The 288,358-nt window shown below is 42.0% G+C and overlaps 1 protein-coding gene across 7 annotated transcripts; it reads right to left on the bottom strand.

Annotated features, from left to right (window-relative positions):
* Positions 1-77,331: 77,331 nt before the first annotated feature.
* On the bottom strand, positions 77,332-221,495 carry LOC126355404 (ninjurin-2-like). 7 transcript variants are annotated; one of them, XM_050005706.1, is made up of 4 exons: positions 221,411-221,495; positions 143,186-143,359; positions 103,369-103,564; positions 77,779-77,869 (listed from the first exon to the last, which is right to left on the bottom strand). In XM_050005706.1, the coding sequence occupies exons 1-3, from the start codon at positions 221,450-221,452 to the stop codon at positions 103,376-103,378; spliced, it is 405 nt and encodes a 134-aa protein (XP_049861663.1). In that variant the 5' UTR covers positions 221,453-221,495; the 3' UTR covers positions 77,779-77,869; positions 103,369-103,375. The 7 variants fall into 7 exon arrangements, with proteins under 7 accessions (XP_049861659.1, XP_049861663.1, XP_049861661.1 ...); XM_050005704.1 differs by lacking the exon at positions 103,369-103,564 and adding an exon at positions 133,706-133,957 and having other exon boundaries at positions 77,783-77,869; XM_050005707.1 differs by lacking the exon at positions 77,779-77,869 and adding an exon at positions 80,228-80,317.
* Between the last annotated feature and the right edge of the window lie 66,863 nt (positions 221,496-288,358).

The raw sequence follows: 288,358 nt of genomic DNA, 5'->3' as shown, positions 1-288,358 counted from the left end.
TCTTGGAGTAATGTTTCCTAGTTGGATTACTAGTAGCACCTTAACAACTGCCTTTCTCCTATGCAAGCTATGTCACAGGGATGTCATGCTGTTAATGAGCAGGTGTTGCCCCCCAATAGGTTATTGTAGAAGGAATTTGTCTATACATGATTTTTCATGGCTGATTTAAATACTGGTCATTTTGGTTAGTTTGTTATTGGGCTGTTACTGGGTCCAGTGGATGTGATTAGTTTTAGATTGCACTGGTAAAGCCAATTCCTTTAGATTTCGGCATATCAGGAGATTTAGATTGTTTCTATGTCAAATTGCAGCTGGAGTTTATAATGTATCTGTGGTAAGTTCTAAGTTTGGTGTGACTCATTTATCCAGTCAGGAGACAGAGACACTGTTAAAAATTCTTAATCGGTTTCCAGATGTTTCGTCTGATAAGTTAGATATTACCAATAGAACCCATTGTAAAATACAGTTGACCGATGGCGTTCTCATTCAACAACCTCCCTATCAGCTTTCACCAACCAAGATAGCTTCCAAGCTGGTGACCGCTTTTTGCAGCGATTGAAATCTTTATGAATTTAACAGAGTTCTGTGTGACCTGTCTGCAGGAGCAGCCATCTTGGGCAATCTGAAATATAAATCAGTTTATAATTACCTTGACAATGTGGTAGTTTATAGTACCATATTTGAAGAATATCTTCAACATCTTAAGCAGGTGTTACTCCATTTTTTGTGTTGCCAGTCTCACTGGCAAACCAGTTGCAAAAAAGTGTGGCACACAAGGAAATTTCCTTCCTGGAGCATTTAATGCCAGCCAATGGCATAAATATCAATCAAGAAAGGACAAGGGATTTGCATAAGATTCCCCCATCTAAGACAAAGAAAGTGTCTCAGTTTATTGGCATGACCAACATTTTTAACAAATTCATATCCCATTTTGCTCAGTTGGCAGCTCCATTGAAGCACCTATGTAATAAGAACAAGGAGTTCAAGTGGGGACAGTCTCAGTAGTCAGCCTTTCATGCCAAAAAGACAACCTTGGCTAAACCACAGGTTCTGGCTGCCACAGATTTTCAAAAACATTTTATTGTACAGATGGATGCTCCTAATATAGGTGTGGCTGCCTACCATCCTGCTTCAGGAAGATGAAGGCAATTGGGGCCTTATAGCTTACATGTCTAGGACAGTCTCTCCAGCTGAGTTAAAAAATTCCAATTATGTGTGGGAGGCCCTGGCCATGATGTTTGCTCTCGAGAGATTCTGCTTTTACCTTGAGCAGGAGCATTTTGATCTTGAAACTGACAATCAAGCTTTAATTTGGGATTTGGTACAGCCTCTGACATATTGCCTAATGGGCAATCTGCATATTGGACTTTCATTTCACTGTCAAACACACAAGGGCACCGGTAATTCAGTAGATGATGCTGTAGATCAGATATTTGATGAGGATAAGCAGAATTTTCAGAATAGTTGCCACATGGAGAATTCCAGTAGCATAATGAGGGTCCTCTCAGTCTTCCCTGAGATATTTAGTAATTTGAGGGAAAAACAGAGCCAGGAACCCTCCTTGAAGGAGGTTAAACACCAGCTTCTGGATGGTAAGCAGGTTACAGTTTGAAGAAAGGCAGTGTTTGCTACCAAACCAGGTGTGATAAGTGCTTCAAGATTTGGTCACCCAGAGAGCTAACTCCAGCTATTTTCCATTTCTTTCATAATTCTGTAGTAGGCTATCATTTAAGAGTAGATAAAACCATTTTGAAGATTAAGCAATTAAGGCTAATAGAGATTCCTTGATGTTTAGTTATCCACTTACCTCTCAATTGGCCAATTTGTGATCAATTAATGAGCTTCTTTCCAGAAAGGTAACATGGAAGGTAACTAAATGTCCCCTTAGGAATATAGAACTCACACACCAGAAACAGATGTATCATTAAATGAAGATAATTTCCCTTTTAAGTGTGGGCCAGGAAATAACAATTTTGTTTACAATTTTGCTATTAGGAAATAGGGTAATAAGATTAGTTCTAACAAATAACCTCCTTGTTTTGGGGATTCCTGAGTTGTTTTAAGTGTCCTTAATCTGGATCTGGTCTGTTTGTTGATCTGGAATATACAGACTGGGTAGACCTCTAGAGTCAATGCATATCAGGTGAAGAAGAATGGGTGGGTGGGAGGGTGGGTGGGTGGGGGGGTGCTAGCTTCCTTCTTGCTGGAAGGTGGGGCAGGAGATCTTTTGGTTTTCTGTTGGGGAGGATGAGCCTTGTGTCTCATCTGCAATATTCTGATACAAGCACTTTGTGCTATCTTTCAATTGCACGTCTGGCTGGTCATCTGGCAGTGGATGCTTCCTTCTTCTGGACACTGCTGTTTGTTGATTCTGCATGGGTGGCAGTGGGGATGACTAGTGTCAGGGTGGGCACTTGTGCAGCCGAGTTGATTCGGATGGCATGACTTCTCCAAGTGTTTCCTGGGAGAGTAACTATTTTGTTCCACTGGTATAGTATTTTCTTACCCCTAGATTTTCTGATGGCTATTTCTTTCGAGTGAGAGAATTCATGGTGGTTGTGGAATGCTTGTCTGATGTACTGTCTCATCTTTTAAGCATGTTTTCACTATGATTGTTACCTTGAACATTGCTGCTGGTGGCTATTTGGTGGTTCAGTTCCCTAATAGAAAGTGGACCCACAATGTTAAGTGCTCGTGGTGGGCTAGCTGCCCTCATTGTGTGAATTTATTATTTACCTGGACATTCCTGGTTGATCTGGCTATTGGTTGTCTGTTATGCCACAGTGGTTTGGATTTATAGTGAAATATATTGTAAAGTAGCACTATGCAGCACAAGCAAGACTCTCAGATTTTGTTAATGTCCTTTAGTAAAGCTGGTTTTCCTGTTCTTTAGCATTGGGGATTTGAATGTTTTGTATAGATTTAAGAGCAGTTATTTCTCATTGGTATTTCAAGTGTCTGCCTTTTAAGGTTAAATTTTATCTGGCTACTGCCTCATTAATATGTTTTATAGTGTTGGCTTGAAGTCTAAATTTGGAGTACATTGTGTTGGCATCATTCATTCCATAAGTTATAAATTTGGTTTGGGAAGGGAGCTAGATTCATGCATTAGCTTGCTGATTGCTCTGTGTATAATACCGTTCGTGCTGAGTGGTCTGTTTGGCATAGTGAGGCCCCTGTGCCATGCTGTGAGCTCTACTGTTATTAGTATCATACTCAAATGTCTAAAAAAAATTAAAAAAAGGGATGAAAGGGAATGTAGTGTCCTGTATATGACCATTTATGTTGGAATTGTATCTGTTCCATTATTGGTCACTCATGGTCAATCTTAGTGTTATAGATGCTGCTCCATTTGTGATTTCAGGCCAATAGCCTGTATAGTTGTGCTGTGGTGTGTATTTCATCTGAAAATAAGGCCTTTGTGTGCCATTTTTGGGACCACAGGATGTATTTATACTCACCTGTTGTAATTTCCATGATGAGCTAGTTTACTGATGTTTAAAGCTTTCCCAGCGTACTGATTGTTCCATAAAAACACGGGGGAGCTGCCGGATATCAGTAACGTCCTACCACGATATTTCAGCGCAGAAATCTTCTGGCCATCTTCAGGTGAGCGCCACTGTAATACATAAAATACTCACTCCATTCCCTATGCAGATGATACCACTTTTTTTCAATATCAGCTTAGACATGGATATGCTCCAAATTGTGGCAAATGACACAATATCATAAGTATCAGTCTGGTTTCAAACTAATGGATTCCCACTTAATGAGAGTAAAACTCAAAAGATTGTATTTAGTTTACGAGATCTGCCAGTAGCAGACTTCATGGATAGTGTTAAGTTATTAGGTATTGTTATAGATAGTAAATTGACTTGGGAGCCACATATTAAATACATTAGTGCAAGGCTGTCTAGAGTGGTGTATTTGTTAAGGAATTTAAAAAAACCAAGTACCTGCGGCCTATGTAAGATCAGCCTACTTAGTTTTTTTTTTTTTTTTTTTTTTTTTTTTTTTCAAAGCATTATAGCTTATGGGCTTTTAATATGGGGCAATAGCTCACACCTTCAGGACATTTTGGTACTTCAGAAGAAAGTAATTCGAATTATCACAAACAGTGATAAAATGGCCCACTGCAAACCACTGTTTATCAACTTAAAAATATTAACTATTATAAACATGTATATTTACACTGCCCTACTGCATTTAAATAGCAACTTATCAGAATACCAGTGTAGAAGAGATGTACTTGTGGAACCAAAAATAGTAGCCATCTTGACATACCTTACTACAGATTATCCAAGCCAATGAACAGCTATGAAGTGCTGGGTGTGAAGATGTTTAACAAACTGCCACTAGACGGGGTGGAAGCTCCATTTGTTTTATTTAAAGACTAATTATTCAGTTGTTTAGTTGCAAATCCTTGCTACTCACTTCAAGAATTTTATGACTATAAAATATCATAGTGGTACCGGTTTGGAGAGTACAGCATTAATTCTTTAACTGAGCAATTTATGATGCAATGTTTTCATATTATTTGAGATAAAAAATTATTGTTTAAAGCTGCTTTCTAATCAATTGGAAAGGTTGTTTGCTAATTGTAATCTGGTTTAAATAATGTTAGTGTATGTAACCGTGAATGCTAGTGCCTTTGCATTATTTCTTGGTGCAGCCACTTCTAGTAGTAATAATAATAATAATTATAATTATTATTATTATTATTATTATTATTATTATTATTATTATTTGTACAATGCACATGACATATTCTTCTGAATACATAATTGATTTACAACAAAATTACAATAAGATGTTTACTGATTTCTATTCATATAATTTCACAAAGCATTTGTTGTTCTGCAGTATAGTACTTTTCCAATGTGTAGAAAGGGTATTTTACCAAAAATTTCCTAAGTTGATGTTTCAGTTTATTTGTAGGAACAGACATGACTGCATTAGGCAGGGCATTAGCTAATTTTATACCTGCATACTGAGGCCCCTTTTTTTAAAGTGCTGTTCTGCGACTGCCAATGTAAAATCTTTATTTATTTCTATTATTGTACTAAATAAGTGTCAAGGTGCAGTCTTTTCACAAGCAATATAGCTTTTAAAATGTATGTGTTTATAACAGTTAATGCCCCTGTTTTGGGAAACAAGTTGCAACAAGATTCCCTATATTTTGCTCCATAGATTATTCTCACACCCCTTTTTTGAAGAATGAGTAGCTTATCTAGATTAGCTTTGGTTGTTGCTCCCCAAATTTCATTACTGTAGTTCAAGTGAGAGGGGGAAAGAGCGTGGTATTCAGTCTTTAGGACTACAGTGTCTTTACAGAATTTGCTAATAGTACTGATTGCAAACATATTTTTTGGCAACTTAGTTGCTAGGGAGTCAATATGTGTGTCCCATTTCAGGTTGCTTTGGATTGTTATGCCAAGGAATTTTACACTAAACTCTCTCTTTGCAATTTTTTGCCAATGTATAATTTAATTTCATTATTCAAACTACTTTTGTTAAACTCCATCAAACATGTTTTACTGGTGCTTACATTTAAATGGATTTCATTAAGAAACTGAACAATTTCTTTTGTCAGATTATTACACTTGGCCTCTAGTTGATTACATGATTCCTTTTTACACACAATGGACATGTCATCGGCATACAGAACAATTTTGTAATTTATAATACAGTATTTAATATCATTTACAGAAGGGGGCCCAACACCGAGCCCTGGGGCATGCCACATTTTATGTAAGTGATCTCTGATTTGTAGGCACCACATTCCATTTTAATCAGAACAAATTGTTTTCTATTGCTCATGTAACACTTTATTAGGTCATAAGCATCACCTCTAATGCCCATGTTCCATAGCTTGCCTAATAGGATGTCAACATTCACACAATCAAAGGCTTTTTCCAGGCCTAGATATACACCCACCACATGTTCCTTGCTTTTGATACCACCTAACACCTCCTCAATTAGTTGAGCAGCTGCAGTGCTAGTTGATTTACCTTTTAGGAATCCATTTTTATTTTCAAACATCAGGTTGTGTTTGTTAAGAAAGATTATAATCCTGTTGTATATAACTTTCTCAACTATTTTGGAAAAGACAGGTAGGATTGAGACTGGTCTGTAGTTTTCTATTTTGTTGTTGTCACCTTTTTTTAAAAATGGGTGTTACCTGTGCTGTATACTGTTAGTATATTTCATCAAAATATTGGGGGCTTGAAGAATAAAATTGATGAGCTTCTGCTTTGTTTAGAAGATATAGAAACCAAGAATGTAATAGATATACTATGCCTGTCTGAGCATCACATTGTCACTGATATGCAAAATGTTAGCATCAATGGGTACAAATTAGCTGCACATGTAAGTAGAGATAATATGATGAGAGGAGGAGTTGCCATATATGTCAAAAGCTTCCACAGTGCAAAAAATTTAGAAACTAAAAAATTTTGTGTAGAGCAACATATGGAAGCATGTGCCACTGAACTTAAACTAAAGGATGGCACTTTCATAATTGTAACAGTGTATAGGTCCCCCTCAGGGAATTTCCAGCTATTTCTGGAAAACTTGGATGCTTTGTTGTGCTATCTGTCAGACAGGGGGAAGCAAATTATCATTTGTGGGGATTTCAATGTTGATTCCCTGAAAGAGTGTAATAGGAAGAATGACCTTTTAGTATTACTCAGTTCTTTCAATTTGAGCTCCGTCATTGATTTTCCTACTCGGATAACAAAGAACAGCAGTACATTGATAGATAACTTTTTTATAGACCAAGATAAGTTTAAGGACATAAATGCTTATCCTGTTGAGAATGGTCTTTCAGATCATAGTGCACAGCTTGTTACAGTACATGACATAGCTCCATGCAGTATAATAAATCAGACTTTCAAAGCAGTGCGTTCAATTAACAATATAAATATTGCAAACTTTAGGGAAAGCCTACAGCAGCTAGACTGGGATGAAGTGTATAAGGAACCCGATGCAAACTTGAAATATAACTCATTTCACAATGCATTTTTAAGGGTATTTGAAAATTGTTTTCCCAAGAAAATAGTTAAACATAATTCCAAGAAAACATATAAAAAACCTTGGCTAACTAAAGGAATAAGAATATCTTGCAACCGCAAAAGAGAACTGTATCTAACAGCAAGATGGAGTACTGACCCCGAAATTGTTCAATATTATAAAAACTATTGTGCGGTACTAAGAAAAGTTATTAAAAAGTCCAGAAGCATGTGTATCATGTCTGAGATCAGTAACTCTGATAATAAAATTAAAGCAATTTGGAATATTATTGAAAGGGAAACAGGGCAACCAAGAGCACAGGAAGACTTTAGTGCAATAAAATTGAATGACAAGTGCACTAACAAACAATCAGAAATTGAAAATATTTTGAATAATCATTTTTTAAATGTTGTGGAGAAAATAGGATCTAGATCTTCACTAGAAGAGGCAAGGCTATTAATAGAAGAGGCCATACCTGCACAGTTTGAAACAGCTGTAATTCCACCAACCTCTCCCTCTGAAATCAGTAAAATAATAAACTCACTGAAAAGTAAAAGCTCTTACGGAATTGATGGCATTTCCAGCAAAGTACTTAAAGCTTGTTCCCCACAGATAAGTAGAATTCTCAGCCACGTATGTAATAGCTCTTTGGAGCAGGGTGTTTTCCCTGATAGACTGAAATATGCCATTGTAAAACCATTGCATAAAAAGGGGGATATGTCGGATGTCAACAACTACCGCCCAATCTCTCTTCTGACAGCTCTATCAAAAATTTTTGAGAAAGTAATGTATTCAAGAGTAGCCTCCCATATTTGTAAAAATAAAGTACTAACAAAATGTCAGTTTGGTTTTCAGAAAGGCTTTTCAACAGAAAATGCTATATATGCTTTCACTGATCAAATATTAAATGCTCTGAATAACCGGACATCACCCATTGGTATTTTTTGTGATCTCTCAAAGGCCTTTGATTGTGTAAATCATGGAATTCTTTTAGATAAGCTAAATCATTATGGTTTGAGTGGGGCAGTGCACAAATGGTTTAATTCATACTTAACTGGAAGAATGCAGAAAGTTGAAATAAGTGGTTCGTGTAATGTTAAAACAGCTGATTCCTCAAACTGGGGTGCTATCAAGCACGGGGTCCCACAGGGTTCGGTCTTAGGTCCTTTACTGTTCTTGATATACATTAATGACTTACCATTCCACATTGATGAAGATGCAAAGTTAGTTCTTTTTGCTGATGATACAAGTATAGTAATAACATCCAAAAACCAAGAACTAAGTGATGTAATTGTAAATGATGTTTTTCACAAAATTATTAAGTGGTTCTCAGCAAACGGACTCTCTTTAAATTTTGATAAAACACAGTATATACAGTTCCGTACAGTAAATGGCACAACTCCAGTAATAAATATAGAATTTGAACAGAAGTCTGTAGCTAAGGTAGAATTTTCAAAATTTTTAGGTGTGTCCATTGATGAGAGGTTAAACTGGAAGCAACACATTGATGGTCTGCTGAAACGTCTGAGTTCAGCTACGTATGCTATTAGGGTTATTGCAAATTTTGGTGATAAGAATCTCAGTAAATTAGCTTACTATGCCTACTTTCATTCACTGCTTTCGTATGGCATCATATTCTGGGGTAATTCATCATTGAGTAGAAAAGTATTCATTGCACAAAAACGTGTAATCAGAATAATTGCTGGAGCCCACCCACGGTCATCCTGCAGACATCTATTTAAGGATCTAGGGATCCTCACAGTAACCTCACAGTATATATATTCCCTTATGAAATTTGTTGATAATAATCCAACACAATTCAAAAGTAATAGCAGTGTGCATACCTATAACACCAGGAGAAAGGATGATCTTCACTATGCAGGGTTAAATCTGACTTTGGCACAGAAAGGGGTAAATTATGCTGCCACAAAAGTCTTTGGGCACCTACCAAACAGAATCAAAAGCCTGACAGATAGCCAACTAACATTTAAAAATAAATTAAAAGAATTTCTAGATGACAACTCCTTCTACTCATTGGCTGAATTTTTAGATATAAAGTAAGAAAAAAAAAACTTTATCATTAGTGTCATGCAATATTTTGTGTAATGTAATTTCTTGTACAGACATCTTTTATTAACCTGACACGTTCCACATCATTACGAAGTGTCGTATTCATGATCTATGGAACAAGTATTAATCTAATCTAATCTAATCTAATCTAATCTACCTTTTAGTCTGTCTTGAAAGGTGCCTGATTCTATTATATTGTTGACTGCTAAAGACAGAGGTACAGAGACATTTTGGATAAAGGCTTTTAAAACATTAATATTTAGGCCATCAAGCCCAGCTGAATTAGAGAGCTAATCATGTCCATTATTTCTGCACATTTTGTGGGGGCTAGATATATACTATGATCACATGTATTACCTTTAAAACTGTAGTGCATGTTTTTATGTTTGTCATTTATGGCTTCCTCTATGGAAGAAAAATATTCATTAAAAATATTTACAATTTCCAGTTGGTCTTATACACTCCTGGAAATTGAAATAAGAACACCATGAATTCATTGTCCGAGAAAGGGGAAACTTTATTGACACATTCCTGGGGTCAGATACATCACATGATCACACTGACAGAACCACAGGCACATAGACACAGGCAACAGAGCATGCACAATGTCGGCACTAGTACAGTGTATATCCACCTTTCGCATCAATGCAGGCTACTATTCTCCCATGGAGACGATTGTAGAGATGCTGGATGTAGTCCTGTGGAACGGCTTGCCATGCCATTTCCACCTGGCGCCTCAGTTGCACCAGCGTTCATGCTGGACGTGCAGACCGCGTGAAACGACGCTTCATCCAGTCCCAAACATGCTCAATGGAGGACAGATCCGGAGATCTTGCTGGCCAGGGTAGTTGACTTACACCTTCTAGAGCACGTTGGGTGGCACGGGATACATGCGGACGTGCATTGTCCTGTTGAAACAGAAAGTTCCTTTGTCGGTCTAGGAATGGTAGAACGATGGGTTCAATGACGGTTTGGATGTACCCTGCACTATTCAGTGTCCCCTCGATGATCACCAGAGGTGTACGGCCAGTGTAGGAGATCGCTCCCCACACCATGATGCCGGGTGTCGGCCCTGTGTGCCTCGGTCGTATGCAGTCCTGATTGTGTCGCTCACCTGCACGGCGCCAAACACGCATACGACCATCATTGGCACCAAGGCAGAAGCGATTCTCATCGCTGAAGACGACACGTCTCCATTCGTCCCTCCATTCATGCCTGTCGTGATACCACTGGAGGCGGGCTGCACGATGTTGGGGCGTGAGCGGAAGACGGCCTAACGGTGTGCGGGACCGTAGCCCAGCTTCATGGAGACGGTTGCGAATGGTCCTCGCCGATACCCCAGGAACAACAGTGTCATTAATTTTCTGGGAAGTGGCGGTGCGGTCCCCTACGGCACTGCGTAGGATCCTACGGTCTTGGCGTGCATCTGTGCGTCGCTGCGGTCCGGTCCCAGGTCGATGGGCACGTGCACCTTCCGCCGACAACTGGCGACAACATCGATGTACTGTGGAGACCTCACGCCCCACGTGTTGAGCAATTCGGCGGTACGTCCACCCGGCCTCCCGCATGCCCACTATACGCCCTCGCTCAAAGTCCGTCAACTGCACATACGGTTCACGTCCACGCTGTTGCGGCATGCTACCAGTGTTAAAGACTGCGATGGAGCTCCGTATGCCACGGCAAACTGGCTGACACTGACGGCGGCGGTGCACAAATGCTGCGCAGCTAGCGCCATTCGACAGCCAACACCGCGGTTCCTGGTATGTCCGCTGTGCCGTGCGTGTGATCATTGCTTGTACAGCCCTCTCGCAGTGTCCGGAGCAAGTATGGTGGGTCTGACTCACCGGTGTCAATGTGTTCTTTTTTCCATTTCCAGGAGTGTATGAGCATGCCATTGTGTGTAATAGTAAAGTCCATACAGGATTTGTCACTGCAGGTTCAAGAACTGTTTATGATTGCCCAGATGGCAGCAGTTATGTTGTGTGAGTTTTGAAGCTTATTTGCGATGTAGATGCTCCTGGTCTGTGTGAGTAAGTCCTTATAGCATGCTTGATATATTTTGAAGGCTTTCTTTAGCTCAGGAATCTATTATTCAGCATTGCACTGTGGAGTAGTTTTAATTTTTCCCTGGCTTCAGTGACATTACTATTTACCCAAAAATTTTTGTTTATATTTTTTGTTTCTTTTGTGGCACCAATGAAATCGACACCAACATCGATATGCATTCATCTTTGGACTCTTAAGCTTATCTTTGGCTGTTCCACCATGTTCAGTTCAGTTCTTTGTGATCCTTACATGTGTTAAGGTTAATAAATGAACTATCGCTAAATGGGTGTGATTATTGGTGCAACCAACCCAGTAATCTTCCTCGCTGGTGACCCCGAGATGTAACGTCTTCCGTTTTCACCATTTTACTGTGTCCACAACCTTTGCATTGGTTATTTTCACATGTATTACATCAACACAGCATTTGAACAATGACTTTGGCCCAGTGCCTAACGCCTGATTTTGTGATCGACATGTATCATGTTGTGGGCGATGTACACCCGCCAGGACTGCAACACGATGCCTCTCACTTGATGATTCCACCGATTTTGCCAGATGTTTTCGAGCCTGCAACAATAAGTGAGGATACGAGTGTGCATGACTCCAGCTATCAAACGCCTTTGTTCCTACTACATTTGCCCTCCCTCATTGACTGTGTAGTTACCTCTTACAGATCTCCGCACAGTGTGGGACCAATGCCGGTTTCTGCAAATGCTTCGCCGGACAACCTACTACCGCCAGGACAACAATTTTCCATGCCACAATCCATGCAGTACCATGCAGATGCCTGCCACGTGGCCAGAACTGCTTCATTCACAGGTCTACCTCCTCAGCATCCGACCACGCCTGCAACCTCCACCTCTGTCCCACTGCTACGCTTCAGTGTTTTGTTCCACAACATTCACCTTATCCGCACACCGTTTTGAGTGAAGTGCCTATGAACAGTGAACATTCACACATTCCATCCCATGTTTGACAACATTCCCACACAATGCTTCTGGACAGCCTGCACCTCAACAGCCTCCCTGCAACACAGATGGCCCCAGCTCTGATCATACAATGAGCTTTTCGCTGACTAACATGCGTTCTCAAACTTTGAACTTTTTCTCACCTGTCGCCCCCACACCGGCACGAGTCAAGCTCCTGCTACCATTCTCGGCACATCTTGGTGCCTCATCCCTGTCAGTCTTCCACGATGTGTCAATCCGATCACTCCCGCAATGTGTTGAGCTTCTACAACCGCAATCAACACATTACGGTGTCTCATCCATGTCGGCCTTCCATGTCACGACGGATCGCGCTCAACCATAACGTGCCATCTTCACACTGCCACCCGAACAGCCATCATTGCCACATACCCTGGAGCCACACTCTTCTAGAATACTACAGCAACAACAGCTCGATTCAGGCAGTGCCCCGACGAACTCAACTCAGCCTGTTCTTCTGAACATTCTACACACTTACCAACGCTGCCGCCATTTAATCCTGACAGAGCAACAACCTGGTTCAAAATTGTGGATGAAGCGTTCGACCATTACAAACTCGACGAGTCAACCAGATTTCTGTGCCTCATCACAAAACTTCACGACCAGGAGGACTTGATTGCTGACCTGGTCGACGCCCTGGACTCGTCTACCCAGTACACTCTAGCCAAAAAGACAGTTCTACGTTGGCTTGCACGATCAGCTGAGGCAGCAATACAGCAAGTGCTCCACATTGAGCAACTAGGCAATCACAAACCTTCCCAGCTCTGGAGACGGCTACGTTCCATGGTCAGCGAGGATCTATTCTCTGACACCGCTCTCCTCGCCATCTGGTCAGATAAACTAACTCCTCACATCCACTTTGCTCTGGCTCAAAGGTCTCCTGAACCTGTTGAGCAAAGAATGACAAACACTGACAAGCTACACGAAGTGTCACTGCTCTATTTCACCAGCCACTGCCTACTTGACAAGTCTCAGGTTCAGGCTCATCGCTCTGCGGCCGGATGCAGCTGGGGCCGTACTGTGCCGACCATTCCACTCGCTCCGGGAAGCAATAAACAAGCAACTGGGACATCACCGGCTCCACCCACAGTCATGCCCTCTCCTGCAACTGAACCTTCTGTGGCCACCGACTCTCGGCCACCGCCACCAGTAACGAACTTTCCGGAGGAAATGCAACCGCACTACCCGCACTGTTACTTCCACACAAGGTTTGGTGAGGCAGCACGGAACTGGAGACCACCCTGCTACCTCTCAAACGCCAATCGCAGGTAGGTCCGGGTGCTGCCTCCTGTGCACAACATGACAGGCACCCCCCAGTGCTCCATTCGGTCCGGAAACGACTGGGTAATTGTGGACAATTTTACAATAGAGACATTTCATCGGGATACCTTTTCCTAGCGGACACAGGCGCCAAAATTTCGCTGCTAGCTACATCCTCAGTGTCGTCGAACATCTGCCCTCATCATACTTCACTGCAAGCTGTGAATTCAACTAAACTACAAAGCTTAGGTTCAACTTCCCACATTGTCTCACTCTCCGCAAACTGCAAACTCGAGTGGACTTTTTTAGTGTGCAAAATTGACAAACCTATACTAGGCACTGACTTCTTGTGACACTACAAACTTTCACCAGACCTAGTGCAAAACACTGTGTTTCATCATCCATCCAAGATTCACTTCCCCCGTGCTCCGTCGAGCAACCCCCCCCCCCCCCCCCCCCCATGACACATTGGTCCGGGCTCATCTTATCTGTACATGCTCGTCTCTGTTGACGACATTACAAGAAACCACGCACAAGAAGTGCCTTGTCAAGCTTGAACACTTCGCTCACCTATGCAAGGAAAACTTTGAGCTCTTCCTCCAGCTCCACGAAACAGAGCTCCAGCTCTCCGATGCAGCAAAGGAATTACAGACACTACAGCAAGGACAAAGCAAGGTCAGTAAGAGCGCTGAATCTGCTTGCAATCCGAGCAATCAAGCCTCCATGTGTTTACCTCCCTCTACCCCTTGCAACTGTGCTATCAAGACTGCCATAATGTGTACTGACAGTTCCACAGGGCGACACCCTCCTAAAATGGCAGCGTTTGACACTCGGCCGGACACAAGTGAGCACACGCAACGAGCATCACATGTTCCCAAACTGACGGCTCCTACCTCGCCCCCCATGGACAGCACCTCAAACTATGCCACTTTGGCTCCTGTGCGCCGCCTTGTGACCACCACTGACAACACAAACAGTGCACTCGCGCCAAGCGTTTCACCTGCTAGGCCGCATCCTCAGACAATGGACTCACTAATGACTCACAAACTGTACCGAGCTCACCTGACCATGGTGCCACTGCTTCGGGCCGGCAGCCATCTTGTCACATTAACTCCTGGGACACTTTGCCACCTCGGCTCCTATTGGATCCGCTGAGTGACTCCAAACACCACGACCACACCTCGGCTGCCCCACCTGCCACACATTGTAAACAAACTGCCTCCCGTGCCGCCGGAAAAATTTCCGTTGTCACCAGCGGCACGGTTCACAAGCTTCGTCTCATGCCAGGTTCCCCGATCCCCAGTAAACCACATCGACTTTGTCCCGAGCGCCTCTCCGACCTTAAAAATCAGATTTCTGAACTAGTAAGCTCCAGTGTCATTGAACCCTCTGCCAGTAGCTGGTCTACACCCATACGTATGACACCCAATAAAAACGGGTCCTGGCGCATGTGCAGAGACTACTGTCGACTAAAAGCACAAACAATTATGTTCACCTACCCCATACCCAACATTGCCGACTTTACCAGTTCCCTCCCAGGTGCGACCACGTTCTCTGTCATTGATTGCAAACAGGCCTACCACCAGATCCCCATAGCACCTGAAGACATCAAGAAGACAGCAATCACCAACCCGATTGGGTTATTTCAGTTTCGATTCATGCCCTTTGGTCTGAAAAACGCAATCCAGACCTGGCAACACTTCATCAACAAAGTGCTATTCGACCTAAAATTCTGCTTTGCATATCTTGATGACATTCTTGTGTTCACCTCCTCCGTCGAGGACAACATGTGACATGTGCAAACTGTTACAAACACTCTCGCGGCAGCAGGCATTGAGACCAACCAGGACAAATTGCAGCTACATCAACCCGCTGTCACTTTTCTTGATTTTCAGGTCTTTGCAGATGGCATTTCACCGCCCCCTGAGAAAGTACAAACAATACTAAACCTACCCAGACCTTGGTCATTCAAAGAGCTCCAGCGCTTTCTGGGGATGGTTAATTATTATCGCTGACATCTACCTCAGGCTGCAGAGATTCAGGCTCCACTGCCTTGGCAGGCACCAACACTCGATCTCAGCCCGTTCCATGGACCCCTGCTATGACTGACTCTTTCACTTAACTCAAAAATCTTCTTGCCGAGGCCTACACCATCGCGCATCCTCACCCCAACGGAAATATTCCACATTAGACAAGGAGTTGCTCGCGGTCTACGAAGTGATTAAGTATTTTGAGACTGACATTGAGGGATGCCCTTTCTATGTTTTAACGGACCACAAACCCCTGGCTGCAGCCATTACAAACCCGCCAGCTGACCTGCCTCCTCACCGCTTCAGATTCATGGACTTCATATCTCAGTTCACCACCAATGCCAGGCACATAAAGGACGCTGACAATATAGTTGCTGATTTCCTTTCATGAGTCAATGCTGTCCATTTGCTGTTAGACCTCTCTGAACTGCCTACCCTCCAATCCGTTGACGAGGAAACACAAAATCTGATTTCAGACTGTCCTTCTTCACTACACTTTGTCCGCACCACCTTCCCTGGCATTTCTGGTGAAATCTGGTGCGACGACTGTACGGGCACATTACACCCCCTCATCCCAACCACGCTCCGTCGAGCTGTCTTCAATGCATTGCATAATTTAGCCCACCCCGGTGTTCATGCGTCTGCCCACCTTGTAGCGGAGTGCTTTGTGTGGAGAAATGGTAACAAGGACTGCCAGCAATGGGCATGCTCCTGCATCACGTGCCAATGCTGCGAAGTACACAAGCACACTTCACCCCCTCCCCCCTCAGTTCCTTTTCAATCCCTCCTGGGAGTTTCCAGCATATTCATATTGACATTGTCGGCCCTCTCTCCCCCTCTAACAGCTTTCGTTATGTTCTCTCGTCTATCGACTGAACAACTTGCTGGGTTGAGGCTGTCCCCCTCCCCAATATTAAGGCAGAAACTGTTGGTCGAGCTTTCATCGATTCATGGGTATTGCGTTTCAGATGTCCAACTATCATCATGACTGACCAGGGCAGACAATTTGGGTTGGCCCTGTTCAACGGGATTTGTAACATTTGCGGCATCCGGCACATCCATACCACAGCATATCACCTGCAAAGTAATGGGCTAGTTGAGCACTGGCACTGCACTTTCAAGGTGGCTCTTCAATGCCACGACTCTGTATGGACAGAGGCCCTTCCCCTTGTGCTACTCGGCATTTCTGCTATTTATAAGGAAGACATCAAAGGCACAATAGCTGAGTTCATATACGGCCAGAACATTGTTCTCCCTGGCGAGCTTGTGAGCCCTTCTGCTTCTCTCCTCAGTCTGGCTTACCTTCCTTCGTGGAATGCATCAGACGCCACTTCATCTCTGGACAATTGCGAGAACGTCATGCTCCAAGATGACACTGTCCGTGCTCCCCTACAACCTCCATATACTGGCCTGTACTGAGCTCTCTGAAGCTCAGCCAACACCTATGACATCTAGATGAAAGATTCGGCTGTTACAGTCTCTCTCAACAGACTTAAACCTGCTCATGTCGAGCCTTCTTCTACCTCCCTTCAGGCCACAGCCACACCACTCATTGTCGTGGCTCACGACGCTCCGACCACTCCCTCCAAGTTGGACTTGCACACTCTGTAGAGTGACTTCCAGCTCCAATTGTCGAGCTCTCCTCCGACCTTGCCCTCTACTCTGGTCTCACGCACTCCATCGAGTGACCACATGCTCCCCACATAGAGCTTACCTACGATCACGCCCACGCCACCGGACCCTTCACCGGTCCCTTTGACCTCTCCACCTTCCTTCACGACATCTACCCACACTGCTCCCCGACGACCCTGTCGAGCTGACTGTGGTCCGGCTCCCGCAGACCACCCCTTCCACTGCAATTGCCATAGTCTCAAGAGTACTCCTTACTGCAGCGGGGTGGTGGTGGGGGCAGGGAGGTTGGGGGGGGGGGCTATGTGGCACCGATGAAATTGATACAAATATTGAAATGAAATGTCGTGTGACGAGGGCCTCCCGTCGGGTAGACCGTTCGCCTGGTGCAAGTCTTTCGATTTGACGCCACTTCGGCGACTTGCGCGTCGATGGAGATGAAATGATGATGATGACAACACAACACCCAGTACCTGAGTGGAGAAAATCTCCGACCTAGCCGGGAATCGAACCCGGGCCCTTTGGATTGACAGTCTGTCGCGCTGACAACTCAGCTACCGTGGGCGGACATACAAATATTGATATGCATTCATCTTTGGACTCTAAGCTTATCTTTGGCTGTTCTGCCACATTCAGTTAAGTTCTTTGTGATCCTTGTATGTGTTAAGGTTAATAAATGAATTATTGCTAAAGGGGTGTGATTATTGTTGAAACCAACCCGGTAATCCTCCTCAGTTTCATTTTTGTGATTACAACTGGGCATGTGGTATCAAAGCAGTAATAGAAGTCAGAAGCAAAGCTATCATATGAAAAGCTATTATTTTCAAACCATTTTATATGTGCTAGCATGCAGTTTAATCTATTTATGTTATCATTATACATTATTCTTTTAGTTACAAACTGTTGCTTTGTGGTGACAGTGGGGGCCTCCTGGAACTCCAATTTAAGTTGTACTGCATGGTGATCTGAGATGGATCTGTTCCTTGTGTAGTTTTAACCCTGAGATGCATCAGACGGTTAAACAGCAATAAATTGTGTTAAATGTTGTATTCCATGTTTTTTGTATCATCTTCCCTTTTTTCTTTCCCCCCAAAAATTTATCAATACGTAGTAGAACAGCCATCAAGCAAACAATGCCTGAACTAGCAAGTTTATCAATGTTACTTGAGGGGAGCAGAAGACTGGTGTTTTCTGCTTTGTTCCAAGATTAAAACTAACATGCAAAGCTAATCAGTGCAAAATGTAGACAGAGTCAAAATTGAAATAGCTCTCTAATTTAACAAATGAGTAGTAATTATGTATTTCACTGTATTTCAAGCACACAGGAATACATTAACATGGAGAGGCTGCTGTTTAACTGCCGTTTTTTCTTGACATATGATTTTGTAGCCATAATAAATTATTTAAAAAGAGTCATTGGCCACTACTGATTATAAAACCTTTATTGCAGTGTGCTGACTTCCGATTTCAGGTATCATATCATTTTCAAGTGAGAATCTTGTAACTTTTGTAATGTGTTGTGCATACATTCATCAACCCAAGCTAAAGTTTTCTGAGCACAAAAATGTGCAGTAAGAGTTATATGTGTGTGAACTCAAGAACATCCTGCAGAAGCCTGTTTAGGGAACTAGGGATACTAACTACTGCTTCCCAATATATTTATTCCTTTATGAAATTTGTCATTAAAAAAATCACTTTTTCAAACCAACAGCTCATTTCATGGAATCAATGCTAGAAATAAGAATAATCTTCACAAGGATTTAAAGTCACTTACTCTTATACAAAAAAGTGTGCATTATTCAGGAACACACATTTTAATAACTCACCAGCAGCCATAAAAAAGCTTAACAACCAATGAAATTCATTTAAGAGAAGCCTAAAGGATTTATTTGTGGTCAACTCCTTCTACTCCATTGATGAATTTCTCAGTAGAACCAACTGATTTGTGTGTGTATATATAACTTCTGCACAATTTCAGTGCAGTGATGTGTTCATTGTAAATAAGTATTATAGTAGTTCTATACATGTTTATTACCTTAAAAATAAAAATAAACTTTTTATTTTAAATTCAGTGCATTAGTGTTTGTAAAATGATTATTTCATATAGTGTTCACTAAAAAAAAATTATGATCATTCCACTTGGGACCTGTGGAATGGTACATTAGCTTATTTGTTTGAGCTGTAAATATTTGTCATGTAGTATTGTTTTTCTGACATGTTCTATATACTGGAGGAGCTCCTCACTACAGATCAGTTGGAATGAAAGTAAATCTAATCTAAACATGTATCAGACAGCATTGCCTGATAGAATAGTTTGCCAGGTTCATCTCAACACATAGGGGCTTAAGGCTTTCATCTTGTGGTGACTGAAGTGTGTGTGATGAGTACATGTGTAGCAAAAGCTTGCAGGAAGAGTGCATGGGGTGCCACCACTGTCACTGTTCACTAGTATACCACATTGTTTGTGAATTTATACATATGTGTGTATCTGTTTTGCATTATTATTATTATTAGTAGTAGTAGTTCATGGAGAGAAACATTGGCAGAAAGCAGTGCATATTTATTTGTGAAAAAGTGAGTGACTAATTTTCAGATCGTGTAGTTTATTAGGCAGATTGCTGCAACATGTTTGCCACTTGACTTTGGTCCTGTTAGAGATACTACTGTGTATTTGATTTTCTTTTCAGGTATAATGTATACAGTGGAGAAGAGGAGTGGATTGCATACATCATACATGCACACAGGGGATTTATGAGAGGTATAGAAAATCACATCATCTGATTTCTCCATCAGTCTTTGCAACATTGCAGTACCAATGGCCACTACTAGCAACTCTGGCATTCTGGGAGCATCTTTGCTGTGATGTGTCATTGACAGCCACCTTTGTGATGGAACATTGGCAACCTATGCTGCCACTCTCTCTGCACAGTTATCATGCCACATTACCTCCCAGAGACCCTCCTATGACACTGTCATAGCAGTAGCCACTGTTTACATACACAACATGCTGTGAACATCTCTGATGTGACATATTCAGCTGTGTTTTTTATTGTTGCCACCTACACATGCAGTGTGCTAGGATTCATCATGTGTCATTGACATGTACTTTTGTGTGTCACTCATTTTTTTACCCTGGATAATTACTAATGTTTGTAAAATAAACATAATTTTATATTAATTGGTACTCATAATGTATTTCAACCTCTTTCATTTTTCTTGGTATTATTGATACTTTTTTTGTACAGTAATGTTGTTGGTGATTTAAAATGATGGATTATCATGCAGATCTTGAAAGTGTCACTCATGTTATCACACAAGCTTTAACAGTAGTGATTGTTGCCATGGCAAATTTTAAATTTTACAATGCATTCATTTGTTTTGATGTATTTCACACTATGATTCTATAATATGTTTGGATCATTTGAACTTATTCAAAGTACATTGTGTTTGCAAAATGAAAGCAAAGTGAAATTATCATTTTTGCTTAAAATTAGTTCAGACTGGTTGCTTAAAGGATAAATCAACCACTCTCATTTATTTGATACAGCTTGTCCACTCAAACATACTCATTTCTAATTAATAATAGATACTACTTTGTGTGCATTTAAATGTTAGTTACAGATTTTCTGATTTTGTTTATCTTTCACTTTCTGTGGGCTCATTCAGAACTGTATGTTACAAGATGTTCATGTCATGTTTCTTATCCCACACTTTTGGAATTCCTCCCTTTTCTCTTATTTACACTGAAACTTTAAAGAGACCAATTTCCAGCCTAAATATGGGGAGGGGGGTTGCATGAGGATTTTGCATCCTTGCCAGGAAAGTTACAGAAGATTTGTTATAATTCTGTATTTATAGGTTTTAGGTCATTTGCAACACTGGTGGGTAGCATGCTGTATTGGGCACATCTTTCTGTAACAATAATGGAGTGTACATCTACAATATTGCACAAGGCTGGTGAGAGACTAGTAGCATCTAGCAACAGAAAACAGTACAAGTGAACTTTAAATTCAAGCAAAACAAATCCTTCTTATGTCCAGTCCTAAGAAAACAAGCATCTCAATAGTAAATGGTAAGAAGAGTTGCATTGGTTAGCTGTGAAAGCGAAGAAATTAATAGAGTGCTATTCAGCTTGTAATATAGGAAGGTAACATTATATAAAACATTGTAATGTATGCCTCCCAAATATGACTATACCCTGGTAGTTTGCCTTTTAATTACTGAGATGGAACACAGTTATTTTATCCTTAGTAGACTGGGTTGCAAATACCATTTTATGTATAATCATCCATCTTCTGTAGATCAGGCAGTGCATCTTTTGAAACCTTCTGTTTCTATGGTGTGATTGATGATGTTATCTTGGATTAATTTGTGATATGTTTTTTTTCTAAAAGGTCATCAGTGTACAGGATAAAGAGAATTGCAGATGGAACTGAATCCTGCAAAAATTCACTGTTATGTTTTTGGAATTTGCTGTATGGACATTCTGTATTACTTTGGGAAGGTCAATTACTAAATATATTTTTAACAAAGTGAAAATATTGCCATATGGTGTGGCCTAGACAGAGTTCATGAGAAGAGTTGCCATCCATCCCGTCATATTGGAACATCACCATTACGGACCTTCGTGTCCCAGCAACCCGACAAGACCCAATTTTGTCCTTATTTTGCATGATGCTATTACTACCTTGGCTCAAGTACTGAAGTAATGGCATACATTCCATATCCTGTTTTGATGGTGCAAGCACTTTCTAGATCTAGTGCCATCATTCAAGAAAATACAAGACTCCTCCAATAGATTTAAGCTGTGCCACATGAATGAATTGGGCAGTTCACATTTGAATAGTGATCTGATGCGATGATTCTTTCTAAACTTAATATGAGCAACATGTGCAAGTGATTACTGCAAGTGTATAGTGATGTTTACTTTGATGCCTAAATTATTACAGTGAACTGTTTACTATCTAATAAACATATCTTATCACAGGTTGTGGAAATTCCTAAGGATGAAAGAAAAAGTGTCACTTTTCAGATTATTACGCAAAAGAGTGGTCTTTTGTCAAGAAAGGATGAATAGATCAAGAAGTATTGTGTGAGATTAGTAGCTGTTTCATATCAGTAATGCACAGAGTTAAGGCGTATGTGAGGCATCGCATTTCCATGAAGGATCATACAGATAGATTCACAGTGGCATTTACATCACAACCTACTTCTACATTCATGATTAAAGAAGATATGCAGTAGGAACTCCTTGTTACTGCTGCAGGACTAACAACAGCTTATAAACTTGTCAAACATTATCAGTCCTTCAGTTTTCTTGACTGTACTGTAAAATTGAATGCAGCAATATACCCCGACTCCAAAGCAATGGTGGATGGATATGCCCCTCCCCCCCCCCCCCCTCTCTCCCTCCCTTGCAAGCCGCCTGCATTGCCACCCATGCTGCCCCACCAGTGAGCCTGCACAGTATTCAATTCATTTCTTTTGTCTGTTGACTTGACTGAATTGAGTTATCAAGTAGTTGTACTTTCGTATGTAGCATGTGTGTCCGCATCATCATATGTTATACGTTTTTGTCTGGCACATAGATCGCTAACACATAACTATGAAAAAGTCGCAGCCATTCTAGTGATCTCAATATGTTATTCTGTATGGCATTTGTCAAGACAAGTCACAAATATTGTAGTGTCTTCTTGTACAGAGAAACTTTGATAGGTAATATTATAAATACAATTCTAACTTTTTTATATCATAAGATGGCATTGTCTTGTATATGTGCATAATCAGTTTAAATAAAACTTTCTTAAACTCTGCATGTGACTTGATTATTTTGTATTACAGTAAAAGTAAAGGTAGCTCCAAACATCTTTAGCACTCCCTCCTTGATGTTTTTTCTGTATCCACCACTGTTCCAAAGTCAGTCCAAAGCAGTCTACATCCAGGAATAAAGCTACAGTGATTGTTAAAAATATTCTTGTAACACTCTCTGTATCCAGATGCATAAAACAATTGCAAGAAATTTCATTTTACAGCACAGGCACCAAAACGTTGAACTACAAGGCTGAAAAGATGTTTTGTTTAGTTGTCCATTACTTTACTGAAACTGATGGATTCCAGCAGAAGTTGTTGAAGATTAATTTTCTGTATAATGAAACATCAGAGACAACTGATAAGTCTCATTTAGACACTTTAAGAAAACTGCAGATCCTATTAGAAAAATTAATCTCTTTTTGTGGAGACAACATCAACACCAACATTGGAAGGGTTCACTGCCGTGGTCAGAAGAATGTGTTTCAACAAAGGAAAGAAGAACTAGGAAACAATTTAGAAGGAATTGGATGCCCTGCCGTATTCTCCAAAATATTATATTAAGCACTGCTGGAATCTTAACTGTCAACATTGAAATCATCATGAAAATATTTAATTATTTTTTAATATACATGGTAAGGACAGAGAAGCTGAAAGAGTTCTGCTTGTATACTGATGTCAATCATTCAACTCTTCTATCTTATGCAGAAACAAGATGGCTGTCATAAATGCCTATAGTTGAGAAAATTCTTAATTTTTGGGTTCCACTAAAAAAAATTTTGGTACTGAAGACAGGCCACATAAAGCAATTTCAGATTTTTTTTCAGTAGTCCAATCAGTGAAATTTACTTCATGTTTCTGCATTCAAACCGATTCTGTTTGAAAAACAATATAAAAAGTGTGGGTAAGAATAAAGTCTCAATGACTGAAATAAGATGGTTGGTTGGTTGGGTGTGGGATTGAAGGGACCAGACTGCTAAGGTCATCGGTCCCTTGTTCCACGATAAAATCACACGAAATAAAAACTGTCAGTCGTTAAAAATTGAGAACTGAGACAAGGGACGACACAATACAAGAAAGACAGACAAAGACCAGACAAACGGAACTAAAATCACACCGAGTGTGAAGGTGGTTGGCCGACCATGAAAATAAGGAAAAGCCAACCACCAAATGACATTAAAACCCACAGTTTAAAACCACAGGCCAAAGGCCCAAGTCAATACAGGAAATAAAAGGACAAACACTCAAATCATATGATAAAAACCCCCTGCCCGAATAAAACTCAACACGAGGTCCGCCATAGCAACGTCATCACATAAAAGGGCAGGGAGGGTATCAGGCAGCGCAAACGTCTGCCTGAGTCCTGTTAAAAGCGGGCAGTCCCCCAAAATGTGGACCACCGTCAGAGCTGCCCCGCAGCGACATAGCAGTGGGTCCTCCCGGCGCAACAAATGGCCATGCGTCAGCCACGTGTGGCCAACGCGCAGCCGGCAGAGGACGACAGAGTCCTTCCGAGAGGCCCACATGGAGGAGCGCCACACACCGGTCGTCTCCTTCACCGCCCGAAGTTTGTTGGGCGTGGGCAGGGTGCGCCACTCGTCACCCCAGGCACCAAGCACTTTCTGGCGCAAAAGCGACAGGAGATCACACTCCATAAGGCCGAGTTCCAGAGCCGGTGAACTCACTGCCTGTTTAGCCAGCGTGTCAACCCGCTCATTGCCCGGGATGCCGACATGACCTGGGGTCCAAACAAAGACCACGGAGCATGGAGCGACTCGTGGATGGCCATCACCAGACGGGAACGAGGAAAGCACTGGTCAAGAGCTCGTAAACCACTCAGGGAGTCACTACAGATGACAAAGGACTCACCTGAGCGGGAGCGAATATACTCTAGGGCGCGATAGATGGCAACCAACTCGGCAGTGTATACACTGTTCCCGGGTGCCAGCGACCGTTGCTCACAATGATCCTCTAGAGTAAGAGCGTAACCAGTGCAACCAGAGACCATCGAACCGTCGGTATAGGCCACGGCAGATCCGGGAAACTCGGCAAGGAGAGAAACAAAGTGGCGGCGGAGGGCCGGAGGAGGGACCGAGTCTTTCGGACCCTGTGCCAAATCCAGCCGAATGCATGGTCGGCGCACACACCAAGGGGGCAGACGGAGATTGGCCCGGAAAACAGGCGGGAGAGGAAAAAACTCAATCCCACACAGTAAAGCCCGGATGCGAACCGCGATCGTACACCCTGACCGGGGCCGCCTGTCGTGAAGATGGACGATCGAGTGCGGGAACAGGAGATGGTAGTTGGGATGCCCTGGCAAGCTACAAACGTGGGCAGCATAAGCGGCCAGAAGTCAGTCGCGCCTGATCCGCAATGGAGGAACACCAGCCTCCACAAGTAAGCTGTCAACAGGGCTTGTCCGAAATGCTCCTGTGGCGAGTCGGATCCCGCAGTGATGGATGGGATCCAGCAATTGCAATGCTGATGGTGATGCCGAACCATAAGCCACACACCCATAATCAAGGCGGGACTGGATCAGCGCTTGATACAGCCGGAGAAGGGTGGACCGATCGGCACCCCATACGGTGTGGCTAAGGCAACGGAGAGCATTTAAATGCCGCCAGCATGTTTATTTAAGCTGCCTAATATGAGGCAGCCAAGTCAACCGGGCATCAAATACCAGTCCCAAGAACCGATGCGTCTCTACCACAGCAAGAGGTTCACCGTCAAGGTAAAGGCGTGGCTCAGGGTGAACCGTGCGACGCCGGCAGAAATGCACAACGCAGGTCTTAGCGGCCGAAAACTGGAAGCCGTGCGCTACAGCCCACGACTGCGCCTTGCGGACAGCGCCCTGCAGCTGGCGCTCAGCAACTGCAATGCCCGCGGAGCTGTAGTAGAGGCAGAAGTCGTCTGCATACAACGAAGCTACGACGGACGATCCCACCGTCTCAGCGAGCCCATTGATCGCAATTAAAAACAGGGAGACACTGAGGACAGACCCCTGTGGGACCCCGTTCTCCTGGACCCGGGAGGAACTATGGGACGCAGCAACTTGCACACGGAAGGAATGATACAATAGAAAATTCTGAATAAAAATCGGGAGCGGGCCCCTAAGACCCCACCCTTGAAGTGTGGCCAGGATGTGATATCGCCAAGTCGTATCGTACGCCTTCCGCATGTCGAAGAAGATGGCAACCAGATGTTGGCGGCGTGCAAAGGCTGTACGGACGGCAGACTCTAGGGAGAGCAGATTATCAACGGCAGAGCGGCTTTTACGGAACCCACCCTGAGACGGAGCCAGAAGGCCTCGAGACTCGAGGAGCCAACTCAACCTCCGGCTAACCATACGTTCTAGCAACTTGCAAAGAACGTTGGTGAGGCTTATGGGGCGGTAGCTGTCCACCTCCAGCGGGTTCTTGCCAGGTTTCAACACGGGGAGGACGATGCTTTCTCGCGATTGAGACGGGAACACACCCTCAACCCAGATGCAGTTGAAAACATCTAGGAGGCGTCGCTGGCAATTCACAGAGAGGTGTTTTAGCATCTGGCTGTGGATGCGGTCTGGCCCAGGAGCCGTATCAGGGCAAGCAGATAGTGCACTCTGGAATTCCCAGTCGCTGAAAGGAGCATTGTACGACTCCGCGTGGCGCTTGTGAAAGGAAAGCCTCCAACTTTCCAACCGCTCTTTCCGGGAGCGGAAGGCCAGTGGGTAATTCGTAGATGCGGAACACTGAGCAAAATGCGCTACTAACCGGTCCGCAATCGTGTCGGAGTCAGGACACACCACTCCATTCAGCGAAAGCCCAGGGACAGAGACAGGTGGCCGATAGCCATGGAGTCGCCTAATCTTAGCCCAAACCTGCGATGCAGAGGTACGGACGCCAATGGTGGAAACATACCGTTCCCAGCACTCCTGCTTCCGTTGGCGAATAAGGCGTCGGGCACGGGCACGGAGCTGTTTAAAAACGATGAGGTTCTCCAAGGACAGGTGCCGCTTATGGCGTTGAAGAGCCCGCCGGCGATCTCTAATCGCCTCTGCGATCTCGGGCACCCACCAAGGCACAGTCCTCCGCCGAGGGGACCCGGATGAACAGGGAATCGCAGATGCCGCCGCAGAAACGATGCCGGTGGTGACCGACTGAACCACCGCATCAATGGTGTCATGGGAAGGAGGTGCGATAGTGGCGAGAGAGGAGAACAAGCCCCAATCAGCCTTATTCAGAGCCCATCTGGAGGGGCGTTCAGAAGAGTGATGCTGTGGTAGTGACAGAAAGATGGGGAAATGGTCACTACCACATAAGTCGTCATGGACACTCCAGTGGATGGATGGTGAAAGTCCGGGGCTGCAGATAGAAAGGTCGATGGCCGAAAATGTGCCATGGACTACGCTGAAATGTGTCGGCTCTCCCGTGTTTAAGAGGCAGAGGTCAAGCTGCGAGAGAAGAGTTTCGACATCTCTACCCCGGCCAGTAATCGCGGCGCTACCCCACAGAGGGTTATGGGCGTTAAAGTCGCCCAGTAACACAAAAGGAGGAGGCAGTTGTGCTATCAATGCAGCCAACACATGACGCGAGACATCACCATCTGGCGGAAGATACAAACTGCAGACAGTAATAGGCTGAGGCGTCCACATCCTTACAGCAACAGCCTCTAAAGGTGTGTGAAGAGGTACACATTCGCTGTAGACAGAGTTAAGGATGTAGACGCAGACTCCACCAGATACCCTCTCATAAGCTGCCCGGTTCTTGTAATAACCCCGATACCCATGTAGGGCAGGGGTCTGCATTGCCGGAAACCAAGTTTCCTGTAGGGCAATGCAGAGGAAAGGGTGACTGCTGATGAGTTGGCGAAGCTCAGCAAGGTGGTGGAAAAAAGCGCTGCAGTTCCACTGGAGTATCGCATTGTCCATGTCCGAAAAAGGCGTGAAGGGACCGAGGAGGCAGATCATGCCACTGGGGCACCTGCTGCCACCGATGGAGGACCAGTACAATCTGCTTCCATGGTGTCTGAGGGTCCGGAGAGATCCAGGTCCTCAGCGGACACCCGGATCTCCACCTTATCCTCGGACGCAGGGCCTGTAGGGAGCAGTGGGGTGGATGCCACCGCGTGTTCCTTGGCCTTAGAGGTCTTCTTCTTCATCTTGTCTCTCTGGTCCTTGGGTTTCATTGGCTGGGAGGGCTCCAGCGAGTCAGTCTCCGGGACGGAGGAGGAGTGGGAAGCCCTGCGACCAGCCGCTGGTCTGCTTTTCTTCCATTGGCTGACGTCACCCTTCCCAGAGGCGGAAACCTGGGAAGGAAGGGACCCAAGGGACCCTTTCTGTGCTATTCAAGCCGGGGAAGTTTGAGGCTTCCCCAGCTTAGAAGTGGGGACTGATGTCTCCGATGGTTGGGGGGTTGCTGCTCCTGAGGCAGGTAGTGCAGGAGCAGCAGGGAGTGAAGTGCCCCCCACCATCAAGGGGGCAGGTGTAGCATTCCGGCTCTGAGAGGTGGCAGTCTGAGGGAGAGCTAATGGGGCCATAACAGTAGTAGCCGCGGCGTAAGAGGCAGTCATTCGAACAGGATGGAGGCGTTCGAACTTCTGCCTGGCCTCAGTGTATGTCAGGCGGTCCAGGGTCTTATACTCCATGATTTTGCGCTCTTTCTGGAAGATCCTGCAGTCCGGCAAGCAAGGCGAGTGGTGCTCTCCGCAGTTTACACAGATGGGAGGCGGAGCACATGGAGTATTGGGATGTGATGGGCGTCCACAATCTCGACATGTGAGGCTGGAAGTACAGCGGGAAGACATATGCCCAAACTTCCAGCACTCTAAGCACCGCATCGGGGGAGGGACATATGGCTTGACATCACAACGATAGACCATCACCTTGACCTTCTCAGGTAAAGTATCACCCTCTAAGGCCAAGATGAAGGCACCGGTGGCAACCTGCTTATCCCGTGGACCACGATGTACGCGCCGGACGAAGTGAACAGCTCGCCGCTCTAAATTGGCGCAAAGCTCGACATCGGACTGCAATAGAAGGTCCCGATGGAATATTATGCCCTGGACCATATTAAGACTCTTATGGGGTGTGATTGTAACCGGAACATCCCCCAGCTTGTTACAATCGAGTAACCGGCGGGACTGGGCGGAAGACGCCGATTTGATCAAAACCAAGCCTGAGCGCATTTTGGACAAGCCCTCCACCTCCCCGAACTTGTCCTCTAAGTGCTCGACGAAGAACTGAGGCTTCATGGATGTAAAGGATTCACCATCAGCTCTCGTACACACCAGGTAGCGGGGCGAGTATGTTTCACTGGCATCCTTAGTCTTTCGTTCCTCCCATGGTGTAGCCAGGGAGGGGAGCGATTTGGGGTCATATGTAGTTGCGTTGTATTGAGCCCTGGAACGCTTAGAGACTGCTGGCGGCTGGCCGCCAGCAAGAGATGATGTACCACGCTTCACTGAGGGTCATCCGCCCTGATGCCACCTACTCCGACCAAGGGCCCTCCCCACGGGCGCCACCCAGCCTCAGCAACAACCACCTGGCAGGATGGCCATTGCCGGGAGTCCCAATGCCCCAAGGAGATAGGCATCTACTCCTTGGCATACGTGGGGAGTTAACGGCGCTGGTATCAGCAGAGCGATACCTGTGTAGTCAGGGGGCTACAACCAACAGGGTACATGGCGGCCCCACCACTACGGACTGGCTACCGTGCTGGATTTCAGGTGATGTAGTCCAATATCGTCATTGGCGCATAAAGCGACACAGCATAGCAGACTGCAATAAACTGCACCCAAGAACAAATCCACGCCCAAGAGATAGTAGGTGAGCGGGACTGCTAAGCGATGACGACAAACCTGGCTAGAGATGGTAATGCATGATGGACACATCGCTCCTTGTAAGGCGCCCTTCCCCAATCGGCTCGCTCTTCGGAAAATTTAGAAGGATGGAGGTCAAACCCGTTAGGGGACCATCTCACAAGGCCAAAACGTTTGAGACTCCTTTTAGTCGCCTCTTACGACAGGCAGGAATACCGTGGGCCTATTCTTACCCCCGAACCCACAGGGGGGTCTGAAATAAGAAACACGTTTATCTACACTCAAAGATGTCTGAGCGAAAGGGAGACTGGCAATTCTCCTGGAATGCAAACCAAAATGATTTTGGACAAATCATAGAATGAGAACCCTAGCCAAGAAATAATTAATTTGATTCTGAAATTTGAGGAAAATACAATGGCTTGCTATACCATAGCATTTGCATATTTAGAGAAATGGGCTACTTCTTTTACTAATATATCAATTATTTGAATGGATGATGTTATAGGAAACTCCCGAGTGGATGCTGACTGAAAACACTATTATATACCTGACTAAAATATGAAGATTTCACACAATTGTTTTCAGAAATATATGTATCTGAAGAGCTTTTTAGAAGGTAAGCGTGTCTCGGCAGAATGGAAGAAACAGTGATTTACTTTTGTAAGGAAACTAAAAATCCTGAATGTAACTACCAACTGCTAAAATTAAGAGAGTATTTTTTCTATTCTGCACACATCATCACAAGGGTATTTTCACTTATGTCAGCACATTGGACTGATGAAAGAAATTTACTGCTGCCAGGGACTGTATAATCAATCTTACAGTGCCAATTTAACTACAAGCTGACTTGCATCGAGTTTTATAAATACATAAAAGGGAAAAAAGAGTTGTAGAAAAAGATGAAAGCTTCCAAAAAATATACTGTTCATAACTACTTCTGTTGCAACAGGTTCCATGTACTAGTGTTTTAAATAAGAAGTAATTATAGCAAATAATTTTTTTACTTCATTTGTATACTCCCATTTTAGAGTGTTCCAACAAGGTTCCACCTAGATATGGCAACCCTATGAGAAGCCATTCCTTTCATATGGTGTCACAAGCAGTCAAGAGATCATGGGAAGAAGAAACATTTTTGATTTTCTTTGGGTAATGGAACTGGCCAATGACTCACTTTCACTACATATTCAACAGCTTGATATGTTCCATAAATTTACAGTACAACCCAACAAAGTTCAGATAGTAATGTCACATTTCTCATAATTTTAATGGTCTAAATAAAATAGTTTTCTGCTATTGTATTCAGGATATGCATTTAGACAGAAATATGATACTTATATTTTTTAATTTTTCAAAAAACGGAATTATTTTTCATATCTTGAATTTATTTATTAAGAAAAAGGAATTTTGTCACCCTAAAAAATTACTGATGCTGAAATTGTTAGGAAAAACTTTCAGACCGACTTCAGTAAGAAGATCAATAAGTAAATCATTTGTTCATGTAAAAAGAAAACAACCTTTGGCATATGTTTTAGCTTTGGCCTTTTTGGTAGGTAATGGGGTTGTCACTGTTGGAGGGAAGTGAAGGACAGAAGCCAGTTTTGGTATTGCACGTGTTGTGTTGTTGATATTACTGTTTGCTTGACTTAATGTCTGAAGCAATAAAAGTAATAAATAGTTACTATAAACATCAGAATCTTTTATTATCAATATGAATATACAGAATCAAATGTATCCAAACAAACCTCTGCATCATGCAGGTACAATGATACCTCAAGATGACAATGGCAATACAAAGAAGAACATATGATGGATGTCATGGAACAATACAAGTTCAAATCTTTATTTATATCTTTCTGATTGAAATAAGATTCAAGTTCTAATCCATTACATTTTGGCTTCAGATCTTTAACTCCTGAGGAGCAGTGTGTCAAACCAATCACTGTCAAAGTGAGGTTTGGAATATTCATTATAATGTTATGTATTAATATAATAAAGTGTTGGAGGAACAAAAGTATTACATTGAATGAATGTGTATGAACAAAGGATGTGTTTCACATTGGTGGCAACAATAAAGGAACTGGAACTGACAATGGCAGCATATGGACATGGGCCAGTTCAGTGCAAATTTTAAATAGTGCTCTACTGTTTATTAATTTCTTTGTTGTTATTCGTGTTATGAAAAGAGTTTAAGAAACATGACAATCACGGAGAACAAATTAGAAACTGAAGTAGGTCAGGGTTAAGGTTTAGCAGATATGGGAGACAAACAAACCAATTAAGCAAGAAGAAGAAATGTCTGAATCAATAGAACTGAAAGACAAAATGTGAAAAATACCTTATTAAGGCTCTGGTAACACTTAAGTGGGCACGCCTTCATATAAAATGCACCAACCACAAAAAACATTGTTTTGTAGCATCCCATGTTATTTTACAATTGTGAGTCCACTTCTATTCCTTCATTATTGCTTCAGCTAACAGAGTTATAAGCTGTTTTGTTATATGTCCAAGTTAGCAGCACAATATAAAATAAACAGCAAGCCAGGTGAGGAAAAATCTATGATCTTTATAAGTAAAAGACCCATATTCCAAGCTATCACCACAACCCCTTAATGAGGCAGTTTCCTAATCAATAACTAATAATCAAATAAGTGTCTGGTGGGGATATGATGCTACTGTGCTGTATAATCCTCTGAATGGATCATTACTGTGCAGTACAACTTGTGTACAGCAGCAAAGCAATTCAATGAAAGTTTATTTTATTATTGTTTAAACAGTGATTTAGTTCATATAAGTACATTTTATCATTTTTAATCAAACTAAGGCTAAACTGTGATTGTGATCATACTTGTTAACCTTGGTTATATAATCACAGCTGTCCTTTACATGCGTATAAAGTATGCCATGCACCTGAGCACGTTATAAAAATTGGCATGCATATACTGGGGTGAAACAAGTCTTGGAATACTTCCCATTATCATGTTTGACCTCCTTTTACCCAGTGTAGTGCAGCAACTTGATATAGCTCGGACTCAACAAGTCATTGGAAATACCCTGCAGAAATATGGATCCCTGGTGCCTCTATAGCATCCATAACTGCAAAAGTGTTGCCAGTTTAGGATTTTGTGCATGAGCTGTCCTTTCAATTATGTCCCATAAATTTTCAGTGTGTGGCCTAATTATTCAGTTGAATTGCCCAGAATGTTCTTCAAACAAATCATGAACAATTGTTGCCTGGTGACCTGGCACATTGTCATCCATAGAAATTCCATCATTGTTTGGGAACATGAAGTCCTTCAACGGCTGCAAATGGTCTCCAAGTATCTGAACATAACCACTGCCAGTTAATGATTAGTTCAGTTGGACAAGAGGACCCAGTCCATTCCATGTAAACACAGCCCACAACATTATGGAGACACCATTACCTTGTATAGTGCCTTGTTAATATCTTGGGTCCATTGCTACGTAGGGTTTGCACCACACTCGAACCCTAGCATCATCTCTTACCAATTGAAATCGTGACTCATATGACATTTCTTTCCAGTCATCTAGGGTCCCAACAATATGGTCATGTGCCCATTAGGGGCACTGCAGGCAATGGCATGCTGTTAGAAAAGGCACTCACATCAATTGTCTGCTGCCATAACCCATTAACACCAAACTTCACTGCACTGTCCTAATGGATACATTTGTCATACATCCCACTTTGATTTCTGTGGCTATTTCATGGAGTGTTGCTTGTCTGTTAGCACCAACAACACTATGCAAATGCTGTTGCTCTCAGTTATTAAGTGAAGGTCGTTGGCCACTGCGTTGTCTATGGTGAGAGGTAATGCCAAAACTTTTGTATTCTTGGCACACTCTTGACACTGTGGATCTTGGAATACTGAATTCCCAAATGATGTCTGAAATGGAATGTCCCATGCTTCTAGCCCCGGCTACCATTCTGCATTCAGAGTCTGTTAATTCCCTTTGTGTGGCCATAATCACATCAGAAATCTTTTCATGTGAATCACTTAAGTACAAATGACAACTCCACATTGGACTGATATTTTATGAATTGTGTGCATGGTACTACTCCCATATATGTGCATATTGTTATCCCATGACTTTTGTCACCTCAGTCTAAGAAGGACGAATTATTCCAAAACATGATGTAATAAATTACTGAAAGTAAAGAAGAATCTAATGTTATTGTGCATTTGATTGAACAGTCTACACTAAAAATTAAGAGTGTTTAAAAGAGATGGAATAAACCATTATTGAGGCACCACATTTGACATAGAAAGGTGAAATATTACTATCTGTTATGTTTTTGTGTGTCCATCAATAATTTTTTTTCTAAATTTTGTTTTCAATGCAGTAACCTACATGCTATGTGACACTCACATAAATGTTTCAAATAATTAACTGAGCTTTCTCACACTTAAATTTATTGTTCAGATTATTAATTTGAACATACTAATTCCATCAAGGTACATAGTTTACATTAGAACATCATTAATTAAAAGACATAAGTATTTGAAGTTTGTCATTTACTGTATTTGGTGAGCTAATCAGCATATTTAGGTAAAGTGGTCTATTCCTTTAAAAATACTGGCATTCCAATGTCACAGTAACATACTTCAATTTTCACAAAATTACCTAACATATGAGATAATTAATACTAAAGTTCTGTACTATCATATTTTCTGTGGTAGATTTTTGCCTCTGTGCTTGCTAGATTCTGAACTTTGACATTAGACTTTTATCAATCTATTTTTTATGAATCCTATGATACCCATCACTAATTAAAAAATTTGCATAAACTTACATTAATAACAACAAATTTAAAAATGGCTGCCAAAGTCATAAGTACAGTATTCCCAACATGGATACATAAGATGGTTCTGAGTATTTTTATAATTTATTAATCTTCAGTGTATTTCACAGAAAACATTACTATCTTAGCATATAATCCATTCTGACTAGAAAAACCCAAACTATCCATATTTCAAAGCATAATTTTGTTTACAAAATAACAATTTGTTCATATTCTGACCTACTCCTTGTCCTGTTGACTTCAATAATTGAAGTGCTACAGAAATTAGCAGACTTCACAAATTACTCACTGTGCATGTGTTGGCATAATAATACATATAGCAAGAGCAAATGCATGTAGAATAGTTAATGTTCATTATTTGTACTTATTCTTGTTCATCTGACTGTCTAGATAGTGGATTCTGCAAGAGATTTGTGTTGTTGTTTAAAAATATGTTCACGGAAACATTGTAATAATGCAAGTTACTTTATTCACATGACATCAATTCCTTCACTGCACAAGAGTCAGAGCACTTGTTCACAATTCAATGATACCATTTACAAAGTGAATTTAGTGTCCAACACTTTTCATGCCTACTGCCATCTAGCTACCCCATGAGAAAAAAATGACTACATTTTACATGTTACTCCATAACTGTACAGTGCAATACAGACAGATTATTACAGAGATATACAAAGTTTACATACAAAGATATGAGTATACTGTTGATATTTCTTCACCAAACAGATACAGCCAGTTAATATTTCATAAACGAAAACATTTATATCAATTTAATCTTTCTGAGTAATTATGGAAAATGATAAGAGTGACCGTAATACTGAATCACAAGATTCATAATTTTAGCTCATTGTGTATCATGTTCTTCCACGCTACATGAAAAAAGAAGGTATGTTAAGCAGTTCTGCTAAAACAGCCCACCAAGAATTCTGTAAGCTTGCTCATACACACAATATTCTGAAACAAAAATAATAGAACTGTTCAAGGTTGTTTTTTTGACAAATATAAAAGAGACAAATAGCATTCCCATCAATTGCACCATTCAGACAGGTTTCAGAGAACACACCATCTGTCGTGGACATGCTTCCAATGGCTTCACTATAACTGCAACACACACAGAGGTGATTAATTATTTTTCCCGTAGACTATGTGCAAATGATGTAGGACAAACCACTAGTAATTGGTATAAAGGGAAGTACCCTCCGCTATGCATTTCACAGAAGTTTTGTAGATATTTGTCCAGGAAGAGAATCCAGTCATTATTACCTTGTATCTATGTCAACTGTATATCTACTAATGATAAAATACTCATGTTCCATCTCAGTAATTAAAAGGCAAATTACTAGACAATAGTCAAGTTCAGGAGTCACACATTATAATACTATACATAATACTTACTGCCTACGTTACAAGCTGAATATAACTACATTAATTTCTTCACTTTTACAGGTAACCAACATTATGCTTCTTACTACACATTATGGAGACACTTCCTTTTAGGACTGAACATAAGTTGGATTTCTTTTCTTTTTTTAATTTAAAATCCACTAACAAAAATGTGCTGTTTTCTATTGCAAGATGTCACTAGTCTTTCACCAGCCCTGTGCAATATTGCTGATGCACACTCCATTATTGTTACAGAATGATATTTCTGCTGTGGTATGCTACACCCACTGATGCAAACTGTGGTGTCACCGCCAGACTCCACACTTGCTAGGTGGTAGCCTTTAAATTGGCCGCGGTCCAGTAGTATACGTTGGACCCGCATGTCGCCACTATCAGTGATTGCAGACCGAGCGCCGCCACAGGGCAGGTCTAGAGAGACTTCTTAGCACTCGCCCCAGTTGTACAGCCGACTTTGCTAGCAATGGTTCACTGACTAAATATGATCTCATTTGCCGAGACGAAAGTTAACATAGCCTTCAGCTACGTTATTTGCTACGACCTAGCAAGGCGCCTTTATCAGTTACTATTGATATTGAGAAATATGTACCATCAAGACCGACGTTCACCATTAATGGATTAAAGTTACATATTCCACCAGCTATGTCCGTTTTTCTAAATTCTAATTTCCTTGTCCTGTTCCAGACCTCATGCCAGCCTGCATGAGCTAAAATGCGTGCCTTTCGGCCTCCTCTAGTAACACGGTGTTGGCTCTCCTGCCAACCACAACATAAACAACCAAAAAACTATAAATACAAAATCAAAACAAAACTTCGACAACTCAATGTGTAAGGATAATGAAATCTCATGCAAACCCACCACACCCTTCCCCCTTGCATGAAAAAATCATTTACTTTGGAAATTCATGGTGTCTTAAAATTTCAGTGTAAAGTGCCAAAAGGCCTTTGAGGAGATAAAGAAACAACTATGTGAAAACAGACTTTTATACTGATTGGTTTGGTCATTAGCTTTTTGTCTTCTACATCTACATCCATATTCTGCAAACCACCATAACGTGCGTGGCAGAGGGTATGTCCCATTCTACCAGTTATTATGGTTTCTTCCTATTCCATTCATGTATGGAGCACGGGAAGAACGACTGCTTGAATGCCTCTTTGCAAGCAGTAATTATTTTAATCTTATCCTCATGATCCCTGTGTGAGAGATACATAGTGGGCCGTAGTATATCCCTAGAGTAATCATTTAAAGCTGGCTCTTGAAACTTTGTTAATAGACTTTCTTGGGATAGTTTATGCCTGTCTTCAAGAGTCTGCCATTTCAGTCCCTTCAATATCTCTGTGCAGCTCTCCCATGGATTAAACAAACTTGTGACCATTCTTGCTGCCATTTTATGTAATGTTCATATCCCCTGTTAGTCCTATCTGGTATGGGTCCCATACACTTGATCAGTATTCTAAGGTGGGTCGCACGAGTGATTTATAAGCAATCTCTTTAGTAGTCTGATTACACTTCCCTAGTATTCTACCAGTAAACCAAAGTCTACCACCTGCTTTACCAATGACTGAAACTATGTGATCATTCCACTTCATATCCCTATGTAGAGTTACACACAGGTATTTTTATGAGTTGACTGATTCCAACAGTGACGTATTGATATTATAGTCACAGGAGACTATGCTTTTTTGTTTTGTGAGCTGCATAATTTTACATTTCTGACATTTAGAGCAACCAGAAACCTTATCAAGATTTGACTGGATATTTATGAAGCCTCACTCAGATAGTACTACATCATAGATAACTGCTTCATCTGCAGAAAGCCTGATTTTAGTATTAATATTGTCTACAAGGTCATAAATATACAACATGAACAGAAAGGGTCCCGACACACTTCCCTGGAGCACAAAGTTACTTCTACATATCACAATGACTCTCCATCCAAGATAACATGCTAAGTCCTCTCCCTACCAAAACACAATCCAGTCACAAATTTCACTTGATACCCCACATGATCATACTTTTGACAATAAGTGTAGGTGTAGTATGAGTAAAGTGGTTTTCAGAAATTAAGAAATACTGCTTCTACCTGGTTGCCTTGATCCAAAGCTTTCAGAACACCGAGCGAGGTGGCGCAGTGGTTAGACACTGGACTCGCATTCGGAAGGACGACGGTTGAATCCCGTGTCCAGCCATCCTGATTTAGGTTTTCCGTGATTTCCCTAAATCACTCTAGGCAAATGCCGGGATGGTTCCTCTAAAAGGGCACGGCCGACTTCCTTCCCCATCCTTCCCTAATCCGATGAGACCAATGACCACGCTGTCTGGTCTCCTTCCCCAAACCAACCTACCAACCAACCTTTCAGAACATCATGTGAGAAAAGTGCAAGTTGGGCTTCATTTGATCTATGTTATCAAAAACTGGTTAGCATTGAGGAGTTCATTGTGATGAAGGTATCTCATTAATGTTTGAGCTCAGAATATGTTCTAAGATTCCACAACAAACTGATGTCAAGGATATAGGATGGTAGTTTTGTGAATCACTTCTACCACCTTTGTTGTAGATGGGTGTGACCTGTGCCTTTTCCAAGAACTGGGCATGGTTTATTGTTTGATGGATCTATGATAGATTATTGTTAGAAGAGGGGCTAATTCCACTGCAAATTCAGTATAGAATATGACAGGGATTCCATCAGGTCCTCAAGCTTTCTTCAATTTTAACAATTTCAGCTGCTTCTCAACACCACTGACACTAATACTTATTTTATTCAGCTTTACTGTGGTACAAGAATTAAATTGGGGCAATTCCTCTTGGTTTCCCTTTGTAAAGAAACATTTGAAAATGGAGTTAAGCATTTCAGCTTTTGCTTTGCTACCCTCAATTTCATTTCCTGTCTCATTTACTGTGGGCTGGACACTAACTTTGATGCCACCAACAGCTTTAACATATGACCAAAATTTCTTAGGTTTTCGTAAACTGTCATTAGATAATATTCTGCTCAGTAGTCACTGAAGACATCATTCATTGCTCTCCTGACAGCCAAATTCATTTCATTCAGTGTCTCTCTGTCTATAGCCGTACACTTTGTTTTACACCTATTAAGCAGTAATCTCTGTTTCTTTAGAAGGTTCTTTAAAGTGTCTGTGTAACATGGAGGTTCCCTCCCACTATGAACTGTTCTATTGGGTACATATATGTCCAAAGTATAGTCAACTATTCTTTTAAACTTGAGCCAGAGTTCCTCTACATGTTCCTGATCTGTGCTGAAAGTTTCACATTCCTTATTGAGATATGAAATTACTGATGTTTTTTCCAAGTTTACTGAATGTATATATCTTTCTGCTTGTTTTAGTTGTTCTTTGTTGTGGTCACTGATACTTGTTTTGACATGGACATCCTCAAAGAGGTCAGGTATGTTTGTTGTCATTAGGCCCAATATATTTCTACCACGAGTGGGTTTCGTAACTATCTGCCCTAGGTAGTTTTCGGAGAAGGCATTTAGTAAAGTTTCAAAGGATGTTTTATTATGCCCACCACTAACATTTTTCCATGATTGGGGAACTTTTGTACAAGTCAACACTAGTTTTCTCTAAAGTTTTCAGTTACATCATGAGATGAGTCTGCTGGCCAATAGGACCCAATTATCACTTTATGCCCACCCCTGATACTGAGTGTTGCCCAAACTTTCTCACATGCAGCTTCAATTTCTATATTGGTGGATTTGAGTTTTTTGTCTTCTGTAACCAATACATCACCTCCATTTCCCATTTGGTTATCCTTTTGATATACACTTAAATTTTCCCGAAAAATCTCACTGCTATCAATTTCAGGTTTCAACAAGCTTTCTGTACCTAATATTATGTGAGCTTCACTACCTTTCATGAGTGCTGCAAACACTGGCACTTTGTTGGGAATGTTTCAACAGTTAACCATTAGGATCATTACATATCAGATGAATTTTCACTTGTAAATAATGACTACCATCACTTGTAGAATGGAATGACATCAAGGAAAATTTGTGCCAGACCAGGGCTCGAACCTAGGTTTCCCGCTTATTGTGAGTGGTCACCTTACTATTTGACTATCTGTGCATGAGTTATGGTCAGACACAAACTTCCATGTCTCGTCAACCATATATCAATGATCTGTACTTGCACATTCCTTATGTGTACTTCCATACAGATCAGATGCTGTGCTTGAAAGTCACATGCCTGGTATCGGCAGATAAATGTGATATTGCAGTGTCAGTGTTATTCTGATAACGATGGACTGCAGTGACCACTGCCATTATTAAACACATCAGATGAATTTGCAATTGTGAATAATAACTACCATCAGATGTAGAATGGAATGACAACAATGAAAATTTGTGCCAAACCAGAACTCAAACCCAGATTTCCTGCTTATCGGAACTGCAATATCATATTTATCTGCCAATACCAGGCATGCAACTTCCAAGCACAACATCTGACCTGTACAGGAATACACATATACACATAATGGATGTGTGAGTACAGATTGTAGACATATGGTTGATGACATATGGAAATTTACATCTGGCCATGACTCGTGTATAGCCAAATGGTAAGGTGACTGCTGGTGATAAGCAGGAAATCTGAGTTCGATCCCAGTCTGGCACAAATTTTCATTGGCATCATTCCATTCTACAGCTGATGATAGTCATTATTCGCAATTGTGAATTCATCTAATGTGTTTAGTAAATGCTGTGGTCACTGCAGTCTATTGTCATCAAATAACACCGGCACTGCAATATTGTATTTATTTGCCAATACCGGGCATGTTATTTTCAAACACAATGTCTAATCTATATGGGAATACACATATTGGATGGGTGAGTACAGATTGCAGTCATATGGTTGACTAGATATGGAAGTTCGGATCTGGCTGTGAGTCATGCACTGATAGACAAATAGTAAGGTGACCCCTTGCTATAAGCAGGAAATCCGGGTTCAAGTACTGGTCCAGGCCTTCCACTCAACTCAGAACCAAAGGGCCATGAACAGTTCTGGAGATAATGATGCGAATTGTGAGCTTCATTGAAACTCCATGCACAAGGCTAATCTTTTCAACCTTCTCTGCCAGTTGCTGGAATGACCCAAGAATGACCTCAGAACCCAGATGACAGGCATCATTTGTTCTAATGTGTGCCACAATCTGTAGTTTGTTGCACTTTGCTCCCTCGACGGCTGCTGGAACAGCCTCTTCAACATGTTGAATGAGGCCCCAAGGTGTACATACTGAGTGGACCTGATGTTCTTTCTCGTCTCTTGCTGCCATTTACCTAAGGGATACCATCATACACCATACATTTCAATTGACAGTGACTAACAGACCTCTATCCTTTTGCACTTTCCTGCTCCTTACAACTGGCAAAATGGATTTCTCCAAAACAGGTGAAGTAAGTCCCACTGGTTCAGTTTCAGTGAAAGACAGCACCTCAAAACTGTTGGCCAGGGGAATTGGCACAACACCAAGAGTTCTCCCCAGTCCCCGTCCACCCTGTACAGGATGTCTAAACCTATCATTGACATGCCACTCACAGTTAAGTGGATGGGTCATGACAGATGCTGTACTTTCTGCAGAGGAAACAGGATCCATGGAAGAGGATAGTACTTGAAGTACCTCTGGTACAGGTATCACAGGTACTTGACTCTCGGGAGCTCTTCCAGCATCTTATGATGAATAATAGTAACAAGGGGTCAGGAGCAAATTTATTTAAGGAAAAACACACTGATGAAACAAAAAGTGAAGCACCCAGAAAACATGGTTGAATAGCAATGTAACTTTGTACTTGCACACAGCATAGGTGGATACATAAATGATTAAGAGTTGCAGATCTCTGTGACAAGTAGAGTAGCCATCAGTGTGCATTACTGCTGATGCCACATGTTGACTGATCACTATGGACACAGAGGTACTGCATTATCAACACCCAACAGAGTTTGAAAGGGAGCTCATTGTGGATCTCCATTTGGCCAGCTGGTCAAATTGTGAAATATCCAGATTTGTGGGATGTTTCAGTAACAATGGTCTGATGTAGGACTGTCTCAGAATGTGAGAGCAGATATACTTGTCATTGAGTTTCCAGTTGACCACATCTGACCAGCACGTGGGATGATAGCTATGTGGTCATTAAACACAATGGAATCCTTTACATCTGTGCCTGCCATCCAAGAACTTGTAATGGATTCCCAGCAACATTCTGTGTCATCTCACACCATTGGTCAGGGACTAGAAGCAGCTATTAACACCAAAACACAAATGGCTGCATTTGGAATGGTGGCAGACCAGCAACCATTGACTGTTGATCAACGGCATTGCAATGTGTTCAGAATACATTGTGGTCCTGAAATACTTCAGATAACTGTCATTGTGGAGTGTGCAGAGATGAAGCATACTTCCATTGTTTTGGAAAGGCTCAGCAGTTTTACTTCTGGTGTCATAGTGTGGGGGCAATCATGTATGAATTCAGGTCATGGCTGGTAATAATTGAGGTAAATCTGATGCCAAAACTGTACATCACTGATCTCCTGCATCTTAATGTGTTACCTCTCAAGCAACAGTATTATGGTGCCACTTTTCTGCAGGACTTGCTCATCCACAAATGGCACACAACTCTTTGAACTGTTGGGATGATGTGGCGGTATTCCCAAGGCCATCAAGATTCCCCGATCTGTCCCTAATATATAATCTGAGGGACCAGCTTGGACTTAATTTCTGATCTGGTGCCAGTATCCAGAATATCAAGGACCAGATACAACAGTTGTGGGCCAACTTGCCTTGGGAGAAAATACAATGGCTGTATACCACAATTCTCAACTGTTTAAGTGCATACATGTAGGTCAGAGAGGATGCAACATGTTACTGGTAAGTAACGTGCACACATGCCACCAACTTCAGAATCTGGAGCTGAGATGCTGGAGTTAGCAGTCATGTGTGGTGTGCATGAGGTGTGCTTGCTTTTGTGTGTGTGTGTGTGTGTGTGTGTGTGTGTGTGTGTGTGTGTGTGTGTGTCTGAAAAATGGGGGGATGTAAGTAAATGATGTAACTGACAGTTGCACAATTGTGTTCACAGTTCTTTTCTTTCACTGTTCACAACCCATCATATGGCTAGTCAACTATTGATAAATGCTGAAAAGCATTATTAATAGATTGCAGGAAACATCAGCATACTGGTACAATAGTCTGCTGTTGAAAATCTGTGAGCAGTAAAAGCCTAACCACATAGTTCACAGTTCTTGCAGAATAATACAGTGTGTTTGACACTTTTTTTTTTCAAAAAAATTAAATAGACATTGTCATTAATTTTCTAACACATGGCCTATTTGTTTAACCAATACATATTTCCCATCAGAAAATCAGCCATGGACTGACTGTCTCAGGACCAAAACTCAGTCCTTTGTATGTCCTTACAATAATAGGAACTGAAACTATACATTTTTGATGTTCAAGTTACAGAAATTACAATTAAAATGTAATTCATTCAATTAGCTAAATACATCAAAAAATTCCTTCTTTTCAACAGTTCCTTCTGCCAGAAAGATTAGGCTGAATTATGTGTTTAAATAATGAAATTTACAGATATAGTTACACAAACAATACTTTTGACAAACCTAGTAATTATTTTGGAATTAAGATGTTTTGAATAGAGCCAAATAAATACTTTTAAGAATTCTAGTAGTTATTCTTCCAAATGTTTATAATTATCACAGAATTTATATTTGTTTATAAGTCAACAATAGAATCTAAGTCACAGAACAATTACTGATTTCACCCTATAGCAAAAGATATCAAGTAGGAATGGTCAAAATAAATTAGTTAATTGATTACATACGCAAAAGTAAGCACAAAATTAGACCTGGTGCCATATCCCTTAAGACTGAGGGCCAACCTTTCTCTTTCATGGAAATGCAGAGTATACTCATGCAAGTTAATGGTAATTAGGCAAAAATGAAAATAAAATGAATTTAAGAAAGCACATGGCAAAAAAAGGGAGGAAGTCAGAAGATCCCAGCTTCCTTCATCACAGGGTGTCTTTTAAAAGTGGCTTTCTGCAACTTGATGTGTCTTCTTTATGGTAAGTAGCAATCTGTCTTTTCCTACTTTGAGAATACAAAGTAATGTATTGAGGATGATGAAGAAATTAGAAATATTTGCAGTGACCAGTGATATAAGGAGGAACCAGAACCAAGACCAAAATTGAAAATTAGTAAAAAGTTAGACATGCAGAGGATTCATGAAAAAATCATATGTCACAGATGAATGGCTCTTGTAGTAGTAGATACTTACGGACTGTTATCTTACCCTACCATACATCACTATTAATTTTTCAATCTCTTCATTCATTTCAAAAGCTTTGAGAGACGTAAGATACACAAAAAACTTTTTTACTTATCTTCATTTTGTCATTGTTGGCTGCAGTCATGTACAGGCCTAGATTCTTGTGGGTTCCATTTGACATAATAATGTTTGAAGATTTGCCTGTCTTACTCTTGAAATTTATTTTTTGTCACAATTGTTTCAATTTGAAACTGACTTTACAATTTCCACTTCTATAACGCCACAAATTACATTGTTATTGCCATATACAAACTTCCAACTCCATCAGAGGCATGCCCACTACCACTAAACTCATTATACGGTACTAACAATATTCCAGAGAGTTTACAAAACGAAAGTACTTACAAACTTTCTTGACAAACAAAGAATCCTCACCAAGTTATATCATTATTTTATAAGTTAATCCAGAAATAAATATAATAATTAGCATTAGATTGTGCAATTAATAATATGAATTTAAATATACCACTGCGCTAAAAACAGCGGGTGAAAGCTGCAGCTGATAGATATTTATCTTTGCCGTAGTCGGCTTGGTTACGAGTTGTTTATTCTTGTTAGTTTTTGATCGGTGCTTGGAAAATAAAATGTTTTCTCATCTCATGAAAAAGCTGTTACTTCATAAAATATATAGGCTCCCATAGTGGTAACCCCGAAAAATCGTAGCAGAAGCATAAAGAAAATATATATACCGACGAGAATAATGAATTCAGAGACAAAAGCATGGGGCAGTGGAATCAAGATTGAAGACTACAGTCTGTTCGAACAAGGATCGCGGTCCACGCCCTATAATTCGCCTCAAAACGGAACGACAGATGTTAACGCAAAAGATGACCTACGCGCGACACGGAAATGTTAAGTTTTCCGCGTTCTGGCGGACGCGCCGCCAGCTTTGGTTTACGCAGGCTGAATGCATATTTCGGCAGCGTGGGGTGTCTAACAACATTGACAAATTTAATATAGTGGTTTCACATCTAAATTTAGAAGTGATAGAGCAAGTAGAAGAAACCTTGTTGCAACAAAATTACTTCTTGCTAAAGGAAGCTCTCATACAGCATTATACGTTGTCACCAGATCTGCGACTACAAAAAATTTTCACATACGAAGATTTGGGCGACAAGTCTCCGTCACAAGTACTCAAAGCCTTACATACATTAGCCGGCCCGGAACTCCTACCTGAAGAGTCTTTACGTCTAAAATGGCTTCGTAAACTTCCTGGCAACATCTGTGCCGTCATTGCAGCAGAAACAGACTTACCATTGCAAGTCTTAGCAAAAAAGGCAGACACCATCGCAAACACCTTAACCGAAGTTTCTGCGTGTTCCGAATTCAACTACAGCCATGATAGGGGCCCAAGAACGTGTAGTGTGATGGAATCTGACGTCAGTGAGCCAGGAACAAGCAATAATACTTCCCAACAGCAGTGCTCATCGACCGAACACACCATACAGCAACTGGCAGCACAAGTGGCAAAACTCAACGTGCAAGTAACTTCACACCACCAGCAGCTACGAAGTCGCAGTTGGAAAAAACGAAGAAATGCTATCCAACAAGATTTGACAGATCAATGGTGCTGGTACCACAGACGCTTCGGTAACGCTGCCCGTCAATGTATTGAACCCTGCAGCTACCCAAACTTAAAAGGCGGGCGTTAAATGGCGCTAACGTTCGCCAACAACAACATAGGCGCCCGAGTCATAGCGTGATTCAAAGAGGTGAAAACGCCATGGTATCGGCAGTCAACCAATCACACCGATTGTTCGTGTTGGACCTCTCTTCAGGTGAGAAGCTTCTGATTGACACAGGTTCAGAAATCAGTGTTTATCCAAGAAAGAGAGGTGATATACTCACAACAACGCAACATGTGCTGACTGCGGCAAACATTTCCAGAATATCTACCTATAGTGAGAAACAGTTAGCATTACATCTGAATTTCAACTTCCATCCAAAATGGACTTTTGTGGTTGCTGATGTGCCGAGTCCTATAATTGGAGCGGACTTTTTACGGAACTACCGACTTATGCCCGACCTGGTTAACGGTCGTTTGGTGACAGTTCCCACAGAAGGGATATTGCTTATTGCGTCTTTCGCGTCGGTTCAAGTGCAGTGCGATGTGCCCGTGTCTTTTTGCACGAAGATTACCGGCACCTCTACTGCGTCATCCGCATAGGGATATTGTGATACGATTTCGTACCCGCAACTAAGCGGGGCGCACACGTGTGCGTCACGCAAGAAGACACCCGACAGTCGTAACGATTCGTATACTGTAGGCAATATCAGAGCACTGTCGGAGGAATCACTTTTTCGTAAACTGCTTCAAGACTTTCCAGCACTTACCGAACCCGTCAACGCAACCAGGAAATGCAGACACAATACTCAACACCACATCAGCACGACACAAGGTCAACCCGTTGCCTTCCGCCCGCGGCGTCTGCCTCCAGAGAAGCTGCTCGCGGCGCCAACTGATTCGACAGACTTCTAAAAACAGGTATTGTAAGTAGGTCTGATAGTTCATGGGATTCTCCAATTCCGTAAAAAAGACAATTCATGGAGAGTATGTGGAGACTACAGGGCGCTCAATGCATGCACAATTCCCGACCGCTATCCGGTACCCAATGTGACTGATTTTAACAGTACGATTAGCAATGCCCAAATATTTAGTGTGATTGATTGCGCCAAAGCATTTTCCCAGATTCCCATGGCTCCATCAGACATTAAAAAAACAGCAATTATCACACCATTCGGTTTGTTTGAGTACAATTTTATGCCACTTTACCTCAGAAACGCTGCCCAAACATGGCAAAGATTCATGCATGAGGTGCTGCGAGAATTACCATTCGTATTTTGTTATATGGACGACATTCTAGTATTCTCTGGTTCTGTATATCAGCATGTCGAACATCTGCGGCAGCTTTTCCGTCGTCTGACAGAGTACGGCATAATTATTAACGAAATAAAGTGCACATTTGGAAAACGCGAGATTAAGTTCCTGGGATATTTGGTTTTAGCAGCAGGCCTGTCACCTTTGCCTGAGCGGGTTGAAGCAGTACAACAGATGCCCTTCCCACAACTTACAAAGGACTTCGCAGATTTTTAAGCATTCTCAACTATTACAGACGTCACTTGCCTAAATTAGCTGCCCAAGAGCCACTCACAACGTTACTTGCAGGTAAAAATACAACAGGAAATCGTAAAATTCCATGGAGTCCAGATGCTGAAGTAGCTTTCCATGACTTAAAGAAATGTCTTTCTCGGGAAGCACTACTGGGACATCCAAGACTGAGCGCTCTTTTAGCGCTCATGGTTGATGCGAGCGAAACAGCAGTGGGTGCAGCGCTACAGAAAGAAGTTGATGGCAGATGGCAGCCGCTCGCATTTTTCTCTAAAAACCTGACTCTACAGCAGCAAAAATGGAGTGCTATTGACCGTGAGTTGCTTGGTATTTACTTAGCCATAAAGCATTTTCGCACATCTGTCGAAGGGAGGCACTTTGCAATTTTTACCGATCACAAGCCGTTAGTAGCTGTATTTCAACGAGACACAGAGCTCAATTCACCACGTCAGTGCAGGCAAGTCGAGTACATTGCACAGTTTACAACTGACGTGCGTCACATTTCAGGAAAAGACAACCTGGTCGCAGATTGCCTGTCTAGGAATTGTGCCAGTTTAAATTCAATTCGTTGGACCGAGTTAGCGTCTAAACAACGAGAAGATCCTTTCTTGCGCCGTCTAATAGAGGAACAGAGAACTGCGCTGCAGCTCAGACGTGTGTCTGTCCCAAATGTTCCACACGGAATTTGGTGTGATGTAGCAAAAGGAAAGGAGCGACCTTACATACCAGAACAATATCGTCACGAGATTTATAATGCACTACATAACCTATCACATCCAGGAGTACGAGATACAGCCAAGTTAGTTTCCTTCAAAGTAGTGTGGCCCTGGAAAACAAAAATATTGTCGTGCATGGGCGCGTGCATGCCTAACATGCCAGCGTAATAAAATCAGCAGACATGTCTTTGCAGCTATTGCTGACTTACCGACGACATCTACAAGATTTTCACATATACACTCCTGGAAATTGAAATAAGAACACCGTGAATTCATTGTCCCAGGAAGGGGAAACTTTATTGACACATTCCTGGGGTCAGATACATCACATGATCACACTGACAGAACCACAGGCACATAGACACAGGCAACAGAGCATGCACAATGTCGGCACTAGTACAGTGTATATCCACCTTTCGCAGCAATGCAGGCTGCTATTATCCCATGGAGACGATCGTAGAGATGCTGGATGTAGTCCTGTGGAACGGCTTGCCATGCCATTTCCACCTGGCGCCTCAGTTGGACCAGCGTTCCTGCTGGACGTACAGACAGCGTGAGACGACGCTTCATCCAGTCCCAAACATGCTCAATGGGGGACAGATCCGGAGATCTTGCTGGCCAGGGTAGTTGACTTACACCTTCTAGAGCACGTTGGGTGGCACGGGATACATGCGGACGTGCATTGTCCTGTTGGAACAGCAAGTTCCCTTTCCGGTCTAGGAATAGTAGAACGATGGGTTCGATGACAGTTTGGATGTACCGTGCACTATTCAGTGTCCCCTCGACGATCACCAGAGGTGTACGGCCAGTGTAGGAGATCGCTCCCCACACCATGATGCCGGGTGTTGGCCCTGTGTGCCTCGGTCGTATGCAGTCCTGATTGTGGCGCTCACCTGCACGGCGCCAAACACGCATACGACCATCATTGGCACCAAGGCAGAAGCGACTCTCATCGCTGAAGACGACACGTCTCCATTCGTCCCTCCATTCACGCCTGTCGCGACACCACTGGAGGCGGGCTGCACGATGTTGGGGCGTGAGCGGAAGACGGCCTAATGGTGTGCGGGACCGTAGCCCAGCTTCATGGAGACGGTTGCGAATGGTCCTCACCGATACCCCAGGAGCAACAGTGTCCCTAATTTGCTGGGAAGTGGCGGTGCGGTCCCCTACGGCACTGCGTAGGATCCTACGGTCTTGGCGTGCATCTGTGCGTCGCTGCGGTCCGGTCCTAGGTCGATGGGCACGTGCACCTTGCGCCGACCACTGGCGACAACATCGATGTACTGTGGAGACCTCACGCCCCACATGTTGAGCAATTCGGCGGTACGTCCACCCAGCCTCCAGCATGCCCACTATATGCCCTCGCTCAAAGTCCGTCAACTGCACATACGGTTCACGTCGACGCTGTCGCGGCATGCTACCAGTGTTAAATACTGCAATGGAGCTCCGTATGCCACGGCAAACTGGCTGACAGTGACGGCAGCGGTGCACAAATGCTGCGCAGCTAGCGCCATTCGACGGCCAACACCGCGGTTCCTGGTGTGTCCGCTGTGCCGTGCGTGTGATCATTGCTTGTACAGCCCTCTCGCAGTGTCCGGAGCAAGTATAGTGGGCCTGACACACCGGTGTCAATGTGTTCTTTTTTCCATTTCCAGGAGTGTACATGTGGACATTGTGGGTCCCGCTATCATGCTCTTCAGAACAACGTTATTTGCTCACAATCATTGATCGTTTTACCAGGTGGCCAGAAGTAGTTGTAATAAAAGACATTTCTGTGGAGTCGGTTGCAAAAGTACTGTTGCATTCATGGTTCTCCAGGTTTGGCATTCCGCAAAACATAATGACAGATCGCGGAAGGCAGTTTGAAAGCCAACTTTTCAACGAACTTTTACTACTGTGCTGGTGCAACCACCTACGCACCACAAGCTATCATCCATCTAGTAATGGAATGGTGGAACAACTACACTGCACGCTCAAAGCTGCATTAATGTGTAGTTCCACTTCATGGCCTGAAGCACTACCGCTGGTCCTACTCGGATTGAGAACAGCCGTGAAGGAGGACTTACAATGCTCTTCCGCAGAATTGGTTTATAGTGAGCAATTGAGGGTTCCTGGAGAATTTATCGTTCCAGCATCTACACAGCCGTTCACCCCTGAGCTATGCATGCAATTTGCGAGACAAATCAGTGTTAGAATGAGAAACATCAAACCCACTAACCCTGTCAGACATGGAGACCAGAGAGTGTTTGCACATAAAGACATGCAAGCAACGTCCCATGTGTGGCTTAGGGATGATACAGCGCGCCCGCCGCTTGTTTCGCCTTACTCTGGACCATACAGGGTAATCACAAGAGGAAGCCACAGCTTCAAAATCAATAAGGATGGTAAAGAAGAGACAGTCTCAATTGAGCGGCTTAAACCTGCTTACACCGAAGAGGGTACACTCCTTCCTTGGTCTGCAAAATCACCCTCAAATGTGGAGGCCAAAGAGACAGCAGATAGTCTCGCCGAGCCCTCGGTTTCAGAAGAGGACAATAAAGCAGCAAGTGCAGAACAGGAGCAGCCATGGCCTGCACCAGATGTTTTCACGAGAGCTCGTAGAAAAATCAAGTGCAAGTTTCCCCACATACCTGGTGCACCTGGTTTCAAAAGGAGGGGGGGCTGATGTGGCGACGTCATTTATTCACTGTGCCAAAAACAGCGGGTGAAAGCAGCAGCTGATAGATATTTATCTTTGCTGTAGTCAGCTTGGTTAGGAGTTGTTTATTCTTTTTAGTTTTTGATCAATGCTTGGAAAATAAAATGTTTTCTCATCTCATGAAAAAGCTGTTACTTCATAAAATATAAAGGCTCCCATAAGACATTTAGTAATATCAAATATTTCTAAAAGAAGAGTAATTTTAACCATACATACAGATTTTGTACATAAAAATTAATTTCTTTTTATACATTTTAGCCTGAAATATAATACATTGTATATAAAATCATATGAAATTCATTCAGTTAAACAGCTGAGATAATGTTCACCTATTGTTGTTGTTGTGGTCTTCAGTCCTGAGACTGGTTTGATGCAGCTCTCCATGCTACTCTATCCTGTGCAAGCTTCTTCATCTCCCAGAACATACTGCAACCTACATCCTTCTGAATCTGCTTAGTGTATTTACCATAGATAATTTCAACAAAAATTTGTGGCTTTGGATTGGAAGAATGCAATGATCACACCTGCCTACAAGAAGGGCACCTGAAGTGGTCCACTAAACCTTTGACATCCATTTGTTGTAGACTCTAAGATCATATCTTGTGCCAAACATTACAAAGTATCTTGAACAGAATGACCTCCATGTCAGCCAGCACAGATTCTAATAAAAATAACAATAATAATAATAATAATAATATTTATTCAACATCAAATAATCAAATACAATCCCTAGAAATAATACAGTTTCAGGACATCATACAGATTATTCTTCTGAACACGTCAGTTCATAAATTACAAACTAAAGATTTGTTTGTATTAATAAATTTTACATTTTGATGGATTTTACATCTGGTAGTATACAATCATGATATTACAATTTTTTTATCAACATTATATCAGTTGTAGGTTACTTAAAACTATGAGCTTGACATACTTATGAAACTCTTTTCATACAGATATAATATTCAACTAGGGAATAAGAAGGGTTTTCAATTAGAATTCTTTTTAGCTGATCTTTTAATTTGTTTGTAGGAAGGGTTGTGAGACTTTTTGGTAGGGCATTAGCTAGCTTCAGCCCAGCATAAAGTGCATTTTTTTTCATATAAAGCTGTTCTGTGGCTATTTACATGGTATCTGAACTTTTACCTTGTACCATATTGGTGCAGGTCACAGTTGAAATTTGGATTTATTGTTTCCAAAAGCAATATAACTTTCAATATGTACACACCTATAATGGTAAGCACACCTAATTTTGGGAACAGATTCCAACATGATTCTCGAAGTTTGGCACCACAAATGATCCTGATAACTTTTTTCTGTAGTATTAATAATGTACTTAGGTTGGCTTGAGTTGTTGCACCCCATATTTCGACAGCATAGTTTAAGTTTGATGAGAATAGGGCATGATAAGCAGTTTTTTAGTACACCTATGTCCTTACAATATTTGCTAATCATATTTATAGCAAACACATTCTTCAACAGCTTGCATGCTAAGGAATCAATATGCATGTCCCATTTGAGGCTGTCCTGGATTGTAATTCCCAAGAACTCTGTCCATTTTTCCTTTTTTACAATGGCATTTCTTATGGATAATTCCATCTCAAATTCTATTTGTTTCCTTGTCTTAAAGTCCATCATTGCAGTCTTTGAATCACTTACATTTAGATGGCATTCATTAAAATACTTGACTATTTCATTAGTTACACTGTTGCACTGTACCTCCAGACTCTCATAGTCTTTGTGTTTACACACTATTGATGTGTCACGTGCAAACAATATTTTTGTACAGTTAGGAGAACAATAGTGTATATCATTAACATATATCAAGAAAAGAAGGGGTCCCAAGACAGAACTTTGAAGCACTCCATATTTGATGTCTGTAATTTTATATTTGTAAGACCCACTTTTTGTTTTAAGGAATACAAATTGTTTTCTATTGCTCATATACGATTTTATTAGATCATAGCCAGTTCCTCTGATACCCAGGTTCCGCAGCTTGTCAAGTAATATGGTGATGTTGACACAATCAAAAGCTTTTTCTAGATCAAGGAACACTCCAGTTACATACTACTTGTTCTCTATGTCCATTATTATTTTGTCTATTAACTGTGCTGCTGCTACTGATGTTGACTTGTTTTTCATAAAGCCATTCTGATTTTCAAATATTAAATTGTGTTGACTCAGGAATGTCATTAGTCTAGTATAAATAACTTTCTCAGCTACCTTAGAAAATGCAGGTAAGATTGAGATGGGGCGGTAGTTTTCAATTTTAGATTTATCACCTTCCTTGTGAATCGGGGTTACTTGTGCTGTCTTTAGACTATCTGGAAAACAACCTGATGCAATTACATCATTTACTGCTGTGGCCATGGCATCAGATATGTTGTCTAAGCGTTTTTCCAGTGTATAGATAGTCAATCCATCATAGCCTGCTGATTTTGTATTTTTAATGACATTACTATGTTTTTGACTTCCTTGTTATTGGTTGGGGCCAAGTATCTTCTTTGTTTGATTGGGATGCCCCTATATCTATGCTGAAGATTCTTAAAATCGTCACTGACAGATTTTCCAACAGAAGAAAAGTACTCATTAGAAACATTTGCAATCTGACATTGACATTTCATGATATTCCCTTTATGGTTTATAGTAAAATCACTTTTTGATCTGTCCTTACAATCCCTAAAGCTATTTATTACTTTCCAAAGAGGTAAACCTGTGTTAGTAGAGTTTCTTAACATTGTGGCTACATATTTACTTTTAGTTTCTAGCAGAAGATCTTTATAGTAATCCTGATAGTTCTTAAATTCTACCTTTAGTCTATTATTATTGTTATTACTTATCATTGCATATTGGAAAAGTCTAAGTTTCTCTCTTGCTGTTTTTACTTCATGATTTATCCAGTTTTTTTTGTATCTTTTTGCAGTCATTTACTGTAAAGGTCATTTCTGGACATGAGACATTGAAGCAATAATAAAAATCTGATGACAATTCACTGAAAGTAATGCTGTTTTTTTTCACCCCATTGTAAGCTTTGTAGCAAACTGTTGAAATCTTTAACATTGTCATCATTGGTCATTCTTTTTGTCACATAGTGTTTCTCTTTTCTATTGACATGAAGATTTTCAGCTTCTATCAGTACCTGTACTGCGTGGTGGTCAGAAATGGCAAGCTTCAGAACTGATGCACTGCATGTAAAGTGGGACATGATAGTTATAATGTTGTCAATACATGATTTTACACTATTGACCTCTCTAGTGGGCTCGTTTATCAGAAATGTTAAGTTAAATTGAGCTAGTATTAGCATTAGTTTTTTAGATACAGAGTCATTGGACAGCAAGTCAATGTTTATATCTCCAGTTAGTATTATGTTAACCCAGCCACTTTTATTGCAGTGTTTGCTGTCAATGTGAACAAGCAGATCATTAAGAACACCAATGAAACTATCTAGGCTACCAGATGGAGGTCTGTATAGGCCTATAATAATTAAGTTCTCTTTCCCCCACTTATAATTAATTGCTGCTAGTTCTATTACACCTTCAATGCTGAAAGCACTTACATCTATTACACTATAATTACTACCACTGAAAACACTGATCATTTGAAAACTAACTTACTTTTCTTGCATGATATCCTGATAGTGATGGATCAAGGCACTCATTTAGATGCTGTATTTTTTGACTTCTCAAAAGCATTTGATAATTTGAAAACTAACTTACACTTTTCTCGCATGATATCCTGATAGTGATGTATCAAGGCACTCATTTAGATGCTGTATTTTTTGACTTCTCAAACCATTTGACTCAATACCTTAGCTTATTATGGAGCACAAGTAAAGTTTGTGATAGGATTGAGGATTTCTTGGTGGAGAGGATGCAGCATGTTATCGTGGATGGAGGATTTATTTATTTATTTATTTACTTATTTGTCCATATAAATCTCTTTTTCAGTGCATATATTGTACACAGGATATTGGACAGAAAACCTTTTTAGCTATTGGTTTTTCAAATGTCAAACATACATTTTATAAATTTTTATGACAAATTGGATCTATACAGTTAATAATTACAAATTTTTGAAATACTGTATTATTTGTAACTTATTTCTGCAATTTGAGCTATAAATTACATTTTTTCTTGCATAAGATACTGTGAGATTGAATAGAAGCAGTTTTTCAGAAGGTAGGATGCCACAGAATTTTTAAAGCTTTGAAGTCCAGTAAGAGATTTTATATCTCTTTCTAATCTGTTGTAAAGTTTTGTTCCTGCATGATATACATTGTTTTGGCATAATGTGGTGTTACAATGATTAACATGTATGTCACTGTCTGACTTGGTACTGTAATCATAGACACTTTTGGTTTGACGAAAAAGGTTTTCTTTTCTCAATATGCTTTTTTTGACATATGTGACTACTTCCAGTATATAAATGCAGGGAAGGGGTAGGATCTTTAGATCTTTAAAGAAAGGTTTGCATGATTTTCTGCTCCTCACTTGTTTCATTATTCTTATAATTACCTTTTGTTTCCTGAAAACTGTTATGGCCTGATGTACACTTCCCCAGAAAATGATACCGTACTTCAGTATTGAATGTACATGAGCAAAGTATACAGCCCTAACTGTCTCTGCACTAGTACTGTTGCAGAGAATTCTTCCCACATAGCACATTTTTGCTAGTTTTGAATTTAGGTCTGTGATATGAGTGTCCCATTTAAGATTTTCTTGGATATGAATCCCAAGAAATTTAGTTTCATTGACAGCACCAATGTTTTGGTTATCTATACATATAACAGGTTGTGCTGGATTTTTATTTTGATCAGTGTGGAAATTCATTGACAGTTGTCCATATAACGTCAGGTACATACCAGTGAGGTTTTGCTGAGGCTATTGCTTGCTGTTCATTTTGTATATTAATCACCTTCCAGAACATATTAATAATAACCTCAGACTTTTCACAGATTATGCAGTTATCTATAATGAATTACTTTTGTTTATTGGAAATGCACACATGCCATGCAAAGGATTACATTCACATTGCATTACATTCATACTACTTATCTTTGCTATAACATACAATGGATTTCTGTCTATTCCTGCACCTGATAATATGGTATCAGCCACAAAATTCCAAGCACAACTCACGCACACACTCATCATTTGTTTCGTGAAATAATTTGTTGCAACACACCTTGTGGTGAAAACCATGGATTGACAGTCTTGTCATCACGTGTCGCATTTCATGGTTAGCTTCCATCCAGGTCCTGTCTTGCATAGCAGATGTTATACGGAAGTCCTCCAGTAGGTTGTTTTTCTTCTCATGCAGGTCTTGTAGAAGCTGTTTGAAGTAACAACATTCCCTATTGTTTTTACAGTTATTAGTCTAATACCTCTCTTCTGTATTTCCCCATATTTCCCTGAAAATATGCATAGTATGCACTCTTTGCTGTAGGCTCATTTGTGCATTACTGTACAATTCTTAAAGCATGGCATTTTTACTCCATCTTGAGTTAATGGATTCAACATGTTTCTTAAATTTGATGTAATTTTGGATCAACATACTTAAGAAACCATTCAGTGACCTAAGAAGCTATTTCAGTGAAATACTCACAAAACATATTTGCTGTTTATTTCAGATCTATAGTAGCTTTGTTGTTTTGTGACATTATGATATTATTTATTTATTTTGGCCACTTTCCTTCTTTATCACCTTCTTACCAGGTATCCTTTTATGGTGTGCTTCTGGGTGTTGTGCTGAGTTGTTGTTCCCATTTTATGCACAATATTTTGATGAGCAACCCAGCCATCTTCTTCAAGTGCTGTGAGTTTTGCTGTCAGTGTATTCACTGCCTTGACTCCAGCAACTTGACAGAACAGCAACTTAACAGAACATATGGAAGTACAGTACATCATTAATCAGTTTCACCAAGAAAACTTGAGAAATTATATATCTTTACTCCACTTGCAGTCCAACTTCTATTTGAAATGCCTCCTCTACATTTTGCAATCTTTCTTGGAAATATAGTTTCTAAGTGGTTAAATGGAATGTCGATAAACAAACTATACTTACTGTCCATACATATAACATCATGCTATTCACACAACTTTTCCTTTTTTAACAATGTATTGAAGAAGACTATTTTTCATTATTGAAATATCAATGCTTCATTTTTAACCCATTTTTTACAGTAACTTTGTTTGACATCAGTGCTTAATATCCAATTCAAGTAGTCAATGAAGTCTACATCACCAACTTTTACTTCTGCTGTATGTGTGTCTTTTGCAGCCATAAACTGATCCAGTCCTGTCAGACTACTTGCAGTTACCCTGAATGGAACATCCACTTTGGAACTTAAGTTTTGTAGTCCCAACAGATCTAGCAGCTAACTCCTATTTCTACTATCCCTTAAATGACCAATGTTGAAGTCAGTATTTAAAATTACATTGTATATCATTACTGTTGCTTTTTTGAGGGACTAGTCTAACCTACCAATACATGAGCTAAGACTACAAGATGGGGAATAGTAAACTGTGGCAATTATTAGTATTAACTTTGGTAGTTTTGTGACAGCTGTCTCAAAGTCAGTCTCAATATTGTGCTCAGTGATACTTCTTATAGCAATGAAGACAACATCTCATCCAACATAAATAGTTAACACCTCCATGTTGACTGGAAGATCTGCAGTAAAAGTCAGCCAATGAACAGACAGCCAAAGAAACAACTTGTACTGGGTCACCCTGAAGTCAGTGTTCAGAGAGATACATGACTGACAAATTTGACAATTCACTTTCTGGTAAGAAACTAAAATCATTGGTTTCATTGCATATGGATTGAACATTATCTTGTTAGATTCTCAGTATGCAGCTATCATCTGAACTGGTTCTATCTGCAGCACCACTAACCTTTACTCTCAGTGTGGATTTTTCTATTCTAGGAATGAATATTGACTCTCAGCTGAAGTGGTGCGAACACACAAAGGTACTTGCAAACAGAATGTCATCAGCATGTTATGCCCTTAGAATTCTATCATCTGTGTGTAACATGCAGTGTCTTTTAGTTACATATTATTCATATGTACACTCAATTCTTAGCTATGGCATTCTTTTTTGGGGAACAAATCCACAAAATATGAACACAATTTTCAAACAACAGAAAAGAGCCATAAGAATAATAACCAGAAATCGTAGTCGAGCTCATTGTAAAGATCTGTTCAAAACACTGGGAATTTTAACTGCTCCATGTGAACACATTTACCAGTCAGTTGTACACATCAAAAGTAACATTGGCAATTACTGCACAAACAGCTCTGTCCATGACCATGCAACAAGAGATAGACTCAACTTACATTTACCAAGAAAAAATAAACATAAAACTCAAAACAGCATTTTCTACCAAGGAATAAAACTGTACAATAAATTACCAAAAGAGATTAAAGAAATTTCAAAAATACACTTATTTAAGAAGGCAGCTAAAAAGTACCTGTTATGCAATACATTTTATACATTGAAGGATTACTTAGATAAAGCAGAGTAGGGGTTTGATAAAAAAATGTTATACAAGCAAATAATAATAATAATGATGATTATAAAACATCCAATATTCCACATAACACCTTCACTTTATTATTTTTCTTCTTTTTTCCTTTCTAGAGACACTCTCCCCTCAAGCTATGCATAGCACAATACTAACACCTCTTCCTCTTTCTGAGCTCAACATCTCACTCATTATGAAGGGATGCTGACTCAGTTTTTCAGGATAGCAAATGGGAACTTGCAGTACAGAAAATGGCCCAAGGATCACCTGTGTGTGTGTGTGTGTGTGTGTGTGTGTGTGTGTGTGTGTGTGTGTGTGTGTGTGTGTGTGTGTGTGTGTAGTGAGGGAAGTGTTATGAAACAATGTGTGTATAGTGTGTGCAGTGACTGATAGTGAAATATGAGTGAATAGTGTGGCATTACATTATTTAATGAGTTATTTGTAAATAAATTATTGTATACCAGGAGTAAAATCTAATGATTGTCTCTAACTAGAAGTCTGTAAATATATGTGTATACGAATTAGCTTATTGTAAATTGATCTAAGCTTGTAAATACTTTGACATGTCCTATATCCTTGTAAAAAGAGATCTACGGATGAATAAAACTACTACTACTACTACTACTGTACCTTAGATGACTGAGTCAGCTGATGAACTGGGAACACACACTAATGTCAAAGAAGTTTCCCTCAACCAAGCTACAAAAAATCATTACTTCTTAGTGGTACATTTGGAAATGAATTGAGATAAGTGTATTAAGCAGATTTGTTGCTGATGTCAAGACATTTTCTTGATGAGACTGCCCAGTAGGATTAAACACTTCAGCGTTAAGAGTTAGCATAATAGTATAAACAATGGTTAAAACTGCAAATAATCAGCACTTTATTTTATGAGAGCTTATTCTCAATATCTTTGGTTTCACAACTATATATTAGAAACACATTTCAAATTCGAAACTACAATATTTAGCTAAGTCACTTCTGAAATTCAGAAAGGAAAATTTAAGCAATATTGCTTCATGAACTGTTACAGCAAATTTGGAAATTTTATCATCTGCTTATAGATTTTGTGGGATAATTATGTTATAAACTCATTTATATATTTAACTTCAGTGTTAATAGGAGACCAGATGTCTTTGTGTTAGTATGAATTTTATTTGAGTATGTAAATGAATATGAACTATATGTATTTGAGGACAAATTGTAATACTTTGATGTCGTTTATAACATTAAATAGTCTTTTTCCATACTTTTTTAATGTCACATGCATGTTACTAGTTTGAATTGTCACTTTCTCTCACACCAAGATCCCTAAATGAAAATTGCTTTCTACAATTTTGTGTTGTATGCAAATCCTTAATCTTTTAAAGCCTGTTACTGAATGCTGTGTAAACACAAAACCATTTTTTAACTTGTAAACATCCCATGATGTAAAATATATGTAATAGAATTGTAAAATATTTGATTGTATAGCAATGTACTGCATGTTTGTTCAAGTACATGGCTTTCATAGAGTAAGGCAGTTGATAGTTGAATGTGAAGCAGCAATATGTTTATTATTTGATACCTTGAGCTGTTGGATATTCTGCCAGAAATCAGCATTGTTTACTCATCATATTTTGACTACCTAAGACTGTTCATCAAATGGAATGTATCCAGTTTTCATATCTACAGACCCCCCATTCATGGTGGGAAAGGAGGGGAAAGGCCATATAAATAAATATTGGACCAATTTCATTCAACAAGAAGTCTCAGGTAGTACCTGATAAAGATAATGAGCCACACTGTTGAAATATGGTGTGTGATGCCGATATCCAGCAGCATACTCAACACCTCAAGGTGTCAACAGATTGATGGAAAAGCCTGAAGAATTGTATTAATTACTTATTTATTCATATATCTTTACATGCAATTGATGTCATGAGTAATTTAATAACACTGGACTCGCATTCGGGAGGACGACGGTTCAATCCCGTGTCCGGCCATCCTGATTTAGGTTTTCCGTGATTTCCCTAAATCACTCCAGGCAAATGCTGGGATGGTTCCTCTGAAAGGGCACGGCCGACTTCCTTCCCCATCCTTCCCTAATCCGATGAGACCAATGACCACGCTGTCTGGTCTCCTTCCCCAAACCAACCAAGTAATTTAATAACAACTTTTGAGAGTCAACAGTCAGTTTTGATTTGAAATTAATGGTGGTAACTGTAGTGTGTGAAGTACATTCAAGGGAATGAAGACAGTGTCTTATTCAATGCAACCATTTAATCAAATCCTTATTTAAATTACAACATTATTGTTTATGTTGTTGTTTTTGTTGTTGTCATTGTTGCTGTGGTCTTAAGTTTGAATACTAGTTTTATGCAGCTTTTAACACTAGTATAACCTGTGCAAACCTCTTCAACTCTGCATGATTACAACCACTTACCTCAGTTTGAGCCTGCTTATTATATCCAAGCCTTTGCCTCTCTCTCCAGTTTTTACTTCTCACACTTCTCTCCTTTACTGAACTGACTATTCACTGATGCATCAGGATATCTGCCTCAAGACATTCAACTATGAGATTTGCAGCAGTTATAAACTTATCACCAAATCTGAAGTTGTATCTAGATATAACAGTGCCAGAATTTTCAATATTAATAACAATAAGTAAATAATATTTGTTTGATAGGCTGTTTTGGGAAATGCGATAATTTTATTTTTGCATTAATTTTGTACTAACTCCTTTGTTACATTATTTTCCTTCATAAACCATATGTTTTTGTGCAAATTATTGAGATGCTGAAGGAATTTTTGTCTCTTCAATTTTCACTTGTAACCTCACACTGAGAATGATCATATGCATGCATGTACCAGTTTCTGTACAACAATTTCAGTTCAGCTTTTGTGAGTTAATCATGGGATGCAACTATTCATAATTTATATCATGCCAGATGAAATACATTGCTGACAAACATAACTGTGCCAGTTATATAACATATTGTATTTATTTCTGAACAATAAATATCCAGGAGTCCCTGCATACTCTTGCCCGTTGCGGCAGATCTGTGGTCTTTGTTTGGACCCCGGGCCATGTTGGGATACCCGGAAATGAAACTGTTGACCGCCTGGTGAAAGAGGCCACCAGTGCACCATCTCTGGACATTGGCCCCCCCAGCGACTGATTTGCGGGCACTATTATGCCGCGAAGTTTTTGATTTATGGGACACTGATTGGCGCAACCTGCCCGTGCCAAAGAAACTCTGCCGTATCAAGGAGATGACTACTGTGTGACGGTCATCCATGCAAGCCAACCGCAGGGACTCAGTCGTCCTTTGTCGGCTCCGCATTGGCCACACCCGACTGACGCACAGTTATTTACTGTGTCGTGAGGATCCCCCTCTTTGTCGTTGTGGGGCGTACTTGACAGTGGTCCATATTCTGTTGGAGTGTGCCCTTTTAACTGTGCTCAGGCAGACTTTTGCGCTGCCTGATATGCTCTCTGCGCTTTTATCTGATGACTCTTCCATAGCGGACATAGTTCTGCGTTTTATTCGGGCAGGGGGATTTTATCACTTAATGTAAGTGTGTGTGTTTTTGTGTTGTTTCTGGCCTATGGCCTACGATTTGTCTGATTATTTTTCATGTGTTTCTTAGTGGTTGGCTTTTCCCTTTTTGTTTGTATGGTCGGTCAACCACCGTCACACTCGGTGTGATTTTAGTTCGTCTTGTCTGGTCTTTGTCTACATTTATCTTGCTCTGTGTCATCTATCTTATCGTCTGTTGATCATTTTTATTGTCTGTGGGTGTTTTTAGTATTTGGAAAAAGGGACCGATGACCGTAGCAGTCTGGTCCCTTTAACCCCCACAAACCAACCAATATTGTTTGCTGATATATGTCTGAACAGAGATCTAAAGTCAAAGTGTACCTATGGCCTGTATGTGCTGCTCCTGTATTAGCTGGCGAAGTGTGCCAAATCTTTTACATAAAATTCTATGTCTCTGACAAGGTAATGTAATTTTATGGCCAGATATTTGATCAGATTATAGGTGAGCAAGTGGATCCCATTGACTATAAGCTTCAGGAGAAGCCTTACATATAGAGCTTAGGCACTGGTACTGGGACTGGTAGTCTCTCCCTTGGCTGTGCCAAAGTCTAGTCTAGTGTCTTTGATAAATCATTATATCTTCTTAATTATTTTCATTGTTAGATCACTCCCAATTTCTCTGCAAATGGGACCAATCAGCAAACTACTCATCGTCAATCGATACTATGCAGTATCTATAACAAATGACACTTATTTTATATGCCTTGAGAACCACAATGTCCTCATTTCCTCAGACTTCTACACAGCAACTTTGAAGTACCACATTATTATTGGCTGGTTTCACCCTTTGTAGAATTCTGACAGTTTACTGCCTTATCTTTTTAACTTTGATTTGTTGGGGTCAGTTGGAGAACCACTTCAACATACTGAATAATTTATCCAAGGGATCATTATAAGTGTAGACGTAAAACTTAGTTCCTGGAACAGCACAGTAATCACTACCTCACTAATGGTTAGTGACAGGAAGTTTACAGTGGTTAACAGCGTCTCCAGTTCTCTTCACACACCTTGTGTCTTGATTGTTAGCTACTGAAACGTCTTGTAGTAGTGGCTGCTTGTCAGTTCTTTTGCCATATAGATTTACTTGTGCATTATTCTTTCACCATTGTTCCAATCCAACACCAATAGTCTGAATACCAGCTGCATATGCTTCTGGAACAGTGTTCTATTGTTAATGTTAAACTTGGTATTTTATTGTTGTATCCTTTTTCTTAGCAAAGTATGGCTAACACAACTGTATATGATGCACTTTCCTGGTACCCAGGTGGGGCAAAATCAAGACAGACTTTGTGACTATGTGATAATATTGGTGACTCTAAAGAAACATCACATTATTTAATAACATCACTTTCCACTTATTGCTAATTGAAGTATTTTATATTATGTTATTCTACCCATTCTGAAGCTTACGAATTCCACAGCCATTAAGGAATGTTGGTAAGGGTCACAACTAGTCAGACTAGTCAGACTTGCAAGTATGTCTGAAGGAGTGGACACTGTTCTGATGATTACAGATGTGGTACAGGGTTCATATCACAGTCTGCCGCAAATTTTCATGTGTTACAAAAAGCTGACATCACTCTGGATTTGCAACAACGTGAATGTATTTTGTAATGTTTTTATTTTAATTCATTTGCCTGAAACCAGCAGCATGCCTTGTCCATCATACGTTAAGTCACTTAATCTATAGAACTTTCATCATTATAGGAAGTAATAAATGTGGTATCATCTGCATGCATTGCTGTTTTCAGGCTAGGCAGATCATTAACATAAACAATGACAAAAACTGTCTGAGCATCAATACCTGAGGCATTACTCTAATGATTTTCACAAAGCCAGACTTTTGTTTGAATTACTTAGCACTATTTGCTTCCTTTTGAACAAGTATGACTTTAGTATTGTCAACCTATGTTATCCCACACTGATTAAGCTTATTTTAAAGTGTATCATACAATATTTTGTCAAACACCTTTTTTAGATCAACCAATGTGGGTCAAGTATATAGCTTACATTCAGATTGCTTTTAGACAGATAAAATAATATTTTGCCCTGCTTTGACCATGAACTGACCTTCATGAAATCCATTCTGAACCTGATTTAAGAAATGATAGTTTTCAAACTATTCATTTAGTTGCTTTGTCATTATTAGCTCAATTAGTGTAGATAAAATTGAAACTATGGCAATGGGTCTATAAATTTCTGGTGATCCTCTATTTCCAATTTAATGCACAGTTATTATTAGTTAACTTTAAACAGTCAGAAAGAGCACTTTTCTCAAATATCCAATTTATAAGATAGCACAGGAGATGGTGTATTATTTCTGTAATTTGTTAATAAAGTTGGAGAGGACCTAGTAGCCATCTGCCCCCAGTGAGGTAACAGGATGGTTCACTGTCATTTGTTAAGAATATTTATTAGTGACAAGTTAAACATAATTCACATCACTCCATACCAAATGAGCACACTCACAGTGCTGAAATGACTGACTGATATACACACATTGTTGAGAGCCCTCTCAACACTATCAATACTTTCGATACAAGTGTAACACATTCCACCGTACCTCCTTACATTTATATCATAATCAAATACACTCAACGTTTCTCAAAATTTTACAAATTTATCCTTGGTGAAAGATTTGGTAAAAATGTCAAGTACATTACTTTCTGAATCTACTTAACAAATGTCTATAATTTCAGTCTTTTAACATTATTCAGTGTACCTTGAACTTTTTTTAAGTTTCCGTATCTAGTAATTCTGACTGCCACTGAGTTGTCTTCAAATACATTAAGACCCCTAACAGACTTTGTATCAAAAACATTCAAAATGTACATTATCTTAATCTCTGAAAAGCTTCTAACAATGCTACATTCTTGGCAAAAGTAGAAGATTTTGTAACACTTCTTTGTTTCTTAGATTTCCAAAATATTACATTTCCAAATAATCTATTTATATACCTTGATGTAGACTTATGTAGCTCACACTGTAACTTATATCTGGTCATGTTCCTGAGACAATATACTGGAGATCATCAATCAAGTTCCTATACATAATATCAAATTTGCATATTGTGCTGGTTCTAATTTCAAATTAACTTCCATAGGAGTACTTTACAACTTTGAGTATTTGATCTGATATTTCTTAGCTAGAGATTCAATACAGCTTCCATGACTAAGAGTCATTAGATATTCTGTGTAATTATAGCCAATATTTATCTCAAGGTAATTCTTCCCTTCATCTAAGTCTTTCATTTGAAATCATTTGGATAATAGATTCTTAGTTTCCTGTATTTTTCTTTTACCTGAAATTAGAGAATCATCTATAAACACAGTTACATATATTGCATTATTTGCAGTTATAAATACAGAAATGCAGTAATCACATTTACTTCTTTTAAAACCTAGACGCATCCAAATAATCATATCCTGCTCTAGGACTTCCTCTAAACTCTATAATGCCTTACATATCTTTCAAAGTCCACCACTTTCATCCTCATATCCAAGAAACTGCTGTACACAAATTTCTAAGAAAAACCTTTACCATTCGCAAATGCAGCCTGTACATCGATTTGTTCTACAATCAAGCCCTTTTGACAACAGTATGACAACAAAATTTTCAGTGTTTGCGTATTAGCATCCAAAATTACTTTTTGAGGAAATCCAATTACAACTAATCATGCTTTACAAGTATTATCTGATTTTCATGTAAAAACCCACTTTATTCGAAGAACTGATTTCATTAGTAGTTCCCAAGTTTTATTTTTATTTAAGCATATAATTTCCTTTTACATTGCTTGCTTTCAACACTTTGCTTCATTACTATTCATCACCTCTAAATTATCTGGACTATCACCACCATAGAAATTCATGTAAATGAATTTTCTCATGCCATAATCATAAAATCTATCAGGCATCATACTTTTTCTCGTTGACCTTCTCAGCTTATATTCTTGTTCTTGTTTATGATTCCCTGTATGTCCTACAGTGCCATTTTCTTCCATTTGCTGATATAAAAATGAGCTTCTTGCTAAGCTGTGAAGGCCCAGTGGATGTCTACTGGCCACTGCATCATCCTCAGCCTTATGGTTTCATGTGGATTTGGCATGGAGAAGCATGTATACAGCACTCCACTCTCTGGCTGTTTTCCAGACATTCCAGACCATGTAGCTGCTACTGTTCAGTGAAACAGCTCCTCAATTGGCATCACAAGGCTGAGTGCACCCTGCACCAGTCCTACCACCAAGGACAAATCCTCCGCAGTACCAGGAATTGAATCTGGGACCCCACACAGCAACCATCTATGCTGGCCACTCAGCTGTGGAGGCAAACAATTTGGTCGTATATGTGTTCATTTTCTGTGATTTTGCACTCCTAATCCAAAAATGTTCACTTCCTAATTCAGAGTTCATTAGATATCTACATCTACATCTATACTCTTCAAATCAGCATAAGGTACATGGAAGAGGGTGTGTCTCACTGTACCAGTTATTAGAGTTTCTTCTGGGGCACAGGAGGAATGATTGTTTGAATGCTTCTGAGTATGCAGTAATTATTCTAATTTTATACTCATGACCCAATGTGAGCAACATGTAGTGCATTCCTAGAGTCATCATTTAAAGTCAGTTTTTGAAACTTCATTAAGAGACTTTCTCGGAATAGTTTATGTCTACCACCAAGAGTCGTCCAGTTCAGTTCCTTCAGAATCTCTGTGAAACTCTTCCATGGGTCAAACAAACCTGTGAGCATTTGTCCTGCCATTGTTTGTATCCATTCAATATCCTCTGTTAGTCCTATTTGGTACAGGTCCCACGCACTTGATCAATATTCTACAACCAGTCATGTGAGTGATTTGCAGGCAATCTCCTTTGAAGACTGATTGAACTTCCCTGGTATTCTACCAATAAATCAAACTCTACCACCTGCTGTACCCACAACTGAGCCTATGTGATCATTCCATTTCATAACCCTACAAAGTGTTACACGCAGATATTTGTATGAGTTGGCTGATCCCAACAGTCTCTCATTGATGTTATAGTCATAGGATAGCATATTTCTTTGTTTTGAGAAGTGCACAATTTTACATTTCTGAGCATTTACCCCTCAAGCAGGCGCACCATTTTCCATAAGGCAAGCAGGTGCATGGTGCACTTTGTACACATGTGAAGAATAGCTGTCTTTATGTCACCAGGGTAAACATGTAAGAGCAAAATCACAGTTTAATCTCAGTTTAATTGCACAATAACAATCTAAACTTACATAAAATGTGCTGAAGCATTGTTTTATTAAATAATAATGAAATAAACTTTCATAATATCATTCTGTTGCCATGGTCAAGTGTTACTGAGACAGTAATGACCCACTCAAAGCAATAAACAGTGCAGCTGCATCAGATCCCAGTCAACAACTTATTTGATTACTAATTATCTTTAGACTACTCCCTTATTGTGGGACTGTGTTGCTGGCTCATAATGTTGATCACTTTTTTACATGAATCATAAATTTGTTTCCACCTTGGTTGCTTTGTATTTTATATTACTGCTGCTAACTTGGATATACACAGAGCAAAAAAATTTTGCATAATCTTGGTTCCGAGAGTTCGAGAACACATACAGAAAATTGGAATAGAGATCAACATAAACATCATTTCCACCTTTTTTTCCATAAAAACCAAACATTGTACATTGTACCACCATACAGCAAGACCTTCAGAGGTGGTGGTCCAGATCTCTGTACACACCGGTATCTCTAATACCCAGTAGTATGTCCTCTTGCATTGATGCATGCCTGTATTCATTGTGGCATACCATCCACAAGTTGATCAAGGCACTGTTGATCCAGATTGTGCCACTCCTCAACAGCGATTCAACGTAGATCCCTCAGAGTGGTTGGTGGGTCACGTTGTCCATAAACAGCCCTTTTCAATCTATCCCAGGCATGTTCGATAGGATTCATCTCTGGGGAACAAGCTGACCACTCTAGTTGAGCAATGTTGTTATCCTGAAGGAATTCATTCACAAGATGTGCATGATGGGGGTGCAAAATGTCACCCATGAAGAGGAATGTCTTACCAATATGAAGTCGATATGGTTGCACTGTCACTTATAGGATGCCATTCACGTATCGTACAGCCGTTACGGCACCTTCCATAACCATCAATAGCATACTTCGCCCCACATAATCTCACTCCAAAACAGCAGGGAATCTCCACCTTACTGCCCCTGCTGGACAGTGTTTCTAAGGTGTTCAGCCTGACCAGGTTGCCTCCAGACAAAGGCATATGCGACACTCATTGGTGGGGAGAACATGATGCCAATCCTGAGCGGTCATTCAGCATGTCGTTGGACCCATTTGTACTGTGCTGCATGGTGTTGTGGTTGCATAGATTGACCTCACTTTGAACATTTGGAATGAAGTTGTGTATCATGCTGACAATTCTGCACAGTTTAAGTCAAAACACAACATGTTGTGGCTGCACAAAAAGTATTATTCAACATGGTGGCATTGTTCTCAGGGATCCTTCAAGCCATAATTCATAGGTAGTAGTCATCCACTGCAGTTGTAGCCCTTGGGCAGCCTGAGGGAGGCATGTCATCAACAGTTCCTGTCTCCCTGTATCTCCTCCATGTCTAAACAAGATTGCTTTTGTTTACTCCGAGACACCTGGACAATTCCCTTGTTGAGAGCCCTTCCTGGCACAAAGTAACAATGCAGACATGATCAAACCATGGTATTGACCATCTAGGCATGGTTTAACTACAGACAACATGATCCGTGTACCCACTTCCTGGCAGAATGACTCAAACTGATCAGCTGTCGGACCCCCTCCATCTAATAGGCGCTGCTCATGCATGGTTGTTTACATCTTTGGGTGGGTTTAGTGACATCTCTGAATAGTCAAGGGGACTATGTCTGCGATACAATATCCACAGTCAATGTCTGTCTCAGGAATTCTGGAAACCGGGATGATGCAAATTTTTTTTTTTGTGTGTATGACAACACACTTTCTCACTGTGTTAGCTGAAGCAACAAGGAAGGAATAGGTATAGGCTTGCAACTATGAAAGAACAATGGAACCATACAAAACTGTTTTTATTTGTTGTTGGTGCACTTTATACACAGGCATGCCCACTCAAGTGTTAAAGCAAGTTTGCACTACTTTGTAATCTTATCAAGATCTGAATGAATGATTATACATCTGATGTCCTCTTGTACAATATGAACATTGGGCAATGTACAAAGTACTTCAGGTCAAAATTACCTATCTACTCCTGCTTCAGCTAATAGGCATCTTGAAATATCCATAATCATTTGGTTGTATCTTACAGTTGTACCATTTGCTTCATGTGAACATGGAGGACATGCATTTAAGATGATTGCTTTCTGTCTTATAAATTGATGAACATCTGGACGAAACATTTTGACTGTCATGTGGCCACTGCTGGCCACAGAAGAACTGCACCACATGCCTGATGCAAATGTCTCATGCCTCATGCCTAATGTTGTGTGCCTGGCCTGGCTGTGTAACAACCATGTGGCAGTCAATGTGTTCAGTATTCCTACCAGTTGTCACATCTCAGTTTCTTTATAGGTTTACTAGTTGCATTTTCAATTTCATTAACATATTCCTCAAAACAGTGATAAACTTGATTTTTAGTTTTAGTTGCTTTACCACAGTCATCAATAAAACTGAAAAAGTATCTTTCCCTAGGCAAACTGTGAGTTGAGTACACTCATTCAAATTAGTATGAATAATCTCTAATGTTTCTTTGCTTTCCTTCTATTCTTCTAAAGGCAAATTTTGCAATTTCTTTCCCATACAAACTTAACACTTCTTAACTCTGATTCTAAATTTGTTGGCAATCTGTTTGCTAACTGATCTTTGCACAGTGTATTCAAATTGTTAAAATTTACATGTTCAAGTGTATGATGCCATTTCTTGTTTACTGACATTATTACTGTTCTTACTATTTATATTAATCTCTTTCTTGTAAATTCTACTTGTTTTGTACAGTCTATCTTCTTTCACAGCAATTGTAAGTAAGTTGTTATCTTTATGAAAAAGTTTCGAGAAATTGCCTTCGGATAAAATTTTATGTTTTTCTGTCACTTTAGCATAGCTAATCATATTACAGTCCATGTATTTGATGTAAAGTAATTTTTTTATTTCAGTCAGAATCATGTCATCATAAAATGTAAAATATAACTCATCACATTTCTTATTTCTGTAGCTTACAGAACTTTATTGTGTGCAATTTTTACATCCACAGAATACTTTAAAAATATGTACTCAGAAAAATTCTTGTCTTTATTAACAATATTATCTCTGAAACCACTGTTTAATAACCAGCTAAACTGTACATGGTTACATGGTAATAATAATATTATATGCCATCATGGCTTGTGCCTCCATTACAAAGCTGCTCATGCCACTTTCATTCTGTCAGTATCCTCTGCTTTCTGGATTATGACTGCCTCTTGAACAACAGTACTCTACTGCTTGTCTTGACCACATATCACCTGTTGTTACCACCACTATGCTGTTTGTTTTGCCTGTGTTGCTAACTGCTGAAACTGCCTCCTCAGAAATGTTAACCACATGTACACAAATCACTGCTTGTGCTTGACAGGCAACAGTTCCCTTGAAATGTTCTGATTTGTCACACCAGAAACATAACTGCTCTTGGTAGCTCATAATGGTTGTCCTTTCAGCATGAGATACAGTGGATTTTGTGACTTCACTTCCATCCTTGTCTTACAAATCCATCATTTCAGTTTCATTTTTAACTTATAATACACTCCTGGAAATTGAAATAAGAACACTGTGAATTCATTGTCCCAGGAAGGGGAAACTTTATTGACACATTCCTGGGGTCAGATACATCACATGATCACACTGACAGAACCACAGGCACATAGACACAGGCAACAGAGCATGCACAATGTCGGCACTAGTACAGTGTATATCCACCTTTCGCAGCAATGCAGGCTGCTATTCTCCCATAGAGACGATTGTAGAGATGCTGGATGTAGTCCTGTGGAACGGCTTGCCATGCCATTTCCACCTGGCGCCTCAGTTGGACCAGCGTTCATGCTGGACGTGCAGACCGCGTGAGACGACGCTTCATCCAGTCCCAAGCATGCTCAATGGGGGACAGATCCGGAGATCTTGCTGGCCAGAGTAGTTGACTTACACCTTCTAGAGCACGTTGGGTGGCACAGGATACACGCGGACGTGCATTGTCCTGTTGGAACAGCAAGTTTCCTTGCCGGTCTAGGAATGGTAGAACGATGGGTTTGATGACGGTTTGGATGTACTGTGCACTATTCAGTGTCCCCTCGACGATCACCAGAGGTGTACGGCCAGTGTAGGAGATCGCTCCCCACACCATGATGCCGGGTGTTGGCCCTGTGTGCCTCGGTCGTATGCAGTCCTGATTGTGGCGCTCACCTGCACGGCACCAAACACGCATACGACCATCATTGGCACCAAGGCAGAAGCGACTCTCATCGCTGAAGACGACACGTCTCCAATCGTCCCTCCATTCACGCCTGTCGCGACACCACTGGAGGCGGGCTGCACGATGTTGGGACGTGAGCAGAAGATGGCCTAACGGTGTGCGGGACTGTAGCCCAGCTTCATGGAGACAGTTGCGAATGGTCCTCGCCGATACTCCAGGAGCAACAGTGTCCCTAATTTGCTGGGAAGTGGCGGTGCGGTCCCCTACGGCACTGCGTAGGATCCTACGGTCTTGGCGTGCATCCGTGCGTCGCTGCGGTCCGGTCCCAGGTCGACGGGCACGTGCACCTTCCGCCGACAACTAGCGACAACATCGATGTACTGTGGAGACCTCACGCCCCACGTGTTGAGCAATTTGGCGGTACGTCCACCCGGCCTCCCGCATGCCCACTACACGCCCTCACTCAAAGTCTGTCAACTGCACATACGGTTCACGTCCACACTGTCGCGGCATGCTACCAGTGTTAAAGACTGCGATGGAGCTCCGTATGCCACGGCAAACTGACTGACACTGATGGCGGCGGTGCACAAATGCTGCGCAGCTAGCGCCATTCGACGGCCAACACCGCGGTTCCTGGTGTGTCCGCTGTGCCATGCGTGTGATCATTGCTTGTACAGCCCTCTCGCAGTGTCCGGAGCAAGTATGGTGGGTCTGACACACCGGTGTCAATGTGTTCTTTTTTCCATTTCCAGGAGTGTATTTGACTGTCTGACCTTCTTCCTCCAAAATGTTGTTGATGCCCCCAATATAGCTAAAAGATTCTGGCAAGGCTGTTTTGCCATTTTGTCTCTCCTTTTTCACCACTTCGGTGCCTGCTAATTTTAATTCATTCACTGTTCTTATAAAAATCTGAAGAATGTTGCTGTGTCACTATAGCCTTTTATCCACAGTTTGTCCAACTTCTTTCTGCAAACAATTTCCAGTGCTGTTTGTTGAACTTTTTCATTGTCTGAAATGCAGTTTCCTTATCATTCACTAATTTCAGCTTCTTGTTTGAAATTGCTCCATATATGTAGTTCATTGTGGTCAGATTCTCTTTTTGTTAAATATCCTCCTTGTCCATGCTCGTTTTTGCTCTTTAAGCCATTGTATAGCATTTATTCACTGTTAGATATATTTACATTCACAGTTTCCAATACCCAAAGTTTTCTCATCAACCACTGGTATCTTGTTGTCAGCCATGTCCAATATCACAAACAACACTTTTAAAATAACAGTCTTCTTTTCAGCTCATAACCAATCACTGATTTTCAAAATAACAATTTTCTTTTTACTTAATAACTGAAAATTGCTACTATGTTAACAATATTTGTTAACAACAAGTTAAATACAATTTACATCTTTCTTTACACAGTGAACACATTCACAGCATGGAGCTCACTGACTGTTGCACATAAAAATACATTCATTGTTGAGAGGCCTCTCAACACTGTTGGTCCTATCTATATAGTGTAAATGTATCACATTCCAGCATCATTATTGGCTCTTGTCTCATCATTATTTACAATGTATTTTTGTGATTACAGAGCTGAAATTAAATTGACTAGGGCTAATGTGAATAGGTAGCTTTTCTTGCAGAGATCCAAGAGTCTGATTTTATTGTCTTTCACACTGTCTATGCATTTGTTCTTGACTGTGTAGTTATCATTTTGCTGTTTTAGGTATACTTATTCCCATTCTGTAATATCTCTTCAGTTTCACACACACTGGCTTGTATATACTATTGCTACATTAGTCGGCCATTTCCAGAGTCCATTATTCCCTTGTAACAAACTTTTTGGAAATGAGAATAAACTGTCACTCAATTTTCATTTGTTCTTTACAGACATTCTTTATTTATTAAAATTTTCATTTATATTCTGGCTTTATATTTATGCTTCCCATAAATTAACACCATAATATTTTTATTTAAAATAAATATTTTACTTTGGACATAATGACTTTTGCAACTGTTATCTGGACATAAGGGTTCATGGAAATGTTTTGGTTTTAAAATGTAGTGACCACTAGAAAGAATATCATAGTACACACCCACTAATCAATTTTTTGAACAATTTCCATCAACTTTATATTAAAATAGTACATCATTATGAGGTCATTACTTTTTTTACATCAAATACTGATCTACTCTAGAGCCTCATTATGTTGCTCTCAGACATTAGAATCTTCATCCAATTCAGCTCCAGGTTGCTGTCATAGAATTAAAGTTTGTTTATGTCCTAAAAAAAAAAACTTTAGGTACCTCTGCTGGTTTTACTCCCATCCAGGATTTACCCTTCTTGCCGATACTTTTATCCCATCCTAAATGAGTGTTATAGTTTTGTTTCCCTTAAGTAGTAATAGTGCTCTGACCCTTCTTTTATATTAATATCTTTTTTGAATGCTTGAACTGAAAGTGCCATGCAGAGGGGGGTTTCATGACATTTTTAAGAGATGTCTTCCAGCCAGGAACATGTACCTCTGATCAAAGTTTGTAGCTAGTTCCAAAATTTCCAGTAATGTCATAATGATTACTGACATAAAAGATAATACTTTTTGAATTTACTACCTTTTCAGTCTGGCCAAATATGTGACTGGGGTGAGTAGATGAATGGCTGACAATTGGAAAAATAAGGTTGACATGTTTGATATTTTGTGGACAATTTTGAGCAAACCAAATATGAAGCATGCCAATTATAATAATCGTGGAAAGACTGCATGGTGGCCAGGTATCTTCAGAATGGGTTTCCTTTCCTGCAGCAGTACCTCAAGGCTCAATATTGGGCCCATTGCTCTTCCTAATATTTATAAATGACTTGGCACTATGTACAGAATATGGGAAAATACTCATGTTTTCTAATGACACTACTTTATCAGTTAATAATCTCTCAGGGAATGTGTCAAATGTGGCTGCAAATAAAGCTTTTGCAGATATGACAAACTGGTTCGAAACCAATGGCCTTACAGTCAAACTAAAAAGAACAAACTACGTGCATTTCTCTTCTAACACAAATGTTACTAATGAAATGAACCTAAAAATGGGTGATCATGAGATTTTGAAGGTTGAGTCCTTCAAATTCTTGGTTCTGCATGTAGATAGCAAACTGAAGTGGCACCACTGTATTCAAGATCTGTGCAAAAGGCTAAGCTCAGAAACGTTTGCCTTAAGAATAATTTAAGACACTAGGGAAATGAGCACAATAAAAACTGCATATTTTGGCTATTTTCACCAACTTATGGTCTATGGTATAATATTTTGGGGAAATCAACCAATAGCAAAAAAAGTGTTCCATGCACAGAAGCGAGCAACAAGAATTATGTGTGGAGTACATCCTAGGCACTCGTGCAGGGATCTGTTTAGAGCTGTACAAATCCTTACAACACCTGCCCAATATATTTTTCCCTGATGCGCTTTGTTTCAAAAAATAGCAACCTATTCAAAATCAATAGCTCATACCACAGTTATAAAACCCGAAGGAAACTGGATATCCATCATGAGCTAAAAATGAAAAGCATGGTCTGGAAGGGGGTTTTATACAGTGGCACCAAGATTTTTAATGCCCTCCCACCGCACATTAAAGAACTGGTTGGAAACATGCCAAAGTTTAAAGAAAATCTGAAGCTGTTCCTTTTAGATGAATCTTGTTACAGTATTGATGAATTTCTTAGCAAAAATGCATAGAATCTCTTGTTTGTGCTTAAACCTTACTGTGTGACCTCCAAAATTGATTAATCATACTCTGTAAGTACAGTGTAACTTAATACAATACCCAAATTTATGTATGTCTGTATATGACGCTTGTATAACTTAAGATCAATACAAAAATTTATGTATGACTGTATATTCTTTCAGGTGTCCTGTATCTTAATTAATATATAAGGGTATATTCTAAACTTCACAGTTTCTATAATCTAAGGATAAGATCAATGTATCTCTGTACAAAACAATAATCTGTAAAAAACCTTGACCTTTTCTATATCCAGGGATATGTTCCCATATGGATCTATGGAAACGAAATAAATAAATTAAAATAAAATACATGATTTTTATTTTGACCTCAACAACCATCAGCTAGTACCTTGAGAATATGGATACTTTCTGGATTTTTATTCCACAGCCCATGAAAAATGTATGATGAAATTAGACACGGGCCTTTGGAGAATTCATTTTCTAATGGTGTATAACAAAACATGTTTTCCTTGTTTTGGGAACCATGGAAAGGTTAATCACAGTGAAATTGTTAAAAAAGAAGTTGCCTTAAGTAATATGAAGACTGATCATGAAGCTTCGGGAGAATCAAATTCTTTTAGCAATCAAAGCTCGTTATTCTCTCCATTTCTATTTCACTGCAAAGTGGTTTATAAAAAATATCTGCTTTCAGTTTATGTACAAGCTTGGTCTTTGACTTGTCTTTCTCCTTGAGATCTCAAATCTGTTTCAGTTGCTCTTGTTTTAGTTGTTGTCCAGATTTAACATCTACTGGAACTGTATCAGGAATATAATGAAGTCTGGAACTTCAGACAAATTTCAAAGTCACTTTTATAACAGAAATTACAGCTACTGGAACTTGTATTATATTCTAAACTGTGTAGCTCAAAGTGCACTTTTTCAACACATATAAAAGTTAATACTGGAAAAAATGAATTTAATGGGTTTTGAAAATGAGAAACTCACATGACATTTCCTAGTAAGACTTAAGCAGTGTTCATAGCTTAGACAGATTAGGAGTGTACCAATTACTTATGTATCCTTTCCTGTTATTCTTCGAACATTGCCTCTTGGTATTTGAGGTAGAATGTGGCTATCATAGCATGTAAGCAATTTTCATATTCCCATTGATAATGGAGCTCCAGATCATATCTGAGATTTGTTATGTCTATGTTATGCACAGTCTCACAGTCCTGGATTAAGCCTCATGTTTGTGAAATTTCCAACTCCAGATAGTTTTATGATTAGGCCATTATGGTCAGATTGCAAGGCGTTTCTTATATTTGAAGTGAGTCTCATGTTGATGTTTAGCGGTGGCAAAGTTATGAGTGTTGGTAATATTGTCAACCTGTAAGTCTGGTAGTAAGGAGGTAGACATCATAAAGGGCTTGTACATTTTTGAGAGTTTTAGTGATGGAGAAGTACACTTTATTTTGTGAAAAAATTGAGGTGTAAAATTAATGACCATAACTTACCTTCAAGACACAAATTGTGTAGGACTGCTGACAGACACAAATAAAAGTAAAAGTAATATATTTCCCAGCGTTTGGAACTAATGCTCCTGCCTCAGTGTCTTCTTTTCTGTATATCACTCTCCTTATCTTATTTTCATCTACAATTCCAGTCATTGCTCTCTGCATCACAACATGTTCAAATCTCTCTGCATATATACAGTAGAATGAGGCTATTGAATTTGGTGTTAGAGATAGAATGAACTTTGCAATTTATTTTCTAAAGCACATTTAAGGCAAAAAAAGTCACAGAAAATTTAATATATGATTCTGTCCACTACTTCAGAACAACTTATGATGGTACCTTGATATGGCACTGAAATATTGTGCCATTTTGACCTCCATATGCCTATTTAGAATATACTGAGAGCTGTAAATGACCCTTTTCTTCAAAACATACATGGGAGTTACTTTAATCTGAATTCTACCACCTATTTAAGGTCAGCACATGTCAATAAAGATGACATACTTATAGCATTTTTCAGAAATTTTTAGTATTTTAAACTGTCAATAAGTCCTGCTCTTAACTGAAAAAAATAAAGAACATACACCATACAAAAAATATTTTTAAATTTATTTTGTTTTTTATACTATATGATCAATTGTCAGCTACTAAACTTGGAAAGAGTAAATGTGGTGTTGAATCAAAAGTGTATCTTACAGAGATTAAAATTTTAAGACACAAATTTTATCCAATATCTACACAAAAAACCTCTGTTAACATTGCAAATTAAACACTATAAAAATATTATTCTCATATATCTTGCTTTTAGTTGCAGAATCCATATATTTTCTTCATGAAAACATAATGATACACTGTGCTTATCTTACTTTTACATTTGGAAATAGTTCAATAAAAATAAATATTTGTAATTAACATTATTAACAACTGGTAAAAGTAGTCTACGGATCATGTAGTCATTGTTCATAGCAAAAATTTAATGTTTTGTGGAGTGCTAAGCACCATCCTTCAATGCTCCATCCTTTTAAAGTACTGTTTCCATATACACGTTCTTCACACATCACAAAGTTTCTCAAAATAAAACACTGACTACAACTTTTCATACTGCCACATTATGTTGAAATGCTGATAAGTATCAACTACATAGTGAAATTTCCTGTCCTGGAAGTCCCATTACTGCTAATCAGTGGTGCATCAAATCCTCTGATAATAATGTTGACTATGGTGGTCAATATATTTAAAGAAAGTGCTATATTGTTCCAGATTCTGCACCTTCTTTGTTGGCAGCCAGTGTTGATACTATAGGTTGCAGTTAAGACAACATAAATTATAGCTTGTGATGCCTGTAAAGAATGAAAATAAAATAAATAAATAACAAAACAAAACTGAAAATTAAAATAAGATTGAACAAAAGCAAAACCTCTGTGAAATGGTGTGTTTATGGAATGAAAGAAATGATTCTTATTTCTTTCTGGATATAGATGTTTTAAGAGAAATATTATGTTAAATAAAGCTAAAGGAATGAAAGGAAAAATATTTAACATCCAGTTAACACTGAAAGAGAAGAAAAATTATTTGGATGGTTCAGTCATGACAACTTGAAAGTGGGAAAAATATTTCTGAATTTGAAAAAAAACCACCAAAGGATAATTTTAAGCTGTAGATTTTTTCATATAGAAGTATGTTAAATGATGGATGGTAAACATGTGTATAAAGAGCATAGGCCTATGCTTTAAGTACCAGCAAATGTGAATATTCAAGGAAACATTGTAGAGAATGGCAACTGTTTACTTCCCCATCAATATCACTCAGGTAATCATGAAGACATAACAGTTGGTTGAATATGATGGCTTGTATCCATCATAAATGTTGTAATTAATCTATTCTTATTTTCAATATGTCTGTTGGATATTCTTGGAATAGCAGAAAACTATTGTAAGGCATATGTTTTGTATTCTACTATAACAAATAAGAGAAAGTATATAAGGCTCCAAAAAGAAATGCTATGTAACGTAAATGAAAAATAGAACTCAGTAATAAAACAGTCATTATTAATAATAAATGTCTGGTCTGCCAAAGCATGTACTAGGAAATTTATCTGCTGCATCAACTAAAATATATAGCAACACTTAAAACTTGTTAACAAACAGAGTAAAAACTTCAAAGTCAGCTTGTTTTTGATGAGGATTATCCAATTTTTGTCACTGCAAATGACAATCAATACACTCTATTAAGGTACCAGAAGTTCAGGTAACTGAATTACAGACTGCAAGAAACTAAGATAGTCTGCAGATGTGTACTGCAGAGAGGACTTTTTTCATTCTCTGTCATACAGAAAAATATCAATTTACAGTTGTTGTAAACAGTAACTGTACATCTTGGTATGTCATATTATACTAGGTTTGTAATAATATTTTCTCACTTCCAACATGTAAATACCTTACCTTTGTTTCTATTTGCCATCTTATCATGAATAACCTACTATAACAATTTCATGTATTAATTTATATTGCATCTGAATACCCCATTCCATTTGATGGGCATTGTGGAGATGTCCTTTTTCACCTCAGCCAGCTTTCATTTAAGTTTCTCATTTGAAATCAGTTTAGTAATTTCCCCTTGATCAAATTATTGAAAGTTGTCCATTGTGAATTTATCTCTCTGTCTCTCTCTGCGTATATGTGTTGTGTGTTGTGTGTTGTGTGTTTTGTGTGTGTGTGTGTGTGTGTGTGTGTGTGTGTGTGTGTGTGTTTCAGTACAAGAGACAAAATACTAAATAACAAAGACAACAAATGCTAAATCCATTATCATAAATATAATTACAAGAAAGTAGTGGTTGTCAGAGTGGGAGAATGGTCAAAAATTATCTATTTTCTTGAGAGGCACAGGAAGTGAAGTAGAAAAGTTGTCAGTTTGCTACTTATTTTATCTGTAAGTCTTTTATCAAAGGTAATGCACCTGTCAATAAAATACAAAATCTAATACACAGTCACTTTCAAAAACTGTCTGTTAGTTTCCAAGTTTAATCAGCTACCTGACAGTCTAGAGAATTCAGATCACATCTCATGTTTTATCTTTAAGTAAATAATGTTCTTTGCTTCAAATAATACATCCTGCATTGTTGTAACAATCATACCCAGTTAGCAAATTTTCATTACTGATTGTTCAGTTTCCCCTTTAAGCATAGTTACAGGAAGTATAAATAAGGTTTAATATTCTAGAAGGAACTGAGATCTTCGTTGGATCTATTTAGTTCTCTTTGACAACCAGACATAATTTTGTACAAATTGATACATCATGTTATATGAACACTAGAAGGGAAGAGGATATTATCTTATAAAATGTTTCATCTATTCACTGCAACATTAGAAAAATTAGGTGAGTAGGTAAACATGTCACATTTTTCACTTCTGTTATGACCAAATAACACCATACATATAATTTCATATATATTTAATAATATTAAATAATTTAAAAAGTAAAAACACTGAATCAAAATCATTCTTTTGTACATATCATTTGTAAAACTCCACTATTCTCTACACGTTGTCACACTTCATGTTTGTGGTGTCAGTATTTTGATACAGTTTTGACAATTCTTGATCACTTTAAACAGAGTTATTTCTTTGTATGGTTGGGTCTAGTCCAAAGCTCATCTTTATTGTATTTGTTACACAGGAACCCATAACAAATGCCAAGCAAATGTGGTTAATTACAGCAGCAGTGTAGTGCCTGCTTGGATCATTGATGTTAAGTCTCAGCAGAATGAGTGTGAGTGAGCCAGCAAGCACCTGTAGTAAAGCAAAGCTACTTAGTTGGTACAGATTATACCACACAAATATGTACCATAGCAATGAAACAAGTAATTGTAATAATCCAGTACCTAGAAAAACAGATCTCTGTAATACCTACAATCACAATCTTCAACATATTTCTTAAAATTCTGCCAGAACCTTATACGCACATCAAAAAATGTTTTGCATCACCCCAGTTCCCAGAATTCTAGAAACAGACATTGACTGTGGATATTGTATCGCAGACACATTCTCTTTGACTGTTCAGAGATGTCACTAAACCGGCCCAAAGATGTAAACAACCATGCATGAGCAGTGTCTGTTAGATGGAGGGGGTCCAACAGTTGATCAGTTCCAGTCATTCCACCAGTAAGTAGGTACATGGCTCATGTTTTCTGTAGTTCAACCATGCCTAGATGGTAATACCATGGTTCTATTGCATCCACATTGTTACTTTGTGCCAGGAAGGGCTATCAACAACAGAAGTGTTCAGGTGTCTCTGAGTGAATCAAAACAATGTTTCCAGAAGAGCACTTGCCCACAAAAGGCAAAGGTCCTGAGTTCGAGTCACGGTCCGGCACTCAGTTTTAATCTGCCAGAAAGTGTCAAAACAATGTTGTTCAGACATGGAGGAGATACAAAGCGACAGGAACTGTCAATGATATGCCTAACTCAGGCCCCCCAAGGGCTATTACTGCAGTGGATGACTACTACCTGTAGATTATGGCTCAGAAGAACTCTGACAGCAATGCCATCATGTTGAATAATGCTTTTTGTTCAGCCACAGGACATCGTGTTACGACTCAAACTGTGAGCAATAGCCTGCATGATGCGCAACTTCACTCCCAACATCCCTGGTGAGGTCCATCTCTGCAATCACGACACCATTCAGCATGGTACAGATGGGCCCAACAATGTGCCAAATGGACCGCTCAGGATTGGTTTCACATTCTCTTCACCAATGAGTGTCACATATGCCTTCAACCTGACAATGGTCGGAGACGTGTTTGGAGGCAACCCGGTCAGGCTGAATGCCTTAGACACACTGTCCAATGAATGCAGCAAGGTGGAGATTCCCTTCAGTTTTGGGGTGGTATTATGTGGGGCCAACGTACGCCGCTGGTGGTCATGGAAGGCACCATAATGGCTGTACAATAAGTGAATGTCATCCTCCAACTGATAGTGCAACAGTATCGGAAGCAAATTAGTGAGGTATTCATCTTCATGGACAGCAATTCAAACCCCCCATCATGCACATCTTGTAAGTGACTTCCTTCAGGTTAATGACATTGCTCAACTAGTGGCCAGCATGTTCTCCAGACATGAACCCTGCCAAACATGCCTGGGATATATTGAAAAGGGCTATCTATGGATGATGTGACCCCAAACCACTCTGAGGGATCTACACCTGATCACCGTTGAGGAGTGGGACAATCAGGACCAACAGTGCCTTGATGAACTTGTGGATAGTATGCCATGATGAATACAGGCATGCATCAATGCAAGAGGACATGCTACTGGGTGTTAGAGGTACTGGTGTGTACAGCAATCTGGACCACCACCTCTGAAGATCTCACTTTACGGTGATACAACATGCAATGTGTGGTTTTCATGAGCAATAAAAAGGGCAGAAATGATATTTATGTTGATCTCTATTCCAATTTTCTGTACAGGTTCCAGAACTCTCAGAACTGAGGTGGTGCAAAACTTTTTTGGTGTATGTATTATCATGCATGATTTCAAAAATGGTATGTTACCAAACAATAGTGAATTGAGGGAAACAAGTGACAAGTTTAGATTGAGTTCATTCTTAAGGCATATTCAAAGAGCACACCTGTTAGTGCCCGGTCTTCAAAATGCAAAATTTTGGAGGTCTTGTCCAACACTTTCCTTTTAATTGTTACACATCTCTGAGGACATTTTAGACTTTATAATATTATTTTAAATGTAATTATATTCACTTATCAACATTTTGATATTACATGAGTCTACAGTATTTTACTGTATAAAATGGTAAACCCTAATTTAAACAGTCACTTCTGCTACAATAATGTTTGATTTATGGGGCACTCAAAACTGCATGGGGACCAATGACCGTCACAGTCTGGTCCCTTTAATCCTACAAACTAACCAAAATTGCGTGGTCATCAGTGCCTGACATCTGCTACAGGCAACAGGTAGGAGTAATACATGAGTGTAAGTTTTCATGGTCTGAGCCTTATTCATTAATTTTTCGGTATATAACAACATCATGGGATAAAATATAAAGCCTGTGTTTTGTTTAGTGATGTAGGTAATCATCACCAGAGTGAATCCACATTCTAAAAAGGTCCCCAGGAAGGCCAATCAACAGAAACAGCAATGTTTGAATTTCTGAGAGAAGTGCTCCAAAAACTTGATAGTGGCAAAAAAGTAAATGGCATATGCCTTGATCTGTCTATTGCTTTTGACATCATAGACCACACTCTATTGGAGCAGAAATTTGATAGTATTGGTATCAGAGGTACATCTAACAACTGGCTTAGATCATATATTACTGGCTGCAAGCAAGTAGTAGAAATACAGTTTCAAAAAGGTGATAAACCCACCAGACACTATTCTGATGATAAAGAAGTAAAGCATGGTGCACTGCAGGACTCAATATTGGGTTCCATGCTATTTTGATATATGTAAATGACCTAGCATTAACAGAACAGTGTCATAGACTATCCATTTTGCAGATGACACAAGCATTTTATTCAGTGGGAAGACACTAGAAATGTACAGACAACACTATCTGTGACATGAACTTGTGTTGTTAACTGGTTCAGCCCAAATAAACTAATAATAAATAAAATTAAAACAGTAGCATTAAATTTTCAAAATGTCAGGACAAATAGTGAAGAGGATATAAAAATGCAGTTATCAGACACAGATATTTCAAGTTTAGCTAATAAAAACTTTCTAGATGTCTGTCTCCAAGACAACCTTTGATAGGGTACTCACTCTGATAGCATATTTGAGAAGCAAAGCACGATTTGCTGTTTAATGAGAGTGCTTAGAAACTGTTATTATAAGGACTGTCTAATGACATTTTCTTATGCTAGTATATATTCTATTCCGAAGTATGGGATCAGTTTCTGGGGTAACTCACCATCCTGCCTAAAGCTCTTCAGCATGCAAAAAAAGATATTAAGAATCAGGGATGGAAAAGAAAGGAATAAAGTCTGCTGACCACTATTTAAAAGGATGGATATTCTTCCTCTTCCATGTATTTACACTTTCAAAAGTCCAATGTACATTAAGAAGTATGCAGTACCAAATCCTAGTGTCATCCTCAAAAATGGAAATCTGCATCAACATAACGCAACACAGTAAACAGATTTTCACAAGCTCCAAATAAAAACCAGCTTGTGTCAAAAAGTAACATCACACTATGGCAGAATTATTTACAATAAGTTGCCAATATAAATTAAAGTAATAAATGATCTTAAAAAATTAAAGCAGAATCAAAACAATGTCTGTTAATGCATTGCTTCTACAGTCTGGAAGAGTTCCTCCAAAATCTTTGAGACCCAAAGAAAATTAATGTTACATGTATACGTAACATTCTTTATCACTTATAAAATTATTGTGTAAGTATTACTACCAATTTGTGTAATTTTCCAAGTGAAATGGTTTAATCATTAGTCAGAGCTAAAAAAGGTATTCATTAATGTAAACAAGAAGATATATTTGCACTGACCTGTACAATATCTAATGCACTGTACTGTACAAGTAGAAAAACAAAATAAATGTAAATATAGATACAAATCATTCCTTCATTCATTGTCTTCTGTAGACTCCATTAAGAAGAAGAACCTTCAGGGGTGTGGAACAAATCAATGTATAGATTAGCAAAAGACAAGTAAATGGTACACAATCTCTATGCTATATTAAAAATAAACTGTCACTATGGTACTTAATAATGCTGATATTTAGCCTACTTAAATTTACTCTGTGTGTGTGTGTGTGTGTGTGTGTGTGTGTGGTTATTTTTGATGAAGGCTTTGTTGGCCAGAAACTCACTTTCTGAAAGTCTTCTTGTTGTGCCTATCTGCGACTCAGCATCTCCATTATATTACGAATAGCAACTATCCTTTTCATAATATTGTTACAGAATATGAGTCTTCGTGAGCTTAAGACCTGAAACATTTCCTATGAACTACTTCTAGGCCTATTCAGCTATCATCTGAGATGTGTTTGCCAAGGTTGCCTTTGCTTCCTTGATTAGCATAGTTGTGGCATCACAACTATCTTTTGAAGTCTTTGGTAGATCATTTATGTAGGTGAAGAACATGAATGGGCCCAGTATCAGAGTCACATTTGATATTCCTCCATTTTAAAGTTAGCATTGTGCCTGTGACACAATCTGTAAATGAGACTCTCTGCTTTCTGTTATGAAAGTAAGACTCCATCCATACAAAATGGATGTCATACACTTTAGTTCTGTGAGCAACACAATCAAAGGCTCCAGTAAGGTCACAAAATTTTCTGCTCAGTTAAATGAATCACTATTCTGTCATAGGTAACTTTCTCAAAAAAATACTGGAAAGATTGATAGGAGTTAAATACTCAGAGCTGGTTTACTTATCTCCAGTTTTACAGATGAGTGTTCTTAAGTTTGTCAGTAAATATGCCCTTAGTTGTTGAGCCCATCACAACCAGTAAAAGTACTACCTTTTATTTTAATTTTTTAGTTTGCTTACAGTATGTGTTTTTGAAACCAGTATTTTGCCATTTGTGCTAAAAATCTGGCATGTTCATTGTAGTGTTTCAAGAATTTCTGCATAAATTCTAGAACCACTCAGCCTTCTATCATCTTGAACACATGACATTTTAGAAGTGAGTGTGGGATGATGGAATCCTACCTACAGCGCATTACATGTTTGTGTGTGCAGGTTTGAAATTCAGTAGCAAGAAGAATGTAGATGCAGCAGCCAAACGGCAACGACAAGTACTTGTCGGGCTATTCATGGAAGTTTTAGTGAAAGTGTACAGAAGAACCATGGAGCTTCTATGTTATTCTGAGCTAATTGTGTCAGTGGCCATTGTTATAATAATGAGAACAGTTGAGAAGCTACTCTTGAGAAAAACTCCTGTCTTAGCCTTGTTGAAGGGAAGACGTGCATTAAGATTCATGTTGAAAATAGACATGGTCTTAAGCCAACTTTATCTTATATGTATATTAGTTTGTTTCTGACATTTGGAGACACAAGAGACTTACAAGACAGTATATGTTTATGTGAAGAGTGAGATTTGTAATATGTCTGCAGTTTAATATACATCATTAATTGAAAGAAATGAAAATTTGTATGTCTACTTATTTTAATAAGTAGAAAGTGTCTTAAGAAATTCCTGGACCTAGCAACATACTATGTAGAAGAAGAGAAAAGAAAGTTTGCAGCAGTTCGGCCGAACATCTCATGTAAGTCATCTCATAAAAGAAATGTAATTTAGTATATCTACTTCACACTTGAATCGTCATCACTATCTCAGATGTGGAGAGTCTCCTCTGGAAACTGAAATACCAGAACAGTATTCCAGAAAAATTATTACTCAGAATGGCAGATTAGACATCTCCATGCCCTTAAACCATAATACTACCTGTGGAGATGACAAAGTTACAGAAAAAGTGCCAGCCATACCTTTTATATTGCATATCAGTATGCTAATAAGAAAAATTGAGCGCTTATTTTAAAAAAAAGAAAAAAAGAAGCACTGGCCAAAACCTGTCTTCTGTATGTCCAATAAAATAGGCATTACTGGAGAGCATGGAAGATGACCTCAGTTTATGGAGGGCTGAGCTATACCAGATTCTGTGCCAGTGGTAAGACATACATTTGAAAGGCAGTGGGCTCCATCAAAGATCACTGTCAAGAACACCAAAGGCATGCTCGACTGATGTAGCCAACAAAGTCAGTAGCCACAGACCACAGTTTTCTCAAGACTCACATGATGAAATACTGAAGCACTGGGCAGTGTCATTAGAAGGCCCTTAAAAAACATGCAACAGGGGCATTTTAGTATGTTTACATTTGAATGTTTCCGGGAAGCTTTTAATTAGTGTGCACATGAAAAAGTTTATTTTTTATTTTATTTTATTTATTTATTTTCCTGCATCTTAGGTGACTATTTCACTTAGGCTCTGTGAAAGGAACATTAGCATTTAAGTTCTTTGGTTGGTATATGTTACGTAATATTGTAAATGGAAACTCCTCATTGAATATAAATCAGTTGAAGTAGAGATAACAAGGGCATTTAAATAAGACTGGAAACTTTGCTAGCTTTTGGATGAATCATACAATGAAGGCTTTCATGACCGGATGGTACTGTTGTTGATAATTCTTCTGGGTTATGTGGCCGTGGTCCATGGAATACTTCTATTCCTAACATTTTGTCCAACTTAGTATTGGATGAAACGTTAGGAATAGAAGTATTCCATGGACTTTTGGATGAATCCTTTCCTTAACTAGAGTATGCACATACCCCTGTAGAGCTATATTGTGTCAGCTGAATACACTGTGCCAAAACAGTGTATTCATGTCACACAACATAGCTGACTCACACACACACATGCACACTCACTGTTCAGTGAGTTGTTATCTTAACTCCTAAATTACTGTACTTTCATTCCTCTCATGTGTTCCACATTATTAATGATCTCCTCACTATCAGCCTATGGATTCAACAAAGTATTTAATCTAATCTATGTGAATATTTTGTGGTAGTCAAAAGCAGTAAAGACTAAGATGCTGTCATGGACAACATATTTGTGGACTGTAATATAGTTTGGCTTACAAGAGACCATTCTGCAGAAAGGGCCTGAAGGGGTTGCTCACATATTTAAGCACCGAAAAGTGCTTGTAATCAGTTTGATAAAGGCATCAGGAGGAAGTATCAGGAATAATTTGCATATTGTTTAGGTATATTTAAGAAACTGTAGTGCTATCTAAACACTGTCAAAAGTACATTCTTGTTCCCATACTAAACAAAGCACCAGAGATTGTAAGCAAATTGCACATAATACTGTGACAACTATTATGCTGAAATTAACTGAAAAGGAAGTGGTGTATACACTCAGAGATACAGCTGGTACAGAAGCATATAGTTAAATAGTTAAGCAAAGAAATGCTACCAAGTTTCTAAAAACTAGTCTCTTTCTCAGAGGAGAAATCAGAGAACTTGGAAGGATGGGACAAAGGCACTCTGAATCGAGATTAAAAGGAATTCTTCAGAAATAAGGAGGAAAAGAGGTAAAAATTACAGCCTCTTCTTTGTACTATAAGAAAAACTGATGACTGGAGACCAAAAACAAGATATGAAACTTTTGGGAATGTAAAGCTTGCTACACAGCAAAACAATACATTAGAAAAGAAAACAATATGCTACTAATCTCTGTTACTAAATGTTCACCAAGTTCACAGAGGCAATTCATCTCATCATGGTTTGCAAAGTATAGATGTAGATGTAAATGTAGGCAACTCTACATAACACTGATGACTAATATCATATAAAACCTTTCAACATGAACAAGGCTTTACTGCCATGTAGAATCCCTGTTAAATTCTGATTAGTTCTATGGGCTATTTTTGTTGGCAGATCCCTATTAAGTAAACATATTATAGAAACTTAAACAGAAAACAATTTGTACTACTGGTAGCAAGTTTTCATTTCATGATTCCATGACAGAGTCTAAAACTAGATGTAGCACTATAACCCCTAAGGAAAAAGTGGACTTGGGAGTTGTTATGTGAACAAAAGATTCAGTTGTAGTGAAACTTTTTTTTTTTTTCAAGCAAATACCATAACTATTTCCCATATCATAACTAGGGAATGTGTGTTTGAGTAAATAAGATTAATATGTAACTGAAGTAAGTATTTTGTAAGAAGCAAAACATAGCTCTTAATCTTCTTGAGAAAGTAATTTTGATCATGTTAAAGACACAGAAAACAAGCCTATACTGTCCTCATAAATCTTACAATATACTTATCTGTTTCATGAACTGAAATGTGGCATTTAATAGTTACCCAATTGGACTTTGGGACATTTTGTTGTACCTGCACTTGTAACCTTAGATTATTTGAGCCAAATTACAAAGTTAAAATAACATCTATCCAATGCTACTAAATTGTAGATCTACACAAAATTTTCTCAAAAAGAAAAACATTTGAACTTTTCAGAAACTGAAAAATCCCAAAAATGGAAGGAGATGTGTGGAAAAAAATTGTATGAAATTTTGGAAAACAATTATACAAATATTACCAAACAGCCTCAGGCAGACTTTGTGCTTCAGTTACAATATTAACAATATTTATATTAAAAATTTGAAATTGGACATGACAGCATCTGTACCCACACAGTGGACATGCACTTCAGAATATCTGATTGATATTCTATGATGTTTTGGGATTGCAGTCAGATCATGTTGACTTCTTGTCACAATATTTTGGTTGGCAACCACCCAGTTGAAATACTGTGGCACGAAGTTACATGATCTGGCTGCAATCCTTAAAACTCTTAGAATATTCAATACACAAGGAAAATTTAAAGAATTATATCTGATTGATGTAGATATGTCTAAGTGTGCCTGACAGGCAAGAGGAATAGTTCAGTTACTAATTAGGCTACCTAACCAATTATTACTATGAATCCAAACCTTCTGAACGATTGTCATGGTTTTTCAGGGAAAGGGTGAGGTGTAGTCACTTCTCCTGTTTTACAGTGTAAGACCTTAATTGTGTATTTGTGTACTGTAAATTTCAACACTAAATGATTGTACAGTGTAAATGTTATTTCTGTGTTTTAAAGAATGGTAACAGAAAAGAACAGAAATGAGAAGATGATATGATCAACACGTACGAAACTTCTTGTAAATATTAACAAGCAAGTCATTAAGGATAATGACCCCATCCAATGGATGAACATCTATCAACAGTGTCACATCCTCTTAGTTTATGAAACATTAGTGGGAGATCTGACTCAAATCCAGATAACTCAACACATGTATTGCTGCCCAGATTACATCACCAATCAGTAATCTCTAACCCATTTGACATTGATTACTTCTGAGCTACATTAGATACTTAAGCAATTTTGTTTTTCATTCTGTGACTTGTGACTGTCTTGAAAACTATCACTGTTTCCCCTGGAGCTAATGCATGCTATCATCAATATCACTGTAGTTATATTTTTTGATTCTATTCCCATATCTGATTCCCACAATTTATATTGTGTTTCTTTCTTGTAATACTTTGGGTATCAATAACAAAAGTGTTTCAAGATTCAGTAGATGGGAAGTTCATGTTACTCTTATAATACTGGCAGACATATTAATGGGTGAACTGATATAATTATGCATATGTACAGCAAGGCTGCTTCACACTGTATGACAAATTTGTCAGTGCCAGATCACATGGATAAACAACAGCAGCAAATTTAAGGACTACAGCAGATTGCCTCAGCTTCAGTTGCTCAGGTGGCTGTGTGTACTACATACTGGACAATGATTTGCACTCTGTTATTTCCAATTGTCAACATTTGGCTTGCCCATGGATATGTCTGCTTTCCTGATGCAGTAAGGTCTTCATTCTCTGTTTGACTACATGTTGTACCTATCTCAAGTGCAGAAATGGGGAGTATATGCAGTGAATCTAAAAAAATCAGCAGTGGCTGAGCACAGTTTGCTAAATAAACATAAGATTTCATTCAATGAAACAAGAATACTTGCTCACACTTCAAACTATTGGGGCTCTGTCATCAGGGAAGCAGTTGAAATTAGACTATGTGAAAATAATTTCAAGAGAGACTTCGGATATGCACTCAGCAATGCATGGAATCATGCAGTTGATAAAGAAAGAGTGCAGAGGGAGACTTCTTACATTCCTAGCAGTTCTCCACCAGTTGCGATGGATGTGGCTGCAAGCAATGGTGGATAAAGCGTGCAAACAAAATCTATTGGCATAGAGGCCACCACCTCCGTATGCATCTTTTTCACCATACATCATCCAGCCAATGAGAAGCCATCCACTGATTATAAAAATGGAAGCCTCACCAGTCCACAGCAGTCAGTTTTAGCCCTGATGAAGATGCCCAAGGTAGTCATCAAAAGCTCAGGATTTCATCTAAATTTGACGTGGCAAGTAAACCGAGAACTTTTTTTGCAAGGACTCCGTTGCAAAAGACTTCATAGCCATGATTGACATTGGTTCCATTCCATGAGTTCCCTTCATACTGTGGTTCAAAATGGATGCCTAAACACCACATTTATCAGTGGAAGATGATTGTGTACTGTGCTACCAGATGTCTCCAAAAAGGCAGTGTGCAGTTCCATTGCAGTCCCCTCAGAGCTCCTACAAGCCACAATTTGTAGGTAGTGTCTGTAGCTTATGTTTTTGACTGCTGTTGACCACTGTAAGCCAGAACTTCTGTTTTATGTCTCAATATAATGACTGAATATTTGCTTGACCTCACTGTAATATATGCTAATTCAGGGGACAACTTCCTGTGCTGACAATGACTTTTGCAATAGTGTGCCATGTGTGGTCTAAACCTTGACGCATGTTGATAAACTGAACAGTGTATACAAGTTACATTATCCCATCCGTGACTGAAGGGGTATCATACTACATTTTACTGAACTCCACTGAAAATGGGGGTTTACTTTTTCCTTCATTATACTGCTGGCTGTATGTCTTTTTTTACTGAAGTGAAAATATTAATGAAAAATCTAATGGTTAAAGAACCACAAACTCTGTAAGCCATGAACAAGATGCAAAACTCCTTTTGAAGTTTTAATCGATGACCATTACAAACCTGTCTACCTTAAGGAAAATATTGCAACCACAAACATATATCTTTCCATTTGATGGTGCATTGCCTGATATCTGTTCAATTATATGAATCAGTCTTTAAAACAGAACTGCCGATCATCAAACATATTTCTTTCAGAAATGGCTAAAACTCTGCCTTGATTGTTAATATACTACAAAAAATGCATAAAATTATGCCACTTCTGTACACTGGCCAAAAGCAATCACTCAGGAGCTAAAAGCTGGTGCAAAATCCCATATATTGGCAACATTTCAGACAATCTTGCAAAAAAGTTGGAAGTCTTGCACCTAAAGACATGCATCTTATAATACTAAAAGCATATCAAAATTTTTATTCTATAGTGAAGACAAACTGCAATCCTTCACACACAATGGAGTGTATAAAATCACTTGCAAGCTGTGTGAGGAAGTGTATATTGGTCAGTCAGGCAGACCAATGGCAATTAGACATTGTGGATGTGAGAGAAATGGAATATTAGTGGAGAAAGACTGGTCGTCTCTCTAGAATGTGAAGTTTTACATTCTGTTATGAAATCAGAAATATGACCCTTCTGGCAGTGAATTACTGGAAATCAACAAACACATGACACAGAATGACAGCTTAGTATTGAGTGATCAGATTCAATTTCCATTTTCCCCTTTGTTGAAATAAGTTTGTGTTACAAAGACTAGATTCAAATGGGAAATTCATCTTATTTATCATCTGTTTTTAAATGTATCTCCACGTAACCACTTTGGGCACTCCTCCTTTTTAGTAAATGTAATTATTTCTATATCACAAAACTCTAGGGTATTCCTTTGCAAGCACACTGGCTTTTTTGTATCTTCTGTACAAGTAATGTAAATAATATCTGTGTAAATCACACATCACATTTTTCTGTGTTTGTGACATGCAATTGTCATCTGAAGGAAGCATGAAAAGCTGAAAGCTGATTTGTGAACTCAGCAATGTGGCACAATTGTTAGCACCCTGGACTCTCATTCGGGAGGATGATGCTTCAAACCCACATCTGGCCATGCTGATTTAAGTTTTCTGTGATTTCCCTAAATTGCTTCAGGCAAATACTGGGATGGTTCCTTTGAAAGGGCATGGCTGACTTCCTTCCCCATTCTCCACTAATCCGATGGGACTGACAACATCACTGCTGTCATCCAAGATTATCCTGCAGACACTTATTTAAAGAGCTAGAGATCTTCCCTGTAGCCTCACATATATATGCATATATATTCACTTATGAAATTTGTTATTAACAATCTGAATGAATTCAAAAGTAATACCAGTGTACATGACTACAACACGAGGAGAAAGGATGATCTTCACTACTCAAGGTAAAATCTAACTTTGACGCAGAAAGGGGTAAATTATGCTGCCACAAAAGTCTTTGCTCACTTACCTAATAGCATCAAAAGTCTGACAGATAGCCATATAGCACTTAAAAGGAAATGAAAAGAATTTCTTAATGGCAACTCCTTCTACTCATTAGATGAATTTTTGGATATAGTAAGTGGGTAATTTCCCCAACCTCCATTAAAAAAAAAAAAATGTTAAGTGTCATGTAATATTTTGTATTGACACCTTTTATTAACCTGACATATTCCACATCATTATGAAGTGTCGTATTCATGATCTATGGAACAAGTACTAATCTAATCTCTAATCCCCCAAATCAACAGAGCAACCAACTTATTTGTGACCTGATAAATATAACTTTGCAAAACATCAGGAAGTGTTGTCCTTCTTTAACCAGTATTCAGATTCACTGTTGCAGCAAGAGTCAGTAAAAATTAAGTGTTAAGCTCACCACACTTATTTCGTACAGCAAAGTAGTTCATAATATGAAACATGGTTTTCTTGTGACGTGTATACAGGGTGATCAAAAAGTCGGTATAAATTTGAAAACTGAATAAATCACAGAATAATGTAGATAGAAAGCTACAAATTGACACACATGCTTGGAATGACATGGGGTTTTATTAGAACCAAAAAAATACAAAAGTTAAAAAAATGTCTGACAGATGGCGCTTCATCTGATCAGAATAGCAATAATTAGCATAACAAAGTAAGACAAAGCAAAGGTGGTGTTCTTTACAGGAAATGCTCAATATGTCCACCATCATTCTTCAACAATAGCTGTAGTCAAAGAATAATGTTGTGAACAGCACTGTACAGCATGTTCGGGGTTATGGTGAGGCATTGGCATCGGATGTTGTCTTTCAGTATCCCTAGAGATGTCAGTCGATCATGATACACATGCGACTTCTGGTAACCCCAAAGCCAATAATCGCACAGACTGAGGTCTGGTGACCTGGGAGGCCAAGCATGATGAAAGTGGCGGCTGAGCACACGATCATCACCAAATGTCGCACGTAAGAGATCTTTCACACATCTAGCAATATGGGATGGAATGCCACCCTGCATAAACGTTGTATGTTCCAGCAGGTGTTGATCAGCCAGGCTGGGGATGATGCGATTCTGTAACATATCGGCGTACCTCCCACCCATCACGGTAGCAGTCACAAAACCAGAATCACCCATTTCCTTGAATAAAAAAGGCCCGATAATGGTAGATGTGGTAAATCCAACCCATGACGTGACTTTCTCATCATGCAATGAGGTTTCCACGACAGTTTTAGGATTTTTGGTAGCCCAAATTCTGCAGTTGTGGGCGTTGACAGACCCTCGGAGCATGAAATGAGCTTCATCAGTCCACAACACGTTACTCAACCAATCATCATCTTCCGCCATCTTTTGAAACTCCCACATCGTAAATGCCTTCCGCTTCACTAAATCGTCAGGTAACAGTTCATGTTGCTGATGGATTTTGTATGGATAGCATCAGAGGGCATGCCTAAGTGCCGACCAAACAGTAGTGTATGGTATGCCGGTGCGACTTGCGACTGCATGAGCACTGACTTCCTCATACATAGACGAACCCGCTATAGTCTCAATTTCTTCCTGAACTGTCTCAGCAGCATTACACCTTGTGCTCGGTCGGCCGCCACTACGGGGACTATCGTCTAACAAACCTGTGGCTTCCCACTTCGAAAGCATTCTCGCCACAGCTGCATTTTTCAACAAACCTTTACCCATTCTAATCCTCTTCCTATGACGATACGATCGTAATGCTGAACTAGCACATTTCCCATTCTGATAATACAACTTCACTAATAGCACCTTTTAAGGTAACGTCAACATGCTGTGATTGCTGGCGCATCTGATTGTCTCTCTCGTTACAGCGCCTTTTATACACAATTGTCATGCACTGTCACTGACGTTTTGCTGTCCAGCACCAACTGTCAGACATTTTGTGAACTTTTTTTGTTTTTTTTTTGTGTTCTAATAAAACCTCAAGCCATTCCAAGCATGTGTGTCAATTTTTACCTCTCTATATGCATTATTCTGTGGTTTATTAAGTTTTCAAATTTATACTGACTTTTTGATCACCCAGTATATTATCTATGGATATGAACATATGCCAAAATTTTGTTTCTACTTCCTTCCATGACAGGTGCAAATTCATGAAGGTTTTACAATTTTCCAATGATACATCTCAATTTTAAAAAATTAATTTGAGACATCAATTTTTCACTTTTCCCTTCCCTATAGTCAAATATAATTATTCAATGAAATTAAGAGCCCATTAAAGTTGCAGAGAAGTTTGTTTTTATTTAAATGACAACCAGTTTTGACTGTAGTCCACTACCAAGCCATCCCGTAGAACAGAGTGTATCATGTTACAATTAACATGTACAATACATAAGGTCAGTCAAAGTACAAGTATGTTTGACAAGATAACTACATACCACATAAGTACCACCATAGTGTGTGCACACTGGCCACATTGCTTGTGTGAGTGGCTAAGAGCAAGGAACTAATTGCATATGACAGCCCAATGCTGTGTGCAGCAAGACAATGTCATGTGAGCATTGAACATTGTAAGGAAGACTGAGGTAGGGGGCACTGAAGGGAGTGCATCATGAGGAAGTTGTTTGATTTATTTTAGAAAGTTACAAAATAAAGACTACATATGATGACACATAATATCCATTTTAGCTTGATGTTTAAACATGGTGCACTCCCTCCAGCACCCTCTATCTCAGTTTACTTAATGATGTTCAGTGCTCACATAACATTGTTTTGTTGCTCACAGCAATGGACTATCATAAGCAAATAGTACCTTACACTTAGCCACTCACACAAGCAATGCAGCCATAGTGCACACATTACAGTAGCCCTTATGTAGTGTGTAATCATATTGTCATATGTACTTGTACTTTGATTGACTTAAAGTATTGTATATGTTAACTGTAACACAATATATGATGTTCTACAGGATGGCTTGATAATTTACTAAGGTCTAAAAGTGGTTTCCATTTAAATAAAAACAAATTTCTGTGCAACTTTGAGGGCTCATAATTTCATTGAATCATAGTAAGCTGCTGCCTGCTGCCATCCAGCACGCTGTAAGTGAGTAAATATAATTAAGTTTACTTAATAGCCATACTTCAGCTTACAGCAGGTAAGAAGCAATAGCATATTTATCATTAAAGATGGGGGTAAATTTTCTTAGTATGAGCAAAACAGCATTTTTCGGAAGGGATACACAGTTTAATCTCTTGAACAGCTGACATTTTCTTGCTTGATGACCAAACAGATCTTCTCTTTGAGTCCAAAGTATTTCTTAGAAATTCTTACATTGCTTGATATTTATCAGGTGAAATATGTGAGTACAATAAATTCATTTAACATGTTCGCTTGGAAATTCTCCTTGCTAATTTCTGTTTTTGAAATGGACACAAGCACCTCATTTAGAACACATTATAACTAGAGAGGATTTAGTTTATGGAGAATTTAGCTTGGTTTTAGTTTTGAGAATGTTTATTAGAAAACACTCTCTGAAACTCTGAAGGTAGAAGAGATAAAATGCTAGAAGTGAAAGTTTTTGTATGACTTTTACAGAAACAAGACTGTTGTTATAAGAATCAAAGGACGCGAATAGGAAGCAGCAGTTGAGAAAGTAGTGAGTGTTGTGGCCTACTGATGAAGTTATTCAATATCTGCATTATCAACCTAGGCCTATGAAGGAAACCAGGGAGAAATTCGAAAATGGTATTAGTTCAGGTTTGACATCATTGTAATCATCATAGAAATAGCAAAGAACTTGGAAAAATAGTTGAATGAAATGGATAGCATCTTGAAAAGAGTCTATAAGGTGAACTCAACAAACATAAAACGAGGGTAATGGAATGTAGATGAATTAAATCAGGTGATACTGAGGGAATTAGATTAGGAAATGAGACATTAAAAATAGTAGGTGAGTTTTGTTATTTGAGCAGCAAAATAAATGATGATGTCCAAAGAAGAGAAGAAAAATTTCAGACTGTCTATAGCAAAAACAGCATTTCAGAGAAAGAGAAACTTATTAATATGGAGTATGAATTTAAGTGTTGGAAAGTCTTTTTTAAAGGTATATGTCTGGAGTGTAGCCTTGTATTGAAGCGAAACATGGATGATAAACAGTTATGATGAGAGGAGAATTTTTGAAATATAGTGCTACAGAAGAATGCCGAAACTTGGATGGGTTTGTCAGATAACTATTTAAGAGACAGCAAATGAAACTGTGGAGAAAAAATATGTATGACATAATTTGGCTAATAGAAAGGAACAGTTGACAGGGCAAACCCTGAGATACCAAGGAATCTTCAGTTTTGTAATGGAGGGATGTGTTGAAAAGAATGGTAGAGGATGGAAGGGAGAGGGAGCTAAAATTTTAGAGTGAAACGAAGGGTCAAATAAAATAAACAAGTTCAAAAAGGTGCTTGTTGCAGCAGTAATGCACAGATTAAGGACTTGTAGAAGGTATGTTAGCATGAGGATCTTCAACAAACCTGTATGCGTACTGAAGATCACAGCAGAAACATTAACAAGAAAATTATGTTGTTATGTATCTGTTTAAGATTTACATTGTTATCATTAGCTCCCTTCGAAAATAGTCATATATTCACTCTGATGTCATCATCACAACATTGTAGTGTGTCCTATTCCTGACATCACGTAACTACTGAGGTTTCAAAATGATCTACTCATATAGAAATGGCTCAGGACTGTGCAAGACGGGTTGTGAGAACAACCGTACTGAGGACAGTCATCTTGGGGACACAAAAAATGACTGAGGGAAAAAAATGACAATTTAAGAATTATCATGTTTTCTCAAGGTTCCTATCTTCTGTCCCTCAGTCTTTGACTGTCACCACAGTGTCATTTTGTCCAAGTAGTGTCATAAAGAATTCGCTACTTATGAATTTTGTAGCAGCAGTGCGTTTGGTTCACACAGCTGCCACTTAGGCTGATTTTTCAACAATGGAGTTCTTGGTGCTACAGCATTATAGGATGTCAAATGTAGGCAAACAGTTGCTGAAGCAAACATGCTATGGCTCTGAAACTTCCCATTTTTGCAATTTCTGATGACTGAGGACTGGAGTGAAATACAACAGTGGAGGAAAAAGAAGACAAAAAAGGTAGAGAGGCTACGTAATTTATCTGCCCCTTAAGCCAGTATTTATGCTGCTGCCAAGTTTCTGTTGCAATGATCTAATGTGTAAATAAAAACCATTTCAAAATAAGGCATCTGTGGCTGATTAATAATATTATGGGAGTTGTTAGCCATTGCACCTACAGTCATATATACTCTGTTTGTCTAAGATGAATCTCATGTAAGCAAACATACAGGGGTTGGACAAAAATACGGAAAAATTGCAAAAAATGCATGCTTGAGCGTACATACAAACATGAAATTCAAAATTTTCTTGGTGAATTAAATGTTTTACAAGTTTTGAGGATTGCAGCCAGTCATTATAAAGTTCACTCCACAATATTTCGACTGGACATCTGCAGTCATTTGCAGGTGAGCCTTCAAAGACTTCTTCAATGACTGGCAGACATCCAGTCAAAATATAATGGAGTGAAGTTAGTGATGACCAGCTGAATTCCTGAAATCTCTTCATACATAAATGCAGATGCTAGCCAAGCCTGCAGGTTGAGCTGTTGTATTTGATCACAAATGGTACTTGTGCAAGCTCCTCATTACTGGCAGGTGTCAGTCATGGTCAGAACAGTGTCCTGTGTAGTTGTGAGTGCATTATGTCAGAGCTAAGTGACTTAGAATGTGGACAAATTGTTGGTGTTTGTATGGTTGGTGCTTCACTAACCAACGTGGCTTAAGTGTTTCGTGTTTGAAGAGGCACCATAAACCATATACAGGGAAAGTGAAAAGACTTCATCCACTAAATCACAATGCAGATGAATGTGCATGTTGAGTGATCTTGGCAGACAGTCATTGGAGAGGATTGTGACAAAAAATAAGAGGACGACAGCTGGAAAACTCACTGCAGAACTGAATGAAGCAATCGTAAAGCATGTCAGCATCAAGACAACACGACTCCAGAAGCTGGGAACTAATGGGCAAGTTGGAATTTCAAAACCATTCATCAGTGATGAAAATGCCCATAACAGAAAGATTTGACACAGAAATCATGAAAGCTGAACCATGATGCAATGGGAGAAGTTCATTTGGTCATGTGGGTCTTGTTGCAAACTGTTTCAGCATTTGGCCAAGCTTATGTCCCACAAATGGAACATGGCAGGGGTACCGTGGCAGCCGTATCTTGATATTCCATGGGCCCCATGGGTGCTCTCCAATGTCATATTTCTGTCAGGGTTTATGTTTGTTCCCCAATGGTGATGCTGTGTTCCAAGACAATAGAGCACTATTCACACAGTTCACATTGTCCGAGACCAGTTTTGTGAGCATAAGTATTAATTGTGGCATCTCCCCTAGCCGCCACAGTCACAAGGTTCACAAGGTCTCAATATTATTGAGCCTTTGTTGTCCACTTTGGAAAGAAGAGCGCACGGTCACTATCCAACTCCATCATCATAAACTCCTACCACTTTTTCCAGGAAGAATACTATAATATTCCCTTTAAAACCATATAGGACCTGTATTTATCCATTCTCAGGCAGGAAGCTGTTCTGAATTCTAACAGCTCTCCTGTACCTTATTAGGGATCGTAATGCTTTGTGTTTTTGGTGTTCCCATATGTCTGTCCACCCCTAGTATGATGTGCCACTGGTCACTGACTTCTTTGTTCAGACATCTGCTGTCTTAAGATCACTGAAAGTAGGCCTTGCTTACGTACTGTTGTATATTTTATTGCTGTTCTAGAGCAAATTAATTTCTGACACATGATAAACCTTCGGAAATCTTAAATTCGTCACGAATCATTGTTCTAAACGTTTAACCCATGTAGTTCTTGCATCACATCTTATTCGTCAACAATAAGGCTTCATTTTTATTGAACATACTTGCAAATAATTATTTTTTTCCAAATATGTGTAAAAAAATTGCTGAGTGGTCTTTTCAGGGAGAGAGGGCGGGGGGTGCGGCTACTCATGACGCCTTGTAGCTGCTGAGGTTGCAAAATGAATCTATACGGATGACTCAGGACATCCACCAACTCAGTTGCAAGACTGGCTGTGAGTCAGACTGGACGCGGGTGCAATGCCACGGCTCTTCGGTCTGTGCTGGCGGAACTATCGGACAAGTTGCAGTTAGTCACAGGGCAGGCCCGACCAGTTTGCCTTGGAACGGCGGTGTGCCTTCCGGATGTGAGCGGCAGCGGGGGGCTCGACCCCCTGACTGACTCAAGCCAAGGCTCACGCAATGTGAGCGAGTTACACAGCAAACAAAGAAGCCGGCCGATTCAGTTTGCGCCTCGAGCGATGATGCCGAGTTTAGACTGCCGTGTCTGAAATCTAAACAGTGGCGCAGCTTCAGCGATCAAAAAAATGGTTCACATGGCTCTGAGCACTATGAGACTTAACATCTCAGGTCATCAGTCCCCTAGAACTTATAACTACTTAAACCTAACTAACCTAAGAACATCACACACATCCATGCCCGAGGCAGGATTCGAACCTGCGACCGTAGCGGTCGCGCGGTTCCAGACTGAAGCGTCTAGAACTTTAGCGATCAGCTGTTCTGTCAAAATTCGTCAAATACTAGCAAACTAGTGCTTTAATACCAACAACGTCCACAGAACATTAAGGCTGGCATTATACCGTCAAAAATATTTGACAAATCTTTAATAAAATCCAAGGACATACTCTAGCGTTCGTAAAACGTATTACGAAATAATCATCTCGTGAATGTTGCAGTTCTTCTTATTTCCTTGCTCGCTAAGGAAACTGGAGAGATGTGTTGCATAATACTCCCGTATTACGAAAGAACACCATTTCGCCACTTTTCTTCAACATCTTTGGCAAAGCTCTTTTACTGTGTAATACAGATCTAATTAAGACACTCTTCCCCGCAAAATCCAGTCTAAGTCATCACAATGGATTGCGGAAGACACGGAGTACCTATCTGCGATCACAGACAAGAGAAGGACTGAGGGCCGAAATATGTCACAAATACTGCCCTCTTCAGACATATCACATCGGGAATGGTAATTTTTATTTTTATTTTATGCAGATAATTATTTATCGAAATACTAACCATAGGAGGTGCGTGTTTAGACACGCTCGAGAATGTGAGTGGAGGGCAATAAAAGATTGACGATTTCGATTTCTAGCGCATACGTAAAAAAAATATTCCTTTGATGTAATTTCTCTGATGAGTGCTGCCGGCCTCTGTGACCGAGCGGTTCTAGACGCTTCAGTCTGGAACCGCGTGACCGCTACGGTCGCAGGTTCGAATCCTGCCTCAGGCATGGATGTGTGTGATGTCCTTAGGTTAGTTAGGTTTAAGTGGTTCTAAGTTCTAGGGGACTGGTGACCTCAGAAGTTAAGTCCGATAGTGCTCAGAGCCATTTGAACCATTTTGTTGAGTGCTAGTTCTGGACACAGTTATGCATATCGCAAAGCACAAGGGCATTTACACCTATTCACTACACTGGCTGTACAACACTAAAATAAACCTCCGGAAAGGGAGAAATGCCACAGACAGCACCAACAGTCCTATGCACCCTGTCCTCGCTGAAATTTGCTGCCTAGAAAAGTCTTGCGATTTAAGCTGTAATAAAGTAACACCGTCAAATATGAATGAGCGCTATTGTATAGCGTGCTTTACGCTCTACCTTACTTAGGATAAGGTCTGATAACATTTATGAATTCCTGGAGCAAAAAGCAAAAATATTTTTCAAGTATTTAATCCGATTCCAATTCACAACAAATGTTTTTTCGATTGCGATATTTGAGTTGTTAGATAAACCTAAAAAGCCTTATAGCTCCAGAATGTTTGGTTCCTCAGTAGTCGAATGTTATACGTTATGTGATATATATATATATATATATATATATATATATATATATATATATATATATATCATCTGACATCCATTTCTTTGTACATTATTAGATTGTCTTCTTTTAAGGTTCCAGGTCAGATCGATTGACCTAATGTAATTCAAACCTTGTTTATACATTACGAATGTTTCTTGTAATAATCACACGTCAATATTCGATTAAATGCTGTCATTTTCCTATCATGGTCTGGAGGCAATCTGATTGCAATCGATTGCGTCGTATGGTTAACATTTGTATCAGGAACGGGAGAAATATTACATTTTTATAATGAATTTTTGACATTTCATGCGACAGGCAGCTTCCCATGTATTTTTGCATGAATCGGGAAGTGACTTTGACAGATATAAGCACCATAAAACAGCAGTTAAATGTGAAACCAACTATGGAGAAAATGCGAGACTGCCGCTTTAGATGCCGTGGGCGTGTACGAATACATAGAGCAGTACAGAGCACAGTGATCAAGCTTGCTTAGAAGCTCAATACGAATGAGTGAATACCATGAAATGACCAAAGAAATGGTGGACGGATGAACTCGATAAAAATGCGAGTACCGGTATCACAGTCATACATCTTGAAGATGCACTGGATGGAAACAATTAGCGGACGTTGAAACACAATGCGAGTCCTATCGCTTCGGAACAACGCTGACGAGACAGATAAGGAAATAATCCTTTTGCTTTCGCTTCTGGGTGCAACCATCGCTTAGCACAATAATTCTTGACCAAGGGAAATGAGTGTGGCATGTTTATACTCGAAGCCCTCTGATACCCATTGGTTAATATCTCTGTGCCCATTTGACGCTAAGAGTTACCTGAATGCCACTATCTGCGGTTTTAGGTAATTGCGTCTCTCCTGTCTTACTGTCTGATACTGTAAAGTATATGTAGCTTCTTAGTAAGTGAATGCTTCATGACCTGGAGTGCAAAATAAAGCTCTTCAAGCTTCTAGAAACTTCTTTTGTGTTTACTACAACCAGTTAGTTCTTCGTATTCATAATTATTTTAATCACAGATTCGGCACTACTGCCTGTTCAAAACGACCAGTCTTGCTTTTCCATTCGTAAACAATGTTGATATAAAGCTCTTCAAGCTTCTAGAAACTCCTTTTGTGTTTACTAGAACCAGTTAGTTCTTCGTATTCGTCGTTATTTTAATCGCAGATTCGACACTGCTGTCAGTTCAAAACGATCAGTCTTGCTTTTCCATTCGTAAACTATGTTGAAGTTATCTTTGTAACGGGTCAGATTCTTGGGAAGTGCCTCTGCTCGCATAATTAACAAGTCTTCCGCCAAACCCTGCTCCCATGCACTTGTCTTAGTATCTGGGAATCGCATTCCTTCAGGAGTGGAATTGACGGGGTAGAGGGAAGGGAGATTTTTGCGACTCATGGAAAGAAATGCTTGTCCTTCAGATTCCAGGTTTCGCAAGAGATCGCTATCCTATCTGGATGAAAAATTCTCTTCTCGTAAGCTCAAAGGTATCCTCGGAACTAGTGGATCAGAAAAGTTTTATCTCTTTTCGTAAAAAAAAAGTTATTTTGAAAGAGGATTAGCTGTGATTGTTACTGCATCACTCTACTCATTACTCAGCTTTGTGGCAATACGGAATGTGCTTTATTGTTCCGTTAGCGACATCCTAGTGAAGATGACTTTTCGTAGTCTTCCTACACCCTGTGAATGATGTACCAGATGTGTAGACATACCGCCTCTGCCACGCGCCTTAACATGAACGCCCATGCAGCATCAGTGAGCTCCGTTCAAAGCGATGCATTAAAAGCGTGCACGTATTCCAGATACTGTCGCTAGGCATCGCGTAGCACGCGTGTTTCTTACTTCAGCGCTAGACCATCCCCTCGGCGAACAACTGGGAAGAGTCCTCCATGCCGAAACCGGAGATGATGACGTTGATGACGCTGACGATGAAGACGAGCACAAGGCTGATGTCGTTCAGGATGTCCGCGGCTCGCCTGTCCCTCTCCTTGTTGATGTTGAGGCCTCCGATCACCAGGAAGACCACGCCCACCAACACCTGGCGACAGCCACACGTCTGCTTCAACGCTCCGCTCGGTTCTTCGCAACTCTTTTAATTTCAGATTACAGCTGACACTGCAGGGATGTGCAGCAGCTCGGTCACTGACTACAGGGTACGGAAAAAATGTATCTCAAACTGACAGACTCAACAAACTACAGTAGACTGAAGTCAGCAAATTTTACAAAGTAATCATATGTGGCGATTTTGTCCTTGCAAAGTTACCTGTGAGCTAAATCCACACATTGTGTGTGTATTTCTAAGTAACTTTCCACTCGAGTTTGTCTGCCACCTCTAATGGTCTGGACGCCAACACGATATTAGACCAATTGCGTGACAGGTTGGGGTAATCAGCCTACTCCATTTTTGGGGAACAGATTGAAGTAGTCAGCACTAAGAGGATGATACAAGAAGTCAACACCAGGAAAAGTCTGAGGTGGGGTTGGTCATTGTCTCCACTGATATGTAATTTTTACCTAGGAGAGTCAATGATGAATGTAAAACACCAACTCGAAGTAGAAATTGTTTGTCACGGACAGAAAATCAACATATAAGGTTCGCTGATGACGTATCAGTGGTCGCCGAAAGTGAACAGGAGTTGAGCAGAGGCTTATTGAAATGGAACGAGTGTTAGCAGATGACTGTAATATCACATTAAGTAAATTAAGGTAATTGTGTGTGTGGAAGTTTTACGACAGTCTCTCGTAGAAGTGGACGAATTGTGTATCTCTGAAGCAGAATCGATTAAGAAGGAAGATGCGTGAAAGACATGTGTATCAGTCTCTCGTAGAAGTGGACGAATTGTGTATCTCTGAAGCAGAATCGATTAAGAAGGAAGATGCGTGAAAGACATGGTAGCAAGATTGCACAAGATGGGGGCGAGTGATGACTAGCGGGTGATGACTACGCTCCCCTTCCGCAAAGAACAGTTTCAACAAATATTTGTATTTTTCCACACATTAATTTCTAAATTTTCAGCCAATTCTCGAAGGATAAAAATGACTCTGAGCACTATGGGACTTAACACCTCAGGTCATCAGTCCCCTAGAACTTAGAACTACTTGAACCTAACTAACCTAAGGACATCACACACATCCATGCCTGAGACAGGATTCGAACCTGCGACCGTAGCAGTCGCGCGGCTCCAGACTGAAGCGCCTAGAACCGCTCGGCTACCAGAGGCCGGCTCTCGAAAGATAACTCAGCATGAAAACTAATGGCTTTGAAACTGGCAATGAAGTTATAGAAAACAACAAACTTTCTTTGACAAAGGATACTTTCAGTTCCTGTCGTGGGTATGCGGTCCGGCTCGACAGGGTTCAGATGTAATTAATTTCTTTTTCGATTTAAGGCTTTTTTTCATATGCTACGTACTTCTTTTGGCGAAGAAGGACCGGCTACGGTGGCCGAGCGGTTCTAGGCGCATCAGTCCGGAACCGCGCGACTGCTACGGTCGCAGGTTCGAATCCTGCCTCGGGCACGGATGTGTGTGATGTCCTTAGGTTAGTTAGGTTTAAGTAGTTCTAAGTTCTAGGGGACTGATGGCCACAGATGTTAAGTCCCATAGTGCCCAAAGCCATTTGAGCGATGAAGAAATATCTGTGCCCGAAGAGACGAAGATATACAAGCAACTCCTGGGATGCTCCTGTCGTCTCCTTTTTACTGCAGAAATTCAGATTACTGGTGGCCAGATGGAAGCTTCACATCAAGGTGGTGGTGGTTAGTGTTTAACGTCCCGTCGACAACGAGGTCATTAGAGACGGAGCGCAAGCTCGGGTTAGGGAAGGATTGGGAAGGAAATCGGCCGTACCCTTTCAAAGGAACCATCCCGGCATTTGCCTGAAACGATTTAGGGAAATCACGGAAAACCTAAATCAGGATGGCCGGAGACGGGATTGAACCGTCGTCCTCCCGAATGCGAGTCCAGTGTGCTGACCACTGCGCCACCTCGCTCGGTTTCACATCAACGCTGGTTCTAAAGTTTCTTAATCTCCGCTTGAGATAATCGACATATCCAACAGTGAATTGTGTCCTCGCACTAAAATTGTTCTAAAAATTCTGACCACACGATCAGCTGGTGTAGTAACAGCAGAAGATACATTCACAACCCTTCGTTTCATCAAGACTTGGCTTAGAGCAAGCATGGAAAAACGATTCACTGGTTTAAAGAATATCCACCGGGACATTGAACTTGATAGTGACGAAGTTTCCAAAATCTGTTAAGAGTAACAAGACGAGACTTGAGTTTGTCGTGTAAACTGTACTTATTAACATGCTGAATGATTATATTAGTTTTCTTATTATTACTGAATGTCCAGTCATATGTGGAAAGCTAAGTTACATGTGCCAGGCGTGAGAGGGGGGGGGGGGCGGGGGGGGGGGGGGGGTGGAGGAGGGCAGTAAATGGATATGAATGATCTACAATGAAAATAACCTACACTGGGATGAGAAAAGTCATGGGATACCTCTTCATACCGTGTCGGAGCATCTTTTACTCGGCCTTATGCAGCATCTCGACGTGGCATGGACTCACCAAGTCGTTGGAAGTCCCCTGCAGAAATACTGAGCCATGCTGTCTCTATAGCCGTCCATAATAATACGAAAGTGTTGCCGGTGCAGGATTTTATGTTCCATAAATTTTCGATGAGGGTTCAATGTTCCATAAATTTTCGATGAGGGCTCAAGTCGGGCCAACTGTCCAGAATGTTCTTCAAACCAGCCGCGGACAATTGTGGCGCGGTGGCAGGGCGCATTGTCATCCATCAAGTTCCATCGTTGCTCGGGAACATGAGAAGGCCGTGAATGGCTGCAGACGGTCTCCAAGTAGCCGAACATAACCATTTCCATTCAATGATCTGTTCACTTGATCAGAGGAACCAGAGAATTCCATGTAAACACAGCCCACACCATTATGGAGCCACCAACAGTTTGCACAGTGCCTTGTTGACAACTTAGGTCTATGCCTTCGTGGTGTCTGCGCTACACCCAAACAGCTCTTACCAACTGAAACCGGGACCGATCTGACGAGGCCACGATTTTCTATTCGTATAGTATGTAACCAATATGGTCACGAACACAGGAGAGGAGCTGTGAGCGATGTCGTGCTGTTAGCGAAGGTCCTCGCGTTGATCGACCGCTATCTGACCCATTAACGCCACATTTCGCCGCACTATCAAATGGCTCAAATGGCTCTGAGCGCTATGGGGCTTAACTTCTGAGGTCATCAGTCCCCTAGAACTTAGAACTACTTAAGCCTAACTAACCTAAGGACATCACACACATCCAAGTCCTAGGCAGGAGTCGAACTTCCGACCATAGCGATCGCGCGGTTCCAGACTGTAGCGCCTAGAACCGCTCGGCCACTCAAGGCGGCTCGCCGCACTATCCTAGCAGATACGTTCGTCGTACGCCTCACATTGATTTCTGCGGATATTTCACATAATGTTGATTGTCTGTTAGTACTGACAACTCGACGCAAACGCCGCTGCTCCCTATCGTTAAGTGAAGGCCGTCGGCCACTTCGTTGTATACGGTTGAGAGGTCATGTCTGAAATTTGGTGTTCTCGACACACTCTCTAACACTGTGGATCTCAAATACTGAATTCCCTAGCGACTTCCGAAAGGAAATGACCCATGAGTCTAACTCAAACTACGATTTCGCGTTCAAAGTCTGTTGATTCACGTCGTGCGTCCACTATCATGTCGGACACCTTTTCATATGAGTTACTTGAGTACAAATGACAGTTCCGCCAACGCATTACCCTTCTATACTTTGTGTAAGCGATACTACCGCCATCTGTATATGTGTATATCGCTGTCCCATGACTTTTGTCACTTGAGTGTATATGATGATAACAAAACACGGATAACGATGATAGAGTACATTTTGATAATCATCCGAAGTCATGAACAAATTGTGACCCCTGGGATCAGACTCTGCACTTGCATCTGTTTTGGTTACACTCCCAATGGGATTGCTTCTCCTAGCAGTGCTTCGTGCAGCACACAACGCGTTATATTCTGCGACCAGTACATGTCTACTTAAATACAGGCATTCATGCTTGGCAACGTGACGCCATCCGCTGCCCATTCAGCATACAGAGTAGCCTGAGATCGCATCAGCAGCTGGACATCAAACAGTTAAAAGAAATTGTTAGCTGTAAGCCCATCAATGATCCGCAGTCTTGCACGCACAAAGGTAACCAGTAGGCCGTTATACGGTGTACATTACAGCGTCTAAGCACAAGCAGCTGGCGGTGCCACCGCTGCTGTGATAGAGGACCCGCATCGTTACATTGTTCCGCGTACAGTGAGGGGCAATTTGCATTCACACTGCGTGCATTACCCTACATGCATAATCGTAGAACCACATTCGCTGCAGCGTTTTCTTGCCGCGCCACTAGCGAAATCTATTAACTTTGCAGGTCTCTTGGTTTGACAGGGGTGGAGAGACAAGCGTATAATTCACTTCGAAAGCGTGTCATATTGATAGTATGGAGGTAGTACGAAAACTTCTGCTTTTCAAAACGAGAATTAATGTTTTCAAAACCTTTTGTATTTCAACATAACGTCCTATATCGTTAATTATCTTCAACGAGCAGCGTTTCAGTGACATTATTCCACCTCTGTAATTTTCCTGCGAAAGTGCAGCAAAATACTCTACAGCTGCATTGATTAGCTTCTTGGCTGGATGCCCCACTTTTGTATACAAGGACATTGGCTTCATAAATGACGACTTTTTTTCTTTTGCAAAGCAGATTTGTTTCTAGAGTTTTGGATCCTTATCTGCGAGAAGGTCAGAAGAATGTTCCCCGGTTTTGTTTTAGCTTTTTGAAGATAACCAATTAACGAAATTCCTTTCACGTCCGATGATTACATCGCCTTCGCCTTTTTTGGAGCTGAGGAACGTGCTTCTGTCCACTGTTCCGATTGTTGTTTCGATTCTGTTGAGTAGGAGTGAATCCATGTTCCATCCATTATGATATACTAAAGAAGAAAATCACATTTATTTTTACGAAAAGACGCCAAACATTGTGCGTATATTGTCGCGTGAATTCGATTCTGGTCCTCCATGAGCAAGCGCGACACCCATTTTGCACAAACCTTTCTCATGATTAATTCTTTATGCAAAATATAACCGACACGTTCTTTTCAAATCCCTACATTCTTGGTAACATCATGTACCTTCGTACGTCAATCTTGCAAGATTATATCGTAAACTTTCTCGACGGTTTCTGACGTGGTTGCGCTTTTCGAACGTCCTTCTCGCACATTATATGCGTCACTCCCACGACCACATTTAAATTCGGCAGTCCGTTTCTGCATAGCGGAAACTGAAGAATAGTCACCGCATTTGTTAACCTCGAATGAATTTCGATTGGCATTTAAAAAAATATATATAATAGTTTTTTCACTATACGATACTCGATTTTTCTCTGTTTACGAGAATTCACGCACTGCACCTTGTTCAGACAGCTGCATACAGTCAACTATTGGACAGAAAGATTGTTGCAAATTACACAAACTTCTGGGGAAAATAATCATGTTGCTTGTGCTGCGATCTGTGAACGAGGCCAAGAAAGTTTATGACCAGTCTCATAGATAACAATGCGAAAAATTCAACAAAAATGTAATTCCTCGAGTATTAACCGCGTTTAGTATTTTTGAAGGTTAGCAGCTTACTTTATTTCATAGCATGACAGAGTTATTGAGTGGTTCAAATGGTTCTGAGCACTATGGGACTCAACTTCTGAGGTCATTAGTCCCCTAGAACTTAGAATAGTTAAACCTAAGGACATCACACACATCCATGCCCGAGGCAGGATTCCAACCTGCAACCGTAGCGGTCTCACGGAGTTATTGAGAGCTAGAGCCTAACTAGAACTGGAGCAGAGACAATGCTTCTTCACGTAAATGCCGAAAGGCACAGTAATGGGTGTTACAAACACACGGTTCCCCAAGGCAATGGAAATTTGTACTAATAGTTGGCAGGCAAAGGAAGAACATGTGGGCTAAAGTTCGTGACCAACAGGTTTGTAACACTTTCTTGATTTAATGTTGTGGCGAGAAGAAATTTTCAGTACAAAATCGTTAAGACTTTCGTGGTCACATATTAACAAACTGCCTAATGGCTTATGCCTCGGATTCTTCGGCCGGTGTTCGTTTGATAATTTTTCTGACGTTCCGCCAGTACGACGGCTGGGATTGTCAAAGCTTCGCCTTCCATCGCTGGTCAACCAATAGCGATGGAAGGAGAATCCTTGGCAACGACAGCTATCGTACTTTTCAAGCGTCAGAAAAATTATCAAAAAAAACATCGGCCGAGACACAACCCAACACGAAATTTTCAATGCCAGTACCAGTAGTTCAAAAATGGCTCTGAGCACTATGGGACTCAACTGCTGTGGTCATTAGTCCCCTAGAACTTAGAACTACTTAAACCTAACTAACCTAAGGACATCACACACATCCATGCCCGAGGCAGGATTCGAACCTGCGACCGCAGCAGTCGCACGATTCCGGACTGCGCGCCTAGAACCGCGAGACCACCGCGGCCGGCTACCAGTAGTTGACCAGCAAGCGAAGAATACGTGGCAATATAAAGGTCTCGATAACCAGACCTTGGACTAATGTAATGAGTTAAATTCCCATGTTGACTCATGAAGTGAGAACAGGTAACGTCAATGACACTGATGCACCCATCGCATTGGGTCGTTAAGCAAAGCCGCCACTTTTGGTGCTCTTCGGCAGGAGGAGGCTACGTGTAATCATCAGGTTTTATCCCCTCCATTTTTCGTCCGTAAGGCCACTACACTTCATAAGAATTCGCCACACGTCACGGTTACACATCTGAAACTTCACAACAGGTCGGAGGAAAGCAACGCGAAGCCTCTCCACTAGGATCTAATCTAGGAACTTACCCAGGACGTCAATGCGAGACTCCCACGTCGATCCCAGAAAACGCTCCTTTCCAGTATACAGAATTGACTGACTTTTACCTAGTACAAGAAAACCTTACTGCTGTCAATGAAATTAAGCTCCTGCAACTAATTAAGTTCGTTGAGATGGAGAAGCTGCTCGTGTTTATTTATTCTCTAAACTCAGGTGAAGTGCATAACTGGATCGAATATTTTGGTGGATGAGGTCAACCTCGGTAATGGTCTGACTCACGGTCAAAGCAAAATTATCCGCTGCAGGCTAGTGCAGTGAAAATAACTATGAACAGACGCGTACCGTTAGCGTTTTTTTCACGGTAGTGACGGGGCAACACTTCGACGGTCAGCATCGATGCAGCGTGTACCAGAAACATATCATGCCTAAAAAAGTTTCGACCACTTTGGATGAACTGTGCTTTAGAATATTTTGACTGGACTGCCACATCAATTGTGGATCAGACAAGTCTACAATCTTATTCGTTCAGAACTACTGATGTGTTAAACAATTATGGCACGAAATCGGGGAAGAAGACTGCTAGATGAAATTTAGAGAAACAGTGAAGTATTAAAGCTCACGGAGAGCTTCTTGAAGTTCTTGTTTCCATTTTGCACAATAACGCGAGACCTTCATGGACGGTACACTCTTTCTTTTTTTTTTTTACGTGACTGTAGATGTGAAATGCTTATTCTCACACTAATTATTTATTCCGTACCGAAGACAGACAATTTGTTCACAGAACTGAAACATGTGGAGTATGTTTTATTATTTCTCAGGTCTGTGGAATAATATCAGCAAACGCTATTCTGTTATGAAGTAAATCAGTAAATAATCCACAAAACATGCAGAAAATAAAACACAATATCTTTCACAATAATCGTCGAAAAGGTCCTGAACCGGGTTGGGGGCGGGGGGGGGGGGGGGGGGGGCGGGAGGAGGAATGGTGCGTTATGCTTTGGGAGCCGTTTTCGTGGCATTCCTTGGGAGATCTTGTCATTCTGGGAGGCTCATGTATCAACACAATTATGCATCTATCCTTGGGAACCACATTCAGGATTTTGACAGGCGGTCACATGAATGTTACTGAACCTTGAAATGTTTCGTGAGAGGATTGCACTGTGTATGTTCGCATGAATTTCGTAAGGCCAGTTACAATTCCAGAAGCAAATCTTAAACACTTATCCTTGTCGAGGGCGCTGAACTAGTCGCCGGTACTAAGGAACATCGCGTACAAAGGGTCTGCGTCTGCTTTTCTTTAAGAGCACTTTCCGCGTCGAAGTCCTCCTTTCATTCTCCTTAAAACCAATTTTATATCCTCTGCCAAAAAGTTCACTTGTATCGGAGCGACCCCGTACAACTAAAACGATTTGATAGGGTCAAAGGGGATAAACTACGGCAGGAAACAGCGAAGAGAATACTGAAAAGTTACATAATTATGATTTAACTTTAATTGATTTGAGTTAAACCTACAACGTTAAATATCTCCGAAATTCATCTTCTATGCTACTCAACAGTGTGCAGAGATTAATAAATAGCGTATAGATCTCTTTGTCTTATCAAATGTCTTCATCGAATTCAAGGGGTTTTATTTAACGGCCGCACCTCATATTGAGTTTAATTAATCTACAGTCATCATCCGTTAATGCTCTTACTTTGTCACTGCAACGCACAATGACACGTATTCTTTCTTTTCTCAATGCTACCACTCCACTCATCTGTTCTGTGACATTGTCTCTTTTTGTTATGGGATCAATACCACAGTTCAGACAACACCAAGACACAGGTCGTCACACGTCACGTGCCGTGTGACCCTTCCCGGTGTAGAAGTTGGTACATTAATTATACAGCATAAGCCTGGGATCGATATGTACTGTACAGAGGGTGAAACCTATACTTACTGTTTCTTTCTTGCCAGAATACTCAATATTACACGATTCCAAGAAGATTGCACATGTACAGTTACGCAATTTCGACCGTCAACTGTCTGCCTAATACTTGCAGAAAATTAACCATATGTGCTGTGACACATGCAGTAAGTCGACGGCGGAGACGTGATGGAACGATACAAAGGAGCTTCACTTTTGGAGGTGTCATGACCACACCGTAAATAAAATTGTGCGATTTTTTGTTGTATCAGTGCAAGTTGTGCAATGTGTCTAGAAGGTATGGGTGTACCACTCGCAGCCACATAAAAGGACGTAAGAACAGAGGACGTAAAAATATCCTAACAGACGGAGACCACATAAGAATAGTCGTGCCTTGTCAAAGACAATCGATTTCAAATCCGTCAGTAACTACTGCTGTCAGTAAACGCAAGTCCATATCATGCAGTTTACAGGTGAAAATTGCGAAGTGAAGTGTAAGAAATTCACATTCGGTACCGAGGACCTCGTAAAACGTCATTGCTAGCAGCTGTACATGAAGCTGATCGTCTCGATGACTTAAACAACCCGGAACTGCGCATTAGCTAACAGGAGGCGTGTAGTGTGGTCCGACGAGTCATTAATTTATCTCATTACAAATGATGCAAGCCGCAGATTGCGCTGACTTCCCAATGAAGGAGCAGGAGGAGATTAGGCGACAGGGAGGTCAATAGAGTTGGAGCACGAGCTTGGATTATGCAAGGGTTGGGAAGGAAATCGGTTGTGCACTTTGTTAGAGGAACCATCCCGGCATTTTCCTGAAGCGATTTAGGGTAAACACGGAAATCAGGATGGCCGGACACGGGTTTGAACTACCGCCCTCCTGAATGCAAGTCCAGTGTGCTAACCACTGCGCCACCTTACTCGGTGACTTCCCAAAGAGTCTTTTAATCTGCACTGTGTGCAAGGTGTAATTAACTGCTGTTTTTGGAGTATTTTCCTTACTCAAGCTTTCAGGCTACTGTGAACATGAACCAAAATGTTTATTTCAACAATCTCAATGACCAAACGCTACCCTTTCTGCAACCATATTCATGATGAGCATATGTGATCAAACCCATCCTCTAAGATGTGTCTCAACGTAAATAAATAAAACATATAATGGCAAAAACAAACCATTAATGTATTATTACATGATTGGCTAACAAGGTTTACTTCAAATGTTTCAAATGGCTCTGAGCACTATGGTACTTAACATCTGAGGTCATCAGTCCCATAGAACTTAGAACTACTTAAAACTAACTAACCTAAGGACATCACACACATCCATGCCCGAGGCAGGATGCGAACCTGCGACCGTAGCGATCTTGCAGTTTCAAACTGAAGCGCCTACGACCGCTCGGCCACCACGACCGGCAACGAGGTTTACTGTTAAAATTCCAGATACGTACGTTGTACAGAGAGTGTAGCTTTGCGTTCTATCACATATGTCTCGCGAAATGAGCATGAAGATAAAATCAGAATAATTCGAGATAACGTGGACACTGTCCGAATTACGAAGTGCTGATGTAGATGCAAAAACGAGGGTGCTTATGCGATTCCCTGTAGAGGACGACGTAGCAGTCGATATAATGAAACAGCAAGTGAAATAAAAAAAACGAACAGCATACTCGAAAACGGAGGAGGTAAGTAATGTACAAAGAAATAATAGTACAGCGTGACAGTGAGAAACAATTCAGCTACCTTTTGCAAGGAAGGGTTGTAGGTCGTAGAGTGAAAATCACATTAATACCAAGCAAATTACAGAGCAGTTACGTCACTGAAGAAGGCGACATTGAGAAAGACGCTAAGATGTAAGCAATTACTGCAATAAATAATCGTGATAATTGCTATATGACGACATTTCGAGCTATACATGTTCAGTTATTAGATATAGGTCGAACTCAGTGACACGCTTTACTGAATGTTCGTGGGGCACACTGAAATCCTACGGTATGGTTTCCATCTCTTTCGATCAATGTGAAACGAATCTGTTGTATCTTCCTTCCATTAATTGTCACTCACTTCCAATAAGCACGAATGGAAGTCGATAAATTTCAACCTCTTACGCTTTTGTGACCAACATCGTTGATGTACTGGAATACTAATTTAGTTGACACGCGAGTTTAGCCTAGTAGGACGGTTACCTTTGTTGGGATGTCTCCCATTGTTAAGTTCTTAGGGTAGCTTGGCGTGCTAGCATTCGTTTACTGTGTTGGGTGGAGGCTGCATCCAAAGCTGGCGGACTGCTGTGGACTGGAAAGTATCGTGCAGAAAGCTAGTCCATTTTGTTCTTTCCAGTCGATCATACTGCAATATAATTTTTATTCATCCGAATTTTCTATCTTTTATTAAATTGGAAAAGCAGGCGTCACATGAACGTCAATTTGGGAATGATCAGGACCAAGTAATCTAAGAGGGGGACAAATGCATGTACAGTAGTGCATTCTCGGCGTACCGTTTCTCCCGTTCAAGTGGCATGATTCAGTTTAAATCTATCTAGGCATTTGTAACATATCACACCTTCTGTGGCTAGCACGGCTAGTTGCTATGCGGTGGGCCCAGGTTTGATTCCAGGGACTGCGAGGAATTTTTGCTTGGTGGGAGAACTGGTAAGGGGTGCAATTAGCCTGGTGATGACAACTGAGGCGCTACTTCAACGAAAAATAGCGGCTGCAAGGTCAAGAAAATCGTTAGCGGCTGGGAGAGCGCTGTGCTGATCCCACGTTCTCCATACCGTAGCCAATGACGCCAGTGGTATAGGATGACACGGTGGTCGGTCGATCCCGATTGGACTATCGGGGCCAGATCGCAGAGCTTCGTTTTGCTCATTTGTCTGGCTGCGAAATAATTTTTTCTGTTTATTTTCGTGGTTTTAGATATCGTTTCCATGTTATTTTTCCTTGTAAAGTGTTCTTCATTATAGAATATTCGTTCGCTTGGCAATTTTGTATCTGCTGGTGTCTCATTTCCACAGCGAAAGAAATGGTGACGTAATTGGTCTTCTCCCTTATTTGAGGAATAGACCGGATGCAAAGAGAGGCGCACTCGATTCTGTATACTATATCTGTTCAATAAGTCGGTAATGCTACAAACGTTGGTGTGGGCAACATTAATTCATTGAACCACTTAATCATTTTATATTTTATTAAGAAGGAGAAGGGAGAATATTGACAAAATTCAGCCACAAGATTTCTCCCGTCAGTAGCGGCTGCAGCAGTAGGAAATGTTGCATGAGAAACTTCACGCTACTTTTGTAAAATTTATACTTTCCTTTTTTGGCAATTATGTTTTCAGATTGGTAGATCACTTGGCTGAGGATTGACCAGTTCCTATTTTTGAATTTGATGAAATTTGTAATTGTGTGTTTAAATTTTGCTATGTGAAAACTGAAACAAATGAGCCCTCGGTTGTTGTGATTTCAATTCGCAATTTTTCACAAATACAACTTTTATTTATGTAAGTTTACCAGGTTTATGACTGAACAACAAAAGAAAGGTAACAATAACGATGCCAGTAAAAGTCTCCTAATTGAGGCAATTTTCCACAAACGTTCATGGTAACACGCACTCTGGTAAAAGTCCAATTCAGAGACAAAGACGTAATCTTCAGCGGTCGAAGTCGACGAGGTCGCCATCCGGAGTGAACTGAACTTCCAGGCTGGTTCTAGCCCCTAAATAGCTGTCTCCAGCCAATCAGGCTTTGGTGTTGTGATACTTCCTGGAGGCCGTGACTCGAGCTGCCTCTGCAGTAAGTGGTGCTCGGAATGTCTCTTTCCATTATCTTGTATGTAAATAGCCGATGTTTACCATGGTGTTTTTGGTACGCCTTGGATATAGACAACCACGTCCTCTGTGGTGTAATATGGGTTGCCGACCCTCATGGGCTACCTTGGCTCCAGCATAATATCGGTAACTTATTTTTAGTCTTATTGACTGGGTTTCAACACTTCTAAGAGTGCCTTCATCAGAATTAAAACAATTAAAATGGTCTATAACATAGTAAAAAATTTATAGGAAAAGATATTTTTTATATAAAAAGTGTAAGTACTAACAATAAAAGACAGAAGCAGTACTTACATGTCACATATAAAATAATTAACAGGCCAGAAGGGCTTTAGTCGCAAAATATATAAAAAGGAATGCGTGAAGGCGAGCCACTATGGCCTGCTCGTATCTGTACAGCCACAGGTTGTTCGCCTCCCCTCCCCTCAATCACCAGCTTGTCCAGGCAAATTAATATAAGATCAGCACATGTAACTGGCAATGAAAAACGAAGACCGATAATAGCACCACATAAAATGCCTAAAATAACTGCAACTGAATGAGCTGCTTTCAAGTGTCACAATCATGACTGTAATGAGTGCTTGTGCAAGCAAAAGTTTGGTTATTTTGTGTTATGGGTTCTTTAGGAAATTAGTACCGAAGATCACGAAAGGATCTACGTAGCTCAGTGTCATCATGCAACGTATTACTGAAAGTCCATAGTTTCACATTCATTCTCCCCATGTGACATTGCAGAAAAGCATGAAGTTTAAACTAGGATATTGGCGCAAAGTTTGATGATCAGACACTGAACGTTGACGCTTCCTTTCAAACAAACATTCCATGGAACAGAGCAACTCTGCGTCGAGCGCTATTTCACTAGCATCTCTCTATATCCAACAGCCGCTCACCCCATTTTTATTTCTTGCTATGACTATGCAGCCGTAAGGGCAAACCAGCGAGAATGTAACACTATTGGTGTTACTATCATCATTGTTAACAAAATATGTAAGTAACTCCTGAAAATACATGATACTGAGTCTTTGTCTAAAAACCTAATTTCGACAGATTTAACGAATCGATTACACGATTCCTACGCTGTAGTGTTATTAATAATTCTGAAAATCAGTTTTAAGTAGAAAAGCCCGAGATCTCCTAAGAACTTATTTTATGAAAGAAAACAGGTGTTCGGAACGAGTGACACTGAAGTGGATTGCCGCTATTAAGCAACCGCCGTTTGTCAGGAACTGGGCGAAGTTTCACATGAAATTATCGAGTATTTATTTCGAAAAGGCGACTTCAAAGTGCGGCAAATGCTTATCTCGTGAGTGCTGTGACTGTTCATCTTATTGCGCAAGACTAGTGATTGAGATTAATTTTACATCTGTCTCTGACACGTAGATGTCTTGAAAAGATAAACGTTAGCACCTGACATTTTTGTCAAGAGGAACGAAAAGAAGAATTGAACACATACGTGCCGCATATTTTTAAGATACTAACTAGGTGTTTCACTTTGCAGACTCCGTTTGGCAACTTTCACCCGAATTGTTTGCATTCTCATAAACTAATTTTTCCATGGTTAAAATGAAAGAAACAATGTGTTATTTCTCTGCTACACTTTGCCACGTCAGCATTTTGATAGGCATATGGGCGGTAACCAAAGGTGGAGAGTCCTTGAGTAGCTTTCTAATAAGAGCAGTGTTCTCTCACAGACAGGGAGGGCTTGCCAGTTGTGGCAGAAGTTTGCGGGAGGTTTCCCTTTGCTTATCAGGTTAAGCCGGAACTGGAAAATACTTCCACATTACTCGGCAGTTGGAAAATCCTTTGCCTCATATCTAGCCAACTGGAGTATTTAGGTGAAATGAAGTTCTACAACAGCATATCCAGCTCTAATAACCAAGAAATGAAAAATTTGGGAAAAATAAAGTTGCCATGGCAAAAAGAAAATACATTTTTGTTTTTTCGGACAATTTAGCAAGATGAAAATGCGAAATCAGCACCAAAGCAGGAGAAACCGTTGTGTCTCGTCTTGCTACAAGGACCAGTCACATCAATGTGACCATCGCCTATGTTCGTCGTGAAAATGTAAGAACCGCTCGTAGACGACAGGTGCTGACTGGCTGTGGAGGGTATACAAAGCGTGTCGGGGAGACGCGGGAAAAAGTGCAGCTTTCGTAAGGCGGAAGTGGAGCGTTTTACCTGACGTACAAATGGGCACGACGATTGTCCAAGGGAGAAGAGTGAACGCATTTCCGAAACGGCCAAGTTTGTAAACTGTTGCGTACCTCCTTGGGTAAAGTATACCGTGCGCTATCCAAAACCGGCAGCGAGGCAATTATGGTGCACTAGGGGCCATAAAAGACACGGATGATCGACGGCTGCAGAGATGTCTACGGGTGAATAGACAAGCAATTGTTGAGCAATGACCACCCAGGTCACCCAAGGGGCAACTGACAGTGTCTTCTCAAAGACCATTTAGCGAACGTTACTGCGTAACGGCCCTCGCAGCTGGCGCCCTGTTCATGCAAGCAGGCTACCCGCTGTTCATCAGCGACAAAGCCTTGAACTTAACACACATTGCAACTAGACGTCCACTGAATGGCGACAGGTAGCGTTTCCAGAGAAATCATGTTTTATGCTCCATCGGACAGATAACAGGTCGCGTGTACGGCGTGAAACGTAAGAAAGCAACACTGCAACAATGGTCTGAAGAATATTTTCGTGGCGTTCGCTGGATGACCTCGTCATTCTGGAAGACACAATGGGTCAACACAAGTACGCATCCATCCTCGGGAACCATGTCCACCCTATTGCAGCTTGCTTTTCCTCGGCATGACGACATCTACCGCAGGAAAATGCATCGTGTCACACGGCTAGCAGTGTACGTGCATGTTTCGAAGAGCACCCGAATGAGTTTACCGCACTAAACGCCCCAGATTTAAACCCATTCAAATATCTCTGGGATCACCTCGATCGGGATGTTAGCGTCATGGATCCTCAACCGAGAAACCTAGCACAGCTGGTCACAGCACTGGCGTCAGCATAGCTCCACACCACTGTCGGTACCTTCCAGAAGCTCACTGACTCTCTGCAAAGGTGATAATTCAAGTCTTTCACAGGAGGTCACATTAACGTGATTGGACATGTATAGAAAGCTCTCCGTCAACACTGATATATGCAGTAGCATTAAGCCCCGGGTGTTCTGGTGCATTGGTAGAGTATTGCCGATTGCGCACTGTTTCGAGGCCAACATGCAAGTTACAATTTAACGAGACGTAACCAAGACAATTTTGAATACTAGGCTTAAGTAGAAATTTTGTTTTGTAATTTGGCACGTTCTGTTCTAGTATGTTTCTCGTTATTAATGTGCAGGATGTCTGAAAAAGATTTATTCGTTTTCGGAATTCTGTGGACTTCCAGTAGGGTAAGGGGCTTGCAGATCTCGCATTGCACCATTGGCCTCCAGGGTCGCCTGACTTCACGGTACCAATTTTTTTTACGAAAAATTTAATTAGTGTACCTCTCCTTCCAACAACTATGGGTGAAATACGACGCTGCGTAGCAACGGTAGTGAGTGCATTAAGTCCAGACACGATCGCGAAAGTTTGGCCCAAGTTCCACTTTTGTCGGGAGGACTACAGTACGCCCAGTAGAGGGCATATTGAAAGTTTGTGAAAGATCTACATCCATACTCCGCAAGCCACCTGACGGTGTGTGGCGGAGCGTACTATGAGTACCTCTATCGGTTCTCCCTTCTATTCCAGTCTCGTATTGTTCGTGGAAAGAAAGATTGTCGGTATGCCTCTGTGTGGGCTCTAATCTCTCTAATTTTATACTCATGGTCTCTTCACGAGATATACGTAGGAGGGAGCAATATACTGCTTCACTCCCCGGTGAACGTATGTTCTCCAAACTTTAGCAAAAGCCACTACCGAGCTACTGAGCGTCTCTCCTGCAGAGACTTCCACTGGAGTTTGTCTATCATCTCCGTAACGCTTTCGTGATTACTAAATGATCCTGTAACGAAGCGCGCTGCTCTCCGTTGGATCTTCTCTATCTCTTCTGCCAACCCTATCTGGTACCGATCCCACACTGGTGAGCAATATTCAAGCAGTGGGCGAACAAGTGTACTGTAACCTACTTCCTTTGTTTTCGGATTGCATTTCTGTAGGATTCTTCCAATGAAACTCAGTCTGGCATCTGCTTTACCGCCGATCAGCTTTATATGATCATTCCATTTTAAATCACTCCTAATACTTACTCCGAGTTAATTTATGGAATTAACTGCTTCCAGTTGCTGACTTGCTATACTGTAGCTAAATGATAAAGGATCTTTCTTTGTATGTATTGGCAGCACATTACACTTGTCTACATTGAGATTCAATTGCCATTCCTTGCACCCACCATGCGTCAATTCGCTGCAGATCCTCCTGCATTTCAGTACAATTTTCCATTGTTACAAACTCTCGATATACTACAGCATCATCCGGAAAAAGCCTCAGTGAACTTCCGATGTTATCCACAAGGTCATTCATGTATATTGTGAATAGCAACGGCCCTACGACACTCCCCTGCGACACACTTGAAATCAATCTTACTTTGGAAGACTTCTCTCCATTGAGAATGACATGCTGCGTTCTGTTGTCTAGGAACTCTTCACTCCAATCACACAATTGGTCTGATAGTCCATATGCTCTTACTTTCTTCATTAAACGACAGTGGGGAACTGTATCGAACGCCTTACGGAAGTCAAGAAACACGGTATCTACCTGGGAACCCATGTCTATGGCCCTCTGAGTCTCGTGGACGAATAGCGCGAGCTGGGTTTCACACGATCGTCTTTTTCGAAACCATGCTTGTTCCTACAGAGTAGATTTCTAGTCTCCAGAAAAGTCATTATACTCGAACATAATACGTGTTCCAAAATTCTACAACTGATCGACGCTAGAGATACAGTAAAACTTGGGTCCTAAACACAAATAAAAAGTACTCCAAAGTTGTATATGCATGCATGTAAAAGATATTCCCTTCTAAAATTGGATAGTTATTTTGAAAATAAAAAGTTTGTAGTCTCTAAGCACACATAAGTTTACAATTCACCTAAAATTTCTATCTCCATTCGCGTAAAAGATGTAATTTATGAAATCGAGTCATTTTTAAATCACCCTGTTTGTAGTTAGTTCCGGAAATGAGCGTTAACATGGGAAAAGTTTCCAGAGCTATGCCCACTGTGCGTCGGTGTGTGGACGCACACTGCCGGCCGGGGTGGCCGAGCGGTTCTAGGCGTTAAGTCTGGAACCGCGCTACCGCTACGGTCGGAGGTTCGAATCCTGCCTCGGGCATGGATGTGTGTGATGTCCTTAGGCTAGTTAGGTTTAAGTAGTTCTAAGTTCTAGGAGACTGATGACCTAAGAAGTTAAGTCCCATAGTGCTCAGAACCATTTTTTTGGACGCCTACTAACAAGTAGTAAGGCCACATTTAAAACCAGACCGACGACCGAGGCACGGATTAAACTCGTGATGTTTGCCTTAGGAGGCAGCAACTGCTTATGGTGGTCTCGTGACCGTGTTCATGAAATGTTTACGCATGCACTTGATAGCAAATGACTGCAAAGTAGAGCGAATCTCGTCTGGATCCAGTATATCAGTACACACAACCGTCAGACATATTCCCAGCAATGTGGAGCAGGACGCGTTTATGTGCATCAGCTGACACACTTGTCGCCGCTGTTACAGGCCACTCGCTGCGACAAGAAGCAAGCACACAAGCTGGAAGGGCGGCGTCGCCCCACGCGGAAGCCTCCTGCCAACTGTCACGCACCGCGGTCTAAAAACAGCGACTCCTGATGCGCGAGCGTCTGTTTTAACTTACTGACACGCACTTGTCCAGCGTATCAGGGCATGTGAACTAGAACGCTTTCCGTGCGAAAAACAGGACCCTTAGACGCCCGACTGACTATGTTTCTCTGATAATAACAAGCGCTTCGTTTCACAGACGGACATACACAGTTTGAAGTAAGAAGTAAAAGGGCAGAGGAAACAAAAGGAAAAACTCTTCGTTTGAGAGGATGTGTGATATTGTTTCAGCGATTATTTATTTATCGTATGGCAATATACAGGGTGTTACAAAAAGGTACGGCCAAACTTTCAGGAAACATTCCTCACACACAAAGAAATAAAAGATGTTATGTGGACATGTGTCCGGAAACGCTTACTTTCCATGTTAGAGCTCATTTTATTACTTCTCTTCAAATCACATTAATCATGGAATGGAAACACACAGCAACAGAACGTACCAGCGTGACTTCAAACACTTTCATACAGGAAATGTTCAAAATGTCTTCCGTTAGCGAGGATACATGCATCCACCCTCCGTCGCATGGAATCCCTGATGATCTGATACAGCCCTGGAGAATGGCGTATTGTATCACAGCTGTCCACCGTACGAGCACGAAGAGTCTCTACATTTGGTACCGGGGTTGCGTAGACAAGAGCTTTCAAATGCCCCCCATAAATGAAAGTCAAGAGGGTTGAGGTCAGGAGACCGTGGAGGCCATGGAATTGGTCAGCCTCTACCAATCCATCGGTCACCGAATCTGTTGTTGAGAAGCGTACGAACAGTTCGACTGAAATGTGCAGGAGCTCCATCGTGCATGAACCACATGTTGTGTCGTACTTGTATAGGCACATGTTCTAGCAGCAAAGCTAGAGTATCCCGTATGAAATCATGATAACGTGCTCCATTGAGCGTAGGTGGAACAACATGGGGCCAATCAAGACATCACCAACAATGGCTGACCAAACGTTCACAGGAAATCTTGATGCTAATACTGTAGAGCAATGAGTCGCATGTGAACACAAGCACCGAAGTCAACATTACCTACCTTCAATTGGGCCAACTGGCGGTGAATCGAGAAAGTACAGTACATACTGACGAAACTAAAATGAGCTCTAACATGGAAATTAAGCGTTTCCGGACACATGTCCACATAACATCTTTTCTTTATTTGTGTGTGAGGAATGTTTCCTGAAAGTTTGGCCGTACCTATTTGTAACACCCTGTATACAAAGATTACAAAACTACTACACGTCAACATTTAAGCACGGCTATCCAGCATAAAATAACACGAATAAGAACAGCTATAGATGGACATCAAGGTCTTTTATGTATTTTATAACATCAGTCGTCGCTGTGAGGAAATCCTCGAAAGGGCTCTACTAGGCAAGCGCGAGACACGTCGATACAACATGAGCAACTGACTGTCCTTGCGCACCACAGTCACAGGATGGTAATGAAGATTTGCCCCACTTGTAAAGAGTGTCTGCACATCGCCCATGGACCGTTCGGATGCGGCTCAAGGTAGTCCAAATTGTCCTAGGCTGTTCGTATTCAGGGGGTTTGTTCTGGATGGAAGGCAGCTTCGGGCGTTGTGGGAAACAGTTTTGTTGCCAGCTGCGTTTCCATTCATCGATGGGATTGAATTCATTTTCCATGAGGGCCCTGGATGTAATGAGAGTGGGATGTCTTGATCCTAGTTTTTTCGCTCCGCAGGGAATACATCGTCCATTTTTGGAAGGTCAGTGATAGCAAAACCGCGTCACATTTTCGAAGAACTTGGCAGTAGGTGCACGCTTATCCACATGAAGTTGTGCCTCCTCTGGCCTGCATCCTTTCCCTGATTCAGTTGGAAAGGGTCTCGTAAAGCCCTCGTATCCTCTCGCGAAGCAACCTCGTTCGCAACTGTTGCAACTGGTCGTAGATATACTGGCGCTGTGAAAGAGCTGTCGTCCCAGGTGATCCCACACATGTTCTACAGGGGACAGATCAGTGGACCTTGATGGCAATAGGAGTACCTCAACATCACACAGAGACACGTGGCACGTATGGACGAGCACTGTCCCATTGTACCACAGTGCTGTCACGTGACAGGTAACACATGAGTAAGCAGGATGGCAGTGACGCGCCTTTGTGGCATCAGAGTCCCTTCAATCACTACCAGCTGCGAACTGAAGTCATACCTGATGGTTTCTCACACCAGGAGTAAAACAGCTATACCTCTCCAAACCATAGGAAGAATGGGACCTCTCGCCAGGTCGCCGTCATGCTTCCCGACGATGGTCATCTCAGATAGTAAAGTTCCGTGATTCATCACTGACGACAATGGGACGCCATTAAGCAGCAGTATACGCTTACCGCTCATTGCACCACTCCAAATGAAGCCGTTTGTGTTGAGGTGTAAACGACAATCTGCGCATGAGGCGGTAATTCCCTGGTCCGTCAATGGCTCAGGACGACACGGAATGTCGCATGGAGTCCATTAGTTGTACGGATATGACGTGCGCAGATGTGAAGGGGTTACCACGTGCTTCGTGCACAATACGACGATCCTGTCTTGAGGTGCTCAGACGTGGTCGATCGGAACCTTGACGCCCACTATGGTTGCCCACACGTTCCCATGCAGCCCAAAATCGGATCACTGCCACGCCCGAGTGCCCCAGAAATATGTATATTACATAATTCTATCAGCTGGTAAAATGGAGACGTGCAATTAGGGCCCTTTCAACCTCTGCCAGGAGCTGATAATGCTATCGGGCACATGAACACCGCATCTACAGTGCGACAATTATTGAACTATGTGAAAGAAAACGTAAATTAGTTACAAATTACGGCGTGCACACACTTTATTCAACATGTGAACGTCAGTACGGATAATCTGATTTAGTTATGAGACGTTCGATATGCCTGCCATCATTGGTGATGATGTGGTGCAGACGAATAGCAAAAGTCTTCATAGCCCGCTGAAGTGTCGAAGCATCGACGCAGTAGATGACCTCCTGAATGGCTGTTTTCAGTCCAGCAATGGTTTTGGGGTTATTACTGTACAACTTGTCTTTACTACGGCGCCACGAAAAGGAGTCGCATGTATTCAGATCTGGAGAATATGGTGGCCAATCGAAGTCTATGCCAGTGGCCTCTGGGTATCCCAGAGCCAGAATGCGGTCCCCAAAGTGCTCCTCTAGGACATCAAACACTCTCCTGCTTCTATGGGGTTGAGCTCCGTCTTTCACGAATCACATCTTCTCGAAATCAGGATCATTTTGGATATTAAGGATGAAATCATCTTCGCGTACCACTAGGTAGTCGCCGTGCTGTCAAGGAATATTGCACCAATTATTCCGTGACTGGACACTGCACACCACACAGTCACCTACTGAGCGTGAAGAGACTTCTCGAAGGCGAAACGCGGATTCTCAGTCCCCAAATACGTCAATTTTGCTTATTGACGAACCCATCCAAATGAAAGTGGGCTTCGTTGCAAAACCAAACCATAATACGCACGACCAACGTCCTAACGCAAACGAAGTATTGACGATCTTATTTCATGTAGTTCAATAGTTGTTATCCCGTACATGCCCTTCACAGAGATCACTCAACATATGACACTGTTCGCGCCCTGTATTTATACTTCCAGGCCCTGTAGCAACATTAATGCACTCGCGTGGCCGTTATACCTCTCGCAAAAATTTGCAACACTGTTCATATACATAACCGCCAAAGGCGTGCATGTGTACGAAGTTACACTGAGGTCGGACCATGTGTTCTGGGTGCTTCACTTAATATACAAGTAGGTAGGAAGGTTACAGATTAACTCTCCGTCACGTTGACGATAAGAAGGAGCACAGTCACAGACTGGGGAAGAATACGCAACGAAATCCACGATATTCTTTTTCAATGTAACCATCTCAGCATTCGCCATAAGCAATTTAGGGAAACCTAAATCTCGATGGCCGGAGGGGTATTAGAACCCTGTCCTCACGAAAGCGAGTACAGTATCTTAACACCATGCCAGTTCACCACAGCTACAGTCCGCCTAACAGATTTGTGTCTGAAAGGACAACGTTACATTCCCGACTGCATGAGATATGGTACAGTCAGGGTATCTTCGTTCCTTATTATTTCGTATCCACTTCTTTCGGAGACAAGAATAAATACCAGAGTAACCGAACGCAACCACCTCAATAGTCGAACACAACAGCCAGCGCCGTAGTTCTAGTATCTCCTCAGTTTTTTTCTGACGCAGGGAGGTCCCGTACAGGGTCCACTCAGTCCTTTTAGGGATAAATGAGGAGCTGTTTCAATAGATCCACAGATGTAAAGTTCATTTCTGGAGTAGTCCATGGAAGTGTGATAGGACTGTCACTGTTTACAACGTATATAAATGATCTAGTAGAAAGTGTCGGAAGCTCTTTAAGACTGTACGTAGACGATGCGGTTGTCTACAACAAAGTAGTAACGCCAGAAGACAGTATCGACTTCCAGAATGATCTGCAGAGGATTGATGATCGGTGCAGGCTCTGGCAGTGGCCCTGAACGTAAATGAATGAAACATAACGCGCATGCATAGGAAAATAAATCCACTACAAACTAATACTGTGCTGAGTAAGAACAAATATAACTGCAGTTCATTTACAAAAGTGAGATGAAGTGTAAATAACGCCAATGCAGCGCAAAGTGGAAGTACAAAAAGGTGAAAACTGCCGTTGTATACGTGTAACGAAGTTTTCAATATCAGTTTCGTTAACAAAGAAGGAAAAAGCAGTGGTTTGCAGAATATGTGAATAAAACGCAAAACACTAATGACCACAGAAGATGCTTTGTAAATAAAATCGAAATGCGGCTGGTGTAAAATTCTCTTTAATTGATTGCAGCAAGCTTATGAAGAAGAAATCAGTGCTAGTTGATACTTCAACATACTTGCAAGTATATCGAAAATATTTTCTTATAATGTTACTTTTATAATAATCGACCCTGAACATTACCAACTTATATTTCTAGACTTCAGCAAGGCATAGGGCAGCATAGTGAGAGAGGAGATGAGGAGGATATGGCAGAGTGTGGGACACTGGACAAGCTGATAAAGCGAACTAAAATTTTTGTGATCGAATCAAAGGGTAGAGTGAAAGTACAGGGGGAGTTCTCACAAACATTTGAGATAAAAACAGGATTGAGACAGGGAGGCAATAATCACCAACCCTCTTCGGTTTGGCACTCAACAACACCCTGAGGAGAGTAGCACAAGAAGTGCAGGAGTCACCATAAGGAAAAAGATAAACTTCTTTGGCTTTTGCGAATGACATTCTGGTGATAGGTAAGAGCATGGAAGACCTGGAGGATATGGGAATTGTACAGATGGAAGAAACTAAGGAAGCAGGTCTAAGTATAAAACAAAGTTCACGGTAATCGGAAGAAGAGGTCAGCTAGGACAAAACCATCTAACAATCAGGAACCTAACAACACAGAAGACAGACGCTTTCACGTACCTCGGTGTCAGTATCAACCAACAAAACCCCATAGAACAAGAGAAAGTAACGAGAATTCAAGCCGGGGTAAGATGTGTAGGAGCTGTACACAACATCGTAAGATCCAAGTTACTATCCAGGCATGCAAAAATAAAAATAAAATTATAACAGACCATATCAGACCATCATCAAACCAATAGTGTGCTGCGCAAGGCAGACATGGTTCCTTTCAAACAAAAAAATCACTTTTGAAAATAAAGAACTGAGAAACCACTGAAAGAAAATGAAGCAGTAGATAATAAGGAAAAACAGAGAGATAACTCAGCCAGTTACACACACTACATGACATCGTAGCGCGTGTGAATCTTAAAAGGCTCAGGTGGCACAGACATGTGAGGAGGAGAGAAGAGAACACGGTAATAAAGGCAGTAAAGGATGGAAAAGCCAAAGGAAAGAGAGTATTAAGAAGGCCGAGAACGAGATGGAAGGATAATTCCATGGGAGATATGCAGATACTAGGTCTGGGAGATGAAGATGCAGCTGACAGGAAGCTGTGGAAAGATGGAATGAGTGAGGCCAAGGACTGGCTGTGGTTTGTATGACCAGTGTAAGACAAGTAACTAAATAAGAAAATTGTCATATGATCATCAGTAAGTCACACACACCAGTCGAGGTCTTTACTCTTCCCCACAATGTCAAGAAATGCACTGGCTCCCAGAATGATTCTTCCTAAGCTCACCAGACAAAATATTAGTCGACGTCTTAAAACAGTCCGCCTCCGTAGCTGAGTGCTCAGTATGTCTGCCTGCTAGGTGGTGGACCCAGGTTCGAATCTCAGTACTGTTAGCGATTTTTTCTTGGCGGGAGGACTGGTATGGGGTGCACTAAGCCTTGTGAAGCCAACTGAGGGGCCACTTGAATGAGAAGTAGCGTCTCCATCGTCAAGAAAGAATGGAGAGCGGTGTGCTTATCCCATGCCCCTTCATACCGCATCAATATTACGCCATTGGTAGAGGATGACACGGCGGTCGGTAGGTCCCGATTGGCCCGTCTAGACAGGAACACCGCACTTGCTTTCTTAAAATACCACGCTGGTCGCCCTGGAGCGCTGTAGATGGTGTGCAATTTGTATCAGATGGCTATGTGGCGCTCCACCGCCAATGTAAGTTATGGCAGTGAAGTGGCGTGTCTTTTCCAATAGCGTGCGTGGATCAGTTCAGTAAGATTGGCCGATGTGAAAAATTGACAGAACGACAGAAAGGAGACGTCACCTTCGGAGGTGTCATGATTAAACAGTGAAAAAATTGCCAGATTTTTTAGCGTGTCAAGGTGAACAGTCCAACGTGTGTATAAGGGATGGTGTGCCACTCGTTATGACGTAGCACGCTGTAAGAACACTAGTCGGTAGGAAAGTCCTAACTAACAGGGACCAGAGGTAGGTGCCACGCCTTCTGAAAGACAATCAGTTTCAAAACCCGACAATAATTGCTGCTTTTAACCAGATTCGAGGCGAATATTTCGAAGGGAATTGTATGCCATAGACATCTGGTACCTGGCAACAAGACAGTTCTCACAGCGTCCTATAGATGCACAGCTTCAGCGGATCAAACAACACAGAACATGGGCAGTAATTTGACTGCATGTGTGCAGTGTGATCTGACCGATTTTCCCTCTTTTTCAGTTGATCGAAGGCGTCGAATGCACGAAAGGTTCTATGAGGCATTTAAGCAGCACTACGTTGAGGATGTTGGTTGGCTGGTTGGTTGATTCGGGTGAGGGGACCAAACAGTGAGGTCATCGGTCCCATGAGGATGTAGTTCAGGCTGGAAGCGGCTCTGGGATGTTTTGAGGGTGTTTTGAATACCACGACTTGGACTCACTCAGTCAGATTACCGTGAACATGAACACGACGTTTATTTTAATATTCTCGGTGACCAACTATTGACCTTCCTTTAACAGTGATGAGTATGCTGTGGGCACTCCCGTTGTCCAGAAAGACAACAGCAGTATTCACAGAATGCACTCATACGTCCTTTGATCTGCAGTCATTGTGGCATGTCATTGCACCTCGACACGCCAGTTGTATCAGCTGATCTTAATCCCATAGAATTATTTTGAACAGCGGGCGAAACGTAACAATTAACGTCCCCACATCTAACCTTTAATGAGTGGTTTCTGCTGGATACGGAATAGGCGAGAAAACTTGTGTGCTGCTTTCCTTGACGAATTGAGAACACTATCAAGGCTAGAGGTGGTGTCAAGCGATATTGGCTTCAGGTCTCTCGGTGGTGACTAATGGTTTTGCACCGTATGTTTATGTTGTTTGTCGAGAGGCACCAAGCATCATATTAACTGGGACTGTCCGTTTAAGATGATATGCTCAACTCTATCAGTCTATAAAACTTCTCACGAATTATTCGTCTTTTCACACACCTCAAGTGATGGTTTGATCACTGTCTCTACAACCCGGAAGACCAACGCGAAGTAAACACCGGCCGTGAAAGCCATCATTGTACACTGAGGTGACAGCAGTTATGCGATACCTCCCAATATCGTGTCGGCTGTCCCCTTGTCCACGTAGTACAGCTTCTCGACGTTACACAAACTCAACAAATCATTGGAAGCCTCCTATAGAAATACTGAGCCATGCTGCCCCTATATCCGTAGATAATGGCGAAACTGTTGCCGGTGCAGGTTTTTGTGCACGATTATGTCCCGTAAATAGTCGATGTGATTCATCTCGAGCGGTCTGGGTGGCCCATTGTATCGCTCGAAGTGTCCGGAATGTTCTTCAAACCAGTTGCGAATATGCAATTTTGTCATATGATGACGTGATGGAGACCGTGGCTGTTATGTGAAGACAAATGTTGATGGTGTTAAGACAGCAACCAGCTACAAATTTACTTTCAGTTCCTTTATTCAAAGGGTACCGTAACTAGTTTCGAATCGTTGTGATTCATCTTCAGGCGGTTTACACACTTTCCTTATGACATGTGGTGTGTTTTTTACATATTAATTGTCATAAAACATAAATAACACATAATTACAAGCAAATATTTATATATATTATAATTATATTATAATATAATTTATATATATTATAATTATGTATTATTTATATTTTAGAACAATTAATCTGTAAAAAACACACCACATGTCATAAGGAAAGCGTGTAAACCGTCGGAAGATGAATGACAACGATTCGAAATCGGTAACGGTTGTTGTTGTTGTTATTGTGGTCTTCAGTCCTGAGATTGGTTTGATGCAGCTCTCCATGCTACTCTATCCTGTGCAAGCTTCTTCATATCCCAATACCTACTGCAGCCTACATCCTTCTGATCCCGCTTAGTGTATTCATCTCTTGGTCTCCCTCTACAATTTTTACCCTCCACACTGCCCTCCAGCACCAAATTGGTGATCCCTTGAGGCCTCAGAACATTTCCTACCAACCGATCGCTTCTTCTACTCAAGATGTGCCACAAACACCTCTTCTCCCCAATTCTATTCAATACCTCCTCATTAGATATGTAATCTACCCATCTAATCTTCAGCATTCTTCTGTAGCACCACATTTCTAAAGCTTCTATTCCCTTCTTGTCTAAACTATTTATCGTTCATGTCTCACTTCCATTCATAGCTAAACTCCATACAAATACTTTCAGAAACGACTTCCTGACACTTAAATCTATACTCGATGATAACAAATTTCTCTTCTTCAGAAACGCTTTCCTCGACCATCATCAGTTATTTTGCTTCCTAAATAGCAAAACTCCTTTATTACTTTAAGTGTCTCATTTCCTAATCTAATTCCCTCAGCATCACCCGAGTTAACTCCACTACATTCCATTATCCTCGTTTTGCTTTTGTTGATGTTCATCTTATACCCTCCTTTCAAGACACTGTCCATTCCGTTCAACTGCTCTTCCAAGTCCATTGCTGTCTCTGACAGAATTACAATGTCATCGGCGAACCTCAAAGTTTTTATTTCTTCTCCATGGATTTTAATACCTACTCCGAACTTTTCTTTTTTTTCCTTTACTGCTTGCTCAATATACAGATTGAATATTATTGGGGAGAGTCTACAACCCTGTCTCACTCCCTTCCCAACCACTGCTTCCCTTTCATGCCCCTCGACTCTTATAAGTCCCATCTGGTTTCTGTAGAAATTGTAAATAGCCTTTCGCTCCCTGTATTTGACCCCTGCCACCTTCAGAATTTGAAAGAGAGTATTCCAGTTAACATTGTCAAAAGCGGTAACGGTACCCTTTGAATAAAGGAACTGAAAGTAAATTTGTGGCTGGTTGCTGTCCTAACACCATCATCAGTTGCGAATAACTGTGGTGTGGTGACATGGCGCATTGTAATAGGAACATGAAATTCATGACTGGCGGCAAATGGTTTCCAAGCAGACAAACATAGCCATTTACGGTCACTGATCGGTTCAGTAGGACCAAAAGTCCCAATCCATTCTATGTCAAAACAGCCCACACTGTTATGGAGCCACCACCATCTTGAAAAATGTCTTGTTGACAACTTGAGTCGGTGGCTTGATGGGTTCGGGACTCATCTGAGCAGGCCACGGTTTTCCGGTTGTAGGGTCCAACCGACATGGTCACAACCGCAGGAAAGGCGCTGGCGGCGATGTCGTGCTATCAGCAAAAGCACTCACGTCGCTCGCCTGCTGCCATAGCCCATTAACGCCAAACTTCGCCGCACTGTCCCAACAGATACTTTCGCCGAACGTCCCACCTTGATTTCTGCGGTTATTTCACGCAGTGTTTCTTGTCTCTTAGCACCGACAACTCTATGCAAAAACCGCTGCTCTCTGTCGTTAAGTGAAAGCCATCGGCCACTGCATCATCCATGGTGAGAGGTAATACAGGTAATGCTTGAAATTTGGTATTCTCGGCACACTCTTAACACAGTGGACCTCGGAATATTCAACACCCAACTTATTTGTTAAATGATCTCTTGATGCCGCAGAACATGTTCTACCAACCGATCCCCTCTTCTTGTCAAGTTGTGCCACAAACTCCTCTTCTCCCCAATTCTATTCAATACCTCCTCATTAGTTATATGATCTACCCATCTAATCTTCAGCATTCTTCTGTAGCACCACATTTCAAAAGCTTCTATTCTCTTCTTGTCTAAACTATTTATCGTCCATGTTTCACTTCCATTCATGGCTACACTCCATACAAATACTTTCAGAAATGACTTCCTAACACTTAAGTCTAAACTCGATGTTAACAAATTTCTCTTCTTCAGAAACGCTTTCCTTGCCATTGCCAGTCTACATTTTATATCCTCTCTACTTCTACCATCATCAGTTATTTTGCTCCCCAAATAGCAAAACTCCTTTACTACGTTAAGTGTCTCATTTCCTAATCTAATTCCCTGAGCATCACCTGACTTAATTCGACTACATTCCATTATCCTCGTTTTGCTTTTGTTGATGTTCATCTTATATCCTCCTTTCGAGACACTGTCCATTCCGTTCAACTGCTCTTCCAAGTTTCTGACAGAATTACAATGTCATCGGCAAACCTCAAAGTTTTTATTTCTTCTCCATGGACTTTAATACCTACTCCGAACTTTTCTTTTGTTTCCTTCGCTGCTTGCTCAATATACAGATTGAATAACATCGGAGGCTACAACCCAGTCTCACTCCCTTCCCAACCGCTGCTTCCCTTTCATGCCCCACGACTCTTATAAGTCCCATCTGGTTTCTGTAGAAATTGTAAATAGCCTTTCGCTCCCTATATTTGACCTCTGCCACCTATAGAATTTGAAAGAGAGTATTCCAGTCAACATTGTCAAAAGCTTTCTCTAAGTCTACAAATGCTAGAAATGTAGGTTTGCCTTTCCTTAATCTTTCTAAGATAAGCCGTAGGGTCAGTATTGCCTCACGTGTTCCAACATTTCTGCGGAATCCAAACTGCTCTTCGCCGAGGTCCGCTTCTACCATTTTTTCCATTCGTCTGTAAAGAATTCGCGTTAGTATTTTGCAGCTGTGACTTATTTTCACATCTGTCAACACTCCCGTATTGCGGCCATAAGAACGTCGGAAACCTTTTCACATATATCATCTGAGTACAAATGTCAGCTCCGCTAATGCACTGCCCTTTTATACCTTGTATACGCGATACTACCACAATCTGTATATGAACATATCTATATTCCATAACGTTCGTGACCTCAGTGTATTACCCTAAGTTCTATCCCCGAACAGTTCGTCTTACCTGCGACCGACAGCGGTGTGGCGGGGTAGTTCGCGGGTGTCCCGCTGCGGGCAGCTAGGCGAGGTCGGTGCCCTTGAGAAAGTGCCCGAGACTGGGGTCAAAGGCGGAGATGAGCAGGTTGAGCGCGGTGACGACGACGGAGAGGGCGAGCGCGATGTAGTTGATGACGAGCGCCGAGGCGCGGTAGCTCTCCTGGTGCAGGCGGCAGTCGCGCAGCAGGTTCAGCGACAGGAAGAGCACGCCCATCACGCCCTGCGCACCACCGCCACCCACTGCCAGGCACTCCGCCAGCCACGCGCTGCAGCTCGGCACAGCCGGCTGCTAACCCAGCACACAAGCGCGGCCGCTGCAAGCTCAAGCACTAAGCCTACAAGCTGATGCGACTCCGTGATACACATGCACCACTGTCTGGAGTTCAACTTCCCGTCGACAGTCTTTTTCCACGGCGTACAAGGAGAGCGCTTCTACTGCTCCTGGAAATGTTCAGTCATATTCCATTTACCTAAGGCTGCGGCAAGATAGTCTCACTTGGGTATAAACTAATCGAATGTATCCAGACACTAATTAATGAACTTAATTACGGAGTGATTTCACCCTGTGCCTTTATGACGGCTCTAAGACTTGCTTTCAATGAGCTGTCTGAGTGCCTGTGGAGGATCGCAGCCCATTTTCCTTAAGAGCCGAAACCAGAGAATGTAGTGATGTTGAACGCTGGGATCTGGAGGGAACTCGGCGTTCTAACTCATCCCAAAGGTGCTCCACTTGGTTAAGGTCGAGACTCAGGACAGGCCAGTCCATTTGAGGAATGTTGCAGTGCAAATCACAGAGCTATAAATGATAGACTGAATAAGCCTGAAGGGCGTTGAAGACTGCGAAAGAAAGGTTCCACCTTTGCTGAAAATGCTATGAATGACTGTTATTCTTATAATTTTAAATGATTACAAAGAATGCGCATGTTCTAGTTGCTTACCGCTGATTAGCATTCGAAGTGTTGGCGCAACAGGCCGGCTGTTGGGAAAGTCTCCGTAATCAACGAAATAGTGGCGACGCGTACTGTGAAGCCGTGTCTCAGAGGACATTCCAGGTTTCTGACTGAACAGTTTCAAGTTAAGAATGAAAATACTGTATCATAACGTATGCCGGGATCTGAGCTGTGATCCGACGTGCCTTGACAATTGCGCAAGAGGACGGGGTGGAACACAGTCACAACTATTCGAATGTACTAAGGCGTTATTAGTCTGGGCTAATCCAAGAACCCCACAGAAAACTTCCAGTCAAGATTTAAATCCCAGTCCTCCGACTATCAGTGCAGTGTCCGAACTGCTGTGTCACTTCGCTTCATGCTCTTCAGCTTTACTTAAACGCAACGATGGATATAAGACTAAAAACGAGATTATATGATTAAGAAGAATTTTACTGTCGAGAAACAAACATTTAACAGTTGTACACCTCAGCGAGTCTGTCAGCTCACAGAAGCTCTTCGTTCTCTCCTCGATAAAAAAATGTTAACATTTCCTAAAGAAAGCCTAATATTTTGAAAACCCTAGTATGATGTTTTGTGCTAAAATGATCCAAAGGAGAACAGTAACATATATTTTAAATTAATGAAAACTACAGAAGCGCTTGTGTGGCACGTTATATGTAGGTCAGTTAGGCAGAGCTGTAAATACTAGCCTGACTATGCATGAAAGGCGTTGAAGACTGAAAAAGGAAGATTCCATCTTTGCTGAAAATGCGCTGAATGACTGTCATTCTTATAATATTAAAGTCCGCCCCCGGTAGCTGAATGGTCAGCGTGACGGATTGTCAATCGTCTGGGTTCGTGTTGGATTCCCGGCAGGGTCGCGAAATTTTCTCCGCCCAGCGACTGGGTGTAGCGCTGTCCTCATCATCATCACATTATCCTCATCGACTGCAGGTCGTCGAAGTGGCGTCAAATTGAAAGGCCGGCACGCGGCAAGCGGTCTGCCCGACGGGGGGCCCAAGCCATACGATTACACACATTACGTAATATTAAATGTGATGTTCTCCATAGAAGAACTAAAAGCAGAAAACTAACAACATTATTCGAAATTCTGGCCACTAATAAACACCAGTCAGAGAATCCTGACCTGCTCCTTAATGACGAAACACTGTTCCACTATTCACACTAACTAAAGTAGCAGCAGCCAGTTATTATTTCTCTCGCCATTAATACGCTTGTGACAACAGTTGCCCAACCACATCCCACATACTACTTTCTTCTTTCTAAGAGGTGACCGAGACATGTAACCAATGGCACCCCATACCATCAAGCCGGATGATACGCCAGTATGGCGATGACGAATACACGCTTCCAATGTGCGTTCACCGCGATGTCGCCAAACACGGATGCGACCATCATGATGCTGTGAACAGAACTTGGATTCATCTAAAAAAATGACGTTTTGCCATTCGAGCACCCAGATTCGTCGTTGAGTACACCATCGCAGGCGCTCCAGTCTGCGATGCAGCGTCAAGGGTAACCGCGGCCGTGGTCTCCGAGCTTCTGCAAACGTCGTCGAACTGTTCGTGCAGATGGTTGTTGTCTTGCAAACGTCCCTATCTGTTGACTCAGGGATCGAGACGTGGTTGCACGATCCGTTACAACCATGCGGATAAGATGCCTGTCATCTCGACTGCTAGTGATACGAGGCCGTTCCGTATTACCCTCCTGAACCGACCAATTCCATATTCTGCTAACAGTCATTGGATCTCGACCAACGCGAGGAGCAATGTCGCGATACGATAAACCGCAATCGCGATAGGCTGCAATCCGACCTCTATCAAAGTCGCAAAAGCGATGGTACGCACTTCTCCTCCTTACACGAGGCATCACAACAACGTTTCACCAGGCAACGCCGGTCAACTGCTGTTTGTGTATGAGAAATCGGTTGGAAACTTTCCTCATGTCAGCACGTTGTAGGTGTCGCCACCGGCGCCAACCTTTGTGAATGCTCTGAAAAGCTAATCATTTGCATATCACAGGATCTTCGTCCTGTCGGTTAAATTTCGCGTCTGTTGCATGTCATCTTCGTGGTGTAGCAATTTTAATGGCTAGTAGTGTAGTAAACAAGAAAACTTCCATAGGGATGGTAGTTGTAGCATCATCCCGGTGCCTGCACGCTAAATTTCTTCTTTCTGTGACGAAAATTCGTTTAATAGGAAGCGTCTCGTTTCATTAATTTATATTACCGACTTCGCCCACTTGTAGGTACGACTGTAACCGCCTACTGCCCTTTATTATCGACGGGAAGTTGAACTGTAAGAGGAAACGTCATCTATGCGTGGAATTAAGCTCCATGCTTACCCTCTACCGCAACATAACAAGCGCGTAACTCATCTTTCAGACTGCTTCTCTAACAACTAGGAAAAAAATTACAAGCGCGTAGCTACTGAAAAGCAGTTTCCCTCTACCATGAAAAACGAAGGGTAAAACTGTGCTCAACATCTCTCCGACATCAAAATATTTGAAGGAAGTACATATAACTTAAAGATATGAACTCACAAATTTCAGTAACAAGAAACGCAGCTCCCAACGCGTTATTCGCTACCTTAACTTTCCCTTTCGCTGACGGGTTTCTAATATCTTTTCAGTTTATTTTTGTCATACTGTGTGTGGTATTTATTGCTGATTACACGAACTGTCATTAAACCCTACACCAGTTTAATAGTCCACTAATGCGAGGCTTTGCAAGAAAAAATTGACATTTAGGTAAACTATTAATGATTGATTTTACTGTATATGGGCCAGCGATAAATCTTTTTTATCTCCATAGTCTGTGTAAAACTGCTAAGCGAAACAATTGGTTGAGAGAATGAGATTTTCACTCTGCAGCGGAGAGTGCGCTGATATGAAACTTTCTGGAAGATTAAAACTGGCAGAATTAAAACTGTGAGGACCGGGCGTGAGTCGTGCTTCGGTAGCTCAGATGGTAGAGCACTTGCCCGCGAAAGGCAAAGGTCCTGCCTTCGAGTCTCGGTCGGGCACACAGTTTTAATCTGCCAGGAAGTTTCAATCTGTTGAAAATGTTATTTTGACCATTTTAGATTGTTTAGGACACAAAACAATACAAGAAAATTATCGATGGCAGTTACTTTTTTACAAACGTCCGCAATACGTCACGAGAGTTTACTCTCTCATTTAGAGGTTGCACTTTTTTCATGCATGCAGTTAGTCGTGTGTGGTAGACTTATTTAAGCAATGAAGCTGCTATTGTGTCTATCATGTTGTTCAGAAATGCCACTGATGTAGAGTAATGTGATAAAGTCACGAAGATTTTCAGTAAGCTGCAAACAATATGTAGTTATGACGTACAAACTTCTGCAACACACAAACCAATAACTTGTTATGTTATTTTGTAGGCTACTCTGATAAACCAGAAAAAAATTGAAATCCGTGAATCAAAGCCTTAGTCTATCGGGGTAGTCGAACATATTAAGAAGTACCACGTAACAAAACAAGATAAATTAGCCAAGGCGAGCTGATGGTCATTAATGAAGGAGAGAAAACCGAGCAACCTAGTATCTGGTTGTTATAAAGAATTCTGGTAGGATATTCGTCCCACAAGTCTACAAAATTATCTGTGATTCTAGCTACCTCTCTTTGGAGTCATTGCAGATCATGCCACGTAGAACGGCTTTCCAAAGCAACACATTCGCCCACTAGTAATTCACGTCCAGACGTCTATTGTCTGCGGAAATATTACACTGAAGAGCCAAAGAAACTGGTAGACCTGCGTAATATAGTGCAGGGCTCCCGCGAGCAGGCAGAAGTGCCGCAACACGACATGGCAAGGACTCGACTAACGTCTGAAGTAGTGCTGGAGGGAAATGACACCATGAATCTTGCTGGGCTGTCCATGAATCGGTAAGAGTACGAGGCAGAATTTCGAATTGTGTGTTCAAGACAACATTTTCAAAATTTCCCTCTAAATCTACAAATGCTATAAACTTTGATTCGTCTTCGGTTTATCTTCTAAAATAAGTCCTACTATCGCATCTGTATCACGTGTTCCTAAATTTCTTCGGAATTCGGATTGATCTCTCCAGAGGTCTCATTCCACCAGTTTCTCCATTCAGCTGTACATAATTTGTGTCAGTATTTTACAGCCTGGTATCTGAATCTCATAGTTCTATAATATTTACCTCTGTCAGCACCTGCCCTCTCTGGAACTGGAATTGTAATATTCTGCTTGACGTCGGAGACTATTTCGCCTGTCTCGTACCAGATGGAGAATTTTTGTCATGATATGTTCTCCCAACGGTCTAATTCTAAAGTTATGTCGGTTAGTTCGGGCACCTTTCTCGATCCATCAGCATGCTATGATATTCTTCTAGCACCATCAAATCTCCTGTATATAACGATCGAAGCACAGCACACTGCCACACGTCGATTGATTCGTGCTTTTGATCTCTACGTTTCCACCTGGCTGGATATCACTAAGGCCCGTAATACGTAAGTACAGAGTTAGATGGCATATATGGCTTTTAACCCACCTTACACCCGATCAGAAATCAGATTTTAACCCGTATGCTCGTCAACGACCGTATACAAAGATGTCTTAGCTTTGTAGTTGTGACAATGTGTCAATATTTCAGCGGGTATCAGGATTGTTATCTTTGTTTCTGGGCTTGCTCTTTGCAGATCAATATACGTCAATCTCATAACCTCAGCTAACGAGGTCTTCTTAAGAGCCGAATGATCTTAGCTTGTAAGCATAACCTTTCCTTAGTAAACTTCCTTTTGCCTTGCGTCAACGAATGGAAGTGTCGCAAGGTTTCATTACGTAGCTGCATGACACTTTGCAGAAATGACTGTAAATTCCACTTTATTTTTTTCATTGTTGATGACTATAACATTTAATGCACAATTTATCACCTGAAAGAGACAATGGTAACCTTCCTTCTGATTACATGCTATGATGACAACGTGATCATACCAAATAAAATAAGTCGTCATCAGAGACTACTGCTGCATAAACAAACAATACCAGCATAAGAGATCCTTTATTAAACCAAATGACGCACTTTCCTGACAAAGCCTGACAGCTTGATATTGCAGTGAAAGTGGTATGACAGATCACGAGGACAACGTACACTGTAGTATTGCCGGCTGAAGCATTTAGTGGAAATGAATGATGATTTTTAGCCAACAGTGTCGTCGTCAACAAAAAGCGAAAAGTAATGAGACTGACAACACTGCAGGCAGTCTGGCCATGCTGTGTTGCTCTATTTGTGTAAACGAGCGTGATCATCCCTTCCAGACGTTGAATCCGAGTTTCAGCTCAATACAGCCATCACGTGATTTTTGTAGGGAACCTGAGTGTGTGTTAAGAAAATGGAACAGCGTAATTTAGAGCAACGTTATGCCATCAAGTTTTGTGTTAAATTTGGGGAAACTGTGAGTATGAATTTTGATAAGTTGATGCAGGACTGTGGGGAATATTCCTTATCAAGAGCACAAATTTTTCGCTGGCACAAATCATTCTTGGAAAACCGAGAACGCGTTGAACCTCGTTCAGAGAGGCCTTCAACTTCACAAACCGACGAAAACGCCGGAAGTTCGCATGCTCTTGTGAGACCATATCGACGTTTAACGGTAAGGATGATGGGTGATCTGTTAAACACTTTCGCCGTACATCAAATTTTGACCGAAGATTTGCACATACGGAAGGTTCGTGCCAAAATGGTGCCGAAAAGGACAGTCGAAGAAAGGTGTGTGTTTATTTTCTTAAGACAATTGCAAATGGCCTCGAATGGTTTAGTCGTGTGATAACAGGTGATGAATCCCGTACTTTTTTAGTACGACCCTGAGATAAAGTGTCGACGGCCTTGCCGCAGTGGATACACCGGTTCCTCTGAGATAGCCGAAGTTAAGCGCCGTTGGACGTGGCAGGCACTTGGATGGGTGACCATCCAGCCGCCATGCGCTGTTGCCATTTTTCTGGGTGCACTCAGCCTCGTGATGCCAACTGAGGAGCTACTTAACCGACTAGTAGCGGCTTCAGTCAAGAATACCATCATAACGACCGGGAGAGCGGTGTGCTGACCCCACGCCCCTCCTATCCGCATCCTCTTTGAGGGTGATACGGCCGTCGGATTGTCCCGGTAGGCAACTCGTGGCCTGAAGACGGAGTGCTGAGGCGAAGTGAGGATTGAGACATCACCTCGACAGAAAAAAAAAAGCCCGAATGAGCTAACCAGAGATCAAAATAATGATGATTTATATCGTGCATAAAGAATTTGTTCCTCCAGGGCGAACTGCCAAGCAAGTGTTTTACAAAAATTTCCCTGCAAGGCTCAGGAAAGGATGAATCGACTTAGACCAGACAATGAGGACAAGTGGATAATGCATCATGACAACGCCCCATGTCACACGGCCACTTCCATCACGGAATTTTTAACCTCAAAAGGCATTCCCATTGTTCAACAGTCCCTATGTTCACCTAATCCAAGTCCCTATGGCTCTTTTCCGAAACTGAAAAAGGTTTTAAAAGGACACGATTTTGGTACTCTGGCGAACATTCAAAAGAATGAGACCGACATGTTAAAGGCCCCAACAGTTGAAGTCCTCAACGCTGCTACCAAGACTGGGATCAACGACTTGTCACTTAATGGTGCTGAAAGGAACTACTTTGAAGGGGACAACACCACTGCTTGAAAAACAAAAGAAAAATTCGGAGTAGGTATTAAAATCCATGGAGAAGAAATTAAAACTTTGAGGTTCGCCGATGACATTGTAATTCTGTCAGAGACAGCAAAGGACTTGGAAGAGCAGTTGAACGGAATGGACAGTGTCTTGAAAGGAGGATATAAGATGAACATCAACAAAAGCAAAACGAGGATAATGGAAAGTAGTCGAGTTGACTCGTGTGATGCTGAGGGAATTAGATTAGGGAATGAGACACTTAAAGTAGTAAAGGAGTTTTGCCATTTGGGGAGCAAAATAACTGATGATGGTCGAAGTAGAGAGGATATAAAATGTAGACTGTCAATGGCAAGGAAAGCGTTTCTCAAGAAGAGAAATTTGTTAACATCGAGTATAGATTTAAGTGTCAGGAAGTCGTTTCTGAGTGTATTTGTATGGAGTGTAGCCAAGTACGGAAGTGAAACATGGACGATAAATAGTTTGGACAAGAACAGAATAGAAGCTTTCGAAATGTGGTGCTAAAGAAGAATGCTGAACATTAGATGGGTAGATCACATAACTAATTAGGAAGTACTGAAGAGAATTGGGGAGAAGAGGAGTTTGTGGCACAACGTGACTAGAAGAAGGGATCGGTTGGTAGGACATGTTCTGAGACATCGAGGGATCACCAGTTTAGTATTGGAGGACAGCGTGGAGTTTAAAAATCGTAGAGGGAGACCAAGAGATAAATACACTAAGCAGATTCAGAAGGATGTAGGTTGCAGTAGGTAATGGGAGATGAAGCAGCTTGGAGCTTGCACAGGATAAAGTGTAAATAGGTTGTTTAGGATTTTTAATTGGTAACGCCACCGCCACGTAGCGCTCTGTATGAAAATCACTGGCTGTGCCGTGTGCAGTCTGTGGCTGGTTTGCATTGTTGTCTGCCATTGTAGTGTTGCGCAGCGGCAGCTGGATGCTAACAGCGCGTAGCGTTGTGCAGTTGGAGGTGAGCCGCCAGCAGTGGTGGACGTGGGCAGAGAGATGGCGGAGTTTTGAAATTTGTAAGAATTGGTGTCATGAACTGATAGATATATATATATATATATATAATGACTATTAAGGTAAATACATTGGTTGTTCTCTATTAAAATCTTTCATTTGCTAACTATACCTATCAGTAGTTAGTGCCTGCCGTAGTTTGAATCTTTTATTTAGCAGGCAGTAGTGGTGCTCGCGGTATTGCAGTAGCTTGAGTAACGAAGATTTTTGTGAGGTAAGTGATTTGTGAAACGCTAGTCAGGGCCATTCTCTTGTGGGGATTACTGAAAGTCAGATTGCGTTGCGCTAAAAATATATATATATATATATATATATATATATATATATATATATATATATATATATTGTGTGTCAGTTTAAGCACAGTCGTGTGTAAATTGTTCTAAGGGGACGTTTCAAGAGTAGCATTGAGAGCTGCATTAAACCAGTCTCAGGACCGAAGACCACAACAACAGCAACAGATGAAAAATCAGTTTCACAGTTTTCTTACACATCGTATTGCAACAGTTATGTTTTACTGTCTTTAGTTTGAAGCATCAAAAGGAATTAGCTTGCCACGCATCCTATCGATATTGAAAATTAGTGTCGACACCTGAATCGAGCGCACGGCTGCTGCAGAGTCACTGAACTGGCAGGCATGAGAAGCGCAAAGGAAGAAGAAAAAATAGAATCTTTATGATAGGAATAGCGTGTGCGAGGGAGACGCTAAGTGCTACTCAGGAACAGGTGCTCTGTACAGAAGCCACGTGGGAACGTCGGGGCACGGAGCTCACCTGGAGGACGATGGAGGTGGAGATGAGCCCGACCATGAGCGAGTAGAACTCGTGCTTGTTCCCCGCCTGCAGCACGTACTTCAGCTGGCTGGCGTTGGCGGTCAGCAGCGCGATGTCCAGCATGCCCTGCGCGATCGTCTTCTTCGTCGCATATCGGTTGGCGTCCAGCGTTTTCTGCAACACAGAAACCAGTACACAGGCGACGTTTAGAGTGACCTGCAACCTAGCGCAACCCTTGTAGAAATAAGAAATACCTCCAGCAGCCGTACTTTTTATAAAGTACATTACTGGCCATTAAAATTTCTACACCAAGAAGAAATACAGATGATAAACGGGTATTCATTAGACAAATATATTATACTCGAACTGACAAGTGATTACATTTGGGTGCATAAATCCTGAGAAATCATCACCCAGAACAACCACCACTGGCCGTAATAACGGCCTTGATACGCCTGGGCATTGAGTCAAACAGAGCTTGGATGGCGTGTACAGGTACAGCTGCCCATGCAGCTTCAACACGATAGCACAGTTCATCAAGAGTAGTGACTGGCGTATTGTGACGAGCCAGTTGCTTAGCCACCATTGACCAGACGCTTTCCATTGGTGAAAGATTTGGAGAATGTGCTGGCCAGGGCAGCAGTCGAACATTTTCTGTATCCAGAAAGGCCCCGTACAGGACCTGCAACATTCGGTCGAATGACAGTTATACACACGGGTTGTAACACATCTGAAATGTAACGTCCACTGTTCAAGGTGCCGTCAATGCGAGCGAGAGGTGACCGAGACGTGTAACCAGTGGTACCCCATACCACCACGCCGGATGATACGCCAATATGGCGATGACGAATACACACTTCCAATGTGCGTTCACCGCGATGTCGCCAAACACGAATGCGACCATCGTCATGCTGTAAACATAACCTTGATTCATCCGAAAAAGTGACATTTTGCCATTCGTGCACCCAGGTTCGTCGCAGGCGCTCCTGCCTGTGATGCAGCGTCAAGGGTAACCGCAGCCATGGTCTCCGAGCTGATAGTCCATGCTGCCGCAAACGTCGTCGAACTGTTCGTGCAGATGGATGTTGTCTTGCTAAAAGTCCCCGTCTGTTGACTCAGGGATCGAGACGTGGCTGCACGATCCGTTACAGCCATGCGGATAAGATGCCTGTCATCTCGACTGCTAGTGATACGAGGCCGTTGCGATCCAGCACGACGTTCCGTATTACCCTCATTAACCCACCGATTCCATATTCTGCAAACAGCCATTGGATGTCGAGCAACGCGAGCAGCAATATCGCCATACGACAAAGCGCAATCGCGATAGGCTACAATCCGACCTTTATCAAAGTCGGAAACGTGATGCCGTACACGAGGCATCATAACAACGTTTCACCAGGCAACGCCGGTCAGCTCCTGTTTGTGTACGAGAAATCGGTTGGAAACTTTCCTCACGTCAGCACGTTGTAGGTGTCGCCACCGGCGCTAACCTTGTGTGAATGCTCTGAAAAGCTAATCATTTGCATATTACGGCATCTTCTTCCTGTCGGTTAAATTTCGCGTCTGTAGCACGTCATCTTCGTGGTGTAGCAATTTTAATGGCCAGTAGTGTATGTTAATTACGAGACCAGTTTCGACACTATATCAGTGTAAACTTCAGGTCCTTATTCAAACTGGAACGTGATACCCAACCCTCGGTGCATTAGGACATGCGTATGTCTGTTCACTGGTCTCATTGATTTTTATTTACGCGATGTCTGTACTCCAATCAGTTGTTCGATTGCTGGAGCGCGCACATCATGAAAACAGAAATCCATGAGACCAGTGTGTACTTGTCCTAATGTACTGAGGGATGGATGTTGCCATTTAGTTTGCATACAACCCTGAAGATGGCACTAATTCAGTGTCGAAACTGGTCGTATAATTAATATACAAGAAGCATGGCTGTTGGTATTACTAATTCCTCCAAGTTTATTACTAACCGCAGTCGCAGGTCCACCTCTATGATGGATCATATAAAACTTCCTGCAAGCGTTTCTGGCGGACCCTGTTTCAGTTGGTTGTGTGTGAGCTGTGTGAAGTTTATTTTTTTTTATTGTGACTGTGGTATCAGTAGAGACTAGTGTCGTCGTTGTTGCAGGTAACCAGCCATATTTCCCACGCTTCTCGCGTGTAACTGAAACGAAAAGAAACCTAAACAACCGAGGTGTGGCTACAAAATTTCGGGGCTATTGCTGTAAAAAAAAATTATTTAAAAAATGCATATTTAGTTTTTGTCACCCTTAATATACACCCCTCGTCTTTCCCTACAACTGTCCACACGAGTTTTCCATTGTAGGAAACAGTGCTGGAAGTCTTCCTCCGCGAGCTCTCTGACTATGCGCGTTGCTTTTCTTTTCACTGCTTCAACAGACTGAAAACTTGTACCTTTTAACGGAGATTTGATCTTGGAGAATATACAAAAGTCACATAGTGCTAGGTCAGGAGAAGGAGACGGGTGGTCTAGCACTGTGGATGCTGTACTTCATTAGAAACTTCTTAACAGATAGTGAGGTATGAGCTGGTACATTGTCTTTATGCAGAACTGGTGACTTGTTTTTCCACAGTTTCGAATCGTTTTTTTTTTTCCCCCACGGAGTTGAGCAAGAACCTCAAGATAGTAATGTTGATTGGTAGTTTGACCTTCAGGAATCCAATAAAGTAAACAATTCCATCAATATCGAAGAAAACAATCATCCTCGCTTTGAATCATTAGATCATTCGAGCTTTTTTCGCTATCTGTTAATAAGTGAAAAACCAAGATTAGTGTAATGTTATTACTCTTCCCGAGAAATTACGATCATTTTCAATGGTATTCAAATTGAACATGAAATGTGGGAAAGGGGAGGAAAGGGAAAGGATGGGTAGGAAATCAAAGTGTCAGTTCAAACATTTTCACGAGCTCCTTTTTGTTCGACCGTAAGAGTGTCGCACACACTTTTCTCATGTTAAATTGGTTACGTAAAATTTACCTTACGCTTTCTTTGAAAATTTGTGCAGTCGATGGGTTACTCAACCACACCGAATCAGATTACACACTTTTTCGATATTTTCATCCTCGTTTTATGTTGAAGGGCGTCCCGGGAGTGAGTCATCTTCATTTTCTCAGCTATCTTGGAAAATATACTCAAAAAGTCGCATACGTTTATCACAGTCTTTGCCATACACATCTTTTAGTAAACGATAGGTTTCAGTAGCAGTTTTTTCCAAGTTCAAATGGCTCTAAGCACGATGGGACTTAACAGCTGAAGTCATCAGTCCCCTAAACTTAGAACTACTCAAATCTAACTAACCTAAGGACATCACACACATCCATGCCCGAGGCAGAATTCGAACCTGCGACCGAAGCAGCCTAGTGGTTCGGTACTGAAGCGCCTAGAACCGCTCGGCCACCGCGGCCGGCTTTTCCAAGTTTCATGTGAAATTTCACGTCAGTTCGTTGCTCTATTACTATATTTATCATTTTTTCGACAAACAAAATAACAGCTCTTACACAAACGAAGGTCAGGATTAGAATGATTTGCTACAGACATCAGACTGCGTTAGACTGAGAAATTTCACGCTTCACAGCTATTGCTCGTTCATCTTTGGCGCATGCTCACTTAATCTGTGACAGCATCAGCCCCGATGTTCTATAGTCACACTTCGTAGTGGAACAAAAAGTACTCCAGTTAACTTTTCATCGAGTTTAAGGAAACAGCTATAGAAAGACATGCAAAGAAAATAAATTTCGCTGGTCTGAGTATAGCGACAGCATATCTGCCTCCGAAATGGTCAGCATGCGAGTTCACGTATCGGCACTGTGGCACATAACTTTTTTAAAAATATTCTACAGACAGTACTCTGTAGCATCAACATATCCAGTGTGAAGCTGAAATGTAAAATCTTACTTCTTGGCAAATTTCATGATTCGAGGTCAACTGGAAGTGCCGTGTAGATTTCGATGAGTGAGTTTGCGAGTGTCTAAATATGTGACATAAATGGCCGAACCTTTCGACTGCACTTACTTAGAAGCTTCACGTTTCACATCGCCAAGGTACAACAGACTTTAATACGTGAAATAAATTTCAATCTTATATGTGTACCGATTCATGCGAAAAAAAGGATTTTGAACAGTCGGTCTGACAGATAACAAAGTGATCCCACAAGGGTTTCGTTTTTCATATTGAGGTACGGAACCATAACAACAAATTTGGAACTGATACACACGAAAAATTAGCAGTTTATTACACCTTGAAATATTTTAGGGGCTAGGCAGAATAGAGCAGTGCTGATTGCAATCGTAGACTAAAATGGGCATTATTGCTGTCAACATGAAGTACGGTGGGAGAATAAAACAAGTTTGTTTCCAAACAGACACCCTGCACACACGGGCGACATTTACATTATTGTCTATATATTTTCAGTGGAATACAAATCACAAGATAAACATTGGTAAGAAATGAAACGAAATACAATTACTCTGTAACGAGGCACCGGAGTCCATGGATACCATACAGCAAAATACTCAGAAAATATCCCAGAACAACATCCAAAACTTTGTAGATGGAGTTCCAATTCACCCACAAGGCGGCCAGGGACAATCTGGAAATCTTGTAAGGGTGTTGCAGGGTAGGTTGAGCTGAGTAATATTAGTTAAGGAGGGAAAAAATCGATACAATGCGCTGTTTCCGAGGTTATTAACGTTGATGATTGCCAGTTAGGCCGTTGGGCGCGCAAATTCAAGCGGACGCTGTCGCCTAAAGTGTTCCTCGTTTGGTTTCCTAAAACTGAACAAGATAGCGATACAAAAATTGGACATAGTAAGCGCCGACGCCGAGCCAAAGGCTAAGCAGTCTTTGGGCTATCATCTGCGCTCTACAACTGATACTAAATGTGCATGGCAAGGCGTTTGAATTTGCCGCGCAACGGTCTTATTGGCTAACTTCAATGCAAATTGACACGGAAACGAAGTAACGTATCGAATTTTTTTTATTAACAATTGTTTCTCAGCACAACCTACACTGCGACACACAAATTTTTCATGCTGTATAACGTGGGAAGAACTGCCTTCTAGAATTACGTCGCACTCTTCTTTAGATTCTAGTGGAATCTCCTCATTAAGATCTACGTACTGGGTTCCCTTACCAGTGAAGTTTTCCAGCCAATCGCATACCAGAACCGACACTGTATAGGCTCACATTATGATTCAGTGATCTCCAAAAGTCAAGGAGTATGCCATGAACCTTGGCTCCACTTTCTGTAGCCTTCTTACCTACATCAGAAAGCTAAGTTTCACATGGTCACGGGGTGATAATTGGGGGCTTTCGAGTGACTACCGAAGACTCCTCAGAGGCGGATCTGGCTAGCGCAGGAGGAGCTGCCGGATAGGTAAACTTGTTCCGAGCACCATACAATGGCCACTCTGTGGGGCGTATTTGCATGGAACCTCAGCAGATAAGCCGCCTCTTCCCCATACAGGAAACTGTAAATTAAAGTTGCCAGTTTAAAGTGCGTACTTTGAACAGGGTGCACCAGAAAGAGCGCTCTGTTATCATGTTGCAGAAACGTCTAGAAAATTGTGACATCTGATAAATGGAGTACCCGGGCACATGGAAGGCATTTTCTAGAGCTGCATGTGGAAGTGATGTTTTTGCTTCCCTGAACGTAAGCGCAAGCAATATCTACATTTATTTGCATATGTGTGGTCTCTGGTGTTTCGGACGTGTCTGTTCTCTCGGAAATGTCCCACATAAAGACAGCTAACCCAAGTTCGAGTAATAGTCTAGCACAACGCCCGATTGCGGTCGATGCTAGAATTTCTACTTCATTTCGTCATGTATTTGCATGGCTGTAGTATCAAGAATGGTGCCTGTTCTTTCGGCGCCATTATATAAATATATATGACTTGGCCATTAATATCATTTCCGTGCAGATGCACTCTGTTTGATGAACTCTCTTGGGAACTGGCGTGAGGCTGCGAGTAATGAGTGTGATGGAAAGTGGGCGATGAGTAAGTAGTGTGCAACAAGTTGGTAATTTTGGTTGGACGGGAAGGGTGCTCAGGTAGCCGAAGCGATTAAGGTTACCGCTCACGTAAAGTGGGAAGTCCAGGACCGAGTCCCGGGCGGTACAAAATTTCACTTGTCGTCACTGAATTCATTTCAATGCCCGACTGCGGGCAATGTCAGAATTTCTATTTCATTTCATCATCTAAATTTATGTCTATACTCCGCAGTCCGGCTTGTGGAGTATGAAGGAGGACACTGCGTGTAATACACTTCTTTACTGTTACAATCGCGAATGGTACGCGGGAAAATATACTGCTGGTAACGTTTCATGTGATCTCGAGTCTCTCTCATTTCATTTTCACAGCCTTTACGCGTGACTTATGTAGGAGGAAACAAAATTTTGATTGTCCTTTCGAAAAACGATCACTCTCTGAATTACAACTGTAAACCCTATCGTCATGCACAATGCCTGTAGCGTGAGGCCGCTTTTGCGCTTACCAATGGAAATCCTGAGGAAACGCGCTGCTCTTCTTTTGATCTGCTCTGTTTTCTCTATCAGTTCTGCCACGTAACAATTCCTGACTGAGAAGGAATACTCAAGTAGCGGTCGAAGGGGAGACCAGGGCAAAACGTCCATTGGGGCAAAACGATCGTGCTTAATTTCTGGCCAGTTACTGGTGCCATCCAGCGGAGAATTCGTGAATTAAGTCTTCACGTGAAGCTATGTTTACAGCTTTGATTAAGTTTCGCAGGATGTTCTGCTACAAGATTTACAGAAGCAAACGTCGTTTCATCCATTTTCGATCTACGGTAAGTTCTAAACCTATAATCGTCTATGTCAAATTTTGTGTCTCTGAAGTCAATCACAAATGAATTGGAGTTTAAGGCATTTATTATGAACATAAAAGATGGTGGTCTCCCGTACCATAGTGTTTCCTGTGGGGTGTGGACCTGGAGCAAAATATCGTGTAGGATGGATCATTACACGCCTTAGGGATCATCCGAGGCATGCCCGAAAAGTAATTACCGTTTTAGAAAACACGCACAAAAAGATTTTTTCAAACCAAAATTTTTTTACAAGAAAGGTCATTTTTTGCACTATTTTCCTACATAGTTTCCAACACTGTTCACACATTTTTCATTGCCTAAAATCAAATTTTCTATGCTCTCTTCATAGAAACATGGCGCCAGTGAAGACAGTCACTGCTAAACAGCGGTTTTTGCGTCATCATCGCTGTCAAAGCGTCTTCTTCCAAAACACTCTTCAGTTTCAAGAACCAGCGGTAGTCAAAATGAACGATATCGAGACAGTAGGGCTCCCAGCTGAATCGTTGAAAAAGGGTAGGATGGCACCAGCAAAACGAGGACGTGAATTGTCGTGAAACAACACAATGCCCTTAATTGGGCATTCCACGCATATAGATTTGAATTGCTCCCCGTATTTTTTTCAGTGTTTCACACTATCGTGACGCATTGCCAGTTTCACCTGTAGGAAGGAACTCAACAAGCAGAATGTCCCGTCTTTCCCACAACGCAGTGAACATGACTTTTAGGCTGACAATGATGTTTTCAAATTGGTTTTTTGAGGAAATCGTGAGCGTCTCCCCTCCATTGACTGTTGTTTTGATTCTGGAGTGAAATGACAAATCCATGTTTCATCATCGGTCACAAATCTGTCTAATAATTCATCTTCTTCGTCACTGTATTGGGTAAGAAATGTCAAAGCACTGCCTAGTCACTTCGTTTTATGAACATCCGTAAGCATTTTCTTCACCAAACGGGAAAGCAATTTTTCGAAAATTTATGCGATTTCAGACAATCTCGGGCAAAACAGTTCTTAAAATTTGTAGAAACTCATCATAAAGCATTCTTATTGTGAACCGTCTGTTTTCACGAATTACCTCATTCTCTACCTCAACCAAACCATCACTGACAATAGAATGCCACCCACTCCATACTTCGTCCATCATTGAATTGTCTCACCCACTTTTCAACCATTCCATCAGTCATTACATTTTCACCATAAATTTCTACAAGTTGACGATGAATTTCATCTGACTTACGGTTCTTTGCATTCAAAAACGGTATTACAGAACACACTTCACAGTCGGCGGGCTCAGATACTGTCTTACGCATTTTGAATGATCGCTAACAAAGTTAAACACAACACAGCACGGCTGTAGTGGCGTCAGTGGGAAGACAATGAACTAGGCAGATGAGGGCGAATGTGTGGAACTGCTACACTAGTGCTGCGGTGGCGGTGGAACGAAAGGGTACTTACTTTTCGGACATGCCTCGTCTTGCCCTGTTACTAAGTTATTATTTATTTATACTTACATATTTTTATTTATTTTAGTTCATTTACCGGTATGTACATATATTGGTTTTACTATTTATTTATTTATTTATTTATTTATTTATTCAGTTACACAGGACACGTTACTCAATTATAAGGTATACTTGTTAATTTTCTTCTAAAAATTATTGTTGTTATTTTATTGATATATTTATTTGTATATTCAGTTGTGTGAGATGACTTGCTTAAGCATTTCAGATTCAACGTTCTGAAAACTGATTGTCAAAGCTGTTCCGTTGAAAATGTGAACAACGTCATTACAGCAGTTCAAAATTGAATTCTCGTAAAAACAGCAAGCAGAAATTTTGCTTTCTCTAGAACGGCGCTGAAAAGAAGAGTAACGGGAAATATTACATCTGTTATGCTTGACAAAAAAGTTTTCCGAAATTATAAACCTGTGTTGACACAATGGCAAGGGGAAGAACTAACTAACCTTATCTTGGATATGGAAACAGGATTTTATGGTCTGACTACAAGAGATCTGCACTATCTAGCATTTCTATTAACAGTGACAGATGCTATCCACATACCTGTGCCCTTCAGGTGCAGTTACAACGCACAAAGGAAGAACTAGATAGGTTGAGGAGGGTGAAGGTTGCTGGGGAATCGGAACCGGCAGTAGGCAAGAAGGCAACTAGGAGGTGGAGGTATTCAGACAGTTGTAGTTTGTGTATTAGTAATAGATTTTACCAGCTGTCACAGTTGAGAGGAGAGGAGCCTCTTGTAGCTGTAGGTGTAGGAAACATGCAACAGTCCTCAGCAGTTTGGACGTCTGAGTCTGTTGCAAAGTCTAACAGAAAGAAGAGGGTTCTGCTGCTAGGTAGTTCGCATAGTAGAGGTGCAGGCCAGCAGTTGCAGGAAGTGTTGGAAAGTGAGCACCAGGTCACCAGCATTGTGAAACCAAGTGCAGGGTTGGCTCAGCTGACTGACAGCATTGGGAAGTTATATAGGAATTTTACGATATAGGATCAGGTAATGATTGTGGGTGGAGCAAGGAATAGTCTAGATTGGGGTGGGGAATATGATGTAGGTGGTGACATGGTAAAGATTGCTACTCAAACTGGTGGCACTAATGTGCATTTTGTGCAATTGTTTCAGAGTCATGACCGGCCTCATCTTAATACGACTGTTAGGCGTGTCCACATGGGGATAGAGAAGGCACTGATGGCAGAGGGTATGGGTCACATTGCAGTGGTGCCAGTTGAGTTTATCAATAGATAGGGTTTCACTAGGCGTGGCCTGCACATTAATAGATAAGGGGAGGAAAGGCTGGCAAAGCTTATTGGTGACAATGTAGTGGGTGGTGGTGGGATCACTCATGGAAAAATTCCTGTAGTAGTTGATATTAGAGCTACAACTCTTTTTGAAGGACGTCATCTGACAGGTATACCCGCTTCAATGTCGTCTCTCTAACTAAGAAATCACCTTCAGAGGAGGTCAGGTATCCAATTAGAGAAGGAATTAGAATATTTCATCAGAATATAAGAGGTATTATAGATAAAGTTAGTGAACTGCTTATAGGTGTTGACTCTGACATTATTGGTATATCAGAGCACCACTTAAATAATTTAACAACTCAGAGGCTTCCTTTACCAGAATGCAGATTAGCTAGCTGTTTTTCAAGGAGTTCCTTGCGGAGTGGGGGAGTGGCCATGTACGTAAAAGAAAGTATTCCGTTTGAGTCCATTATCACGTCACAGCACTGAACAGATATTTGAATGTTGCGCAGTGGCAGTTGAATTTAGTGAAACTAAAATTCTAATTGTTGTCGTTCATAGGTCTTCTGACTCGGACTTCAGAGTGTTTCTGCTCAAGCTAGAGAGAGTTCTTGGTTCACTTTATGGGAGATACCACAAATTAGTTACATGTGGTGACTTCAATATTAATTTTGTATGTGATTGGGCAAGATAAAGGATGTTGGTAGAGCTTCTAAACTCATATGATCTGATGCAGAATGTGTTTTTTTTTTCCAACCAGGGTGTAGAGGGACAGTAGCACAGCCATAGACAATATTTTTATTCATTCTTCACTATTAGATGGGCATTCTGTTAGTAAAAGGGTGAATGACCTTTCAGACCATGATGCACAAATTTTAACACGAAAAGGCTTTTGTACTTAAACAAATGTCACATATAATTACAAACTATGTAGAAAAGATTATACATCGGCAATAGAGTGTTTTATAAACCTCGTTAAGGAACAAGAGTAGCAGGATGTTTATAGCTCCTGCAATGGTTCTTTATTTACGTGACTATTACGGCACTCCAACCCCAGTTCTCGATACCAGTAATATCGTACTACTTTTCTGCGAAGTAACGGACATATTTTTGTGACAATATTCACATTTGGTTTTATTAATGTATAGGTACTCCAATATATCGATATATTACAGTGAGTGTATTCATTTCTGTGAGACTGTCATAACCTTTGACTTACTTGTAACCGTTTTGGCGCGAATCCGCACAGAGCAGTCTTTGTTTCACCTTGCAGAAGTTAAGTTGTTATTTCGCTTTGTAAAAGAACAGTCACGCCTTGTGTTTGGTTAAAGTGGAAATTAAATATATGAAGATTGATACAAAACTGTTTCCTTGATGATGTGACAATTAAAAAGAAGTATATGTGAATTTACAAGAAGTTTAATGAAAATGTGGATCGTGAACACCAAGTCAAAAATTATTTCTACAATACCATTGTTCTGATCTGGGATTGTTTGATAATTAAGAATTTCCTGAAAAAGCATTTGTTAGGTCTTCAAATATTGCTAAAATACAGATCTGGACCTTCTAGCTGTCAAGGTGGAATCGCCCTAGAATCAACAAGATGAGCCATAACAACTTCGACGAAATCTACGTGGGAATACATTCAAGATAAATGCCAAAATCAATGACTTTTTTACAGTGAATTCATTATTTCCATTCTGACGATACCATCCACAGTCAATAACTTCAGCAGAGGAAAAAATAAAGGAGGAGTATCAACAGAAAAAGCAACCTAGACTTAACAATAGACAAGGACGTGCAAACAAATCTTATGCGTCTTTGCAGAAAAGAAGGGGAAACAAAGATGATGAGACGCCCACGTGTGCAGAGGAGTTCTCAGTATGACGATGCTGATGACGATGATGACGATGGTAACACAGAGTGTATTTACCGTATGCAATCATACAGGGTGTTTCAAAAATGACCGGTATATTTGAAATGGCAATACAAACTAAACGAGCAGCGATAGAAATACACCGTTTGTTGCAATATGCTTGGGACAACAGTACATTTTCAGGCAGACAAACTTTCGAAATTACAGTAGTTACAATTGTCAACGACAGATGGCGCTGCGGTCTGGGAAACTCTATAGTACGATATTTTCCACATATCCACCATGCGTAGCAATAATATGGCGTAGTCTCTGAATGAAATTACCCGAAACCTTTGACAACGTGTCTGGCGGAATGGCTTCACATGCAGATGAGATGTACTGCTTCCGCTGTATCTGGATTCTGGCGGTACACCTGGTCATTCAAGTGTCCCCACAGAAAGAAGTCACAGGGGTTCATGTCTGGCGAATAGGGAGGACAATCCACGCCGCCTCCTGTATGTTTCGGATAGCCCAAAGCAATCACACGATCATCGAAATATTCATTCAGGAAATTGAAGACGTCGGCCGTGCGATGTGGCCGGGCACCATCTTGCATAAACCACGAGGTGTTCGCAGTGTCGTCTAAGGCAGTTTGTACCGCCACAAATTCACGAAGAATGTCCAGATAGCGTGAGGCAGTAATCGTTTCAGATCTGAAAAATGGGCCAATGATTCCTTTGGAAGAAATGGCAGCCCAGACCAGTACTTTTTGAGGATGCAGGGGCGATGGGACTGCAACATGGGGCTTTTCGGTTCCCCATTTGCGCCAGTTCTATTTATTGACGAAGCCGTCCAGGTAAAAATAAGCTTCGTCAGTAAACCAAATGCTGCCCACATGCATATCGCCGTCATCAATCCTGTGCACTATATCGTTAGCGAATGTCTCTCGTGCAGTAATGGTAGCGGCGCTGAGGGGTTGCCACGTTTGAATTTTGTATGGATAGAGGTGTAAACTATGGCGCATGAGACGATATGTGGACGTTGGCGTCATTTGGACCGCAGCTGCAACACGGCGAACGGAAACCCGAGGCCGCTTTTGGATCACCTGCTGCACTAGCTGCGCGTTGCCCTCTGTGGTTGCCGTACGCGGTCGCCCCACCTTTCAGCACGTTCATCCGTCACGTTCCCATTCCGTTGAAATTTTTCAAACAGATCCTTTATTGTATCGCTTTTCGGTCCTTTGGTTACATTAAACCTCCGTTGAAAACTGCGTCTTGTTGCAACAACACTGTGTTCTAGGCGGTGGAATTCCAACACCAGAAAAGTCCTCTGTTCTAAGGAATAAACCATGTTGTCCACAGCACACTTGCACGTTGTGAACAGCACACGCTTACAGCAGAAAGACGACGTACAGAATGGCGCACCCACAGACTGCGTTGTCTTCTATATCTTTCACATCACTTGCAGCGCCATCTGTTGTTGAAAATTGTAACTACTGTAATTTCGAAAGTTTGTCCGCCTGAAAGTGTACTGTTGTCCCAGGCATATTGCAACAAACGGTGTATTTCTATCGCTGCTCGTTTAGTTTTTATTGCCGTTTCAAATATACCGGTCATTTTGAAACACCCTGTATTTGCGTTCTGTAAGCGGCACGGTTGGTTTATACACACATCAAAAAAAGTTTTGCGTCACCTCGGTTCCGTGAGTCCTGGAACCTGTACAGAAAATTGGAACAACATAAACATCATTTCCGCCCGTTTTATTGCTCATGAAAACCACACATTGCATGTTGTACCACCAGACAGCAAGACCTTCTGAGATGGTGTTCCAGATTGCTGTACACACCAGTACCTCTAATACCCAGTAGCACGTCTTCTTGCATTGATGCATGCCTGTACTTGTCATGGTATACTACCCACAAGTTCATCAAGGAACTGTTGGTCCAGATTGTCCCACGCCTCAACGGCGATTCGACATAGATCCCTCAGAGTGGTTGGTGGTTCACATCGTCCATAAACAGCACTTTTCAATCTATCCCAGGCATGTTCGATAGGTTTCATCTCTGGGGAACATGCTGACCACTCTAGTCGAGCAATGTCGTTACCCTGAAGGAAGTCATTCACAAGATGTACACAACGGGGGCGCAAATTGTCATCCATGAAGAGGAATGCCTCACCAATATGCTGCCGATATCGTTGCACTATCAGTCGGAGGATGACATTCACGTATCGTACAGCCGTTGCGGCGCCTTCCATGAGCACCAACGGCATACGTCGGCCCCACATAATGCCACCCCAAAACATCAGGGTGCATCCACCCTGCTGTACTCGCTGGCCGGGTTGCCTCAAAATGGCTCTGAGCACTATGGGACTCAACTGCTGTGGTCATTAGTCCCCTAGAACTTAGAACTACTTAAACCTAACTAACCTAAGGACATCACACACATCCATGCCCGAGGCAGGATTCGAACCTGCGACCGTAGCAGTCGCACGGTTCCGGACTGCGCGCCTAGAACCACGAGACCACCGCGGCCGGCTCGGGTTGCCTCCAAACACGTCTCGACGATGGTCTGGTTGAAGGCATATGCGATATCATCGGTGAAGAGAACGTGACGCCAATCCTGAGCGGTCCATTCGGCATGTTGTTGGGAGCATTTGTACAACGCTGCATGGTGTCATGGTTGCAAAGATGAACCTCGCCATGGACGTCGGGAGTGTAGTTGCGCGTCTTGCAGCCTATTGCGCACAGTTTGAGTCGTAACACGACGTCCTGTGGCTGCACGAAAAGTATTATTCAACACGGTGGCGTTGCTGTCAGGGTTCCTCCGAGCCATAATCCGTAGGTAGCTGTCATCCACTGCATTAGTAGCCCTTGGGCGGCCTGAGCGAAGCATGTCATCGACAGTTCCTGTCTCTCTGTATCTCTTCCGTGTCCGAACATCACCACCTTGGTTCACTCCGAGATGCCTGGACACTTCTCTTGTTGAGAGTACTTCCTGGCACAAAGTAACAATGCGGGCGTGATCGAGCCGCAATGTTGACCGTCTACACATGGTTGAACTACTGACAACACGAGCCGCGTACCTCCTTCCTGGTGGAATGACTGGAACTGATCGGCTATCGAACCCCCTCCGTCTAGTAGGCGCAGCTCATGCGTGGTTGTTTACATCTTTGGGTGTGTTTTAGTGACATCTCCGAACAGTCAAAGGGACTGTATCTGTGATACAGTATCCACAGTCAACGTTTGTCTTCAGGAGTTCTGGGAACCGGCGTGATGCAACCCTTTTTTTTTATGTGTGTATGTCAGGATTGTGAAAACTGAACCCATGTCGAATTTGCTGCAGTGGACGATAATGATTTGATATTCAGTTTCCGTAACGGCAGAAAATATTCCGGCAGGTCGAAGGAATCTGAATATACAAAGAGCGTTGTTTTCTTTTTATTTAATTTGTCCTTTTCGATAACATGCCTAATTTTTTTTTCGTTTCGTAATATGAAAGAAAATTCCATTTCAACTTAAGTTCGTTTTATGTGAAACATACAAATTGATTAGCGTATGCATATATGTGAATACTTTATAATAAACCCAAAAATAAAAATAATGTTAGTAAAACGCAAATTATAATACAGGAGATCATTTTACCCAAAGACCAGCAGCAAAATGATCCTTTATATTTGTTCAGAATACAGTTACCTTTAGAAATGTTAAAAGTAACTGAAATTACAGCTAAAATATGTACAAAAACTGTGATCAATGGACTTCAATACGTTTTGAATACTGTATTAATCATAATATAGGACCGAACACCTTACAGGGATCGTTTTTCCCTGGTCTCCCCTACCTCTTTCATGGGTGGACTACATTTCCCGAAGATTCTTCCAGTGGATTGTAACCTGGCACCTGCCTTTCCTACGGTTAGTTCTATGTGGCCGTAAGTACCTGTAGATGTAATTACTCAGTCTGCATTTCAATAATCAGCGCAGGGTGGTAACTGCTGAGTAACAGCGTCACTCACAGACGCTTCCGGATCTCATTGTTGAGTGAGTACGAAAAAATTACAACGCGTACTACTCTTATATACTTAACTTTATTGCCACAATTCGTAAGCACGCTTTTTATAGTATATTACGGACTGTCCCGTCAGACTTTCTTGGTAACACAGTCTCGGGACCATCACTTGGTAGTCTCCCCTACATAAGATTGTTGTTTCTTTTCCGTTACGGTGCTAAATGTGTAGCGTATGTATCAACTTCCTTCACAATCAGTTTGTCCTTGTTGGAACTTCATACGGTTGAATGCAGTTTAATAACATTGGTTACGAGGTTTATGTGAAGTGTCGCATTGGAAGGCAGATGACGTGAGCAAGAAGTCTCCTAGTATAATTAGATAGGACCCGATTTTTATGTGCTTATTCTTCCTTTAATTGCTTCGCGTATTTCCCCTTGGCTTATTTGAATGGAATGATTACGCTGTTTGAGATAGAGGACAACCAACCAACCATTATAATGTTATTTATACCAGTTACATTGCCACGTATAACACGGAATGAAGCACCAGTTCCGACAGTAGGATTGTCAAGAAGAACGAACACTTTAACACTGAAAGTACATACGAAGCTGAATTGCCTCCCTCAGCAAAGAGTGCTTTTGTTTATATACAATGTTCTCGTCAATTCCACAAATAAATAAATCTGAGAACCGTCCAGAAATTAAAATGTTAAATGATGAGCAATTGCTTCAAAAATAATGAGAAACGTGCTGCCAATGACTTCACTTGAGGAACTACGCTGGCATTCGGTTTAAGTGAGTCACGAATCCGCTGACAACAGAAACCAGAACAATCGAACAGGTAGCAACACCATGTGCTCGTGATCACGAGTCCAGCATCCCTGGGTCTCCGGTTGCGTTACTAACTGTAACGTGCCTTAGACGATGAGGATCAATTGAGGCGGAGCCCAAGCTCGCATAGACCAAGGAGGGGGAAATACATTGGCTTGCTCGCGTTCCGAAGTACCGATGTTGATATTTGCCGTACTCGAAATAGCAAAACCACAAAAAGAAATCTGGATAGCACTGCAGGGGTTCGAAGCCCATTCCTCCTTTTTGCGAGTCCGGTGCCTTGACCATTGCGCCATCTCGCTCGGTTGCCACACAAAAAACTAAGGCGTCTAGAATTATTCACCGTTTTCAGTAGGATGCGGAAGTGTAACTGAGAATACTGCTATTTACCAGCGGCAACTTCGGACTCCTGGAGCAGCTAGCTAAAAATACAGTAGATGTTTCGTAGAACTGCGCTCTTTTCGGAAGAGTAATTAAGGATGTGCCTCCTACGAGCACATAACTATTTCTGCATTGCCCATGTTGAACGTGGCAAGACGTTAAAATCAAATGCAGAGCGTTTTGGTATGAACAGTAAACAATTTTGGTACGTGGTAGTATAGACAATTTCCAATAACGCATTCCAAATAACTTGTGTGCAGCTTTTTTAAGTTACAGAGCAAAGGTCTCGTTTCACTTGTTTGTATTCTAGATGCTATGGGTTTATTTATCGTTCGTCATTTTTGTTTTGAAATCTAAGTTGTGAAATGGTGCTTCTGTTTACATAACTGAACTTTAGTACTGTATAATTTGTCGACCAATCTTCCTGCATCCTTTGAACATACCGCGCGCATTTTCATATACTGAATATGCCGATATTGTATTTGTGTACCGGTTTTGCAGTGGGAACGGTAAACGGTTTCCTAACTACAGAGTATCAGATTCAAGAGTTATATGAACATGAGCTGTCTGCTCTTTCGGACGTGTCCGAAAGAACGGACGCCATTTATTCACATAATTGAGATAGTCCGTGCAATTACGACAAACACTTTGTCCAGATAGGGTAGTTTTAAAGCAACTGCCTAGTAGTCTGGAGATCCTAGATTCGAATCACGGTCCGGCACACATTTTCACTCGTCGTAGCTGAATCCGCATATAGTCCCGATACAACTGGCGTCAGTAGAGAACTCAAAATAATGAAAAGTGTGAGATCATCCACGGGAGGTGTGAAAAGAATCCGTTAAACTTCGGTTACGAAAAAAATCAGTCAAATATAAAGTCCTTAAATTCAACTAAATACGTAGAAATTACCGTTACGAAAAATTTAAATTGGAAAGAACACAGAAAATATTGTGGGGATGGCGAACCAAAGACTGTGTTTTATTAAAAAAAAAACGCTTAGAAGATGCAACAGATCTACCAAAACGACTGCCTACACTACGCTTGTCCGTCCTCGTTTGAAGAACTGCTGCGCGATGTGGCATCTTTACGAAAAAGGATTAACGGAGTATATCGAGAAAGTTGAAAGAAGGGCTGCACGTTTTGTACTATCGAGAAATAGGGCAGATAGTGTCACGGACATGATACAGGATCTGAGGTGGACATAGTGAAAACAAGGGCGTTTCACGTTGCGGCAGGATCTCGTCACGATATTTCAATCACCAACTTTCACCTCCGAATGTGAAAATATGTTGTTGACACCGATCTACATAGGGAGGAATGATCATCATAATAAAATAAGGGAAATTAGAGCTCGCACGAAAAGATATAGGGGTTCGTTTTCTCCGTGCGCTGTTCGAGAATGGAATAACAGAGAATTATTGTGAAGGTGATTCCATGAACCTTCTGCTAGGTACTTAAGTGCGATTTGAGAGTAGCATGCAGATGTAGATGCAGATGAATAGTTCATTTCCTTTCTCCCCTCTTCACCTTCAATTTGCATAAGATTCAAGAATGTTTACTCGTGTTTTCTGCGCGAGACTGGTGTAATGTCCAACAGTCACAAACAGTCGATCGGTTCTAGGCTCTTCAGTCCAGAACCGTGCGGCTGCTACGGTCGCATTTCGAATCCTGCCTCGGGCATGGATGTGTGTGTTGTCCTTAGGTTAGTTAGGCTTAAGCAATTCTAAGTCGAGGGGCTGATGACCTCAGATGTTAAGTCCCATAGTGCTCAGAGCCATCAGAAACAGTCACTTTTCTTGGCCACCAAGGTCCCCTGACCTTTCCGCTTCAGTTTTTTGCCTGTAATAATTGTTGAAACTCAATGCCTAGAAAGAAGTAGTAACCACAAGGAACGAATTGATCATTCGGATGACGAACATGCCGCCTTCATAAGAGAACATCAAGACTTCCTCAGATGCGGAGGTGCCAAAAGATGCGATTTCCTCGTAGTTTCATTAGGCTGTTAGATGAACGCTCATACTTAGCAACAATTTGAGTCACGGAGCTTTGCTTGGTCACTCCACAGAGAGATTACATTCCCCATCATTATTGTTAGTTTGTATTGTAGAATGTTGAAGAAGACGGAGAAGCTTGAGAATAGTACTGGATAGAGAATGTAGACAATGAATGTGGAGGTTGATGAAACTTATTGTGCGTAGAATCAGAGAGAAGATGTGCTGAAAAAAGGAGGTTACAGTTGAGCTTTGTCAGCAGTTGGTATGAACTGTTGTTTTACAGAAAACTTCAAATGCAGGGTTTTTTTCTTTAAGCATTGAGTAAATGTACTACAAAAAAAGGCTGTCTTTTCTATCAGAATTTGCGTATACACTTGTTTCCTAATTTCCGCGGGATTTTTGTAGTACTTTCTGTTTCATCTTCTGATTTCTTTTCTCGTGAGCACCCCAGCTCCCCTGCGTATCCTTCAGAAGATGAGTCTCCTAACGCACGTCTCTCCTAACTTTTGACATACGTTACACTACATTCCACCTTAACAGAAATTTAGTATTAATCAGATGAGCAAATCTCAAAACTCTGCACAGATGGAACCAAATCAATCGCTAGACGTGGAATGGGCGTATAGTATGCGGGTTGCCAAGAAATATACTCGTATACGACTGTAATCGCAACAGATGACTGGTTGGAAGTGTTTTTTATCTTTTATCTGGTTTCATCAGCAACATTATGATTATGTGCCTATGTTTTAAATTTATACATTACGTATTACCCAATCATTCGCATGTACACAAATGAAAATACATTCGCAGAATAATAATAATAATGCCGGCCGAAGTGGCCGAGCGGTGCTAGGCGCTACAGTCTGGAACCACGCGACCGCTACGGTCGCAGGTTCGAATCCTGTCCTGGGCATGGATGTATGTGATGTCCTTAGGTTAGTTAGGTTTCAGTAGTTCTAAGTTCTAGGGGACTTATGACCTCAGAAGTTAAGTCCCATAGTGCTCAGAGCCATTTGAACTATTTGAATCATAATAATAATGTATCTTGATGTTGGAGATGTCAAGTAGTTCTCTACAATATAATGAATCCTCATATGATTCACGAGAAGAGGACTATGTTGGATGTTGGTAATGGAACATTTAACTAGTTTAACTTGAAGTACAATGTTATCCCTCTTTTGTGATAGTTTGTGTGTGCCAACATTATGTTGGTTCAAACGGCTCTGAGCACTATGGGACTTAACATCTGTGGCCATCAGTCCCCTAGAACTTAGAACTACTTAAACCTAACTAACCTAAGAACACCACACAGATCCATGCCCGAGGCAGGATTCTAACCTGCGACCCTAGCGATCGCGCGGTTCCAGACTGTAGCGCCTAGAACGGCTCGGCCACCTCGGCCGGCCAACATTATGTGGTTTTATGCAGCTTCTCCATCACTGTGATTATCGCACATGGCGAACCCGAAAATTCTGTTTTCGCAGAGTTTCCAGGAGTAACATCGATATCCTAATAGGAGGAGGTGTCGTTCACTCATTTCTAGTTCTTTAAACCGACATTTCCTAGGCAGGTTAGATTGTATACAATCACGCCCTTTGATTTTTAATATGTGTTCCATTCACTATTCCAGTCCCCCTGTGTTTGTTGACGTGTTTTCAAAATAAAGTTGCTCCTTGTCGTGTATAATACTATCTTTAGCATTTTTGTCAGCTGTTTATTTTCCTATGTTGTCTCCCTTTCCTTTGACCCACGCCAGTGTTAATTATTTCTTGCGATATGAATCGAGCTCTATATATCCAATTGTCTACATAATCAGAAGTGGTGGCTGTCCGCCGTAGTGTTTCTGCACGCTGTACAGAAGTTCTGGGCTCTATCAACGTCATCATTTTTTAACCATTTTTAAATACCAGTAATATGAGGTTCTCCATTTTCAAATATTAAGTCAATGGAGATGTGTCAAACACATTCTCTCCAAAGAAAAACAGCTCACAAGGATCGTCGTATACTAGTATACTGATTACTTTTAAAATTGAAGATAATTATATTGGGACACGGCGGTAGATTGTTGTCACGACAAAATAGTGGCCGGTTGGATGGGTGTCGCGAAAACAAATTTCAAGCAAAATGAGCCACATCCCACCATCCTAAATTGTGAGAGTGGACGTCATAATGAAAACGTACTACAAGACGCTATTAATGACTGACGCCTATGACAACTTTTAAAACATAATACCATCTACTCAGTTAATTACCAATCACATTCTTAATTTTCATTTTGATAAGTGCCAAATGCCGACGATTCATACTTCAGTGTCCGAAGTCCTATGAAAACACTCCATCTTCTCAAACTAACTTTGGGCTTCAACACAATGACTAAACCTGTCTGTCTGAAAGTTTCAAAAGTCCTTTCCTTCACGAAAACAGCAATCATGTCTTATCTTTGAAACGCGTTTGTTCACCTCGTCTCACGGGGCGACTGCTCGCAAATAGGATGCGATTTCCTCATACGTTCATTAGCACCGAGTAGCGTTACGCCGTTATATGGACGGTCATATTTAACATTAGCAACAATCCGAGTCACGCAGCTTTTCTTGATGATTCCTCTGTATCATTTGCGACACGCGTGACAAACAAAGAGTGTTAATCTCTGTTTATTCCTCCACAATAACGCTACGAAAGAAAGAAAACTTGCGAAAAAAACAGAAAAGCTCCTTGTGAATGGACAACAAAAGTGAAGCGATGGCCGCTATGCTAAGCATTGCACTGTGACTTACAAACTACGCTGTTTGACATAGCACCCCGCAAAAAATAGTGTTATAGTGATGGCTAGACTGAAGGAAACAGCGTTCAAGAAAGCGCAAGACGTTTAAATTTCTAAACTAGACGAACTGACTAAAACAAAGAATCCAACAAGACAATAACTGACAAGACAAAGGTCGAATGCGCTATAGAGCATTTTCCTCCTAAAGATTAATACGGACAAATTACACAATTAATTCTTTTTTTACGTGCATGCATGTCCGAATGAGCATGCACTGCGGCGACTACAGTCGTTATGAAATACGTTAAGCATATTCGTAGTTGCGAATATGGACAACCATGTCCGAAGGAACTTTGCATCGTAGTTCTGAATAATACAGGCATTGCACTGTTGTGTTTATCCGCCGACACTGGGCACGCGATTTTCAAGTAAAACGTCTCCCTTGTACGGGAATATACATGATGGATATACGAGTAGAAGATGTAGACACATGGTTGACGACATGTAATTTGGGTCTTTTTTCTTTTTTTTTCATTTTGTTCGATATAGTTCGTTGCGTTTGGTCTCGGCGGACGTCACAAGACATCCGTTCAAGTTGATCGTTGATTCCTTGAATCAGTTTTTTTCTTTTAATTACAGAGCATGCAGCCTTCTAACCGAACAAGCTAAGCTAAGTGCCGACGAGGGTCTGGCTGTGAGTTCCGCTCAGAAAGCCAAATGGCAAGGCGAGCGCTCGCGATAAACGGGAAATCCGGGTTTGAGTCCCGGTCTGGCACAAATTTTCATCGTCATTACTCCATTATACTGCTGATGACTGTCCATATTCGCAAATGCGAATACATTTCATGTAGTAATGCGACCTGTCACGGAACGCCACCTATCCTGCTTTACGGAGCGTTCGAAGTTATGTGATGAGGCGTGGACATCTTTCAGCCATGGATGCTGACAACAGTAGCACGCAAGCAGCCGACCAGCTTCGCTATTTGCGAAATGTTCGTTCTCACGCGAGCCGGTCCGTAACAATTTGCCCTGTGTCAAAGTCATTTATGTCAATGGATTTCGCCATTTACAGCCGAATCGCCGATATGGGCGGCAACAAAGAACACTTTTCTTTCGCTTTAACGATATCTTAATTCCAGTTTTGGCATGATGTATAAATGAAATGACAATTAAATCAAGACCCTAAGCTGTCGACAGACGTTGATATACATCAACGGGGACAGTTTAAAACGTGTGCCCCGACTGGGACTCGAACCCGGCATCTCCTGCTTAAAGGGCAGACGCTCTATCCATCTGAGCCACCAAGGGCACAGAGCATAGTGCGACTGCAGGGATTTATTCCTTGCACGCTCCCCGTGAGACCCACATTCCCAACTTAATGTCCACACACTACATTCGTTGTGCCCCTGCCATTACCCTCATTATTCGCGGAATACAATCTTACAGAGTCCCGTAAGAGTTCGGGCAATGCACAGAAGAAGAAGAAGGTTAGCATTAACTATATATGAAGATGGTATCTGTTCTTTCGGCCATGTCCAAATGAACAGATACCATCTTCATATATGATGTGTAAATAACCGTTGTACGCCTAAAGTGATATCTGTTTCATCAATGGCACGATATGATTCTTTCATGGTCAGTGTAAGTCGTTACAAAAAAATACGGTTGAAAATTTATAAAATTGACAAACTGCAAGGATGGATTCCTAGTTGGAAATGGAGCAAAAAGATCCTGTGACCCTGTGTCCGGAAACGCGTCATTGCCACGGTAGATGGCGCTGACGAGTGCAAGTTTCTCTGACCACGTGCCGTGTCTGGCGCGCACAGATGACCACTAAGCAGATTAATGATCACAGTTCTGGTAAAAGTTGCTTCGTCGGTAAAGATGACTGATCACAGAAGTCCCGTAATTGTGATGGTCTGTTGGAGAAACTATCGAAAAAATACTTCTCGTAGTGGGAAATCCGTCGCTGATGGTTCAAATGGCCCTAAGCGCTATGGGACTTAATGTCTGAGGTCATCAGCCCCATAGACTTAGAACTACTTAAACCTAACTAACCTAAGGACATCACACACGTCCACGCCCGAGGCAGGATTCGAGCCTGCGACCATAGCTTCAGCGCGGTTCCGGACTGAAGTGCCTAGAACCGCTCTTCCATAGCGGCCGGCTCCGCCGCTGATAATCCTTGCACTCGTCGCAGGTGATAGGGACAGTAGCCGTTGTCATGCAGGATACACATAATCGTACTTTGGCTTACGCCATGTTGGCGGGCCACTTGCCTGCAGCTTGTACTGAGGTTCGTCTCGCTATCCTGTAGAACCCGGTCCTCCAAATCTGGTGTACGCACAGTTCTTCTGAATGAAACGACCCGTCACACAAACGGCGAAAGAGGGCTTGAAATGTAGTGTGATGTGGTTGTCATCTGCGAGGGTACTTCTGTTGTTATAGCTGTGTTGATGTTTCCATCTGTTCGGTCGTACACGAACACTATCTCGGTCTGTTCCCCACATGAATACCGGACAATGTTGCTGCTTACACTGCGCTGCGACACGTAAGAAACACACGGCACGTCGTCAGAGGAACTGTCATTCGTCAGAGCCGTCTACCGTGGCAACGATGAATTTCCGGACATATGTTCATAGGACCTTTTTTCCTCCATTTTCAGTGAGGAATCCGTCCCTGCACTTTGTCGGTTTTGCTTATGTTCACCCTGTATATACTCTGTACTGCCTGACGTTATTAAAAGTGGTAGCTATGTGTTCTACTCCTGGTTCCTCTGTTTTGAAAAGATGAAGCCACACGAAAGTGTCATTTTCATTCAATCTTCTTATACTATTGTTGGGACTTACAAGACCAAGCTGCAGAGTTTTAGTAGATGTAAACACGAGTCATGCCTGACAAATGTTGCCCATTTAGAGCAGAAACGATATTACAATATTACTCAAGGGTATCAATCGTCATAAAGATGAAGGTACACAACACTATCATTTGCCCCATAGTACTGTACGGTTCAGGAAACTGGACGTTTACAAAGGATGAAAGAGAAAAACTGAATGTTTTCGAAAGAAAAGTAATGAGAAAAATCTGGGGACGTGTGTTAGAGAATGGCGTATGGAGAATTCGAAAGAACAATGAAATTTAACAGTTAATGAAGCAACCCACTATCATCCAGAAATTAAAATGTAGGAGACTGCAATGGGCTGGACATGTGGCTAGAATGGAAAACAACAGAATCACCAAGAAAGCATTTGAAGGAACTCTCCAGCCAACAACACCATTGGGCCGACCTCGTACAAGGTGGAAAGATGACATAGAGAAGGACATCGCAGCATTAGGAATTTCCGCAGGGTGGAGAGAGGCTGCGAGAGATAGAAGGCGGTGGAAGCAGCTCGTTGGTGGAGCGCGTGGGCTACAGGGGCCTGTAATCGCTGAAAAGAGAGAGAGTATCATTCTGTACAAGAAGAGTTCGCGATAGTAAACAAAATCAAAACGTATCAGTACAAATGAACGCCTGTTGAAGTCTTCTATAATCTTCTCTTATTATCGTGACCTTAACCTCATTCAGAAAAATGGATGACTGCGCGTCTGTAGGTCCACAAATGCATAATTGTGGGACGTGATTTACTGTACTACGTCGGCCGCAGTGGCTGCTCCGTAGTCGATGAATGAGTCACGGAATGAGTCTTCCTTTGACCAGTAGGCGGTAGCGGTGCCTTTGCAGTCTGATGGATACTCCTGACCTTGTGTTCTAAGACGCATACCACGCATCCGTACGTGGCGCGTGTTTGCGATCTGTCATCAACATAAAAGACGCCGCCAACCCGACAGCACAGTGATACGCACTCACTTGACTATAGAACGACCTCTGCTCCCTTTCTAGTACGTACCTGATATACACGAGAGCTTAAAACGTCCCCCATGAACGAGCTTCGCTAGAGAAAAAAGGCAGAGAGAGAAAGATTTTGTAGTCGAAACAAATATTTTGCGACGACCATGGTCACGAAAGCTTACATTGTCTCCGACGTTCGTCAAAGTCCATTGTCGTTTGTAGAAATATGTTCTGCTTACGAAAGTCAGGCTGGACACAGTACTTTTGATAATTATAAATAAAAATGTCCAACTTTTTTCACCTATGATTTCTCCCGACCTCGATAATGTTCCTTAATTGTTCTACATCTGTTCTCCATAGTACCAGCAACTGCTGTTACTGACAATCCTAATTGAAACTTAGTTGTGCTGGCACTATTGCCTCTGAGAATCGTCTTACAGGGATCCTATATCTAGGTTTAAAATGAACTTTGAAAGTTGTAGGATCACACTACGAATTTCGCTACCATTCGAAAGTTCACATGAGTCGTCTTTATTCCACTCCTACGTCCACGATTTATTTCCAGTTGGAATTTGGAACAGCTAGATTAAAAGTGAAATCAGCAAAATTAAAGGAAATATTCGAGACCAAACGGTAACTCACGGTTTACATATTGCTGACCTAGTGAAAACAAATGTCAAAATGACTTCAAAAGATCTTATTAATAGAGTCAAACACTATACTGAAGTCGATGGTGTAGATTTTGAAATTTTAACGGAAAATTATGATTAAATGATGATGGCGTCCTCTTGGGTAAAATATTCCGGAGGTAAAATAGTCCCCCATTCGGATCTCCGGGCATGGACTACTCAAGAGGATGTCGTTATCAGGAGAAAGAAAACTGGCGTTCTACGGATCGGAGCGTGGAATGTCAGATCACTTAATCGGGCAGGTAGGTTAGAAAATTTAACAAGGGAAATGGATAGGTTAAAGTTAGATATAGTGGGAATTAGTGAAGTTCGGTGGCAGAAGGAACAAGACTCAGGTGACCACAGGGTTATAAACACAAAATCAAATAGGGGTAATGCAGGAGTAGGTTTATAATGAATAGGAAAATAGGAATGCGAGTAAGCTACTACAAACAGCATAGTGAACGCATTATTGTGGCCAAGATAGATACGAAGCCCACACCTACTACAGTAGTACAAGTTTATATGCCAACTAGCTGTACAGATGACGAAGAAATTGAAGAAATGTATGATAAAATAAAAGAAATTACTCAGGTAGTGAAGGGTGGCGAAAATTTAATAGTCATGGGTGACTGGAATTCGGTAGTAGGAAAAGGGAGAGAAGGAAACGTAGTAGGTGAATATGGATTGGGGCTAAGAAATGAAAGAGGAAGCTCTCTGGTAGAATTTTGCACAGAGCACAACTTAATCATAGTTAACACTTGGTTCAAGAATCATAAAAGGAGGCTGTGTACATGGAAAAAGCCTGGAGGTACTGACAGGTTTCAGATAGATTATATAATGGTAAGACAGAGATTTAGGAACCAGGTTTTAAACTGTAAGACATTTCCAGGGGCAGATGTGGACTCTGACCACAATCTATTGGTTATGAACTGTAGATTAAAACTGAAGAAACTGCAAAAAGTTGGGAATTTAAGGAGATGGGTCCTGGATAAACTGATTAAAGCAGAGGTTGTCCAGAGTTTCAGGGAGAGCATAAGGGAACAATTGACAGGAATGGGGGAAAGAAATACAGTAGAAGAAGAATGGGTAGCTCAGAGGGATGAAAAAGTGAAGGCAGCAGAGGATCAAGTAGGTAAAAAGACGAGGTCTAATAGAAATCCTTGGGTAACAGAAGAAATATTGAATTTAATTGATGAAAGGAGAAAATATAAAAATGCAGTAAACGAAGCAGGCAAAAAGGAATACAAAAGTCTCAAAAATGAGATCGACAAGAAGTGCAAAATGGCTAAGCAGGGATGGCTAGAGGACAAATGTAAGGATGTAGAAGCTTATCTCCCTAGGGGTAAGATAGGCACTACCTACAGGAAAATTAAAGAGACCTTTGGAGATAAGAGTATCACTTGCATGAACATCAGGAGCTCAGATGGAAACCCAGTTCTAAGCAAAGAAGGGAAAGCAGAAAGGTGGAAGGAGTATATAGAGGGTCTATACAAGGGCGATGTACTTGAGGACAATATTATGGAAATGGAAGAGGATGTAGATGAAGATGAAATGGGAGATACGATACTGCGTGAAGAGTTTGACAGAGCACTGAAAGACCTGAGTCGAAGCAAGGCCCCCGGAGTAGACAACATTCCATTGGAACTACTGACGGCCTTGGGAGAGCCAGTCCTGACAAAACTCTACCATCTGGTGAGCAAGATGTATGAAACAGGCGCAATACCCTCAGACTTCAAGAAGAATATAATAATTCCAATCCAAAAAAAAAAAAACAGGTGTTGACAGATGTGAAAATTACCGAACCATCAGTTTAATAAGCCACAGCTGCAAAATACTAATGCGAATTCTTTACAGACGAATGGAAAAACGTGCAGAATCCGACCTCGGGGCAGATCAGTTTGGATTCCGTAGAAATGTTGGAACACGTGAGGCAATACTGACCCTACAACTTATCTTAGAAACTAGACTAAGGAAGGGAAAAACCTACGTTTCTAGCATTTGTAGACTTAGAGAAAGCTTTTGATAATGTTGACAGGAATACTCTCTTTCGAATTCTAAAGGTGGCAAGGGTAAAATACGGGGAGCGAAAGGCTATTTACAATTTGTACAGAAACCAGATGGCAGTTATAAGAGTCGAGGGACATGAAAGGGAAGCAGTTGTTGGGAAGGGAGTGAGACAGGGTTGTAGTCTCTCCCCGATGTTATTCAATCTGTATATTGAGCAAGCAGTGAAGGAAACAAAAGAAAAATTCGGAGTAGGTATTAAAATCCATGGGGAAGAAATAAAAACTTTGAGGTTCGCCGAGACATTGTAATTCTGTCAGAGACAGCAAAGGACTTGGAAGAGCAGTTGAACGGAATGGATAGGATCTTGAAAGGAGGATGTAAGATGAACATCAACAAAAGCAAAACGAGGATAATGGAATGTAGTCGAATTAAGTCGGGTGATGCTGAGGAAATTAGATTAGGAAATGAGACACTTAAATTAGTAAAGGAGTTTTGCTATTTGGGGGTCAAAATAACTGATGATGGTCGAAGTAGAGAGGATATAAAACGTAGACTGGCAATGGCAAGCAAAGCATTTCTGAAGAAGAGAAATTTGTTAACATCGATTATAGATTTAAGTATCAGGAAGTCAGTTATGAAAGTATTTGTATGGAGTGTAGCCATATATGGAAGTGAATCATGGACGATAAATAGTTTGGACAAGAAGAGAATAGAAGCTTTCGAAATGTGGCGCTACAGAAGAATGCTGAAGATTAGATGGGTAGATCACATAACTAACGAGGAAGTATTGAATAGGATTGGAGAGAACAGAAGTTTGTGGCACAACTTGACCAGAAGAAGGGATCGGTTGGTAGGGCATGTTCTGAGGCATCAATGGATCACCAATTTAGGATTGGAGGGCAGCGTGGAGAGTAAAAATCGTAGAGGGAGACCAAGAGATGAATACACTAAACAGATTCAGAAGGATGTAGGTTGCAGTAGGTACTGGGAGATGAAGAAGCTTGAACAGGATAGAGTAGCATGGAGAGCTGCAGCAAACCAGTCTCAGGACTGAAGACCACAACAACAACAACGAAAAATTCAAGTTATTTCTTTGTATGTGAACGAACGAGTCACGTATGTGTATTAAATGATTTTTGTAATGTTTCCTCTGTTGAGCAATATTTAAGAAAATGTTGACAAGTAGCAATTTATGACTTAACATTTGCTTAGCGATCTTCTAAGTAGGGAAAATCCAGTCATCGCTCTGCTACGAAGATTTTTTTTTTTATGTTCTGCTGTTTTTGTCGCTGCAGAAAAATTTAGTCACATGATGTTCAGCAATTCAACCCTACCAAAGCGTTTTGAGTAAACTCATCTCTAGAATATCTGCAGAAAGGTTACAAAAGTCATGAGGAACACAGTTTTTTTTATATTAAAAGAAATCTGGGTTCCTCATGACTCGTGTAACATTTCTGCAGAAATTCTAGAGACGAGTTTACTTGAACTGCGTAAGAAGAGTTGAGTTGCTGAACATCAATTGACAAAATTTTTCTTCGGTGACCATAAAAGCAGCGTATTAAAAAATACTCCATATCTATGGAATGGTCGTATGCCTTTTTCGTGACGATTATGCCAAAGCTCAAACTATTCATAAGGCGTATTTTTGTTGCACATTTTTGTATTTACCTTAATGAATGCAAAGCATGATATATAGGAAACTTGTCGATCTGTGCAGTAGAAAATATGCTCGAAAGGAATGTACAGAAGACAAACGAGGAGCCACATAATTGCACATTCAGCCAACTGTTTTAACGGTGTACACCAATATCATTGTACACCGTTGCTTTTGTCTTCAGAGTGGAGTTTTGCATTTTCTCGTGTCCTTGTTACAGTTTCGCTTTTTTGTGTACCACGTTTACGACCGACGACACAGAAGAAACGCTTATTGCTGAGCAGTTCGCGCACGTGTCTGTTTCGTTTGTTTATCCCTAGACCTAGAAGTAAAGCAGTAACAGCGTAGTAACAGCGAAGTTACTGTGGATTTATAGTTTTCTTCGTGACTTTGTGGAAATGTGAGCATTTCTGAAACATGGAATGAAGTGTAGTGAAGCATTAGACTAAGACTTACAATTCGCTTATTGGTCGACAGGATAGAAATCCCCTCCTGTCTATCCTGATTTAGAATTTTTGACGTTTCAATAAATCACTTCAGGCAAATGTTAGGAGGGCTTGGTCAGCAAGCCTCCGGTACATTCGCTCCCCTGTCCTTGTATATTTAAACAGTATTCCATCTCTGAGAACATTGACGTTGACTGCAATATTTAATTCCTCCTCCGTCAAACATCGAGAATAGTAGTTCGTCCTTAACAAACTGATGCTATAAGATAGGTATCAACCACAACATACGTATTACAGTGCAGAGGTGTACAGCACTATTGCCATTTGTCGGTACTGGAACGCCTACGTGAACTGGTAATTAGTTTACAGAGAAAGATAGTGGCAGAGTAATTTCTAAAAATTTCTATTCAATTTACGTCGGTTATGTCACAATTAATATCGAAAATTCACTTCGGTAAAAATGTACGGCAATAGAAGCAAAAACTTCCCAGTAAACATGGGTCCGCAAATGATCCGATTGTGAGATAATTGAGGATATACAGTTACGAGCCGTTACTGAAGTCAGTACGAAATAATGCCCTAGTTAGTATAAATGTATTTGAAATGCAAATTTTTCTGTTAAGTCTCCATCTATCTACACCGAATACACATTCCCGGCAATACTTTAAAATGAACATAAACAGTCTCGACCGCAAGAAACCTTTATTTTTGTGGTTATCGATTTCGGACGGTTATTGACCATCTTCAGACCTCATTCCGTGATGGAAGGTGGTGGCAGAGGACGAAGCAGGTGTTACGAACTCCGCGAATGTCAACTACTCATATCATGATAGTACCAGATCTTAATATGATCTTGCGGTCACTTCAAAGTACTAAAAAAACCGCTACTCTATACGAGAAATGTTCCCAAAAATTACTATTCGAGATAATACCTGTTGCGAAAAAATCAAGCACATTTTTTTCGAATGTAAACTGCATGCAAGCCAGCAAATCGATTTCATACGACACTTAACCAGACGCGCACGTATAGCGGAGTGCGTTAAAGCGTCCACTTCCGGGATACAACAAGATGCCTCTTGCTCATTAACGACGGGCGGTTTTTAAGCGGTCTTCCACATACACTTAGGTTAACACTGGGTTTGTTGCTAAGACAGTACTGTTCAAATTAAACTGCGAATGATGACCCGAAACACTTGTTCAACGCCTATGAAACGGGACTTTTTTATCGGACGCTGCCTTCAAAATCGCTAGAAGTTCGAGGTGAAAGTGCACTGGCGGAAAAATTGTCCAAGGATAGACTCACTGTACTGCTCAGTGGAAACATGTTAGGTGACACGGAGAAGCCACTGGTGGCTGGAAAGGTGGCAAAACATATACGTCAGTAGGCTTCCACTCACATGGAACCAATAAAAAATTGTGGATGGTGAGTGGTCATATGGAAGAATGGCTGGGCTCTTTCAATCCCGAAATGAAAAAAAGGAAATCTCCAAGTTCTCCTTTTCCTAGACAGTGCAACCTGCCACCCGAAAGCAACGTTATCAAACGTGAAATTGGCTTGATTCTCTCTAGGTTCAACCAGCCTCACAGAAACCATGGATCAGTGGGTTATTTACACATGAAAGGGTGATTACAAGCGATTACTGATGCAATCTCTTATTATTAGTGTTGAAGAAGCCGAAAAAACGTTTTTTCTTGCACGGTCAGTTTCTGTCTATGCAGTAAATTGGATTGGCTTGGCAGTAAAGGAAGTAAAACCCGGAACTGTCACCAAGTGAGTCAACAAAGCGGGGTTGCAAGAACAAGACGCTTCTGTGGCCATCGAACTTCAAGAAAATGCAGCAGCCATTGCAGAATTGATGAAAATGCGTAACATTTCATGTAGTTCAGATTATTACATTCGAAATGATGTCTTTGTCAGCTCACTCCATTTTCACTTCAGCAACAGATTTAATAGAAATTTGCAACACAGAGGATAATGAAGAAAAACAAAGGAAGAAGAAGAACAGCAGAACGATGTCCCTAGAAAAGTAATACGGCTGAAGAAGACATAGCATGTATAAACGATGTTACGTAATTTGCAGCACACACAAATTCTCCCAACTTGTTGGAACTATTGTATTACGCAAAAAATTGCATAGAAAAAAATTTTGAACAGGAAATAAAACGAGTTTCCCTCCTTGATATGTCGCGAAAAAGTGAAATGTAAAGCAAATAAATATGGGAATAATATATATGCACATACAATAATAAACGATTTTAAAGTTCGAGTAAAAATATAGTAACACCGCGTTATTTACCAGTTACTGTTAGTCCAGTGTTCTATTGTCCAATGTACAGTAAATGAACATCTACTGTGCTCGGGTGAAGGTACATAATACAGTATATGCATGATTAAAAAATTTTACTGTTCTTTTGTGCATGATACCAGACAAATTGTACGTAACCCAGTGAGTTTTGGGTGATCCGGAAACTTCTGCAATTTGGAAAATTATTTTAGTCCCAGACGATTCCGTTTTTAACAAGTTTTATTAAGATTATACAGTCCCATGAGAGCACGAATCCTATGCGCAATTGGCCAATTCATTTTCTTTCAGTTTTGTCCCCGCAAGCTATAATCGAGCAGTCTGGAATATGCGGGAGGCGATGCGGCATTTGACCAACGGCTAAGGAAAGCGAGTGCAAGTGATTGGACAACAGCAAAAAATTAGTGATATTAGTTAGGTTGTGTGTACCTATTCCTGTATGAAATTAAGTATAGTGGATGTCTGGTCCGATATTAATACTGCTGGAGCTTGAATGAGTAAGAGCGATGTAATGTGTTGAGGGGATTTCAATAGTTCATGATTTCCAAGTAGTCTCACACATAGGCACATTCCATTGTTTCCAGTTCAACCTGTAGGAATCCTGTAGACCTGCTCTGCGCTCGCTATTTGATGGAATTTTCCGAAGCTTATTGTGGTGACACTGACAGAAACTAGTTACGGGAAACATCTCGATAGAACATACGAGCTTCCGAGTAAAATAAGACTGGCAGTCTCGCCCAGCTGGACGCGCCTTCGCAACAGCCGCTCTTGCCGCACCGGGCACAAAAAGCGCGCGGAGCTTAATTGGAGCAGCTTCCGCTGTGTGGCCGGCGCCCGTGTTTATCCCCCAGTCGGCATGTGGGTCGTCTGTGCGCCTGCGCAGTGTCGTGTGTCGTGTTTCTTTCCCAGAAACGGGAGGGGGCGGCCGTTGCGGCTAGAGGGAGTTCTGCGACTCCACACGCCAGGTCGTGCTGCATACATCGTCGGTACTGTCAGTGGGGAAAAACGGGTTTTGAAGCAAATACACTGACGCAAAAAAATAGCGACTCTAATAAATAATTGATTTAGAGTAACGTAATTTTGGGAATACTTTGTCTAGGTAACATGCGTAAGTGATAAATATTGCAAATTCACATGTCAATGTAAGCGGGAGATAAACCATTGAAAATGTGAAATGCTGGTACTTTAATAACCGGTGTAACTGCCGGAATGCTGAATGCAAGCAATCAAACGTGCATGCATTGTGTTGTACAAGCGCAGGACGTCTGTTTGTGGGATGGAGTTACATGCCTGTTGCACTTGATCAGTCAATACAGGTACGGTTCAAAAAATGGCTCTAAGGACTATGGGACTTAAAATCTGAGGTCATCAGTCCCCTAGACGTAGAACTACTTAAACCTAACTCACCTAAGGACATCACACACATCCATGCCCGAGACAGGATTCGAAACTGCGACAGGAGCAGCAACGCGGTTTCGGACTGAAGCACCTAGAACCACTAGGTCACAGCGGCCGTCACAAAGACGGTTAACGCTGTTTGAGGATGGCGCTGGATTTATTGTCCGATGATGTCTCATGTGTGCTCGGTTGGAGACGGATCTGGTGATCGACCAGGCCAAAGCAACATGTCGACACTCTGTAGAGCATCTTGGATTATAACAGCGGCATGTGGACGAGCGTTATCCTTTTGGAACATACCCTCTGGAATGCTGTTCGTGAATGGCAGAACAATAGGTCGAATCACCAGACTGACGTACAGATTTGTAGTCACGATGCCTAGGAGAACAACGAGAGTTCTGCTGTCACACGAAATCGCACCCGTGAGTCTAGCACGCAGACAATTTGGTTGTAGGCCCTCAACTGGCCTCCCCCTAACCAACACACGTTCATGACTGCCACCGAGGCAGAATCGCCTTTCATCAGAAAACACAACAGATCTTTACCCTGCCTTCCAGTAAGATGGTCTTTGACACCAATGAGGTCGCAACAAGCTGTGGTTTGGGGTCAGTGTAATGCACGCTACAGGGCGTCTGCCTCGGAACTGTACTTAAAGTAACCGACTTGTAACAATAAGTTGTGTCATTTTGGTGCCAACTGCTTCTCATGTTACTGTTGCAGATATAGTACAATGCGCCAGAGCCATACGCCGGAAACGATTATCTTCCGTCTCGGTAGCGCCACATGGGCGTCCGGAGCCCGGTCTTCTTGCGAGCGTACATTCTCGTGACCATTGCTGCAGCAGTCGTGTGCAGCGTCTAAATTTCTGCCAAGTCTTTCTGCAATATCACAGAAGGAACATTCAGTTTCTCGTAGCCCTACTACACGACGTCGTCCGGACTCAATGAGGCCTTGATAATGGCAACTTTGTCGAGCATCCTTAAATTACATCAGTTCACCAAATCCAGTCTCAAAAGTAACTAACTCTCACGACTTTCCAGGGTGTATTTAAAGCAAACCTGATTCGTACTCACGTAGTGGCGCTACTAGTGCCAATCTTAAGCGACAGGCTTGAAATATGAATAGACACCATCTTTCAGGTGTAGAAATACTCCTACCAACTTTCGTTTATGTCGCACAACTTCTCCTTCGTTCTGCGATTTTTCTCCGTGAGTGTAAGTGGAAAGTTACCCTCTGTTTCTAAAAGAAAAAATTGTTTAAATCCATTTATGTAATAGGAGTTACTTTCAAATTGTTCCCTGAGACTTCAACTAACAATAAAAATATTACGGATCTTCTAAATGTTTGTCCCCAAATAGTCTCTTATCATTTTTATAATTTCACTTAACACGAGTACTCGGTACCAAGTGAAGTGTCTAAATGGTTACCACAGTGGACGCTTGTTCGTGAGGACAGTGGTTCAGATCCGTATCCGTTCATATTGATTTACATTTTCCCCGGTTCCCCTAAGTCGGTTATAGCAAATGCCGTAATGGTTCTTTTCTGAAGAACACGAGCTATTTCTTTTTGCGTCCTTTCCTCAGTCGGAACAGCTGCTCCATCTCTAATGCCCACGTCTTCGACGTGATGTTACACCTGAATTTGGTTGCTTCCTTCCTTTTAAACTTTGCAAGCTACCTCACGGTAAGTAATGGACGGTACTTGGGGTACCATCGTCACTTCACCCTATGCTGTTTCACCCGCAAACGGTTCGCCACATAATTTCTCTGACTTCATGGCTGTAGTCACTTATTGGTTGTATATCGGAGGAAGCATTTTGTGTCGCTTGACTACTCCGAACGTAGACTCTCGGAACTGTAACAGTACTATGTCTCCATATGCACAATGCGTCTCTTCTAGCTCTTGCTTCTCGAGTTGGTTGATCATCTCCGTAACACTCTCGTGCTTACTAAAGGAACTCATGACGAAACTAGTTGCTCTTCTTTGAACCATCTCTGTCTGTTCTATTAATCCTACCCCTGCTCTTCTTTGAACCATCTCTGTCCTATTAATCCTACCCCCAGAGAGTCCCAGACACAGACCGCACTAAAAAATTCCAAACACGAACCGAACTAAAGAACCTAGTTAAATATATTATAAATTTGTGTAGGTAGCTAGCTAGGGCCGTAAGATATATACACGAAAGCAGTTTTTACCATCAAGTGTTTTTTTTATATTTAAATTTATTCTTGACCGGATTCGGTTATTCAGTCATCATCAACTGGAAGACTGAACAATCAGAAAAACATATGTAGTACATACAGACTAAAAACTGAAATACAATGACGGAAAAAACCTGTAACGCCAAGAAGGAGTTGCACGACGTAAGTGACGTAAGAGTGCCACTAGTAGGGTCAGTATGAGGATCCAAACCAGGTTTGCTTTAAATACATGCTATACCGGTCGTGAGCGTTAGTGGCCTTTGAGAATCGACGTGCTGAGCTGTTGTTTGTCAAGGATGCCTTTAAGGCGACAAAGACGCCGTTATGAGCACATAACTGAGTTTGAGTGGGGTCCTGTAATAGGCCTACGAGAAGCTAGATGTTCCTCTGTGACGTTGCGGAAAGAGTGGGCAGGGATGTAACCACTGTACATGATAGCTAGCAGCGGCGGTCACGAGAATGTACAGGCGCAAGAAGGCCGGGCTCCGGACAGCCACGAGGCTCTATCAAGGGGGAAGACCATCGTGTTCAGCGTAAGGCACTGGCGCATCGTACTGCATCTGCAGCAGTAATTTGAACATCAGTTGACACCCAGTGACACATCAAATTGTTACAAATCGGTTACTTGAAGGGCAGCTACGAACTAGACGTTCTGTAACTTGCATTCTTCTGACCACAATGTGCGAATGCAGTGTCATGGAGAGTGGTTAAGCCAATCACGAGGTTGTTTCATGTTCTAAAAGATTGTATTTTGTAAGTAGGCAGCTGAGCGAATCTGTATCGAACAACTTCCTGAAGTCAGTAAACACGGCTTCAACCTGGCGTCGCTACCTGCCGCTTTCCACATCTCTTGGAGAACAAAGCGAGCTGAATTTTCAAAATAGCTTGATTCTTACTGAAGATGTACCCCTAGCTGATGGATTTTTTATGTGTATTGGGAAATTTAGCAGCCATGTTCCTTGGAGCACACCTCGTGCTAAATCTGTTGCTGTTGAATATTCGCTGCCCAGTACGTCTACACCTACATGATTACAGTGTAATTCACAATCAAGTGCCTAGAGAGGTTTCATCGAACCTCCTCCCAGGTATTTCTGCCGTTCCACTCTCGCACAGAGCGTGGGAAAAACGAACACTTAAATCTTTCTGTGCGAACTCTGATTTACTCTCATGCTCATAAATTAAGGATAATGCTGATACATGGTGAAACAACGCTCTGGTGGGCGGTTTGCGGGTTTAAATCACCTCGGAGTGCGGTCGTCGCACGGTGGCGCTGGCAGTAGTCCACATACGCAGAAGTGTGTTGGTGCATGTCAGAGTACGGTGCAGCGAGTGAGTGTGCAGACGTTTTCAGACGTGCTAATGGTGACAGTGTGTTAAATAAAAATGGCTTAAAGAACACGTATTGATGACGTTATGAGGGGTAGAATACTAGGGCGACTGGGGGCTGATCAAACACAGCAGGTCGTAGCACGGGCCCTTCGTGTGCCACAAAGTGTGATCTCAAGATTATGGCACCGATTCCAACAGACAGGAAAGGTGTCCAGGTGCTATATTACGGGACGTCTACAGTGTACAGCACCACAAGAAGACCGATGTATCACCATCAGTGTCCTCAGACGGCCACGGAGTATTGCAGGTAGCCTTGCTCGGGACGTTACAGCAGCCACTGGAACAGTTGTCTCTATACACACAATCTACAGACGATTGAACAGACATGGTTTATTCGCCCGGAGACCTGCAAGGTGCATTCCACTGACTCCTGGTCACAGGAGAGCCCGTAAAGCCTAGTGCCAATAACGCAGTACATGGTCATTGGAACAGTGGTCCCAGGTTATGTTCACGGACGAGTCCAGGTATAGTCTGAACAGTGATTCTCGTCGGGTTTTCATCTGGCGTGAACCAGGAACCAGATATCGACCCCTTAATGTCCTTGAAAGGGACCTGTATGGAGGTCGTGGATTGATGGTGTGGGGTGGTATTATGATTGGTGCACTTTCACCCCTGTATGTCTTTGACAGAGGAACTGTAACAGGTCAGGTGTATCGGGACATCATTTTGTACAAGTATGTCCGCCTTTTCAGGGGTGCAGTGGGTCCCACCTTCCTCCTGATGGATGATAATGCACGGCCCCGCCGAGCTGCCATCGTGGAGGAGTACCTTGAAACAGAAGATATCAGGCGAATGGAGTGGCCTGCCTGTTCTCCAGACATAAACCCCATCGAGCACGTCTGGAGTGCTCTCGGTCGACGTATCGCTGCACGTCTTCAACCCCCTACGACACTTTAGGAGCTCCGACAGGCACTGGTGCAAGAATGGGAGGCTATACCCCAGCAGCAGTTCGACCACGTGATCCAGAGTATGCCAACTCATTGTGCGGCCTGTGTACGTGTGCATTGTGATCATATTCCATATTGATGTTGGGGTACTGCGCAGGAAACAGTGGCGTTTTGTAGCACCTGTGTTTCGGAACGGTTTTCTCAACTTATCACCAATACCGTGGACTTACAGATCTATGTCGTGTGTGTTCCCTATGTGCATATGCTTTTAGCGCCAGTTTTGTGTATTGTCAGATCGTGTGGCGCCACATTCTGCAATTATCCTTAATTTATGAGCATGAGTGTATTCTGTAGTGATGATCATTTCTCCCTATGTAGGTAGGCGCTAACAAAATATTTTCGCATACTAAGGAGACAGTGGTGATTGAAATTTTACAAGATGATCCTGCCGCAAGGTAAAAAGCCTTTGTTTTAGTGATCAACGGTGTCAGGAGCTTTCTGGAAAACTAAAGGTACGGAATCAGTTTCACATCTCCTGTCCATAGCACTCATTACTTCGTGAGAATGAAAAGAGAGTTGTGTTTCACAAGAACGGTATTTTCTGAATCTGTGTGGTCTATTTGCAATAAATCGTTTCCTTCGAGGTAATTTGTAATTTTTGTACAGAGTATTCTCAAAAGTTTGTTTCTAAAAATTAGTTATGAAAAGAAATGGCAAACGAGATTTTGTGGTTGCAAATAAGTTTCCAAGAAAGCATTATACTTACAGCGTCTACGAGGGCTCATCGAATAACGTTTCAAGAAGCGATTATAATTTGAGTGTATGAGGGGTTACCGGAAAAAAAATGAATAACAGCCGTGGGCGGAGCTTGTGTAGTACGTATATTTGCCGCTGGGCGTATATAGTGCACCTCATTGCCAGGTGCCGCCTGTGTTGTGGACCTGACTTGTTCTGTTGATCTGCAGTTATTGTCTTTGCAAGCTTTTTCTGTTCTTGTTCCGTTTTTTATGATGTCAAGTTTAAATGAACAATGCACCTGTGAAATGTTGTTTTATGCTTGGTAAAAATACTGCTGAAACTGCTTACCAAGATGATGCTGTGGGAAAAACTCAAGTGTACGAGTGGTTTGCTCCATTTAAAAATGCTGGCATGTCGCTTAATGACAAACCGCGTTCTGGATGTCCATCGACAGCCCGGGTCGACAAAAATATTGAAAAAATTCGAGAGCTTGTGCTCACAGACCGTCGACAGACAATTGATCAATTGTCAGAGATTAGTGGGTTATTCTGAAGCTCTGTTGAGCGAATTTTAACGGAAGATTTGCGAATGAAAAGGATTGCTGCCAAGTTCGTTCCTCGCACCTGCACACACAGCCATCTCTGTTAGAAAGCTTTTGGCTAAAAATGGCATGGTACAACTGCCCCACCACCTTATTCGCCTGACCTGGCTCCGTGCGACTTTTTCTTATTTCCAAGCGTGAAAAGGGGCATAAAAGGACACCGATTTGACAACATTGGAGAAGTCAAGAAAAAGACTTGGGAGGAGCTGTCAGCCAATTTGAAAGACAACAACAAAAAATGTTTCGAACAGTGGAAGCGCCGGTGAGACAAATGTATTAATTGTAATGGAGAATATTTTGGTTGTTCTTTCGCATTTCCACTTGACAATCCTATCGGCAACAGCCGACTGGGCAGCTTGAGCAGTGTTGCGATCACCCAGATGGATTTGTTACTCATGTGACATCTAATGCCTAGTCCACATTCGAAATCACTGAGCTCTCTTAACTGACCCATCTGCTGTTACTGCTTTTCTCCTGACAATGCTGTATTGAATGCCGCCTTTTATACTGGAGGGTCTGCCTTTGGCGACATCTGATTGTCGATTGCGCATTACATAAGGGTGTCCGGATACTTTTCATTAGATAGTTTATATCTGTTCTAAGACTGTCAGTTAATTAAAGATGAAATGATAAAATTTGCAACGACAAGGTCAGTAATTTTTTTTTTTTGTTACCTGTTTCTCTGCAAACTTTTTGTGTGGGGTAGCCTTCAAGTCCAGCGCTCTCGAAAGGAAAGTGATCCTCCTCTCTCTCACCTAGCCGCAGTCACGAATTCCGCGACCCGGACTTGGACCTGCCTTACGGCTGCCGTCCTTGGCTGTGCAGCAGCTGCTGACCGATGGGAACAAGAGCGCCGCAACAGCGCTTGCCTGCTCCACTCTGCAAGATCTCTTGGACTGTTACTTCGTGGAAGCTCTCATTTACGGATCAATGGCGCTCTCGCAGGTGATTTTGATAAGAGTTTCCCAGATGTACTCTGACATACCCACTAGCTTCTCGTACAGAGAAAACATTCATGTTTTTATTCTTACTCTAACTCAAAGATTAAGTTTGGATCTGTTTCTTTCCACTAATTCGAACTACAGCGTCACATATTTTATCTCGAGTATTTGCTCACATTATAATCGATTTTTTTATTCTTTGAAAGGCGGGGGGAGACAGAGGAGATTCGCCAGTCTTAGATGCGATTGATGCGGTCCACCACGATTTCCTCTTCTGTGGCAATGTTGTCATCTCAAAGTAGCACTTTCACCCAGCTCCCTAAATAATTTGATGTGTATATTCAAATCTCTACTTTCACCACTAATTTTTGTACGCTACAACTCCCGCAAGTAACAAGAAAAATATTCTCCGATTCCTACATGTCCTACCATTCTCTCCAAATTACTTGTTCTATACATTCCCACCTCTATCTTCCCCCACAATTTTTGGTTTATACAGCTCCCTCTAATACCATTGAAGTTATTACCCTGTGTATTAACGATGGCCTCTATTTCTAGTTAATGTTTTCCACATATCCGTTTCCTCGACGTTTCTGCGGTTACTCTTCTCGTTTCCCACTTCATAAGTTTCCCTAATTTTCAACATCCTTCGATAACATCACCTGTCAAACGCTTCCATTCTACTACTCTGCCGGCCTCTGTGGCCGACCGGTTCTGGGTGCTTCAGTCCAGAACCGCGCTGCTGCTACGGTCGCAGGTTCGAATCCTGCCTCGGGCATCGATATGTGTGATGTCCTTAGGTTCGTTAGGCTTAAGTAGTTCTGAGTCTAGGGGACTGATGACCTGAGATGTTAAGTCCCATAGTGCTTAGAGCCATTTTAACCATTTTGATCTGTTACTCTTCAGGTCTCCATGGACAATGATATTCTCACAAATCTCTTCCTCAAAATACACTGAGGTGACAATACCGGTCGGACTTCCTTTTCCTCGGCGTAGTGCAGCAACACGACGTGGTATGTTCTCAAAAGTCGTTGGAACTCTCTTGCACAATTATTAATCCAAGTTGCCTATATGGCAGACTATAATTGCGAAACAGTTGCTGGAGCAGGATTTTGAGCACGAACTGACCTATTGATTGTACCCCATAGATGTTACAAAGGATTCATGGCGGGCGATCTGATTGACCAGATCAGTAGCTCGAATTATCCAAAATATTCTTCAAACGCCGGTCGGGGTGGCCGAGCGGTTCTAGGCGCTACAGTCTGGAACCGCACGACCGCTACAGTCGCAGGTTCGAATCCTGCCACGGGCATGGATGTGTGCGATGTCCTTAGGTTAGTTAGATTTAAGTAGTTCTAAGTTGTAGGGGACTGATGACCTCAGAAGTTAAGTCCCATAGTTATTCAAACCAATCTCCAACAACTGTGAGCCGTTGACAAGGCTCACAGTTGTCCATAAAAATTCCATCGTTGTTTGGGAACATAAAGTCTACGAATGGTTGTAAATGCTATCCCAGTAGCAGAAGAAGTCAGTGCTTAGTCCATTCCATATAAGCACAGCCCACACCATTATGGAGCTACCACCAGCTTGCACAGTGCCTTGTTGATAACCTGGGTCCATGGCTCCATGGGGTCTGAGCCACTCTCGAACTCTACCATCAGCTCTTACCAACAGCAATCGGCATTCATGTGACCAGCCCACGGTTTTCCAGTCGTCTAGGATCCAACCGACATGGACACGTACCCAGGAGAGGTGCTGCATGCGATGGCGTGTTATCAGCAAAGGCACTCGCGTCGGTTGTCTGCTGCAATAGCTCATTAACGCCCATTTCGCATCACAGCCCTAACAGATACGTTCATCGCACATCCCACATTGATTTCCACGGTTATTTCATGCAGTATTGCTTGTCTGTTAGCAGTGACAAATCTAAGCAAACGTCGTTGCTCTCGGTCGTTAAGTGAAAGCCGTTGGCCATTACGTTGTCGTGGTGAGAGGTAATGCCCGAAATTTGGTATTCTCGGTACACTCTTGACACTGTGGATCTCGTCTCGGAGTACTGAATTCCTAAAGCTTTTCGAAACTGTCAGTCCCATGAGTCTAGCTCGAACTACCTAACTGCGTTCAAGGTCTGTAAATCGTCGTCGTGCGGCCATTTACGTCCTAAACCTTTCCACATAAACCACCTAAGTACAAATGACACTAACGCCAAATTTCGCAGCACTGTCCTAACAGATATGTTCGCCACACGTCACACATTGATTTCGACGGTTATTTCACTCAGTGTTGCTTGTCTGTAAGCACCAACATCTCTACGCAAAAGCCGCTCCTCTCGGTCGTTAAGCGAAGGCCTTCTGTCACTGCATTGTCCGTGGTGAGAGATAATACCTGAAATTTGGCACTCTTGACACCGTGTATCTCGGAGTATTGAATTCCCTAACGATTTACGAAATGAACTGTCCCATGTGCCTAGCTGCAAATACCATTCCGCATTCAACGTGTATTAATTCTCGTCTTACGGCCATAATCACGTCGGAAATCACCTGAGTACAAATGACAACTCTGCCAACACACTGTCGTTTTATACCTTTTATACGCGATACTGCTGCCATCTGTATATAGGCTTATCGCTTACTCATGACTGTCACTCAGTGCAAGGTTTATGTTGACATTAGGGCTTTCTTTTGGTAAGAAGCGGGAGGAGAGGGAAGGAAATCGACCGATTCCTTCCAAAGGAATCGTCCCGGTGTTTGCCTCAACCGATGTATGGAAATCACGAAAAACCTAAATCTGGATGGCCGTACAAGTATTTTATCAGCTGTCCTCCCTAATGCGACATCTAGCTCGAGTCTATGTAGACTTCGTATTTAAGGACTCCAGTGTGGAGATCTACCGATCTTGCATAGTTTCCAAATGGGCAGCTCCATTGCACTCTCCCATCAGCGACTCACACTGAACGACTCGTTTAGTGTCATGGTGGTTCTTAAAGGTGTATCTTTGTCCTCTGTCGACAATACCGTGCAGTGTCGAACGTCTTTCGAATGGAAACAGAATTACTTATACTCCTTTTTCTGTCTTATTTCCTTTACGCCCAGACACCACTGCTGCACGTATTTACTTGAAAATTGTTCAGCAGTTTTTTAGTCTTTCGTTCAAAAATGAAGATCGTACATGAACTAATAATTAATGGGTATCAAGGTCACTGTTGATTTTAATATCATATTGTCAGTTTTACTTTTTACACACAAAAATTAATGACAAACGCCGGATTAAAAATATCTTGCAGTCCTGAGATTATTCCCTTTTTCGAAATTTTTCTGGCTGGTCTGGTCTCAAAAGCGGCAACAGTCACTGCCAATCGATTTACAACCACGCCATTTTCTTTTTGCGAAATATTTATGTATATTATACGATCTGAAAGACAACAAGCACACTATTAGGTAACAACTCATACCTCTACTCCTTTCCCTCAATGGCGAGCCACCAAAATTAAAAATAAAATATTGATAAAAGACATTTGTATTCGTCGATACAATTTAAGATACAGTTCCTTAAATCTCAAAGTTAGAGAAGAAAAGGTGAATCCTTCGATAAACAAACTAGAGTATTACGAGTAAAACTTCCAATAAACGTGAGGACTACAGAATTCGCAAAAAGTAGTTAAATGACTTGAGAATCAAACGTAGGACGATAGAATATCAGTTAAAGATTCCGACACTGGCCTATTCCAACATCTGACATATCTGAATTTACGAACAGCACATACTTCATGCCACGTTTTTAAAGTTTATATTTCTCTGGGGCGAGTTAGAGCTTAACTCTGCTATTCTCCACGTCTATAATCCTTCACATCATGTCGTCTGTGAGCAGGAGCACTCATTTTCAACACAGGTGAAGCCTTGTGCAGAGTATATAAGACAGACACTGATACGAATTATTAACAAATGTTGCTAAAGACAGCTCAGCTACTAGAGGCGGTAATTATGTGTGAATTTCGTAATTATTGTTTTGGAAACTACATCTCGTTGACCCCACACACCAAATGGGCCGCTATCGTCAGGGTATATTTTTCAAGCTATTTTGCCTATTTGGAACTCCTTAATTTCTGACACAATTCCTTCATACTGCATCAGGCAGCAACCATACAGCTAAGCTTGGTTTTCACTTTCATCAAGACTTCACGCTTCGCTAACAGTGCGTCACGACGCTTTCACTCCACCTAAGAGCGCCTATCTGACACTTGCAGCAATGACGGTCGCCAGGTAAATAACTAAAAAGAAACTTGATAAAGAGTTACTGTTTGGCTTATTACAAAATAAATGATCAATTATGAAAGGTTTATGCTTTTCACTTCTAGATTCGAATAACTGCTACTCGTCTTATTCTCTAATTTATTGTTATTTCTTAACTAAGTATGTTTTACTCGACTGTTTAAAGCATCTTCAGTCTGAACTTACTTTACCGTCGTTTGCTTTAGACATGTTATATTTTAAAGTAGCAGTTTCAGGTTAACTCGTCGTTTAGGTTTGTTGTAAGTGCGCAGATTGAGAACCTACTTAACGACTCAAAATCTTAAATAAATAATTATTCTAGTTGTGATTAAAATGTTCTGAGGTACTTCTAAGCAAAATCTGGTTCTATAAATCTATACTGCCATATGCAGACAAGTCGTTATTTAACGTTGTTACCAAAAACCTCGAAAAGTTATTGGCCGATTTATTTTAGATATTTACGCAATCCTCTAACAAACGATTGGCCGGACATAGGTTAGAAATTTTTAAATATGCATTATATATAGATATGTATATACTACATAAAATGGAAACGTTGTTAGCAAACATCTTGAAAAGTTCTTGACCGCTTTACTTCAAATTTTACACGATACTCTAATAAAAATTTGGACGGACATTGCCTATACTTGTTCTAAGATGTACAATATATGAACATGTATATCGTATACGAAAAGGAAACATTGTAAGCAAAGATCTCAGGAAGTTCTTGACAGACTTGCATGAAATTTATACACAACAGTCTAATAAACATGCAGATAGTTGCAGCACATTTAAACATCAGAAAAATTGTTTCTTCCCAATATGTTTTTTCTTCATAATATAATTTTAAACAAAATTATGTACACAACTACGTATTGTTTTTTTCTAGTCCTCGCAAACTGCTTCAACATAAATCACGAAAGTTGTACTTATGGTTTATCGGTTTATGATAAGAATACTGCTAAGGAATCTGAACCATCAGAAAATTTGTAATCCAACCCGTTTGCAGAATTAAACCATGCGAAATACTGTAACTGAAACTACTATCCTCACAGATCCAGGAGCAGGAGAGGTCCCTCATATCCCATTTACCAATGAATCCAGCCTGTTTTCCCATCAATTTTAAGCGATTTCAGATCCTAGTCAATGTTTCGTTAAAAATAACATTTCATAAGGCTCAAGGACAGAGACAAAGGGAGAGGGAGACGAACAGAGAGGGGGGAGGGAATGGATGCATACGGATACGTACAGGGGAGAGGAGGAGATTGAGTGAAAGAGGGGAGAGGAGGAGGTGGAGAGAGATAGGAGGCAGAAGGAGATGAGCAGAGAGAGAGGAGAGAAAGACATTAGGACGTATAGCCGCCTCCCATATATGCTTAGAAATTACGAATTTTTGTCACGTTTGCTAGTGTATTATAAATTAAAGTCGTTTGCTGTGTTTTCTGTCTGTATGTTCTGCCTAATCTCAGGAACTACTGTAGGCATTTTGATACAGTTTTTAGTAATAGATACGCTGATACACGAGGAATATTTATGCATATAATTTGTTACGGTTAGTCCGCTACGCCGGACAAGTTATTTTGCTGTAGATCCTTACAATTAGTGCACGTCGTGCAAAGCAGGGGCAGGGGGGACGATAGTAGCTATGTACCCCACTTGCAATCAGCCGTCCCACTACAACCATTTCGGAATCCAGGATGTTTACTGTTGATACTTAAAGTTCTTTTATTCATTTATCTGGCGAATTTGATAGCCTATCTAAGGTCGTTGTAAAATCACAGTAAAGATATTGAAAAAAAAAACTCATTTGTATCACTACAATAAAGGCATACATAAAACAGTTATACGATTATACCTTCTCTTCACACTACAACTCTAAAGGTTCAGCTGTTTTCAGTGTTGCTAATAGCTGAAAAAAAAAACAACTACTTACGCTTACCCGCCAGCGCAGTTACTCTCCATCACCTTGATGAATGGGCCATCAGTCTCTTTAATGTAAATGGATGAGAAGTAGAATATTGAGGGATGGAGACGTCGATGGTTTTACCGAAATTGGTCTATTCTCCCTGTTCTGACGCTTTTAGTATTATACGCTATCTACGGGTTACATTATACATACATGGCTCTAAGCACTCTGGGACTTAAAATCTGAGGTCATCAGTCCCCTAGACTTAGAACTACGTAAAGCTAACCAACCTAAGGAAATCACAGATATCCATGCCCGAGGCAGGATTCGAACCTGCGACCGTAGCAGCCTCGTGGTTCCGGACAAAGCGCCAAGAACAGGTCGGCCACACAGGCGGGCAGTTACATTATAGTCCATATAGATCTCAGCTTGATATGTGCTCTCAGCAGATCCACCCATGCTCAAGGATAATGTATCATGGTGATAGTCTTATAGGGAATCTCTCGCTGACCGCCCGGATGTCTTTCTCTTCTAAATTACCGGGCCAGGTAGACCAGTATTTAGGATTAGCGCTGGGCAAATACTGTTGGTCGAACACATGCGTGATTCCTAGATTCGTCTCAGAGCAGAACTCGATACGATGTCGAGTGTTGCTCAGACTATCACGTGACATTTGACTAGAGCGACACGAGTGAAAGTCATACGGGAGAAACTGCAAAGTAACCGAAAACAAGGTTTTTCCTGTTAAATATTTAACAGTCTGGGTAAACACAGGAGGAAATGACAATAAATCCTATCAAGTACAAACTCCTGTTATATTTTAGGAAAAAACTGCAATAAGAGGTCTCATAGAGTAGGTGCGGATATCTAAACATTTACGGTCGTTTTTAGTACACTCTAAAACAAAAAAAGGATGGTGGTTGGTGCGCTGGACGTCACCAGAACTACAAATGATTTCCATTTCAGAAAAATTGTATGATTCATTCAAGAGAAAAAACTTCTCAAATTGAACAAGTCGGTACCATGTTGGTCCATTTCCAGGGAAATGGGTTGGTCTGGCCTCCACGTTCCATGCTGCTTAATCCACCAGATTTTTATTTGTGTAGACACTTAAGGAACAAGTTTACCCATTGATGTTCATGTCGTAATAACGTCTTCGAATGCCCTTCGGAAACGGTGGATGCATGTGTATTGTGTAGGGGCGAGCAAAGTACCATCCAGCTAGGGGTGAAGTGTTAGCAAACACAAGCTGTTCACTTTGAACGTCTGGCCCTTATGCAAGTAGTTATTCGGTTTGGCATTGACTCTCAGAGTTGTTTTATGTCTTTCCCTGGGATATAGTGCCAAATTCTGTCTAACTGTCGTCTTAGTTCATCAAAATCCCGATCTGGTTGGAGGCCCTGTCCTTAATGCTCCAAACGTTCTCGATTGGGGAGAGATCCGGCGGCCTTGCTGGCCAAGGTAGCGTTTGGCAAGCACTAAGAGAAGTAGTAGAAACTCGCGCCGTGTGCGAGAAGGCATGTCTTATTCCAATGTAAGCTCAGGGTGGCTTGCCGTGAAGGGCAACAAAATGGTGCGCAGAATGTCGTCGACGTACCACTGTGCTGCTCGGGTGCGGCAGATGACAACACAAGGGGTCCACCTATGAAATCAAATGGCACCCCAATAGGAATTCTCATAAAGTATATATGGATAGCTAAACATTTATGGTCGTTTTTAGCAAATATAACAGGCAAAGCTGAAAATATTACACGTTTCTTATAGTGGCCATTTTCGCAGCAGCTGTATATAAATTGCAGTTGTTTCAAAGAAAATGCCTTTTTTGCATGCTGCACATCGAAATTTTTATTTTTATTTATGCACCCAGACGCGTTTCGCCTTTTTCTTACAAGGCATCTTCAGTGGGTGTCCTAAAATATTACATGATCTGTCAATTTTTACACATAGGTTATGGTTTCACATCTAGGTTATAGATTTAAAAATAGTTCCTTTTTTATGAAATGGAAAGGTATTTACAGGTACCTTCTAATTCATTGCAACCAAGCAAACTTCTTTTACTCATCTGGCAACCAGGTGGACATCTTACAGTTCACTTTCAGTTCACTGTTTACGTTACACATCACAAATGAAACTCTGTGTTAAAAATATGGCAGTTACAGTGACGTATAACGTAAACAATTAACTGAAAGTGAACTGTAAAATGTCCACCTGGGTTCCAGATGATAAAAAGCAGTTTGCTAGATGCAATGAATTAGAAGTTACCTATAAGCAGCTTTCCATTTCATAAAAAAAGTTAAGGAACTGTTTTTAAATCTATAACCTAGACGTGATACCATACCCAATGTGCGTAAATGGACAAATCATGTAATATTTCAGGAAACCCACTAAAGATACCTAGTAAAAAAGGCGAAACGTGTCTGGGTACATAAATAAAAATAAAAATATAAATTTCGATGTGCAGCATGCAAAAAAGGCATTTTCTTTGAAACAACTGCAATTTGAAAATATTATACTTAAAGAAATATTACTTGACTCCGAACCCAGTATAAGATTTTATTTGGTCATTAGACACTACAGTGATTTACAAAGTGGCTTACAAATTAGCGTTACGATCCTTGCTCACATATTAGTATAGCGGCTAAGTAAGTTACCAGCATTTAATCAGCTTGAAAAGAAGATGGCAATGTTTCATATAATATATTTTTTGCTTATTATGCTCCACAGCTTCGATAAATTGTAGAAAGTACAACGTCTAACAGCGGAAACTGCTGTTTTAATAGGAGAGAAGTAACGTTACTAAATGAAGATAAAAAAAAACAGAAACCAAAATAAGTGGCGTTAGTATATATGGGGCAGTTATCCAACAAGATCAGCTGGATATTTCGCAAAACAGGAGAATAATATGGCTTTGGGACTGAAAATACAATTCAGTTCAATATGGGGCATAGATCTAATACGGTAACCAACTACCGGCAATTGGGCGTATAAAGTACAGTGCAAAGATTGTGGTAAGTAATTTATTGGACAAACCCGTAGAAAAATATGCATGTGACACAAAGAGCATTGTAGCAGGAAAAAAACGACTAGCAATTGCTACGCATATAGGAGAAGGAAATAGTGTTATTATTTTACATAATCAAAGAGGTACATAAATGGATCTCGTTGAAGAACTAGAAATTTGTTCACTTTATATTAAAGAATCAGATTCCATTTTGAACAAACAAATCGAATTGAAAAACAAAGAATATACTGAAAATTTTCCGGATATCTTTTTATAAAGATAATACTCGTCAAGAGGGCCAGTTGACTGGAACTAAGTGAACGGCACTTACAGGTTGTGTACCTTTTTGGCCTTCAGTCCGAAGACTGGTTTGTTACAGCTCTCCGCAATACACTATCCCGTACCAGCCTCTTCATCTTCGAATAGCTACTGCAGCCTACTTCCATTTGAACGTACTTCCTGTACTCATCTCTTGATCTTCCTAGGCAGTTTCAACCCCCCACTCTTACTTGTAATACTTATATTACGATACCTTGATGTCTCCGAATGTGTCCTATTATCCGACTCCTTCTTTGAATCAAGTTATGCCACAAAATATTTTTCCTCCCAATTGTATTCATTACCTCCTCAATAGTTACGATATACCCACCTAATCTTCAGTGTTCTTCTGTGGCAGCATTTTTCAACAGTCTCTATTCTCTTCTTGTCTGAACTGCTTATCGTTCATGTTCCACTTCCCTACAGAGCTTTACTACAGAAGAATACCTACAGAGATGACTTTCAGGAACGCTTTTCTTATCAGTGACATTCTACATCTTATATCTTCTCTACTTCGCTCATCATCAATTATTTTTCTGCCCAAATAGCAAAAGTCTTCTACTACTTTTAGTGACTCAGCTCCTAATGTAATTAGTTCAGAATCTCCTGATTTAATTGGACTATTTCAATTACCTTAGTTTTGCTCTTGTTGCTATTCATCTTATACCTTCCTTTCCAGACACTGTCTATTCCGTTCAAAAGCACTTCCAGGTCTTTTGCTGTGTCTCGCAGAATTTCAGCGTCATCGACGAACCACGATTTTTTTAAATTTCTTCTGCCTGGACGTTAAATCTTTCTGCAAATTTTTATTGGGCTTCCCTTACTGCTTTCTCAGTGTGCATATTGAATAACTTTGGGAATAGGCTACGGTTCTCACTCTCCTCTCACCAACTTCTTCTATTTCATGCCCTTCAGTTCTAATAACAGCTCTTTGGTTTCTGCACAAGTTGTATATAGCCTGTCGCCCTCTGTATTTTTCTCCTGCCACCTTCAGAATTTCGAAGAGTGCATTCCAGTCAAATTGTCAAAAACTTTCTCTAAATCTACAGGTTTACAGGTTAGCGGTGTTTTATGCGATTGTTCTTTGCCGTTTTATTTTGTATGTTTCTTGAATTATTGTCTACAGTTGGCGCTGCATGCTTCTGTCTCTGAATGACTAATCTTCATTTATAAATATTATAATGTTGAAAATTTTGTTATTTTTTATGTACATACGATACTCTTCCTGTCAAGAAAAAATCTAAATATTTTTTTGTATTTTAACTATTATTTTAAAACATCCTTTTTAACTGAAATTTTCCTGTACTATTGACGTGTGTACAATAGATGCTAGATAGTGGTCTTTTACCGAAATAGGTCCCACGTCAAAGAATATGTTAAACAGCAGTTTACGGTGTTACAATATGTCAATTATACTAGGAAATGACAAAGAACTATGAAACGTAGTTGGATCATACATGATACGCTTGTCACTTTTTCCAAAACAGTCGGTTTTATACATAGTTTCCTAGCTTTGATGTCTCAAATTCATGGACGAAAGTCTGTAAAGTGTTACGTTATTGGTTCGCGACAGCCCCGTTACACGATTACCTCGAAGGACACGGCGCAAAAGAAATGGCAAAATACCAGCACGACGGCCGTGCAAAATCAGGAGGCTACATAAGTGACCCAAGAAGTGAAACTCAGTCAGCGACTTCTCCAGGTGGGCCGTCTATTGTAAGGAGGCGTCACACCAGGCCGGCAGACCGCAACGTTCCGGTGAACGCACTCGCTCCCCATCGTGCACCACCCGCCTGGACTCCACTTTCGTCACACGTTGCGGTAGCAGCACAAACAGACATCTGAGTCTAAGCTCACATCGCACATAGGCTCATATAGGCGAGTTATCCTTCAGACAGACGTGTTGGGTGCGACGTCTGCTACTTAGTGATTAGTCAGCAAGGCCGGAAGACTGATGGCAGAGCAAAGATGAAGTAACATGGAGATGAACACTGAAGAGCCAAACAATCTATTACATCTGCCTAATATCGTGTAGAGCCACGGCGAACACACAGAAATTCCGCAACACGACGTGGCATGGACACGACTAACGTCTGAAGTAGTGCTGTAGGGAACTGACACTGTGAATCCTGCAGGGCTGTCCATAAACCCCGAGAGGGGTGAAGCTCTCTACTGAACTGCACGTTGCAAGGTATCCCGGATATGCTCAATAATGTTCATGTCTGGGGAGTTTCGTGGCCAATGAAAGTGTTTAAACTCAGAAGAGTGCTCCTGGAGCCACTCAGTAGCAATTCTGGACGTGTGAGGTGTCGTATTGTCTTGCTGGAATTGCCCAACTCCATCGGAATGCACAACGGACGTGAATGGATGCAGCTGATCAGACAGGTTGCTTACGTGTCACCTGCCAGAGTCGTATCTAGACGTATCAGGAATCCCATAACCCTGCAACAGCACACGCTCCACACCATTACAGAGCCTATACCAGATTGAACAGTCCCCTGCTGACATGCAGGGTCCATGCATTCATGAAGTTGTCTCTATACTCGTACGCGTCCATGCGCTCGACATAATTTGAAACGACCAGGCAACATGTTTCCAGTCACCAACAGTCCAACACTTGTTGACGGGCCTAGGCGAGGCGTAAAGCTTTGTGTGGTGCAGTCATCAAGAGTACACGAGTGGGTCTTCGGCTCTGAAAGCCCACATCGATGATGTTTCGTTGAATGGTTCGCACCCTGACAGTTGTTGATGCCCCAGCATTGAAATCTGCAGCAACTTGTGGAAGGGTTGCACTCCTGTCACGTTGAACGTTTCTCTTCAGTCCTCGTTGGTCCCGTTCTTGCAGGATCTTTTTCCGGCCGCAGCGATGTCGGAGATTTGATGTTTTACCGGATTCCTGATACTCACGGAACTCTTGTGAAACGATCGTACGGGAGGATCCCCACTTCATCACTACCTCGGAGATGCTGTGTCCCATCGCTCGCGCGCCGACCGTAACACCACATTCAAACTCACTTAAATCTTGATAACCTACCATTGTAGCAGCAGTAATCGATCTAACAACTGCGCCAGTCATTTGTCTTATATAGGCGTTGCCGACCGCAGCACCACATTCTGCCTGTTTACATATCTCTGTATTTGAATAAGCATGCGTATACCAGTTTATTTGGTGCTTCGGTGTGTAAAGCCCTCATGTTCCGCTTATTGTGCAGAAGTTTCTGTTCTGTTATTGCAATTGCTGCATTACGCTATTGTCACTCATCTACAAACATAGGCCAATACGACGTATCTTGGAATACGTATCTTGCTTCGAATGATCCTTCCTGCTATATCCCTGAATATTGACCATTCCTCCCGAAACACCCTGTATAAAGGAAAGCCAACGACAGTGCGAACAAAAACCCCGAGAATCTGTTAGCAAGCATGTACTTTCAAATATTCGACGCGAGGTGAGGGCATAGATAAAAGTTATAAGAACTCTACCGTTACAGGGTTGTTCCTCACTTAGAGCCAATTAACAAATCAGATATCTTCAATATGCTTTGTAGCTGATCGTAGGAACGCACGCACATGTAGTAGTAGTAACACTACACTGTAAAACTTGATCAAAGCGGAACGTGTATAATTCGGAAATCTGCCAAAAGGGTATTTCAGTCTTGACACATTCAATACACTTCTATAGGCTAAAGTTTTATGCAAATCGGACCGTGCCTAACGCGGAAACGGAATGCAAATTTTAAAGCTTAATTAATAATTCATTGTATATGCGGAAAAGAGCTTATACAGTATTAGTGTATTACAGTATACATTGATTATTCACAACTCTACAAGAACTCTACTTTTAACACAATGTACAGCTCTGACATTGCGAATACGCGGAGCAAACGCAAGAAAAGAGGTTCGACGCAGCGTGGCGCTGTGCGTGTGGGCGTCAAACCGCGCTGCTGCGTGCAACAACGAAATAGTTACGCACAGTCTCAGTACATCAAAGGAAACGGTTCCTTCGTGAGCGTTCAGTTTGTCCGCGTTTCTCGTTTTCCAGTATTTCTGAAGCGCGGAGGCATGCAATAGAACATTATTGCGCAACTACGAACACCCTGCTGCTATCTGCGCCGTGAAAGGGGTGGGCGTTGTTTTTAAACAATGCTTTCACGCGGCAAGCTCAAGCATTCGAAAGAAATGCACAGCCTGCATTATTTTCTGCCAATTTCGGTTGACTAGTAATACTTTAGGTAAGAACATGACGTCGAACAAGAAGTATATGTCGCATACAATTAATATAAAAATTAAGGTAATCGACGCGAGTGAGAAAGATAAATTCACTGTGAGCGAAAAAATGTTGCGTTTCAAATGCGGTAAAACACAAATTTACGATACTTTAAGGACTGGCTGAAAGGGAACGGGCAAACGAAAAGAAAGTCGAAGAAGATGGGAAATGAAGAAATTAACGAGATACTGTGGAAATGGTCACTAATCCTTAGCTGCCATGGATGTTGTTAGAAGATGTTGTTAGAACACAATCACTATGGAGGAGTCTCTCACACAGCCTTTTTATTTTTTTAAATTTTGGTTACTTAATCAGTTGAAATCCATCCCCTCGACAGTTGTTTCGCAGTTCCCTTGGAACATATCTGTGGAAGAGGGGAAAGAGCCCATAAATTAAAACAAAGAATTACCAGCTATGCCAGAACTACAAATATTTATTCAAAGGTTGCTTCTTTTATCTATTATGTCGTCCTTGTGAATCGCCTGCTGTTGCTGCGATATGTTGGTGTCTGGGTTCTTCTTGCCAAGAAATACGAAATGGGAACTAACGCGTCAGCGCAATTAAAACGCAGAAGAAACGAAACACTCGAAGCTAAATCAGGATGACATTAACAGGCAGTTCGACGTGTAATATCCTTCACATTTTATCTCCGCCAGTTGTCTACCTCGTCAGACCTTCAATGTTCAGATACTGTCATCCTAAGTAAAGGGCGATATGATGGCACAACAATCGATAATCAGTAGAGGACATCAGGACTACTGAAACAGAAGCAGACTAAATGTATCTGAGAAGCACCTTCTGAGGATTGGAACACACCAGCATACATGGTGTAGCTCGAGTGTTCAGCTGAATTCGTCGTGAACGTACGAACTCACAAAGTGTACAAGTAATAGAATTAATCAGGTGGATGGTTGCATTCGAAAGGCTTGTACAGTATGATCTTATGTTCGATCTTTAATCTCCGTTGAGATCACTGAATCTCTTATATAAGCAGTGTTAGAAAATAGTCTCCCATATTTTTACAGGAGCTGTTATTGGTAAAAACAAGAAAAAGGCACTATAAAGATTGGAAACAAATACTTCTTGAGATAGGGGCCATTTTGTCCTATGACAGCCGCTTGCCTGTTGACAAAACAGTACGAGCTCTATGTAGTCACCAGTCATTCTTACATCCTTCTGGACTTCTCAAAAAATCACAAACTCATCCAAACACACGTGGTTGCCTTCGCATTTAATACATTCATGGTACGCACACTTTTGAGATGTGTGCACGTTGAAAGTAGGTGTGGAGTACATTGCCCTTTCAGGGTCACCTTCTCCAGAACGCTATTTCCTTCATCTTTTGCATTTTTTTTCAGTCATCACAGTTCACTTTCGGTAATGTATTTTAATGGTTTAAGGTCACCAGAATGGAATGACCATGATGCTGGACCTCCTCGACCAACCCATTGCTCAGTAAACGTTTGTGTTAGATGCTGTTGTACGAGGCGTAGAAATTGGTGTACCCTGTGGTGCGTTGTCTACAACCGTTGTCTTCGTTCAAGGGTGATGTTCTCCAATAACGCAGGTAATTTGTCGCGAAACAAACAGCTGGTTATAAACACCATCTGTTATTTTGTACAGTAAAATGTATGACCCTATTAGTCTGTCACCTACAGTTCCTGCCCACACATTGATGCTGATGCGGACCTGATGCCTTTCTTTCATGATCGCTCACGGATTTGCATTTCCCAACACGCAGTAGAATTTATTATTCTACTCTGAGAGAATCCCGCCTCAATCGTACATAAGACGCAAGTGTGATCTGTGAAACTTGAGCAGTTTGCATGAGAATCTATTGGCAGAACAACAATTTGACGAGGTATTCTCATGGTCTGAGACCTCGCACACTTTGCCACCTCATATATTTTCGAAACGAAAGAAAATGTGAGACGTACAATTGACCAGGGAGGCTCGCACAATGGACAGGAATGCAGAATCCATAAATGCAAAAAAACATCGCTTTCAACACAAGTTACATTTTTTTAAATGGCTCATATATGGTTTTATTTCACTGAAATCAAGACCAGAGGTACAGTTGCTGACGGCAAACTTGTTTCCACCGTTATAAGCCTCAAACCTTCTAAAACACGAAGATTAAAAAGGATGGCAATGGCGCCGCAGTTTCTATAGTAATGTGCAGAGCAAGGGTTCGGGACAGTGCAGGCAACCTGCATCACAGCATTACGGCAGAAACTGTGGCACGGTTTCCATTATTTGATGTGGTGCTACAGAAGAATGCTGAAGATTAGATAGGTAGATCACATAACTAATGAGGAAGTATTGAATAGGATTGGGGAGAAGAGAAGTTTGTGGCACAACTTGACCAGAATAAGGGATCGGTTGGTAGGACATGTTCTGAGGCACCAAGGGATCACCAATTTGGTATTGGAGGGCAGCGTGGAGGGTAAAAATCGTAGAAGGAGACCAAGAGATGAATACACTAAGCAGATTCAGAAGGATGTAGGTTGCAGTAGGTACTGGGAGATGAAGAAGCTTGCACAAGATAGAGTAGCATGGAGAGCTGCATCAAACCAGTCTCAGGACTGAAGACCGCAACAACAAAAACAAGTATTCCAGAACGTATAAGGTTTAGAGCAGTCAAACCATTATTTGAAGCCTAAGTATTCCAGAACGTATAAGGTTTAGAGCAGTCAAACAAAGCCTGCCATTACAAATTGTTCTTCTAGTTTTCAATTCGGTATAAAAAATGTATATATGCTGTTTAAAAAACGTAACTTTATGTTGAAAGTGATGTTTGTTTGCCTGTAGGGATTGTGCGTTCTTGTCCTTTGTGTGAGTCCCTCTCGCATGTGTATCAGTGACCAATTGCAGGTCTCGCATTTTGTTTCATTGCGGCAATATATGAGGTGATAATGTTAGGTGGGACAACCTGCATAAACAAAGAAACTGTCTGTACAGAACTCATCATTGAAGAGCGTGGTTTATATCTCCAACAGCTCCAATACTTCGCACACTTGCTTCAGGCCTATCTTCTACTGGTAGGAACACTTATCCCTTCATATCCGGTGCGCAAACTGTGCAAGATCACTATCCATGTTTCTAGTCATACCACCTGCTGAATATTATTTATTTCTGATTGAATTTACTGTTGAGTACGCCGTTCGGAGTATGTGACACGTGTCTGTCCATTTATGTCGCTCTGAATAGTGTCAGCAGTGGATATCAAGTTTGTGTGTGTGTGTGTGTGTGTGTGTGTGTGTGTGTGTGTGTGTGTGTGCAAGCGCGCGCATAAAGTGTACGTTCGATGTGTACAGGCTGTAAACAATAACTGTTTACAGCGTACCACAGTGGTATTGGGAGAATCAAGAACAACAATTTAATATCGGACACTTGCGGTCTATCACGCCGGGAAACAACCTCAAATTAGGCTATAAAAGCCATCTAATCTATAGGACATGCGCTCCGCGCGAGATATTTAATATCGTCACACCGTCTTACGCCAGTACCTTAGTGGTGAAATTACAAACCGTAAAATTGACGTCTTTGTCAGTTAAATCTCACAGTTTTGAAATTTTAGCAGCGTAACATTAATAATTAATCATTTGTTTCTCTGGCCTCCTTACCACGAGACAACTTTGTTTGTAGGGGTTGAGTTACAGCGGATTGTCTGACGTACACGCATAATTTTTAACGTTTGTAGATACAAAATTACGGACACAGCTTTTTTTTTTTTAATGCAACTATATAATTTTCCTGTGGTAATGGAAACCTTCTTAGAAGAGGATATCAATGAGATAATATGAATGAAATTTGACCAAGTAGTATAAATATAACAGCGCCGCAAACCTCTGTCCCACAATCACGATATGAGGCTCCAGAAACGTCTGCCCATCTGTACCAGGCATTAACAATCACGTAACACGGGTACGGTTCGTATGTTCATTATTCTGCCTGACGTTGAGTATTGACACATGCTGTAAAGATATTCCGTCCAGAAAAAACGTCACATTGAATTTTATCTGGACATATTGCAGCACAGGCCCATGCAAAACTGCGTTACGTGTCTTTGCGGTACGTCGGTGTTCAGTTGTTTTAATTATCCCCACAGATAAAGAAATATCACGGCATGTTAATTCTGGTCAGTGGGTAAGCCACTTTACGTTTTCCGAAAGAGCTTTCCCGTGTTCACCATCCGGAAAGAGCGAGACTTCCGTCATGTTGCTCCTCATGGACTGGCTGATGTCAAGTGGCATGTGTTCTAATAATTGGGGCAGCATAGCTGCTAGGAACGGCAGATACATGTGACTTATTGTAATACCATCAATAAAACACGGACAAATCAAGTGATTCTTGTAAATCCAGCACCACGCATTGACAGACCAAGGCCGCTGTTTATACACCAGTTATCAGCTAGACTAGATTATCAACTCATTAACATTGCATGTTGATAAGAATTATTTCTCCAAGGTTTTGTAAAAGCCGAATCGTGCGTAAAATATTCTCCCTTAGAAACGCAGCATCAGTCTATAGTTTTTGTAGGCAGTATTCAGGGAAGTGTAGCCGACTTTTAAAGGGTGTTGACGGAGCGAAATGCGGAAAAGATGAAATGAAAAGGGTCCGCCCAAGACAGTACTAACGCATAAAGCGTATTTTGAGTTATTTTTTATGTTACAAACACTGTTAATTTCGAAAACAAGATTAAGTACAATAGAGCGAAACAGTTTACACACAGGACAGTTCTTAAACAGCGACATAAGCGGAAATATTTTTTACCAGCTCATGTTCCATTCGAATATACAGCAGGTGACGTGGTCAGACTAATCCTTTCTAAATTTAGTTTGATCACTTTCTCCCACCAGACCCTAAACTCTCTAGGAATATACAGAATCCAGGCATATTAATGTCAACAACAATGAGGAACCTGAATAACCAGCTTTGTAGGACGCACCGCTGCGGGACGTGCAGGAAAAGAGTCAATGAGCTGCTAGAAGTTACCGACAAGGATGCGGAGCCATGCAGACTCCACTCCAGCGCCGGGGCCACCTGCGCTGGATACCTAGAAGCCATGGCGTGAACAGCCCGATCGGGGTGGTCCCACAGATTGTCGACTGGGTTTTAATCTAGTGAGTCTGGTGATCAGGGGAGTAAAGTAATTAATCCTGGTGCTCTTAAAACCATGTATACAGGGTGTTACCAAAGGGTACGGCCAAACTTTCAGGAAACATTCCTCACACACAAATAAAGAGAAGATGTTATGTGGACATGTGTCCGGTACAGCTTAGTTTCCATGTTAGAGCTCATTTTAGTTTCGTCAGTATGTACTGTACTTCATCGATTCACCGCCATGTGGCCCAGTTGAAGGAAGGCAATGTTGACTTCGGTACTTGTGTTGACATGCGACTCATTGCTCTACAGTACTAGCATCAAGCACATAAGTACGTAGCATCAACAGGTTAGTGTTCATCACGAACGTGGTTTTGCAGTCAGTGCAATGTTTACAAATGCGGAGTTGGCAGATGCCCATTTGATGCATGTATTAGCACGGGGTAATAGGGGTGGCGCGGTACGTTTGTATCGAGACAGATTTCCAGAACGAAGGTGTCCCGACAGGAAGACGTTCGAAGCAATTGATCGGCATCTTAGGGAGCACGGAACATTCCAGCCTATGACTCGCGACTGGGGAGGACCTACAATGACGAGGACACCTGCAATAAACGAGGCAATTCTTCGTGCAGTTGACGATAACCCTAATGTCAGCGTCAGAGAAGTTGCTGCTATACAAGGTAACGTTGACCACGTCACTGTATGGAGAGCGCTACGGGAGAACCAGTTGTTTCCGTACCATGTACAGCGTGCGCACGCACTATCAGCAGCTGATTGGCCTCCACGGGTACACTTCTGCGAATGGTTCATCCAACAGTGTGTCAATCCTCATTTCAGTGCAAATGTTCTCTTTACGGATGAGGCTTCATTCCAACGTGATCAAATTGTAAATTTTCACAATCAACATGTGTGGGCTGACGAGAATCCTCACGCAATTGTACAACCACGTCATCAACACAGATTTTCTGTGAACGTTTGGGCAGGCATTGTTGTTTATGTCTTGATTGGGCCCCATGTTCTTCCACCTACGCTCAATGGAGCACGTTATCACGATTTCATACGGGATACTCTACCCGTGCTGATAGAACACGTGCTTTTACAACTACGACACAACATGTGGTTCATGCACGATGGAGTTCCTGCACATTTCAGTCGAAGTGTTCGTACGCTTCTCAACAACAGATTCGGTGACCGATGGATTGGTAGAGGCGGACCAATTCCATGGCCTCGAAGCTCTCCTGACCTCAACCCTCTTGACTTTCATTTATGGGGGCATTTGAAAGCTCTTGTCTACACAACCCCGGTACCAAATGTAGAGACTCTTCGTGCTCGTATTGTGGACGGCTGTGATACAATACGCCATTCTCCAGGGCTGCATCAGCGCATCAGGGATTCCATGCGACGGAGGGTGGATGCATGTATCCTCGCTAACGGAGGACATTTTGAACATTTCCAGTAACGAAGTGTTTGAAGTCACGCTGGTACGTTCTGTTGCTGTGTGTTTCCATTCCATGATTAGTGTGATTTGAAGAGAAGTAATAAAATGAGCTCTAACATGGAAAGTAAGCGTTTCCGGACACATGTCCACGTAACATATGTTCTTTCTTTGTGTGAGGAATGTTTCCTGAAAGTTTGGCCGTACCTTTTTGTAACACCCTGTATACATTGCGAGCTGTGACACGTTACGTTGTCCTGCTGGTGGATGCCAACGTCCCGAGGGAAAAAAAAACGATCTGAATGTAGAGGTGAAAATAGTCCCCAAGGATAGACGCGTATTCATGTTGATCCATTCTGCCTTCCAGAATGACCAGATGACCCAGGGAAAGCCACAACAACATTCCCCAGATCTTAACAATTACTCTTCCTGCCTGGATCATTACGACGATTCTCGCATTTTTTTTTTTTTTTTTTTTTTTTTTGTCCAATGGAGTATAAAACGTGATTCATCAGAAAAGGCCCCGTGTCGCTATTCGTTGACATCCAGCTGCGATACTGCCGTGCAAATTCCAGCCTTCGTCGCCGATGAACAGCAGAGAGCATGGGTACGTGAACCAGACCCCTGCTGCAGAGGCATATACACCGTAATACTCGCTGAACGGTCGTTACGGAGACAGCTGCTCAACAGTGGTACGTCTGTTCGTCCATAGACGTCTCTGCAGTCGTCGTTTACCCTCATCTGTGACCCGTGGTAGACTACAATTGCCTCGGCCACCATTTTGGATAGCGCTGTTTTGTCATGCATGATATACTTCAACCACGGCAGTACGTAAACAGTTTACAAATTTAGACGTTTCGGAAATACTTCAAAGCCGATGATCTTGTCCTTTTGGAGTCAGATAAGACGCTCTGGACGCTCTGTATCCTCAATAGGATAAAGGCGATACCATAACCAATCTGCACCGTTTTCTGCGTCTCTCGGACACGCTTTATACACCCTACACTGCTAGAACTGCCACTTGCCGTCTATGAATGGTTATTGCACGTTGAAGTCGAACATAGGCGGTGTTCCCATTAATGTAATTGGACCGTGTAGATGTCTCAGAACACTTCTTTCAACAACGCCACTCGAACATTCAGGATGTCTGTTAGTGACGTGTACCGCTGCTTGAAGGTTAGCTGAATTTCTGTCATCAGTTACCGTACTTTTCGTTGATGTATTTTGTCTCCACACTTCCAATATCGACACGTATTTCAAATTCAAGCCATTGCCACATTTTTCTGTCTGTATGTTAGGGGTAGTCTCGGGAACTACTATACCGATCCTAATATGGTTTTCACTAACCGACAGGTCAGTTCACAAGGAAGGTCAGTGTGTATAATTTATTACCGTTGCGCCAGACAAGTCGTCCGGCCGTAGAGAAGACTTCGTGCTACCCGTGCGTAGCCGGGGCGGGCCGCCACTCTTGAATATCTCTATAATATTTGAAAAATAGAGCGTGAAGGCTTGATACAATGGGGATACCTTTCAGTATACAACTGTACCGCTGCTCTAAAAGTTTGTCCACTTTTGTTCACTATAAACGAAAACCAGATCCACTTCAACGACTGCCGTAGACACTGCGGAAGTTTGAGTAGTTGCACGACTGAGTTGCCTGATCGCTGCAACAGCAGAGTGCAGACTGGTGGGCATCACTCGCACAGGTAAACAGAAGAACGGTTCCTGAGTTACGTGTCTGCTCACATTTCGCATAGTAAGGCATACGATTGTGGGACCTCTACTCCTGAGGACGGCAGTACAGTGTTTTTTGACGCTGTGGTCATTTTAGCATTTGTTCAAGTACTACACATGTAATGTCACTGAAATCCTCTTTGAATTCTCATTTTAATGAAATAGGTTCGATGTTACCAGCCGGCAGCTGTAACGTTAATAACAATTTAAATAAACTTTTTAATATAACACATTTTTAAAACGGACAGAAAAGTGTAAATTAATTTTCTCTAGCCCCATAGGGATTGCTAACTCATACAAATGGCCCTGAAAATTTGTGCTTGTGAATTATTAATAGATATGACAAGACTAGTAAAATATAAAACGAAAAACTTGGATCACATGTAATAGATAACGAATGCATGAATATTTTACCTAAAATACTAACAATTTTATGACACTGCGAATGATACGAATTCTTCAGTGATTTTTGTCAGCGACAACTATTATCGCTGCATGCACTCCACGTTTTACGTTTTAGGTTTTAGAAGTCTCTTCGCAGCTATTAAAAATTCACAGCCACAAATTTCAGGACTGTCTATATCCGATTATATGGAGTAAGGAGAAATTATTTTATACGTCTTAGTCATTGAGGAAGGGCAAACCTACGTTTCTAGCATTTGTAGACTTAGAGAAAGCTTTTGACAATGTTGACTGGAATACTCTCTTTCAAATTCTGAAGGTGGCAGGGGTAACACACAGGGAGCGAAAGGCTATTTACAATTTGTACAGAAACGAGATGGCAGTCATAAGAGTAGAGGGACACGAAAGGGAAGCAGTGGTTGGGAAGGGAGTGAGACAGGGTTGTAGTCTCTCCCCGATGTTATTCAATCTGTATATTGAGCAAGCAGTGAAGGAAACAACAGAAAAATTCGGAGTAGGTATTAAAATCCATGGAGAAGAAATAAAAACTTTGAGGTTCGCCGATGACATCGTAATTCTGTCAGAGACAGCAAAGGACTTGGAAGAGCAGTTGAGCGGAATGGATAGTGTCTTGAAAGGAGGATATAAGATGAACATCAACAAAAGCAAAACGACGATAATGGAATGTAGTCGAATTAAATCGGGTGATGCTGAGGGAATTAGATTAGGAAATGAGACACTTAAAGTAGTAAAGGAGTTCTGCTATTTGGGGAGCAAAATAACTGATGATGGTCGAAGTAGAGAGGATATAAAATGTAGACTGGCAATGGCAAGGAAAGCGTTTCTGAAGAAGAGAAATTTGTTAACATCGAGTATAGATTTAAGTGTCAGGAAATCATTTCTGAAAGTATTTGTATGGAGTGTAGCCATGCATGGAAGTGAAACATGGACGATAAATAGTTTGGACAAGAAGAGAATAGAAGCTTTTGAAATGTGGTGCTACAGAAGAATGCTGAAGATTAGATGGGTAGATCACATAACTAATGAGGAGGTGTTGAATAGGATTGGGGAGAAGAGAAGTTTGTGGCGCAACTTGACCAGAAGGAGGGATCGGTTGGTAGGACATATTATGAGGCATCAAGGGATCACCAATTTAGGACTGAAGACAGCAACAACAAACAGTCATTATTACAAACATTTTATGCTAAAAAGTTTTTTCTTTAAATTATTATTTTCTGTTTTTTAGTCTTGCATGTCTGAAATTTTTCAAAAGATTTGAAACATGTTGATGAGATTACAACAGAGACATGTGGCAAACCTCATGTTTTACTTTCTCTTTACTTGAGTCCACCAAGATATTGCCTCCTCCTCTCTCGAAAAGACCGTGAAGGTAAAAATTAGAGAGGATCGAGCTCACACAGAGACTTACTAGCAATCGTTCCTACCGTGAAACATTCACAACTGAAACAGGAAAAAGGGTATATAGTAGGACTGCACAAACTACTCTCCGTCACACGCCAGACAAGAAATCGATTTAATATTGCATGTTCATGAGGTATGTTGAAAGATTCAAGGCTATTGCTCATCGGGAACATAGTCTGAAATCAACTGCAAAATCTGTGCCGAACAGAAGTATATAGTACCTTCCGCCACATACCAGATAGAAAAGCCTAGTTAATATTTCGTTGTCATGCAGTTTAGCACTATGTTGAAAGTTTCCTCTCCCTAGCTCATCAGGAATTAGTTTAACATCAACTGCAGAATTTGTTCCGGGCAAACAGACAAGAAAGCGACATTAAAAAAAAGTTAAAAATACTTGTGTACGGCCAGGAAACTTACCGCTTTTTCGCTATAACGTAGCGAAACCAGCACCTCGACATACTTACTTGTTCTTCATATACTCTGACTAACAATACAAGGTGAAACGCCCACAAGGCGTGGTCGGATGTTAATGGGCTTCGTACAAGCACACACAGTCGGCTGGCATGCAAACAATTAGACTTGAAATGCTCTCTGACAGGCAGCATGGTCACCAGACTGCACTGAAGTTGTTTAAGTTTAGTACTGTTATCAGGTCTGATGTGACATTTAAGGGGCGTGAACAGCATTAGCTTTTGAGCGATCAGTATGAAGGACACCGAGATGTCATGTACTCGAATGAGATAGTGTTATCAGCACCTGACAGAAAATGGCTCGTCGTGGGTCTCCATTTGGTCTGCTGGCCGAGTCGTGCAATATCCAGAAATGAGGGTCATTGGGATGTAACAATGGCCCGTTGTTGGATTGCATAAGAGTGTGAGGGTAGGTATGATCGTAGTCGTCTTCCCGTCGAGTACATCTGACAACCACAAGGTAGGAACACCGTAATGAACACGAAGTACATCGTAACCCTTTCACATCCGCGCCTGCCATCCGAGAACAAGTAATGGACTCCACGAACATACTCTGTCATTCAGCTCCAAGCACCATTGATCCAGACTACCAACAACTGGCTAGGGAGTTAAGGTCCCACACTTAGGCTGCCGTCAACATCGCAACACAAACAGCTTCGTTTGGAGTGGTGCCGTGATGGGGACTATGGACTATTGATGATCGATGATCGTGGTTCTGCACCACCCAGCATGACTATCGCTGGCAAGTAGAGCGGCGTTCTGAGCAGAGGTTTACATTCTTCCAATGTATTCGAGGGGTACAGCGGTGTTATTCCCAGCGCCATGGTGTGAAAGCCCACTGGATATGAATTCAAGTTATTGTTTGCAGTGATTGAGGGAAATCTGACAGCATGAAGACACGTGACGGTGTCGTAACCGAATTTTTCAACTGTACAATGCTCGTCCACACATGACATATGCCTCTATGAACTGTCTGCTTGGTGATGAGGTACTCCCGTGTTCAGATCTGTCATTGATAGAAGCCCGCATCTCATGGTCGTGCGGTAGCGTTCTCGCTTCCCGCGCCCGGGTTCCCGGGTTCGATTCCCGGCGGGGTCAGGGATTTTCTCTGCCTCGTGATGGCTGGGTGTTGTGTGTTGTCCTTAGGTTAGTTAGGTTCAAGTAGTTCTAAGTTCTAGGGGACTGATGACCATAGATGTTAAGTCCCGTAGTGCTCAGAGCCATTTGAACCATTTGAGCCATCGATAGAACATGGTCAACTATGTCCCAACGCCAGAATCCAGGATTTCTTGGACCAGTTACAACTGTTGTGGGGAAGCTTGCCTCAGGAAAGTATACAAGGGTTTTATGACACCTTTCCCAACAGTATCAGTTGGGTTGGGTTGTTTTGGGGGAAGAGACTAAACTACGAGATCATCGGTATCATCGGATTTGGGAAGGACGGGGAAGGAAGTCGGTCGTGCCCTTTCAAAAGAACCATCCTGGGATTTGCTTGGAGCGATTTAGGGAAATCACGGAAGACCTAAATCAGGATGGCTGCACGCGGAACAGCATCAGTCCATACATCCAAGCCAGAAGACATGCAGCGTCATATAGGAGGGCTCATTCTGCCAAGTCGATTCCGTAATCACATATATAACATACATACCTCTCAAACCAAGAAGTTTCATTTCGTTCCTCCTCCCCTCCTGTCTGCTTCATAGTTTTTGATGGGCTGTGTATTTTATGTAGCATCTTATCTGTGTCTCCACATATAGTGGGACAGCAGTATTCTTTTGTAGCGTGATCGTGACCTGAGCTGACCACGTCGCGCAGAGGTGTCCATTACAGCAGTGTCTGGGCGGATCTCCCATCGACCCGTTCTGGGAAGGCGTTGCGTGTCGAATACAGTTATTGAACAAACAGCTCCCGCGGTGTCAAGGCAGTGCTCTGGCTCAATGGGAGTGCATTCCAGGAGACGAAAATCTTCCATTAAAAATCACTGACAGTAGCCATTCATTGAGCAATAGAACTTATCTAGTTAGGAGCACTAGCATGCACGACTTTGTTAAGACGACTAGCTGTAACTCGGAAATAACGGAACGAATATGGTTCAGAAAAGAAGATAACTGAAAAAATTGTGAGAATTTCCTGTTTCTGAATCAAAGTGACATTTACAGATAATTGTAGGATTGGTAATCTGGCCTCCATTGTCACTGTATTTATTGTCACTGCATTTACTGTTCTCTTCCATGTAGTTTTAACTACGATATACTTGTATGACGGATTTTTTACGATTTGTGAGGGGGTTTGATAGTGAATCTCCATGTACATCTTCATGGATACTCTGCAAATCACACTTAAGTGTCTGGAACAGGGTTCATCGAACCACCTTCACACTAATTCTCTATTATTTCACTCTCGAACAGAGCCAGTAAAAATCGAAACCTGTATCTTTCCGTGCGAGCTCTGACTTCTCTTATTTTATTACGATGATCGTTTCTTCCTATGTAGGTCGGCTTCAAAAAAATATCTTCGCATTCAGAGGAGAAAGTTGGTGATTGAAATATTGGTATAACCGAAGTTTAATAGATTACTTTTAGCATTCAAGTGGATGACCTCAGACTTTTCGTTACTTATGATCAATTGCCAATTTTCGCACCATAGAGATCTAGTAAAAATGTTTATTAGAACCCCTTGACCTAGGCTTCAACGTCTTCTTCGGAAGGATCAATGATCGGCAGTGGTTACATAATGTTGCCCATATAATCAACGTCAGTCATTGATCCGAAGAAGACGTTTTCAAAGACTTGAAACCTAGGTCTAGGTATTTTAATAAACCTTTTTACTACAGCAACTGATTTGACTGTTTGTGAGCTTTTCCTCGAATAAAAATATAAAACTACACTGAGTTTCTCTCCTTCCCTCTTCTCTCTTCGGGCCAGTATGGTACATATTTCGCTTTCCGCCACAAATAACCCTTTCGTGACCTGCAGCACCTTGCAGGTTCATCTTCAAACGAGTTGGTTTCTACATAACGCACCAGATCTATTAAAATCTCACAGAGAAGTGCCGGTTGTCAAGTTGTCACAGACATCTCACGAACTGCGCAGAACCATTCTCACAATGTTTTGTGCTTAGCAGTGCAGCGCATAATTCCCTTTCACTGTGTCTGAACTGTTGTACATCAGATTAATAACTCATTTTCATTCTTACTGAGGAAGATAAGCGCGGGTATTAATAACAGTAGGCTATCGGCCAAACAGTGTCTCTAACCCATATAATTCGCTGAAAAGGCGTAATCAGAAGATGTGACGCACTTAACAGATTTACAGTTGTAAGTAGCTTTATGGACCCTATCTCGATTCTTATCGGTTATCGTGAGATACGGTTCAAGATCACGGATTTTGACAGGTGCTTTGTCCACATGATGGTTGTTATCGACTGCGTGAGAAGATCTTTAATCTTTTGTGTCGACAAAAAAAGTAAAGTTAAGCCATCGCGAGTGACAACTTCCGGAGGAGATTTCCCTTTAGAAACAAGGCATGAAAGATAGCTGCGTCCTTGCTTCCAAATTGCCATGAACTTTAAAGGCTCAGAATGAGCCCATTGGATCGCCTTTGTCTGGGAAGAGAAGAGATAAATAAAATAGCTGTGAAAGGTCACACAGTGCATTTGATACAGCTAGACTTCCATCGTAAGACATTAAGAACTCATTGGGCTCACAATTCAAAAATAATTTGTTTAGCCGCGAGGGATTAGCCGAGCGGTCTTGGACGCTGCAGTCTCGGACTGTGCTGCTGGTCCCGGCGGAGGTCAGAGTCCTCCCTCAGGCATGTGTCTTTGTTCTTAGGATAATTTAGGTTAAGTAGTGTATAAGCTTAGGGACTGATGACCTTAGCAGTTAAGTCCCATAAGATTTCACACACATTTTTTTAATTTGTTTGTTTACTGCTATACATTGGCAGAAAAAGTGAGGTATGTAGTATAGTCGTGCAGCCAGATGTCCTCAGTACAGGATATTTTTAATCCGTTTTGACAATATCTTCAAACTTAATAGAGGATAGTTTCCAGTAAGACTGATGTGTGGAGACCGCTTGTTCATAAACTATTCCGCTCTGGTTGAATATTGAAATTACAGTAATTTTCTCCACACACAGAACTACTGTAACCTTCTTTGATTTGAACGAGCTGGGTTATTTGCAGTCGATGGTTGCATGTTTCGTTGTTGAATAATTCTTAATACAGATTTTGTTGAACGTAAGGGATAAACTAACAAGCGTCGTTGAAGCCCCTTTTGTACTTTCTGCTTAGGCATTAGCATTAGCAGTGCTGTCATCCGTTTTTGTGTACATGCCTCTGTAAACTCCCTTGGTGTTGGTAACTTACAGGGTGTTTCCGTAAGAGCGTGCAGAAATTTAACACGACACAGAGGTCGGAGAAGCCAGCTTACGGAGGTAACAGGAATTAAATCATATCACTGTGTACTTGTTTATTTACGTTAGTTAACTGCAAAAACCATCACTGACACAATGAAGGTATCATTTGTATTGTATCTTACAAAATGTGCTGAAACTGTAGACTATCAACCTCAAAGCAAGCATGACATCGGCGAACAAAATTCTGATGCACCCGGACAAATATCCCTGGTGTGTTTCAAATCACACCACAGGCAGATACTATTCTGGCAATTAATTTCTTCTCCGTTTCCACTGGGGTCTCATACGCAAGTATTTTTAGATATCCCCATAGAAAGTAATCATGGGGATTCAGGTCAGGTGACCTCGCAGGCCGTGGAATAGGATCTCCCCTTCCAATCCAACTACCAGGAAATACTGTACCGGTACTGCTCCATCATGTTTTACTGTTCGTCTCTGAATAGCACTGAGTAATAGGGTCTGTCGTTGGTTCATAATGCGGTCTGTCTTGTAACAATCTAAATACGGTGCAACGGAGCAACCTCATGGACAAGAAAGTAAACAAAACCTGCACGTGACTTCCTGGTAATCGGACTGGTCCTCCTTGTTTTCTTACAGAAGATAGATAATGTACATGCAGATAAACAGCACGGTACGTGCAAACTTGTGCGCACGTTAGTTGTAAATAAGCTGGAAAACAGTACTGCTAGACAAAGCGATAGATAAGTTTACTTCCATATCTCCTTAAATTGGCTTCTGCGACCTCAGGTTCTCTACCTCAAACTGTTCAGTGGAGCATTCTCTATATCATGTTATAATTTTGACTCTGTTACGGGAACACCCTGTATAGTGTGTGTTTGATTGAATTGGGGGAGGGGGCCAAACAGCGAGATCATCGGCCCCATCGAATTAGGGAAGGATGGAGAAGGAAGTCTGCCGTGCAATTTCAAAGGAACCATCCCGGCATTGGCCTCAAGCTATTTAGGGAAATCACGGGGAACGCCGGGCGCGGGTTTGAACAGTCGTCCTCCCGAATGCGAGTCCAGTGTGCTAATCACTGCGCCACCTCGCAGGAAAATGTCTCTGTCATTGACAGCTTACATCTAGGGATTTGCATAAAGTGAAGTATCATTTTGGTTTTATTTCACTTCAGTTCAGCACTTAAAACCACTCATTCCTGTTGGAATGCTACCAGAATGAATCACAAATTGAACAAAGTAAATTATTTATTCTTAAAAAAATGTACAGTACAATAAAATTGAATAAATATGAAGTACACAATTTCGGATTCTACTCTAAATGTAATTTCGAGATTGGCAGAATATATGTTTGTCTTTCTTTAGACCACACCCCTTTAGATGAACACAAGGCTGGCTTATACTAGTTGACGGTGAGAAACAGAAGACCTACACACTGACTGGCACTCTCAAAAAAAAGCTCAGTGGACAAGCAAATGGAACTCAACACATTTACTGTGAGTGTTTCCCTAACCACCGAACCGGAGTGCACATATCACCTACTGAATTACGAACAGCAATTGTACTGTACTGATGGTGTGCTCGTTAGGGCGTTGGCCACTGTGCAGATGATGTATGTGCCGTACCTGCAATTCTGTACATACATAGTGAAGGCAATATTCCATCAGAAAACTCCTTGGGCTGATATGATCTCAGTACAAGACGGAACACGAGTCAAGATTTCTGTTTGCTCATTAGCCAGGAACAGAGATTCGACTCAAATATTCTTCCGTAAAAACAGATTTCAGTGTGTACTAGGTTCCACAGATGGGTAAAGAATCGTCACTCGAATAAGCAGAAGCCCAACTCTCTTCACGGAGAAACCACACACTCTTTGTGTGGAAAGTAACACTTCTCGAAATCTAACTGCTGGATTTTCCACAGTGTCTGTCGCCAGTGAAGTCACTAGGTCGACCCCAGAGAGATGTGCCTCTCCGCGCCAAATGCCCGATCCCTCTAGGACACGCAGTGTCTGCATTTAAGCTCAGGCAACGAAACCCAGCAGCCAATACAAAAACATTACCTCCAAAAGCATTGGTCATGGATCTGCCAGCCAATCACCTGAACCTCTTACTCCATTCAGAACGTTTTCTAGAAGTTTCCACTTCCCCTCCTACATCTTTATAGCACTCCGCCAACCAAATACACATCTCTGTTTTATGGTGGGAAGCGTGCCTCGGCACTTCCCATGAGAAGATTTCTTGGAGGTCACTCATGTCGATCTTTTGTGACCCCACACACACTAAAAGAATGTCTTTTTGCTTGGTCCGCCTCCTGACGTTCTTTTGCCAGGTGTGATATCTCCCACCAGCACTGATCGCGCTACCGGCCTCTGCTGCGGTCTCGCCATTGTGAAAACGCCGCTTTCTTGCTCTGCCCTCCCTCTCACAGGGCAGCAATTGTCCACCCCTGCTGAACACTTCAACATACTTCCTAGCCCCTTACTAGCCAATAGTGGCTTTTGAGAAACGCGTAACGGGCCTCGCCCTTTCTATCTGTGTTCAACTCTAACACCGAGGCATGCAGCACTTAAGAAATTGTTACTAAGTGGTGCCGGCCAGTATCACCCAATGAAATGATTAATAGTCCGATTGTGATCCAATGTAAATAGAAATCAAAAAGAATTTACAGAATATTAGAAGGATAGTGGCAAAATCTTGCTGCCTTACAGTCGTAAAACTGTGAATGTACTAGCTAGGGAACACTTCGTTATTCGGTGTTATTCGGTAATCTTACATTACATTGCTCGCATCCACGTTGATCATTAGAGAACACTGCGGCGTGAATACCTGAACCGCTGTGTTTTAAAGTCGCAGCGTGACCCCCTCTGTGCCCTCCAAACCACCGAAATGCAGCTAAATTCTTTTACTTGCAATTACTGCACTCCTACGCAAACTTAGGTAGCTTTGTACAAGCGAGAGCAAAATTTCAATCTGTATGCTGTTAGTTACGAACCACTTAAACTTTTAACATACTATGTCAGAAAACTCGGCCTCCATTGGCAAGCTACAAGTCAGGCGACCCCAGAATTCGTATATTGCTGGGTGGTGAGCTCTGGTAGTTTTCTAATCATAATCTCTAGACGTTCTTAAGAGCACGGAGATCCTAGTTCGACAACCCGGATTTCAAGAGCGGTACACATCACTTAAAAAGTGAATATAAAAAAGGACTCATCCTCCAGGTGAGTGAGATGCCAGCGATAATTAAATTTGTTCCATTAAAAAGCATTCTCTAACATAACTGTGTTGTGAAGCACACAACTAATCAGAGCAATATCAGTGCAAAATCTTCCACAGTGCACACAGTACAGTGTCTTTTTTTTCAGTACTATGCGACAAAGCATCCTGAGTTAAACGAATTTGATTGTAGTTATTGCCTAGCTTGGCACTATATTCACTGCCCGGCTTATAACTTTCCAGTAAAGTAATTTGCGTAGACAGATAAACGCGTGAGAAGTTACAGAAGCAACTGGTATACACTAGGAGATGGAGATCATCGGATTGTTTCTGAGCTGCCAATATGGAAGAGACTACGACAATTTAAGTGTGATTACTTTATAAACTCAATTGGCCAGTAGAGAACACAAGAAATTTTCATCATGGTACAGTTTTTGATTCAGGCATGGGCCGAAAATAAGGGCGGCGAAGGAATCGTGACACACAAGCGATTCGCGGCCCACTTTCGGTGGCCGTAACCATAGCAACCATTCAACAACAGCTATTACGACACGACTACGTCGGGCGCCTCCCGCGCATACCGTTAGCGGTATGGGTTATTCACACGGGCGGAAGCAGCAACTCCCGTTGTTGGCTGCATACATCACGTATGTCACTGTTTATCCTTCAAGTGAACTACATAAATCTGCATGTTAAAGTGACTGAAAGGGCTCGTTGATCTATGCATGTAATCTCTAACTGCTTCAAGTTTCCCTAAAATTGCCCAAAAATTGCTTTATTTCAATTAAACTAATGCTTGCATCTCTTAGTAAGGGTTAATTATTTGTCGTGGTGCCAGAGCGTTAGGAAACATCGGTTCGTTGTTGTGCATAGTGTGAGACGCAGTGCAATAACTTTGTGGTATAAGGTTATTATTTATTTGCGAATATAATGCGAAGAACGGTTAGCCAACGAGGAAACATATTGTGTGCTCCTTTTCAGCAAGATTTTATGTTTCTTTTTCCACCTTTTTTCACTTTTTACGATTTAAAAACGAAACTGATCTGTTTCTTACGCGACGATTTAACAAGCTTACTACGACAAGCTATGGAAAAGGCATCAGAGAGGGAGCGCAACTTCGGATTGAGTGAGTGTAGATAGGTGCACAAATTACGTTAATAGAACTGTGTTACATCCATTATACCCGTCTTTCTATCCAGACATAAAGAAATAAAGTAAGTACATCGACACAGAAGTAGTGCAGATATGTTTGATGTAAGGACAGCGTATTTTGATACATTTAGCAGTCTTATTTGGATGAAGCTGATACCTTGTACGGAAATAAATGACAGTGTACAGAAACGTTTACTCTCAGGATACACTGTGACCTATGAAGCATCTGAAACTGAAAATGGTACACAATTGCGGTAACAATCAGTGATTTATACAAGCATCATTCAGCGAGCACCAGTTAATTGTTTGAAATTGTCTTCATGACTTTTTTCGGGGAGTGGGGGGAGGGGGGGGAGGGGGAGATTTAGATGCGCCTTTAAGAAAATCTTCTCACAGTGTTAAGACCTATGAATTGATATTAAGCGATATCTGGACTCAGTGACAGGTGGATAATATGCACATTCCCGAACTGTCTGAGAGTCATTCACACCTCCTCATGTTATTAATGTATTCCCATTACAATGCATTCAGTTACTTACATTTCAATGCTGTACGTCATCTGCAAAAAATACGATCGCCATCGTTAAGGGGGACACTTAAATTAATTATTTACCATCACAGCCATTAAGACGCTCTATTTAGTGTACTATCACGGACATTTAGGAACTCTATTTAGTGTGCAACATGGTTCCACATCATTTGCAACCATAGGGACGAAAGTAGCCCTTTCAGGCAAGAGTCATTTCTCTATGTCTGTTATTAGAACGCCAACAGATGTCATCATAGCCTTCAGTAAGGGCGTTATCTAAAGTGTATTAGAAGTGTTGATTACCTATTTTTAATTTCCCGTCGTTCATCTTGTAACAGAATTTCCCATTAAATGCAGCAGGAATAGGTAAAGCGGCACCGTGTGCGCTCCAAAAGATAAAATAGGGAAAGGCATTTTAGATGGTCCTTTATTCAGTTGTAGAAAAGGAGGATCTCGAGCGAAATTCATATTGCAAACTATTTATGTACACATGAACTACGTCAGGCATTTTCGTTCAGTACATCAGAGAAACTCTTTTAACGAAGACTGCGTTGCTAGGTAACCTACTGGCTTATAATTTTAGTTTAATGATACATGAACGTCTTTTCTTTTTTCAGGGTGCCTGTGAAGCCGAACGGCTCTCTATCACAAGACTATGGGGAACAGCAGTGGACAATACTCAGTTCGAAATAGTCAAGAATATAATTTGGCTGAATAAGAATACAATTTCCCTATCAGCTGCTGCACTAGCTGTGACATGAAATGATCGTATGGAATTGTGATTAGCGCAGACGACATAGGCACGAAAAAGAAATGCCGGTGCCATAGCTACATCGTGAGCTATAAGTAAAAGAAAAATCACCCTCTTTCATAGTAACTAAAAGAAAATTAAGAGGGTGAACTGAAAAGTAATGCCTGCGAATTTCTTATGTAAAAACTCACAAAACTTTTTGAACAAAATGAACTTTATTAATAGTCTCCATCTGTCTACAAATGTATTTCTCAACAGTCACCCTGGCAACGCAAACATTTGCCCCAGCGAAAGACCAGTTAGTTCATACCGTCGTTGTCGAATGTTCGGCGTTATTGACGGAACCACAGCCTCACCCCCGATTGCATCGCTTCATCACTGTCAAAGTGAAATCCTCTAAGATGTTCTTTAAGTTCTGGAAACAGACTAAAATCGGGTGGGCCAAGTCGGGATTGTATGGAAGAATATCGATGGCAGTGAGCCCAAGGCGTCGTATTGCTGCAGATGTCACAGCGCTCCGGTGTGGCCTGGCATCGTCGCACTGAAGAAGAGGCTGCTCCACTTGTGGACGAACTCTTCCAATTCGAAACTCAATTGCAGCACGCTTTTCCTCACACACACGCCGACGTAGTTACACACCGCAATGTTACACGCTACAACTCTGACCTCTCTAGCGACAAGAACAGTAAATATGTAGACATAAGGAATAATGATGTAGGATGTTAATAACGTTTGTTTTATTTAAAAAGCTTTAAGATTTTTCACATAAAAATTCGGAGTCTTTACTTTCCAGCCCGTCCACTTATTCTCATAGTAAAACTGCAGTTACCATCCACTTTTATAGATAAACTTCTAACAAAATAGTTACGATAACTTTCGCGAGACATGTCATTCTTTTATCTCATCCATTTGACAGTAACGATGTCGGAAAATGGACATGCAAATACCTGTTTATATTCGAAGAGTATGAATAATACTGGGTATACAAAAACATGTTTCAAAAACTTTAGATATGTATTCTAGACTTCAAATCACTACAAAAAGTTCATATGAAAATGAGTCCGAAAATTCTTCATTAGGGGGATATGAGAGAAATTCGCTGTAATGTCTCCCGGTTGTGCAATTCACCTCAAATGTGCATTTTCACTCAATTTCTTGTTAGCAGTTGGTAACAGTATTTGCTTTGTTCCGTTTAAATGTCTATTCTGTTTTACAGTAACACTCGTCACATCACAACGATATATTCGGTGTCTGCCTTCATTTACTTGATGATGGACCTCCTGACGTCATCCAGCGAATGTGATTTATACACGATGGTACTCCACCTCATTTTACATCGATAGTTCGCCACTATCTCGATAACATTTTTCCTAACAGGGGGATTGGTCGAGGGGGATCCATGGCCTTCCGGATCTTAAGATTTTAATCCAGTGATTTTTTTTTTTTCATTTAGGGACACATAAAAACCGTGGTGTATTCAGCTCCCGTACGCAATGCCGGTTTTCTGACTGAGCGTCTCCAAAATAGATTCGACCAAATACGAAATACAGCAGGAGTTTTGCACAGCGCACAGCAAAGTATACAACGCACACTCAGAGAGGATGCATGGAAGCAGGTACTTTTTGTGCCATAAATAATAAATAGTTTCATCCTCGCTACTGAAGAATTTTCGGACCCATGTTCATATGATTTTTTAAATATTTTAATATAAAGACTAAATCCTCAAGGTTTCTGATATATGTTTTTATATAGTCTGTATTTTGACGGCTGTTCGGAAAGTAAGGTCCGATCGGTCGCGAAATGAAAACCACTGCGAAAATTAACATTTTTTTATCCGCAACAGTTAGTCACACCATCCAGCTACCTATCTAAAAATTCGCCGCTCCGACTTAACATTTGTCGTGGCGTTGTACAAACCTTCCAGTACCCTCGTTACAGAAAACAGCTGTCTGTGCTTTCCGTCCATTCTCTACGCCGGTCTGCCTTTCGTTGGTTGTGTAAAAATGTCTTTGTAGCCACCGGTTCATGTGAGCAGAGATGAACAACGGAGTGAGCCAATTAAGGTCTGTATTGTGGGTGATCAAACACTTTCCATCGAGAACGCTGCAGGAGCATCTTCAATGCCCTTGCAGAATTGTTCTGTAGAAATAAGCACAAAAAATTTATGTTATGTGAGCTGCATAGCTTCAGGAGAAATCGCTCACCAGATTCACATACTTGGCGGGAGACACTGCTATTTTAGGCACTTCTACGTGATCACTTTGCGCTCTGAACTGAAAAGAGCGACGTGAAGCAATTGGCAGACACACTAAAGACACTGCCCAACATGGCTGTGCGTAGTTCCATTGGATTTTCACAGTGGTTACCATTTCGCACCTAATGGCATCTTACTTTCTGAGTGCAACTCGTACATTTGGTACTTAGTTAACTTTTCAGAGTAAGTTTAAAATTCAAAATTTTATGTTTTGTTAGCCTTAGCATAAAATAAAAGGTTGCGAAAAGGAGGACAAAGTTTTGCTATTACAGCTAATTTTTGGCATTTGGTGGTCTATATATGGTATGAACGTAGTCAGTATACAAGAGCAAGTAATTAATATGTAGCCTCTAACATGACCCGTTGTGAACAAGATTCTTGGTTAGATCATGGGCGTAGTAACATAAATGAGACTGTAAATAGACTTCAGAATTGGATGCTAGCGAATTTTGCTATTTAAATCACTCACACTTCACTCTCACAGTAGCAGCCAAAATAGCATTTGGACTTGTAGTGACAATCAAAAGTGCAGTTTGAGCTCGGTGTAGCCTGTGAACGCGTAATATTACACCTTCCTGTCTAATTTAATATTCTTCATTGTCTACTACTATTATTGAACTTTCAGACTCGTCAGTTTCTCGAGAAGAAAAAAAAAGAAAAACCTGTTTTGTTCACAAATGAGACACAACAACGAAGGCTTCCTGATGATAAATCGATCCGCGAAACGTACGCATGTAGAAGTAAAGTGTATTTAGGCGCTACCTGATGCATAGTGGTCTCACAATCAGATTGTTTTTATTCCGCACATTTCTGTATTCTTCCTTAAGAGAGGACAATAATAATAACCGTAAAGAGTCTTACAAAGCTTTCGATTTTTCATTTGGCTTAGCCAAGCGAATCGTTCCATCTGTTGTTTTCTTAGGTACAGTAAAGTAGGTGCTGCACGTCAACGCCGTAAACACACATCGCGTCTTCGGATACAAGTCTTGCTGAACGCAGCGCGTTTTCCGGCGCGTGTGACCATGCGACAGCTGAAGCTCGGCGTGCATACCGGCTAGTGCGATCAGAGCCGCTGCTGCACGGAGAGTGCGCCAGACGTCCAAACAGTGAAGTGTTTGGCTTACCGGCGTGCCAGGTTCCGGGGCGATGGCCGCTGTGGACGACATGGTGGCTGCCGTGGTTGCGCAGAGCCGCGCCGACGCTGACTGTAGAGCCGTGTGCGTCCAGGCCCGCTGGAAGTGTGGGGCTGGGAGGGGAGCGGAGGGGAAAGCTGCCGCCAACGCCTCCCACCACAGCGCCTCAGGCGTCACTCCGCCGTTCGCTTCTGAGCCTTCCGCAACAATAGCAACTGCGCCCTCGGCGACTGGCAGCCAGATCGAAGGCAGTTAATACACATTCTGAATTCAAAAACGCCGATACCTTTGACTAATCTGGACATTCAACCAAAACTGTGTCCAGATAAGAAGGGTAGTGAACACTAAAAATTACCTCGTTTGTCGTGCCAGGCGAGGAAACGAACCCGGATCCCCTGTTTATAGCCGGCCGCGGTGGTCTCGCGGTTCTAGGCGCGCAGTCCGGAACCGTGCGACTGCTGCGGTCGCAGGTTCGAATCCTGCCTCGGGCATGGATGTGTGTGACGTCCTTAGGTTAGTTAGGTTTAAGTAATCCTAAGTTCTAGGGGACTGATAACCACAGCAGTTGAGTCCCATAGTGCTGAGACCCATTTGAACCATTTGAACCCCTGTTTATAATAAGCAGTCGTCTTCCGATATAATTCTATTTAAGACACAATGTAATTACAGACACTGGCTGTGAGCGGGCATTGATTTAAATCAATGGGTTAAGTTGGGAGTTTGTGTTGGACTGTGATACGAACCAAGGTCTCCTGGTTGCTAGGCAGATGCGCTGACTACTGAGCCATCTGGACACAGAGCTCCTTGCAACTACACGGACTACCCCAGCACGTCTACCATCAGACAAAAATTCTCAGTTTATCCAGAAACTACTCATGTACCTCCCCACGCCCATTATTCTCATTACTCGCGGCATTTCGTCGATTCCCGGTGAGAGTTCGAGCGTGGTCTTCATCCACAATGAACAGATTATTGGCCTTACTCGCCATAATTATATATGTCTGAAAGAACAGCACCACAAACACATTATTTTGGTGAGAACGCACAAACTGATTACGCCGCGCGGGGTAGCCGAGTGGTCAGAGCCGCCTAGTCACAGTTCGTGCGGCTCCACCCGTCGGAGGTTCGAGTCCTCCCTCGGGCATGGGTGTGTGTGTGTGTCGTCCTTAGTATAAGTTAGTTTAAGTTAGATTAAGTAATGTGTAAGCCGAGGGACCGATGATCTCAGCAGTTTGATCCCATAGGAACTAACCACAAATTTCCAAATTTTCCAAACTGATTACTTCAGTGCAGTTGCACACTACGCTCGAAGTGTTATTGGAAATGCCGCCAGAACGACGATAATGGGCAAGGGGCAGTACATCAGAAATGTGTGGATAAGTTGTGAATTTGGGTCTGAAGGGAGGCGCGCTAGCCAACCGCCTCGTCGCACTGGCATCGCTGAATTTAAGCGCTGTCGATCTTGGTTAAATTACTTTCATGTCCCACGGATCAAAAAATGGTTCAAATGGTTCAGAGCACTATGGGGCTTTACATCTCAGGTCATCAGCCCCTAGAACTTAGAGCTACTTAAACCTAACTAACCTAAGGACATCACACACATCCATGGTGCAAGGTGTTCGAAAGTTTGAGAAAAAATAGGGGTAAGCTATTGGGAATGGCAGATTGTGTACAATACTTAAAAGAATTAAGTGGGAAAAATGAGATTGGAAGACCAGCAAGAAGTGCCCAGATTAAAAAGGGCGTAAGACACGGATGTAGTATTTCGTCCACACTGTTCAGTCTATACGTCGAAGGAGTAATGACAGAAATAAAAGAAAGATTCAAGAGTGGGATCAAAATCCAAGGTGAAAGAATATCAGTGATAAGATTCGCTGTTAACATTTCTGTACTCGGTGAAAGTGAAGGAGAATTATAGGATCTGTTGAGATAAATGAACAGTTTAAAGTGTCCTGAATATGGATTGAGAATAAATCGAAGAAAGACGAAAATAATGAGAAGTAGCGGAAATTAGAACAGCGAGAAACTTTACATCAAAATTGGTGATCGAGAAGTAGATGAAGTTTAAGGAATTCTGTTACAAGGAAGCAAAATAACCCATGACAGAAGGAGCAAGGAGGCAATTGAAAGCAGTCTATAAAGAGAGCATTCTTGGCCAAGATATGTCTACCAGTATCAAACATAGGCCTTAATTTGAGGAAGAAATTTCTGAGAATTTATGTTTGGAGCACAGCGTTGTATGGTAGTGAAATACTATGGGAAAACCGGAACAGAAGAGAATCGAATCAATTGAGATGTGGTGCTACAGACGAATGCTGAAACTTAGGTGGACGGATAAGGTAAGGAATGAGGAGGTTCTGCGCAGAATCGGAGAGGAAAGGAATGTTTGGAATACACTGACAAGGAGAAGGGACAAGACGATGAGGGAATGACTTCCATGGTACTAGAGGGAGCTGTAGAGAGTAAAACCTGTAGAGGCAGACAGAGATTGGAATACGTCCAGGAAATAATTAAGGATGTGGGTTGCAGGTGCTTTTCTGAGATGCATCAAATCAGTTAGAAGACTGACGACTAAAAAACAAGAAGCATTTTTCCTCTAGTTCCCTTCTTTCCACTGCTGCAGCAGGCCATGTCATTCATGTGAAAAGAACTTTATGTGTCATTAAAATTTTGATAGTTTGCTTAAGAAAAGTTGAAATAACACACAACTAATTTTGCACGCAGACCAGATTCTACGTGCAAAAAAGTTTTGGATGTACTTCAGTACTACAACATGGAGCTCCCACAACCCTTCTGATGTAACAGAGACACGTAACGCTATTTTTTTACCGTTCTACGTCACTTTATACAGTCTGCTTTCGGCACTGCTACAGTGCGGGCACGTGCCTGAGTTCCGCTGGGGGCAACGCTTCACTTGTGTTTGTGTTTATATCGGCCGTTACACGCGCGCCGGCTGTACTATCAAGCCACATGGCGAAGGTGGAACGGTTTTTAAGAAACGAGATAAAGATGCCAGCATCGGACACCAGAGGCATACATTTTTCCATCGTCAGCAGCACAGTGTACGTGAAGATTTTCAACGACGGCACGTGCGACGAGATCAGCAGGGAGGCAAGCCAAGGACTCCGCTTCTGCCACGTGGATGGCAACGTAGGCACTCTGACCGTCGATCACGCGGGTTTGGGCGTCCGAACAATTAGTTTCGGAGCAGCCTTTTGAATTGCCTGTAGAAGCTGTGATAGGTGGCCTGAGTTGCCGAACGATTCTAGGCGCTACAGTCTGGAACCGCGCGACCGCTACGGTCGCAGGTTCGAATCCTGCCTCGGGCATGGATGTGTGTGATGTCCTTAAGTTAGTTAGGTTCAAGTAGTTATAAGTTCTAGGGGACTGATGACCTCAGCAGTTAAGTCCCATAGTGCTCAGAGCCATTAGAAGCTGCGATAACTACCCTCCGCCCCTCCGGCACGGTTCTCGACAACGTAGCCGACAAATCGGCGCACTGCAGGACATGTCCGTCTTGAATGGTGTGCGACAAGTGAGTATCGCTCTCCGTAGTCATCTGCCGACCTACCTCCGCATCGGGGGATGCAATCATTACCATGTACGACGGCACGTGCTCGGGATGCGGAAAGGAAGGACATCTTCGCTCGGAAAGAATATAGCAACGGATCGCACAATTACTCTCGACGGACGTGACGCCCCCATCCAGCCCGGCTACTCTGCCGGTGACGCATGCAGCGGCGCTTACCGCTTCCAGGATTTCACGAAGCCTGCCGCTTAGCCACACCAGACCGCAACTGCCGACACAAAGGACGGTCTGGACGAGACGAAGGGACCAATAGACAGGGAGTCGGCCATACCACAGCCTCTGCCACGACCGGCCTCGCTACCGTGTCAGCACTTGGCTATCTTGTAGTACTGACTGAAGTTTTCGAACCGGGAGGGCGGGACTCGTTGCCGTCGTTTGACGCAGAAGGGCATGTTCACAAGCAACGTTCGCCATGACGGCGCATGTGGAGGCGTAGGTCGATACCAGGAAGCAGTGAAAATATCACGCACGAGGATGATGACGTCACACGTGCGGACGACACCCACCTCCCTATGTCAGTTAACAGTGACATTGACGGTGACGGACAACCTAGCACAACGACCACGCCAGCGCCTTTCCTCTCAGTGGAAACACGCGGGTGGAAACAGTTTTCTCCCCACCAGCATCGTACAATCACCCCCTCTCAGGGGAGACTATATGGACACCGAACACTCGGACATGGGGAGACGGTGAAAAAAGACGTGTCGGCTAATCCACTGGTGTCGACGTTCTCAGTTAGCCCTCTGTGGTGCAGGGTGACATCGCCCACTGACTAAACCCACTTCCTCTCTCAAAGATGGTGGATCAAGTTTTAGCGTCCTGTCGCGTCCCAAACGTGGGTTCACCTGGGGTTGAGCGACTCACTTCGTAAGAAAAGGCTTAGCTGGTTGGCTCTAATGACAGGGAGACTTTTGACCCAGCTAAGATGTTACAATCTCTGGTGTGAATGGTAAAAGGCAACGAGGTAGTTGAAGTTATTTTCCAAAATCCTTTAACAATCTGAGATTTATTCAGAAATAAACCAAATAAATCCTGACTGCTCTGGCTGAGATGCTTCCACTAAGCGGCCAAGTCTGATACAGATACGTTGAATGGCAAATACCGTTCCGTCTCTTCTAGTAAATGCGTCCCACTCGACTAAACTCAATAGTCCCACGACTATAGCCTATATTCCCATCAGCTTCTGTTGCTACCTTTGCAACGAACTTTGGCTCTCCTGGTTGCCTGCCCGCAGCACCTCGTGTCCGACTGCCCTCAACTTCTCTCTAGCTCTCTCCTACCAATCTCCCTACGATCTTCTTGAACGTCCTGCTCCCCAGAATTGTTCACATTTCCCCTTCAATCCCGCCAGCTATTGCTATGACCTAATGTCGAGGGCTGCTTGCTTCCGTATTGGATGTAAATGTGTAGTATTCTTCAGTGGTTCTTCAGAAGCTGGGTGGATGGGTAGAGGCGCTTCTCTTAATATGGTCACACATTGCTTCTTAAGCCCTACATTGGTTTCTCATGACATAGTGCTGTCTCCACCGAGGGCCCTCTCTCTTTCACCCTCTCACCCCACTCTCTCTCCCTCTAACCGGAAGTACTGTTTGCCTATTAACTTTGATTCCAATCCTTATCAAGGACTCCATTGACAAAAGAACACACAGCCGCTTTTGTGTGTTTATACCTTATAGCTTTTAGTCTGTTATCCAGTGCAGCTGCCCATTAGCCTGAGGTCGGCCAGCCTGCTTTCCGGTCTGTGGCCGCTCTCGCCACGTCTAAAGACTTTACTGTTACCTCTTTTGTTATTAACAGTTGCCTGTTTTGTTACTTACAGTGTATTTCAGACTTGGCTTCACTCAGAGATATAACAGACCCCATGACAAGCGTACAGAGAGGTCAAGTCAACACCGATATGATTCTCAGTATGGTGAAGATTCAGTTACTCCAAGACATAATTCGTGCGTCGGATGTCGACATTTCCCTTTTACAAGAGGTCCATATTCTGACGGTTCCACATATTTACCGACACGACTTGTACATGTCCGTTGGTAATCAGGCCAGGTGTAGGGTGGCGATCTATGTCCGAGAGGGACTCCTGGTCATAGTCGTAACCATACTCCTATACACACAGGATACAGCCCTTAACATTTTCAGAAGGCCAATCGTCAACCGATATGCTCTGTTGGGTATGTCCAGCCGACGTCAACGTTCTGGTTTTTACTCCGTGGACTTCGGCCCCCTATTCAATGGTCGTTTCGATTACAGTGTAGTTGGATGCAACTTTAACTGAGTATTGCATCCGAAAGACCAACATACCAGCTACTCATCGTACTCAGCTCAAAGAACAATGGTAGAGGAACCCAGCCTTATTGACACATGAGAGAGGGCCGCTGTGACGCCCCCGGCCACACACATATCTTACAAGCTATTTTCCAAACAAGATAGATCGCTTCTACATCTGCGACACCCTTCAGTCCAAAGAGCTCGCCGCGGAAAAATGATGACTGGGCGCTCAGCAGCTCCCTCCTGCTTCCACCGCAGTCAGTCTGGCGCAGCCATGGGGCATGGAAGCTTGACACCTACCTCCTCCACAATCCAATTTGTCGACATAGCGCCGCAGCAGCGTGGATTTCCTGTGACCACCGCCTTCCCATGTACCCCTTTACACTGACATGGTGGCTCACCTGCTCCAAATAAGTGATCACGAGATAGTTGGTCCAATGCGGGAAAGAACCGAGTGCGTGGTACTGTGACACAATGAACTATTACCGCACCTTGCTACAGGAAGTCCACAAACAACATCGGCCACTCGAAACGCACAGGGAACGACAACGCATTAAGACCAAGCTCCTTTTGTTGACACGCTATCACCCTGAGGAAACACCATCTATTCTCCATACCATGTCTGTCTATCGTCGTCGTCTTCAATACTTTACCTCTGCCCTCCTCAATAAAGAAGGTAGTCGTATCAGTACATAGGCGACTATTGTCTCCTCCTATGATGATCGCTATCGACAATTTTACGACGACATGACCGCAGATGATGCTACATCCGAGGATGTACACGTCACACATACTCTCGATGGTAAGGAGCAACAGTCTTCGCAGTGGACATCACTATGGCCGAAGTGGCAGACGCTATTGACAAAGGCGCGATGAACAAATCGCGAGGGTCGAGGGGCCCGCCGCTGGCTGGCTGCAGACACCGTGTTGGCCTCAGAGGGTCGAACCAGCGAGCCGCCATGGACTAGAACACTGGCGCCCCATCTGCTGCTGTGTGTAGCCGGGGGTGTGACATACCCCGCCGTCCAGGAGAGCTACCACACTTGAATCCCCTTCGTTAGCAAACCGGCTCCTATTTATACTTGGCTGTGCTCTCCTATTTGCTAACGCGCCGCTCCGAGTAACGTACTCATAACACCTAGGTTGCGCCAGTGGGCCCCTTCTGTCTGTAAGTTGCGCCATTCACACTGCTGCATTTACTCTTTTCAGCAGTTCGAAGGCCCTGTGGCCTCCATTCTACTTGCAACCGCTGGTCAGTGTAACTTACTGTCAACAGGCCTGTGCCTGGCTGTAACTTGTGCGCTCAGAAATATTTCACTGAACCTAACTTTCCTATCTTAAACTGTGGTGCCGCTACGGAAGTAATGAATGACACGGGACAACTCAACATCACTCGGTAAACAATACAAACAAAACACTCCTTAGGAACGTTATCAGAACAAACAAACTACAAGAGACCCCACACAACAAACGAACACAATGGCCCGAACAGAGACAACAAGAACACAGCCAGAGGATGAAGGAACACTGGGCGAATTGGAATAAAGGGAAGCCGAAGAGAACACAGCTCCTCAAGTGGACCGAAGAACGGAAGCAGAAACACAGCACACGAACGAGGTAAGTGTGGGCAGAATGTAAAGAGAAAACAACAGGGAAATGGACATGAAGTTTAGTCTACATGCGCTCTTCACGTTCATAACACAAATTATATATACACTCTTGGAAATTGAAATAAGAACACCGTGAATTCATTGTCCCAGGAAGGGGAAACTTTATTGACACATTCCTGGGGTCAGATACATCACATGATCACACTGACAGAACCACAGGCACATAGACACAGGCAACAGAGCATGCACAATGTCGGCACTAGTACAGTGTATATCCACCTTTCGCAGCAATGCAGGCTGCTATTCTCCCATGGAGACGATCGTAGAGATGCTGGATGAAATCCTGTGGAACGGCTTGCCATGCCTTTTCCACCTGGAGCCTCAGTTGGACCAGCGTTCGTGCTGCACGTGCAGACCGCGTGAGACGACGCTTCATCCCGTCCCAAACATGCTCAATGGGGGACAGATCCGGAGATCTTGCTGGCCAGGGTAGTTGACTTACACCTTCTAGAGCACGTTGGGTGGCACGGGATACATGCGGACGTGCATTGTCCTGTTGGAACAGCAAGTTCCCTTGCTGGTCTAGGAATGGTAGAACGATGGGTTCGATGACGGTTTGGATGTACTGTGCACTATTCAGTGTCCCCTCGACGATCACCAGAGGTGTACGGCCAGTGTAGGAGATCGCTCCCCAAACCATGATGCCGGGTGTTGGCCCTGTGTGCCTCGGTCGTATGCAGTCCTGATTGTGGCGCTCACCTGCACGGCGCCAAACACGCATACAACCATCATTGGCACCAAAGCAGAAGCGACTCTCATCGCTGAAGACGACACGTCTCCATTCGTCCCTCCATTCACTCCTGTCGCAACACCACTGGAGGCGGGCTGCACGATGTTGGGGCGTGAGTGGAAGACGGCCTAACGGTGTGCGGGACCGTAGCCCAGCTTCATGGAGACGGCGGTACGTCCACCCGGCCTCCCGCATGCCCACTGTACGCCCTCGCTCAAAGTCCGTCAGCTACACATACGGTTCACGTCCACGCTGTCGCGGCATGCTACTAGTGTTAAAGACTGCGGTGGAGCTCCGTATGCCACGGCAAACTGGCTGACACTGACGGCGGCGGTGCACAAATGCTGCGCAGCTAGCGCCATTCGACGGCCAACACCGCGGTTCCTGGTGTGTCCGCTGTGCCGTGCGTGTGATCATTGCTTGTACAGCCCTCTCGCAGTGTCCGGAGCAAGTATGGTGGGTCTGACACACCGGTGTCAATGTGTTCTTTTTTCCATTTCCAGGAGTGTATATATAAGTCTCTGGATCTTGGAATATGTCGTATAGCAGTCTTGGAATCCGCAGCTCGGTTTTGGTTCCGAAAAACCAAGTTTTTGGTGTGTCTCAATATAACGAAGAATTGTTTTTGAAAACGAGGTGACGTCACTTCTAAATAAAATTTGAGCAATTTGCTGCTGTTAGTTATCCTCATATCTGCCGCTGAGGGCGAAAAAATTATGAGAAACGGTTTTTTCAGTTTTTCTTAGGAACAGCTGATGAACTAAATGATGCCTTCTTACGTCCCTTGAAACACACAGTAGATAACATCTAACGCAAAAATAACCATTCGATTTCCTCTATTTGCCTAAGCTGAAGGAAATGTGTAATACTCAAACTTTTAGCGTTTACTGTAGGACAGTTACAGTAAGACGATCCTTCTGTTGGGTATACAAATGGTCCCTAGCCCAAGGGCTATACAGAACACTTTATCTTTCTTTTACCAATAGAGCCCCAGAAAAGTCCAGTTCGTACGTGCGGCGTTTTGGGATACATTTATAGCACTTGTCCCATGCACACCGATAATAGATACTTTCGGCCGACACATTAAATTCCTTGAAATCGTTCGTCTCTTTTCATACCGATCTTTCTACTTGTATTTAATGTATTTGTTTCTTCGCGTGATTTAAGTTTTCGACAGTTTCTATGAAAATCACTATGAAGTAAGTAAAGTCTCACAGTCGACATACAAGATAAAAATATTTCTATACAAGTAATTTGTTTAATCCGAATGCCTACGTTTATATTAATATTAATTAGTGGAAACATTGATGTAAATACATCAATAACTTTCGTGGTAATATTGAAATACTACCTTTTGAGTACATATTAATCACAATCCCTCCGCCACACACCGTCAGGTGGCTTGCGGAGTACGGATGTAGATGTAGATGTAGAATTCTGATTTTGACATTTTGTAGTGGTTTTCCGTTTTTGCACGATTATAGCCCTTCTATATCATTGTGGACCAGTTCAATCAATGTAGTATAAATATAACTTGCACACAAACAAAACAATCAGTGAATTTTTATGATGTTGATCCACCTAGTCTTACCAAAATCTGGCCTAATGTGTCACGGTGAATTGTACAAATTGTCATTTTATCCATAAGATGCATCATAAATTCGTATTGGAGATCCCAATGGTCAGTTTCTGCCGGATAAATGAAAAGGTTTTTTTTCTCTCCTTAACGCTCATTGACACCTATCCTTTACGAAGTATGAGGCGTGTGTTTTAAGTCTATCCGGTAAGTGTAGGTGACTCTAATCGGGGTGTGTGGAGTTTGTTGTCACGTGTATGTTGAACGACGATGAGAGGTGGCGGGGGCTGAAACCTGGTACCGACACTTAGCCTACTCCTCTCGACAAGCATCGTGGGTGCCGTCGAGGCTAACTTCCTCATCCACAGTGTCACATGTCCTTACTTCACGTGACACTGTTGAAAGGTTTGGAACGCAGTCAAGGACACTGGCATAAGGTAAGATACTATCTTCCTCCACTTCGCTGTGAAGGCAAAGCGAAAACAGCCAAAAGAGCATAGTGATGTACCTAGGCGATTATCCACGCCCAACGTTGCTTCACATCGGTGATCTGACGAGAGCCGGTGTATTTAGTAGGTTCAAAAATGTTCAGATGTGTGTGAAATCTTATGGGACTTAACTGCTAATGTCATCAGTCCCTAAGCTTACACTCTACTTAACCTAAATTATCCTAAGGACAAACACGCACACCCATGCCCGAGGAAGGACTCGAACCTCCGCCGGGACCATTTAGTAGATAAAGCCATTAGAGTACACTTCATAATTCTGGAGTAGTATTTGGTGTACGCCATAGGAAGGAACGTTATAATAAGAGAATGAACCTCAGTTGAAAGTGGATAACTCTAAACAGTTTCAGATGATTAGAGTCTATTAAATAGTATGCTGGCAACACTGATTACACCAATATAAACAGAGCAATACGCCTCCTTTTTGAGCTTAATGATACTAAGCAAATATTTTGGAGAGTTATTGTTTGTCTCCTAACATTCCAAATCACGTCAAACATTGTGTGAAAGCACAGACCTCCATCCTTGGACAAATTAACAACCACAAGAGAAGGATAAATATATCCACAGGAGTTGTGAATTTGAAATATATATGGGGATATCAACCTATTGGGAATTAATTTAGTGTAGGTGTTTGACTATAACATACAACCAGGAATTTTAATACCTGTGAAAATAATGATATCAAAGAAATCAATGAAAGCATTTCATTAATGGAGTCATTGCAATATATTTCATCTATACTGACAGTTGAAAATTTGCAGCACTGCATAGGAGAAATTTTGGTTTTAATATTATCAGACATCTGAAACTCAGTACTGCATAAACCACCCCTCCAGACTTCTCCACGCATTGTGGTCATCAGCTGTACATGTCGAGGTTTCTCCCATGTGTTTTCTAATGTTATATTACACCCTTCCTTAAAATTATCATCTCAGCCCTTTCTTACCTCATGAAATCCAGCAAAGCGCTTTCTTGGTCCCCTAGCCATCCATTAACCTGACCTACCCACCTCCACTTTATTTCCACTACAATCATAATTATGTCTTTTATTACAAATCTCATATACGATCCATTGTTGTTTTCCTGTCTCCCACATCATTCCCACCACACACCTGTTCATTGCTCACAGAGAGACTTAAAGTCTTGTGTGGTTTCCGCATTAAAAATCTGCATCTCACTGACAAGCAACCCACCCCAGCTTCATATGGATAGCGCCATATATTTACAGCCCGATGACTATTCTGTTCTAGTGGTAATTTTGTTTACAGGCCACTGTGTAGAGTTATGATTTAAACTCAGAGAACAATGTCAGGTAACTGAGAAACATGACTTTCGTATAACTTAAACGATTTAAGCAGCACACACCAAGAAAGTTCTCTGGGGGAAAGAATGTTGTTCTCTATTTAATTGCCACTTGGAGTGACACCTCGTGGCAATGATGTGAGCTGTGAGCTACCGTGAGGCCCAGTCCACCAGACTGCAGTGTCAGTTTCGTGTGAGCTGGTACCACTTCCCAGATACCTGACCACAGCAACAGCACAGCACAGTCCATTCAATCCGAACGGTGATCTCGTGAGCTATGGCTACTTGGCAGCCCAGTGCCAGTCCAGGGAAAACGAATTTTCTGAGCGATCTTCTCCTGCATTAATTGTCAGTTGTAATGATATTAGCTCAGTTATTTATTAAAAACATAACCCGTTTCAGGCTTTAGAACTAGGCCATCTTCAGGGAAAGCACCACCAGCTGAGGATGTTGATACTTGGAACAACTGTACTGACCCCAGCGGCAAAACTGCTACGACATTTTGTGTGATGATGGTAGCTTTGAGCTACCATGCCACTCGATCTGCCCGACTGTAGAGCCAGTTCAGGGCAAGCTGAAATCACTTACCAGCTGCTTCGGCGTAGCACCACTAGAACACGGTCCGCCCAACAACAGTGGGCTACAGCCAGTATGAGCTACAGCCAGTTGCCTGCTGCTCAACTCCAGTGCCAACCAGATGTGTGCTACTTTTTCTGTGTGGCATTTTCCTGCTTTAACCATCAGTTGGCGTGACATCTCGTGGCAATGACGGGAGCTCTGAGCTACCATGCTGCTCGATCTGCTCGACAGCAGTGCCAATTCAAAGTGAGTTACAGCCCCTAGCTGTATGTCTGGTTGTGGCACGAGAACAGCGCATTTCGGCCTACCGCAATGGAGTTCAGCATAAGCTACAGTCAGTTTCCTGCCACCTGACTGAAGTGCCACTCCTGTGCGAGCTACATTTTCTGTATGATTTTTGGTTCGAGTGGCATCTTGTGGCGATGACGGGAACTGTGAGTTACCACGCCACTTGATTCACCTGGCTGCTATGTCAGTTCAGCGTGAGCTACTGCCACTTGCTGACTGCCTGATTGTACCTCCAGTACAGAACCTTCCGCCCAACCACAACGGCATTCGCCAGGAGCTAAGGCAACTTGGCCACCCCCCAACTCCAGTGCCAGTCTGGTGCAAGCTACATTTTCTGTGTGACTTTTTCTGCATTCACTGGCTGTAAAAGTGACGTTTGTGGCAACGATGGGAGCTGTTAACTACCATGCTGCTCAGTCTGCCCAGCTGCAATGCCAGTTCAAGTTGAGCTACAGCCAGTTGCTGGCTGCCTGACTGTAACACTAGTACAGCACATTCTGCCCAACAGCAACATCGCCCAACTCCTATGCCAGTCGCGTGTGAACTAAATGTTTTGCTTGATCTATTCCTGCATTAATTGTTAGTTGAAGTAACAGCTTGTGGCAATGATGGGAGCTGTGAGTTACCATGCCGCTCGGTCCATCTGACTGCAGTGCCAGTTCAGTGAGAGCTACAGCTCCTTGCCAGCTTCCTGTCTTTAGAACCAGCACAGCGTGTTCTGACCATCAACAATTGAGTTCAGCACGAGTTACAACCAGTTGCCTGCTGCCTGACTCCAGTGCCAGTTCATTGTGAGCTCCATTTTCGGTGTGACCTTCCCCACATCATTTCCTTTCACGATCCTTAAACATTGATGATGATGATGAAGTCCCACACTCCATGACAGAGAGTAGGGGAAAGATGCGGGAGACCTGCACTGCCGTACTAGGCAAGGTCCTAGTAGAGGTGGTTTGTCATTGCCTTCCATAATGGGGATGAATGATGATGATGAAGACGACACAACAACAAACAGTCATCTCGAGGCAGGTGAAAATCCCTGACTCGCTATAAATCGGACCCGGGACCCCGTGCTCAGGAAGCAAGAATGCTACCGCGAGACCACGAGCTGCGGACCCTGTTCTGATACGTTCTGCATTACAAGTTACCTAGGAAGTCAGCAATAGACAAAACCTGCCTTCTGGTAGCGACAGCTTGGGCCAGCCTGATGTTGCATGCGGTTGGGCAATGACATCATTCCACAGCGTGGAGCTTTAATTCATCTTAATTCAGTCAAGTTGTTTGAAATATTTATAAACTATACAGGGAGTCTGGGGTACAAGTGTAGATATTTCTGTAGATTTCGAGGATAGTGTACTAAACAACACTGTATCAATATTTACTTAAGCCGGCCGCGGTGGTCTAGCGGTTCTAGGCGCTCAGTCCGGAACCGCGCGACTGCTACGGTCGCAGGTTCGAATCCTGCCTCGGGCATGGATGTGTGTGATGTCTTTAGCTTAGTTAGGTTTAAGTAGTTCTAAGTTCTAGGGGACTGATGACCACAGACGTTAAGTCCCATAGTGCTCAGAGCTATTTGAACCATTTGAACCAATATTTACTTAATTTGTAGGATAATGACTATAGCTAGTGTGAGTAGTACGTTTTTAGGTTGGGTAGTACCTGCAAGTACACCAGCAACATGTATATTATTAATGTTTATTTTTCCTTGGGCAGCAGGTCAGATACTAAACTATGGACACGTGGACAGAAATTGATCACTCTACACTCACTGGCAGCCTTTGCTGCACAGTTACGACCGTTCAGAAAACATCACGGTGTAAATTAGATGCCGGCCGGTGTGGCCTAGCGGTTCTAGGCGCTACAGTCTGGAACCGCGCGACCGCTACGGTCGCAGGTTCGAATCCTGCCTCGGGGATGGATTGTGTGATGTCCTTAGGTTAGTTAGGTTTAAGTAGTTCTGAGTTCTAGGGGACTGACGACCTCAGATGTTATGTCCCATAGTGCTCAGAGCCATTTGATCCATTTTTTTGTAAATTATGCGACGTATTTGTGGGAAGACTGCCAGACACGAGGAAAAAAACACAACTAACACACTGAGTTGGGTACATATTAAGATCCCAACGATCACAATAGCTGTACCTAACACCCTTCATGTACAAAACTCCCTTGTGAATCAATCTATCTATCAGTGAATACTGCATCAAAAATCTTACAGTAGTTACTGAGATTAGCCCAAACGTACAAATAGAAACCGCAGTAGGGGACTTCGTATTCGTACGGAAATAAGAAGATAGATAAGGCAACCAACCACAAATATGGTATGACATGTTTATTTACATTTGAGCATTACCCTTGCGCTAGCTGTAAGCTACCCGTTCATGTGATTGTGCGTAGAGGTCTACATGTAGTAGCTAGCTCGTTCGGTTGCCTATTCATTACCCAATATGCAGCGATAACATAGCAAAAAAGGCATCTACACAGCGTGATTTTCGTCGAGAGTACGACACTCTGCCCCATACGACATAAGGTTCGTACAGATTTCGTATTCCACCGTTGGCCTCCAAGATCGCCTGATTTCACGGTATGTTATTTTTTGTTGTGGGTGTTTGTGAAAGACTCTGTCTTTCTGCTCCCTATCCAACAACTCTGAATGAGCTGCGACGCTTCACAGCTGCAGCAGTAAGTGGAGTAACTCCAGACATGCTCACAAAAGTAAAGGGAGATTTTGACTGTCGTTTGTCATAGGTGGCACATTGAACATCTGTGAAAGGAAAATTAAAACTTGATCCCAAACGTAACTGGAAAAAGTGCCGCAAAACAATAAAGATAGTATTTACGTTCATTTATTATCCTGTTTCATTGAACAGTAGAATGAAATTAGCTTGGTAAACCAATGAATAAACGACACCAAGGGAAATACTTCCTGTAATTACAGAGCAAGAGTTTAGAAATACTGAATTTATAAATGTTGAAAGATAATTTCTTTTTAGCATTCTATACTTACCTTATATGTGTATTTATTTGCTGAAATATTCAGAGAATCGCTAGTGTAAGAGGTCGTCTGATTATTAAAGGGACACTGTGTGTCCGCCGTAATACCTCTGTAAGGCATTTCTCTGATGCACGATAGTAATGAGAGACTTTTTAAAGTACGAATTGTTTCCGTTGTTACATATACTGCTGAGAGAAAGCAATTACTCTGCCTATGAAGTAAATGACGTGGGAGATTTACAATAACTCGATGCCGACTGGAGTAAGGACGGATGTTCCTAAAAAGATGTTCAATGCATACCATTAAATTTTAAAGCATTTATATGGTCTAGCACCATTAGATAATCGCAGAACAACGTTACTGGTGAGTTGAAGAACCAAGAATATCATGGAGCCTATTCAGACTTATCAAGTTAGGGAATAGTTTTTTCGTCAATCGGAAATATACCATCAATTGTTATTTACTATCGGTAGACGTTAAAGCCGTTATACGTTAATAATACCACTGTTCTCGTGGTAGTTTACTAAGACTTCTAAAACTGGCGCTACATTTCGTAACTGTGATCACTTTATAAAAAGTCGTCAAGTTTTCTGCAGCAATCTCATTAACCTATGCTCGATATCAAGCAAGAAATGAAAAAGAAATGTAACTAGCATATTGGTGCAATTTATATAGGTAAGGAGGCACATAGAGTTAATATTCAACGAGTACGTGGATGGACTTGCAAAAGAGGTATTGAACGTTCCACAAACAATAATTTGAACTAGAACTAATTGAAATTAACAGTAACGTTAAACGCGACTCTTTAAAGAATGAGGAAGCAGCTGGAATGTAAATAATCTAAAATTATGAGACAAAAATCACGCAATAGTACAGTAGATATCCCCAGAAAACATTGGTTTACTTCGTTTAATGGAGCAGAAGACAAATAACTTTGCTAATAAAAATGAGATTCGACCCCAATCTATTTTCTAGTCATTTCTATCTAATAAAGGTTACTGAGTCCCCTTGTTATGAATGTGATGGAACATCACGATTTGAAACGTGAAACATGTGTTTTTTTATTTTTTACGTGCACGCGGTACAACAGTCACCAAAAAGATTTCCTGACCCTTTTGTAATCTTTGGCCTATAGCTACCAATTGCTGTCGCCATATTTTTACCCACAAAAACTACAAGCGTGTATAAAATATTAGCTAGATTTTTGTGCCCATGTAACACATTTATCTAATATAAACTTTAGTATAAGCATGAGAAGAAAATTGTTTAATATATATGTTACAAAATCTTCAAATACATAGATGAGTGTACAGTCAGTATGACCAAGTGCCAAAATAATACATCATGAACACCATTGATTCTCCTTGAAACATGGACAAATCAACAAAACCAACATAGTTTAAATACCTAGAAGAACGGCAAGAAACCAATCTTTTTAAAAGAATAGAATTATTCGCTCGAATAAACAAGCTGGAACGAACCAAAAGCAGCTATAAAGAAAAGTGTCTCCCGTAACTTAAAAATGTAGCACTACCAGAGAGTCACCCAAGCTGAAGCCCTGTATGTTTCAGAATGTCTAGTGCTCAATAAGAACGGTCTGAAAGATGAACTTGAAAACCAGGAGAGAAATATAATGAGGAAGGTAGTGGAACTAGCCTAGGAAGGTAAAGAGTATGGAAGCCTAGGAAGGTAAAGAGTATGGAAGACGACCAAAGAGAGAGCTCTACAAATGCTGTGAGAAAATCATGACATGGCTAGGAAGAGGCACCTAGCCTTGTGCGGATACGTCTGAAGGATGTACACTAGCAGGCTCACCAGTCAGCTTCTCGCATACCGGCAAAGGAGGAATACCTAGTAAGCATGGCTGATGGTGGTGATAAGAGATCTGCAGGAACTGGGCGACCTGGAAAGAGACTAAAAAAACAAGACATCTCAGGAGAAGTCTTAGGTAGGTAAGGGTCTAGGACAAACCCCCAAGAAAGAAACCAGGCGCACCCTGGACAAAGAACACGAAGGAACAACGCAGCCAGAGGATTCGAAACTACTGAACGAACACAATAGTTGGATATCGTGGTCCTTACACGACCTGCGCTAAACGAAACAAGTTCAAAATGGTTCAGATGGCTCTAAGCACTATGAGACTTAATATCTGACGTCATCAGTCCCCTAGTCTTAGAACTACTTAAACCTAACTAACCTAAGGACATCACACACATCCATACAGGAGGCAGAATTCGAACCAGAGACAGTAGCAGCAACGTGGTTCAGGACTGAGCGCCTAGAACCGCTCGGCCACTTATAGAAGAAGAAATAGATAGTAAGAACTGTGGGTGAATAATGTAGACAGCCACAAATACGGCTATGTTATTCATCAGCAATCATTAACGGCCACGGAGTTCACGAGTCCACCAAAGAGAAAATAACAATAACAAGGTTAACGTTAAGAGAGCCGTGGTTAAGGTCGTTTCACGGTGATTTGCACTATGTCTAGACTCTAAACAATGGAATCATCAAATTAATGACAAGTGATGTACGTCAACTGAACAAAAGCATCCGCACACCTACTGATACGAGATGTGTCCTCCTTTCAGTTCGAACTCTGCTGGGGACACTTTCAATGATGCTCCTGAATGTCTGTGAAGGAATGGGAGACCATTTTTCCTCAAGAGCCTAAAACAGCCAAGGTAGTGATGATCGACGATGGGGTCTGAATCGAAATCAGTATTATAACTCATCCCAAAGGTGTTCCATTAGGATGAGATCGGAATTCCTGGAAAGCCAGTCCGTTTCAGGAACCTTATTATCCACACACCTCTGCATCACCAATTTTGCGTTACGACAGAGTGAATTTTCATGCTGATAGAATCACCATCTCCGAACTACACTGCTGGCCATTAAAATTGCTACACCACGAAGATGACGTGATACAGATGCGAAATTTAATCGACAGGAAGAAGATGCTGTGATATGCAAATGATTAGCTTTTCAGACCATTCACACAAGGTTGGCGCCGGTGGCGACACCTACAACGTGCTGACATGAGGAAAGCTTCCAATCGATTTCTCATACACAAACAGCAGTTGACCGGCGTTGCCTGGTGAAACGTTGTTGTGATGCCTCGTGTAAGAAGGAGAAATGCGTACCATCACGTTTCCGACTTTGATAAAGGTCGGATTGTAGCCTATCGCTATTGCGGTTTATCGAATCGCGACATTGCTGCCCGCGTTGGTCGAGATCCAATGACTGTGAGCAGAATATGGAATCGGTGGGTTCCCGAGGGTAATACGGAACGCCGTGCTGGATCCCAACGGCCTCGTATCACTAGCAGTCGAGATGACAGGCATCTTTTCCGCCTGGCTGTAACAGATCGTGCAGCCACGTCTCGATCCCTTAGTAAACAGATGGGGACGTTTGCAAAGCAACAACCATCTGCACGAACAGTTCAACGACGTTTGCAGCAGTATGGACTATCAGCTCAGAGACCATGGCTGCGGTTACCCTTGACGCTGCATCACATACAGGAGCGCCTGCGATGGTGTACTCAGTGACGAACCTGGGTGCACAAATGGCAAAGCGTCATTTTTTCGGATGATTCGAGGTTCTGTTTACAGCATCGTGATGGTCGCATTCGTGCTTGGCGACATCGCGGTGAACGCAATTTGGAAGTGTGTATTCGTCATCGCCATACTGGCGTATCACCCGGCGTGATGGTATGGGATGACACTGGTTACACGTCTCGGTCACCTCTTGTTCGCATTGACGGCACTTTGAACAGTGGACGTTGCATTTCAGATGTGTTATAACCCATGGTTATACCCTTCATTAGATCCCTGCGAAACCCTACATTTCAGCAGGATAATGCACGTCCGCATGTTGCAGGTCCTGTACGGGTCTTTCTGGATACAGAAAATGTTCGACTGCTGCCCTGGCCAGCACATTCCCCAGTTCTCTCATCAATTGAAAACGTCCGGTCAATGGTGGCCGAGTAACTGGCTTCTCACAATAGGCCAGTCACTACTATTGATGAACTGTGGTATCGTGTTGAAACTACATGGGCAGCTGTACCTGTACACGCCATCCAAGCTCTGTTTGACTCAATGCCCAGGCGCATCAAGGCCGTTATTACGGCCAGAGGTGGTTGTTCTGGGTACTGATTTCTCAGGATCTATGTACTCAAATTGCGTGAAAATGTAACCACATGTCAGTTCTAGTATAATATATTTGTCCAATGAATACCCGTTTATCATCTGCATTTCCTCTTGGTGTAGCAATTTTAAAGGCCAGTAGTGTATTTTTCTACTGTATGCAGTACACAAAATTTTAAAATGTGTTTGTATTCTTTCGCATTTAGAGTTTTCTGTAGCACGATAAGGGACCACACCCTAACCACCAAAAACAGTCCCATTCCATATCACCATCTCCTCCATACGTCACTGGTCCTTCCATCGGATTTCCACAAGGCGCAGAGTCATTGATCACTCCAAGTCACTCGTTTCCAGTGGCATCTCTCTTTACCTCATCTTGGGTGTTTCTTGGTACTGATTAAGAAAATGCATGGCTCGTTTGGAGCGGCTCTGTCATTTTTAACTCCCTGACCCATAAAGGCGAAACAATTCTAAACATTCATGGTGGTGTCTGTTTGTTCTATATCGTGTCTCCTTATCACTTTCGCGCAACGACGCTCTGAGCGTGTTTTTTAGGGAATTAACTAGTTTGAACCTGGGACCTGTTGTTGGTAAGGAGACGCCAGACCACACATGACATGTAGAATTCAGAAGAGTTCAGTGAGACTAGCGATGATATAACCAAATACTAAATGATCTCAGCGTCAGCTCCACTGCACTCCCTGTAAAAGAATCTTAATACTAACTAAATTTAGTGGAAAGGGTTCAAGGCTTTCCTATTTTTAGTTAGCTGGTAAAATAACGTGAAAAAAGCAGTTAAGTTTACCAATGGAAATTTTATTCTACTCACAAAACATCGTTTATAAATTGCACTGTTCATAAAAGGAAATGTTTTAATACAGAATGGTAAAAAACCAACTGCGTTCAACAAAAATGTGAACGAATATTCCCTGAATGGGTTTCCAAGTTCTACAATGGATCGAAGGATGACCTATGCCATATCATATCTATAATCTAGGTTTAATTTAAGTTTCACAATAGAGAAAACTATCAAAATGATCTACAGTGACCCTCAATTATCTTTAATGACTTATCTAACTTGTCGTAAATTACAGTGGCTGCTGTGGCTTCTCAATAACTATATAAAAGAAAAATCATCACGTTTCAGATCTGTTCTTCAAGTGGCAAATGTGAACACAATGAGTTTTAATTAACGATCGACACTAGTATTACGCAAAAAGGGGGTGTAACAGATGAGACTTCTGCAGTTCTGAGTGAAGCCTTATGCGCTCAAAAATGCGGCATCGCGTGCGTTCATTACCTTGACGGTGTTTAATTAGCGTCAGGGCGGCAGCGGCCGGCGCAGCAGCCATCCAGCTCGCCGTCTCGGAACCAACTCTCTTAACTTCTCCTTACTACAATTTACCGAAGTTGGTTTAAAAAAACTATCTGGCTGTGTTTTCATCTGGCCAATCAGGGTCTCAATGATAACCTTAAGCTCCGCCTACAAAAATTCTGTCTATCCAATGAGAAACGTTATACTTTTCGTGGTAGGGCAATGTTTTTAAAGTTTGCAACGTAACAGAGACGCTAAAAAGTCTCACGCTAAAACCTGCAGTTGGTGTGGTCCTTTTAGCGTTATCGTAAGATCTATACTGTTCTTCTGGAGGGCTCTATCTTTTAACATGGGCTGGGGGGTGGTCCTTGACGTACCTGAGACGCGAAAAAGTCTCACGCTAAAACGTGCGGGTGGTAGTGCCCCTTTTTGTGTTATTGTAAGATCTATACTGTTTTTCTGGAGGGCTCTAGCTTTTAACATGGGCTGGGGGGTGGTCCTTGACGTTCCTGAGACGCAAAAACGTGCGGGTTGTGTGGCCCTACAGGTTAGCTGGTGCCGTAGGTGTCCAGACCTTCCCTTATCGTAGGGCCTTCTAGCTTAACACAATTCTGCTCCCGGCTTCTGTCCTCGTTTCTCCCCTCAGAACTGCTTCTGCCTCATGGTGGGAAGGTACGACATGCATTTAGGCATTCTTGTGTTAGTCTGTGGTATTCCATTTGTTCACTCGTTACACATATTACTTTGGTTAATTTAATGTCACGATTTATTCGGAGCTATGTGACATACTACTGGATTTGCTTATCATGTCTGGGTTTTCCTGGAAGATGTTGGATTTGCCTGACACCTTACACAATTAGCAATGACCAGAGGCATGAGGACGAAGAAGGCAATGGAAACCACTGCATTAAAGATATACAATATGTTTCCACAGGACATGTAGTATGTAAGTGAGAAAAGTGGCATGATGATCTCCTGCCATCGGTAAAAGATTCCCGATTAGTCCCCCATTCAGGTCTCCCGGAGGCAACTGCCAAGGAAGAGGTGACCATGCGAAAAAGATGGAATAACCAGCGAAGGGATAACATTCTACGAGACGGAGCACGGAATTTCAGAATTCTGGACATAGTAGGACAACTAGAAAATCTTATCAGGGAAATACAAGAGCTCAGGCTAAATATAGTGGGTGTCAGAGAATTGAAATGAAAGAAGATAACGTTTTCTGGTCAGATGAATGTAGGGTAATATAAACAGCAGTAAAAATTGGTAAAAGGGGAGCAGCATTCGTTATAAATAGGAAAGTAAGGCAAAAAGTAAGACGTTGTGAACGTTCAGTGGCAGGGTTCTCATCAGATTGGACAGAAAACCAACGCCAAGAACGATGGTTTAGCTACACGTGCCGACAACACAAGCAGAAGATGAAGAGGTACAAAATGTATATGAGGATTTGAGCGGTAAGTCAGTATGGAAAGGGAGATGAAAATCTGATAATCTTGTGGGACTGGAAAGCGGTTGTGGGGGAAGGAGAAAAAGAGAGGGTTACTGGAGAATGTGGACTTGATACTAGAGAGGAGAGAGGAGATAGACTAATTGAATCCTGCAATGAAATTCAGTTGGTAATAGCAAAATTCTCCGTTCAAGAATCATAAAAGGAGGAGGTATACTTGGAAAAGACTCGTGAAGATTCCAGAGCTGGATTAAATCATGATCAGACTGAGGTTTCGAAATCAGATATTGGATTCTAAAGCGTACGCAAGAGCGGATACAGACTCTCATCGTAATTTAGTAATGATGAAGAGGAGACTGAAGTTTAAGAGAATCGTACGAAAGAATCAGTGTGGAAGGCAGTTGGATACTGAAGTATTGAGGAATAATGATACGCGTCTGAATTTCGCTAGTGTTGAGGATGCTGCGATAGCGAACATCACAGAAGGCAGTTAAGTAGTAGAAGAGTGGACATCTCTATAAATGGCAATCAAAGATTTTGGATAGTCAGACCTAGATTCAAGGAAGGTAACTTCGAAGAAACCTTGGGTGAAAGATGAGATACTTCAATTGATCGACGAAATGAGGAAGTACAAAAATATTCAGGGAAAGACAGCGATAAAGATAGATAAATCACTCAGGAATGAAATAAATAGGCAGTATAGAGCAGCCAAGACGAAATGGCTGAAGAAAAATTGCTAAGAAATCTAAAAACAAATTATTGTTGGAAGGACTGAATCAGCAAATAAAAAAGGCAAAACAGTCTCCGTTGAAATGAAAAGCAAGGGAGGTAATATTAAGAGCACTATGGGAATTCCACTATTAAACGCAGTAAATGAGTGGATAGGCGGCAAGAGTACAATGAAGACCTACATGAAGGGAAGGACTTGTCTGACGATTTGATAGAAGGAAGCTGAACTCCATAAGGAAGACAACGGGATCCAGCATAAGAGTCAGAATTTAAAAAAGCTTCGGAAGGGTTGAGATCAAATGAAACAGAAGGGATAGATAATATTCCATCGGAATATCATTGGAAGCAATGGTATACAAATAAATATTCATGTTGGCGTGCATAACCTATAAGACTGGCGACGTACCATCAGACTTTCAGGAAAATATCGTACACACAATTCCGAAGATAGCAACGGCAGATAGGTGCGAAACTGTCGTACAATAAGTTTAACATCTCATGCATGCAAGCTGCTGACAAAAATGATATAGAGAAGAATGGAAGGGAAAATTGAGGATCTGTTAGCTGACGATCAGTTTGGCATTAGGAAAGGTAAAGGCACCCCAGATGCAGTTCTGACACTGCACTTGATAATGTAATCAAACCGAAGAATAGTTAAGAAACGCTCATAGGATTTGTCGATCTAGAAAATGCGTTAAACAAGGTGAAATGGTGCAAGATGTTCGAAATTCAGAGAAAAATTAAGATAGACGGAGAGAGGAGTGATCTAAAGTGTGTACGGGAACTAAAAGGAACAATAAGATTGGAAGGTCAAGAACGAAGTTGTAAGAAGAGAGTAGTCTTTCGCCCCTACTATTGGAAGAAGTAATGACAGAAATAAAAGAAAGGTTCAAGGCTGGGTTGGAACTCACAGTGAAAGGTATCAATGGTAACATTTTTTGATGACACTGCTATTCTGAGGGAAAGTGAAGGAGAATTACGGGATCTGTTGTACGGAATGAACAGTCTAATGAATACAGAATATACACTCCTGGAAATGGAAAAAAGAACACATTGACACCGGTGTGTCAGACCCACCATACTTGCTCCGGACACTGCGAGAGGGCTGTACAAGCAATGATCACACGCACGGCACAGCGGACACACCAGGAACCGCGGTGTTGGCCGTCGAATGGCCCTAGCTGCGCAGCATTTGTGCACTGCCGCCGTCAGTGTCAGCCAGTTTGCCGTGGCATACGAAGCTCCATCGCAGTCTTTAACACTGGTAGCATGCCGCGACAGCGTGGACGTGAACCGTATGTGCAGTTGACGGACTTTGAGCGAGGGCGTATAGTGGGCATGCGGGAGGCCAGGTGGACGTACCGCCGAATTGCTCAACACGTGGGGCATGAGGTCTCCACAGTACATCGATGTTGTCGCCAGTGGTCGGCGGAAAGTGCACGTGCCCGTCGACCTGGGACCGGACCGCAGCGACGCTCGGATGCACGCCAAGACCGTAGGATCCTACGCAGTGCCGTAGGGGACCGCATCGCCACTTCCCAGCAAATTAGGGACACTGTTGCTCCTGGGGTATCGGCGAGGACCATTCGCAACCGTCTCCATGAAGCTGGGCTACGGTCCCGCACTCCGTTAGTCCGTCTTCCGCTCACGCCCCAACATCGTGCAGCCCGCCTCCAGTGGTGTCGCGACAGGCAAAAATGGAGGGACGAATGGAGACGTGTCGTCTTCAGCGATGAGAGTCGCTTCTGCCTTGGTGCCAATGATGGTCGTATGCGTGTTTGGCGCCGTGCAGGTGAGCGCCACAATAAGGACTGCATACGACCAAGGCACACAGGGCCAACACCCGGCACCATGGTGTGGGGAGCGATCTCCTACACTGGCCGTACACCTCTGGTGATCGTCGAGGGTACACTGAATAGTGCACGGTACATCCAAACCATCATCGAACCCATCGTTCTACCATTCCTAGACCGGCAAGGGAACTTGCTGTTCCAACAGGACAATGCACGTCCACATGTATCCCGTGCCACCCAATGTGCTCTAGAAGGTGTAAGTCAACTACCCTGGCCAGCAAGATCTCCGGATCTGTCCCCCATTGAGCATGTTTGGGACTGGATGAAGCGTCGTCTCACGCAGTCTGCACGTGCAGCACTAACGCTGGTCCAACTGAGGCGCCAGGTGGAAATGGCATGGCAAGCCGTTCCACAGGACTACATTCAGCATCTCTACGATCGTCTCCATGGGAGAAGAGCAGCCTGCATTGCTGCGAAAGGTGGATATACACTGTACTAGTGCCGACATTGTGCATGCTCTGTTGCCTGTATCTATGTGCCTGTGGTTCTGTCAGTGTGATCATGTGATGTATCTGACCCCAGGAATGTGTCAATAAAGTTTCCCCTTCCTGGGACAATGAATTCACGGTGTTCTTATTTCAATTTCCAGGAGTGTAGATTGAAATTTAATCGGTAAAGAGAAAGTAATAAATATAGAAATTATAATAGCGAGAACCTTAACATCAAAATTTGTAGTCACGATGTAGACGAAGTTAAGGAATTCTGCTACCTTGGAATGAAAATAACCCATGACGGACGAAACAAGGAGGATATAAAAAGCAGATTAGCAAAGGCAAGAAGTCTACTAGTATCACACGTTGGCCTTAATTTTAGGAAGAAATTTTTCTGAGAATGTATGTTTAGAGCACAGCGTTGTATGGTAGTGAATCACGGATAGTGGAAAAAACGGAACAGAAGAGAATCAATGCATTTGAGATGTGGTGCTACAGAAGAATGTTGGAAATTAGGTGAACTGATAACATAAGGAATCAGCAAGGAAAGGGATGCATGGAAAACACTGACAAGAAGAAGGGACAGAACGACAGGACATGACAACTAGCACTAAATGTGGAAAAATGTAAGTTGATGTGGATGAGTAGAAAGAACAAACCTGTAATGTTCGGATACAGTATTAGTAATGTCCTGCGTGACGCAGAGAATTGGCTTAAATATCTGGGCGTAACGTTTCAAAGCGATATGAGAGGGAAAGAGCATGTGAGAACTGTGGGCCGGCCGCTGTGACCGAGCTGTTCTAGGCGCTTCAGTCCGGAACCGCGCTGTTGCTGCGGTCGCAGGTTCGAATTCTGCCTCGGGCATGGATGTGTATAATGTCCTTAGCTTATTTAGCTTTAAGTATTTCTAAGTCTTGGGGACTGATGATCTCAGATGTTAAGTCCCATAGTGCTCAGAGCTATTTGAACCATTTGAGAACTGTGGTAGAGAAGGCGAATGGTCGATTTCGGTTTATTGAGAGAACTTGAGGAAAGAGTGGTCACCTGTAAAGCAGACCGCATATAGGAGGCTGATGAGACATATTCTTGAGTGCTACTCGAATGTTTGGGATCCGTACCAGGTCGAATTGAAGGAATATGTCGAAGCAATTCAGAGACGGGCTACTAGATCTGTTACCGGTAGATTTGAACAACACGTGTTACGGAAATGCTTCGGGAACTCAAATGGGAATTCCTGGAGGAGGGCGACGTTCTTTTCGAGAAACTCTCTTGAGAAAATTTAGAGATCCGGCATTTGAGGCTGACTCCCGAACGATTCAACTGCCGCCAACATACTGTAAGTAGACTGTTTAGGTTTTTTATTGGTAACGCCACGTAGCGCTTTGTTTGAAAATGACTGGCTGTGCTGTGTGCAGTCTGTAGCTAGTTTGCATTGTTGTCTGCCATCGTAGTGTTGAGCAGCTGGATGTGAACAGCGCGTAGCATTGCGCAGTTGGAGGTGAGCCGCCAGCAGTGGTGGATGTGGGTAGAGAGATGGCAGAGTTTTGAAATTTGTAAGAATGGATGTCATGAACTGCTATATATATTATGACTTTTGATGATATTAAGGTAAATACATTGTTTTCTCTCTATCAAAATCTTTCATTCGCTAACTATGCCTATCAGTAGTTTGTGCATTCAGTAGTTTGAATCTTTTATTTAGCTGGCTGTAGTGGCACTCCCTGTATTGCAGCAGCTTTAGTAACGAAGATTTTTGTGAGGTAAGTGATTTGTGAAAGGTATAGGTTAATGTTAGTCAGGACCATTCTTATGTAGGGATTTTTGAAAGTCAGATTACGTTGCGCCAAAAAAATATTTTGTGTCAGTTTAAGCACAGTCATGTAATATTTGTATAAGGGGACGTTTCGATACATTGTGCGTAAGGACTATGAAGATATGAGAAAATAGAGCTCATACGGAGGAATATAGACACTAGTTTTTCCTTTGCGGTGTTTGTGAGTGGAACAGGAAAGGAAACGTTTAATAGTGGTGCAGGGTACCCTCCACCACGCACCGTATGTTGACTTGGGGAGTATCTATGTAGATGTGTTAAGACATCACAGAAAAACCTCCATAGTACCAGAGGGGACTGTCGAGGGTAAAAGTTGTAGAGAGAGACAGACTGAAATACATCCAGCAAATAACTAAGGACGCAGGATGCAGCTGATACTATGAAATGAAGTGGTTGAATCAGGAGAGAAATTTTTGATGGACCGCACTGCGGAGCTTTAGAAGATTCGAAACATGATGGATTTGTTACATTGCTGACATCCAAGGCCTAGTCCATATTCGAAGTCACTGAACTCTCCCGTAACAGTACCATACCATCCCACTTCCCATTTTATTAGCGGGTCCGCTTCAAGTGATATATACACTCCTGGAAATGGAAAAAAGAACACATTGACACCGGTGTGTCAGACCCAACGTACTTGCTCCGGACACTGCGAGAGGGCTGTACAGGCAATAATCACACGCACGGCACAGCGGACACAAAAGGAACCGCGGTGTAGACCGTCGAATGGCGCTAGCTGCGCAGCATTTGTGCACCGCCGCCGTCAGTGTCAGCCAGTTTGCCGTGGCATACGGAGCTCCATCGCAGTCTTTAACACTGGTAGCATGCCGCGACAGCGTGGACGTGAACCGTATGTGCAGTTGACGGACTTTGAGCGAGGGCGTATAGTGGGCATGCGGGAGGCCGGGTGGACGTACAGCCGAATTGCTCAACACGTGGGGCGTGAGGTGTCCACAGTACATCGATGTTGTCGCCAGTGGTCGGCGGAAGGTGCACGTGCCCGTCGACCTGGGACCGGACCGCAGAGACGCACGGATGCACGCCAAGACCGTAGGATCCTACGCAGTGCCGTAGGGGACCGCACCGCCACTTCCCAGCAAATTAGGGACACTTGCTCCTGGGGTATCGGCGAGGACCATTCGCAACCGTCTCCACGAAGCTGGGCTACGGTCCCGCACACCGTTAGGCCGTCTTCCGCTCACGCCCCAACATCGTGCAGCCCGCCTCCAGTGGTGTCGCGACAGGCGTGAATGGACGGACGAATGGAGACGTGTCGTCTTCAGAAATGAGAGTCGCTTCTGCCTTGGTGCCAATGATGGTCGTATGCGTGTTTGGCGCCGTGCAGGTGAGCGCCACAATCAGGACTGCATACGACCGAGGCACACAGGGCCAACACCCGGCATCATGGTGTGGGGAGCGATCTCCTACACTGGCCGTACACCTCTGGTGATCGTTCGAGGGGACACTGAATAGTGCATGGTACATCCAAACCGTCATCGAACCCATCGTTCTACCATTCCTAGACCGGCAAGGGAACTTGCTGTTCCAACAGGACAATGCACGTCCGCATGTATCCCGTGCCACCCAACGTGCTCTAGAAGGTGTAAGTCAACTACCCTGGCCAGCAAGATCTCCGGATCTGTCCCCCATTGAGCATGTTTGGGACTGGATGAAGCGTCGTCTCACGCGGTCTGCACGTCCAGCGCGAACGTTGGTCCAACTGAGGCGCCAGGTGGAAACGGCATGGCAAGCCGTTCCACAGGACTACATCCAGCATTTCTATGAACGTCTCCATGGGAGAATAGCAGCCTGCATTGCTGCGAAAGGTGGATATATACTGTACTAGTGCCGACATTGTGCATGCTCTGTTGCCTGTGTCCATGTGCCTGTGGTTCTGTCAGTGTGATCATGTGATGTATCTGACCCCAGGAATGTGTCAATAAAGTTTCCCCTTCCTGGGACAATGAATTCACGGTGTTCTTATTTCAATTTCCAGGAGTGTAGTAACTGACTCAGCATTACATAGTATGGGCAAATACTTTTGATTAGATGGTATATTTGGATGCGGCAAGTGTTGCTCGCAGATACCGAAGTGCCGTGCACTGCTCGCGAGCGAGTCGGCTGCAGCGCGGCAGGTAAGTACAAGTCGTCCTTGACGATCTCTCGGGGAAACAGACGGAATCTGTCCAGTGGAGCCCCAGCTGTGCCGCATAAATTGCATCGGTAGCCTGCGCCCAGCTACACAGCTTTTCTTTTGTAGATCGAACACTTATATTGTAACACAGTAACCACTTGGCAATTAAAATGCGATACAGCCTTTAATGGAGAAACACGGATGAAAAATATCACTTCACTATCGAGGAGATCTCTTCTGGAAGTTTACGTTCAGTATTGTGTAAACTCCTCCAAAGCAAATCAAATTCTTATTTCCTGTCCTTTCGACAATGATTACACCATGGACACCTTTTGGTACTGATGACTTTGTTTTCAGTTATTAGGGAAAGTGTCAAGTTGAATTTTACAAGTGTCGTTCGTATGCCTGATGAAATATTTTCTTGACTGCCGACAACACGTCGGCAGTTATTCAAAAGAAATTTTCTGAATGTGTTGATATAAGGAACTAGGTTTGTTACAGTGCAGTTACAGTTTGGTTGGTTTCTCACCTGCCTTTGTCTCTGTATCTATATTGCATTGAAAATATCCGCACAACAGTGCAGATGTCGGTGGTCGAATTTGTTCCATTCAACCCTGAAACTTGCTAATCATATCTTCTTTGTTTGCTCTTTTCCGACTTCTAGGATCCTATTCATCATTAAACGTAATTCTTCGTCTTATTCAGCCAGAACTGTCTGATCATTTGCACACTTATCTTTGGCCTTTCTCCTCTTGCTACGATTATACCTCTTGCTTGTTCTAACGCTTTATCTGTTAGTTTCTCAGAATAAATATTGAAAAGCGTTGATAATAAACAACACCTTTGTGTAAAATCTCTTCCAGTACCCGTTTTATCTTCTTCCTCATCGTTATGTTTAGTCTACGCCAACATATCTCAAGGTCTTAAGAAGAGTGCTCCAGTCAATTCTTTCAAACGCCTGTTCTTACTCAGCAAAGCAGATGTACACGTCCCATTTAACTTCTCAAATTCTGTGTCTTACCATCCTCAAATATCCAATAGCACCTCGTATTCCTTTACGTTTCCTGGATTCGAACTGGTACTCCCCCAACGTTTTCCTCAAATTTTATTTTTTTATCTTCTAAGTAAAAGGCCACACACAGCCTCTGTAATGGAGCACATGAAATCAATTGCCCTGTAAAATGCAGCATTTCTTAGAGGATAGAGGAGCGAGAGTAAACGCAAGGTACACCGAGGGGCTACTCCGCGTGCCACACACACGAAAAGTTGAAGACTGACGTGTCCATACAGGCAGTGAAGCGAGCAGCCTCAAGAATTTCACGATTGTGCATTCGTATCATGCAGACAAACACCATTACAGTATAATTAGTCCATTGTGACATTTTCAGAGGACTACTCGTACAAAACTGCAGTAGGTCGGCACATCCACTAACAGTTTTGGATTAGCCGAAACAGAATTACAGAAAAAGCAGGTAAGATCAAATTTCATTTCCCTTATGCGTACTACCAAGGAAATGCAGTGACATCGCGTTACATTTAGAAGAGAGTTCTGTGTTTAGCGATTAGTAGTAGGTCGACTGCATATATTACGAGGAAAAGATCATAGCTATAGGCACACGAACTGCAGGAATCTGTAGTGTAGCTGCTTCGGTCTCTATGACCATGCTGGTGAGTGCACGCTGATACCTTTGGCAATACAGTGTGGCCTGTGCCCGTTTCTGCAGCGCAGATTTCGATTTGCTTATCAGCTTAACGGTGGAAGGAGCATGTAGAAAGTCTATACAAAGGAGATTTACTTGAGGGAGTACTACAGGAATGAAGAGGGCATAGATGAAGATCAGAGGGGAGATATGATACTGCAAGAAGAATTTGACCACTGCAACACATAAGTCGAAACAAGGCCTCGAGAGTAGACGACATTCCGTTAGAACTACTAATAGCCTTGGGAGAGCCAGTCCTGACAAAACTCTACCATCTGGTGAGCAAGAAGTATGAAAAGGGCGAAATACCCTCTGATATCAAAAACAATAATTCCAAAGAAATCAGATGTTGACAGATGCAAATATTACCAAACTATTAGTTTAATAAGTCATACTAACAAGTATTCATTACAGAAAATTGAAAAACTGGTAGAAGCCGACCTCGAGGGAAATCAGTTTGGATTCAAAAGAAATGTAGGAACATGCGAGACAATACTGACCCTAAGACTTTTCATAAAAGATAGATTAAGGAAAGGCAAACCCACGTTTATAGCATTGGTAGACTTAGACAAAACTTTTGACAATGTTGACTGGAACATTCTCTTTCAGATTCCAAAGGTGGCGGGGGTGAAATACGGGGAGCGTAAGGCTATTTACAAGTTGTACAAAAACCAGACGCCAGATATACTAATCGAAGAGCATGAAAGAGAAGCAGTGTTTGAGAAGGGAGTGAGACAGGGTTGTAGCCTATTCCCGACGTTATTTAATTTATACATTGAGCAAGCAGCAAAGGAAACATATTAAAAATTTGGTGTACGAATTAAAATGCAGGGAGAAGATATAAAAATTTTGAGGTTTGCCGATGACATTGTAGTTCTCTCAGACACAGTAAAGATCTTGGAAGAGCAGTTGAACGGAATGGATAGCGTCCTGAAAGGAGGGTATATGGTGAATATCAACAGAACGAAAATAAGGATAATGGAATGTAGTAGAATTAAATCAGGTGATGATGAGGGAATAAGATTAGGAAACAAGACACTTAAAATGGTAGATGAGTTTTGCAATTTGGGCAGCAAAATAATTGATGATGGCCGAAGTGAAGGGGTTATATAATGTAGACTGACAACGGCAAGAAAAGCTTTTCTGAAGAAGAGAAATTTGTTAACATCGAGTATAGATTTCAGTATCAGGAAGTCATTTCTGAAACTATTTGTATGAAATGTAGCCATGTATGGAAGTGAAACGTGGACAATAAACAGTTTAGACAAGAAGAGAATAGGAGGATTGGAAATGTGGTGTTACAGAAGAATGCTGAAGATCAGATGGGTAGATGACATAACTAATGCGAAGGTACTGAACAGAACTGGGCAACAAAGAAATTTGTGGCACAACGTGACTAGAAGAAGGGATCGGTTGGTAGGAGATATTCCGAGATATCAAGGGATCGTAAACTTAATACTGGTGGGAAGGGGGGGGGGGATAAAAGTCGTAGAGGAAGACCAGGGGATGTATACAGTAAGCAGGATCAGAAGGATATAGGTCGCAGAAGTTACTCGGAGATGAAGAGGCTTGTACAGGATAGAATAACTTGGAAACCACTGGTCCGAAGACAGTGCGCAGCGTCTACGGACCCTATACCCTCTACTTAACCCGACCTCGACTCTTCCCCCCCGCCACGGCATCACCCTGTACCTGGCACTGGTCCGACCACCCAAACGGCAAGAAAGTTCTACGAGGAGACCAATAGGTCACATAATAGGCTAGTACAGGCAGTGGGCCACAACATTCACCGAGGCTAAAATCTCGCAACAGTCAAAGGATGCCATGCATCCGAAAGGCCGGTTCGAAATCAAGTCAGGTCCCTTAATTCGATAAGTCATGCTCTGCAGGAATAGCGCTTGACGCTCAACCTGCCACACCACGAGCACAGGAACGCTCGTTAGGAATGAGTGAGAGAGTGAGTGAGTGAGTGAGTGACCGAACCCAGTTCCCCCTGAGCAGCCATAGCGTACGGATCTCCGTGCCGGCACGTTCACAGGAGCTCAGTCCGTCAGTTCACCTGATGATGGCGACATGTTTGATCGCCGAAATATTGTGCCCGTTGGACACTATAGACCGGCAGTACACCCGTGGATATTTTGATTAAACGACATTACGTTATATATATGGCCATCAAATAAATAAACAGATCAATAGAAACGAAGCCAATAAACACTTTAGATCGAATTAGACGAAGGAAGATGTGACTTATCCACTGGGGTGCAACCTACAAATAAGTTTCCATTTATCAATCAGTACTGATGAGGCATACATAATGATTGCGCCCAGCATTACTGAAATGAATATAACCTATTTTGCTAAACATTTTTTTTTTTTAATTCGTGAAAATCATTAGGTGCTGAAAACAGAAACCAGCTCATTTAGTTACGATAGCAAATAAGCCAGATCTGCACTGCGTACCACGGGAGGCTCACCACGCTCAGAGTGGTAGACTCGATACGACTATGAAAGTCGATTAGTCCCTTACGGTCGAAAGCGTATACGGATACTTCATAAGGTAGTCATGGAGAGGTATCAACACGGTGAAACTAACATCTCCTTACACTGTGAACAGCCGTCCGTCGCTACTCGTACCAGACGGTTGGCCGTCAGCGATTACCTCAGTAGCCTTTCGCCATAGCGCACTTTGCTGTTATTTTTAGCTGACGTCTTTATCTCACGTTTCGATATCCAACATTCTCTGATATATTATCGCTGCCCTTGTCTCCAACGAGCGGGAAGTCCACTTGTAATGTAGTGTGTCGTAGCAAGCCTAGATTTACTTGTGGAGGAGGTCGTGCAGATACTGCAACACATAAAAAAATATTAGATTGCTTTATTAAAATTTGAAAAATCTAGACTACTTAACTTACAAACAGTCCCTATCAATATAATTTTCACTATCGATTTCTGCAGCTAACGTACCTGTAGCTCCAACGACTAGAACCTTTTTCCAAACCCAACATTACCAGATTATTTATACTATATCCTCAGATTCCACAATTAAAGGATTTCAACACGATTCAGCAAACAGATATCGATATGTAGTGTCATCCACCGCTTCGATGCCACGCATGATTTGGTTTTGTCCTAACAGTGCCTCGAGCAGTTAGCTACTAGTGGAATATTGACGACATAATCGTATGAAAGACTTCTTTATACCATGAACAGCTGATACTAAATAACACTTTATTCTGCTGAGGTTAGCTGCGACATAGCGTCATTATCTGGCAGACGTTAGTTCTCGATGGTATAAACCACGTGCCCATGATTACATTGTACTTTAACTGCGAATATAGCACTGCGGAGTGAAGCGTACTTATATCGCACCAGAAGCAAGTATTAATAATAGCATTTTTGATATCATAAGAAATGTTTCACACAACAAATCGAAGCAGCAGAGCGTAATTTAAAGAAGATTTTATGAAATTAGAATTCTGCCGGAAACTGCTTTGATGCTGAGGCTGGCTCCTCGCCCATAAGATGTATATTCATAAGGATTTCATTACTACCTTGAAAGTAAAACAAATGTTACGTGCTTAATTTTTTGTTTGTTTGCAGGTAAATTTCTGCAATCCCTGAGCATACTGCAATCCCCGCCCTCCAGTTCCGCCAGAGGAACAAAATTGGGCGGCCGATGTGGCAGAGCGGTTCTAGGCGCTTCAGTCCGGAACCGCGCTACTGCTATAGTCGCAGGTTCGAATCCTGCCTCGGGCATGGATGTGTGTGATGTCCTTAGGTTAGTTAGGTTTAGGTAGGTCTAAGTTCTAGGAGACTGATGACCTCAGATGAAGTCCCATAGTGCACAGAGCCATTTGAACCATTTTGAACAAAAGTGATGAGATACCTCCAAATATCGTGTCGGATCGCATTTTTCCCAGCGTACTGCAGCAACTGGAAATGGTACGGGCTCAACAAGTCGTTGGAAGTCCCCTGCAGAAGTATTGACCCGTGCTGACTCTATAGCCGTCCATAATTCCGAAAGTGTTGCCGGTGCAGCATTTTACGCACGAACTACCCTCTCAGTTATATACCATAAATGTTCGATTGGATTCATGTCAGGCGCTCTGCATGGCCAAATCATTGTCCAGAATGTTCTTCAAACGAAACACTAACAACTGTGGCCGGTGACATGGCATATTGACATCCATAAAAATTTTATCGTTGTTTGGGAACATGAAATTCATGTATGGTTGCAAATGGCCTCCAACTAGCCGAACATAATGATTTCCAGTGAATGATCATTACAGTTGATTCAGAGGTCCCCGTCCGTTCCATGTAAACACAGGCCACACCATTATGGAACCAACACCAGCCTACACAGTGCCTTGTTGACAACTTTATACAATACCACTTGATACTATACAGAGTGATAGTCACATCCCACGGTTCAATTGAGTATAAACATTGATACACACTACTGACTGACAGTTCAATCAGGCCGCAGCCGAATATGGCTAAGACGATGCTGTCGTCGTGGGCGAGACTGGGGTGAGCGGCACTGCTCTGTGAAGTAAGTGAGCTTCCGGCAGTGGCAGAGTATGGAAGCTCTTGAGGGCATGTCTACAAAGATGTTTGGCATTCGTTGCTGCGTCTGGCAGCAACTGTCTTTAGCTTTTGATACCGTTGGGTGGCACCAGCTGTACCCAGGGACCACACTCTTCGAATGATACCACAGATTAGGTGGAATATTGTGCGGTAATTCGTTTCCTGCAACAATCCATGCTGAGCTGGTGGACGTATACGACACGAAGGCACCGACATATGATTAAGTGGTTAGGTGACGACGACGCTTTCAGTGCGATTAAACAAGTGTGAATGACGAATAACAAATGGCAGACCATCTCTCTCGAAGACCGACGTATTGCAATTGAAGTGACTGTGGAAAAAGTGAAAATGAGTTGCAGATCCGTTTCCTACATCTTTCAGGGCATTCGAATATGAGAAAGGTCGCCACCCGCAAAATGAGACTGCTCACACTCATTCAAAAAGCACTCCGAACCGAGGACGCAAAGGAAATGTTGGAGGTCTACCAGGCTAGTATAGATAAACTGTAGCCGCCTGTTCACCACGGATTTATTAAAAAGTCAAACAAACAAAGAAACAAAGCAAGCAATAAAAGTATGTGGATTCACTGCAACCGAAAGAGGGGAAGACCCAACTATTTTCGGGTATGATGGTGGTGATTGTTTTTTTTGGAGCTTCCATAGTGTGGTGATAAAAGATTATGCTCGTAAGAGACAAATCATTACAGGAGCATAATACCGAAATTTTCTGGAGAGGTTAAAGGAGACTGTTTATACCAGACATGAACAGCCATTGGTGACCTTCGGGCCTGAATCGCGTATGAGTACTTACTTAAGTTACCGGGCCACCTCGTACGTAACGCGACAGCAGCACTCCTAGCGCGTAAAGTCAAAACAATAGTGTCCACGATAACGTTAATGGGTAATGCACCGATGTAAATGATAACCCTTTCCCTACACTCCACGTGTTTCACTAGTACACTTACAGTATATTCACCCAGTTTTCAGATATTTATATTTATTTCCGCATAGTGAGCATTGTGTCTTTCCTTACCACGTTTAACAATAGCTGTCTTAAAAACTTACTTTGCAAAATTCCGTAACGCCGTTAGTAAAGAAACAATGTTCACTACACTTAAATAAATGTAAACATCTGATGGTGGAATGCCAGGAATCTTGAAATGTCACCATGGTAAAATAAACACCTATGAAAGTAGCTGGTTGCAGATATTTCATAAATCCATAGGTATTATAAAAATGTATGAACATGTGCTTACGTGCTTGCGCGTGTGTGTGTGTGTGTGTGTGTGTGTGTGTGTGTGTGATGGATTTCAACCAAACTTAGTAAACACATCCCTTACTGTCTGGCAAAAATCGCTGTGGGAATAAGACAGAGATGCATGAAAAACTGTCACATCGTGCATGACGTTTAAATTTATTATTTCTTCGCAGACAGTATAGATATGACGTCATAAACACTGACATACGTAAAAAATGCACTATCATGCATGAAGTTTTAATACATATATTCCTCACTACTACCTACAGTCGATTCAATTTAAGAAAATCAGTGATATGTGGCAATGATTTTGACAAGTTTTCACTACGAAGCGCAAACAGTTGCAGTCGAAAAAAGTAGCAGTCTATATGCTATGAAGAGGCTTTGCCAAGGAGACATTTACAAAACCGCTTTATAAGCTCATGAAACAGATGCAACCAAGTGTACAGAAACTGTTCGGGATACTGTACTTCTTACAACTGTACATTATGAGTATTTCTCTGTTCGCATAGTTCATAGTTTGAAAGGCGAGTACATGAAACTGAATTTTTTTCATCAAATTTGTGAGTATTTGTGTACGTTCTGCATCTCCTACCATACCTCTGTACCGATTTGAACCAAACTTGGTACACATATCCCTTACTGTCTGGCAACAAGTGCTGCTGGGATAAGAACCACCTGTCTACCATAGTTCAGGAGACATGACGTCATAAACAATGAATTGCATAAGAAACTGCCACATTGTGTATGAGATTTAGATTTATTAGTTCCTTGCAGCCAACTCTATTCGTAACACACTTTGAAGACAGTATTCACATATGACGCTGAATGTACATGCACAAATATAGCATTTGCTACGCATAGTTCAATAGATATGACGTCGTAAACACTGAGATGTGCCGAAAAGTGCCTCTTCATACATGATGTTTTAATACGCACATCAAAAAATGTTTTGCATCACCCCAGTTCCCAGAACTCCTGAAGATAGATGTTGACTGTCGATATTGTATCACATACACAGTCTCTTTGACTGGTCAGAGATGTCACTAAACCCGCCCAAAGATGTAAACAATCACGCATGCTTTCATTCTGCAGTTCATCGTGCTGTAAGCACACCTTTAGCACAGAGTTGTTTAGAAAAAGAAATATCTTTATTAAAATCAATGGCTACTAACAATGGCTATGACCCTAAATTAACTGACCAAATTGTATTTAGTGCAATATTATCTACCGATGTTATATTTGTTTTGGTGGATGTTTGCTGTAACTTCTCTGCAGTACATGGAAAACTTACATACTTTGCTAAGTGTTGTGGATCATTTATTACCTTATCCCCCTCCCTTACCAGTAGGTTATTATGCATTTGTTTGCCTCTCTCCGTTTCCTTTTTTATAACATCCCAGACTGCTCTGCTTTTATTCTCTGTGTTATATATTATTTTGTCATTAAATCATTAAATGACTTTTTTGCAGCCATCAGCAACTTCCTATAGATCTTCTTGTATCTATGATAGAAATTTAAGGATTCTGGATCATTGCAACTGTTTTTTATGTAACTGAGGTGTTTAAGTGTTTGGGAGGACTTTTTAATACCTGCTGTTATCCATCTGTTTTTGTGAGATGTTGATACAGACGTGCATACTTTTGAAAATGCCTTTTCAAAGTTCAATTTAAATAATATGGAGAATTTAGAGAATTTCATATTCACATTGGTTTCCTTACAGACTTTATCCCAGCTTTGTTTTGCTAGTTCTTCCGAAAAATGTTATATTTTGATTTCTGATAGATGTCGTTCGAAGGCTTGTAGTTTAGGGAATGATTCGATGCCTTATTTTACTGTTGTTATTTGACAGAGATGGTCTGATAGTCCGAGATCTTTTACAGCTACATCACATTTTCCCCTGTCCGTATTTGTGGCCACATCGTCAATTACTGATGCACTCATTGTAGCAATCGTTGTTGCACTATTGACCAACAGGGACATGCCAAAACTTTGAAGGATATTTATGACGGTGCTGCTGGATTCATTTATGATATTAGTGTTGATGTTAATGTCCCCACACAGAATTATGTTGACCTTCGTACTTTAGACTATATCTAGTACTTGTATTAATTTACTGAAAAAAGTGTCCATACTACCACTGGAAGATCTATACACACACAAAATGATTAATCTCTTGGTGATATCAAGCCCTGATAATTCAATAGCTAATATTTCAAAGTGTTTGTCTTCACTTACTGTAGTGAGATCTTGTCTTGATTTGAACTGTGTTCCTTTTCTGATATAAATGCATGATCCTTCGCCCCTTGAAGCAGTTCTGCAGTAAGAGTTTCTCCTCTCATACAATGATAATGTTGGATTTCTATCTCTCGCCGACAGCCGACAGTGGTGTGCTGAGTAACACCAACTACTGTGCAGTTCAAAGATTGGAGCTAAACTTCTAATAGTTGTATTTTATTTCTTATTAATTGTATGTTTTGATGGAGGATTGTTAAGTCTATGAAATGCACAATGGTTTGATTTTCTTTGTGGCATCTGATATGTGTGATATTTGAAGTGTTAAAATCTGTCTTGTGAGTGATTGTTTCAGTATTTTTTAAACTGCTGGAGATCCTCTTTAGGCAGGGGAATCTGTTGTCTGGATTTATCCTAAAAAACACCTACTTTTCCTACTGATGACAACAGGTATTTGATCATGTGTGCCCCGAGATCAGTCCCCTATACTTTCATGAATGAGCTGTACCAATCTTCCCTTCCCAATCCTGTTTAGATGTAGGCCATGCCTAGTGAAACCCCATCTGTTGATAGTTCCGACAGGCACCAGAGAAATCCGAGCAAATGCCATCCTCTGACCGATAGTGCAACCATATCGGCAGCATATTGGTGATGCACTCGTCTTCATGGACGACAATTCGCACCCCCATCGTGCACATTTTGTGAGTGACTTCCCTCAGGATAACGACATCGCTAGACCAGAATGGCCAACATGTTCTCCAGACATGGACCCTATTGAACATGCCTGGGATAGGTTGAAAAGGGCTGTTTGTGGACGACGTGACCCATCAACCACTCTAAGGGGTCTACTCCGAATCGGCGCTGAGGAGTGGGACAATCTGGACCAACAGTGCCTTGATGAACTTGTGGATAGTATGGCACTACGAATCAATGCAAGAGGACCGGTATGTACAGCAATCTTGACTACCATCTCTGAAGGTCTGGCTGTATGGTGGTACAACATGCAATGTGTGGTGGTACAGGTTCCGGAACTCTCGGAACCGAGGCGATGCATAACTTTTTTTTGATGTGTGTATATTTATTCTTCACTACTAACACACGCGTACCGTCGAGTCAGCTTAACGGAATCCCGACACGTTGCACGCTTTGGACAGCTTTCAACTGTGAAGCAAAAACGGCTGTAGACGAATACAGTCGCCATCTACAGAATTATGAAGAGGGGTTGCCACAGAGGCGTTTACAAAATAGCGTTGTAGACACGCGAAGCAGCGCCGCCCATTGTACAGAAACAGTCCGGGATACCACACTACAAACACAGTTCTTTTTTTTTTTGTTTTCGTATCTAATAGAAAATTGGTAAAATGAGTACCCGGTGTGATGCCGGGTTTTAAGCTAGTTTATTATAAACTGCCTCGACTTTTCAGCGTTTTTGCAGGTAATTTGCAGTGTTCTAACACGTCGCTCTGTCTACTACAAATTTCTTTCGCGTGCCAGATTCAAATTAATGTCGGGAGCATTCAGGCCCGCGGACCGCCGATTGCCCGCACATGGTTTAGTGGTTTAGACGAAGCGTCTCAGAAAGTTTTCCAAGAGGTATTGTTTCCTCAACAACGCCCCATCTCATTCTGCACCGAAGAGTCACACACGCTTCGTCTTTGTACTCTAAAATTTTGTCTCAACTCCCCGTTTTCTCCTGATAAATGCGCCCTATGACTTCTTCCTGTTTTCGCGGATGAAGAAACCACTGTGCCGCAGAATTTTCCAGAATTATGACGAAGTGACATTCGAGGTGGAACATTTCCTCAACAGCTGAAATTAGATTTCTACAATCAGGGTCCCCGAGAAAAGATCCCTTGTTGAAAAATATGTGTCACATTGAAGAGCGGATATGAAGAGAAGGACTAACACCAAGCTTCAAAGCTTCATCGTCACAGCTTGGTATTTTTGGGTTGATAGTTACAACAGTCGTATTGACCTATTCCAACTCTTTGAATGTTGGTGAATTTGATTCCCTGCCCAGGACGCGCATATGGATTTTTCAAGAGATGCGATATTCTGTATAACTCTCTCTTGCCTTGCCGCAGTGGTAACACAGGTTCCCGTCAGATCACCGAATTTAAGCGCTGTCTGGCTGGGCTAGCACTTGGATGGGTGACCATCCGGTCTGCCGAGAGCTGTTGGCAAGCGGAGTGCACTTAGCCCTTGTGAGGCAAACTGAGAAGCTACTTGATTGAGAGTAACGGCTCCGCTCTCAGAAATTGACATACGGCCGGCAGCGCGGTGTGCAGACCACATGCCCCTCCGTATCCGCATCCAGTGATGCCTATGAGCTGAGGATGACACAGCGGCCGGTCGGTACCATTGGGCCTGCGTGGCACGTTCGGGAGGAGTTTAACTGCCTATAAATATCTCAGTGACTAGTGAAAACGGGAATTTATAGGAGACTCTGCTGCATCGCGTGAAAAACACATAGTAAATAGAAAACAAATGCTGTGCATCATCTAATACAAACATTTAAGTAAAAACAAACTTAGATTTAATTACAGATGAGGTTGATATCTTCCTACTTTTGGAAGAAAATTTTCTCGCAAGTCGTTTAGGTGGATGGTTTACATAACCTTTGTTTAATAGACACTGAACTGTAGATAGAATGCTGCACTGATTCGTTCAGTTTCAGTTAAAGCGATAGTAACTCAATGTATATTTACGCACCTTCTGAGGCAAGGTCAAGTTGAGTCAGAAGTATCAATGTGACACTTGACAGATCCAACATTCCATGAATGGTAGACAATACACATCCAAGCTGGCTAGCTGGATATAACATGAAACTCCATCTATGCCAAGCATGAATAATTAAATAAATGGATTAGATTCATTTCGTAATCTCCTCTGCAACCAGCCCCGGTCTCCGCGCCACGTTCTCTCTTCGTCACGCTCATCCAGCAAACAGTTTGAAGCGGACGTACTATTTCGGCACTGTGTGTCCGTCAGAACCAGAAAAAAGGATGACGGAAGTGCGTCATGTATGATTTCACGACTCCAGGAGGCGAGTCGCCTACGCCGAGCTTGAATCAGCGGAAAATGATGTTCAGGCGAGCTCTACGTGTCACGAGCATTTTCCCATAGGTGAATTACAATGTATCACCTCGAAATTTATTTTAAGACCCTAGAGATCTTTGTCACCGTTCTTCGCTCTTTCCATATTCCTTCTGTTGCCTGTACGGCTTTCCCCCCTTTCTTTCTTTCTTTCTTTCTCTCTCTCTCTCTCTCTCTCTCTCTCTGTCTCTTTCTCTCTCTCATACACACACATACACACCCGCACACACACTCAGAGAGATACATTCTATCCTTTTTTTTCCCTTGTCCATCTTCCGTCCCCCCGCCCCCGGGGGGATTTATTCTAAGACAAATGTCTAGAAAGTAAATCCGATATCCGATACTGTCAGCGAAGCGAACAGAGCTGCCCGTAGAAACGTGGCAGAATACGCCTATGCAGACAAAGAGTATCCGTATGTTTGTGCAATTTCACGCACTCTCAGCGCGGTAGGAGAGTAGCAGGGGCTTTAGGACAGCGCTGTGCAAATGTGAAATATAGGAGGACATGCCAGCAGCTCTGCTAGTAAATACTCTTTTTAGTGGACATCCACAACTGTTGCTAAAGTTTTTCATGATGAATAAATCCGCTCCAGTTGTACTTGACAAATCCTTTACTTACGAAAAATCATATCTTCAAACGTCTGAAGATGGGATTTTAATCCTGAAACCCGGTTCGTGAACACGATTTTACCTACATAAGGGATTTGTCAAGTATAACTGGAGCGGATATGATAATCATGAAAAATTACTAGTAAATGCGAAGGTTTCCTATATAACTAAACATCAAAGTAGCCAATTTATCGAAGGTGGATCCAACGTGCAGAACTAGACTATTAGTACTAATATCACGGACTACACATACAAGATTTAATTTTACATACCTTAAGCGCGAAAGTCTCACAGGAAAACATAAAAAAAGACCACATAAAGAAAAGAACTAAATTTCTTTCATTTTCTACTATGGACTACAAATATTTTACACAGTACTCAAATCGGAAGCTCATAACCAGTAATCATGAATGTCCTCCAGGTGCTTCTGTAAGTATGCAATGGTTCTATCGTGGATAGTCGCACGCTTTCACAATCTGACAGATGGTATCAAATGGTTTCGCAGACACTCATGAAACGCTGATGAAGCATCAATAAATGAGGAATAGGCCCTTCATATAACACTCCATAGTCGTTGGAGTATGCTGGCCTTGGAGTGAACTACCCCTGCTAATCCATCTGTTACGGTGTATATTATCCAGCGTAAGTCGAACAATGAGACTGAATTGTAATGGAGACTCATTGAGTATAAACGTCTTGGTTCCTCATATGCCGTAGCGAATTTCGAAGAGTATTGTGAATGAAGTCAGTCCGCGGCTCGTGGTCTCGCGGTTGCGTTCTCGCTTCCCGAGCACGGGGTCCCGGGTTCAATTCCCGGCAGGGGTCGGGGAATTTTCACCTGCCTCAAGATGACTGGGTGTTTGTGTTGTCCTCATCATTTCATCGTCATTCACGAATATGGCGAGTTAGTACTGAGAAATGTTGGGAATTTGTACGGGCGCTGATAACCGCACAGTTGAACGCCCCACAGACTAAACGTCATCATCATCATCTGAATGAGGTCGTTGTAGACAGCATCCGTAAGACATACTGGTTTAGCTCAGGGGGGTGTGACTGTGGCGACGTGCGTAAACGCATACCTAGCAGTCACCTACTGTTCGAGGCGACACATTTCATTATTGCTGATGCCTAGTCTCAATTGTACCGACACACAAATATTGGACTTGGGATTTCGCTATTGTAATTAGCGCAACAGGTCATCCGCAAAAGCTCTCTCGTGATCAGTGATGAGTGAATGATGCAAATACATTGAAGATGAACTGAATACATTAACCGCTGCTACCGCGACTTGTAGTGTGTGGATAAATTCTTCTTCTTCGACAACTTCCAGCAAGAACTCTTCTGGTCAAACGCACGGGCGAACCTAGGACTACCGCTATACACCATTTGTGATTCTACTGCCTGTCTTAGCAATGAGACGATAAAGTCAAATAGTTTGGCATTGCCAGATGAGAGACCCCAAGGATTAAGTTCAAACGCCAAACTAGAAAAGTTGTCTTTCTTCGCGTACGATGGAACCTTTTCTTCGTGATGTGTGTCTGTCGTCTCTGTAGCAAATCTATCCATTGCTAGTGACCGTGATGAATGCGTCTAGAGTTTAGCATCATGTTCGTGCTGTTGGTGGTGATAACACGAGAGAGAGACAGAGAGAGAGAATAGATGAAACTTGGTGCAGGCACATAGCCCACTCGTCCGAAGACCACCAAGGTGACGGGTTCTTACCCGAAGCACACGCCCTCACTCCACGAGACGTTGCGGAGAGGATCGGAACTTCACTCAGTGCACTATCGCAGAGCCTGACAATCAGGAACTGCAGTCCACCAACACTGCTCCCCTCGCCGGGCAAAACACCGCTGATTTATTTTTTCTTCACCAGCACGACCGAACAACACGGGTCGAACGCCAGCATACAAGCAAGCATTAGTAACTCCGGCTACGTATTTCAAATGGTTCAAATGGCTCTGAGCACTATAGGACTCAACTGCTGTGGTCATCAATCCCTAGAACTTAGAACTACTTAAACCTAACTAACCTAAGGACATCACACACATCCATGCCCGAGGCAGGATTCGAACCTGCGACCGTAGCAGTCGCACGGTTCCGGACTGCGCGCCTAGAACCGCGAGACCAGGCTACGTATTTGACTAACGCAATGATACATCGTAAAAAAGACTGAATGGCTAAGCTGCCATCTGTCTCCAAACGCATTTTGACATAGCTATGTATCGTCGGGTGCATTACCTTTCGCGTATCTCCACACAGAATTCAAATCTGCCTGTTCACGAAATGAATATCCTGTTTCGATGAACAGAGGTTATCAGGTAACTCTGACTACGCATGTGAAACGCTGAAGACTACCCTCAAATGCACATAAATATTGAAGATAAACCTGCCTCCAAAACAAAATACAAATATCTAAGATACAACGAATTCGTTAGCAGTATGACTTAACGCCGATCATTTCACTGTGCTATCTAACAAACTGAATTTAGCCATAAGTAAAACCAAATGTGATAATTTACGAAATGAACTATCGAATTTCAGCTCGAAACACATTCAACGTAAGCTTTCGTCTGCAATTCAGAAACGAAGGATTTTCGAATGAATTTTTATGTGAATATTTCTTCTTGTTTTGGCGTGAGGAATCTTTTCTTAACTTTTATAAAAATTATTTTTGATATTCCCTGTACATTCCGCAAGCCCTCTCCTCAGTGGATGACGGAGGGTATTTCGTGCTGTAATTAGTTTGTTCTTCTACTGACGATTGAAAGACAGTACTCGTAAAAACTAATTTCTGTGTCCCTCCATACGCACCCTAGTCATCATCATCATCATCATCATCATCATCATCATCATTTAAGACTGATTATGTCTTTCAGCGTTCAGTCTGGAGCATAGCCCCCTTATAAAATTCCTCCATGATCCCCTATTCAGTGCTGACATTGGTGCCTCTTCTGATGTTAAACCTGTTACTTCAAAATCATTCTTAACCGAATCCAGGTATCTTCTCCTTGGTCTGCCCCGACTCCTCCTACCCTCTACTGCTGAACCCACGAGTCTCTTGGGTAACCTTGATTCTCCCACGCGTGTAACATGACCCCACCATCTAAGCCTGTTCGCCCTGACTGCTACATCTATAGAGTTCATTCCCAGTTTTTCTTTGATTTCCTCATTGTGGACACCCTTCTGCCATTGTTCCCATCTACTAGTACCTGCAATCATCCTAGCTATTTTCATATCCGTAACCACAACCTTGTTGATAAGGTAACCTGAATCCACCCAGCTTTCGGTCCCATACAACAAAGTTGGTCGAAAGATTGAACGGTGCACAGATAACTTAGTCTTGGTACTGACTTCCTTCTTGCAGAAGAGAGTAGATTGTAGCTGAGCGCTCACTGCATTACCTTTGCTACACCTCGCTTCCAGTTCTTTCACTATGTTGCCATCCTCTGAGAATATGCATCCTAAGTACTTGGAACCGTCCACCTGTTCTAACTTTGTTCCTCCTATTTGGCACTCAATCCGTTTATATTTCTTTCCCACTGACATTACTTTTATTTTGGAGGTGCTAATCTTCATACCATAGTAAAATTTTGAAATTTGTGGTAAGTTCTTATGGGACCAAACTGCTGGGGTCATCGCTCCCTAGGTTTACACACTACTAAATCTAACTTAACTAGCTTACGTTAAGGAGACCCACGCCCGAGGGAGGACTCGAACCTCCGACGGGGGCAGCCGCGCGAACCGTGGTGAGGCGCCTTAGACCGCGCTGCTACCCGCGCCGCTGCACCCTAGTCTCTCCTATACATTTCTAATACGAAGTGTAGAATGGACGCAACTAATCGCTCTACAGCCTGTTTGCAGTGCTGGTTTTTTTAACTTTCGCGGAAAGAGTGTCGTCTTTCTTCCGAAGCGCCGAGCGAGGTGGTGCCGTGGTTAGACACTGGACTCGCATTCAGAAGGACGACAGTTCAAAGCCGCGTCCGGCCATCCAGATTTAGAGTTGCCGTGATTTCGCTAAATCACTCCAGACAAACGTCGGGAAGGTTAATTTGAAAGGGCACGACGATTTGCATCACCATATTTGACAGAATCCGATCTTTTACTCCGTCAGTAATGACCTCAATGTCGACGGTACATTAAACCCAATCTTTCTTCTTCCTTCCTTCTTCCAAAGATTTTCATGTAAGATTCTTGACCATAAGATTCTTGCAGCGTTTGAATCAGCCAGTTAAAACTACAGCTCACTAGCGAATGCACTAAAAGTTTCAAGAATTCTTCCAAGCAAATGAAGTCGTCCATGTGACCTCGATACTAAGCATTTAATAAATTCTTCTAACTTCTAGTGAGTGCAGATAATTGACATCACACATCCCTGTGTCTCCTTGATTTACATGCAAGGTACATCGTAGTTCTCACTCACCGTAGGCAACCCAGCGGGTGAGATACGCCTACCGGAGACAAGAATCAGAAATGGTTGAAATAGCTCTAAGCACTATAGGACTTAACATCTGATGTCATCAGTCCCCTAGAACTAAGAACTACTTAAACCTAACTAACCGAAGGACATCACACGCATGCATGCCCGAGGCAGGATTCGAACCTGCGACCGTAGCGGTCCCGCTGTTCCAGGCTTAGCGCGTAGAACCGCTTGGCCACAGCGGCCGGCAGTGTGCGTCCACACCGACGCAGAGTGGGCATAGCTCAGGAAACTTCTTCCCATGTCAGCCGGCTGGACGAGAATCGCTCACGGAAAAAGGACCTTTACACAGAGGGGTTTCTGTGGCCCTGAACGGCAAATTGAATGCCTGGGGATTCATTACAAAGAGCGAGAAAGACTTTTCACAGTTCAGAGGAAGGAAGCTTCTGAGGGAACCGCTTAAGGTCGCCGACTCTGACCGCTTCACACCGCCAGAAACGTCAATTTCTGACTATTGCTTACATGTGCTGGAATTCACACGAAACTGCTAGTATTAACCTGGTTAATTCTACAAACAGTACTGCAAAATTTGAAAATAGGGTTAGAGCACTTGGCAGAAATGAAAGGAAAGAAAGAGACAGTAAAGACGAATGTCTAAACATTCATGGTGGTGTCTGATTGTACTATATCGTGTCTCCCAACCACTTTCGCGCAACGACGCTCTGAGCGTGTTTTTTAGGGAACTAGTTTGAACCTGGGACCTGTCGCTGGTAAGGAGACGCCAGACCACACATGACATGTAGAATTCAGAAGAGTTCAGTGAGACTAGCGATGATATAACCAAGTACTAAATGATCTCAGCGTCAGCTCCACTGCACTCCCTGTAAAAGAATCTTAATACTAACTAAATTTAGTGGAAAGGGTTCAAGGCTTTCCTATTTTTAGTTAGCTGGTAAAATAACGTCGAAAAAGCTGTTAAGTTTACCATTGGAAATTTATTCTAATCACAAAACATTGTTTATAAATTGCACTATTGATAAAAGGAAATGTTTTAATACAGGATGGTAAAAACCAACTGCGTTCAACAAAAATGTGAACGAATATTCCCTAAATGGGTTTCCAAGTTCTACAATCGATCGAAGGATGACCTATGCCATATCACATCTATAATCTAGGTTTAATTTAAGTTTCACAAAAGAGAAAACTATCAAAATGGTCTACAGTGACCCTCCATTATCTTTAATAACTTATCTAACTTGTCGTAAATTACAGTGGCTGATGTGGCTTCTCAATAACTATATAAAAGAAAAATCATCGCGTTTCAGATCTGTTCTTCAAGTGGCAAATGTGAACACCATGAGTTTTAATTAACGATCACCATTAGTATTACGCAAAAAAGGGGTGTAACAGATGAGACTTCTGCAGTTCTGAGTGAAGCCTTATGCGCTCAAAAAATGCGGCATCGCGTGCGTTCATTACCTTGTCGGTGTCTAAGCAGCGTCAGGGCGGCAGCGGCCGGCGCAGCAGCCATCCAGCCCGCCGTCTCGGAACTAACTCTCTAACTTCTCCTTACTACAATTTACCGAAGTTAGTTAAAAAAAACTATCTGGCTATGTTTTCATCTGACCAATCAGGGTCTCAATGTTAACCTTAAGCTCCGCCTACAAAAATTCTGTCTATCCAATAAGAAACGTTATACTTTTCGTGGTGGGGCAATGTTTTTAAAGTTTGGAACGTAACAGAGACGCTAAAAAGTCTCACGCTAAAACCTGCAGCTAGTGTGGTCCTTTTAGCGTTATCGTGAGATCTATACTGCTCTTCTGGAGGGCTCTATCTTTTAACATGGGCTGGGGAGTGATCCTAATGTAACAGACACGCGAAAAAGTCTCACGCTAAAACTTGCGGGTGGTAGTGGCCCTTTTTGTGTTATCGTAAGATCTATACTGCTTTTCTGGAGGGCTCTAGCTTTTAACATGGGCTGGGGGTTGTCCTTGACATACCTGAGACGCGAAAAAGCCTGACGCTAAAACGTGCGGGTTGTATAGTTGTACAGGTAGGCTCGTGGCGTGGGTGCCCAGCCCCTCCCCACGGTTCTGCTCTCGGCTTCTGTCCTCGTTTCTCCCCTCGGAACTGCGTCTGCCTCACGGTGGGAAGGTACGACATGCATTTAGGCATTCTTGTGTTAGTCTGTGGTATTCCATTTGCTCACTCGTTACTTGTATTGCTTTGGTTAATTTCATGTCACGATTTATTCGGAGCTATGTGACATACTACTGGATTTGTTTATCATGTCAGGGTTTTCATGTAAGGTGTTGGATTTACCTGACGCCTTACAAATGAACAAAGCGAAGGTTTTCAGAGTATTTCAGTGAATCGATTCTCGATGTCACAGAGGGAAGACCTAAGGCATTAAATCAAGATTTTACAAACTTCCGTCCGCCTCTTTGCTCAGTGATCAGCGCGAGTGCGTGACATTTGGAGGACCCGGGTTCGATTACCGGGGCTGCACTCAGTTTCGTGATGCCGATTGAAGACTTACATGAGTCAGTAGTAACGGCTCCAGGCCACGAAAATTGGCAGCGGCCGAGGGAGCGATGTGCTGACGTCAAACCCCTCCGTACTGCGGTGAGTGACGCCATTGGCAGAGGACGACACTGCGGTCGGAAGGTATCAGTGTGTCCATCAGGGCTTGTGAATGGAGTTTAATTTTTAGTGTAAACTTCTGCATTGGAGCACTGCGGCGGAGGGAAGATGTACATGGTGAAACCAAGATTTTCTGCACTTCTGCACTAAAGCAATACAAAAAGCAGAGTCATTAGCGCGGAGCAGAAGCTCGAATTTTGGAAGGATGGGGCTGGTGATCGGTAGTGCCTTTTAAAGGAACCATCCCGTTCCCTTTCCCTTTCGCCTTCACTTTCTCCTTAAACTCTGTAGGGAAATTGCGAAAATTCTGACTCTGGATGCTCGGATGAGGATTTGAACTGCCATCCTCCCGAACTCTTAGTCAAGTGTCTTTAGTCTCATTACGTACTAGCTATAAGCCCGTGCTTCGCAACGGAAGTTAAGGAACGGCTTTTGCATGCCGTCGCTTTTTAGGTTGCCTTACCTCAAACCGTAAAAACGGAACCATTATAAGATTACTTTGTCAAGAAGTCAGAAATAAATAAAACCTATCGAAAGAGGTAAAGCGATTTTGTTAAATTTTTAATATACAGAGCGAAATAAGTTTATCTGTTTGTCCGAGTCAAGTAAGTTCAATCATAATTTTCATTCGTGCAGAAACTATTGCGGCGCGTAACTCTTGCCACTGCCGTAAAATTCCGAAAACACTTCTCTCTCCGAGGTAAAAATACTGATAGAGACATCTACTGTTTCTTTGATACACTAGTTAGTTAATCAGTTACGTATTCCATTGACCAATCTCACGGTAACCATTATGATGTGCAACGTGTCAACTGCATAAGAGTTGCACGTATGAATCAAGGTTCTTTTTTTAAGCATACAATATTTTTATTACCTACCCCGTTCCCTTAAATGGCACAAAATGCATATATTATACCTCCAGATTTATTTACTCATATTCAAGAATTCATCTATGGTATAGAAGTAGTTGTCAAGGAGGTATGATTTCAATTTTTTTTTAAACTATTACTGTTGTCTGTCAGATATTTTATTTTATCTGGTAATTTATCGAAAAGTTTTATAGCAGCATATTTTACCCCTTTCTCTGCTAAAGATAGGTTAACTAGACGATAGTGTAAATCTTTCTTTCTTCTGCTTTTATAATCACGAATGTCATTGTTCTTTTTAAACTGGTTCATGTTGTTGAGAACAAATTTCGTTACTGATTAAATGTACTGTGAGAATATTGTAAGAATTCCTAACCTTTTAAACAGATGCTTACAAGATGTGCGACTATGAGCCCCACTCATTATTCTGGCCACTTCCTTTTGAGCAGCGAATACTTTTTGCCAAAGTGTTGAGTTCCCCAAAATATTATTCCGTATGACATCAGAGAATGAAAGTATGCAAAGTATGTTAGCTTACGAATTTCTACATCCTCAAAATTGGCAGTTATTCTGATTTCAAAAGTTGCTGAACCTAGTCACTTTAGGAGATCCAAAATATGGATTTTCCAACTAAGATTCTCATCTATATGTACTGGCTACCGACTTCTGGTGATATGTTTTATTTACTGAACTAACTGTAGTCCTTGCAGTAGAAAATTGGATGTACTGTGTTTTTTCAAAGTTTAGAGCAAGTCCATTCGCAGAAAACCACTCAATAACCTTTTCAAAGACATTATTTGTGTCATTTTCTATTGGAGTTTCTTTTACTGGATTAATAATGATTCTTTTATCATCATCAAAAAGTGTCAGTTTAGCTTCTTGTTTCAGATAAGAAGGAAGGATATTCACATATATCAAGAAAAGAAGGAGACCCATGATCAAAACCTGTGGAACTCCTAATGTAATTTCAGCCCAGTTAGATGAAGTGGCAAACTTAAACCATACAAAGAAACTTTTTGCTTCCTGTTCTATAGATATGACGAAAACCACTCATAAGCTGTTCCATTTATACCATAGAATCGTAATTTCTGTAACGTAATGTCATGGTTCACACTATCAAATGCTTTGGATAAGACACAGAAAATTCCTATTAGTGACATTTTACTATTTATTGACTGTATTATGTGGGCAATGAAACTGTATATTGCTCTCAGTGGAACAGCATTTTTGAAATCCAAACTGTGACCTACGAAGGTCCCTTTACTAACCACTCTTGAGTCCATTACTTTCTCAACAATATCTGTGAGCAAGGATACAGGCCGGTAATTATTGACATCTGTGGTGTCCCCTTTTCTTGTAGAGAGGCTTGACAATGGCATATTTTAACCCGTCTAGGAAAATACGTTGAGTTAGTGATGCATTACATATGTGACTTAGAACATCAGCTATAACTGATCACGTTGTTTTAATATCTTGTTAGAGATGTCATCTACTCCCGCAGAACATTTATTTTTCAAAAATTTAATGATTTTCCTTATTCCACAAGAGGATGTTAGGTGAAAATTAATCTGACTAAGATTTATCAAAACAGACTCTTCCAAGTACTGCTTGACTTTTCTTTTGAACTATTCTCATAATTTTTTCCATCTACATTTAATAAATAACTGTTAAAAATACATTAGCTACTACTGTGTGCTGTTGGTTAAGATGGCCTCATTCCCTTTAATAGTGATACTACCTACCCCAATTGTTACTTTTCCTGTCTCTCTTCTAACAACATTCCATACTGATTTGATTTCATTGCCTGAATTGTTGATTTCATCTCTAACATACATATTTCTTGATTTTTGACAACTTTCCTCAGTATGTTACATTAATTTTTATAGAGTAAAATTAATTTTGCGTCTTTACTAATTCTTGCTGTCTCATGCAGTTTTCTTTTTCTTACTGTAGACACTTTAATACCTGTAGTAATCCAAGGTTTCTTTGAAAACTATTTGGTGTTACATTTACTGATTTTTTTTTGGGCAACAATGTTCAAAAAGGAATATAAATTTGTCAAGAAATATGTTGCATTTATCATTAGCATTTGGCTCATTAGTTACACCTCCCCAATTAACATTTCTTAAATTTTCTCTGAAGTGCTCTACAGATACGAGGTTGAGCAACTGTAGACATTTACTTAATGGTTTCTGAACTTTACACCCTGCTAGGTTCCGTAAGTTAATCAATTGCACGTCATGGTCTAAAAATCCATTTATCACAGGGAAAGCATGTATTAGTTTTAAATCATCTTGCTGTACAAATACATTAGCTAATACAGTGATATTGTCTAGAGCTGCATGTGAAGGGAAATTGATCACATATTCTAAGTTATATGTCATTAATAACACTTCCAGTTCACTTTTCCTGTCAGAATTGCTTAGAAAGATTACATTGGAATCATCAGATTAATAACCACCTCTTTTTGTCTGACAGACTGCATAATAGGTAGTCAAACTTTTTTTATGAATAGCTGACAATCTCCTAATGGAGACCTGTACACTGTTGTTAATATCAACAGTACATTATCTAACTTAGTTTACATGCACAAACTCCAAAGTGCTGATGGACACAAAATTTGCTTACATCTACTGTTTTGTATTTATACCCTTGTTTTGTGTAAATGGCAACTCCTCCTGTGTCCATGCTAGGTCTACAAGTGTAAGATGTTAAATTATATTCATTTATACTGACGCTTTCCATCACCCATTTCTATGTTTAAGGCAGACAAAGTATATCAATCTCATTCTTATTTTTAAATCATCTAAACACATTAATAGCTCATCTACTTAATTTTTTATTTTAGTGATATTTTGATGAAGTAAGTTGATACCACCCTTAGATTTATCCCCTATTCACTGCACATGAAGCTTTTTTCATTCTATTTTACTTAATAGCTGTCTGTCTGGACTTTGGCTTTAACCTAAAAAACCTGTATCCATGGTTCCATTAACCACAAGGACCATCCCTTGTGTGAATGTGCCCGAGCTATGGCTATTGATAAACTATTGATATAGAAGGTGTGATTCAGAAGTTTAAAGACTGATTCATTCTGAGTAGGGGAGCTCGCGCGGACCGGTTCTGGAGGGTGGGGGAAGTAGTGGGGGGTCTCAGGGAACGAACTGACGCTGCGGCAGTTTCCTCCGGAGCCCTGAAGAGTGCACATCGCTTGCGGCTTGAGTGCGTGTCGTCGACCTCGGTCGAAAATGGAGCAGCGTTATGCGATTAAATTTTGTGTGTGACTGAACGAAACCGCCACGGAGAGTTTTGGTATGATTCAAGACACCTTTAAGAAGAAGCCATGTCCCGTGCAATGGGCACAAACGTTTCAAAGATGGCCGCGAGAATGTTGAAGACGATGACCGCTGTGCGAGGCCATCATCAAGCCAAGCGGATCAAAATGTGGAGAGAGTGCGGGAACTTTTAAACAGTGACCGTCGTCTTAGTACTAGATTAATTGCCAATGAACTGGGACTCAGTCACAGAGTATGGCGTGGAGGATTATGATGGAGAATTTGATGATGCAAATAGTGTGTGCCCAACTGGTGCCAAGAGTTTTGTCGGTGGATCAGAAGAAACGGCTCATAACTGTTCGCCAGGAAATTCTCCGACGGTTGAATGATGATCAGAACCTTCTGGAGAAAGTGCTTACTGGTGATGAGACCTGGGTCTACAAATACGATCCTGATTCGAAGCGTCAAAGCTCAGAATGGCACACAGCTTCCTCGCCGAAGCGATTAGAGCTCTTTGTGTGCCCAGAAGCGAGATTTTCACCAACGCCTAACCACTTCCAACTTCTCGATCTAGAAGTTATCCTTGCTAGGTACCGAGTATTTATCAACGCAGCTGCCGATAATAGGGGAGCGTAATTGCAAATTGTTCATGTGCCATTCTCAGGAGTGTGGTGTGGGTGGACAAAGAGATTCACTTTTTTTTTGTAAATTTTGTCAGTTGTGGGGAATATCAAATTAAAATGACAATATTACGATCGAATTATCGACTTCATTGTAGCTAGCATTTACCCTGTCCCAGTAAGCTTTACATGTACTCTAGTCACTGTACAGCTTGCCCAGACGGGCAGGAAAGAAAGTTTGCAGACTTCTATGTCAGCGACGGACTGATAAGCTTACACATGGCGAGCGCTGCCAGGATTGTTCATAAATAGGCGTTTTTTTGTGACGTAGTCGGATTTTCTATATTTTTGTTAAAGGCGACATTAATTTCAGTTATTGGTTGTGGCATTGGAAATTCTCGCTACTCAATAAGGCTGACGGTTTGACGCAGCAATTGTGCGATATAAGATAAATGATATCTTGTGGTGTTGGTGAAGCGTTGTGATTTTTTTGTTTTTCAGGATATTTGATATATCATGTAGTTTGTACGTTCTTGTATATGTATTGACGCGAGAGAGTAATCTACGACTATGTTGAAATATTGGTGGGACAGTGACACAGAAATCGCGCATGTCACGGGCTTCCTATATCGTGCATAAGTGTAGTTTTCGCTAAATCGTCGAAAAATTTTTTCTCTTCTTCTTGTCTTTTGCTGTAAGTTTCATTTGTGATTTGTGATTTGATTTGATTTGTGTTTTATGTGCTGCATTTTTGTGCAGTTAATTGTTATTTTGAGGGTAATAATAGTTAGGACGCGTAGCCAGGCCAAGGTGGAAGAGCGAACGCAGGAACGTGAGATACATATGGAAGGCCATGATGAGAAAAATAGAATGCTGGCAGCCGCAGAAGTTCAAGAGGTTCCGTTTGAGCATGAGCAAATTCAGGCAGAATGATCCAACACTTGTAACTTGGGTAGTAGAGGTTATGGTTATATTAGTGGTGAAGGAGACAACTCCGAATCTGAAGTTGAATTCGAGTACCGTGGTAGTAAAATTAATTTGAACCGGCAGGAGAATTATAGTCCGATACCAACCAGACGTTGCTACAGCGGGCCTCCAGCGTTTGGGGCGAGTCGGGCTAGCACCGTAAGAATACCAACCGGACACGAATCTAACCATAACGATCACTGGGTAGAGAAAGCTAGGCACTCGCGGAGACCGCAAAGCTCTGGAGGAACTGCGACGATAGATGAGTGGTCGCTCGCGCAATTGATAAGGGAGATGGATGAAATCAACAATGATATCAAGGAAAATTTAGACGCACAAAGCAGAAAGACCGACGAGAAATTAGATAGGATGCGTACAGGTTTGGAAACAAAAATGCTTTCCTTCGCGCAAGAAATTAAGAAAGAGTTAGGTGAAGTTAAAAAGGACGCAATCCTGGCGAGACGAGACGTACGCGGTGTGAAACGGATTGCCCAAGAGGCTCGCGAGCAAACTAAGACGGCGACCTCCGTCGGAGATTATCCGTATTTGCTACATGAAGCTGTCGACACGTTACCAACAAAATCTGATAGGTAAATGCGGAGACGATGTGGAGGACTTCAGAAATATATTAAACGAAATCAAATTCGTACTGAAAGAGGAGCTGGCGTGTAACCGTAAGAGAGACAGAGAAACGAAAGTCGTGTCACAAAATTTCAACGCACAAGCATATCAAAAACGGGTGAACCAATGGCATAGTAGTAACAGCTGGCAAACGCATGACGGTCAACAGGAAGCAAAAGAGAATATCGGTAATAAATGTACGAAAGAAAAGTGGGACAACAACCAGCCGTGGTCGCAAGGACACCCACAACCGAACTTCGCATTTCACAAAAGACGAGAAAACAATCCGCAGACAATAGAAATTAGGGGGCCAAATCCTGGGCGTGCACAGATAGAAGAGGAGCACGAACTGCTATGACTAGCCAACGTTGCGGGGACGGTGGCACAAAAACCCGCAGCACGTATCGGAAACCGCCACAGCTACATGCTCATGTATGAGGATATTAGGGAATCGCTCTTAGAAGAGAGGGAGGAAGGTGTTACGCAAGATCTGCACCCGGTCGTTAAGATTAAACTAGGTGACATAACAGCTGAGGCTTTACTAGATAGTGGGAGCGAAATTTCAGCGGTCTCGGAAACCCTGTTTGATAGATTCTACATGTTGAAACCTCCGACACTAAAGCTCCAGAAGATTAAAATCCGAGGTGCCGTCAGAGGGAAACCCACTGAAATAAAGCATCAGACAAGACTGGAGATTAGTTGTCAGGGGTATGTACTACAAGGAAATTTTTTCATCGTTCCACACCTCGCGGCTCAAATGATCATTGGGACTGATTTTATGACCCATCACAAGGCGATAATCAATATGGGCCTAGGCACACTGACGTTAGGAGAAAAGGGCGAAACGTGCATTAGGTTCGCAGAACAAATGACGAAAGATGAACTACCAGTGGATTGTGTGAATCTAAGGATTCCTGGAGACCAGAGTCAGAGTGTGCGACCGCACTCTGCACAGGACCAATTACGAACGAGCTGTCAGAATAGAGACGAAACACTGACAGAAATCCATGAGGCAATACAAGGAAAAGTGGCGGTACTGGAAGACATAGCCGCTGCAGAGAGAATAGAGTTAGAGACAGTGCTCAGAAGAAACGCGGAAGTATTTCTTCCGAAACCGGGAGCCATAAAAGTGTATCAATATAGGTTTAGAGTAAGGACGCATGCTCCCTTCTGTGTACCTACCTATCCCATTCCGCTGGTATATCGGAAGCAGGTGGGGCTCGAACTTCAGGAATTGCTAAGAGACGGAGTAATAGAAGAGGCTTCGTCCACGTACAACAGCCCTTTGCGTGTAGTAGAGAAAAAGAATGGAAAAATCCGCCTGGTCCTAGACTCTCGTCAAATTAACACCATAATCATTCCAGAAAAGGATAGACCGGAGACGCTAGAAGAGCTGTTGTTTGACGGCGTATCGATCTTTTCTTCGATCGGTTTGTGAAGTAGTTTTTGACAAATAGAGTTGGCGCCAGAGTGTCGCAAATATACAACCATTCTAGCATATGGCCCATGTTACCAGTTGCGACGTTTCCCTTTCGGGTTAAATGTATCTTCAGCTGCATTCATTCGCGGTCTGGGAACGATACTGAATGACACGTTTAATGAGCGCGTCACGTGCTATGTAGGTGATATTTTGATAGGGGAAAGTTCGTGGGGACGGCACAACGAAGTGTTAGGGATGTTGCTGGACAAACTACTCGAGCATGGCGTCACGGCAAACAGAGAGAAATCATGTGTCGGAACCAAGGAAGTGGACTACCTAGGGCACGATATTTGGGGGAAAGGGATCACCCCCAATCCTGAGAAATTGGAAGCAATAGCCCAATTGGCTGCTCCAAACTCTCGGAAGAGTTTACATAGGTTTCTCGGAGTAATTAGCTTTTTTAAACGATTGATACACATAGAGAAGTTAGGTACACCCCGGCTCTGTGCACTGACAGGGAAGAACACACCTTTTGTGTGGGACGAGGTAGCCGATGGGGAATTTAGGAGTCTGAAGCAGGCACTCCTTGAGGCTCCTATCCTCGCCCATCCCAATCTCGAACAGGACTTCTGCGTAGCCACTGACTCCGCGAAGACGGGTCTCGGAGTCATGATCTTTCCAGACTATGAGCAGGATGGTCAGAGGATACACAAAACCATAGTTTTCGGAATTCGTGTGCTCAGCAAGAGCGAGCGGAACTATTCCGTAACGGAACTGGAAGCTTTGGCAATAGTTTGGGGATTCCAAAAATTTCGGTTCTTCCTGTTAGGCCGTAGAACTCGCGTGTGTACGGACCATCGAGCTCTCGAATTCCTTCAAACTGCAAAGCTCACACATGGACGACTGGCCCGGTGGATTCTGTTGTTACAAGAATTTAACTTTACAACCATTTATGTACCGGGGTCATCAAACGTCATCGCTGACATGTTGTCACCATCGCCAATTGGTGGAAATGACACCCAGGTCCGGGAGAGAGATGACGAACCGTTTTCTCTCTACTATATGAAGAAGGTGGCGTTTGAAAACTACGTGGCTGTTTCGATGAAAGATATTCAGAAAGAACAGGATAAGGGTCCGCACCTGTTGACAATCAAACAAAAATACCGAGATAAGACCCAAGTAGAGATTAGGCACCACTATTTGATGCGCCGGAGTGTGCTTTTCTATTAGAGTAACGTCGATAGCTCCCTATGGGTAGTATGTGCGCCGGAAGAGCTGATCAGCAAGGTCATCTGGTACACGCATTTTAGCAATGCCCACTTCGGAACTTGGAAGTGTTTCTTGAAGTTGCGGAGCGTATGCCATTTCCGTAACATGGAGAGGAGAATAAGGGCAGTGCTGCGTTACTGTAAGGTTTGCCAGAAAGGGGAAACTAGCACGGTCACTATGCAGGCACCAATGTATCCAATTGTCCCTACAAAGCTACGAGAGACTGCGGCGTCGGACTTAATGGGCCCCCTAAACAGGACAAGGAGAGGCTACTGCTACACACTGGTAGTAATTGAGTTGACGTCGAAGTATGTAACGCTGACACCTTTGAAAAGGGCTACTGGTTTCAGTGTCAGTAAAGCTTTGCGGCGAGATTTTTTAAAGCAAGTTGGGCGCGTCGACCGTATTATATCTGACAACGGTCTTCAGTACAGTTCGGAACAGTGACAGGCAACCCTTCGGGAATACGATATCAAGCCTATTTACATCTCTAGGTACAAACCAAGTTGTAATCCCGCCGAACGAACGATGAAGGATTTGGGGGTGATGTGCCGCATGTACTGTTCGAGACGACATGAAACATGGGACGTCTTTCTTAAAGACATTGAGGAGGCCATCGATGAAATGCCCCATAGAACCACCCTTCTTCCCCCGGTGACAGTACTTAAGAACACCTATCCACCGGACAGAATTCGGGAGCTTGTAGATTTTCCCCCACGCCCAAGATTAAGACACAAGGAGATTGTACGCCAGGCGTTGCAAAACATTCAGGTGGCTGCACACTTGCGTAAGGTGAGATCGGACAAGTCAGCAGTAGTGAGGACATTTTCGGTCAATTACAAAGTGTTGGTGATATCTCACCGCTTGTCTAACAAACAGAAGAAAGTGTGCAAAAAGTTCTTCGCTCTGTATCATGGCCCTGTGCGGGTGCGGCGAATTCCCCATCCCAGTCCCGTAGAACTAGAGAGCCTAAAAACCGGAAAGTCCTTTGGAGAGCACCTATCACACATGTGAAGCCCTATGTGGGATAGGATGAGGCCATGTTGTTCTGTTTTAGTAAACAATGTCAATGTTAGTTAGGTGTTATAAATATAATTGTTATGGTGTGTTCTTGTGTGTATGTTGTTGTTTAGTAGCTAAGGGGTACATTTGGGCAAACATGGCCTATAGTTCTGCCCATAAGAAGTCAGTAATTTCTGGTTCAAGCGACGCTATAGTCGTCAGTAAATGTGCAGAATGTTGGGCAAAGAATGGAGAAATTAGCGGTTACAGTAAAGCAGAAAAATGACTGAGTCTGTGGCAGACATCTTGACGAGCGAGCTCGCTGAAACAGACTAGCAAAACGCAACTAGCGTTGGTTCAAGGGGTTACCCAACAGATTTTTCATGAAGCTATAGCGAGTTTTTTTATGCTTTTGGTACCTACCAGCAGAGTCCGAGTGACCTGCAAAATTATGTGAAGAAGTTCATCGTCAGGGTGATGCGAACTGGGGAAGTATGTGTTGAGAGGGCTCTGTGCAGTTGCGAGAGTGGTGTTTTATGTGTGGTTGATGGGATAAGGCTCTGCACGGTTGCGAGAGCGGAGATCAACTCTAAAGAAGGGTACAAGATACTAAGCTAGGTAGAATAGTCTTTTGAAAAAATCGCAAGGGACCCATGACATGACGTTGCGTTGCATAGGAAGAAAGTTCCGAACATTTGGGCTTTCGAAAATAAACAAGGTATGTCAGCAGAGAAAAGTTGTCTAAATAAAGTAAATATTGTACAGTTAATCGCTCTTTATGTTCATCAGTAAAAGTGTAACAATTACACAAACAAATTTATGTGAAACCACATTGGCTTCCAGCTGAAGAGGAAATTTTGAAGAACTAAATCACAAAAAAGAGGTTTTCGAAGTAAGAGCAAGGAAAAAGGGTAACAATCAAGACCGGCAAGAAATCAGAATGACTAAAATACTAATGAAGGAATCAGGCACAAACGAGTGCTGGTGTCTGTGTTTGATTTTTTTGTTCACAGGAGGAACTTGTCGACATATCTTGATGTGCACGAAGATCCTATACCCTCATTCCCCTTCCTGCATAATAATAATAACTTTGCATGTTTTTTTTTTAAATATGTGTATATATGTAATATATTTTTAACTATTCAGGTGCTGAAAAACATATAGACAACATACTACTGACATGAGACACCCGAAAAAAAAGGTTTTTTGTTTACAATTTTGTAAAAAAAAAATGCTTGTTAATTCAATTACATCTGTAAACTGGAAATTATAATGTCTGTTAAGTTAGAAGAATCACTTAAGTATAGGTATAGGCCATTTCTGTAGACTTAGTTCACCCAAACTGTGAATTCAAAGGGGTGACATTTAGGTTAAGACTTGGTAAAATAAATCTATGTTGTATGTACCGTTTGCAGATGAGGTGTGGCTACCAAAGGGGGCACGGTATGCAGAGAAGCACTAGCGGCGAGACAGCTGCGAGCACACACGGCCTTCGACCTAATGGAAAGCTGAACGGCGCACAGAGCAAGGGCAGTGTCAGACCGCAGTCAGCAGCTGTGTGGCACCGAGACCGGTTCTGCCGAACGACGGGTACACCCGAGCGGTGGGCGCTCCACGGAGATGCGGCCGACAGGCTCCTATTGTTCGGCTGTGGCAGCGGCGTCCGATATCGGCTAACAAGCGGTCAACAACTTGTAATCTGGTTACAAGGACACGCGCGGATCACCCGAGGTGGGACCACCTGCAGGGAAAGTTACACTGTTACACTTTGTGAGAACAGTTGCATAGATACACCTCTCGTCCCCAACTATTATCGAATCAGGCGGTACCGTGAAGACGGGACTTACGAAGAGGAGGTCTCTGCAGGAGCGGAGGCTTCCAGAAGAGTTAGAGGTAGGGAATAAAGAAGGCGAGGTGCCGCTATAGAGTCAGTCAAGAAGACGATGAGTAATTTATCGTTACCGTAAGACGAGGATGCAAGATGTACGAGGGCGCCAACAGAGAAACGATAACCGTGCCTCTCCTCCTAAGAGCCCTGCCGTGTGTCCCAGCTAGCCAGAGCGCACAAGTTAGCCGATAAACGCCACTGACGCCACGACCGACAAATACACTACGTTGCTCCGACGACCGCGACACGCCGCCGAACGTCTACGGCGGAGGTGCATGCCACCTATGTGCTTTACAGCGGGCGTAGACGACACGGATGACGCTCCAGAACCTCGCCAACGCCTGTAAAGGCAGTAGCTCTCTGCTCGGTAGAGCGACTCCCACATCAGCAAACTACAGCGTTCCATAAACAAATCATTGCCACTCACTTTCCATAAATGAACTAGTGCCATTGCTTCTCCTGTGCAATACCCCAAGAACAGTCAGTGTCACTCCCCTGAAGAACTCTCTCAACAGAGACAATCTGTTTCTTTTTTTTGTGTTGTTGAAAAAAATGGTGAACGAAAGTTCAGAACAATCATAAAGGGCTTGCGTTGAATTTTAATTGATCTTAAATTTGGTTAATCATTCACTATTGAATCTTGGAAGTTGAAGTAACGTCTTGTCTGTTCATTTAGATTTTTTTTTACATGAATCTTTCTTCTGTTATACAGTTCAGGTGTAAATTAATATTCCTGACAAAGAAAGAAGCCCGCATCTCGTGGTCGTGTGGTAGCGTTCTCGCTTCCCACGCCCGGGTTCCCGGGTTCGATTCCCGGCGGGGTCTGGGATTTTCTCTGCTTCGTGATGGCTGGGTGTTGTGTGATGTCCTTAGGTTAGTTAGGTTTAAGTAGTTCTAAGTTCTAGGGGACTGATGACCATAGATGTTAAGTCCCATAGTGCTCAGAACCATTTGAACCACAAAGAAAGAAAATATGTTATGTGGACATGTGCCCGGAAACGCTTACTTTCCATGTTAGAGCTCATTTCATTACTTCTCTTCAAATCACATTAATCATGGAATGGAAACACACAGCAACAGAACGTACCAGCGTGACTTCAAACACTTTGTTACAGGAAATGTTCAAAATGTCCTCCGTTAGCGAGGATGCATGCATCCACCCTCAATCGCATGGAATCCCTGATGCGATGATGCAGCCCTGGAGAAAGGCGTATTGTATCACAGCCGTCCACAATACGAGCACGAAGAGTCTCTACATTTGATACCGGGGTTGTGTAGACAAGAGCTTTCAAATGCCCCCCTAAATGAAAGTCAATAGGGTTGAGGTCAGGAGAGCATGGAGGCCATGGAATTGGTCCGCCTCTACCAATCCATCGGTCACAGAATCTGTTGTTGACAAGCGTACGAACACTTCGACTGAAATGTGCAGGAGCTCCATCGTGCATGAACCACATGTTGTGTCATACTTGTAAAGGCACATGTTCTAGCAGCACAGGTAGAGTATCCCGTATGAAATCATGATAACGTGCTCCATTGAGCGTAGGTGGAAGAACATGGGGCCCAATCAAGACATCACCAACAATGCCTGCCCAAACGTTCACAGAAAATCTGTGTTGATGCCGTGATTGCATAATTGCGTGCGAATTCTCGTCAGCCCACTCTTGTTGATTGTGAAAATTTCCAATTTGATCACGTTGGAATGTAGCCTCGTGCTCAAAGAGAACATTTGCACTGAAATGAGGATTGACACACTGTTGGATGGACCATTCGCAGAAGTGTACCCGTGGAGGCCAATCAGCTGCTGATAGTGCGTGCGCACGCTGTACGTGGTACGGAAACATAGGTTCTCCCGTAGTATTCTCCATACAATGACGTGGCCAACGTTACCTTGTACAGCAGCAACTTCTCTGACGTTGGCATTAGGGTTATCGTCAACTGCATGAAGAATTGCCTCGTCCATTGCAGGTGTCCTCCTCGTTCTAGGTCTTCCCCAGTTGCGAGTCATAGGCTGGAATGTTCCGAGCTCCCTAAGACGCCGATCAATTGCTTCGAACGTCTTCCTGTCGGGACACCTTCGTCCTGGAAATCTGTCTCGATACAAACGTACCGCGTCACGGCTATTGCCCCGTGCTAATCCATACATCAAATGGGCATCTGCCAACTCCGCATTTGTAAACATTGCACTGACTGCAAAACCATGTTCGTCATGAACACTAACCTGTAGAGCAATCAGTCGCATGTCAACACAAGCAGCGAAGTCAACATTTCCTTCCTTCCATTGGGCCAACTGGCGGTGAATCGAGGAAGTACAGTACATACTGACGAAACTAAAATGAGCACTAACATGGAAATTAAGCGTTTCCGGACACATGTCCACATAACATCTTTTCTTTATTTGTGTTTGAGGAATGTTTCCTGAAAGTTTGGCCGTACCTTTTTGTAACACCCTGTATATTCATGTGTTCATATTTAATGATTTGTGTTGATGATATATGTTCTCGATTTTTCTACAACTAGGTTAAGGCACACCATTATTCATTGTTGCCATACTATTGCTTGCCAATTAACAAGAATTACAGTAAATGCAGTGACCACAATAACCGTAAGTTGTCTTGTTTAAGCCAACTGTGTAGGGACAGTGACCATTGATAAAGTTTTTCATAACTAAATAATTATACTAATGAAGAATAAGGTCACATTTGTTTAGTTTCTTTTTGATATTAATATCATACAGCAAAATAGTTTGTCAAGACAGGGAATTCACTTCCAGTTTGATTGGTACTGCCAATTTGTTTAAAATATTAATTTCATATTATTTTCACATTATTTATTTTAACTTCAATATTGGGCCTAGAGCCGTACTTTTATAAGTATAATCATTAATAAAAAGTATGTCATCTTGCTAACACCAATTTTATAATTAATATGATTTTGTAATGTTTTGCGGAATGTATCTGTTGATTGTGGTAATTAGGGATTCTCTCAGGGGGTACATCAGCGTATCCCAAGGGTAGATGAGACATGTTGCTAGCGTACAGATCGAAGTAGTGTCACGCCTAGACTGCATTGCTGTAGTTCCATACAGGCTAAGCATTAGTGAATGTATAAGACGGCACGGGTATAAGCTCCCTTCAAGCAGTGTCGGTAAAACTAATGGCATTCAGTCCTGCTTTTCATAGATTTCCAAGTAATTCATGTCTCCCAAAGATTGTATGAGTGTGTGAATAAGGACGATGGCACATGGGTAATATCTAGTCACGGGACACCTGAAAAAATTTTCCGTTCGATCACCATAACCACTGGTTATACTGATACTAACAAAAATTTTATTACGCAAGTGGGGGCTGTGTAAGGTGCCAGGACATGGGCACTAAACACGTTAGCTTAATAATAAAGAGACTGGCAAGGGCATCAGATCATGACTCTATTGAATTATGATAAATATGAGGCACTCAAGAGCAGTACTCCCTGCATGTCTGTAGGATTGAGCCACTAACTTAAAACGTTGGTGAAACGCGTCGGAAGATGATAATTGTGGAATGTAAAGTCTGCTGCAGATGGCCGTAGCTCGCCGGGCCGCCGTGGGCGGCATGTAGCGGTCACCGGAAATGCGGGACAATACGGCGCTTTTGGAGGTAGCCCGGCATCCGGAGCCACCTGTGCTGGGCAACACGTGGCGAAGACGGGAATTTCGTTTGCCTAGGGGCGTTATGACCTACCCGATGATTGGGTAGATCTCAGTGCAGGGATTTCGGCGATGATAGAGCGTTCGACTGAGTATTGTTCCGCCGCGTTTTCGTACGCGTGGGAGACAAGAGAATTGTGGAAGGACTTCGCCTTCAGCCATCGAGCGGTACGGACTTGGAGACGGCGTCTTGGCCATCGTCTTCGAAGGGAGATATACGGTCTGTATCGCAGCATTGCACCAACGCGTGTTCCGTGCAGAGTTCTGCGGCAAGAGCTCTTTGTATGCTGAGAAGCGAGATTTTCACCCGCCTAACCTCTTCCAACAACTTACCTAATATTCTCGATCTAGAAGTTATTCTTGCGAGGTGCCGAGTATTTATCAACGCAGCTGCCACTAATAGGGGAGCGTAATTGCAAATTGATAATGTGCGATTCTCAGGAGCGTGTGGGTGGACAAAGAGATTCCCTTTTTTTGTCAATTTTGTCAGTTGTGGGGAATATCAAATTAAAATGACAATATTACGATCGAATTCTCGACTTCATTGTAGCTAGCATTTACCCTCTCCCAGTAAGCTTTACATGTACTCTAGTCACAGCACAGCTTGCATAGACGAGAAGGAAACAAGGTTTGCAGTCTTCTATGTCAGCGACGGACTGATAAGCTTACACTACTTCGAGCTTATCAGGCCGGTTATGTGATTCGTGAGACTATCACTTTACTCCTATATCCAATTTGATGAGATCTGCGAAATGAATGAATGTATGGTCGTCTGCTAACCGCAGATAGTATATGTGCAATATATGATCATCTTTGAGACGTTCCTTTGGTGGAACCAAAGAGTTGAAATTTACTTGAGCTTTAAGTTCCTGAAATATGGCTGACCAATACGTTAGCAAGGTGCTCCCCCACCTCGGCGGAGGTGCGAGATGACCTGAAGAACGGCTATGTTTCAGCACTCTAGCGCTGGATATTGTGTTGGTAAGAGCTGTCTTAGGCGTGCTCCGTAAAGACAAAAGAATGGAGAAAATGGTATGCATGTGAAACACTTAAGAGTAGTTTGGAATAATTATTTCTCTATTTCAGGAACTTTTTTTTGGGGGGGGGGGGAGAATTACATGACAGGCAGGTAATATTAAGGGGATCGTAGTAACTTTGGAAGTGACCAACGGTCACAATGAAACCACGTGTAGCAATAAGTTGAAATACTTGTGAGTGCTAGTACTAAGTGCTAAAGTTAAGCTGAATTACTGGCGTGTGTTCTATAAGTTGGAAATATTTAAGAAATGGCGTGTGCAGGACTTGAAATTAGAGACGAGAACTTCCACGTGGTGAGTACTGTGTGAGTCTCAATCTGTGTATGAGACAAGGAATAAAGAGAAGTACTCGTCCAAG

The sequence above is a fragment of the Schistocerca gregaria genome, chromosome 3, assembly GCF_023897955.1.
Source record: "Schistocerca gregaria isolate iqSchGreg1 chromosome 3, iqSchGreg1.2, whole genome shotgun sequence".
In the NCBI taxonomy this organism is placed as follows: domain Eukaryota; kingdom Metazoa; phylum Arthropoda; class Insecta; order Orthoptera; family Acrididae; genus Schistocerca; species Schistocerca gregaria.
The sequence above is the reverse complement of the archived record's forward strand: the minus strand, read 5'-3'. Positions and strand labels throughout refer to the sequence as shown.

Bases quoted from the DNA above. Each gene is read 5' to 3' on its own strand.
- LOC126355404 (XM_050005702.1), bottom strand. From the start codon at position 221,452: ATGTCGTCCACAGCGGCCATCGCCCCGGAACCTGGCACGCCG. The intron at 143,360-221,410 runs GTAAGCCAAACA...TCTGTGTTGCAG, and splicing joins CCCCGGAACCTGGCACGCCG to AAAACGCTGGACGCCAACCG. The intron at 77,870-143,185 runs GTGAGCTCCGTG...CATTCTTTACAG, and splicing joins CCACCTCCATCGTCCTCCAG to GCATCACAAGCTATAATTTA.